This window comes from Platalea leucorodia (genome assembly GCF_965183815.1).
Source record: "Platalea leucorodia genome assembly, chromosome: 17".
In the NCBI taxonomy this organism is placed as follows: domain Eukaryota; kingdom Metazoa; phylum Chordata; class Aves; order Pelecaniformes; family Threskiornithidae; genus Platalea; species Platalea leucorodia.
The window spans coordinates 5852965-6097102 of NC_138839.1; the positions used below are offsets into that span (position 1 = coordinate 5852965).

General features: G+C 43.9%; 8 protein-coding genes across 20 annotated transcripts; 3 read left to right on the forward strand and 5 right to left on the reverse strand.

Annotated features, from left to right (window-relative positions):
- Positions 1-3921: 3921 nt before the first annotated feature.
- On the forward strand, positions 3922-10086 carry TARDBP (TAR DNA binding protein). Of its 4 annotated transcripts, XR_014230032.1 has the most exons (7): positions 3922-4103; positions 4548-4800; positions 5556-5719; positions 6784-6924; positions 7609-7779; positions 8161-8748; positions 9239-10086. XR_014230032.1 is itself a non-coding variant. In XM_082328788.1 (6 exons), the coding sequence occupies exons 2-6, from the start codon at positions 4563-4565 to the stop codon at positions 8689-8691; spliced, it is 1245 nt and encodes a 414-aa protein (XP_082184914.1). In that variant the 5' UTR covers positions 3922-4103; positions 4548-4562; the 3' UTR covers positions 8692-10086. The 4 variants fall into 4 exon arrangements, 3 of the variants coding, with proteins under 3 accessions (XP_082184914.1, XP_082184916.1, XP_082184915.1); XM_082328788.1 differs by having other exon boundaries at positions 8161-10086; XM_082328790.1 differs by having other exon boundaries at positions 4551-4800; positions 8161-10086.
- Positions 10087-12366: 2280 nt separating this feature from the next.
- On the reverse strand, positions 12367-27178 carry MASP2 (MBL associated serine protease 2; the record flags this gene model as incomplete). The annotated part of the gene is given in 15 exon segments (XM_082328787.1): positions 12367-12787; positions 12791-12820; positions 12822-13030; positions 14339-14413; positions 14852-14885; positions 14891-14978; positions 14980-14986; positions 15724-15798; positions 16742-16864; positions 17402-17528; positions 17532-17549; positions 18111-18307; positions 25069-25200; positions 25451-25628; positions 27020-27178. Coding segments are annotated over 15 exon segments (1602 nt in total). The 3' UTR covers positions 12367-12637.
- A 17276-nt stretch (positions 27179-44454) lies between these two features.
- Positions 44455-48098, reverse strand: CORT (cortistatin; the record flags this gene model as incomplete). The annotated part of the gene is made up of 2 exons (XM_082328730.1): positions 47890-48098; positions 44455-44670 (listed from the first exon to the last, which is right to left on the reverse strand). The coding sequence occupies exons 1-2, from the start codon at positions 47989-47991 to the stop codon at positions 44455-44457; spliced, it is 318 nt and encodes a 105-aa protein (XP_082184856.1). The 5' UTR covers positions 47992-48098.
- SRM (spermidine synthase) lies at positions 47868-62025 on the reverse strand. 3 transcript variants are annotated; one of them, XR_014230021.1, is made up of 11 exons: positions 61860-62025; positions 61585-61705; positions 61171-61263; positions 59796-59949; positions 58859-58942; positions 58376-58521; positions 57322-57444; positions 56480-56737; positions 50997-55410; positions 49309-49456; positions 47868-47985 (listed from the first exon to the last, which is right to left on the reverse strand). XR_014230021.1 is itself a non-coding variant. In XM_082328729.1 (8 exons), the coding sequence occupies exons 1-8, from the start codon at positions 62003-62005 to the stop codon at positions 56720-56722; spliced, it is 885 nt and encodes a 294-aa protein (XP_082184855.1). In that variant the 5' UTR covers positions 62006-62025; the 3' UTR covers positions 55513-56719. The 3 variants fall into 3 exon arrangements, 1 of the variants encoding a protein (XP_082184855.1); XR_014230022.1 differs by lacking the exon at positions 47868-47985 and adding an exon at positions 48142-48237; XM_082328729.1 differs by lacking the exons at positions 47868-47985; positions 49309-49456; positions 50997-55410 and having other exon boundaries at positions 55513-56737.
- A 313-nt stretch (positions 62026-62338) lies between these two features.
- On the reverse strand, positions 62339-79553 carry EXOSC10 (exosome component 10; the record flags this gene model as incomplete). 2 transcript variants are annotated; one of them, XM_082329294.1, is made up of 28 exons in its annotated part: positions 62339-62626; positions 63412-63541; positions 63817-64046; positions 64232-64343; positions 64938-65011; positions 66233-66294; positions 66785-66953; positions 67506-67579; positions 67815-67902; positions 68380-68454; positions 69088-69183; positions 69501-69622; positions 69785-69863; positions 70400-70450; positions 71110-71221; positions 72010-72060; positions 72375-72523; positions 73173-73329; positions 74048-74238; positions 74577-74720; positions 75148-75258; positions 75402-75477; positions 75771-75882; positions 76664-76829; positions 77252-77356; positions 77840-77963; positions 78426-78562; positions 79392-79553. In XM_082329294.1, 25 exons carry the CDS (start codon positions 79551-79553, stop codon positions 64313-64315), a joined length of 2718 nt encoding a protein of 905 aa, XP_082185420.1. In that variant the 3' UTR covers positions 62339-62626; positions 63412-63541; positions 63817-64046; positions 64232-64312. The 2 variants fall into 2 exon arrangements, with proteins under 2 accessions (XP_082185420.1, XP_082185419.1); XM_082329293.1 differs by having other exon boundaries at positions 63817-64343.
- A 551-nt stretch (positions 79554-80104) lies between these two features.
- MTOR (mechanistic target of rapamycin kinase) lies at positions 80105-146810 on the reverse strand. 5 transcript variants are annotated; one of them, XR_014230045.1, is made up of 60 exons: positions 146755-146810; positions 145299-145462; positions 144828-144936; positions 143268-143500; positions 142697-142897; positions 141844-141978; positions 141104-141379; positions 140670-140778; positions 139565-139751; positions 139246-139374; positions 138162-138406; positions 137768-137983; positions 136826-137031; positions 136152-136274; positions 135714-135803; positions 135527-135619; positions 134871-135005; positions 134397-134526; positions 133959-134209; positions 133049-133090; positions 131858-131944; positions 131090-131257; positions 130712-130824; positions 130136-130298; positions 129783-129875; positions 128918-129064; positions 127968-128110; positions 126649-126811; positions 126326-126471; positions 110073-110148; positions 107966-108105; positions 105265-105365; positions 104282-104397; positions 102839-102916; positions 102339-102446; positions 100186-100311; positions 99396-99527; positions 96497-96612; positions 95077-95194; positions 94089-94295; positions 93348-93448; positions 92987-93083; positions 92246-92344; positions 91526-91648; positions 90724-90906; positions 89943-90077; positions 89484-89658; positions 89115-89250; positions 88262-88409; positions 87417-87539; positions 86868-86950; positions 85273-85345; positions 84843-84917; positions 84199-84334; positions 83730-83795; positions 82942-83022; positions 82558-82638; positions 81800-81905; positions 81125-81263; positions 80105-80146 (listed from the first exon to the last, which is right to left on the reverse strand). XR_014230045.1 is itself a non-coding variant. In XM_082329003.1 (59 exons), the coding sequence occupies exons 2-59, from the start codon at positions 145416-145418 to the stop codon at positions 81248-81250; spliced, it is 7605 nt and encodes a 2534-aa protein (XP_082185129.1). In that variant the 5' UTR covers positions 145419-145462; positions 146755-146810; the 3' UTR covers positions 80292-81247. The 5 variants fall into 5 exon arrangements, 3 of the variants coding, with proteins under 3 accessions (XP_082185129.1, XP_082185128.1, XP_082185130.1); XM_082329003.1 differs by lacking the exon at positions 80105-80146 and having other exon boundaries at positions 80292-81263; positions 82558-82635; XM_082329002.1 differs by lacking the exon at positions 80105-80146 and having other exon boundaries at positions 80292-81263.
- ANGPTL7 (angiopoietin like 7) lies at positions 119094-124116 on the forward strand (the record flags this gene model as incomplete). The annotated part of the gene is made up of 5 exons (XM_082329006.1): positions 119094-119528; positions 121200-121300; positions 121643-121837; positions 122709-122907; positions 123947-124116. Exons 1-5 carry the CDS (start codon positions 119150-119152, stop codon positions 124114-124116), a joined length of 1044 nt encoding a protein of 347 aa, XP_082185132.1. The 5' UTR covers positions 119094-119149.
- A 319-nt stretch (positions 146811-147129) lies between the features above and the next one.
- Positions 147130-152954, forward strand: UBIAD1 (UbiA prenyltransferase domain containing 1). 3 transcript variants are annotated; one of them, XR_014230049.1, is made up of 4 exons: positions 147130-147352; positions 147640-148197; positions 149118-151306; positions 152822-152954. XR_014230049.1 is itself a non-coding variant. In XM_082329050.1 (3 exons), exons 2-3 carry the CDS (start codon positions 147675-147677, stop codon positions 149603-149605), a joined length of 1011 nt encoding a protein of 336 aa, XP_082185176.1. In that variant the 5' UTR covers positions 147130-147352; positions 147640-147674; the 3' UTR covers positions 149606-152954. The 3 variants fall into 3 exon arrangements, 2 of the variants coding, with proteins under 2 accessions (XP_082185176.1, XP_082185177.1); XM_082329050.1 differs by having other exon boundaries at positions 149118-152954; XM_082329051.1 differs by lacking the exon at positions 152822-152954 and having other exon boundaries at positions 147130-147358; positions 149118-149612.
- The last annotated feature ends 91184 nt before the right edge of the window (positions 152955-244138 follow it).

Consider the following 244138-nt stretch of genomic DNA (forward strand, 5'->3'; position numbering starts at 1 on the left):
TCCTAGGGATACAGTGATAATGTGCTTTCCCCCCCACTTGCTAAATGTATTCAGAATGAGAACCAACACAGAGAATCTAATGCTTCTATTTGCTCAGACTTTTCTGCAGAGAACACTTGTTTCATGTCCAGAGAGGAGAAACTGTGATTATCCTCCTTACACTCAGAATAAAGCAGGAGAAACTTGATGTTGAAAAAAAAAAAACCAAGACTTCTACTGAGTAAGGGTGAGAGACAGGATTTGTTAATTATTGGCAAAACCAGGCCAGATTCTGACTACGCTGGCATGCCATCATTCATTAAATCCTCCTGCTTTTTACTGCTCTAACTATGATTACAAATAGGCCCAAGCACTCTGTGTTTTTCAGTATCCACAGTTGTGTGGGTTTTTTTTATCATGAAGTTATATTTAGATGCCCATTGATGTTGTTTTTCATCTCGAGTGCTTTTGGGAGGGCGAACAGCTGATCATTACACTGAGTTTGCTTGTACCCATGAGCACACTTAACCTAGAGCAGCAAATAGTTATTGTATTGCATTTTGTTTTGTGCCTGTGGGCACACTTAAGTCAATATACATGATGGCTAGTACCACAGTATTGCATTTGTCTACACCCATGGGCACTCCGAATTGCCAGTGTGAGGGAATTGGTGAATTAACTAGTGTATGCCCACTGGTGTAGTTACTTCAAGAGCAATACTACTGTTAATTGCTTAACTTAAATCTAATCATAATGTAAAGTAACAGAAGGAAAGCACTGCGAGAATCTCAGTTCTTACAGAAAACAGATAGTAACACTGGTTTAATTCTAAGCTTGTTTGTTGCGAAAACTGAGGAACAAGCTCTTGGGGCAGAAGCCTCTGTTGTGAATAATTGCCCTTCTTTCCCTGTCTGTTTTACAGTCAGCAAGCTGCATCGAGCTCATTGCTCTCTCCAAGCTTTTACCTGCATGAAATCTAGTTCAGGGTTGATGCTTACTCTGCTCATTAGTGAAATTACCACCAGATGCTTTGTTAGATAGAGGTCACTCTGGCTGAATGCCATGACAACCTCTTCAAATAGTGTGATTGCTAAACTATAGCTTTGACTCAAAATGGTGCAGTAGGTAATGTTGACATGCTGCAATTACTGCTCAGTCCTGACGGCATGTTCAAACAACGCTGACTACCTCAGTGCTGACTTGGCAACACCAGAACTGGATTTGGGATGTGTATTGTGGATGACTAGAAAACGTAGGAATTTCAGGAGAACGCCTACATGGAGCATTAGCTTATCTCGTTAGCCTGTGTCTAGTCAGGTCCTCTCAGAACTCTGTTGAAAAATGGTAATTAAATGATAAGCCTGAGTCTAAAGTTCCATGGGCATAGATGGGCTAGGTTTCAGTGGTGCTGGGAGCAACTGGAGAAATCTTAAGCAGGAGTCTTACGTACTCAGCAGAATACACGAATGCAAGGGACTGGATTAGCCTTTCCTAGCAGCAGGGCCATCTTTCCTTACTAATAAGACTTATTTTTACTTCTTTTTAGGAGACTGGCGCAAGGAAGGCCAAGCTAGATGGGCAGTGGGAACACGGCCCACATGTGGCCTGGATGAGTGTCACAAAGGAACAGATGAGGAGAAAGGAGGGTGAAGAAGGTAGCAGAACTATTTTCCTTATAACAGCACGGTCCAGCCCACTGGTTAAGTCACAGTGCTGAGCTGGTTAGAGCAAGCGCTGCAGCGCGCTTCTCTCTGACGATGGCAGGCAGGACTTTACAGCTCTGCTAAAGACAACCCTGTGTGGCCTCCTGTTTGTATACATCTTGTGATGAAAACGGATTGTGTTACAGATGTCTCTGCTGCAACTTGCAACTAATGTGACTGTGATTGATGGACCGGATAAGCTTATTATTAAAGTATCAGAATAAAATAACTTGGAGATATGGAATGGCAATTATCCAGATACAAAATGATTGATTAAAACTGTAGAACAGTTACTAATTTATAGCTTTACAGCATTATCGCTGCAAAGTTAAAAAAAAGTGTTTATCTAGAGGGCTATGCTACTGAAAGCAGATGATTAACCTTATAAAAGGAACCAGACCAGGTGGAAAATACCATGTTCCTGGCACTGTTGTTTTTTCTTCTCTGTGTGGTTCCTTTTGCACACAGACTTGCGTAAGGTACGTGAACAGAGGAGGCTTGGCACAGTGGCCTAGCTAGCAGTCCTTCCTGGGACTGCAGCTTAGGAAAACGTATGCAGACTTGCTCTTCTGCACATTGTTTTTCTTTTTTTTTTTTTTCTTTTTAAGAGTCAGAAAAGTGGCAGCAAGAACACGAGTGTCCCTAAGCCATGATGGCTTTGGATGGAGTTCAGAAGTGTATAATGATATTTAACCATTACTCTTCCCATTAAGTAAAGGGAGATTGGGTCTAGAGAGGATTAAGCCATGTTATAGCAAACACTTACTAGGTATTAAAGGACAGGGCAAGAACTGTTAGCTTTTTTTAACTTCAAGCGATCCTACAAAATTGTTTTATACAAGGTCAGAGCAGGGCAGTGAATGGGGAGAGAGGCAACCCCCCCAACATCTGGAAGAATTAATGAAGACATCAGTTCCGAGTGATGAACCAGTTGTTGGGGAAGGGGGAGGATGCCAGACTAAGACACTAAATGTCATGTACAGAACTGAGCTGCCATGAAACTGTCTGCATTAGTCAGCCTGGTTAATCTAGTTCTTCCCAAGATCCTCGGGGAATGCCTGCAGGAGATCTGCAGATGGAGGCATGTGGGATCAACCCTTCCTACCAAGTGCAGAACGATGCTATTCAAGTGGCAACGAGCCTCAGCTGGTGTTGTTCACTCACACCTTTTGGTGAGAGGGTTTGCCTCCTCTGCTAACGTTACAGATAACCTTAAACGCGGGCGCTTCCAGGCTGATGCTGAGGTACTGCAGCGATTGCCGTGCTCGGCATCTCCAACGTTATCATCGTGTTCTGTGAAAACCGGATCCTAAAGTGCGTACGGCATCTCCTCCTGCCCAACGGGAAGAGCCCTCGGTACCCGAGATCGCTCACGGCAGGCTGCTCTCCAGTGACGGAGACCCCTCATCTTCCCCGAATAAGCTGCTCCGTTGGTTAGGACTTGTTAGGAAGGGTGTGGGCGTGTGTTTGTTTGTTTTTAACCTTGAGTCTTTTTTTGGCTGCAAATTAAGTAAGTTCTTGTCTTTCTGGTAGCGGGGATGGGAGAGAAAAGAGATCGCCGCGCTTTGCTACGACTGTTCCGGCGGACTGGGAAGCCTCCGTTTCCCGCAGGCTCCCGTCTCCGTAGGTTCCCGGGGAGCCGCCCCGGGAGGCGCCGGGCTCGGCAGGCGGGGCCGCCAGCGCGGCCGGCGTTCGCACAAAGCCCTGCGTCCCCTCTCCCGCCGGAGCAGGACCGGGCCGGCCTCCGCGAGCCACCCCCGGTACGGCCGTGGGCTCCCTCACAAACCACCGCGTTTACCTTGAGCGACGGCCGCTACCGGGAAAGCGGGCCCTCGCACCGCCGTTCCCGAGGCCCGGCTGGCGCTGGCTGCACCGCGGGTCGGGGGCTCCGCCGTCGCCGCCGTCACGCCGCGGGAGGAGCCGCCCCCGCGGGGCGGCGTCACGGCGGCCTCGGCCCGGGCGCGGGTGGGACCCCCCCGTCCCCACGCCTGTGCGTGAGCCCCGCCCCGCGGCCGCCCCGCCCCTTCCCGGCAGCTCCCGCGCTCGCCGCGCGCTTCGCGCAGGCGCGGGCGGGGCCGCACCACCGGCCCCGCCGCTGGGGGGGGGGGGGGGAGCGACGCAGGGAGCGGCCCCCTCGCCGGCCGCTGCCGCCGCCCCCGTCCCGGGAACACCGCCCGCGGCCCCGGCTGGGCGCGGACGACGCGTCGCCGGAGCGCGGTCGGGGCCCACCGGGCTCCCCGCGGCGGGAGTCGCGGCGCTGCCACCCCTCCCCGCCGCCGGGAATGGTTCGCCCTGCGGCCCGGCCCGGCCTCTGAGGGGGGCCGCGGCCGCCATTTTGTGCGGCGCCAGCGGAGGGCAGCGGGCCGGTGCGCGGCGGAGGCGGTGAGGGTCTCCCGGGGACGCCGCTCCCTTCCCTGGCCGGTGAGCGGGGCGCGGCGGGCGCGCTCGGGGCCCACTCGGGGCCCACTCGGGCCGGGGCTGCCGGCGGCGGCGGGCTGCGCCGCGCCCGGAGGTCGCAGGCTTGGGCGGGCCCGGGCAGGCGGTGGGGCCGCGGGGGGCTGTTCCCCCCAGCCTGTCACCGGCCCCGGCCCCGCTGGGGGAGGCTGCGGCGGCCCTGGGAAATTCCTCCGCGTCTCGGGGAGCCGTCGCTGTCGGTCCCTCCGCAGGCTCCGGGACGGGCGAGGCGTTCGTCCGTGCGTCTGTCGGTACGGCGGGGCCCGAGGCGTTCACGTCAATGAGTAACGCGTTTCGGTGTACCCTGTCCCGTAACAAACACGGATGGGCTTAAGGCTGGAAAGGTGAGAACCAGATCAAGGGGAACAAGGTGATGGCTTACGCCCGCTTCCCCCCTCTCCTGTACTTTAGTAGCTTCCAGCAAAGATGTCGGAGTATATCCGGGTGACGGAGGACGAGAACGATGAGCCCATCGAGATCCCCTCGGAGGACGACGGCACCGTGCTGCTGTCCACCGTGACCGCCCAGTTCCCCGGGGCCTGCGGGCTGCGCTACAGGAACCCGGTGTCGCAGTGCATGAGGGGGGTCCGGCTGGTGGAGGGCATCCTGCACGCGCCGGAGGCCGGGTGGGGAAACCTGGTCTATGTTGTGAATTATCCCAAAGGTTTGTCTTCGTTCCTTCGGCTTTTTCGTACAAGCTCGCTTTTTCAGTCCAGAGGTCCGCGTGAGTCACCGCCAGTTTAATGTGGCTACAGTATTACTGTTGAACCCTCTGATTTACAGAAGTTCAGCGATTTTATTCATGCGTGTGTCCTGCAGATTAGTTTTGACCCCACCGAGTTTTCAGATGAGCAGTGAAATTTTTAACTCTCTACCCATACAAGCACTCTAATGACAAAGTCTTGCGTTACCCCTGGAGGGTTTGCAACCTTGTGTAGATCTTTGAAGACTGCCGTGTAACGGGATCTCTGTGTACTCACAGATGCTTCTTCTCAAGCCATGGTTTGGTACCATTTAAAACAAATGCTCAGGAAAAGAGGAGCCTGACCACCTTGCCCCACCACCCCAAAAAAAAAGGGGGGGGGGGGGGAAGTAAATTGCTAATGCAATATCTTTGTCTTCTCCACATCCTATAGGACTGTGAATGTTACTGGATAATACTTTAGTAAACTAACACAAAGCTAACTCAAGCAAATTGCATTTTGGACGAGGACTTTAAGTGTAAACTGTTCTTTCTTCTCTCCTTATAAACAGTTGGATCTGGATTATAATAATAAGCTCCCAGCAGCTGGCATGTGTTCTTTTGTCGTCTGTACTTTTTCTCATTTTAGTCTGTGATTTTTATACCGTGCGGTTGATAATCAGTGGAAGCAGTTTCCAGAGTTGAGGATGATGTCTTATGTACTTCTTTATATTCAGATAATAAGAGAAAAATGGATGAAACAGATGCATCATCAGCCGTGAAAGTGAAACGAGCAGTACAGAAGACTTCGGATTTAATAGTCTTGGGTCTTCCCTGGAAAACCACTGAACAAGACTTAAAGGAGTATTTCAGTACATTTGGAGAAGTTCTGATGGTGCAGGTAAAATCCTTTTGCAGCCCAAATAAGGGGGGACATTAGGTAGAAATTGGTCTTCTGACGAAGCCAGTAGAAACAAAGCTGTATGAACTCGGAGAAGATCTGAAGCTGTCTGTCTCTGTTCCTAGGTTGCGTTCTGTCCCACGAGCGTTGTAGCTGCAGGCTTGTGTAGGTACAGATGGTCAGGGATGTTTGGGAGTGGTAATTCATGCAGATCAGCTTAATGGGTACAGTGTTTTTAAGAGCTTTTTAATTTATATTACTATTATTAATTGTTGCAGCTGAATGTGTGTGTGCGTGTGTGTGTGTGCGTGTGTTAAGGAGTTGGAGATTGCTGTGATGGGAGTGTTCCAAGACTGATACAAATCTCAAACAGAACTTCACTAAATTCATTCAGTAACAGCATGCTTCATACTGGCGGTTGCGTCTGTGTTACGACTGCCTACACCAGGCCGTTACTCTGCAACGCACGTATCCTGCGTCGGCTGAGTGCCGCCTGGTTAGCGTGGGTGCCTGGGACCTCGACGGCCTTGGCTGCCGAGATGGCCTGGCTATGGCGCGAGGGCTCCGCGGTGGCAGAAGACAAACCTGCTTCCGTTTTCTTCTGTCTTTGCGCGTGATGTTTTTATCCTCCCAGAAGGGGGAATCTCACCTGATCCCGAACACTCGGCTGGTTCTCTGTTACTTGCATGGCCCCTGTGCGCAGCTACGCGGGTTTGCCCCTTTGGTGGTCACATGGCTTATACAGCTGGTCTGGCTATGCCATCACGATATGACAAAATATTTATAGCCCATTTTTGGTAATGCTTGGGCTCAAGGCAAGCTAATCATTTGTAGGTGTCACAGGCCCCTGCTTTGACTATATAATGTTACAGTAATTTTTGTAAGAAAAGGTAGGCATATACAGTGAGATCATCAAAACTTTTCGTATGCTTTTTCTGGTGATCTTAGTATCAAGGTTGATAGAGGAGATGACTGGTAAATAGCACGTCATTAAGTCACAAATACAGGCGTGCACTGTTTCTGTGATCTTTTTAAAAGTCTGCTTTTTTTTTTTTTGGTCTTAGGTTAAGAAGGATATTAAAACTGGCCACTCAAAAGGTTTTGGTTTTGTTCGGTTTACGGATTATGAAACCCAGGTGAAAGTAATGTCTCAGCGGCACATGATAGATGGAAGATGGTGTGACTGTAAACTTCCCAATTCTAAGGTACTTTCATATTTATTACTAGTTTTCTTTTTACCAAACACTCAAAGTGCACGTTTTTAGCAACTGTGTTAGGTGAGCAGATGAATAATGCACTCTTGGATCTGGCTTTTCAGTCTGTGAACGGAGAGGACAGGTGAGAGCAAGGAAGGAAAACGGGGAGGCGGTGGGTGAGCAGGGAATGAAAGAAGCGTTAGGAAAATAGCTGGTTATGTGGGGGAATTAAGTACAAATGGAAATCTGAAAAGAATGTGTTTTAATGTCCAGCAGTACCTGCTTAACTTGTCTGCTGCGTGAATAAATGGAGAATAAAGCAGGCGGAATAACTAAGCTAGGGACGATCAGAATGAGTCTTTGCATACAAAACTGAACCTGAAGCTTCTATTTCCTGTGTGTATATATGCAGTTATTACCAAAAAAGCGTCCTTCTGCAGTGGCCTTGTTCCTGTTCTGGTGTATTGCTCCCGTCTTCATTTTCTTGTGACTCTTCTCCATCTGTACCAAGGTGTAGGCATCTTCTCTGACCAGAGCTTTTGAAGTCTTTCACTTACAATCTCAAACTTTCTTGATCGTCAGTCCTCAGAACAGGCTAGATTAAAAGGGGCCTTTATTGTCATGTAACTCGGTTCTCAAGGATAGTTGTGATTTTTTTTTTCTTTGTTTTTTTTTCTCTTCAATTCTCTCCAGCAAAGTCCTGACGAACCTTTGCGTAGCAGAAAAGTGTTTGTTGGGCGCTGCACTGAGGACATGACGGCAGATGAACTCCGACAGTTCTTTGCCCAGTACGGAGAAGTAGTAGATGTCTTCATTCCTAAACCCTTCCGAGCATTTGCATTTGTTACGTTTGCAGATGACCAGGTAGGTCTTAAAATATATTTTAACTTCATATTTAGACAGCCTGCGTTTCAGTAGCTTGAAAAAGCATTATTTCTGGAACTACGCATGGAACACTTACTTGTCCACTGTCTTGAGAATTCCAGTGGTATTAGCTTGAGTTGATGTACTGAGTTGCCTAAGGTTGCGCTTTTCAGATGCTGTTGTACAGACGGGTTTTATACTGCAGTTAGTGTAGTAGTGAATGCGAAGATAAAACACTTCAAATTGGATTAAGTATATGCATATGCTTCCTTTGCAGGTTAAATATCTGCTCAGAATCATGCGGGCTTTTTTGTCTTGTGCTGCTAACGCTTAAAAAAAAAAAGTCTAGCATACATTTAATCAATCCCTTATTTCTTATAGGTTGCCCAGTCTCTTTGTGGAGAGGACTTGATCATTAAAGGAATCAGCGTACATATATCCAATGCTGAACCTAAGCACAATAGCAATAGACAGTTAGAGAGAGGCGGAAGATTTGGTGGTAATCCGGGAGGCTTTGGGAATCAAGGGGGTTTTGGCAACAGCAGAGGTGGGGGGGGAGGACTGGGTAACAACCAGGGCAGTAACATGGGTGGAGGGATGAACTTCGGAGCCTTTAGCATCAACCCTGCCATGATGGCAGCAGCGCAGGCAGCCCTGCAGAGCAGCTGGGGGATGATGGGCATGCTGGCTAGTCAGCAGAACCAGTCGGGGCCGTCGGGAAACAACCAGCCTCAAGGCAACATGCAGCGGGAGCAGAACCAGGGCTTTAGTTCAGGCAATAACTCCTACGGCGGTTCCAACTCGGGGGCAGCGATAGGCTGGGGTTCGGCCTCGAACGCGGGCTCCAGCAGCGGGTTTAACGGAGGCTTTGGTTCAAGCATGGATTCCAAATCGTCAGGCTGGGGAATGTAGACGCGGTGGGCTCTGATACTGACTCTATGGTGGGAAATCAAATTTTTCTAACTCATGGTAAGTATACTGTAAATTACATATATACTAAAATTTTCCAGATCACTTTGTTCAGTGTGCAGTATATTCAGCAGTATTTTTGACATTTTTCTTTTTTTAAAAAAAGAAAAAAAAAAAAAGAAAAAGAAAAGAAAGGTAAAAGGAATTTTGTAAGTTTTGTTACATATCTTGTTGGAATACTGAATGTTTGGAAGCGGACTGCTGTTTGCCCGATAGGTAAACTAACACTACAATCGATAGGAAAGGTTTCTCCTGTAATACTTTCTCCCTTGTTTCCTGGCTACCTGAATTCTTTGCATGTTCAAAATGGAAACCATTGGTCAGAAACAGCATTCTCTCCCTCTTGTTTTTAATTTGATCCCACCATAAGACTCTCCAAGTGCCCCAGTTGGAGAACACGGTGTCGTTTTTGTTTCGTGTTTGTTTTTTTTGAACACTGTCTCCCCTCCATACTAAAGTACGATATGAAGGCTTCATTTAATCTCCGCAGTTCATCTCATTTCAAATGTGTATGGAAGAAGCACTTCATTGAAAGCAGTGCTGTAAATATTCTGCCTTAGGAATACTTCTGTCTACATGCTTTCTCATCCAAGAATACTTCATCACACTGCACATGCTGCGTCTTAGACGGTGGGTGTTCCATTTTTATCCGCTACTCTTTATTTCATGGAGTCGTATCAACGCTATGAACGCAAGGCTGTGAGATGGAACCAGAAGGCTGTTTGAACTTTTGAAACCTTGTGTGGGATTGATGGTGGTGCCGAGGCATGAGAGGGCTGGTATGTGCGAGATAAAGGAGAGAGCGCGTGCAGAGACCTGGTGGTGCATTATGGGATTTTATTTTACTTGGCGAGATGTCTCTCAATCCTGTGGCTTTGGTGAGAGAGTGTGCGGAGAGCAATGATAGCAAATAAAGTACGAGTGTTTATTGCATTCAAAGGACATCCACATGTGGAAGACTTTAAGTGGGTTTTATACCTAGTTAATCAATTAGTTGAATGTGTTATGTGAAATGAATATTTGTATTTTTTTTCCCTTATGTCAACTGCTGTGAATGCTGTATGGTGTGTGGTTTTTTTTTTTCTGTTAATGATCTGTAAGTGTGGTAATGTGAATTGAAGATGATGGGGTTTGTGATGAGAACATTGAGCTTGTGGTGTGCTTTGCAGTAGCTCTTGTAGCAGAGATCACTAGCGAGCTCAGTGTGCCTCTCCAGGGTGGAAGTTCCACTGTCTGTAAGATATCCATAAGAATGCTGTTTGCTGCAGTTTCGTGTTTGGATGCTTTTTATAAGATTTGTCACTGTAGGAAATTCTTAAATAAAACTGATTTAAGTAATATGTGTCTTTGTTTTGCAGCCCTGAATGCAAAGAATTCATAGCAGTTAATTAATTTTACCCTTTTGAGATGAACTTCTGTAAAGCTTTTTTGCAGTAATTCGGTTTGTTTCAGATAAGCATGCTCTAAAAGTTGACAAGTCAAACGGAGCCACCGCTCATCCTGTATCGATACCTGACACCCAACTTTAATCCACTGTATTTTTGCACTGTTCAGGGATACGTATATATCTAAAATCCAGTTCCCACATGTTTGGGTGTCCGCACCTAGAATGGTAAGCAGTTCCCTCCACATTGCATCTGTACCAAGGAACGTTACTTACTTGTTCTTTCCGGAGTTGGGAGTTCCTCATCACAAGTGGGTTGGGGGAGACAAACGCTGTCGAGCTGTGTTTGCATCTCCTCTGGGGATGTTTGTTTTTAACTTGTTTTAGCCGGTCCACTCGTGGGAAGTAGGGTTCTGCACCACTTCCAGCCCAGAAGCCTAGGCACAGGAAAGACTTCCCAGCTGAATAAAGCATGAGTAAACGTACAGAGACTTTGACAGAAGTCTTCACCTGAAAAACTAAGTTTATTACAGGTGAGAAGTGGCAACTAAGAGGCAGCTTCTTAACAAAGAGCCGGATGTTTCAGCAGAAACCGGTGGAAGGTTATTTCCACTGGCGGTAGAGGAGTTGAGGAATTGTTTAATCTGCTTGCGCTTGAAACCCACTGAAGGTTGATCCGTATTTTTTAGACACCATACTGCTATGCTGTAGCTGTGAACGTTCTGAATACGGATATTTACACAGTTTTTAACCTATTTAACTTCTCAAGTTCTATCTTCATTACTGCATAGCATATTGAGGCTTGTGAATAGAAGACCATCTAAACAGTGGACAAAACTGCACTGCTGTTAGCTTTCCACTTGCAGTATTAAAAACCCAGCTGGGACTCAGTGTACACTGAAAGGGTTTAAGGAGGGGTTCCAAACACTCAGGCTGAAAAGTAATCCCACACTTTTGTTGTTCGCGTCCCACTGCAAAAAGTTGCTTAGATTTTTTTTTTTTTTCCCCCTGCACCTAAGTCAGAATAATCTCCAAACTCTGTACCATCTGTGAATTTTGCATTTTAGCACTTGCACTATTACCAGCTACTTCTGCTGAGTAACACTTAAAAATGGTATTCTTGGACCTCCAAAGACTAACTGTGACCCCCCTGCGAGAAACTTCATGGTAAGTTTTTGTAATTAGCATGGCTTTAATTTTGTTTAAATTGTCCAGGTTTAGGTTTTAAGAGGCTGGTTGGCAGCATTGAGTAGTCTTTGCTAATAATTTTAGCCTTCCTTCACCCTCAAACAAAATCCCTGAAAATTTTACAATTACTTTCAAGTATTTTCTAACTGCTTTGCATACTCTAGTGTTTCTAAGTGAGTAAATAAACTACTATTGAAAACAGACTGAAGTGTTTGGAGTCTTGTGTTTTTTTAAAGAGATTTCAGTTACATTATTCCAGAAAGTAAAATACTAACGATAGAATGTGAGGTGCAAGAAAGAAGTTTATGTAATTGTAAGGCGATATATATTGTAGTCAAAATAGTTTTTCATAACATTGCTTCTAATTCATTCTGAGAATCTGCTGTCAGCTGAACACGTACTGAAATTATAAATCTGAATGTGAAAGCTTGTTCTTTATAAAACTACATTCAGAAAAACAGTTTTTGCAGCTGATGGCAGGAACTTACTTTAAGGCGAGGGCCGTGCAGCTGTCCCTACGCTGCGTACAGCAGGTACCTACAGAGGTACTCGGAAGGGTGCAGCTTTGTAGGTAAACGCCCCCCAATGCAGCCCGCGGCTGGTGCTGCTGGGATTCTTCAACGCCCGGGATACGCGAGGGAGGGGTGTAAGGTACCTCGCTGCTCTGCACGCTTTCGCTGCACGCCTGTTCGTTCAAAAGCTGCAGTCTTGCAAGAATCCACAGCGCTACTGAAAAGAAAACAAAACAGACTTTATTAAGTACAGAGTACTGCCGCCTTTAGGCAGACAGCAATTTTGTAAAACTAAAGCTCTTTTAACAGGTGCTGGGCCAGAAAACAGAAATTAATACTGTGTTTGGATACTTTTTTTTTTTTTAACAGAACTGTTGTTATTTTAAGAACTGTTAAGCCTAATAAACATTATGGATTTAGTGTTTTCTGAGTATTTAAATACTGTAGCTATTAATGGAATTAAGTAATAGCTGGTAGGAATTACAAATAAAAGTCTTTTAAGAATTATTTAAAATAACGCTTTCAATCCAAGGGCTGTAACCGCTGACTCCTGTACCACCCCCAGAGCCCAGCCTAAACGCCACCATAAACCGCTCGCTGGCCTGAGCATCCAGGAGCACGGGGCTCCTCCGCCGCCCCCCCGGCTCCAGCACACAGCCTCTCCGCTGGGCCCAGAAGGGGTTTTTCCATGAAATGGTTGGTTTGCGTACAGGTCCGTACGCGCCTCTGGCTGACGACTACCACCTCCGCGTGCGGCAGCAGAACAGAAGAGCTCCTCGCCCCAGTTCTACCCCAGCATTTGCGCTCATTTGAAATCCGTCTCTTTCCCTGGTAAACAAATAGGTGTGATGCTGGCGCTAACTGAGGCTTTATGCTCCAGTCTAGCCAAGGCAATAGCGTTGTCAAAGGTGACAAGATCATTTTTATAACCTTCATGAAGAAAATTTTTTTCTGCCTAGGCTGCTTCATAGCAAAATGAGCGTTTGTTCCAAAATCCCCACTTCAGTCCTCAAAGCTGAGGGGTTTCTTTGATCAGCTACACCAGCAGCAGCTGTTGGAACCTGGTTGTCACACAAAAGCGAACCTCCTCCTCCTCCTCGCTCTGTAATTACCATCGCTTGCCAGGGAAATTCTCCAGGCTTGGCTCTCCTTCCTCCACAGATACGCTCCACAGTGCCGCTGCTCCGCGTTCCACAAACTGCACAACAATGAATGCAGCAATAAATGTTAAACATCTTAAGATTTGGATGCCGAGTTATTATGCTTGTATGGATTAAATTAAGCTAAGGATTATAAATGTAATTCCTAGATTGTTTTGGAATGGTGAAATTGCTTGCAAATGAATATTTGATTTAGAGTACAATTTTCATTAGTCAGTATTACATACATCCTTTGGAAAAGTTCTGTAATCAAGAGAGACTGTTTTGCTTAGGAATTTGGGCATAGAGAAGTAAGTGTATTTGTTCTGAATGTAAATTAAGGTAATTGGAATATATGGATATTCTAATCTAAAAGATAAGAGGAACAATTATGCTTTTACATTGTAAAATGTTTTTCTCAAAACTCAGTCTTGAATCCTGAGTAATTTTACAGAGTAACTAATTTAGCAGTTCAAGCATTTAAAAATAAAAAAAAAGAAAAGAAATACCCAAGCCCCTACTCCGCACTAAGGGCATTGAGTGGCTTCTTCCCCTCACAAGTACTTCTGGAGCGTGGTTCAATTTTCCTGTCAGAAACAATGGCAAGCAATTTAGTGATGTATGAAGCTGCGTTCTCCAAAAGAGAGCTGGAATAAACACAAGGTTCAGCTTTTTACTCTCTTCAAGGGGAACTGAACTGAGTTTCTGGGATTAATCTGCAATGCCAGCAGCAATAGGCAGCCCTCAGGCAAGACCAAGGCATGTTAAAATAGTCAACAGTTTAACAGATAAATATAAGGTCAGTATTAACAACTCCAGGGAGTGCCAGTCACACTGTGTGGTTATCATAACGTTTCTAGTTTTGTTACTGTTCCCCCCTATTAAACAGCAATTGTAGCACTTGCTGTTTTGAATATCAGATATGAATAACACAAAGATGGTAATCTGATTTTCCCAACGAACGCTGTACAGTCAGGTGGTTCTGCCTCATCAACTTAAAGGTACTAAAAGAAAATCCAAGCAAGCCATGCTATTACACCTGCTACTTAACTCTCCATAAACAACGGAACAGCTTAGCTGGTCACTCGTGCACAGCCCAGCGCCCGCAGGGCACTGCAGGCTGCTCTTCAGGAACGCGCAGCGCGGGATGGAGCGCGGCCCCTCCGTCGCAGGAAACGCTCTGCGCTTGCAGCTCAGGTGCGCCTAAGTGCGTTACATCAAAGCAAGCCGTGTCCTTCCGTATCGACCTACGCACGGTCTGTAACAAAGCGTGACCACGGACCAGCAACAGTCGGTACTCGCCGAGAGCTTCTGAATGATTCTGTGGCAACTGCCAATTCCCGCTATTTCGCACATTCGTGCAGTACCTGGTTCACAGACAGGAGGGGTTGTTTCTCCTTTGGAGTTTTTCCAGTATCCATCATCGCTGCATATACATTTCCCTGCATCTCACAGAGACAACAAAAGTAAGAACAAGTGAATAGAACAGCTGGGCGATGTCTAAAAGCAACACAGAAGCGACACTCCACAGGCACTGTTAGACGTCGTCTTTTAGGTCTCCTTTGAGTTCAGTGCAGACTCTTGAGAAGGTGACTCCGCACCACTTACCTCGCTCTGGCTATTCGCAGGATCTAATACTATTAAACACCACTAACTGGGGAATGATAAGAAAGTGTTAAGCTCCCAGCTGTTACTGAACTAAGCCTACCTGGGGGACCTTTCAGTATGCTTAGGCACACGTCCTTAAAAATGCAAATAACGCTTCCCGCTGTTCACAGCCTTTGGGCGGTGTTTCAGAAAGGTTCTGCTGACCTTTACGGGCATGTCTATGGAAGCCAGGGGCATCAGAACCAAGAACCACTCTTAAGTTTCGGACCTGCCGTTATTATTAGCCTTCACAGTGCGGAAGGGGGCTTAGAATGGTACTGAATTTCAGCACTGTAGGTGGTCTTCTCAGGCCCCGTAACGTATAGAACGGCACCGCTGTCCATGTCCGCAGGCTGACCAGTCAACAACTAAAGCAGTTCAAAAATATATTAAAAAAAAAAACAACAACCAAAACAACAACGAAACGCTAGCACGCTGAAAAAGTCAACCTAATCAAGCAGGATTCAACTGTGATCCTCAGGGAATGGTACAAGGCCTCTTTACTCGAGAGAACAGAAACAGAAACACTGGCGAAGGTCCTGTGCTCGCAGGTGGGCGGGCAGACATTAATAGCACCACAGCCAGCACTGGGAGCTGGAAAGGTTTTAGCAGATTCTGTGGTTTCCTCAGAAAATTTGCACACTCATCCATTAGACTGAGCGGTGACCGTGCAAGACTCGCGCTGCACACCACGCGTGCAGGAAACCGATAGGCATATTAATGAATACAGACTAATTAAAGATACAACGTACCAGCACTCTAGGAGTACAGGTACTGTATTTTTCTCCTATGATGATTTTGCTAGTTACACAAAACCGTTGGGAGATTGTACTCTATTTCAAAGGACACTACCACACTTTTGCTTTTAAACTTTTTTTTTAAATAACCTTCAGTTCTTTTTAGAGATTTTAAAGAATGGCAGAAATTGAAACATCTTCCAACTTACAAACAGAAAATGCACTTTGACAAGAAATGGAATAGTTACCAAGCAGAAGAAAATATTTCTCATACTGCAACTTCTATCACTGTCTTTACAAAACAAATGGTTTAAATATAAATATTTACACACAGATTTTCAAATTCGCGACTACCAGCACTGACTTACTGATGCACTTTGCCATTGGTTTGTTCCAAGAAGCATCCTTTTGACATTCCGCTACAAAAGACTTCACAACATTTTAGAAGTGTCTTTACTAAATGTACTGCTTTGCTGCACTACTTTCAGAGCGGGAAAAGGGAAATAATTCTTACACCATCATCACATACCTCTAAACGTGGGTGCTAATAAAGGCCAGAGCGGACGGCTGTGGCTGGGAGGGAGGGGCACCCCCTCCGGAATCTGGAGGCTCACGGGCATTCGTTGGGCAGCAGCTCCATACTTACGCCTGCCTCGTCCCCAGCAACGAAGGCGCACGCTGCTGGTCAGCGCATTTCAAGGACAGCACAGAATGCAGCCTTCGTTTATCTATTTCCCCACACCCCCAGCCTTCCTACTATTTGCAGTTCAACACTAACCCTCACACCAGTTCAGTTTTTCTGGCTTTCTACATAACAGTAAACGGTAAATGTGTGTAACTATCAAATCAGACAGACTATAAAATAGCTGTTGAGGTAAGCCTGTGCCTTCCTAAAACACAATCGCCTAACTGCGATTTTAAAATTTTGCTGTAAGCATACACGGACTAAAGAATCTTCTGAAACCGCCTGCTGGGAAGCAGGATGTTATTAAGAACTAAGTGTGAAATGTGGCATTCGGCAGGAATGACCAAGTATTCCAGTTTTAACTTCCCTGGAGAGATGTAGTAACAAATGAAAGAATATTAAAAATTCTCACTACACTGATCTTGTGAAAACTTTCGTAAAATCATTCTTTTCTTCCAACATAATTACAAGCAAATCTCTAAGCAACAGTATCCAAAGAGCATCAGCGTGGGCACACATGCGCACAGGCATACACAGAAACGGAATTCTTTGGGGAGGATATCACAGAAGGGACAACTGCTAACAAACGCAGTGTACTGAATACACCTCGGAATGTGAGCAACAGGAATTGTTAACGAGAAAAGGCACCTACACGTTTAATCCCTGAGAAATTAAGTCCAATAGGGCTGACAGCGCCACACCTACTTCAAGTAGCACGCGTCCGATGTCACAGGAGCGAGCGCAGTGGTCACCCAGCACCTCCTGCGCTTGCACTGGAGCGATGTGACCATGGGGTGGTGCTTCAGGACTGGGACACGGCAAACCTGCAGGGGATCAGAAAACCGAACATTCCCCTTAAGAGCAAACGCGTTACTTACTGCTAAAGGCTCTTAGGGGAAAAACCCACCCTGCCCCTGCCCTTTCTCTACACTGTTTCACTCACACGGACACAGATCTACAATTACTGCGAATAAAAGGAAAAACTGTGACTGACTTACCGTGATGCTCTCACAGCAAAGGTGTGCAGCGACCTGCATGGAGCCAGGCTACGCTGACAGGACTGTTACCTAGACACGCGCCTCCCAACTCTTGACAAGTTGGGAAAATTGTTCCCTAAAATAAAATCATATGCCTGGACCCGAGTTGAACTGTAAGATCAGCTGGAATTCTGGAGCTCTCTTAAAACTTTACTTCAGAAGTAAATGACTTAGTACCTACATTGTTTAACAGGTACGCTACTGAAAACTAAGCATGAAACCACTGTTTCACAGCACCACTATTTGGTCGCTATTCAGGCCTTTCCAGGACAAAGTTCTGGGAATAGTTTGGACTTGAGAACTAAACAGAGATCTTCTACCCACCTGTTGCCGTGTATTTCATCTTCCACCCAGTGTGTGCTCCTGAGGTATCAGTTATGAAAGCAATATTCACAACACTAGCCTGTGTCTCAATTTTTGCAGGCAAAGTCTTTCCACAGAACGGGCCAAATTACTTTTTGGGTGTTCTAACCTGAAAAGAATGAGAGAAGGCAAACCAACTGTCTTAACTCCTTCCCCCATGAGGCTTATGGAAGAACAAACTGATTTTAATACAGTAACTCCCTGAACTTGAATGGTCCTTTCTTGCAAAGTTTAAAAAACCGGGCAGGTGGTTAGAGCGATGGCTTGTCACTCTGGTAACTCACAGAGCGCCTTTTCTCCAAGCATCCTAAGTGCTATGGAATTCCTGGGAAGTGATCACTGGGTCCATTTTATAGATAAGCAAACTGAATGCAAGAGATGTAACTGACTCCCCTGGCATCACTGACCTGTGATCAGGGCAGAGGTGGTGATGAGCCATCACACACATGTGTGCTTCCTTTTGGTTTTGGTGAATTTCCCGAAAGAGAAACATGTTGAAAGAAAAAAAACCAGCAAAACTGAAGGGACGAGAAGATGAAATGAATGAGGAGAGATACAGGGAGACAAAACTGTAAATTAACATGGCGAGAGACAGGGTGAAGAAGATGCAGTAAAAGAACTGGGCCTGTCTCACAAAAGCTGTGGTGAAATGCAGTAAACCTCACCTTACCTTAAGGACATCAGAGGGGCAGGACGCTCTTGGGTGTGTCTCCACATTAGAGGTGTCTGTGAATTCCAGTGTGATCAGAAAGCCGTCTTCTACCTGGATATGGTAGCTGCAGGAGCTGAGTGGGGAATAAGGTGTTGGAGAGTCAGGGCTCGTGATTTCTCCCATTCTTTCAGTAAAAGCCTGACTCTGACACTGGGCTACGGGAAGAAAACAAAACAAAACAAAACAAAAACCCACAAAATGATGATCATAGTCAGTTCAGCTGTACTGGGTAAAGGTAGTGGATCTTGTTCTACACTAGCCTATCCCTTCGAGAAAGTTTCAGAGGCACTTATCCAACCGCCTACGAAATGAAGCTAGTCTCACACATTTCACCAGCAGGCATTTGTCACTGTTGAGAAAATTGCCCTCTCTCTCTCTGTTGTGGCAGGACCAGGGCACGAGCATTATCCAGCCCTCCTACCTCAGAAGCGGTGCAGGGAAGGCACCACTTACTCACAGGGCTGGAGGTCAGAAATAAGTGTGATAGCTGGAAGCTTGTCAGAAACATTCCGAGGTGTTAAATTTGCAGCCTGTCTGCTGCACTGGACTGTGTAGAGTGGTAGGACAGCTATCAGCTCCTCAATTCCAGAAGCCTTTGAATGCAGCTCTTTCTTTTTAATGCCTTTGTTGCCAGACATTTAGAATGTAATTGTATTCTCTGAGCAAAACCAGCTGTGCCTGCTGCCGACACAATTGGAGCCACAAATGCTCCCTGCTGAAGAGAAGCAAGAAGGAACAGCCACAAGTGCCCCGAGGATCTCTGCTTGTTGACAGCATCTGATCGCTGTGAAGTGGTGCTTTGATCAGCTGGGAACAAAGGCTTTATGATGTGCTGCAAAAGCTGCATGAGCAATCCTTTAATTGATGAGGAATGCTGGACTGGCTGATAACACCGGCATATTTTTATATCACTGTGACACTGAATTAATTGTAAGAGGGAAATTGTTTGACTTTGAATTGCATCCTCAAACACATCATGTTAACCTCCACCAACAAAAATGCCATTATCCAGTCATTAATTACAGATTAGCATCTAAAACAGACTATGCAGTTTAAGGTTGCCATTTTAATGGAAGGGGACGAAGTTGTGGATGAGAAAATGAACATTATTGTCCCTTAACTAACCACAGACTTCATTAGAATCTTATTCTAAGCTCCTTTTACTTCAGAGAGTGACATCTGCTTCCATACCTACACCACAGCCCTACTTGCTGCTACAGGAAGTATTCGGATACAAGCATTTACTTGGAAAGGAAAGCAGGAACGGGCAAAAGGATAATCCGTTTGGTTTACATTTGTGTGGCTCTTAGCACACCTACAATACCACAACACCAGTAACAATGCACATGGGTACCAAGTGTTTCTTTTAGCACAAGCTGTAAATTCAGAACAATCTTTCTCTGTCCATCTTCCCAGAAAGTTATGAGCAGCTGCTTTTATTTGACATAAACCTATCCATCACCACAGTGACTGAGCATCTGTGTGTGCTCTGCTCGGAATTCATTGTCCTAGGTTTTCCAACACAGCTGACAAATACACAGAGTAAAACAGTTAATAAATACCCAGAAATGTCTATTCTGTTAAAACTGAGCACTCTCCTAATTTTTAAATCCTGTTTGAAATGCCTCTCTTGGTCCAAAAAGCAGAGGAAGCCTGACTAATTCACCTGGAGGTTCTGGCTGCCTCTGAATCTAGCCTAACAGCACACTGCTTTGCACCAGCAGAAATCCGTTGAGCTACAATGGGAATTAAATCTTTTCCTTTCATGCTATACTTGTAGAGGATTATCAGCAAGTGGGTTTTTTCCTTAATTGTTATTACCTCATTCTTCCCAGCTAAATGCACGTTTCTGTAATTCCACTGATTGTGCCTCAAACTACAAAAGCATTTAATGGCTATGCAAGAATAAAGCATGTTTTCCAGCACGCTCTCCTGAGCTGCTGCAGGTGCTGCTGACAATACTGCCAGCGACACAGAGTGCAGCCTTTAAGGTCCCACTATAACGCTTCCTTCTACCTGCTGCAAGCCCAGGTTAAGAAACACCCCAAACCCCAAAACCTACTTGATATGCAGCTTTAGCAGTATACTGCTCACAGCCATGTAAGTGCAAAAAAATCTGCTTCTCTTAAAGCCTGAAATTTCCTCATGCTGCTAATATCTGTCCCAGCTCTACAGCTCCTACAGGAGTAGTCTGGAGGCAATTATAGGGAGAGATAGGAATGAAAATATTAAATCCTTGGGTGTGAAAAAAGACTCAGTGTGAAGTCTTACCCTAAGCACTCGAGCCACAATATAATGAGTACTATCTTTACACCCCTAACTCCCTACTGAAATCATTAGGAAGTTAGAATCTGAAATCTGCTGCTAGTTCTGCATCAGAATCCTTTCCTATTACCTACAAAACCCTTTTTACCCAGGCATGGTATCTACTGTGTAAAGAAGGGATACTCAGATTGGCAAGGTTAAATTCTTTCTTACAAGAACCTCAGAGCTAGAAGGCAGCAACACCTTGGCTTCTATTTACTGTAATGATCATGTCATCTTCCTTCCTTAACGGATGTTTAAAGGAATGTTACCAGGCTAACGGTCAGCATGAAAACATGGAGAGAAATGGTGGAGAAAAGACCACTGTGTGGTAACACACACACACACATATATATGCATGTAGAGACAGAAAAACACTGCATATAACCAAGCACTATAGTTTCTGAAGGCTGTTTACTTTCTCTAGTAATAAAAGGGCAAAGGGACACATGATGAAATTAAAGGCCAAAAAACACAAATCTGATACAAAACCAGGATTAAGAAATAGCACAAAATTAACCTGTGCAATGTGCTGTCATATGAAATTTAAGGCATACTTTTATATGCTAGTTCCATAAGTTCAGCTTAAGCTAAGTAGCATATAGACAACACAGGATCTATTGCACAGGATTACACTGCTGTACGAGAGTATACTTTAAAAACCACTTACTGAACTGTATCTTCCACTGAAGCACAAGATGCTGGCCAGTATCAAAGGCAGGCGATGGGACTCGAGGGATCCTTAGCCCGGATCCACTCTAGCAATGCACATTCCAGAATTGCTCTGAGCCGCCCAGGCGCTAGTTGAGAGGCTCTACAGGGCAGTGATTGCTCTGTGTTCACGTAGCAAAAAATAGCACCACGCCTCTGCACAGAGCTGTGATCCCCATACGCTGTTACAGTACAAGTAAGAACAGTGCCCCATCAATACCCCAGTAACTCAGAAAACTAGCCTTCATCTTGTTTTGAAGGACTAAAGGAGGAGAAAGATAGAGACTAATAGTTCTTCATGTTTCATTACATCTGTCTCCTTTAAACTCAGTTTCCTAATTCTGATGTGAGCTTTTCATAATACAGTTTGGAAAAATGTGAGTCATAACCAATACATTCTCTTGACTTGTGCTCACTTGAGTAGCCAAAACTAGCTACCCAAGAGAAGATACTCTGCTACTGCAAGGGAATTTGCAGCTTGAAGATGCAAAGACTTAGACTGGACCTTACTCTTCCTCTAGTATCTTCTGGATGTGGCCGCTGGGAGTTCCCTTTGTCAGGGCAGTATTTTTTTCCTTAAGTCTGCAAGCAAGAAAGGCATAAACTAGCCAGCACAAAAAGGATCAAATTATTTTTTAACGTCTACCAGCAGAAATGCTGTCCCTTGACTTCTCAGTCTAAGCTTTAGAGCTGTCCAGAGAGTGCTCAATTACATTTAGGCCATATTTTTATTAGCATCACAGTGAGCTGTTAGCCAGAGGCTTGAACTCTGAAAAATGACCCCCTCAAAACTTGCTAGTCCATTGTCACTGGCTCATTAGGTCTCCAGTGAAAGACGGGTCATAAATTGCATCACCGAGCCATGACAAAATTTCAAGCTGCTTTTATCACAATTCACTGTGACCATGAAACAGCTTCTGAACAAGATTAAATACAGCAGAAGTAAGCCTTGGTATATGCTTTTACAGCCACTCTACCCTCAAATCAGTTCTCTCCAGCATCTACCTTCTACAACACTTTATGCATCTTCCCAGTACGTCAAGACAGTGATGTTACCTCTCATTTTGCAGATGGATGTTCAAAGCTGGTATCAAGTAACTTGCCCAAGATAACACAGAAGCCTGCAAATGCAGCAACCTGAAATGAGTCAAGTGTCTCACCTACAAGACTCTGTCCCTCCCATGCTCACTAGGAAAAGGGTTCCTCCCCCATTTACTCCAGGCACTAAAGAGCAGAGATTGGGTTGGAGAAACTGAGCCTCATAAATTACAATTAAAAGCAACTCCTGCTAAATTGCAGAAATAAGAAAATTCTGGTCGACTAACGCGCCTTAATCGCTTGAGCTTTTTAAACAAAGTGTTGTTTTATCTTCACCAGTTTGCCTACAGCTGCTCAGCTCTGACTTGTTAACCTCTTGTAACAACCATCATGTTTCCTCCACAGAGCTGGGGAGCTCTAGTCAGTGACAAGTATGGAGCACAGCATTTCTGCAACATGTTTCAAGAATACGGTCCCTGCCCAAAGAGGGTACAGTCTAAAAGGACAACAAATGGATATTAATGTGGAGTGGTGAGAGGCACTGTGAGGGACTGAGACAGTATCAATCAACGCCACAAGCAACTGCGCTGAAGAACAGCATTCCTTGTGTTGCATCTATTGCGGGGAGGGCACTGTTGCCTTCCCTTGTATGAAGGCAAGACACGTAAGCTGCCCTGGTGGCATTCATATTACTTTACCAGACTCCTGGAACTCTGAGGCTTTGCTCACCAGAACACGTTTCAGCCATAAGGCTAGGTTCCCAATGGGAGATATGGCCAGAGTCACAAAAATTGGATCAAAAAAAATATTCAGATCTTTCCAAAGAGTGAATGGGCTCTGAATGTAGACAAGAACCTATCTAAAAGGAACATTAGGGAACAAATGTGTGGTTCTGGTCTTGTTGCAGTTTAAGAACTATGGAAGGTCAAGCAACAAGAGCTGGATAAGAAACTCAAGAGTCTTCAGGTAGCTGTGATGCTCGGGCCTTTCACAATGGCTTCTCTCTTATCAGCTCCTGCCTTATCTACCTTCTTCTTTCCACAGTGACACATGGGAAATGCAAGAAAATGAACGCCCCAGAGGCTGCCATCAGCTCTCAACAAGGAACAGCCTCTTTATTGTCTGCAGGAGGCAGGTCTGAAAGGGAAGGAACCAAGACATACAAGTCACGGAACAAGAGAAGCCTGCAGCCCTTGGGCGGACTGCAACAGGCAGGTCAGGAGGGAGGGCAAACCAGCTCTTCCCAGCACATCTGTCTCCATCTCTGCCTAAGCGAGGAGAAGCTTAATTATCTCACGCTGGAAAATAAAGGAGAAAAAAAGAGCCTGTCAATATCAGCCTGCTCAGACAGCAGCCCGAAAGTCAAAGGGGCAGCTTTGCCCTTATCCCATGAAGGTGATCCGCAGAGACCTTTGCTTTGCAGCCCAGCCCAGTGGCTGGAGCGGCTTCAGCACTTGCATCTAAAGGCCTCTGAAATGGGAACAGGTTCCAGCACGTCAGCTGCACCACAGTAATTCCCAACGCGCACATCTCCACCCATCAGGGTAGCCCAGCCCTTCAATATTGCTGATAAGCTCCCGCTGTTAGTGTTACGTTCAAGGAGGGGGGGCATAAGTGCGCACACATGAATGGTCAATGGGAAGCTGTTAGTCTGCTAGTTCACAGCTATTCATTTTGCACCTTCACATTAAGATCAGGCACACGCTTTACAGTGTAAGTAAATCCATATACTTGTGCTAAAAGCCATCACTTTAGGAAGGGGAGGTTGAATGAATAGGTCTGTTCCAATACACTGGAGATATGAGGAGTTTGAATCTTGAATCAGACCCAGGCAGCCATGGCTGGAGAGGGTTTGTAACAGGCTGGAGTTGGGAAGCTAAATGCCAAGGTGGCCTTAAGCACTGGAAGTTAGATCCAATTCTGCATTTCAGCACCGGGGAGCTCAAAGAAACTATCTTCCCATCTATGACAATATTTAGTGAGCAGTATGTGCACTGGTTCTTTCCAGACAGGACTCAGCTCCAGGTGGGCAAAGCTGCACCCACAAAGGATGACTGTGACACCACGTGTAGGCACATGTTTCACTGCCAAGTGAATCCTGAGGTGCCGATCACTGCGCTGATTCAGACAGATGCTTTGCTGCCTGACGACACATAAGCTTTCCCTAGTTGTCAACTGAGAAGCAGAGCCAGGCAGACATCAGCTAGGCAAACCTCATGCTGTATGCCCTTCTGAACAAGAGATCTGTGCCTGGCCTTGCCTCCCATTTCATGAGTGGATCATTGTATCTGGTGTCAGTGATGCTGGACTGTGTTACTTCTTGGCCTCTGTCCTTCCAGGGAGAGTAAGCAAACTATTTCTCCATTAGACTTTGCAACTCGATTGTTAGCTTTTCCAACACATCTACTAACTCGGGTCCAGAATACTCAGTATCTCAGCACTCAGGGAGCAAGATATACTCAGTTTTGCAAGGCTGGCTGCACTGGCAGCCATGAAGACTGAAGTGTCTGCAGTGGGCAGTGTAAGACAAGCTTCTTGCTTCTCCATTCAATCTGTCTAAAGCTGAACACAGGTGGATGCTGCCTAAGGACTAATCAAAACCAACTGCCAGTGCACCATTTTACTGCGACACACTATTGCTGTCCCTAACGGCAGCAATTAGCCCACAGCCACTCTGCAAACCAGGGCCTCTGCTCACAGCCCTGCCTAACCCCCCCCGTACGTTCTCCCAGTTGCACCAGGCGCATAGGGAATGCTGAAAACAACAACAAAAATACATCTTTCACCTCGACGCTAGTTTTGGGACTGGATTTAAGTGGATGTTGTAGGTAGGGAAGTATCTCCTGATCTAGCAAGAGCTCACCTATGCACGTCCTCTTGTTTTCATGCAGTGTGTAGCCAATCCGACAGCTGCAGTAGTAGCCCCCCACGTAGTTGTGACAGTGATGATTGCAGAGAGGTTCACCATCAAAAAGCTGTTTGCATTCATTGATATCTAATGGGCGAAGCACAGAATTAGGCAACCAACACCCTTCAACACCACTTTGTCTTGGTCTGAGCCACTCTGTGTTTTGTGAGGTTGGCTCGTTTGCCTTTGGTTGCTGTGCCCTTTTGCATCTGCCTCCGTACAATGAGACCGCCTTCTCCCACCTCACACCAGCAGCCACAGTCCATGAAAGCACAGGGAAGCACCAACCCCACCATAGCAGTGTCTCCTTCATCTACAAGAGGGGCTGGTCTCTTACCTTCAGCAGCATAAAAGGCCTCAAAGCCTGTGAATGGTTTCTCATTGGAGTAGTCAGACCGAAACGCTACCATGAGGTTGTTGTCAATGGAGATGTATGTCTTGTTGCCCGGAGCCTCCTCAGTGTCCGTACTATCCTTTCCACACAGCGTAGCCAAGGTCCTCCCAGCTGAGCTCAGCTGCAAAATGGGCAGACATATCTACCAGATGAGCACAGACCTTTGCTCTTCCCAGCCTGCTGCCATGGCTTGGAAAGCATGTGTTTAACGGTGTGAGAAAGGAGGCTTGGATGCTCTCAAAAGGTGCTTCTGGAGGTCAGTCCAGATCCAGGGACAGATAAGAGAAGATTTCCCCTATTCTCTGTGACTTAAGCCCATAATTTTGTCTCTTTTTTTCCTTTCAGAGGCCACATAAAGCTGTGATGCCAGCCTGGACTATCAGCACCATGCTTTGTTTATAATGCTCATTAACTTGGCACTCTCAATGACAATCAGATCTTGGTAAAGCCAGAGACAACTGGGGTAAAAAGGTTTCACACACTGACAAATTCAAATGTATAGTAAAAGGTCTCTTTAGACTAGTGACTCACTTGCTCTATGATTCACTTATTACAGTTCCAGCTCTCCATTTATCTTGTGTTTTTAATACAAGAGAAATGTTCTGATACATGGGGTTCATGTCGTACAGGGTAGTGATAGAACTGTGTACTACAGACCTACCAGAAACGAGTACTCTGTCCTGCCCAAAGGAAATCACATGAAGAACAACACGGACTTGGAGAACGGGACCAATGTGCGATATAAAACCATGGAAATGAGATCTTCCTAAATGGGAACAAGGCTGCCCAGTTTGGTTTCATCAGATTCAAACGTACTGCTGAGGCATTGGTTTTGCATACTCCCTGTGTATCCAGCTCCCTCTTTAATGTATATCAGGCCCATCCAAACAACAAAACGAGGGCACAGGTAGCACGGCCTCAAATTGGCAACAGGGCTGCCTAGACTAGGGCACATGGTAGCACATGGAGTAAAACCTTTCAGGGACACCACTGATCACCCAAACGCTTCCCAAAGACAGTATCTTTGTTTCTTTTCCTGAGGTTGTTCTCACATTAGCTAGCAAACACACCATAGCAAGTGTTGCAAATGCACGTTTAGACAAGCTGACAGTATCTTGTTTAGACTATCGCTTACACTTTTACAGTCTCCCATTATACTCTGTGTAAAGCACTACTTGTTAATTTAAAACACACTGTAACTTCAGCAAAGTGAAGCTCAAATGTTGTTTTGGGCAAAATTTCAAACCTTTTGCTTCATGAGAGGGGAACATCATAATTTTCTGAGCACAAACAACTGAAGTTTCAGATGTTCCAACATGACAACCAGTTCTACTTCCTGGTCCCGTGGGCCTCAATAAACACATCATTCAGAAATCAGCTGAGCCTGAACTTTACGAGCAGACTAGAAGCAAGTGCCTACAACAGTTACGTTGGTCCTGCATGTGTCCGGGATCACATATACACCGTTTTTAACAACTTAGCCTGCTACATGTCACCCTGCCCTACACATACCTTCACGTAATCATATTCACACAGGTAGGACAGCTCCAGGTTGAAATGCGTGAAGTAGATGCGGACAGAATATCCCTTGGGGACAGTAATATTCCAGATTCTCTCCTTGTGATTTGGGTAGACATTTGGGAAGTTGGGGGACGTGATCCTCCCATACATTTTCTGCAGCACAATGCTGCTGCTTACTCCACTGTAAAGCATAGCTAGCAAGACAAACAGCCTGTGTCAAAGGAACAGAGATTAAAGGAAAAAGAGTGAGCATCAACTCAGATCGTACCCCAAAAGCCACACATCCAAGTTGCCAGTCTCACTACCAAATCACAGATATCTCAGCGCTAGCTAAAATCTTCATGCTCAACACGCTTCTCACTTGACAATGGAAGAAATCAGGAGGTATCGGCGGAGTCATGCTGTAGTAACAGCTAAACAAGATGAGAATCGCATTTGTGCCTTCTAAGGCCTGCAAGTGGCCAGAGGAGCTGGGGAGGTCCCTGTGACTGCACTCACCTCATCTTGCTGCTCTCCTGTCTGAGCCTGCTCTGCTCTGAGCCCTGGGGAAGGAACCTCTTCTGATGTATTTGCATTTGGGGGCGGATGTATTTATTGTGTGTGCTCTGCTGTGTTTGTCTGGATGTTGAACTCTGATGTTTATCTCCCTTCCACCCCCTTCAGCCTGCTGAGTTCTGGGAACAGCAATTACTAAAAACCAGGCTTGTGTTCAGCACATGAGGCCTGAGTCAATGACAGGGAGAGGCACACAGAGATGGAGTGGATGGATTAGGAATGCTGCAGGCTCTTGGAGGGAGCCGTAGTATCGCAGCTCTGTGGGAAGGCAGGCAGTGGGAGGAGGTACAGAGTGGCTCCAGACAGTGTCTGCATGGGGGAGCGAGGGGAGCTGGGCAATGCTCTTTCCCTCTAACCAACTGATCTACAATTACTATTAATGCAAACAGCACGTTACTGGAAGTACAGCTTCTTCCGTTCTCAGAGCAGGAAGGTGTTGAAAACAAAATAATTGGGCACGTTACAGGATTTCAGAATAGTGAGTCTGGTTAGATGGTTCTGTGTAACGGGACAGGAATACTCAGGTGACACCAACACTACAGCCCACACAGGCACAAGTTTAAGAGATGCCCAAGTCTTCCAGTTCTCAGCTGCGCATTTTAATCCAGTGCAAGCTTGTGTTGACTGAAACCTGCTCCATGCCTTGTTTATACGCATAGATTGCTTTTTATCCCATCCACCCTGGAACACCAATAAGGTAAAAAGGCATACTTAATAAATTATGTCTTTTGAACCTGGCTTGCTACAGCAACAAGACAACTCCTCTGTGCTCACATCTGCCTGTGTAACCTAGCTTACTAACTTTAAAAGCCCAACGGTCAATTTCTACCAAATTTGGCAGAAGAGCAGCAGTTCCAAGGATATCAGTGCAATGGAAATAGGCGAATGGATAAAAAAATGAATTCCTATTGCTGGGGATTCTCTGAGGAAAAAACTAAAATATTAACTCAAATTTCTTTTAAACGTTTGTGAATCCACTGTAAGACCCCAAGGAATTCAACTGTGAGAGCCAACACTATAGGACATAAAGCTTTATTAATTCCACTGTTTGCAGACTGCTTCTTTGCAAGTCCACATTTAGGTTTCCCACAAAACTCCTATTCCAGCACATACGGAGAAAGGCCTAAATTTATAAAGGCTGAAAAGCCAGATATGTTAACGCAGAACCTAGGTCCCACCTCTTCCCTGACAAAAACGGACAGAGAGGAGGAAAACTGATTTGCAGCAGGGAACAGACTACTGCACTGCACATGCAGGAAATTTATACTGGGATATCCTGTAATTAAATGGACAGCTTTTCATACCCATTTTTGAACAGCCAAAAAATCATTACCTCAGGCAGTGAAGTTGGTGCTGGCAGGAAAGCAAGAGTTATTGCATGAACAAAACTAAAGCCAACAAACCATTTAGCAGATTGCAAACAGAAAACACCATTTAATAAAAGTGAAGGAGAAACAAGTAGCAGTAATAATTAATTGTGTAGCAGCAGTACCCACAAGCATGGTTAACGGACAAGAACACAGAGGGGACTAGCTTTTCCCAAGGCCCACTAGCTGCTAAAATGATCCTATCAACACATGCAAGATACGGACTTTACACTGGCTAGAAACGAGGGAAGAGAAAGAAAATCTTGCAAAAAATCCATCTGTGCCTAACTGAGCTGGTGCCTGATTCCCACAGGCATAAATACTTCCAGAAGCGCCCCACGTTAGGCTTCCTGCTCAGTTCAGGAGCAGAGGCATGGAGAGCCAATTCTGATCTTAGGTCTGAAAAGTTTCTCACAGCCCCAGCATTTGATGAGGCCCCTGAAGCTGATGGTTGCTGCCTAGCACTGAAATAGAAAGCTGACTTAATAAATTGTAATCCTGGGGGCTGAGAAACTGAATGCTTGGTGCACATATTGGCATTCCTCTGGCATGGTCTGTGGAGAGACAGGACTGCTGTGATGTTAGTCCTTAGCACCTGACGTGAACCATGCCAAAAATGTTGTCCCTGGTTTTTTGCCCAGAAACCTTCCATCTCCAAAAGGCTGCTGGGCATCAGCTAGCCAGGTGCAGCAGTATCTCGAGAGCACTGTGGCAGCTAACCTCAGGCCCCACAGATGCTCCTCTTGCCCACAAATTCCCTTTTGTCTGCGCAGGACTAAGCCAGCCTGAAGACTGAGTGGACTTCATCCATGTCACTGCAGTTTCCAGCTGTCTGTAACTTGCTGAGTTACTGGTCCGCTTTAGGAAGCCTGGGTGTTATCTGAAGTGACAGATGCCTCTTGAGAAGCCTGCCCAGCTGTCTCCTTGTGCCCCTGTCTCCTTCCATGCTTGAGGACTGAGGCAGCACAAAAGCAAGCCGTCATTTTCAAGAGAACCACCAACATGTGTGAAAGCCAAAGTTCACAGAAAGGACTTTCCCTTGGAAAAAAACATGTTCTGTGGACTGGAGGTATATGGAATGACACAGAGATACTGGAGAGACCTCATATGAGCCCATACTCTCCCTCAGACCCTGTACAGTCTCTCAAAATATGCTTTTACTACTCGACACTGAGGTCTGTCAAGGAAAGGTTTCAAATCCCTCCTGTGGCAACAGTAAGTGCAGACAGCTAAGCCAGACACATGAATAAATCAGCAAGAACAGAGCTGCTCAGCCAACACAGTGTCCCTCAGGCTGGTACCACTAAGATCCAGAGACCTGATCTCCACTTTCCCTGCAAAACCAGACCGCAGCAGGAACCAATGGAAAAGTTGAGAAGGCTGGAAGGCAGTTGTACAGCTAGGGCCTTCATCAAGTTGTGTAAGATCCAGGCTAAGTCCCGGCTTAGCTCTTCAGTTCAGATTTCCCTGTGACCCTCAAGTTTTGAAACTGGAAAAACGTTACCTGAGGTAAATTCTGCCAAAACTATGTTTCTACAGAAAGTGCTTCAGCTGTGACAAACTCTGAGATCCTGTAAAAATGAAGTCAATACAGCCCCACATCCACTTAATCAAAAAAGTCCCGGACAGCTCTGTTCTCAAATGGACCATGCAAAACCACACATTGCCTCAGAAAATCATCTTGTGCCGGGGGAGAATACCATCTCTGGGCTAGCTCCTGCGTTCCGACAGCAATTCCATGAAAAGCACTGCAATGACTGATCACAGTCAGGACAAGATGTTTCAGGTAAACAGGACCGTGACCATCTGAATGTGCCTCCAGATCTGAAACACAGGTACAGTGCCAAAGCAAGAGGCTGGTTAATGAATGGAGGAAAAGCATGCACAGGCCTTCCTGGCTTCTAAGATTAGACAGTGCAGTCATCTAACATAGCAGTGGCTATCCTTGCGTCACAAACCAGGAGAGCAAATGAGCGTAATAGCTGCTTGCTGTGATCCCTGAAGACATTGCTCCCCACTGCCCCTTATTTCTCAAATGCCAGCTGCCTCTGCAGAGCCCTAAGAGATTGCTTGGATGCTTGCTGTTCCGTGGCTAAATCCAATCCTCCTGCATTGAGGGGTTCAGAGGACTTGGGGGAGGATGCAGCAAAGGAAAAGGCGTTCTGTTTCCTCATTACAAATCAAATAGCGTGACTGACATCAAAAGACAAGCACACAGAAGGAGCAAGCAGAGCATAGAGTGGGGCAGAGGGAAAAGCCTGGCTGCTGTGAAACAGGAAAAAAATAATCTTGCCAGGGCAAAAATAGCAGAGAAAACTCATGCAATGGGGCAAGATACTTTCTCTCTTCAGTTAGGGCATGCTTTCTTCCTTCCCACGCTCTCTACTGCTACCTGACTGTTTTATATTCTGTTTGCAATGATGGACTCCAGCTGCTACAGAGTGCTAAGGCACATGTTCCAGCAGCAAAAAAAACTCACTGGACTTGTCCTCTGCACTGCACTGACTTCCAAAGGACAGCCAATGCAATTCTACAGTGTCATCCTCATCTGAAAGCACTTGGATCTGAGCTCAAATTGTCTAGGAAGATCAAGAAAAGCTCTGGGGTAAAGATACTGGTTGACAGCTTTGCTCCTCTGGCACGAACAGAGCTCTCAAAAGCAAGGGTAATCATCACCTGTGTGGGGCTGGTCTCAAGCTGTGAAACATGACCTCTCCAGGAGCACCACAAAGCCCTGAGTGCAAAGCACGTGTCTCTGAACATGTGTGTCTGTGTGTGTGCACACGCACACACGTTAGACACCACGCACACACAATTTACACATTATGTATCTGTACACAATCAAAATGATAACATGCAAATACTTGTGTAAGTTCTGTTCAACTACATCGCTGCAGAATCCAACAGCACGTAATTTTCACATATACCAGCCCACTTCAACCACTGCATGGATGTATGCGTATGTATTTATGCACGTGACTGTACAAATTCTAGGGCAAACCCCTGCACTGCACGCACTAATCCCCTTGGGGAGAGACTATGTCAGCACATAAGAGATGCTGGTCACATCACTCTGCCTTCTCCTGGAAAAAACTCCCACTCTGCCATGGGGAAGACAGCGTAAGAATTGCGTAGGTCAGAATCTCTTTTCCCCTTGCCTGTCTCCCCAGACCCATTAGCTTGGCTCTCAAAAATTGAACAAGCTCACAAAGCTACCGTCTCGCTCCCGCCCACATCCTTGGTAGCTGCAGCATGTCTGCTGGCCTGGCTCCAAGTCTGTGACTTCACTGGAGCAGCTGTTTGCGCTGGGAAGAAAATTTGGTTACAATTCAGATACAGCTAGAGCCAAAGCTACGAAATACAGTGCCGTCTTCTCTCCAAGCAAAGACGCTATGCACATTACAGGCACAGCCAACGCACTTTCCTTGGGTAAGCCTGCCTCCAAACAGCTAAGAGGAACAAAGGGGATGGGTGAATAACACACGTCTAACACGTATCTCTTGTCCAACATGAAGTCCCAAAGCAGGGAAGGCAGACTGGGGGTGACAACAAAGAAAAGCAAGAAAAATATGACAACTCTCTGTACTAGAGGACACAAAGACCAACCAAGGATGAGCCCATCAGGAACTCCCTATTGTGAATAGAGTGAGGCTAATCAAAAGCCTCCCCTGAACCTACCACAGCCTCCTTCAGCAAGCAGCTTGGCCTTGCGAAGTCATTAGGAGATTTTTCAGCTCCAAGAACAGCACTCAGGAATGACAATCTCATTTAGAGAGAGTGGTTTGGGGTGACACACCTGCCATGATGACTGGAAGGCCTGGAAAGTCACTTGCCAGCTTAGAAAAGGCTATTAGCATGTGCCATTCCCTCCAGCTCATCCACTTGGGCAGTAGCCTCTCTCCAAAATCATTCTTTGACAAGGGAGAACTGAAAAGCAACCTCGTCAGAAGAACAATATCCATCTCCTGCTAGAGTTTCCATATAATCCACTGTTATATCCTTTCTTAAACAAAGCTTAAACCCTTTCCTATCTGCAGGACCAGACCCTGCAGTGTACAGTGACCACCACTAAGTTTGGGATGAAGCTCTTGTTTTTCAAAGAAGGGGAACTTCATCTTCCTTAACAAAACCACAGCAGACAAGCTGCGCTCAGCTGAGAGCACAAGGTCTGCCTTTGGAAGTCAGAGCCTGGCTGCTTGTCTCTATTTCCATCTCCCTTTCATTTCTTCCTTCTTCTTTCGTGACTGTTCTTCCTCTACATGCAATAATTAACACTGTGAAGAACTCCATTCACCTCTCAAATGTGTAACTTGCTGAGATCAGAGGAGACAGTAAATTCCTGAGGCTCCCTCCCCCCTCAAGAAGAGGGAGAAGCTAAGAAATGTGCTGAAGAATAGGTTTCAACAGCATTAGGACTGGCAAATTCATTAAACCCACTTGCAACAGGCTCCTTGTCCATATATACATCCAAATGCGTTTTCTACGCATCTTTGTTGAACTCAAAAACATTTTTCACCATTTTTCTTCCTCTGCAATTTTTTCTAACAAAGAGGCTATCACCCCACTAATCTGGATAAACAGTAAAGCCAGCCCAAAGCACTCCCAAAATAAGAGCTGCTGCTCAGACATTAAAGAGTTAGTATGATACACTGAAATGGACAGATCTTCCCTCTGGCTAAATCACTCAATGAATACACACAACCTCGTTCCTCCCTTGGAGAAAATAGATGGAAGGCCGTGTCAGAGCCAACAGTCGCATCAATCAGAACCCGTATATTAAAATGCCTGTAGCACTCCAGGAAAAAAAAACCAAATAAACCTACCAAGCAACCAGTTGTGCTAAACTTTTGCTTACCACCTCAATGGAATAATATGCCTTTCCCAACTATTTCAAATCGACCCCCCGTCAAAGAACTCTTGGATCCCTGATTGTTCTCCTCTCTTTGGAGGAGAAATTAGGGATAAGCGAGGTACCTTCTAGACGCATTTTACAAAGACTGGCCTTATCTATCTTATTTTTAAGGCAGGAGTATCAAATCTGTTTCTGCCCAAAAGAACTGGAAGTGTTCAAACCAAACAGCATCTTTCAGTCTAGACCTAACCTCACTTTTGCCAGAATTCCACCCTAAAGCTCTTATTTCTTGCCCCAGGTTAAAAATATAACCCAAGCCCGCCAAAATGTAGGGCAAGAGTTCTGTGTTGCATGGACACTTTACTCCTCAGCTTCTTTGCTTGTTTTTGCTTCTCTCACAGAAATCTTCACAAAGCGATAACCAGCAAAACATCTTTTGCTCCTGTGTGCTTTAGTTTTGGCTGATGTCAAACACTTGGATTCGAGGTGACATTGCTGTTGTTTCATATAGAAATTTAACTTTGTCTTTTAAGTGAGTGGGACACTTACCTGGGCTTCCCGCTCCTCACTTTTCAACACAGTTAGTGAAATCCACAACACTGAGTCATGCCTAAAGCTTGAACAACAGAGGGAATCTGGAAAAAGAAAATAACAGCATTTAAATACAGTTTTCAACAAAACACAATTAAACAGAAGCCCTACAAAGGAGGAGTGAGCTCATGCCAACACAGCACTGTATTCTGTCTCAGAAAAATCTGCATTTCAGAGATAGGCAGAGCTAGAACTTGGCTGTACAAAAACAAATGCTCAGGTGTTGATACTCAAATACTCCTTGGATTAAGAGGTTACCAGACTGCTGAGCATAAGTGATTACATATGTGACTTTTTCACACCTGCTGGACGTACTGCCACCTGGTTTTACCTACTAACAGCAGGCCCACCACTTGTTGAGCCTCAAAGCTGTATGCAAAAAAAGCCCACTAGAAATTGTTGACATACCCTGGAGGCATTGGGCCTGCTGGCAAGCGAAGGGAGACTTGGTGGATGCTACAGGCCTCTGATTTAAAATTAGGCACAGAGGCTATGAAAGAATATCCTAAATTGCCCCAGCCATAATATCTGCCAGTGACATCCGCTTGCCACCCCACAGCTGCAAGAGCTTACTTTGCTCCAGCAATGCTCAGCTCTACCAGAAAGGCAACCAAAATCATTTGGCTATATGCAGAGTTACCATGGTACAAGGATATTGGATCTAACCCGGATTCCAACCTGAATGCCAATGCACTCACAGCACAGAGTACTTAACGGTTTTAGTCAAGCTCTGAGCCTCCTTAGCTAACAATTAAAACTAAAAGAAGAAACTCTGGGGCGTCAGAATGAAAATACTTTGGGTACACCTCTGTGTGGCAGGCAAAAGGGAAACAGTCGTGCTATAGCATGTGTTTATCTGAAGTGGTGAGAGCAATACAGAGCCACCAAACAGCCAGCAAATTAAAAGATCATTGCATATAATTTAAATGTTTGGCTGGGATCCCCTGAGGCCCAGTGGGAAGAATCTCTGAGGAAAGGAAGGTATTTTGTTTGATATATGCTAGCAAGGAGGAAACTGAGCCAGAGTGCTAGCACGGCTGGAAGAATTATTCTTGCTGAAGTCAGATTACTCTAACTTGTCTGTTAGCCTCTGCTTAGCAGCACTGTAATGACCCAAAATTGCAGCTGACAGATTGGTGCTGAGAGTTTGTCTCATTGAGGCTACCGCATGTGGATGGGCCATTATTCTTTCAATTTTGGTCTCTGATGCCTGTTAACATACATTAGGCTTTTCCATATGGTGCTTTTTAGCCTGGTGTCCAGGGCAGCTGCCTGGGCCTCTGAACCCACCCACATGCTCAGGCCCTGTCTAATGAAAATGGATGACGACCCCAGCTTAGTAATGGGACACAGATGGACCAAATGGTTTTTCGCTTTGAAACATATTTTCATTTAAGAAAGTCTCCAAAGACTGTGAGGTTTTTATTCTTGTATCACTGTAATATTCCCCCCTAATACACTGCAATGTTCAGACAGGTGAGGAATTCAAAGTTGCAAACTTTCAATTTAACTGAAGCTGGAAGTAGACTTCCAGACCAATGCCCTATTCTAGTACTGCTATTCTGCTGATGGCCTTGACAGCCACTTGCATGTTCTCTCACCCTCCTCCTCTCCTATCTCACCTCTACTACTCATACTGAAAGATCTTCAGCATGAGAAGCAGCATTTTTTTGGGCAGACCTTCTGTTAAAAGAAGGCCTGACAGGCTGTCAAACCAGCCTCAACTGAGGGACTGTACTGCCTCCTGCAATACAGACAGTAATGATTAATTAAACAACTGTTTTACTATTATGAAAGCCTTGTGCAGACATAGCAAAAGGAGCCTCCAGAGCCACATGTGAGAATACGACTGAGGGGACTACGCAATGGGCATGGCAATCAAGGGTCATCTCCCAGCAGGACTCCTCATTCTTCAAGTTATTCTTCTTCTTAATAATATTTGTATTTCAAGAACAAACAGACACAAGCAGAGTCCAAATGCCAGAGAAGAGTCAAACACTTCCACATCATTTCTGGGAAAACAAAGCTCATCTTTTAGATGACACCAGTGTAGTACCACACACTCGCCAACAAATGTGCAGAGTTAAGGTATGCAGTAGGCAAACATCTGCTGCAAGATGGGAGCCATCTGTATCTTGGGCCAACTGTCCCATGCCATAAGTTGCCACTGCAAGCCTACAGCCCCGGAGTGTTTTGCAAACAGCATTTCACACACCTCTTATGCTAACTCGCTCTTGGTGGCCAGCCTGGGGCATCCCATACTCAATTCCACACTGACTAGACAGGACTCGGTTGCAGCCTGCATTGCCACAGTGATCTGGGAAGCCACACAGAACGATCTCCCCTTTGCTGACTGCTTTGGTGACCCACTTGTTCTGCGGTACACCCTCTAAGAGATGGAGATCCCTTGCGTTCCGTGTCTGTACTCTGCACTGGGAAGTTCCCAAGGGCTCATGAGGCTGTCTCCAACTTTCCCAAGTGCTCCTTGTTATTTATGGTTTCTGCCCTCGTGCTAAGTCTTTTCAAATAATTTGGAAATAATCCCCTTAATGCTAGGGCAGTTTGCCCATGACAGCTCATTTACCAGTCTATCTTCCCAGAGAGGTGAAGCCTAGTTAAATGTTTCTGAGGGACAGGGCAAGTGTCTGTACGTGCATGTGTGAAAATGGGATGGGACTCAGGAAAACAATTCTCCTTGAATCTCTCAGCCTTCATTACAATTCTTCTTTTAAGTGCCAGCTCTGATTTATGGCCTGTCATTCAGAGGCTACGGGGGCCTGCAGCCAGAACTGACCAGCTGTCAGAGCAGGGCTTAGAGAAACAGCAAACATATTAACCTGTCTCTCCGCCTGCCTAGATCCTGCAACTGATACAGGAGCTGACAAAGATGGGCTCTTCTTGGCACATTACTTCCACCCAGAGCACTGCTTGGGGCTGTGACTGTTCAAAGGCGGAGACACCCAGAACCACGTCAAGATTCCCCAGGTGCAGTAATTTGGACACAGCCGTATCTTATGCCCCAAGAGAGAGACTTCTTGGATCGTGGTCCCCACCCTCCTGCTTGCGTCCTGCAGGATCTCTGATACACTGCGTGGTACTTCGGTTTGTCTCCTGTTAAATAGGAATGATCGTTCTTGTTTGATTCACAAGAATGCTGGCAAAGGTGGATCATCTCACAAAGACTCCTTCAGGAAAACCGCTAGTTAAATAAAAATGGAAGCAACTACTTATCTGAAAAGAATATGCAAATACAGCCGTGCACAGCCACTTTCTCCTTGCAGCAATAACACTCAGTAATTTCCTATTTTATACCAAGCCACAGTAATAACATAAGAAGGTTGACAAAATGCAAGCCTGCCTGTGACTAAATGGTTAAAGGGAGGAGGACATTCCCTTACCTCACTCTACTGGGTTTATGTACCCTCTCACACAGCTTCTGAGTCACACACTAGACAGCTTTGCAATATGGAGACATTCCCATTTTTATTCTGGAATGGAGCAAAAGGTCACCAGTGGCATTTCTTCTCAGTTATTCTGCTTCCAGCCCACTCCATCCCATGGCATGACAAGCTGCCTTCCAGCACTGAACAGGGTTCAGTTATCCTTTTCGGAAGAGCAATCATAAGGCACTTTCCAGCCCGCTGGCTCCCAGCAGTGGGTAAATTCATCAGTTCACAGACGAAGATGAGCACTGCTTGCAAGCCAATATTTTAGAGCACAAAGACTGCTGTTTGCTCCCCATGGTTCTGGGCTCCTAAAGTGTAAATCCATGGGTTTTTAGGCAGCTGCAGCTCCCTGTCTGTACACCTGCACCTAAGCTTCTGGCAGGGCACCTCTCCCCGCAGGACTGATTTACCTCTGACTAGATTAGCAGCACAAGGCCAAGGACAGAGGCAGAGCTCTCGGAGCAAAAAAGGCTTACGTGGAGACACGTCCTGACCTCTGGGTTTCACTCTGAGCAGGGGACTCCCTGCAGAGAGTCTTGTCCCAGCTGGAAGAGTTAAAAGTTCTGTATAAATTATTATCACAGAAATACTCTCCCTTCCCTTTCTCTATTAATTAAGCTGCTGCTTGTGCCAGGTTCAGCAGACCAATACACCCAGTGCTATCTAGACAATCTGCTCTTGTTTAAATACATAAATAAATTCACAGCGAAATCAACCAGATTTGAAGACTCTTCCTTCTATGCAACAGTGACCAAAGCTACAATGTGTCTAAAATGATGGGCTCTAAAATCATCATCTAAGGCACCAAAAGTCTCCTGGACAAGTTCTGGAATGTACAAGCCAGGAGTGGGCAGCTTTCCACAGCAATAAATCCTTGGCTTCTTCCTCTCTGTCAAGAAGAGACTAAAATACACCAGCCAAGCACGGCCCAGTGAAATTGAAGACATTTTTAACAGCAGGCTTACCTAACCAACGAACAATCTTACAGTAGGAAGTTGGCCTGGCTTCAAGCCAAATTCAACAAGGTCCCAGCTATAAAGATTGCTTATAATTTTTTTTTTTTTTTAACACTAAATATTAATTGGTTTAAAACAAGAGTCCTCCAGGTCCCCAAGGTACTGCTAGAACAGAACTCCCTCATTCCCAGCTGAATGCCCTGAGCCCAGGGAAACAGTATGCTCTCTCCTCTGGCGCAGCTACTAATTCCCTTGTGCGCTGCGGTCCTGCTAGACAACAACCTTTATCCAGCCCAGCCTCCCACTTAAGACTAAGACATCCTCCGGGGAGGTGGAAGACATGGATTTGAATTGTTCAGATCTCCTTCACCTCCCAAATGCTTCCTCTGAGACTTTATATGAGCCCTACATAATTTTAACAAGTGGGAAGCAGACATGCTGGAAGGTTTTAATCTACATTCAAACAGCTCTCTCCAAAGCTCCTATCTTAAGGGACTGAAATGTTGGCTTTTTTTCATCTGGTACCTCCCTCCCAAGGCTGCAAAGCGAGATACAAATCTAAGAGTGAGAGCGCAGTCAGTTCCAAAGGTGCTGGAGTCAGCAAAGAGGAACACACAGATCAGACATGCCTGCTACACGAAGGCTCACAGGCTCAGCGCAGGTAGTTAAACTGATCTCCCTTTGCATGGGGTACAGCTGCTCCCCAGTAGTCTGGGTTTCAGGCTGATAGCTTCTAGAGTCTCTGGTTGTATTCCCAAGCTTCTGCAAAGGGCTTATTCACACAAGCTGATTAACAGCACTGTGCTGGTCTCCATTAGCTCCCGTCTCACTTATGTGACACAGGCCCTTTGACTCCCAAATATTTCCTGCTTTAAAGGCTCAGTGATTACTATGAAATAAAAAGCACCTTTAACCGCAACCGATATTCTGCACTAACACTGTCAGAATCTTCATTCTGAAAGTTCCCCCTATGCTGACAAGTCCCAGTTTGCTGTGTGTCTCTGGATAACTTATTTTTACCTACCCACACTTCATCATCTACTATCTTAGTGGTAACTCTGACTGTAACTCCTTATGAACCTCCGAAGAAAAGCTACATCTCTTAAGTCCTTGTTGGAACAGTAGAGAGCACGTTCTGATTTCCCATCTCTCAGGCATTTACAGCCTTCACACTACAGTTTCACCAAAAAGCACAAAACATTAACACTGCCTGTCCTTCTGACCTGGTCTACAAAAACTACAGTGCTCCAGCAACTCCCTCTCGCTCCCCGGCATCTCCCTCTCAAATCTCTGCAAGTTCTATCAGGGTTCAGCAAAGACAGGAAAAATCCACTGTGTAAGACATCCTCCCAACTCACCAAAAGGTCATGTGTACTCAGGATTTCCTATGTTGCACACGTCGTACATGAAGCTACTGTACATTCTAGAATGGCCAAGGTAATAGCTTATTTCACTGAGCGGTCTTCATGGAATATAACATGCATTACAGCCTGCTGCTGCTGAGGGGTTGTGAATACAGAAGCTCAGAGAAGTAACTGAAGTTAAATCTTCAAAGCCCACTTCACAAGTAAGAGAGGCTTTCAGAGCTCAGAGAACAAAGTCACTGAACAAACTATTTACAGTGAGTAACAAATAGACAGTGAAAAAATGCTTTATTTGACCTGTGTTATTCTCCCACTCAACAAAACCTGGTGCGGCAGGAAAGTCAGCAGAGCCACAGGCAGAGGTACGTGTGGCATCATGGTTAGAACAAGACACAGAGCAATGTCTCTTGGATCAGTATCTCCCACCACCAAGCCCAAGGCAGAGACAAGGGAAATCTCCCAGCCCATGCTGCCAAGAAAGATAAATAAAAGCAGTGCTTCTGTGTCACAGGGATGTTGTCAAGTTTGTTGCTATCTAAACCACCAACTCATCAGACGAAGGTTGTCAAAAACAAGCATCCCATCAGAACGCATTCTGTGAGCCACTACATTAATCTATGACCAGGAGCAACAGCAGAATTCACTCAACCCTAGCAGAGAAAAGATTCCCCTTTAGTGCAAACCCAGTTACTCTTTTCCCAGTTTGCATCTGACTGCTTATATGCCATCAACCTCAAAATAATTTTTTTTTTAAATAAATGGACTCACTGCTTTTCAAACACGGTTAGTGTTTCTGAGCAGAGCCAAATATGGTAACAGTGTAGGACAAAAGACACCGTGCGCAACCTTATGCTTTATTGTCCCTGCAATACTAGGTTTAACCATAATTTTCTGTAGCTGTAATCAATGCTGAAGGTGCCTCCCAGGCCACGCATTGTTTGGGAATGAGAGACATAGGATCGCCAGACCAGGCAGTACTGTTGTGTTCCCACTAAATTTAACTCCATTTGCCAGCTACCTGCAGACAGACAGCATCTTTGTGAAGTCTGGTCAGATTGCGACTCTCTCCTTTGTCTGCGGCTGATTCCCTGCTAGCTTACCTGACAGTATATATTACAACAAGATCTTTACTACTAAAAGCACATACAAGTAAGTCAACGTGGAGGATACTAAATTTCAAATTAATACCTCCCTAGCTCCTCCATCGTATCTGTCCACATACGCACATGCTTTGATCTCAGAGTAAATGAGATTTACTCTGTTTTCATCAAGGAATAAGCTACCTTGGACTACTTCACGTTTATTATGGGATAGGAAATGCACACCCGGAGCTACCCCTGGGTACTGAATACACTGTATGTTCACAGCTGAGCTTGTCCCCATGATAATTTCTTCACTTGTCTGCAGCTTGACGCATAAGCATGAACTACCTTGAGGTTAAAAAAATAATAATTAAAAAAAAATACAGTGAATACCATTGGACCATGCATTGAATTAGGTGAGGTCAGCACTGTGTGTTAAAAGTTTGCCTTCTGGCATGTTTTTTACTTTTTTATGTGTCTTTTTCACTTTTTTAAAAATCTGGAGATAGCTCATAGGTATTATCCACTTGCTCATACACACACACAATTATTCTGAGCTGTGACAAGATTTTAAAATGCATTGCATCTAAAAAAGAAATAACATACTCTCCCTCCCTTCTACTTGACATATACCATTATAAGACTCACAACTCTTTTGTGAAAATTTAAATAAAAAATGCCCATATATGACATGTTATTTATAACCCTTCGTTAAGCCCCTCCTGCTGAGTCCGATTTATCATGCCACACTCCCTAATATTAAATGCCGTCATTAGGCAGGATCTCACATTGCTTCAGCCTCAGCACACTGACTTACTGAGGAAACTGCAAAATTAAATCCAACTCAAACGCTGATTTCAGCACTGATGAAAGAAGGTGCCTCAACTGCACTGGCCCCAATCCACAGCACGTGCACTGGCGGTGCAGACTTCCTGCTTCCTGCTCAGCCAGCATGCCTCAGCCTACACTAGCAGGAACCATCTGTAGGGATGAAAGAAGTGTTCAACTTCCAAATTACTTCCAACCTTGAGAGTAGCCGGACTACTCTCTCCTCCAGGAACCACTAAATGATACAGCATACGCAGTTTGCTGAACAGGCAGTCTCTGTTAGGGGCAATCTCTGTATCCATGTGCTGTGGGGCTTCTCATTTTCACTACACATTGTCTTGAACATTACTATCACAAACAAGATTTAATGGTAGATAATAACACTTCTAAGATACTAGCATCCTGGTTGGTCTCATACTGCTACAGAGGTCTTAGTAATAATAACAGCTACAATTAGCTCACATACAGCACTTGTCACCCATGTATCTTAAGAAAAATTATAAAAGGAGACAAGAGCTATCACCCCATTCTAAAGACAGGGAAACTGAGGTATTGAAAGGGAAGTAATGACAAAATGCAAATACCAGCAGCAAAACGAGGCATAGAACCAGGTCCCCTGCATCCTAGCTGGGTGCTCCAGGGAACACAGCTGGAAAGCTCCATATCCCATTACCCATATACTGAGTCGCTGAGTTGCCCCAGCAAGGATCTTATTTTTCATTATGGAGTGAAAAATAGAAGAAGCCACAGGGCTCCAACTCCTCCTGCAAGCCAGAGACACACAGCCAGAAATTTATATGGCAAACGACGCAGTGAAAATGCAGCCTGACAGAGAGCAAAGTGGCAGCAGCAAGCCAGCCCATCTAGGTGCCGGAGTGGCTGTATCGCTCATTATTCAGGGAGAGCGGGGGAGTTGGAAGCGTTACTTCAACTGTAAGAAAACAGGCTGGCTGCTGATTAATCCAAAATGCTGCTCTTGAGCTGAGAGACCTCATGGTCACTGGCCTCCAAAAACAAAATGTAAAGGTTCAAAAGCAAGCCACTACAAATAACTACCTTCTAGTTCTCACCAGTGGCCAGTCAGGCCTTGGAGATAGGCTCAGTAACATACAGCTGAAGTCTGTTATTTTGTGTGGTCATTCCCAGCAACGTAATATAGCTCCGAAACTCAACTTGTTAATGCTAAGAATTAAAGCAAATAGAGCAACTGAATGACATACTTTTTTTTTTTTTTTTTTTTTTGCCAGCATGCGAGATCAAGGCCTCAGCAGTCTCCGTTAAAGAGAAATACCTGCGCTGAACTCAAACATGTCTGCCTTTCTTACCTCTACGCTGTCAGTTCTAAAACTAAGGTTCAAAAAGCTCCTCAGCAAGCCCAAAGAAATAAAACAACAGGCCGTACTACTCTCCAGACAGCAAAGGGCACCCAAGAAGATGAGCAAGAGAAATCAGGTGTGTTTCATTTTTGTTTTTTTAAGCAAGATGACAAAACACCAAGAAACCAGGAGAGAACCAGAGCAGAGTCAGAGCTGTGGGCCGGGATCCCAGCTGGTTTATTTCAATCAGTTTCAGCTGCATTTCAGCTGCAGGCGCAGCCCCAGAGCACCCGGGGAACTGCTCTGGGGATACCTGCCCTGAACCAAAAGTGGGCCAGGGCCCGGCTCTGGGCACATCTCCCCCTCCCACACCCCCAGCAACCCCCAGACAAGGCCCCTGCACCCCCAGCTGCCGAACACTGCCTGGGTGCTTCACTCAGCCACCCCCAAGTCACAGCCAGGGTGGAAAGGACCACAGGGGGCTGCTCTCCCACATGCCCGGGACCAAACCATCCTCTCCAGATCGCAGCACGGCACCTTATCCTGACCGGGGGCTAGCACAGAGGGGCCTCCCCACGGGGCACAGCGCCTGAGGCCTCACCCTGCCCGCCCTGGCACAGAGGGAACGCGGACACCTACCTGGACCCTCCGAGGCCGAGGGGACAGCGGCGCCCCTGCTCCCACCGCGGGGCTCCTCCGGGCGGGGCAGAGCGCCTCAGCGGCCGCCGCAGCCTCGCCGCACACGCTCAGCCCCTCGCCGCCGCGAAGCCCCTTTCCAAAATGGCCGCCGCCCTCCATGGCCGCCCCACAAGATGGCCGCCGCCCCCAACGGCTCCCGACGGCCCCTGCGCGGCCGCGCCCGCCCGCCTTCCCCGCTGCGGCCGCGCACCACCCCAGCCCGGCCTGGCCCGACCCGGTGGGCGCAGAGAGGCAGAGACGAGTCCCCGAGGCGCCATGCTTTATTCTCAGGGGTGGAGAAGAAAAGGAAGGGAGCTCGGGGGACGGGGCGGCCGAGGGGAGGGGGGGATGTTTGCGGGCAGGCGGCCCGGCAGGGCCAGGCCGGGCGGCACTAGCAGGAGGTGAAGGTTTTCCAGAAGAAGTTCTTGCAGGGGGCCTTGCGGTCCCGCTGTGATAGCTGGGCAAACCGCCCCAGCACCGCCCGCTCCTCCTCCAGCTTGCCCTCCTCTTCCACGTCCGGGGAGGCCGCCTCGCGCCCTGCGTCCACGCTGTCCAGCAGGCCCGCCAGCATCTTCAGGATGGCATCTTTCCGGACTGTGCTCTGTTCCTGCGGGCAGAGAGCAGGGGAAAGTGACGGACGGAGTCTGTCCCCCACGGCCGTCGAGGCAGGGGGTTGTTGCAGTGTGCAAACATCCCCCGTGGGGTCCCTTCTCATTTCCCTGCCTCCCCTGGTGCCCTGGCCTCAGAGCCGATGCTTTTCCCATCGGCAGAGCTCTGCTGGAGCTGGGGAATCTGCGGCTGCAGAGGTCACTCTTCCCTTCTGTCCCCTGTCCAGCTCAGCCGGCTGGAGGGGGCGAGGCACACGTGCCATGTTATAACTGGAAAAGAGCTGCTAACAAATAGGCATGAATTGTCTGTAAAGTCCCTTGCTGCCTGCACTAATTAAATTTCATTGAATGCCAAACGGCCTTCTCTCCTAGTAAGTCCATGCTCCCTTCACTGCTCTGACTGCCCAGCATCCGCTGTGGGAAGGTCAGGGAAGAGGCACAGAGTCCTGAGCAATATTAAATTAAGCGCACCAGGGGCTGCAACCCACTGTAAAATGCTGAGAATGAAATATAACAAAGGAGAGGGCTGGGCTGGTGGGGAGAGAGAGACCCTAAGTATCTGGAGCAAAATATTTAATCAGTGGAGACAGGCAGCTTGTATTTCAAGAACAACCACCCATATTTCAATAGGCTGACCTTGAGGGAAGGCAGAATGAAAGAGGAGTTGCGGAGCTCCATCCCTCTGCCACAGCAGTATACAAAAGAGCACAGCCTGTGGTTTGGGGCTTGAGGCATTTCCATCAGTAATAAGCTGTGAGTTATCTTGTTTCTCTTAACTTTACATCCAGCAAATCTGAGGAATTACCTCTTGCCTGAGTATTCCTGGTCTCTGTGACTCATTAGCGGAGACAGCTGGTACGGGACAAGCTGGGATAGATGGTTTGACAGGAACAGATCCTGTTTCCCATGCAGATGGGAATCTTGGAAACACATTTCCATGTCACTTCTCACAAATGCCTTGTTTACTGCTGGGACTGCTGTATCTATCTTCTGGCTCTTGTCAGCACCAGAATTTGCTAAGGACCACTTGGTGAGCAACTCAAAAGATGGATAAATACAGGCAGCAGCAATTATTTTGAATTTACATTACAGAAGGTTTATGGATATTTTTTAATCACTTTCTTAGCTCTAGTAACTAACCCTGCTTCCACACAAGAGAAACTGACGCACAGAAAAATTACATGCTATGTTTGGAGCAGAAGAAAAGATAAAAGCCAGCTTGTGCCAGTCCTGATTCCTACTCCTGTGCTGCAAGTACAGAAATGTCTTGAGCCTTTGGGAGATGGACTGGGACTGGGGAACCCAGCGAAATGTCTCTCCTGGGTCATGTCTTCCTCGTAAGCTTGTTTCCTAGCTGCAAGTGCTATGTTTTGAAATAACCTGCTCCAAGCAGAGCCAGCAGCTTCAGACTCAGGGGTGGGGAAGGCAAAGCTCAGCCTGCTGTTAAGGGATATTCCTTACGCATGATCGGCTGTGGCTCTTAGTGAAACTAGGCAGCTCTTCCCCTGCACTAATCCATTGCTAACATCCTTTCTGCTTATAGCTGTTCCCGAGCTGCAAGAGACCAAGACTCTTTCACAGCAGCTAGAGATCTTAGCACGGGTGGGTTGTGGCACTCCTTTGGGTAGCTGCTCAATTCCCTGTACTACATCCACCAGTGCATCAGAATGCGCAGATCTTTCTTTTGCGCTGTTACACATTTTATGGCGGTTTATATGTAAAATCCTGATATTCTTCATACTTAAAACATTTGTCTGAGTTACAGCAGTGGTGACTGTAGGGATTGGTTCATCAGTATCTAACAATTTTTCAGTTTGTAGAATGCTCTAAAGAGAATCATTATATCTATTATATCATTATTTTGTAAGCAACAGCGTGTAGAAGACTAAGAGTCATTATGCTTGAATCCATTTTTCCCAAAGCCTTATTTACCAGTTTATTCCCTACAACTTGTTTCTTTTTTCCCCTACAGCTAGGATTTGCACCACAAAGAGTTTACTTTTTAAGTACTGGATTTGTTATTGTAAGAATGTACAGCTGAAAGTTTACAGTTATCCCCAGAAGGGTTAATCCCAGCCAGCTGCAGAAGCCCTGATCTCTAACAGAATGCTAGCCCTAGCACCTCACACTATATGTTTCTTTCTTGCAGCCAGTTTTGTTGTTAATGGGATGTGAGCCCACTCCTGAAGCAGTAAGACACTGATGGATGAGCTGGAGCCAACGCTAAGACAGGAAAAACGATGTGGATACGCACAAAGGAGAAGTTAGTGCCTTTGAAACCAACACTGGAATCCTTCACTTCTCTGGGTAGCTCCTCTGCAGGATTGAAATAACAGCAGCCTTATGGATACAGCTGTGAACCGGACTGGCAGAGTGCGGGGTGATTAACCACAGCTCAGAGGAACCTCAGGGATGGCAAGGAACATGCAGGTGAGGAAACTGCGGGGCGAGGGCAAGCGGAACAGAGCGCTTGCTTGTGATTATGTTATGCTATTGCTTCCTACCCCTTTGGCCTCTTAGGGAAATAGTCCAGCAAAACAAAGTTATTATAGTGCTATAGCCATTATAATATTAGAGTTTTGCCAGTTGGTAGGATAATTATATTGCTATAATAAGTTCTGCCACTGCATAGAGCTGTGCTGGTTCAGAGTGTAATTATTCTAGCAGAACTATGTCAGTATAACTCCCCTTGTGAATACTACTCTGGAAAAAGCAATTTTATTCTGATATAATTACTTCATTTATTATTCCTCTGTTACTTTCCTACTGAACCCATCTTTTAAACATTTGTCCTTCCCATGAGTCCTATTTAAAATATCATCTCCCTTGATCATTTTACCAATTACGTATCTTTTCTCTCCCTCCCTAGTACTCTGCTTTATTCTCTCATGCTGCACTCTTTCAGCAATATTATTTTCTCCTTTTCCCTTTCCTCTCTGCTCTGTTCTTTTTGCCAGTCTTTGCTTAGCTCAGACTTCACTTTTGCAGCTCTCTGGCATCTGCCCTGCTAACTTTCCTAAATAAACTGGCTAGTAAGCTGTAGTAATAGCCCATGCTTCAGCAGTGCATGAAGCTGTAGTGCCTCAGAATATAGAGAGGTGGAAGAGTTGTTTGCATCAGGTAAAGCCTAATTGCCCTTATTACCCCTCTCCTGGCTCCAGCCTGCTTCTGCATGCTCCCACCTCACCCAGCTCCTGCACAGGGTGCGTTATACTCACCCTAGTGTTCTGTATTGCGAGTCTCTCTTCTCCGGGCAGTGCAGTGGCTCTCACGCTCCACACCAGCAGCAGAACGGACACCAGGCTGGCCACCAGCTGCATGATGTACAGGCTGTGACTACTGCGCTGAATTAGGAAGACTGGGAGAGGGAGCTGTTTCTGGGCTCTCTTCTGCCTCAGACAATGGCTGCAGCCCCTTTTATAGCCCTCCCCCTAGCCCAGTGGGTGACGCAAACAATTAAGTCTATATCAAAGGCAAATTAGACTTTGGAGAGGTTGTTAACACTTGGCTGCTTGAGTGGGATACTTCAGTGCCTCTGGGCTTTCCATGTGCCAGACCTGCAGAGACTGAAGAAGCAAAGGCTTGGGACTCTCCAGTACCATGCTGTTTCTTCACCCCGAGAAATTGTAGGCACTGTCTGTGCCTCTCCTAGTTAGCTGAATTCTGCTTGGGAACATAATGTTGGATAGAATAGGCCAACAGCTTGCACAAACCTCTGGCCAACGCTAGATGATTCAGAGGGAAGAGGTAAAACTTCTGGCTACCACTACTTAGATATGGGCTTGGACCCTCAGCCTGTGTGTCCAAACAGCTGCAGACTCTAGGGGTATTTGGATCTGGATCTCTGCATCCAGTGATGCATCTCACTGTGGAACGCCAATATGCCTGGCTTTCCCTTCACGGTAACATGGGGACACAGGCTGCAGCTATGCAATAATATCATCTGTCTTGTAAACGTCCGTAAGACTACCTGGAAGCCAGTTGGAGGTTACTGGGTTTTGTTCCTAGTATTGTTTCAGTACATCTTGAACCTATCCCAGAAGTGGCTGTGCACAGTGTCAACACAGTGAATCCTGACTTGCAGGTGCTGGGTTTAAATGTATTAAAGGGAAAACGAAGTACTGAAAGGCTGGCCAGAGCTGGAGCTGCTCTGCTCAGTGAGGCTTCAGGAAAAGGCTCATGGCATGCTGGCAATGACTGCAGGCTGCTTGGAGTAAGTTCCTACCATTTCTGAGCTCTGGTTAGCAGTTGTTAATAGCTTAATAAAGCTTCTCCCTTTGCCCAAAATGCTGTCCTACCAGTGAGATTCGTTTGTGGGCCAGCAGAAGGTGCTATTAAGCACTGCTATCTGCTTTGCATTGCCCCCATCATGCGGGGATGGCATCCACTGTCACATGCCTGTGAGGTGCAGAGACAGAGCTAAGATCCCATCTCATCACTAGCCCTTTCTCCGGAAGCACTTGCCTCAGGGCAAGTCCTCTTCTGACCCTAACAACAAACTACAGTCAAAAGGTAAATTGTTATCCTAATTTAGCACATTAAAAAAAACCCACAGGGAGGTAACTTGGCCAAGGGGATGCCGTGGCAGAACTAAGAACAGAAGGCAGAAAAACCTGTTCCCCACTTCTACCACTTACCAGCATTACAGTTCCTGGAAACAGCGTGATGAAGCTTTGCCTGCAAATAATCCAGCTCCTAATGCCAGTTACACCACCCTGGATGCTCTTGAGGGAAAAGATGCCATCACTTCCATGCATATTGGAAAAGAAATGCTGGATTCCCGCACTGAAAGATACAAACAAAAAACCTTTTCTGAGTCATATGGACTTGTGAGGAAAGGACAATCTAGCAATTTCTAGAAATCAATTTTCCTCAGAAAACTTTGTAACCTCATTGTTTCTCACCCCTCCACCTCCCCCTTGTGAGAGCTGGCTTCCATGCACCAGTTTCAGATGAAACATTATCTGTTTCCTTTTAAACTGATCTTGCTAGTTTATCAGAATTGCTGTGTTAGCCCTTCATAATGGATTCTGTCAAACACTTCCCAGCCAGTCTGGGGCTCGAGACAGAGAGCAGTGAAGTACCAGGCTCCAGCAAGCAGACAAATTGCAGGGACTTGCCAAATGACCCACAGCCGATTTGCTCCAGGAGAGGTAAAAGTGGGAGAATAGCAAATGGAGAAAGCACACTTGGTTGCTCAAGAGGAACGAAGGGCAGGTACCTGTGAGGGTGAGATGTGCCTGGGCTGACAGGCAGGCAGAAGGTGAATCCCGTACTGTTGGTTATGAGGCAGGGCTAAACCTTGTGGGCCTACTAGCCCAAAAGCTAGACAGACAGCAGAAGTGTGCTGGGGGCCATCTGGTCTAACCAAACTGCTTGCTCTAATAAATATGGTTTTGTTTGCAGCTTTGCCTTCTGAATGGGCTGTTTTCTATAAAGCTTCATTGAGAGAATGGGGTCACAAGTATGACAATGCTCTTCTGCCAAAAAAGGGATGATGTGCTGAGCCAGAGGTCAGCTTCTGGGGAGGCCCACAAGGGTGTAAACAGTGACCAGGCTGCCGTGAATCTGTCCTGGGATTAAACAGCAGTAATAAAATAATTGTTACCTCTTGAGGGGGTTGGCTTTGGAGAAGGTTTCTGCCACCACCAAACCTGTGGACCTGCTGACGAGCACAGCGCAGCCAAAACCTGTACTTCTAGCCTGGGCAAGGCTGGGTGTCTCTTCCCAGCTGGGAGGGAGGGGAGTAGGGACACATCAAAGCACGTACGCTCTAGTGCCCACAGTAGGACTGGATCTCTAAATCCAAACAAGTTCCCTCCAGGCTCTGCTACAGCATCCCTCAATATCAGACACCTCTTTTCCAGATTCCTCCATCTTCCCTGGTGCCCTTCCCTTTTCTCACATTCCTCCTGCTGCTTACCCTACATTGGTCTGTACTCCTCAAGCTCTGGTCCTCTGGCCCCTTTGCAGAGACCCTGCTGGTTCTGCTACCACCACTGCTGACCACCTCCCCATCATAGGCTCTAGCACCATCTCCTTCTCCAAAGGAAGCAGAATAACTCTGTGGCGATAAAATTTGCTCTTTTTAGTAACTGGAAAGAGTTCAACATATAGCACCGGAATCGTACCTTACTCCTAGTGTTCCCTGTCGCATTGGCTGTCTGACCTTTAAGAAGGCCCCAGTCATTTTTTTTGCCAACCCTTAAATGCTTATCACTCTGTACAGGAAAGGTTAAAGGTCTTCCCTTGGAGAAATAAACATTTCTGACAATTCTTTCCTTGATTTCCTCTTATCGCTTTCTCTCTCCGTTATCTGACTTACCCCTTGAGAAGTCTTCTTCCTTGATGCTGTCTTCTGTCTGGAGTTGCACATGGTCTGAGTGGGTTTCTACCACTTTACAGTGAGGGTAGATCTGTCTGAAATCAGCATAGCCGTGAACACATCCATGGGAACCTGGTAAGGGTGGGGATGCTCCAGAAGGAAGTTCAGCATACAGTAACTTGAAAAGGCCTGGCTATCCAAGGATTTTGGCTCACAGTTAGCATGGCTTCAGCAGAGATGCAGAGTGGGTTCAGAAGTACAGCAGAATATGCTTACACAATCACATAAGACAACCTCCATCTTTTTGTGATTAAGGATGCACAAGCAACATGCCATAGGAGAGGTTTTATCTTTCAAGAAAGAGGTCCCTGACCTCTCCTCAGTGTGTCTGTACAGCAGCGAAGACTGGGCATTGCTGGAATACAAAAGCTAAGACTATGTCTGGCACCAAATGCCACATTAAGGAACGAGATAATTTCTCAGTTGCTTTCCTCTATGACCTGGATATTTGCCATCTTCTGCCCATTTGTTGCCTGGTCTGGGTTCAGATCACCATGTAGCAGAATTGCATCAGGCTTCCAGAACAAAGTCTGGGTCCCAAAGGTGAAGCACTCAGCTGCAGCTGAAGCAAGGGTCCAAATGCTTCTGCTTTCCTGTCATTGGAACCTTTTCTCTCTGCCCTCAAGAGTCCCTAGTTGCAAAGGGCAATGCAATAAATAAAGCAATAGTCAGCTGACAGTTGTGAGCCTTCCTGGAAGGGGAAACTAATTTGTTCATGGGCCTGAAATCACAGCTCATTTATCAGGCCAGGCTTGCAGTATTCCCTCGCACTGCGCTCCCCAGGGGCCCCCGAGAAGCATGCAGGTGGCCGTTCCAGCCATGGCTTTTCATCGGCACTAATCTAACAAACCGAAGGAATAGACTGCGTGAGCGTGGGCTGGAGCCTACTGCTCCCACTCATCTCTGATAAGAGCTGCAGAGCAGGTGCAGGGAGGAGGAGGGGAGTACCGCAGGGATGCTGCTGTCAGAGCACGCACGACTACAAGCCTGTTACAGCTCTCTAGGGGGGTGGAGCGGGGGGAGTTGTGCTACCTTCTCTGTCTGTCGACCCCAAAGGGACTGCAGGAGGATGAAGGGAGGGTGAGTGTAATGCTTCAGTGGTATGCTCAAAACCTTCTGTTATTTTAAAATGCATGCAAAGTTAAACATTTCAGTTATTCCACCAAAAATCTTCCTCAAAAATAACTGCATGCTATGAAACACTTCTATTTCACTATGTTCCACTGAAAATGTTTTGCCTGGCTCCAAGTAGGAGGCATTTCAGGCTGTGAAGCAGGCTGAGGACACCTGGGGTTACTGCCCACTAACATAGGAACTGAGCTCTGTTACACCAGACTCGTCCCGTTGATGGCAAGATTGGCGGGACAAGACTTGGATGGAAATGTTTCTTTACCATTTGGATTTCCTGAGGGATCACATACGTGCTGCGCCTTGTGGGAAATCAGTCAGAAAGACCTCACCAGGGACATTAACACACGGGACTGCCAGCACCGCAGCTTGGCTGGGAGAGCTTTAAACAGGAATTCATGCGCTCCATGTACTGTGGGGTTCTGGTTACTCCTCTCCTACGGCTGCAGGGGGATGAAACACATGCAGGGTCATCACATACATCATCTTGCCCTTAACCCAGAATTAGCTTTGTTAAGCAAACTCCTTCTCAGAAATGCCTGGCTGTGGGCTGCTGCAGCAGCCGTTCAGTACCAAGGAGAGGGCAGGCCCCTGCTCCAGCCAGCCCTCAGTCCTCACCACCGGCACTTCAGACCCCATTAGCTACGAAACTGGCATCCCTGAAAGGCCTGCCACCGAGATCCCTAACATTCATAAGAATCTCCCCCGCCTTTATCTGCTTCACACATCACTGTGCTATAATTGAGAGTCCCTGGCTCTAATTCCCCACCTTTTGCATATTTTAAAAGCACTTAAACTCCATCCCATACGTGACCAGGAAAGAGCATCACCTAGACTTCTCATTATTTAACTTGGTTAAATTTCTCATCTTACTTTTTAACAACATTTTGTCTGACTCTTTTACTAGACCTGAGCTCCTGTTTCATGCTTTTGTCCACACACTTCCCTCTTCTTCCCCCACCATTTTATCAGAAGAACTTCCCTCTCCCTGAACTTGGTGGCACTTGTTATTACTTTTCTGACTGTTTGCTTACTGAGGCTGCTGTTCTCTGATGAAAGATGAAGTGCCATTCTGACTTCAGCAGTCCTTTGCTCCAGCCAAGCTCCATCAATAATTCAGCCAGGCCTTGATAACATTAGCTCTGGATGAATACGACACTCATGCCAATTAACTGGCTGAAAAGGCTCAAGAGATACAGGCAAAAGATTTCTCTTAATTTTTTTTAAGCTCTTTTCTGAACTTCTAAAAATTGAGTTATTTCAATGAGTAAAGCACAGAGCAGGGAGTCTGACACAGTTCAAAAGGCGCCAAGAAGCTTAAGCAATTTATGTGCTAAAGCCCATCAAGCTCTGTTCCCTCGCTTGTCTCCACCTGCTCGGACTGATACTACATTGTACATTACTTGGGACAAAGCCTATCCCTGTTCATATGCTCCTAGCTTAATAAGATGCTGGAACATGACTGCAGCATGTCTAGACAAACATCTTTATGGATCTTTGCTTATAAACAGCCTCGCTTGACTAGCCTTGGGGAAAAGCCAGCTACATCTCCAAAAAAGTTACTCAAGTATTTTAGTTGCCCACCTGGAGACGCTGCAAAGATTGCTTTTGAGCATTCAGTGCTCAATTCTATATGGGGCCCCATTAGTTTTCTCCTGTTGGGCACTACCCAAATCGCCAGTCTCTTTTCAATCCCCAGCGTCCTTGGCCACAGCAGCCTGCAGTGTAACAGCTCAGACCTCATACACTTGTGGAAGGGATAATCAATCTGTAGACTCAGTTGCCCGAGAGATGACTGCCATGCCAAATACCATTCTAGCAGCTTAAACAGCATGTAGACCTTGTGGCAGCTCTCAGCACAGGGGTGACCAACAGTCACAAAGCACTCAGGTGGAACTAGCTATAGATGCACAAACTCTTGCTCCCTCGCTTGCTGCACTGTTAATGAGTGCTTGATTCAGGCACTGATCTCTGTCTGTTGCAAGGCACTGAAGTATTTGAACCTGCCAGTAAAGAACAGTGATTTGGAGTTACTCAGAAACTATATATAGGACCCTACGGGGACAGAGTATGTGTGACTTAGATGGCAAACAGCCTTGTCTTCCTGCTCTCATCACTGGCCGCTCACTGAACTTACAAATTTGGAGCGAGCTCAGAGAAACAGAAGGAATAACTAGCTGCGTGGGGGCTAGTAACAGGTTTGAGGAAGCTCTTTCCCTCCTGGGCATTGTTGTACTCACCAAGGGTGGGTGGAAGGCTTGAACTTGTTACTAGTTGGCAGCTGCTCTAAGGCCTTCCTGGACTACAGTCCTGGTCTTGATTCCCATTCCAGGGCAGCAAAAGTGCCAGAGGGCTGAATGGGGTTGAGGGTGCTCAGCAATTTAAACAGGAGCAGCTAGAACCAGCCTCCATTACTGGCCTGCTCTTTATAGTAAAAGTACAAGAGTTGAGCAATGAAAATGCCTCAATAGCCCTAACTAATCAGTAGCTGTGGGAGAAAGGAGACAGCTACTCAGACAGTTAAAGAAACAACATGGGTTTAATCTTCTCAACACAAGAATACAAAGGAGATCTAGACTCAGCTCTGCAGCTTAGCAATGCTTTGCAAACCCTTATGACCACAAAGAAACTGTACTGATACTGGTAGTAGAAGGGGGCATGGGGAAAGAAGTGGTAAGTCTCATCAGAAAGGGGAGAAAGTAGGAGGGTTGGTACTGACACCACAGAAGTCCCTTGCTGTAGGCACACAGGGGCTGCACCACCTATGCTCTTTGTAGGGTCACAATTATGGTAAAGCCCAACCCCAGCCTTTGCAACAGTCTGCTCCTTCTAGTTTTCTCTTATCAAGCCAAAAAGCCTTCCTCAGAAGGAGCTTTTTTGTCTTCTCCTGATGCCACCTAGCGACTGTTCCCAGCCTGTTCAGCTTGAGTTCAGGCCCTCAGAGCCACTAAGCCACTGCAATTTTTGCAGAGGAAAGGATGGTACAACGGAGTGGGGCCAGTGATTGACAGGAATTACGTGATGCTAGCAGGGAGATGGACAGCTAGAAAACAGCTTAGAAAGCTGTACTAGAGGCAGCATTTGGACAAGAGAATAGCTTGGATAGAGGGTACTTCTGTAGCATAGAGGATGACAGAAGCTGGAGCTCTTACGCAGTCAGGTTACAATACAAAACATGCAATGGGATCACTCTTCAGAGCTTATTTTTGATGGTAACTTGTCATCCCTAGAGACAAGGGAGAGAGGAAGTCAGACCAACTACAGAGCGCCCCTGGATGTTTTCTGACAAGCACAGCAAACTTTCAGGATCTCTGTTTCCACCCCCACTTTCCCCAAAGAAGCACACCGACCCACACTGATGTCACCTTAACCAGAGCCGAGTGTTTAATTCATTGCAAAGGAGTGACAACCGCACAGTGGTTGTGCTGGGAAGATACCCACTGCACAGCGGTGGTACGGAGTCTTTAAAACAAAAGTAAAGAAGTGGAGGCAGATCCATCTCACAACAGAGTACAACAAAAAACAACTTATGCATCTGGGGATTCTGGGGGCAGCATTAGAAGTAATGATGCCTCCTAAGGACTAGCAAATACCCAGGCCTGAGGCATCCCAGCATGACTGAGATGAGAGATTTGTCAGCACCACTGACTCCCCAACATCAGTACTTAACAGCAGGCAATGGATCTAAGGTTTGTTTTTTATATATATATATTTATATTTATATATATAAAGCGCCTATCACCATATTGATAAACATTCTTTGGAACCACTCTGATGGCAGAGGTAAGAACAGGAGTCAGCCTGTTAGTACCTCAGCACTTCTGTTTCCAACCAATTTAAAAAAAAAAAAAAAAAAAAAAAAGCCACAAGACTTTGCTGCCAGCCTGCCTGGCTGGTGTTTAATACTGCTACTCCATCAGGGTTGGAGGGAGACCTATTGTGAATGGCAACAGTTTGCACTGTGACTTCTCCAACTGTGCTGCAGAACAGTGCAGGTGTCACAGAAGGGCAGTGGGACATGAAGGCTCAGACCCGTTACCAGTCAAAACGTCTCAGCAGCAGGGAGCTCCTATTAGGAGAGAGCAAGCTAACTCTGCGCACAAAGCTCTCGCTCTCTGTGCTTAAGGCTGAGTCAGTGACTCTTCTGGATTCTTCCCAGGTTTCAGAAGATCACCAGACAGAAATACATGTCAGTTATAAATATATCATGTCAGTTGCAGGGGGTGGAGGTGGGCACAGGGAGGGGAGAATTTAGAATGGGTGCAGGGAGGAGAGAAAGGAAAAAGACATCTTACGTTTCCAGCACTGGAAAGAACAGTTTTGACCTCACGCAATAAGTCACTGGACCTTTTCAATAGTCTTATCTGGCTTATGCCCCATCATCTTTTAACACATCATCAAAAGGAATGTTGGCTGGCAAAGGGTTAAACAATCCCACACAGTGGAGAGCAAATCTGCAGTCTGCTGGGAAGGTCCCCACCACATCACTGACGATCTCAGGGTCCAACTTGAAGGAAGGAAGCAGCTTCTCAGGCTCACACATCGCTCAGGGCCTGGAGACAGCCAAAGACAAAAAAGTGTCAGGATGGACCTGCTGCAGCTCTACCAGTCCTCAACAGAAACGTGGCTCTGAAATGCAACCATGGCATTTGCCTTCGTCCCTAGGATGCTCTGAGGAGGTTTTTTCTGGAACCTGCAACTGCAACCCAGTTAGGAGATGACGGAATGATGCAGGAATACAGACTATCCTTCAAGAAGGCAGACTACGCTAGAGCATCCTTTCTTTACCCTCTGGTTTGCGCTGGAAACCACCGCCACATTTTATCTAAGACTTTGGGAGCACAGAATGGGAAACACCAAACTCTGCAGGCTCTTGGACTTAGTTTTGGTAGGTGAAGTAGGAGTGATCTGCCATGAAGGCATGGGACAGCAACACAAAGAACAGTTCCAAACCGAACTCTACTCTTCCCAGACTGACTCATACTCTGCTATGTCATACAAAATGCCGTCCTGCTCCGACTTGCTCACAGAAGCCTTTAGGGCTGCAGGAAATCCTCAGTCCTGTATACTCCCACTCCTGCCGAAGGAAAGTCGTACCTTATCCTTGATGGAGGAATAGCAGCGCAGCCTCGCTTACCTTCCGTGCAAACTCTGGTAGAATGAAAGCTGCCCGATGAATGTCAGAGTTGTAGTATTTCAGACTCCTCTCCTCTACTTGTTGCTGTGAGAGCTGCTGCACGGGCTCCCGGAAATTTGTGTTCTGCAATAAAGAAGCCAGGTAGCTCTGTGGCGTTTGGGTAACAAGCAAAAGGCTGTGTGACAGGCATCCTGATTCATGGCAGAGAACCAAGAGGACTCACAGGAAAACAGATGACTTTCTGTTCCAGTATGAAGTCAAAGGTTCTGCACAGCTCCAGCCCCACGGGCTAGAGTTTACGCTCCGTACTTCGTGTGACTAGCCCTTATTCACAGATGTCAGCGTATGAGGTCAGACTGCATGTGAGCCATGTGCCAGATGAAGCTGTCAGACTGTGCCTGAGCATCTAAGAAGCAACGCTTTTGCTCTCAAGAGGAGAATCCACATCTGTGTTAAGCCAGGCACAGTGCATGCTGCCAGTGCCCCAGATAAATAAAATACAGCAGCAGAAGTGCCACTGGCTCCCTGAACCAATGCGACAGTTGCATTACAGGCTTGCTGTAATGCAGCAGATTGGGAAGAGAGCAGACCTCAGTGGTCTGACACAGAGTTACCAGCCCACATCCTAACACTGACTCTTACGTGCAGGCCTCTGTACGAGCAGATTACCAGTCACAAGCTGATTCTTATCAAGCAGGTGCCTGCTTTATAACAGCCAGCATCAATAAGCCAAAGCCTTAACAGGCTCTGGAAACTGGTAGTGGCTTCCTCCTCCCTCCCAAGTTTGATGTACTAGAGAGAAAACCTGGTCCTTTTCTAAGGCAATTGGTTACATTACTGGTCAGTTCTGCACTTCATTCAGCACTGAGCAAGCTGCATTGCAGCTCTGGGGCCCTGGGCTGGCAGAGCCAGGGCCCAGCGTGAGTCTAGAGGCCCCACAGCTGGGAGAGAGCGCTCAGTGCAACAGCTCAAGCTCTGTAAGGGAGAGCCTGAGGCAGGCGCTGCAGGTCCTTTCACGGAGTGGAAAAGGGCACTTCAGGTGCCTGAAACTCACCGGGTTCTTGCTGCAGAGCATGAAGCCAATCTGCCCGCTGGGATACGTGGGGATGGTGCAATAGGCATATTCCACAACAGGGAACAGAGACTTGCAGAACTGACGCATCTCCTTAATGAGATCCAGGTGCAGCCACTGGCACTCACCTACAGGGAGAAAGGAAGACAGGATGCAAGGTGAGAGCTGCCCTCTTCCCTGCAAAGGCCTGTGCCAGGTTAACAGTCGTTCCAAGTCCAAACCTGCTCTACTCTGCACAGCTCATGCGGTTTCAAAGGCAAGATAAGACCCTTCCACCAGTTTTGCTAAGCGCAGTCCAGCAGTTAACGAGTTGATGTACACAGATCAAAAACACTCCTGTACCTGGGAGCTGAAATGGATTTCACTCCCTGCGTCATGTCTCCCCAAGAAGAGAGTCCCCTTTGTGCCTCACACTTTCCATGCAACAATCTGGCATCCGCCTCTGCCCAGAGACAGCATCCTCACCTTGGCAGCAGAGAATCCCATCTTCTCGCAGCGCTGTCTTCATCAGCTGGTAGTAGGATTCTTTGAATAAGCTTTCTGCAGGACCTAGGAGAAAAGCGAGTAAAGAGAGATGTCTAGAGAGACTTAGAGGGTAGGCTTCTAAGAGTTTTCTGAACACCCAGACTGCACAGGGACTGCTCTGGAGAAGAGCCGTTTCAAATGGCTTCTCAGTGATCACAAGTGTTGGAGAGAATCTGGAAGCAAAAAGTTTTGACCTTGGGTGAACCCCAGCCTGTACCTAGTGCAGCAGAACCATCAGGATTTTAGTTTTGCTCAATAGCAAGCCCAGGACCTTTATCAAAGAAAGTCCTAGCAGCTGCCGCTTGCTTCAGTGAGCATTTTTTAAACTCAACTCCTGCTCCAGACTGCCTTTTAGAGACACCTCTCTCTGTGTTGACTATAGCAAGAGTGAAAGTGACTCAGGCACTCGCCATTAGGTCCCTAAAATGAGGCACCATAACTATATTTGGTCCCTCTCTACCTCAGCTTTCCCCTTCAGAAACAGAGCAACCTCACTACAGCCATCTTTAGGCTAGGCAGCTACACCAACAGCATGTGAGCCACTGCTTCATTAGCGGACACATGTGCAAAGCTGTCTTTGCCAGCATGGTGCTGTATCCCCCATGGGATTACTGGACTCAAGGATCAACTCTCTACCAGAAGCAATAGCTGCTGGAGTTGAATTTTGAGGACAAAAACGTGACAGCTGGCTTGAAGCCTTGCTAATACAATTTTCTGGTCTTCATCCTTCCCTTTCTCTACCAAAAGAACCAAGTGAGTGACAGTCTTTTCACTTGAAAGGAGCCTGGGCAGGCTGGCATTACTTCCAGGAGGTAGGCAGAAGAGAAAAGGAGAGGGAGTGTGGAAAGCAGTACCCTTTTATGGCCAGAATTCTTACCCATGGGGTCAGACGAGTCTGTGATAATCACATCAAAGGCTTCTTGATTTTGTTTCATGAACTCAAAACCATCTCCCACATGCAAGGTCAGCTTAGCGCTGGAATACCCCACTGCCATCCCTGGGAGGTATTTCTTAGATACCTGGATCACATCCTGCAACACAGAGAGCACAAGTGGGTCAGTGGGCACTACAAGGAGCTACTTCTCAGGCTACTGTGCAGCTGCAGCTGAAAGAACAGCACAATGAGTCATTTCCTTCCATGCCTTCAGCACAAATCCAACTCGCTAGCTAGCTAGCTACTCCAGAGCTGTCAGCATCTTCAGCCAACAAGCTACACTCAGCCCTTTCCTATGGCCTCAAGGTTCAGTGACACTGTTGGTCTGTCCTTGCCAAACTCAACAAGAAGGACTTGGAGCTTCAAAAGCTCCCTGAGGAGCTAAGAGGATACGATTACAGATCTGACTGCTCTCTGCTCCTTTTCCCTGCGGACATCACTTGCAGAGGTGATCTGAACTAAAGACTTCTTTTTTTCTTCCTAAATAAAACCATGCCAGCAGGTTTGTGGATGCAAGATGAGAAATATTCCCACCTCTACTCTATAGTCATTATAGCAATCCCCTTATAAGATAGTTTTCTCTCTAAACCAGCTACAATGGTTAGACAGCCGCTGCCCCAGGCCCAGCAACTCTACTGAACGCTACCAGCTTCTCACAGCTGGCAGAAACAAAAAAATATGCTGGTGTCGGGCAGTGCTTGTTCAAAACCAGGCGCATATGCCTACTTAGCTTGGCAGATAGCGTACAGAGTCTCGTGTGGCAGCATTTCCCATTCCTCATACAGCCTCGCTTTGAGGAGACAGCAAAACTTTCTAAGAAAGTAAAATATCAGAACAAACCGACCGAGAGGAGGAGGACCAACCCATCTATCACAGAAACAAATACCCCCCGCTTATTTCCTGCTTTAAGTCGCAGGAGGCTGCTTAACAAAGCGACCATCCTCCTCTGGCAGGGGCAGCACTCTGTTCTGCATCAGGGGAGAGGAAAAAGCAGCACCTTCACAAAGCCAGAGCTCTCCTTCTCCAGATCCCACGCTTGGCCCACGCTGGCCTGGAAGGGCCTCTGCCATACGTGTGTGAAAGAAATCACATGCAAGAGGCAGCCAGCTGCCACGTAGATGACTCGTAAGGCAAAGAGGTGGCGCTGTCAGTGTCACGCCAGCAGAAGCGGCAGCAAATGCACTCGCTGCTGACAAGGGACAGCAGGTGAAGCAGCAGCTCCTGTGGATGCTGTGAAGTAGGGCTGCTTTTTGCTGGGCAGCCTGCCCGTCTGGCCGAAGCCCCGGGGCACCTCCACGCAGCTGGGAGCCCAACGCACCTCATCGATTTCGCACTGCACCACAGACTCCACGGTCGGGTGTTTCACCACCTCTCGCAGCACTCCCCCGTCACCGCCACCGATGATCAGCACCTGGGAGAGGAGAGGGCAGAAAACCGGCCGTCAGCGGGGTCAGCTCACGGGGGAACTTTCACAGCGTGGCCTAAAGAGAACGGCTCGAAACCCAGCAGCCCTCCGGGCTCCTCCTGCCCTGGCGCTTGGAGATGCGCTCCGGGGGCCTACGAGGGCTGCTTCTGTCAAGCGCCCAGCGTGGGTGCGCCAGAAACGACAGCCCGCGCCGGCCTCTGGCCGCGGCAGCCCTGAAGGAAGGACGGGGGCCGGTCTGCGGGCCCCGGGGCCGGCTCGCAGGCCCCGGCTGGGGAGACCCCGCGGAGGGGGCCGGGGACGACTCACCTTGCGGGGGTCGGGGTGGCTGCAGAGGGGCAGGTTGGCGATCATTTCCTGGTAGGAGAACTCGTCCCGCTCCGTGCACTGGATCACCCCGTCCAGGACCAGGACGTTGCCGTAGGTGGTGCTGGGCAGAGCGGGGAAGCGGGGTTGGAGCCGGCCCGGGCCCGGGGCCGCGCTCCCCCGCCACCAGGCCTCGCCGCATGGCGCTGGGCGCCGCAACCCCCCCCCCCCCCCCGCCTCCGCCGCCGCCCCGGGGCGCCCTCCCGGCCGCGCCGCACCTGCGGAAGACGAGTATCTCCTGGTAGCGGGAGCGCTGGTGGTGCAGGAGCTCCTCCACCTGCAGCGACATGGCCTGCCCCGGCCACAGCCGGCACGTTTCGCGGAACCAGCCCTCACGGATCAGCGCCGCCGCCCCGCGCTCCATCCCGGCCCGGCCGCCGCCGCCGCCTGACCCCGCCGGCGCGGGAGCCGAGCAGAGGGGCCCACGCGCCGCCCCGCCCCCCGGCCGCCAGCGCGCGCCGCCGCCGCGCCCCTATTGGCGGGCCGGGCGTCGCCGCGCCCCCATTGGACAGGGCGGCGGTGACGGCGGTGGCAGCAGGCTAGGGCGGCCGGAGCCCCCGGGCCACGTGGGGCGGGGCCGCCGGGCCCCCGCGCCCCCGGCCAGGGCAGAGCCGCGGCGGCGGGCACAAGAGCAGGCGCGGCAGCCCGAGCGCTCGGCAGAGCTCCGCCGCCTGCGGAGAGGCGGGCGACCAACCGTTTTCGGGGGAAAAAAGTCTCAATTTGGACGTTTTAAGGGCTGGATGTTATGAAAGCAGACGTTCGCAAGCGTTACGGCACGTGCTGCGGAGAGCAGACTTTGGGAGAAATTCACCACGGTCACACCAAGAGCGGTTCTACCACCAGGTTGTGCAAAGATCCTGAACAACTGCTGCATGACAGGAAAACAGCCTTGGATTACGGGATTCCAGCGCTGCAACTTCATACGATTCATAGGCGTAACCAGGTGAATAAAGCCAGTCACTTCCACTAAAGACATTTCTAAAACCTGTGGCAGTAAGCCGCAACTCTCAAAGGGAAAACGGAAAAAGGCTAAAATTAAGATCATCCTTGAAATGTCACCTTGCATGGAATTTTAAGTAGCGGACTTAAAGAAACTACAGAAACTCCAATAATCTCTGCAGCCAATGGGGCTTTTGGCAAGAGTTAGTCGTTCTTCAAGTTACAGAAATATCAGAAGTGGTAAAGCTGACAAGAAGGGCAATTGGCAGCCCCTGCAAATGCACTGAGAGACAATTGCTATTTAACTGCCTCTTTTCAAAAACATTCTCCAACATTCAGCCATGCAAGCAGATTTTATGAGCAGAAAGGGACTCTGTTCTACCATTACAATGCTGCTCGGTTGGCACTGTTCATACTAAGATACCCAAGGAGGAAAAACCCTCCTCTGTTCCTTCCACTCCCCACTCCACCAAAATGCGTGAAAAGACTGAAAACAAACAAACAAAATCCCAAACCTCCTCACAGTCTTTGTAAAATAAAGCCCTCGGGTTAGGAACGGAGAGGGAAGTTTTTACCACTACGCGCTCAGTCCTTGCACCGAGCCCAACAGTCAGAGAAATAAATTCTCTTGTTGCCAAAACAGGTGAGCACGAAATGGAAAATCCTTAGTCAGAAAAGGAAATCACAGAGTAAAGACAAGGCCTTTGGGAAATGGAGCAAGACCCAGTAATCCCGGAACCAGCTCTGCCACCGATTTAATGTGGCTTCAAGCAAGGTCCCATCAGCCCTACCCTTCGGCACTCCCGACTGTTGAACTGTAATGTTGCTTACCTCTTTCACAGCACCGTTACCAGCCTTCAGTTGTCAGTATTTAGAGTAAGCTCTGCTATCCATCCAGCAAATTATGGGCTGATACTCTGTCTACAAAGACTTCAGGATAACTCACTGTGGGTATTTAAAACTATGAAATGTTAGTATAGCTGTACCGAGATTCAGTTGCAGCACAGAACCTCACTGGCTTTCCCCAACCCAATATTGCACTCTCTGTTTTTACCTTCCACCTAATGCTGTTCCTTTCACTCTCTAACTTTATGGTGAAAAACTTTCACTCTCTAACTTCGTGGTGAAACCACTGGTCTCTGATCCAAAAAGTACCCTAACCCTTTCTTCCCCTTAAAATCTTTGCTTAAAAATACACAAACACTGCCAGGTAAACACACTCATTTTTCATATTACCTTGTCTTGTAAGAGATGCGCTGTGCAGTTCAATTTGTAAGCAAGGTCTAACATAAAAGACAGTCTGGCCTTATTTCCTCCTCTGGACTGCTGGGGTTTGAGTCACATCTACTGAATCTCTCTATTATTTTTGTGCTGGCTTTAGAGATACCAAGAGGTTCCTCTCATATTCCACTGACATGCTGGTTCTGGACTTCAAGCAACTCCAAGAGGTGACCAGTTTAGCCTAACTATAGTTTGAGGACACAGGATAAACTTTCAAAATTAGAAACAAAGCAACATGGTGAGTATAATTAGAAAAAGAACCAATGTGAATATAATAAAAGTGAAATCAATTAAGATGTTTTTCCCTTTGGAAAAAAAAAAAAATTTTAATGGGTTTAAAAACATTTATGTACAAAAACTGCTCAATGACCGGTATTTGCCTTCCCATGGTGACAATACTTCTGACGATTATTCTGTTCAGCAGCAACTCCCACAGGTCCTGTAACAAGGACTATCTCTTTGGCCACTGGTGCCTGGAACCCCTGCAAAAGACAGTTACAGGAACACTTCAGCTCTTGCTCTAAATCCATTCTAGGTTGAAAACCTATGATAGGTTACAATGATACTATTGAGAAAGGGTCATGATGCAGACAGAACCTTCCTCCCTCCAATGCTGCTCTTACCTAGTGTTGCTCTTTTATGACTAAATAATACAGAAGGATCAAGTCTTGTAAGCCACAAGTATCTATTCAGAACAAGAATGTTCATATTTGGCAGGACTGTTCTTCATCTTCCTCCCAAGCTAGGCAAATGTTCTCCCCACCTCTACCTATCTTTGTGGCCAAAGAAAGCGACTCCCACATCTATTAACACAAACTTTTACCTCAGCATTTCAAACCTTCCACCCAGAATTGTCTTTGATTGCATTAATCCTGACTAAGCTTTCTCTTTTTTTCTTTTTTTTTTTCCTTATAAACTGACGTCAAGCTGAGTAGGTGTTACGCAACCTCTTCTCATTAAACTTGTGCTTAAGCTCTCACATTCAACAGAGGACAATAGCTATGCTTTGCCCATAGCTCCAGGGCACAGGCATGAAAACACTCCACCGCTGCGATGAGAGCAGGCTGACAACGCACCTATCGGCTTTCCCCGCCAGGTAGGACATGCTTCGGTTTCCAGATTGTTGAAGTTTGTTAGCTCCAGCAAATTTCTGCACAAAAAAAAAAAAAAAGAAAACACCACCACCACAGTGAGATATCTGCCAAATACAGTATATTCCATGAGATTCATGTGCTGTCAGGTCCCTCCAACTTCAAGAAACACTGCTCATTTACACTGTGAGCTTTATGGTTTAGGACTTCTTTACATGCATATGTGCTGAATGCAACCGAGTAGGTGCTGTGCTACTGGTCTAACCTTGACACGTGAGGCACAGCACCCCACTAACAACAAATCTTACCCATCTAGACAGAAAGATCTGCACAGGTTGTCTTAAATTCACAAATCGGTTTCTTTTTTTCTCCTGAAACAAGTTTCAACTGACACAGAAAAGGGATTGCACAGGAAAGCGTTTCCTACGCCATCAGGCATAAACTTGTTCAGCTTCTAAAATACAATTTTTAATGAATCTGTAAGATGCTCCCTGGTACCATTTGCCCTCCAGTTAAATATGCAGGAAGGGAACATGCCCAGGAAAGAGGCTGAAATGCAAGAAATGAGCTTCAGAACTTAAAATTAATGCTCAGGCACCCAATGAGTTCACGCATGGGCACCCTATTACTTCATGCCTGAATGCCCACTGACATCACACATCAGCACCCAAACCCTCCCCGCGTAAGCACTATGCAGGGTTTTAGGTAACCCAGGTCTGCAGGGGAGACCTGGGCTGAGGCACAATGAGGACACAGGAACTGCCCTGTGCTGGTCACAGGTTTCCCTAAGTATGTGTTTGTTTATGTCTTCTTTCTTCTCTTCAGTATCTCAATTAGCAATAAATTAAGTAAAAATTCTCTGAGCTGAGACAATTTTCCTAATGACAGTACCTAGTGGAGACTGCGGGCAACACGCAAACCTGCCATGGCCTGGAATAACTGGACTGACTTTGAGATTTTTGAGAGTGCCTTGAATTTGGTATCGGGAATTTGTGGTGTTGTGCTGTGATCTAAGTGTATGGGGGTGTAGGTGTGAACAATGTATGAAGAGGTGGGAAAAAACAAGAGAGTTGGAGGAGCCCCAAAAAAGCTCTTCCTGAATGGGAAGAGGCTATAAAACAAAGTATGAGCTTGTGATTGGAAGCTGCACCTCGGTACCAAGTGCTGTTAGGGAACATTCTGCAGATCCAGAAAAAGTCATCTGCCTTCCCCAGCGAGTCCCCAGCTGGGTACATGCCATCATCAACATTTCTGCTCCTTCTTTCATGACGTGCCCGTACCTTGCCTGCGTAAGCTTGCTTGGCAGGATCAAATTGTGGCGACTGCTTCGATTTGCTGCTTCCTAAAGGAGACAGGAGAGAAGCTGTCACTAAAATTTGCTGTTGAATGAAAGAACACTCATTCCACGGTGTTCCTCTGACGATAAGGAGGTTTCACTGCAGTCTCCCACATGCTAAAACCCACAACAGTCTCTTTAAGAGTAGGAGATGCTTTTCAATAGATACTTGTTACAAAGGAGTCAAATCTCCTTTGCCTCCTAGTTCCTGGGGTCCAATTAAACAGATGACTCTGAACTACAGAGAAAAGCAGCAAAATATGAATCCACAATCCCCGTGGCTGACGGCTTCAGGATTTTGTTTCCAAATCAGAAAAGGGATGCTAAACTGTACATTCCCCATGTTAATTTCTTTTAGTATGTCCCCACTGTAAGGTAAGTGCATTGTAACAGTTTGTACTGCCTTGGCACCTACATTCACACACAGCCTTCTCAGGGCTCAGCTGGCAACATTTTCCACAGCCTGCAGCACTCTAGCAAGAGATCCAGATCTTACCCGCAAACACTTTGAAGTTGGACTTGCTGTAATCAAAGGGAGTAAACTGCTTCGGTGCTTCCAGCTCCTCTGGTTGCTGGGAGGCTTTTGGCCGTTTTTTCTCTTGTTTTGGCAACTCTGTTCCCGTTTCACTCATGACTCTCTCCCTCTTCTTATTAGCTTGCTCCTGCTGTGGAAGCAACCCACAGAACAGAAACAAGGACAAGTTCAGGAGAGGAGAATGAAACATCTCTGTGTAGGCATGAACGCCAGCATGCAGATGAACTGCCCAATGGACCTAGGCCCCAGTGACAGCTATTGCCTTTGGCAATAATAGTGTGGGGAGAACGCCCTGTGCTCTTCTTTGGGCCTAAACTGCTTTTATTTTTCCCCTTACAGCAGGGACTTTTCAGATGAAAAGCCAAGTTGTCATTCCACAGGACACTAGAGGCTGAGATCTGCTGTGGCTCCACAGGCAGATTTGAGGAAACCCAGGCAAGCGAGGAGCAGAGAGGTGCAGCTGTGGAAAACATTCCCTACTCAAGATAACGGAGGGATGCGAGGATTTGCACAGCACAGTTGCTAGGGGCCTAATGCTACACACAGGGCAGAACCACAGAAAGATGTATCAAAAGACTGTCATTCAGGTATTTCGGAGTTATAGGGCTCAGGGTTTCATTCTGAACTATGTCATAAAGGTCAAAAGGGGCAAAGGCTGGAAGTAGGGAATTCAATGACATACCATAGCTTGCTGACGAACAGACACAATATTTTCTGTTGCCTCTTTATACACCTTCTGTGCCTGGTCACGGGCAGCTATGGAAACAAACGAGCATTACTGTAAAAAGCAGGAGTAAGTTACTCAGGAGCTTAGAAAAAGCAAGCAAACCAGGTTGTAGCAAGTCTCAAACTAAACAGTACAATCTCTGTCAAACAATCTCATCCATCAGGAAATCCATCATGTAAGGTTTTCTTGTAACTGGGAAACAACCCATGTGTATTGGGAAAAGCACGCTAGCCGATGCATTGAGGAAGGTAAGAATGGCTGTACCTGACTGCTGGGCTGCCTTCTTTTTGGTTTCATCTTTGGACTCCTTCTGTACTTGTGTCTGACTCATCAACTTCCATCGATTGCTGATCTGCAATGAAAAAAATTACCTGGGATCACCTTCTTTGAAGTTTTATGGCTTTAAAAGGGAGTTTATAAACTTGCTACTACATGCTGGTCTTCATTAAGAGTACAAAAGATCAAATTGGATTGTAAAAGAGATTAAGATCTGCTGCAGCAGGTAAAGTAAAACCATGTGCTTTAAAAGTTCTGAGCTACAAACAAGCCATGAGAACAAAGGCAGATACAGACTTCAGTAATAGTTTGTAGCTTTGACAGACAGGGAATATACAGTGGAATGTCTCCAATCCCTGGTTCTTCGAAGGATACGAATGCTACAGAAACAATGAACTACAGATTCAGAAACGTGTCAAGTCTCTCAAAACTTAGATTCTTTTTCTAAGGAGAAAAAAAAAAAATCCTATATTGCTGAGGTTCCCAAAGGAAAATAATCTACTTATTCGTTTCTTTAGTACTACTTGGCAGGAAATTTCAGCACGAGTCTTACTTCATAAATTTTTGACGACGGGTCAAACTTTGCCGATTGTGAGACATAGGCAGGATTCTGTTCTGAAGGTAGGTACTGTAGAGAGGAAAAAACCATTTTGCTTTAAACACAGCACATGACATTTAGCTCATTGCTAAAATGCTACTTAAAATGTTCCAAATCAAAAGTTCATATTTAAGAAACATTCTACAGATAGATCACCTTTTGGAAAAAGAAAAGTTACCACAGCTATGGCCAAGAGAAATGTTAAAGAAAAACCAAACAAAAAAACCCCCAAAAATCAACCCCCAACCACACACCAGAAAGTTATTTTCATATTATTTCCTAGTAATTTGCCGCTCCAAATCTATAACAAAGTATTCTATTGTTCTTCTGATTTATTAGAAGAGTAAAATCAGCTCACTAACTCTAGCCATAGACATGAAAATGTGATGCAAATTAAAAAAACCTCAAACTTGCTTTAAAAAAACCAGCGAGTGATCTGTTTACTATGTAGAAAGACGTATATCTAAGAGGCATTTCAATGTGTTTTGAAAACAAGTCCACACGTGTGTGCTTTGCAAGAAGGACAATCTCTCGATTTCAGTACGAGAGCAGCAGCTGATGCTGCATCAAGCTCTTTCAGATATGCCTGGAAAAACAGCTCAGAGCATCCTCTGCACTAGGTAGTTTATGAGTCCCACTACAAATATGTATTGGAGCTTTTACCATTCTAAATGGATTTTCAAAGGACTCCATTATACGCTGAGCTTTCTGCTGTGCAGTGGTCAAAGCCTTCTCATTTCCTTCATCTTCATCACATTCCTAAAAAAAAAAAAAAAAAAAAAGGAAGAAATATTAACATTAATACTCTTTGGTTTTGGCTACTGCTGTTTCATGCATATTATTTCTCACTCTATCTGAAACTCCGCTGATGGCAGCAGCCCTCCAAAGAGATGTCATTAACTCGCTGGCCTCCTAACCTTGTCTTGGTTATGCCATATGCTTGACAGCAAGCCAGTATCATTTCCATGCATGTCCCACCTTACTCTTTCTTGCAACACTTTCACACAGATTTATCAGATTATTAAGTACGTTTTCTAATACTTAAATACTGACACTATCACAAACACGTTGCTTACGCTGAATATGCTGACAGTGGCAGTAGCAACAAGACATGTTGACTCTGGCTGAACATCCTGAATATTCATTGTCCTCTCACTGTCTGAAAAGAGACAACCGCGTTCCAAAATAGGTGCAGGCTCTACGTGAAAAGGAGACAAAATTTTGATTAGATACTTGTATATTTTACCGCTCTTTTGTGTAATGAGGTTTCAGTGAAAGTGTCTTCAGGGCTGCTTATTTCCCCATGTCAAAGCCACATCATGTCATTATTAGCACAGTTTTTAGGTTAAGTGCAAATTACCCAAGGCAGGGTTGTTCTGAAAATCATCCATAGGAATCCGGGAACTGTCATGTGGTCCAAAGAAGGTATTCTCCAGCCTCTGCAGAGATTCAAATTACAAACACCATTAATACACTACTCTATGAATCTATAGATGTTTTCACGCATTGCAGAGACACATCAATGAAAATTCAAATAAAAGGGTGAAATTCAGACACTAAATATTCTTCATATAGCTCACCTGCCAGAGCACATTGCATCTGGCATCAAAAGGAGATCTGTGCAAACACCCACTGGCTAATTCATACACACGAGGAGAGAAAACGAGTCAGCCTTAGAAACTCATCTGAAACTTCTCTTCTTACAGATCAGTCAATATAGACTAACGCACATGAAACTGTCCAGCAACTAGAGCGTTTGCTGATGAAGCCTTAAGTGCTGCTATTATGGTGGTTTGTAAAATACCAATTTACAGCTGGTAATGTGATGAGTCTAGCACAGAAAAGTTACATTAAGCTAAAGTGGAGTGACCTGTAAAATGGATGAGAACAATTTATTAGAAGCTAGAATTTTGCTACATTTGTTTCCGAGTTTAAGGCTTAAGACATTAGGTAACAAGTATTATGCAAACAGTACCTCAGGGCTGGACAGAGGTGCTCTCTTCTTGACTGCCAAAGCGATCTCTGACTAGAGTGGGAGAGAAAGATAAGTCACCTAAATGCACCTGCCCTATTTCTTCTAGGTTGGCCTCCTTATCAATATTTTCAACACATTTATTACAAGCTAGCAGGTTAATAAAATTACATTCTTTCCTCTTCTCCTGCTGACTACATTTAAACACCCCACACAGAAAGGACAGGGTCATGCTCACAAATGGTTTTGTTTCACTAGAAGAGGCCTGTATTAATATTAACATTCTGATAACATATTTTAACTAATGAACCTCTTACACCTAGGCTTTTTTTTTCGCTTCACCATAGTTGTAAAAGATTTATGAATCCATTTACATGGCCAACAAATTCCACAAGGTCCAGTTCTTCCTCACACAGGCAAACATGATGTGCAATGTAAGACAGACAACTGCACCCTGTTCAGGTAGTGTCTGTTCTTTTACTGCTCTAGTTCTCCAGGAAACTACGCTGTGTGCAAGCTGGTACACAGCAGACAATAGACAGGCAAGAAGAAGTTGCAATATATCTTTCAGCTCTACTACAGAACACTATATTCACAGTGTTCAAAAAGCAAACTTCAGCACATACACATCATCATAGGTCACCGTTTAGCTTCAGTCCCTGACTTATGGAAAGCAAGTGATGAGTCTCTTGCGTGGTACGAACTACTCCTACCTTGACAAGAGGCATCTCCCGGGCCTGCTGAATGAGAAGATGCAATTCATTAATCTGCTGGCGAACTAGTGGTGGGACTGGATTACAGCAAGCAATGATGCCCTGGGGTTCTCTAAAGAGAGATGAGAAAAATTCAGTGTGCTGTATTTATGGCTGATATGTTAGCCATTTGCATTCAAAGGATGTACAACCAGACATAACCACGGTCCTGACTGTGACAGAAAAAGACAAGTCAGATTAATCTGTCAGAGTTTATTCTCTGTGATGAAAAATTCTTCCATAGCAGGTTTGTGCAGATAAGGAGAAACCATTAACTCAGCTCTCCTCCCACTTATCTTTTCTGTTGTCTGTCTCTCTGTCCCCATCTTCATTTTGTTCCTTCTTCAGCATTCATCTATGGAAGTTGAGCCCAGCAGTGGACTTGCATTTAAAGATGCATTTTTTTTATTCTCAAGTATGGATGTTAGATGATGAGTGCCAAGTGTTTGAGGAAAATGTTGTATTAATTGCGTGTTTTAAGGAATCTGCCCCTTAGCTCCCCCTTCCGCCCCCAATCCCTTTAGAAACGGAAAAAAAACCCAAATAAATGTTATGGAGGAACTCATCCCTCTCTTGCTCTGTAACACTGCAGGAATCTCAGGGGAGATGTGTGACATATAGCAATGCAAAGGAATGTGTTTTATTAGTGGAATAAAATCAGAGAGATATATCCCAGAAGAATCTTGGGAGACTTCTGAAGGAGTATTGCTATTTATTTCTCTTCCAAACTGAAGAACTATAGAGAAAAGCAGTATTGACAGCTGGAAGGAAGGGACCAACTGCAGAAGCAGTTACACACTAGGAAACGACTTGCTGGTTATTAAAATGAAATGAGACTCCTCAAGGGTGAACAAAACTTACTTGGGCAGCTCCTCTGCTATCTTCAATAGCATATGATTTGGTAGCACATATCTACAACACAAAGAGGTGGTGTGAATGTAACAGAATACTAAAAATTCTTAAAAATACCTTCAAAGTGCACAAGTCTTCCCCAATTAAGGTCTGAAAAGATGAAATCAGTTAAAAAGAAATTAAGTAGGGCTGATCTAGATACCTGTAAGAATTTACTGCTAACATAACAGGACTTCTGTGTAAAAAGCAGCCTGAGGTAGTACACTAATTTCTACAGGTAACAAAGTGGTTCCACCTCAGGGGGGAGGAGAGGGGCACAATCCAAGAGACTCACTGAAGTATTAAGCCAGTGTCCGTAACAAAAGACTTCCTACCCTGTACTTTCATCCTCTTGACGTGCCATCTTGTCTCTCCATGCAAACAGCAACCTAAATGCTGCTAGCTGCTGTGTGTTGAGATGTTTTTTCTGCCTCCTGTAGAGCTCAAGGTAGGATTCATCTGAAAAGAGGGGCTTGATGTATTTCTGGACAGGAAAAAAAGAAACACTCATGATCAGTATCAGATTTGTGCTTTCTAGTTTGCCTTGCTTCACTGAGACAGACAGAATCTCACACAGACATAAGGGGACTGAATAAACTCAGGTACAATGTGTCTTGGAGCTTTTGCCCTAAACTATCGGTAGGAGCCTATCCCTGAAAAACATACATCTCATCCATTTTTAGGGGAAAACCATCCTTGCCAACTCCAGGAGCAGCTTTAAACATATACTGTCTTCACGCTTTACTACATTAAACAAGGTCTACTTTCACAGTGTCTTCCACAGGCACAATATAATTATCTCATAATGCAACTCCAGCTAGACTTTGAACTTCTAGGAACGTCTGGCAGAACTGGAAATGTAACCTCTCTCTTGGGAAAGACACACCTGAAAGCATCAGGAGGCCAAGGAGTGCCAGCATTCAAAAAACAGGAATAGGGCATCTGAATCTAAAGATTTTAGATAGTGAAACAAGTGACTGCACACAACTGAGTCAGAGTTTACACAGCTGTTTTCAGACACACAAAGAGGAAAAAAACCTGCATCTATGCAACAGACGTAGGACAGGTAAAGGACTTTCTGTCCTACTCAGCCCATACTCTGATCCGGGTAATCCAACCAGGTGAAGCTTTACCTTCAGGCAGATGTCCTTGCTGCGTTGCCACACAACCTGCAGCTGAGTGGGCTGCTCGTTCCCTCTCTCCCACAGCGCCTCCCTTACTTTATCATAGATGTAGAGCAAGTAATGAGTGTCATCACGGGCATACTGAATCATTTCTTCTGGCAAAGGGCTAGAAAAAGAGCCAAAATTATACTAATACATTTCAGTTGCCCTGCCAAACCCTCACTTTCCTCTTGCAAGGCATATTAGGGCAAACTGCACTTAAAACATGCCAAAAACTAATACGGAAATTCTTCTGTTTCCTTACTGAAGGAGTTGTTGGGCAACAGCAGTAACATGCTGTGCACTGTCCAATTCAGATGGCATCTTGTTCACATGCTGGAGAGCAGGACTGCCATGTAGCTAAGTCAGATGGCAGAACTGCTTGCTATGGTATTTGTCGTAACTATTCTCTCTCTGCAGAGCCTACATTAAGTAGACCTGGGACCTCTGTGGTGTGCAGGGTCCATCTGCATAGCCAAGCTCATTGCTCCAACCTAGTGCAGGTGACTGAATGTTTTTGTGGGGGCTCTAGAGGAGCAAATACTGACTTTCTCCATAATACTGCAGTGGTTAAGCACTGTTCCTAAGAAGCAAGCTTCCAGGAGCTTTTCATTACTTAATCTTTCCTGATCTTCCCAAAAGAACACATTTTCTAAAGAAACACGGGAAAATATAACACTCATAAAAGAACTTAAAGCACAGCCAGGTAAACACTGTGCTCGTTCACTTTGAGACTAACCTACAACTGTGGGGCTTGCAACTAGAAACATGCTCCTGCTCTAATAATACAAACAAGGATAAGTGCTACCTTGCAGCTCCAGCCCATTTAAGGGGTCAGTTTTTACCGTATCCTCCAGTCAGCCAGCTGGTACTGCTTGTCAGCATCTACATTGCAATACAGCTTTAGCAAGTGGTCCAAAGAATGCCTGCCAAGATTGAGGAGACGAGCAGCTTGGTGAGTATCAAACATGTTCACCAAGTACAGACCAAAGTCTTTTTGCAGCCATTCCACATCTGAATCAGCACCATGAAGGACCTTGAAAAGCAAAACAAATTGAGAATGATATGAAGAACATTTCTACTCCAGGCTGGCAGTGCTGTGGTTTCACATTCATGTGTCTAGGACCAGATTTCTTTTCTCTCTGTCCTTCGCTGTGAAGTGCAGAACTACTAAATAAGTGCACTTGGCAAGTAACTCCCCACTTACATCAAGGAAACAGGCACGTGAACAAATTACAATGGAAACAGAGCCAAGTGACCAAGACAGAGCACACAGTGTGCTTTTAACTATAATAAAGCTTAAACTAAGGGGAGGGAGGGAACCCAACAAAAAAAAGGAATTCTGGTGGTAAATTGGTGAATTTGGCAGCTGACCTTCACAATTGCAGGGTCTGTGAAGGTCTCGTTGAGAATGTTCATGTCGCTGCGCAATTCCAGTGTATCAATAATGAAGTCTTCTGTTCGGGTGGAAATCTGCATCAGGCATGTCAAGCCCAGGAAGCTCCTGTAGGAATGGTGCTGAAAAACATGGAAGAGAGATGTAAGCTAGGATCCGTTACAGAAGTAATACTATAAAACAAAGAGCACCCCAAGTGAAGGAATAAAAAGTAACAGAGGACTTCTTAAAGAAAAAAACAATTGGATGAGCAAGCTTTCTCTTTGCAGTCACTAACGTGACATAAAGAAACATGGGATGAATTGAAAGACCAAATTCAGTATCGAGTGTGCAGCCAGTACCACCATTGGAAAACTTACAGTATTGACACAGATTAATTCAACCTTCTAGATAATAGCTGACAGGTTGGGGTCATGGTCTGTCTTTTCACGTCAGAAAGTACAAAAAGCAGGAGAAAGAAGACTACAAAACAGACTAGAAGAATATAATGGTCTCCTAGGTACTAACAGTACACACGGAACTTTTAAACAGAAAAGGCAATCTGATTACCTCTAAGTCCAGGGCAAATTCTTTACAGTTCATAAGCTTTTCATTTAGTTCTACGAGCTCATCCAGTGTGGTGATAAAATGACAGGGTGTTTCCTTGATGGGCCTGTACATCTGGCAGAGCAAATTATTAGGCATGGTATGTTCTCTGTCAATTCCCGCCCCTGACCTCCACCCTCAATCCTGATATTCGTCAGGTACGGCTGGCTGTAAACTTACCGCATCTGCAGTAAGTTTAATTTAATGTGGGCACCAACCTGGGGTTCTGGTTTCTTGAGAACTCCATCTGGTGGAGAAAAATGCTCCAGTTCATACTGGTAAGGGTGAGCAAACCTGTGGAAATTAGGAAGACAGGCACAGACTAAATTTCAGTCATCTTTATAAAGCCAGAGTACAAGAGACTTTGAGAGCTATGGCAGTTTCCCTATTGAGTAGAAATTTTGTCTCTTATTAAGCATAGGTTTAAAATAACTGCAGATGTCTAAAGCAAATCACACGCAACGTAGTGTGCAGACGCAAACACATGCAGAGCTGTCACACATGAATAGCATCAGCACGACGGGACCATACAAGTGCATGTTCACCAATGGTACTCCAAGCACCTGGCTGTCAGTTTAATTTCTTACATGTCTTGCTCAGTTTGCTGCGTCCTCTGCTGGTGTATGAAGTCTGCCAAAGCAGCTGGTACATCCAAGTCTTCAGGGCGCTCCTTTCGTTCCCGTCCACTTTTTGTGAGGGCTGAACAACCAATATGGAACAACTGGACCGGGTCCCACACATAACATGTTCTCAGCCTACTACTCTCTCCCCTCCACCCACCACAAGATCCTATTAAAATCATAAAGTATCAAAAATCTTAACAATTTAGACCTGCAGCTTTTGCCATCAGCAAGATTTCTGTCTGCACCTCTAATGACAACTCAGTTACTAGGTTTAACCAGGCTGTTGTTAAGCAAGATGCAAGGTGGTTCTGCTCAAGAGCTTGGAAGGAGATTGAAAAATCTTCAGAAAAACCTTTCAATCATTCCCAGTTACTAAAAGTACAACCGCATCAGTGCAGACTACGGATGAATCATCATCAGCAGAATGACACGTTGCCGAGACAGGATGTTACACTGGTGGCTTTGATAAAGCACCCAAAGCAAAGGTAGGTCTAACCAAACACCTAGTGCTCCTAATTAGAAAGAAGTATATCTGTAAAGCCAACTAGACTAGTCAAGACCACTTCTGGTGCCAGAGTGACTCTCATCACGCACATTCAATGGTGGTAAAGAGAAGCAGCAGAATATCTGTTTGGAACAAATTATTTACTGTATACCAACATGAAGATACTGTATGCTGACCTACCCTTACATTGCCCATATGTAAACAACAGCGTCACAGAGCTTACTGCATCTAAATGGTCAACATCTCTCGCTGTTACTTGTTTTTACAGTCAATGATTTCTCCTCTAGACTTGTCTGTGAGGGCAGATTTCTGTCAAATACTCGCAATACCCAACAAAAAATAACCCCCTTACCTTCAGGCAAAGGTTTCAAAGCATTTGGCTTGATAAAAAGTTTAGGTACAAAGGGAGTGTTGGAATTGTCAATCTTTTCCCGAAACTTTAGCTGTGGTCGAGAGATATTCTTGGCATGAAGCAGTCGGAAGGTTTCAGATTGAGTTCTTTTGTGGGACTCTCCTGCCTATTTAGAAAAAGGTAAACCACAGGTAAAACTCACATGACTTAACAGATGTTTAGTTTCTTTTACTCAGCCTGACCCCATACTCAGAGGAATAAAGTTATACCCCAAACTCTAAAGCGAGTCACTCTTTTGCAGTGAGTTCAGCACCTAATAATGAACATTCTTTAAATCAGGATCCTGAATTCATATGCATAAGCAAAAGAAAGGCTATTGTGTACATGAAACTGAAACAGCAATAGAAAGCACACAGAATTCAGAATCAAGTTTGAATAAATAGGAAAAGGAAAAAAAGAGGGAGGAAGTTAGGACATGTAAAAAAAGCGATGGAACGTTTAATTACTCAACTCCACTAGAAAATCAGTAGTGCCAATGCTGGGGAAAAAAGCTAAGATAACTCAGCAAACTGAGCGCAGAGGCCTCACCTTGCGGTTCCAGCTGGAAATGATCATCTGTGGGGGCTGTAACCCAGCAGGAAGAACTGGTTGCTGGTTTTTGTTCACTCCTGCTGCTTCATCCAATAAAATACCCTAAATTCGAGAAAAGCAAGGTGAAAACCAAACACCTGTTAAATTACCATGCTCAGCCACTCTATTCAGACTGAATAAAGAAAGTCACACAGGTAGATACCTCCACAGCCATTTCCCCCAAATTCTGTGCAACATGAGACAGACTAATGCGGGAGGATTATGTTGAACGTCAGGGGTAGGAAAAGTTTCCTCAGCAAAGCAGCTCTATGAATTTACAGACCTGTTCCCAGTTGTATTCATTCTCCTCACAAGTCACGTATTACCTTCCTTCCCTTTGGGCCATAACCCATCTACCTTAGCTGCTGTGACCACTGGCCTAGCACATGGAAATGTTTTTAAAATAAAAAGGAAAACTAGCAGATTGAGGAAACACTAAACGTAACTGCAAAAGCACTACACTGAAATTCTTGCACTAAAAAAAGAAAAACACCTTGCAGCAACTGAACAGTTTATAAGAACAACATCCAGAAATAATTTACTTACCACTCTTTCAAGAATGATGTCATTGGAGTCAACCAGCATATCAAATTTATCTTCCAGCTCTGTCACTTTGCTGCGATCTTTCATGTGGCTACGGCAGCCATGGTATTGCATCACCTTGCTCATGCTTTCAAAAGAACAGTACAGCTATTAGCAATTTGAAAGCAGGCATGCTGAACACTAAACCGTCCAATTCTGCTCGGCTTTCTACATCTTCCAAGTTTGAAAATAAATATATGCAGTACCTATAGATAACATTATATGAGCAGTGACTAGAAGGAATATCTATACAGTTTAAGTGTTAGAATTAATTTCTTACAGACCATGTGACTTTTTAAATAGATAATGCCTAAAGCGTTTTATATCAGCCTCTGCTCCCTGCACAGCTCTTTATTCAAATCATTACAAAGGCCCTCTTTCAACTTGTTACTTAAACTGTCAAGTGCTAGAAAAACTAGCTAAAATCAGGTATGTGAAATAAACCATCTTTTTAGCTACAGCAAGTTTGGAGTCTCCAAAGAAAGGTGCTACCTTCTGTTTTGGATTGGAAGCTATTAGCAACGGCCCAGAGACGCAAATGCATCCTTACCAGTGAAGGAGACGGTCACCCTGTGTTTCACAGTACGCCCGGAAGCCAGGGAAGCTTCGGTAGAAGTCATACTCATCGCCAGGCTGAGGAAGCCCATTAGATGCCTTTGTGGCAGCCACCACTGTGCCAAGAGCATACTGTGCAAGAACGTCACGTTATGAGCATTTTTTCAGCATTTTGTTCCTCCATTTACCCAGGATACTATGTGACAGAAATGCATTTCGCCTAGCCTGTTTGAACTGCGTGGTTCTAATATGCAATACTATGGGACTTTCTAACACGAGTAAGTTTACAGTCATTTAGTTCATGTTGTCTATTCGGAGACCTTTAAAATAATGAAAGTCTAGTAACAAGAACAAGACTTAAAATTCAGTCTAGTATTTAAGGTCTGAAAGAAAGCTTGTTACATCAGCAAAAATACACATAACTGCTTTATTATTTTAACAAAAAAAACCCCAACCCTGCAATGCTTCCTGCTTGAGCACCGCAGGCGTTCCCTCTCTTGGAAGCAGCAACATGCAGGGGTGAAACACAACGTGGCTGATGCCGAGATCGGCAACCCAAGGGGCAACGCCCATCGCCACACGCCCAGCAACGGCCCCAGGGGGGTCCCCGTTCCTCTGCATTTCACGGACTCGCGTCAGGGAGGCGGCAAACCCCCACCCCGGGACGGCGCGCGTACCGCACTCTGCTCAGGACAAGAGGCCCGAGCCCAGGGCGGTAACAAGGCCCCAACGCCCCGCTCCGGCCCCCGTGGGAGCGGCCCGCACCCTCCCTGCCGCGCAGGGCGGGGAGCGCCCACGGGGGGCTCCTCACGGGTGGCACCTACTTAAGTGGGGGTCCTCAGCGGCCCCCACAGGACAGAACTACAGCTCCCGGCATGCCCCGAGCCGCGCACGGCACGCCGGGAGCGGTAGTGCACGGCGCCCGCCCCGCTCCCCCCTCCCGGGCACCGCCGCCGCGCACCTTGACGAAGGCGTCGGCGTCGTCGAAGCCAGGCAGCACCGCCGCGGCCGGGCTGCTCCTCTCCGCCTCCGCGGGTCGCCCCGCCGCTCCGCGGCCCCCCTCCTGCCCCGCGGGGCTCTCCGCCGCCGCGCTGCCGCTCCCCCCACCGACGGCGGCCGCCATGTTACCCCCGCAGCCACGCGACGCTCAGACGATCTCGCGAGAACGCGGTCGGCGAGGCGGCCTGAGGGGGGCGCATGCGCACGGGGAGACGGCGCCAGGGCTGCCCTCTGGCGCCCCCAGGCGGCGTGGCGGAACAGGCCCCTTGGTGGGTGGGTGGGAAGGAAGGGGGGCCCCGAGGTTGGGGGTGCCGATGGCCACCCCGCAGGGCTACAGGCACTCGTCCCCCACAGGCACCCACCAGACAGAGCAGCCCCCATGACAGCCTCACCAGCGCCTGGAAAGGGGCCAGGGGCACTACGGCCCAAAGCCCCCGACTGCCACCTCCCCATTTCCCATTTTCAGGGCGAGCACCGAAGCCCACGGAGCCGCGTCCGGGACAGCGATGCGCCCCACGCTGTCCCTCGAGCTGCGGCTGCAACCCTGAGACCAAGAAAGCTGACGCTCTTACCGCACAGATGACATCGCATCAGCTGGCAACTAAAATTTGGGGGGCGTATGGTCAAGTTTCTTTTATGCAAGTGACAGACACCATTCAGTCTTGGTAATTTTGCCTCCAGCTGCTATCAAAAAGGAAATATAGCCAACCACCTGAACTGATGCAGAAAAAGACAAGTCAAATCCATGGCAACAGGAAACATTAAAGAAAAAAAAAATTCTTAATCTGCGTCCCTGTCTCTTCCTAAGTAGTATTTAGGAATAAACAAGAACCCAGTCAAAATGTTTACATTTTGGTGTAATTTATTGGCACAAAAATATTCAAATACAACATGGCATCTAAACATGGCTACTCTGTTGTATTTTGTGCATTGTTTTTAATACGTTTAATTCATAAATCATAACTTTACCTTCACCCTCATGTTTAATAACCATTATTTTCTGTTTCAAGTTATGACCAGTTCTCCCCACGTCTGCCTCCTATGCCAAGTACTAACTTTCCCTAGTTATTCCCCAATACTGCTTTTTAATCCAGACACTGCGGGAAGCTCCCAAGTGGTATTTCATTTGTACCCTGCATCCAGTTTGCCACCGATCAATCCGCATAGAGGCACCTGACTTTGCTCAGCTCAAGGTCTCCAATTCTTGGATCTGCTCCGGTATCCTGATCTAGTCTGAAACACGACTCCTGCACTAGTGTAATGAGCGGACATACAGTTTCCAATTTTGGGGCAAGAATCGAGTTTGAAAACAAGGTAACAGGATGAAACAATGGTAAAATTCTGCTTCTCTTTCTTTCCAGTTATCCATCTCACCCCCAAACCTAAATGAAGCCTCCTGCACAAGCGCATTGAGCTCACTGCAGCCACACCAACAGGACTGACCAGGGCAATAATTAATCTGCAAATGACTTAGTTACATTGCAAAGTAAGTCAAAACCCGTATATAGTTATTTTCAATGGATCACCAGTTCCCCAAAGACCAAGTGGAACCGTAGACATCTGTGGTACAATCAGTCTTCACTGTCCTGGAAACCCAAATCAAGTGTTGTGTTTCAGACAGCTTGTGTTTTTTCCAACAGCAGCTATACATTGGCTTAAACCAACTTTTAATATACAATAACTCTTTTCATTTACATTTCAAAATATTTGACAAAGGCTGTATTTCAGTCCCAACGTTCAGTTTGTGTTTGTAGAAGAGCAAGTTTGGAGTGCAAAAGCCTCCAGAATAAAAGGCTGTGGATACTTTGGAATCTTCTGTTACCAGAAAGGACACCTAAAGAAAACAAAGATATTGTAGTAATGCCGACGTGCATATAGTTTCACAAAGGCAACACTGAGAAGGACTGAGATTCCATACTAACTAGGCACCATTTTAGTATAGGAAAAGTTGACAGGTGATCCCCATGCTTCTTCCCAGCTAACTAACATTTAAAAATGCAAAAAAGATTTATTTCCTTAAAGCATAGTCCAAAGTTAGCTAACTCTCAAAATGACATTTTAGAACATGTGGTTCTTCACTGTAACTGATATCAGCGACCATCACATGCCTTATTTCAAACACTTAAAATGTTGAGGCTGATTGTGGTTTAAATGTTCTAAAATCCCAGTCGCTACTTACAACACCAACTTTCTTACAGAGGACTGTTTATGGGATGGCTGTCATTGGCTTGCAAAATTTACCAGAGCAGATGCAACATGTGGTAAGGCTCCTACATCTAACTAACTACACAAGCGACATTTTCCTTAGCTGTTCTCTGCTCAGATTATTTGGAGAAGAATTTTGCGAGGTTAGCTGAATGACAAACTCACCATCCAATGTAGCACTGGCACAGATTCTCATGAGAAGTAGCTTGCTTAATGAGCAATTCTACTTGTGTGGGTACATCAAGAGTTTCATCATGAGAGAAGTCTCGACCTTTGAAATTAAAGGATGAAAACCAACATAAATGGAAGTCACAAATCATATAACATAACTTGCTTATGGGTGGCAAGTTAAGGACTGATAGGACTTTTAACTACCCTTCCCTTACAGTATCCAAAATGCAAAATTTTCCAAACACGGAGAACCTCTAAAGGCATACAGAGCCTAGAACTCTGTTTTCCCCGTTATTGTGGTTTCTTCCTTTTACCTTTGCCAAATAATGGATAAACCAACAATAGATAACTTCCCAGTAGCTGGAATCCTGGTCCTAATCCCTTCAAGTAGATTATTTGGCAGGTGGTGGGTAGTTCCTTATCAACTTTAAGAGCATAAAATTTCGCCAATAAATGCTGCCAACTATAAAGCCAGGACAGGAGAAATTCAACTTCCACTAACAAGCTAAGACATGCAAAATATGAAGTCTGTTTAGTTACAATCGCCTCTGTACTTTTCAAATCAGGCTCCTTTGTATCTAAATGCAGGCATTGGTACTTAGGTGTTAGTCAAAACCAGGAAAATAGCCTCATCCACTTAATCAGAATATGTTAAATTCAAGGATTAACACAAAATACAAACACTAAAAGTAGAACTGATCTATCTCACCAGATTTTATGTTTATCTTACATAAACATAAAAACATGCTCACCAGTGAGCTTATCTCGAACCCTGTTGATGATTTGAATTGCCTTCTTGTTTAGAGCTTCTGGCTTCACTAGACCATCTCCTACTAAAAGACAGGAGCAGGAAAGAGAATTAGGAATTCATCTGAACAATAAAACCATTTGTACTGCTGTTACATCTGCCCTTCCCAAACACCACAAATACCATTTTGAGAGCAAAGAAACCCAGATACCGGTACATTTTCTGTCACTTCTTTTTGGACCCGAGAACACAGATAATTATATTCCTCATTTGTGCTGACAAGGAAATGTATCTGTCCCATCTCACGTAATTGCATCTGGATCACGATGAAATTTTCTGACCTAAGAACAAATTTCTGCATCAGTATAGAAACAACAATGAAACTTACTGAAGGAATGGATGGATTCAGGCACTGTGGTCCCAGTTTTCTTATGGGCTGTCTCACCCAATTCCACACTGTCCAACATTTCTGTTGAAAAAAACCATGAAAACATAAAAGCATAAACGTGAAGCTGAGAGGCAGAAAAAATAATATTCTTCTGGAAACATTAACAAAACTGTTAATCAGCTCATTTGAAAAGCATATTTGATTGTGACCAAGTGTACTGCACATCTCTATCACTAATGGGACCATATCACAGGAGCAAACATTATCTTTTCCCTGCTAACACACCGAAAGGCCTGATCCAACTTGTAGGAACAGTTTGTATAAAAGTGTAATTGAAGGATATTTTGAAATGACGTACAATTAACCTAAAATTACAATCAAATAAGTATGTTCATTTCTAGAACTCTCCGTATGAAACACTGTCCCTATTCCGCAGTCCAATAGCAAACAACTGCTAAGATTCAACGCAAAGCTCTCAACATTCAGTCAGATGACTACTTGCCCGGTTTTGTACGCTAATATTTGGTAGCTAAGTAAATAACTATCAATTATACCTTGGATTACATCAGTTTGCATGTGCTCCAGAAGGGCGTTCATGTAACTGTAAAGGAGCATCTGCTTTTTGAGCCAAAATACTGAACTCACCACTTCCAATCCTAAAGCTAATGATAATAAGCTGTTTATCTGTCTACTTTTGAGAAGACAACTGAAAATATTTACCCAGTCTTGTGCACCGCTAAAAAAACCCACTCCAAACATTCATGATATACACCATCTTTTCTACTCACCTACTGACTGACTAGCTGAGTAGGAGTCTGTTCTTGTTCTTGAGCGCTTATTGCCCTTTGTATTTGCTGCAAGAAAATAATGGGTTGAAAAGTATGAACTGGAGTTTCAGTGTTTCATAGCAAATTTGTCCACAAACAATACAGATTCGATTGCCTTTCTCCTTCTCCAAATTTTATGTCACCTGAAAATAGCTTCCAATCTCCCAATGACAACTAATACAAAACGAACCCAAATAATTTTGCTTCTAGCTTAGTTCGGTGTCTGTGTTTCAGGGCAAAACGGTTTTAACCACTGTGGTAATTTCACATTATAATCCCTAAAACTGTGTGCGCACAGAAATAGCACTTGCAAAACAACAATTTCATCAGATTGTCTTCAAACAAACACTGGATGTCAGGCTTCTGGATTTCTTGCATGAAGTCAGACTGATTACTCTCTTGAAGTCACTGTTTTATCAGAATCACTTACTGTCCATCAGCCGCCAATTCAACAATGGATCATACACAAAGGCTTCAAGCACAGCCATGACGCTGTCCTTATGTTCACGCAGGACTTCCATCACTGTGTGACAGGTGATTCTGTAATTGCCATCGAGGCCTGTCACCTTCAGAAGAGAAAGAAGCAAATCAACCATGTTGCTTTGTTCACTATGCAACTCCAACTCTACCATTCAGGGAGCAGGAAGCAGCTTGTGCTTTGAACTGGAATTCACTTCCACTATGCTTTGTTCATTAAGAGAACACGATAGATGTTCATTACAAACTAAGACGCTCCCTTCTGCCATTAAGATGAACTTTGTGAAGTACCATGCCATTGGCTGTGTCTGGTTGATGCGAACAGCTATTTGAAATGAGGAGCCTAAGGCAGGCCTAAGAAATTAGAGGAATTTCAGGTTTTTTTTGCATCAATGAAAAAATTGCTTTCCACTGCAATGTATTGTAAATAACACAGGAGATATTTTAACTTACAGAAAATGCAGCTGAGATATTAACACCTCTGATTCTTACAGGAGTAGAGAGGTTTAGCCACAACAGAAAATACCGGAAAAACTGAGAAACTGGTGCCGTTTTCCCTAGGAACAATGCCCTTCATATTAAAGAGGGGTTGCTTACCTCCATAGCGTTTGTCAGCATCCTTGTTAACCTAAATGGAATCTTCTCAGGGAACTTCTCTCTTGTCATTGCAACCTAAACACACAATGATGGAGAATTAGTAAATTAATACTTAACTTATTATTTAGGAGTTAATAAGTATTGGGTTTTTCTTGCTACAACCTTGAAGGTTGTATTCCAAATAGGAAATAAGTGATGTTAGCACTTCTTTGTTCCAGTGGTGAGCTAATCCCCAAAACATGCCTCTGAGATAAAGTATCTATTATTTTCATCTTGCTTGTAGGTAAAGTGAAGCCCAAAAAAGAGAGCCAAAGGGCTTGCCCAGGATCATGCTCCAAGGTCAGTTTGTCCTGGCCTATAGATTCATTTCTGTTCTGCCAGAAAATGTGAAATATCACAGAAAATTTAATGTCCAAATACAAAGATTTACCTCAAAACAGTCCCCAAAGTCGATATGCAGGATCTTTCCACTCAGTCTGTCTAACATCAGATTGGAGGGGTGTCTTTGATGAAGGAGCAAGAGAAAAAACAGTGACAGACCATTATAAAAACACAAAGTAAATCACAGCAGCTCTGGTCTGAAATGATATTTATCTTCATGAACACGAACAGCCAGTGACAGCTTGCTTGTCTGAGATCTTCAATCTCAGGATGAACAGAATAGCTTCCTGACAGTGCATCTATTACATTATTTTTGTAATTACCTCTCAGGAGTTAGAGATCTTCTCACCTTCAGAGATAAACAACCTATTGGACCAGAGCCATCAGTACATTTCTTGGATATGAACATTTATTTTTCAGTTAGGGTAAATTCTTCTACTTGTTTTATGCTTTTTCCTTTTTTTCAGTAGAGAAAAATGTAATGAATTATGCTATAGGTGAAGTAATGCAAATTGGATTACCACCAGAAGAGCATCAGTCCAGACTAGGAAAACCATGATGCTGCTATTCATGCTGACTTATTCCAATTTTGTTGTAATTCAGTTTTCAAAGGATTATAATTTCATTATAAAGACCTTTAAGTCAGGAATAAAAGCTTTTGTTGTGAAAACATTTGAGGGTTTAGCTGTTTTTGCATTACAGACCTTAAATCTAAAATATATTGTCTTCAAAAGTATTTTGGAAGTTATGATGTCCCCTTTTGACAGTAAGCCATATACTAAATCAAACATTTGTTCATTTTATCTTTTTTTTTTTTTTTTTCATTATTTGCTCAATCCATTTGGATTGTACATACTTCCCTCCAGAACATATCTGCATTGCAGATCAGAAAAAGCACCATGTTAAGTAATAGTTAAACCAACATGAACTTTCATTTATTTTAAGTCTAGAGCAGTCTTTGGGGAGTATTTCTGGGGACTTCATGTGTCTCTGACAACTGCTGTGAACATACATAGCACTAGAGGTTCCTGCTTCACAGAATAAATATCCACCAGGCAAAAAAGTATGCGAAATAAGTAGTGTTACTGAACTCACTTGGAGGGAGAATCAGAAGACCTCTGCCACTAAATACTTTCTGCATTTCTTTTTGCTACCTCATGGAACAAAAACTGATGCTTGATCATGGTGCTTCTTTCCTCCCTAAAAAGCTGGATGTACGCGTACAGTCCTAACAGACTTTGCAAAAAAAAAAATGCCATCTCATATGCATGAAGCACATGCAAGCACACAGATTGCTGGCAAAAGTCAACAATATTTCTGTTTAATAGAATGGATGGAGAAAGATTTCCCATTCTGTAAGTGAAAGGAGAAAATTAGAACTTGTGGTCCTCGATGTAATTCTGTGTGTATTCCTCTCAATATGGAAAAAACTCTTATTTGCACTCAAGGTACACAAGCCCTTCATCTCATGCCTGCAGTGCTGAAAATAGTGGCAGCACAATTAGGTCCTGAAAGATGGTACCGTTACAACTCAGCAATAACCACAATGAAAGATGTTATCATAAGAACAGATCCAAGGAATGAATTGATAGGCCTACACAGTCTGCGCTTTTATTTAAGAGAAACTTTTACAATTTCACTTACCTGTCCCCAAGGCCCAAAATGTACCCAACCATTGACATTACAGCTAATGAACGAGTGTAGTTTGTTCTTCTGTCAAACCACACCTACAAGGAGAGACAAAAATAGAAAAAGCCAGGCAGGCATGTTGCATGTTTCAGCTTATATTTTAATTTATACATTAACTACTTGCATTTTGCACAAAGCGAAACTGTGATATGCTTACATTCAATACACTCCGTAGCCTGAGGGAGTTCAAACATCCTGTGGCCTTGAATTAGATGTCTAAGCCATTAAGAGAATATATTCTGAGGCTCCTGCTTTTCTCTTCCCAGGCACAGTATATGGAGCTTCAGTCTCCAGTCTTGTACTTTGGACTGCACACTGGCAGCCACTGTGATCTGAACCTTATAAGGCCCCTTGTGAGGGGATACACATGTGTGGATACATGTTCTGCAGGGATTCATCTGGAGCTTATGATGAACAAACACCATCTCTCACTCATTCTGCAGAGAAGGTAATTCCACATTATGCTGATTGCCAAACACAAGCCATTACATGTGCTGAACTCACCTCCGAGCTTGGACTTTTCAACCACAGCAGTTTGGCAAGGTCATCACCAGCTGTGTTATTGACAGCATGTTCAAATACTTCTACTTTCTGCATCAGAGTCAGGTGGTCATAATCTGGAGCCATCTATAATTGAGAAGTGACACTCAGCAACTTAAAAAAAAAAAAAAGCACACCCTAGTAATCCCTAGTTGTACTATGAGAACACAGTAATCACAAATAATTTCATATCAAGTTTATATTGAAATTATTTGTAGACTGACCAGTATGTTCCCAAACACAGCGAGATGACTACCTAACAGTGAAGAATTCATTTTAAATGGGATAGCAAATGATTTAGCATCCACAAAGTAGTCCATAGCCATATTTAATTAAAATACTGTGAAGGTAAATATGTTTCAAAAAAACATTATCCAAGTAAGTCTTCAGGGTTGGCACATGCTTTCCTTTTTGGCAGGCAATTCCAACTCTTCTAGTATTGTTCAGTTTCTCCAGTCTATCTAATTTTGGCCCTGTTGCTTAGACACAATGTTTGTAAATGCCAGCAGCATGGCACTGTGTATAAGGCACATCATAGTCACGCAAAATTCCAAGCACATTTTAGTCACCAGATGGTAACAACTTGTGGTCACTGCTAAAACAGGAAAGGAGAAACAAATAAACGTATGGCCAATTTTACCTCTTTGTAGCATTTTATAACTCTCGTCTGACATTTTTGCATTTATTACTGGTACCAGTAACAATCAGAAAACGGGCAAAGGAAGAACAAGCTGCACACCATTATTCTTCATTAAGACACTGGAGTCCTAAAAGAATGTACCAAAAACTCTGCCAGCTTTGCCCTTTACCCTCAGCATGATGCGATGTTCAATGTTGAGCAGGATCTTTTTCTTCTCTCTGTAGTCTCGGATGAGTGCATGCAGTGTGTCACAGTGGGGAACCCAACCAATCAAGCCTGAATTTGTAGACAGTGGAATAACAGCATATCTCTGGATGCTACAGGAAAAAATAGAGAATCAGAGCTCAAATTGTTGTGTGTTGTGAATTATTACATTTTGAGATGCTTAAAAGAACTACTACTAAATCTCATTCTGATCCAAATTTTCTCTTCAGTAGTTGCCCTGCTTTTCTTCTTTTCAAAAAGACCTGAAACATCCATTTGCATAGATTGCTGCCAGATAACCCACAGACATTCTCAAAGCTTACGTGGGTTTCCCTGACACTGCTTTCAGAAGGTAGATGTTATGTCACCCACGATGATCTATTATTTGCACATGACATTTGATATGTTCATGCTTGAAAGACACTGTACAGAATTGCAGTCAGTGACTACTCACCAAGCTATTTAGCGAGCTATTTAGTGACTATAATAAAAAAAAAATCCTTCACAAAAAAACCTGTTCTCAGGCTCCTAAGGCAGTGCTCAAGCTATCTTGAAATAGGGGTTGCCTCAAAGACTGTAACTGTTTATGAGACTGGACTTCAGTTACGCAAAACAAATGGTCACCTCAGGATACGTTTACTCCAAGTTTGAATTCTTGAATCTTTCTTTCTTTCTCTCTCTGTTTTAAATTAACTTAGTTCCAAGATTCGCCATTTCCTCACAAACCAGCTGGTTGTGCCAAGGGTTACTTGGGAACGGCACTTATGTAGGGTGTCACTTGTGCACAAGCACATTCAGTGATTCGCCACAACACATACCTGAGGTTTTTACGAAGAGAAGTCGGGTCATTTGCTAGCAGAGTGTTGACCAACCCAAAAAGCTGCATCACTCTTTCATCTTGGCGAAGGTCTTCGTGACCTTTCAGAAGGAACACAAACTCATGCCCATTGCTTCCTGCGGAAGAATTAATACACAAAAAGTTTACTCTTGCCGAACAAACAGACAAGAGTAAATACACGTGCACCCAAGAACTGGAAAGTGTGGCAGTCAGACTGACCAGACTACTAAGAAATACCTCACTTGAAAGGAAATGTTAGAGATGTTTTACCTGGTAAATATGCAGTTTGACCTAAAAGCAACAACTGTTTAAATACTAGAATAGCTAAGTGAAAACTGCTCTGTCTTACCCATTAGTGTTAACTTCCTGGGCCGCTGCTTGGAGGTGATGACCTGCAGCGAGGGTGCAATGGACTGAATGCGTATGATGGGCTGGTTGGGATCGTACGTTCCTGGCACTGCCAATTCCAGGTCCCGGCACATTAAGAGTTTTGGTGACACGTACTGTAGTTCCAATGAAGTGAGCTACCAAAACCAAAAGAAATACAACCCACCAGAATTTCAGTTAAATCTCACTGAAACATTTGAAGAGTTCATGCTGTTGAGGGACCTAAAACAGTTCAGTCAGTTGTCAATACTTCAGATGCTTGCAGGAAGTGCTGCATAAGCAGCAAACTTGCAGCAAATCATATGCAGCTATTTCCAGAATACTGAATTTGAATGTTCTGAATAACCAGAAAACATGAAACAAAGATTGGTATCAACTTGCACTGTAAGACCCACAACAGAACTGTACCCTCTCCCCCGACCTGAGGCAGCTGCTTTGAGATACGCCGGAACACATGGTAATAGAGATCCCAAGCCTGAGTTAGGTCTTTGACATTTCCTGATTTCATGTACTTCCTGCACCATTCCTGAGCTTCCATTAGATCTCTGCCATAGGCCTGGGGAGGAAGTGAAAAAAAACAAAAGAAAAACATTTCTACAGACTATAGTGGAACAGGTGGAAAACACTTAATACCTACATCACAGTCTATTTTCAAATTGCATCACAAATTCTTGACCTCCCATTTTTATAGCATATCAGAATTAAAGATCCAGAAATTCCTGGATCCAAGACATGCACCGAGTTTATTCGATAATGTTGCTCACAAATAGACTTCATGATAGGAGGTAACAGAATGAATAGAATCACCCTTTAACAGCAGGCTCATGAGCTCAAATTAATTCCTTTTGCTGGCTTGAGAGAGGTCATCTGTACTAGTGGTTACCATGAAGCAAAGCAGACTGGAGTTAGAAGAATTAACTGCAGAGCAGTTGTATGTTTTCCAGACCCTATCAGGCACCCAGCTGATATAAGACTCCAGGGCAATTTGTACTACCATGGCCCCTGTAGTACTGTAGTCACCAAAAGCAATACAGATCTGAAGATAAGCGTCAATAATGAAGTCTGCAACTAACATAATGAGTCCCAAGAGATTTACTCTGTGTTAGATTGCAAAGGTCCTTATCACACATGTGGGGCAGGCGGCTGTCCTGCCTGTTTTTGAGGGCATGCAGAAGGTTATGCTCCTGGCCATTTGCTGATACCTGATTGAAGGATGTCTCTTTTAAAGTCTGAGGCCCACGCTCCATCATTGCATGAAGTGGTTCCAGCACCTCAAACATTCCCTTCACATTCCTTTCTCCAAAGTATAGACGAGATGCTTCTTCCAATCCTTCATGCCACATCTCATGCCATAGGATGGCTACACGGATTAGCTCTTCACTCACCTGTTTCAGGACAGGAAAAAAAGATTAAACACTTAAAGAAAAGCACTATGACTGTATATTGACTTACAAATGCAAAACGACTTTCTTCTCTAATGATTATGAAATATTTGGTGCTGGCAGCTAGAGGGAGCCACAGGAACACCCACAATTCTATTACACTTTTTTTCTGCAAGAAGCTGATCAGACTTTTCTCACCTCATTTATTGCCTTTGAAATTTTCTATGTATTTATGTAGCGTGGCCTGAAAGCATTACTTTTTATTCATAAAAATCTTTAGCAAATGAATTAAATTACTCTTTCCATGCTATGCTTGGTAAGTTTTGTTTCCATTTTTCATTAAGCAAAAATATCTATTTATGGAACAATGATTCTTCCTTTATTTCTTCTCTAAATCTATTCATAAGGAGACACAAGAACTCAGTGTTTGAATGTTATGGTCCTTTTTAAATTAAAGCATTCTCTTGAAATTATACTAATACTGTAACTTCTTCCAAATGCAAAAAACCCAAATGAACTGTACTTGAACAAAATTAGCAATGAATAGTCATTCTGTGTTATTACACCTGTGGTACATCCATTCCTGAAACACAATACACTTTATGGGACACTGAGTACTCACCATCATTGCCTGCTGCACCAGAGTGTTACTGTGCTCACACATGTTTTTCAAGATCTTATTTGCAGCGTTGTGGCGAGCAGTGGTTGTAGATTTAGAGGCCACAGTCAAAGGATAGATCAAAGCCTACAACGGACATCAACCAATAATATTTTAGAACCACACAGAAGAGCTACATAAATTGAAAGATTAGCAAAGCATTAATAAATAGCAGCGTTAAGGCTAGACAAGAGAAAGCAAGCTTCCTTCTGGAAAGAGGCGATAGAAATTTGCTATTCGAAGTTTTCCAATCTGAAAAGCTTACAAGACTTCAATTCACTGAGTAGCAGAATGACTTGGAGAGCCTGTATCAAACTGGAATAACAGAAGACTGTTTTTAGCATTTTGTGATTTTCACACTGTAGGAAGAAATTCAGATAAAATGTCTGTGAGGTAGCCCTCTTAGTAGTCACTTAATGAGATTTAAGAAGGTGATTTGCACTACCCAGTATTCTATTAGACAGAGAGAACTTCCCCTGCTGCGTGGCTCATCCACCTCTTCTTTCTGTTTTTATGTGAACAGTGCTGAGGCAAAAGAAGCAGCAGCAGGAATAGCCCCCACCCTCACTATCCTCACTTGCTGGGACTTCCAGTGCAGGCATCTAGACTAGGTGAAATGGAACACAGGAAAAGCCTTAATTGGCTATCAGTCTACAGAAATTCCTCCTCTAAGCCAAAGCTTACCTGAGGATGGTACCGTCCAATATCTGTGAGGAGCTGATGAATGAGACGTCCTACTAATGGTCGAGGGGTGTCAATTCTTGCAATGAGCTGAGGGATAACCTAGTAACATAAAGTAACATAAACATAAGTAACATAAACATCCCTGTCATCTCATGTGTTTAGTTCACAAGCTGTTCTGCCCTCTGCTAGAGACCTCACAGTCTCTAAAGGAGGCCACCACTCGTTTTTGAGATGGTCAGAGGGTAATGCAAAGTTCCAAACAGTGTTAGAAACACAGAACAGCTCAGTGAGATCACAAGTGTTCTGTGCAAAACTGTTAGAGGATTCTCTTATGGAAAGAGTAAGACGTGTCTTGAAGCGTAATGCTCAGATAAGAAATAAAACCTTTTTTTATTTATTTACAAGAGTTATTCTACAAAGCAATCCTGAAATAGACTGTCTGAACTACATCAGAGCAGCACAGTGGTGTTTTATACTTGATCACCACTTAATGCATGTCATCTTCAATTTTAAAAGTTTTCATTCTTCTCATTGATATGTACTAATCTGCATATAAATACAGAAACGCATGCAAGAATGTTTCTCATGTCTCTGTTCAAGATGCTTGTTAAATCAGCGCACACTGCTCTCACCATTCACCTACAGAGGACTGTTTAGCAAAGGATCATCATGGATATCACATAACAAATCCTCAAGCTCCCCCCAGAACTGAGATTTGTCTTAGCCCCTTGCGTGCCTTACCTGCAGCCAAGTATCTATTTGGATTGCCTTGACTCCTTCTACCAAAGCCTCATTCACATCAGGCCAGTGACCATAGTCAAACCACAGAGTAAGGACTCTTAAAAAGAGAAATACATTCATTAGGAATGAAACAAAAAAACCCCAAACCATTCCAGTTAAATACCTTCAGACCCATTTACAAGTGACTCTTCCCAGAACCTAGAGATAGTAGAATAAGGGCTAATCCACCTAACAAATTAGCTTGGACTGAAGCATTCTCTTAGTTTAACCATAACAAAAAGATCAGAAACAAGTTCCACCAAATCTTAAACCACGTGCCCTTATCAGCTGGACTTCATTTACTGTTTGCTTTATTATGTACCTCAGAGTGTCTTGCAGGTTGTTTCCTCGAGACAGAGATATGGATCGGAAGAAACCCTGGACAGCAGGGACTGTGTACATCAAGAGGGTTTTGGATAAATCCTTTTGGAATGAAAATCGCTGCATTAGTTCTACACAAGCACGTTAATCCACACGAATCCTAAACTCAGCAAGTGGAAAGAGGGAGAAATATGTGGAAACATAGATCTAATCCACATTATAGTTGACTTCTGCTCATAGTCCTCACGGGACATGTTGCTCCTGGAATTTATGTTCTGCTTGACTACACATAGGCCTTTCAGCCTGACAGAGAACATATTCTGAAGTGTTTTTACAGTTTCAGTTCATTTGCAAAACTATGGACAGCAAAGCAGCCTGAAAAATACAACCCTACTATAACTGGTAAGTAAAAGAGATGCCTCAGTCTTTCATGAAGGGCTTCAGAAGCAAAACTTGTTAATGCACATCATATCACCTATGATAGCCATCCATGCCTTTGCTTTAGTTCACAGCTAACTTACGATCATTTGGATTAATTTAGTCCTCTTCCCTTAAGACTGAGTTAACATGAACTTCCTCACTTTTGCTGTAAGCTATGAGCATATGTATATATACACACACACGCACATACAGACAGCTTCCACAAGCGAGGTACGCACAGTAGCTTGTTCCCCACGAGAACATTTTTCTGCATCTAAGCAGTAAGTACCAATCTCTCAAAATAAACAGGGAAGATGGGTACCTCGGTGACTTTTTTCTGCACTGGAGATGGGATCGGACTGTTCTCTGTGCTCTCTGCATCACTCTCACTATTACTGCCCTCGGTGTTAGCGCTGGTGATGCTGGCTCCACTGGCATGACGTAGTTTCTTCTTTTCATCTCTGGCCTGATTTTGGTGCTTGTAGTGAAGCACTGCTTCAAAGTTCATCACTGCCCAGGCATGCCAGGCCTGCCAACAAGAGAGAACAAAAGTCAGAAGGAAGATGAATCCTTTCTGCAACCTGTACTTTCTAATTATTAGAGATAATAATCCAACCTTTCTGAGTCCATGGACAACAGTAGTAAGTAATACCCTGCAGACAACACAATGCTTTGCTTTCTCTAATCACTTGTAGTTTTAACTGTCTTATTATCTTAAATAATACCATGGTGAGTTCTTGGCCAGGAGGTCCCTGTTGGATATTAAGGCAAAGGAGTTCTGTAGCAAAAATTAAAATCACATTCCATTCACATACACCTTAATTTTTCGAAGCTTAAAATGAAGATTAATATGTTAGGACTAGGGGAGGTGTAACAGGAAGAAATGCAGGACATGGCTGCCCCGGAGAAGATCTGGCACCACATATTGATTGAAATTTCACAACCCTGAAATCAAATGCTCTTTGGAGAATTAGCAACAAGTAGTTCAAGTATCCCAAGTAAAAATAAGTTAAATTTTTTCCGTTTAGATTATCCTTTCTCATTCACTGTTAACTGATGGGAGAGAAAGTCCCAAAAGCAAGAATAGAAACTGAATTGTGGCCCAGTTTTAGCAGCCAGATAAAATTCTAAACAAGAATCTCATGGTTGCCTTGGGCTGCTTTCTCTGTTTTTTTTAAATCCTGCTCGCAGCAACAAGGCAGATAGTTATAGGAGATCTTCCTATGAGCACCTTCCTTTCCTGTACTATGGGATGTGATCAGATTTACTGATCTCTCTGCAATGGTGCCTGGAACCTTTTCCTTACTGACCTTGTACCAGTTGCGATCATGCTCTGTTGCAGCACTGTAGTATTGCAAGACTTTGGGGATGGTACTCTCGTTGATGCCTTGCAGGTTTAGCTGCCACTCACCCAGTTTCAGGAAACACCTGGTTAAGCAAAGGGATTATTGACTCAACCTAGAATGAAAACGAAGCCTGCTGGATTAAGAGCCAGACTTCTTATCTGAAGTCTGAAAGACATTTCATGTGGTAAACCCACTCAGTAAGTCTCTGCTGCAGACTGGGAGTGTACGTGTTAACACGTAAGGCTCAAAACACGTACATCCTGATTGTAAGTGTGGAGCTAACTAGTTAACGGTTTAACTTTCGGGGGAAAGGTGAGGGTCAAACTTTGTTGCTCATTTATATCAGTTGTAAATGTAAGAAGTAGCATCAAAGGACTTCATCAGTACTGATAAAATGCACACAGCATATGTGCTGGCTAGTTGTACTTATCAACATACCAACTAGCCTTCTGGAGAGAAAGCTGTGACGGACAAACAGTGGAAACAGAGCAACTGCTCTTCCCCCAAGCCAGAACCCCATTAAGTCATCCCCTCCCCGAGGAAAGAAAAACAACATATTTTTACTGCAGCAGGGTGGGGCTGTGAAGGTTTGTGCAAAGCTTAACACTTTGCTCCCTCAGCAGGCTTTAAATACCACAGTTACACAGCTGTCCTTTCTGTATTTTGAGTTTTCCGGAAAGCATTGTGCAAGAAAAATATCATGCGCGACTCATTACTAATTTGCTTTCCATGATAGTCACTCTGAAAAATAGGAGACGATGCTGTTATCAAGTTCCTATTCTCATAAAAGCAAATTAAGTGCATGCCTCCGTTTAAAAAAAGAAAAAAACCCTCAGTAGTAAGCACTATGCAATTTTTTCTTTAAATTGAAAGCAACAGATCTGGCACCTCCAGATCCATAGAGGAAAGTGGAGATTATAAGATGTGTTTTTAATGCAACAATATTTTAAGAGACCATCACATGCTGGGCACCTATTGCCCAAAGCACTGCTGTTGTATTAAGGGCACACGCTGCCAAGCACAGATGTGCCAGGCATGTGGGAAGTGTTTCTTTCCTACTGACTGGACCTCCTGAAAACAGAAGAAATAGCCATGCTGAGAGCTCTGCCAGTGAGCCACAGTGCTGGAAAAATACAACCAGCCGCCAGCAACAAATATAAGCTTGTTTATGCTGATGTGTCACAATAACATTTAATGAAAATTACGTGATAGATAAGAATGTAATACCAACTGGGCCTCTAACAGCGAAATGAGAAATCCCCTGTTTCTTTTAATCAAAGCATGGGCCTTGTCTGAAATGTGTCATCTGCACGGACCCTGCAACCTCAGGAAAGGCATCAGTTTCACTCTATAGCTAAAGGGTGTTCAAGGACCAGGTGCTGACCGTGCCATGAGCTTGTGGAGTTCCTGCTTGTGCTGCTGGTCCTCAGTTGCAATAGCATGCTGTGCCTGCTGCTGCATTGTCTGCACGAAGTGCTGCATGTGCTGGAACGCATCAATCTGTAATTGGATGATGGTTGCAGTAAGGACCACAGGGGTTAAATACAAACTTCACAAGAGAAGACGACAATGTGGAAATAAAATTTTCACTGAAAGCAAAAAATACAGTTTTGTTTTCTTTCAAAGCTTTTTAGCCATTTACATCCCTCTAAAATCAGTTTATACTCTAAATATGCAGCACCAAATAAATGAAGAGGTTAGAGATTCTTGATGTCTCAGAAATCTGGCCACTGAATTGCTACACTGAGGAACAAATAACTGCATCCTTCCAATGCTAGGCACACCTTCACGTCATACCTAACAGTCAAAAGCATGACTGACCGTAACATAAGCTAACATTGTGCACTGATACACAAAAACTCAACTCTGGCAAAGCAACGAGTTCACCTGTACAAGAAGAAAACTTCAGCAGCAGAGAATGTCATGTTACTGCTCATGCAGAGTGAGATTCTAGTAATGATATAGAGGTGTCTCATTTGCAATTGAGCATGCACATCAAAGACAGTCCAGCAATTCAAACAATCAAACAAATGTTTATAGCTTACAAACTGTATCTGACCAGGTCACTATCATAATAGACAGGATCACAAATCCAGACAAGCCTGTCTACAATATGCTACGGCCTGAAAAAAAACCCAATTTGAGAAAATAATGCCTGAAGGAAAACTTGCAGCTTCTTGATCTTCCCTCCTAACCCCTCAGCTTTGGCTCGGCTTACAGTACATACCATGGGACGTAAACCTTGAGTTGTTTCAACAAATTAAAGTCTAGATGTCTCCTAAGGTTATTTAAGAAGTACAAATGTACATTGCTCCTTTGCCAGCAGATTACATAAGGCAGTAGTGCTAAAGCAACTTGCACAACCAAATTTTGAGGGAAGACTCTTTTTGAAATTCCTTGGAAAGACTTATGGGGTAAGAAAACCTGAAATTACAGATTTAAGAAAAAAAGCATGCATGCTTCACTGGAAACAATTAGAGTAAAGCTCTTGCAATCTGCAAGGTCATTTCAGGTCAGAAACTGTGGAATATGCTATTAAGAGTCCAGTTTACATCTGTTCCATCTACAGGAATGAGCTACTTTAGAGTGAAACAAGAGCCACCTGAGCTGAAATGCCTCATCTATCCCATTCAAATGTCAGCGTGCACAAGTCAATTGTCAGGAAAAAGGTTTTTAGCCCAGGGTGAAATAAAAGAAAGTATCACACTATTAACATTAATGGGGGGCATTCCACAGTTTGTAACCTAGATACTTAGGTAGAAGGGGATGGGGGGAAATAACGATCTTATAAATAGTTATGCTGTTATGCCAGACATTTGTCAAAAATACGCAAAAAGATATTGCTGAACAGTTATGTACCCCCCTCATATCCAGACACACCCAACAATCTTCTCTTCAGTTTCCATTGATATTGAAAACTGATCACCATAAACTGACAAGCAAAGCACTTACGAATGAAAGCAGTAAGCTTTCTTTAAGAACTGAATTCCTAAGTTTGTATGCAGCCTTGTTATGGTACATGTCTGTAGAATGCAGCTGCTAGCAAAGGTCCTCGTTAGAAGAGATGCAATAGGGTTTACTTATCCATATTTTTATCTGTTGTTTAAGAAAAGATTGTTGTGCAGCTCTGCAAGTGCTATGTGGCTGGTTTCCATCCAGATGCCAGCTTTTTTCCTGCTGCTTTTCTAATCTTTTTTTCCTGTCTTCATGGGCTCCACATATTCTTGCATCAGCTGATTTTAGAGACATTCTCTTCCCCCATCCCCTTAATCTTTGTGCCTTCTTTCATCCTGCTTTCTACAACTGCACCAGTTTCTTGCATCTTGTCTGTTTATTTCTTTATCAGAGGTCAAACACAGAAAAGTCCACTTTCACTCAAAGAGGCAGGCAGAAAAGACCCATATACTTCTTGGGTCATTTACCGAAGAAAGTAAGAGACCATTCCACTATTTTACAAAGCCAATAGAACAGGGCCTCAGCAGCAGTTCCTTCTGGTTTTTAAATTCAAATAAAGAATAGCTAGGTCATGGCAATGTTCCCATAGCAATGGCTCTGCTCCAGTGCTGGCAATCCCAAAGACAGGAAAAATAAAAAAGATGTGGCAGAATATGAGAATAAATGGAGGCTTTAATGTATATTAAAAAAAAGATAAAGTTATCCAGTCTGGAGCTTATTGGATTTGATTATGTAAATTCTCCCTGTGTTGCAATGTCAAAAACATTCACCCTAGGCTCTTTGGAGCCAAATTTTTCCCATGACAAAACCCTATGTACTTTTCAGCTGTCTTTCAGTTAGAAATTTTCAATAATGTCCTTAATAAAAGTCAGTTCTGCTCAGCAACTAAGTACAAACAGTTCAGGATATTTTTCTAAAACCCTGACCATAGGTATAGTGCAGAGACCTGGCAATCAGAACAGTGGATGAAAAATGAAGCACCAAGCCTACACAGTAAAATGCTGGTGAGGACAGCAGAGCTACTATTGATCATTAATCTTGGCTACATCCCTTGGGTACCTGATATTGGTTTAGCAAAAATAATCTTTCCACGTAGGAAATAAAATTAGGGCCAGGCCTCCTCTGTCACTACAGGGTGTTAAAGGAAAATTTCAAAAGCTTATCTCCTGAATAACAATAAGGAAAGGGATTAGTTACTCTTTTTTAGGTGGGCAAAAATAAAACCTTCAGTCTTGACTTTGTTCTGTGGGGATTATGAAGAGCTAACGTGCATGCCGCTGCACAAAACCTGAGCAATGAAATGTAGAGAGTACGATGGGTTTTTTTACCTTGCGGGCACTCTTCCACATGTGTTTCATGTATGCATAAGTCACTTGGGGATGTACTGTTGGCAGTGGGTGATCCAGCTGTCGAGATGGATCTACTCCCAAAAGCAGGACAAGCGTCTTATGGGCCAAAGCCTGGAGAAAGTTGCAAAGAGAAAAAGCAAGTTAAAACAAGGTCATTTCTACCTCCATGTCATATTGACTGCAGAGTTGCCCACCACTAAAAAAATACTTCCGACCCTCAACATAAAACACAGACATAGCAGCCTTATTACCACTCCCTGGACTCTTGAGAATACCACATGATAAACCATATGTCTTCACTGGGATCAGAGTGTTAGATTCTCATTTCAGAAGCCAGTAGAGAGTGTAAAGTCTCTATTTCAATTATTTTTGGTAATAAATCTTGTGGTGAATGTTGAAATAGGATTGTAATGTTCAACAATAACAATATGACACTCCAGATTTGACAAAGAGTGCTTTAGCAGAGAGAGCCATTATTAATAATTACCAGTGCTGCGTAAGAACTTTCAGGTAGGGCATGCAACAAAAAATTGGCCCTGAGGCTCTCAGGTATAATACTAGTCCCACAAAAATAACCTTGGCCACAAGCATGAGCTCTACGCTGGTTACAGTTTTAGCGTTTCAGCAATTTCTGACCAGTCTCCTCCTCAGAGGAGAGCCCATCCCACTTGGGCAATTAAAGTATTTGGAAACACTCAAGGTTGAAGCAGCATGACAAAGCCAGTCATCTAAAAAACTGCTGTAGAGGGTAGAGCTTGACAATGCTTACCAGTCTCCCACTCTTGCCACACAAGCTGGCATACTTGAGCCAAGTTCTCATGTCCTCATGAGGATTCACAACAAGAGATCGGACCATCAATATTCTTTGCCAGTCTTCCACAATTCGTTGGCAGCCCTGAGAGAAAAAGGAAGAGAGAACTTGTTAGCATTTTTTTCTCCAATCTACTCCACAGAGGCTTAATTCAGAATCTGAAGGGACTTTTCCCAAGATGGAGAGACTTCAGTACCCATAATTCACAGCAGGCTGACATTACGAACTAGCTGGCTATGCCTTTAATACTGCAATGTGTGAAGAAGGTTAAGTTCTTGACTCATTCTCTGCAGCCAGCTCGGTGTTTGCAGTCTAACGATACCCTCTAATGGAAAAAGGTGAAAAGCTTCTAAAGCAGAAATGCATCCAAAAATCAGGAAAGCTCTTTGTGCAATTCCAAAACAAGTCAAGAGTTTTATAACCCTTCTCATCGTAGTTTCGAAGCCTATCTTTGGTTTAAACAGTGACAATTCTCAATATGGAGATGGTACAAAACCAAATGGTTGCAAAGATATTTTTGTTATTGCCCTTTTTCTTCTCCTTGCATGTGTTGCTTTTAGAGGCTGGCGAGACTGAACTGATATTCTGCCAGAAGCTGCAGTTCCAACTGCTATGCTGCTTGTGCAAGCATTGTCTGGTTCTTGTCTGTCTGAAGGGAGAGGCACAACAACATTGTCAGTCAGAGCAGGATGAGTCTGTATTTCAAACATTCAAGGATGCTACAGAGAGTTAGAATTGTGGAAGGGACAGTAACAACCAAACACATGATGCTTACTGTAATGGCCAAGTACGTCAGGGTAACAGTGATGCTCCGAAGTTCGTATTGATCCAGAGATGACTTAGACTTAGTTTTGAGGTAAACAAAAGAATTTCCAATGGCAGCAAGGACCTTAGCACCAAGCATCTATTTCTTTCCCTTTTTCCCCAAAATTGAGGGATAGGAAGTTAGGCAAAGCTTGTTCCCTAACACCCAAATAAACCTCATCCAATAGGCATTTTAAAATTATTAAAAAGCAGCTATAAAATGTGCAAGAACTGTATGTACTGCTTTCAGGACTATAAACAGCTGTATTCAGACATTACACTTCCTGTCACTCTCAGTTTCTCCAGCCCAGTGGAATGCTCCTGAGCTTTTCCAGACAGGAATGCAGATGGGAGACTAAAAGCTTTGTCACAGTTTCCCAAACAGCTAAAAAATATACAGCAGCAATGGCCTTTCATATGGAGGCAGATATAGAAGTCACATTGAAGAACTTTGCACAGGGAGAAATTCTTCCTCCAGGCAGTGTATCAAAATCTGGTATAAGAGCATTTTACCCTAATTATGCTTTTTCCCCCCCCCACTTCCCTTGCAGAAATCACCTATTCAAACAGTATTCCTACATCTGATGATGCTCGCTTTCACTGTAGGGATGCCTCTTGTAAGGAAATAGTCTCAAAGTATTTGGCTGATTTAAATCTTCAAAGGTGCTTTGGATTTTTGCTGTTTAGAGTAAGAAAGGCGCAAACTTCTCTTTAAATACAGGACAAGCAGCATTGGTAAAGGTCTCTTAAGAGGACAAGGCTAATCACAAAATCACAGAATCATTTAGGTTGGAAAAGACCTTCCATGTGCCTAAGTGCCACCCATCAACTGGAAATGTTCTTGTAAGAGGTCAAAAAGGAACAGGACAATCTTTTACAAGTGTGTGAATTCTCTGTCCAGTTTTCCAGCATTGTGAGAGAATTCACTTCTCCTTAAAATGCAGCCAGCCAGGTAAAAAGTTCAAACTAGCCTTATCCAAACCAGTATTTCCAGGTGTGATCCAACACTGAGATAAGCAGCCTTGGAGATGTTACTAGCATCTCCATTCTATACACATCTATTTCAAGGCTTAAGTCACCCTACTAAAGTGTCGCATCAGTAGACACCTCAGGAACATTAACCAAAAAAAGCGCAAACAACCAGGACAAGCACAAAGGAGACAGACAGCATGCAGCCATGTAAGCACGTATGCTATTGGGATAGAAAGAGAAATGGAAAGATTTGCTGAGCCATCACACTGACTTGAAAGGAAGCTGTTCATGCCAGCACATCAGCATCTCCAGACTCGATCTTTACATAGATGTACCTGCAGTCTTTCCCACCAGATCTGGCGGATGATCTCACGGCGTTCTGGTACAAGTTTATACTGGATAACCTCTTCCAGCTCTGACAGCATCTGGCAGGATACCATAGCCTGAAGGAAACAATCACATTCCATCCCAATCACTACAGAACAAATCTATAATTAAGGAACAGTATTTTGGCATCACAATCTTAAGTACATATGCTGCCCAACAGGTAAGGACTGACTGCTACATACTGGTATCTAGACGATCTGCTGATTCAAACCTTCTAAATGTCAACTCATTTCTTTTGGGGGGGTGTGTGTGGAGCTCACTTCACTGTTTAATTTTTCCCAAAGCTGTTCCTACAAAGTTATATTTCTTACCTGACAAAAGCCATTTAGCTTGTGGGCCTACACAGGTCTTATATTTGATACAAGTGCTACTCAGAAGTTTTATACAATTTCTAGAGACAGTCTGAAGCAGCAATGAGGAGAATGAAGGCTGAGAGTTAGACACTTACCCCATAGGCTCGACTGTAGCTCTCTCCTGCCATGGCAGTCAGCTCAGCATCTAGCAGATCTCTGGCTTTGTCAATGCACTGAAATAGAACAAGATATTGGGGCAAAGGTGGTATGTTTTATCTAGATTCAACTGTTGGAACTGCTATTCATCTGTTCCATCTCATGAACAAAGCTGGCATTGTTCCCATTCTCCAACAAGAACCAGGAAAAGATGCTATCAATAGAAAGAATTGACAGGAAAACAGTGTCCAGGGGCAGGTATAGGGGAAGTCAAGGGGGCTTCATTTATCACCTGCACAGTCAGAAGTTTGTCTTTCTACCAAATCAAAGTTTGCAGTATTTCTAATCCTACTGTCATTGTAGAGATCATAATTAATAACATTTATAGAAAAAAGAGAGAAGTTCACATTTTAGTGCAAGAGAATCAGTTACAAAAAAGCCTGAAGAAATGCCTCTTGATAATATACAATGATAGAAAATTGCTTTCACTGTCTTATGTAATCCAACAGGTTTTTATGAATTTTACAGGACAGCAAATTCCATTTTTCTTCTTCCAACTAAGACATGCTCTTCAAGCATGAAATAAATCATGCTCTGGTTCCAGTCATTATATAATCTCTCATCTATAGTTTTTCCTGTTCAAAATGTCAAAGGTTAATCACAAACTCTACCCCTTTGAACGCCTGGCTAATTTTACTGTGCACATCACCCAAAAATCTATGTACTGGTTTTGACAGAGCAGACCAAATTACTCCTTTATCTAAGTCGGCAAGCCAGCAGAGAATTCTGAGAAATGGTACTTAAGCTTCCTTGGAAAGTAAACAGCATGCTTCACATCTATAGAGGGGAAAAAGTCGCTCTGCAAATCTCCTCTGTGACAAACAAGCATACCAATATGGCTCTGTTTAATAGACTCATTCCTTGACCTGATTTCTCATCTCAATCTAAGATTTAAGATTTACCACTGCTACCAGAAAAATTAGAGGAAAAGTTCCGGTACATGATATATATGAATGCTTCACTGAAAAAGCTGCAACAGAAAGAGGCGTACAGAACATCCATGAAGAATCTTATGTGTGTCTTATGCCATGAATGCCTTTTATCAAGCAGTGCCTTGTAGAATGGAACCTCTGCTAAGATAATCCTTGTGCACTGTCTGTCTAGAAAACAGACATAAAAAGTAAAGAAGCATAAGAATGACTAAGGCATTCTTACACTCTACAGCACTAGACCACTACTATCTGTACATATATTCATTGCTGTGTTCCTGGAAATATAGGATAAGCTCAGTCACCAAGGTCTAATACATCAATGGAAAAAAGGTTATTGGGCAATTCATAGGTTATAGCCAAGTGCTTTAAAACAGCACGTCTTTCCATGCAGCAATATAGCCTAGTTCATCATAAACTAGGTTTTGGGAAGCCAACAAGGAAGATAATTACCTGCTGAGCCAGTGAGAAAAGGTCCTGATGAAGAGCCAGTACAGCCCTGTAGAAAGCACCATCATGGGTGTCCCTCGGGATCATGCAGGTATATTCTTCCATGCTGTCCCACTGACCTGCAGAGACACAGATATCCTGAGTAATAAAACAGCCTTCTCTGCAAGATAAGAACAGAACTATGCTACAGTCCTTAGACATCAGCGACTAGGCCTTGATGCTGTGTAGTACTTCTACATGTAATTCAGCTCTCCAACAGCTTGTCTTTGACAGGGACAGTCTGTGTAGTATACAGAAACTATATATACATACACAGAAGAGTTACAGACAAGCAAAAACATAGACATTTTTCTTTTAGGCAAATTATTATGGAATTATCATGGAAAAGGTTCTTGCATTCCTTGTGATGAAAGTCGAAATGCTAACATTTCCAGAACATTTGAGTGAATTAGTGTCCTACAATGCAAAAGATTAATTTTTCTCAGCAAAGGCTGGCAGACACCAAGTGATTTATAAGTTTCTCTAGTAAATATCGAGCTATCAGGATAACTGATATTTGGACCATTTATAGATGTATTCTACTTAAGGTTGTCTACTCAGCAGACACAACCTATCAAAATGCTCAGTGGATTTGTTCTAGTTTGTAAATAAGAGTCTGCCACAAATCTGAGAAATTCCGCTAATCTCATTTTAAATCTGAGCTATGTTCAATGTAAAACTAAGTAAAAGGGACCAGTTAAGCAACTGATTATCTGCTCAGACCAATAAGGCAGTCTCTTTGATACCTGAGACCACACTGGGAGACCTTATGTAAATGCAGGTTTTCCAAATGGCTTCAGTATTGAATGACACTTACTTCATATCCCAATGTAAATAATTTTGTTCTTTGATTTTCCTGTTTCTTATATTTTGTAGTTCTGAAGTAAGTTAAAACTACCTGTGCTTCCACACTGTGGGTTGTCATATACTACCACAGGATACATTACCTAGACCCCAGGCAGCAGCAGCAGCCATCCTAGCCATCTTAGCTTGAGTTTCATCATTGACCTGTGTCCACTTTTCACAGCATTGCTGGTGGAGCTGCCCCCTAAGAAGAATCCACAATTTCTGATCAGCGAAAAGCCTCTTAAGAATTCTGCCTTATTAAACAACCACTTTCCACAGATAAGATGACAACCAGCCCCATTGTTCTTTTTATATAGAGTGGAGAATAGGATTCTTCTCGTCTAACTCAGACATGCTAGTCTGATGACAAATACCCTATTATCAGAAAATAATTTAAAGGCACGCTATGCTTTGAAAACACAAATCCAGGCAAAAGTTTGCATTTGTTCCTCAGCAGTTAGTAATGCCTACTTTACAAACTGAACTGTCAACTCCAGTCTACAAATACAGGGGGGAAAACAAACAAACAAAAAACCCCCACATTCCTGAGGAAAAAAAAGAAACCACCACCAAACAAGGGATGCTTAAAATTTTTTTTGCCAGCATCAGTGCAAGGAACATATGATCCGAATAGTTTGTGCATGGCTCCTGCTATCAAACACTTTGGATAAACACATCATCAAGTTTGAAGACAGAGGCTAGAGAATCAATGCTGCTGTAACCTAGTATGAAGACTTGTCATGGCAAGATCTCAGAGGGGATCTGAATCTTTCATCTCCAGTGGAGAGGAAGTATCAGGATTTTTTTATATTATTTTTTTTAAGTCAACTGTGAATGCCCCATTAATCAAACCAATTACTGTGGGTGTTGCAGTTCCAGAATTTCCCAGGCTGGATACTCTGTAGCAGTGGAATAGCTGCCAACTGTGAGGGAAGCCAACTTGCCTTCCCTCCTGTCATCCTCTACCCTCCCAAAAAGGAAGATGAGTTAGTTGAACAGAACCGATGGGCTGCCACAGGCAAGACAGTCATTCTGACAGCTTAATGGCCCAGGAGGAAAAAAACAAAACCAAACCCAAACCAAATGAAAAATCTAACCAAACCTAGCAACAGCAGTAAATCAGGACCTCACAGATGCTAATAAAGGAGTATGGCTCTTGCAGACATAACTACATCAGGAGACAAATAGCTAAGAACATTTTGGCTGTACTTTCAAAACATCACTGCACAGAGTACTGAAATAATGATGCTGCATAGTATCAGTTCTAGATTAACTGTCATATTCTGCCAAGCAGACACCAGCAACACAAATAGTCAAGTTGAACACTACTGAAGAATATCAGCAGCCAAACCATGGAATCCCCAGTCTCAGGATGATGTTTCCTACAGTCAGTTGCAAGGTAGCAGACAGCGCTTTTCAAAGTCGATTCTGGAGTGTAAAAAACATCTGCATAGAGACAGAGTGCAGTTCCACAACAGCAAGCACACAGATCTTCGTGAGGCTGTGATTGCTCTCATCACTACAGACTATCAATAGATGCACAATATCTAGCTCCAACAGAAGGTAAGCATCCTTTTGTAATTTGTAATTTTGTAATTTGTCAACTGATATGTGAAGAAGCAGGAGGTTCAGAGAGGACACTTTACACAAATACATGTCCTGCAGGAGGGAAAAATTCCGTAAATCCCTGGTGGGAACTGCCTGCTCCTAGAAAAGACGATTGAGAAACGCTCAGTAAGACGATCTACTTTTTCCTATTGAAAAAGCTACGCCCAATATGCCTCACCCTCATATAGAAACAAAAAGGGCAGAAAAATGCTGTCAGAATTTGGTTTCTCAAACAGGTCTGTTTCTCTAACAGTAAAATGACTTTAGTGAAGAGGAATCTCCTTACTGTGTGCCATCCCATGGGTTCACGTCAGGACCCATCAGGGGAGAGCTCTAGTGACATGAAAAGTTCAGTAGAAAGGCAGAACCTGGACCAAATCACATATGCCCCTGGGTAGAATTGCATGCTACAGTGCACAGGATGCCTTCTCCAATTACCTTCTTTGAATTGAAGTGAACAGGGAGAAAACCAGAAGCCCCTAGTTACCTAGCAAGCTGTAAGTCACTGCCCCCTCACCCTGTCACAAAAACTGTCTCTAGTCAGTTACATGTTGACAACACACATTTAACACAGAGTTTGAAATACCAAATGTCCACAAAGACAATGATAAATGAATGCTAAAAAAGAGTAATAATGAATAAAAATCAGCCGTCTACAAGATGGGCAAAAAGGTTTTAAAGGGGGAGTAATTTATTCGGCATAATCTTACACCACGTGACTATTGGGAAGCAGACAATTTCACTAAGTTGTGCAGAAGACCATGCATTCTGGATAGGCATACAGGAATCTCTCACGTTTTAATCAGAGCTTAAAAAGGAGGGCCACAACGAGCTCCTTTTATGATTGTTTTTGACAAGGGCTGCCCAATTGATGTTTTCCAAGAGGTCCTCTCTATTTACAGTTTCTTTCTCTGTTACAAATGGGGTTGATCTGATCATAAGACTGCAGATTCTCATTCAGAGAGACCTTAACTTATCAGATGGCCCATCCCAAAAGGCTTTGAGATGTTATTACAGAATCTGACTTCAATGAATTAAGTGAGAAGTTGCTGGAAATACTCAAACTATTAAGTAAGCAGGAGTAAATAGGAATTCCGGCAAAAAAATTTCACCTGGATGACAGCATCCAGAGAAGAGTTAGGCACCATTTTTAAAGGCAGCATTTTCCTCAGTCTTCAGACATTCCCCTCTTACCATTCACCAAGTGCTTCCAAGCAACGCATCCGTCCTAGCATCAGCTCAGGATCATCTTTGTTTGTGTCCATCTTCTTGTCATAGGCCACCAGAGCATCTTCCCATTCATGAAGCTTTTCATACCAGGTAGCTTGAATTTCCTGAAGCGGGGGGGAACAGAATGAATAGCGGGATTAATATTCACCGTTCTATATTAACTACTGCAGTTTTTCCTCAAAAATTCTGTGTCTATGGTGGTCACTTAGCCCTTTTTTCATTCCAAATATCCTCATGGACTTCTGTGATACAGAGAAAAGCCTTGAGCTAGTGCAAAAACAGGAATCCTGAGTATTGCTTAACCTGCACAGAAATGGATTCAGGTTTACCAGAGGGATCAATCCAACATCCTCCTCCTATTCAGTGCCACTGAAATACTAGCTCAGTAGCTGGTGCTTTTCTTTTTGGAGAGGGGGAGTGAGTGGAATAGGAAAAAGGCTAAATCTATAAAATATTCTACTTACCATTGTTGCACATGTTTGCATTTAAACAAGAACAACAGTCCTGTGTTCAGGAATGGAGTGACTAACTGGAAAAAAACCCAAACCCCAAAATTACACTGTGTGTCTCGCTACTGCTAGGCCATTTTTTAATATAGCAGGTAGTATGATGTTGGGGTCTAATCATAGCCCTCACAGGGAAAGGCTGTGGTTTGTAACAAAGACTTTAAAAGTAAGCCAAGCAGTGATCCTTATCAGCTGCACAAACTTTTCTTCAGTCTTTGTTTCTAGATTTTGTTTCTAATTTTCAAGAAATAAAATGCCTTAATATTTTTTCCATACATATCTCTGCCAATGTTTTTCTGCTCAGTCCTTGGCAGCTCCTGTCTTGACACAGGCTGCAGAACAGATTCTTTTCCCAGCCCTGTGGGCAGGGTCAGTATAAACCATGCTCTGCATGCCAGGTGTTTCACTTAGGACATTTATATACCAGTCCTTTAACTTCTCAGCTCAGTCATAATATTTCACGTAAGTTTCTCAAAGTACAGCTCACAGCTCCTCTCGATTTCTTTTCACTGCCTATTCTGGCAAACTCTGTGTTTTGAACTACATTTACTGCTAGAACTACATTACTGCTAAAGAGTGAGGTCAGAATTAGGTAACATAGAGCTTTGCTCAATCCACCCAAGGAATCACAAGAAGCTGCAAAGATGTTCTGAAGTCTGTACTTCTCCCGGAAAAGATTTCTTTTCCAGTCTAGGTCAAAACCACACATAATTCTACACCACAGGAATTCCACCATTTTATGCTTATACCTGTTCCCACTTTCTAGTGGTTCCTAATGAAAGAGGCCAGTCTACTGTGCTTCCAGGACTACCTTCATTTTCCCAATCACCCTAAGGCACTGCAAGAATTATCACTGCAAAATCATCTTTTTAACAAAGTAGAATTGGCAGGAGAGCACAGTCCCTGAACACGGATTAAATGCTTAGAAAAAAGAAGAAAGAAAAAAGGTAAGTTGTGCAGAGAAAGACACAGAACAAATACAGAATTGGGTTATTTTCTTTCTGTGAACAGTCAAAATTTTAAGGGACTGGCTAATCTGCTATTCTAAATAATATCTGTGAACTCTCTGACAGGTTCACATGCCTCGTGGATGAGAGAGGCTGAGGCACAACTTCCATTAAATCCTAACCTGGAAGGCGTTGATGCAGTTTCTCAAAACCCCTCAAGCATTTAAAGCTTAGAACAGAAACTTATTCCCTCCCTTTGCAGCTTCTTCTAAATAAAATTACTTATTTTGTCAAGTTGCTAGTTCCCCACAGCTGCATTTAGTGCCAACGATAGCTGCTAAATTCTCCTCTAAATCAGGTTCTTGCACCAGTTCTTGCAGCCTTCCCCAGCTATCTTACCTGGATGCAGTGTTTGCTAGTATACAGCTACGTACACAGTGTACGTCCCCATAGGCAGCAAGGCACCTTCAGCATGAGCGAGGCAGTATTATAAGCGGGGATAGAATCTCAATGTGATTGACTGAAAAAACAGACCACCACCACCCACCCACCCAAGAAAACTCTACAAAAACGATGAAAACATAAGACACAAAGAAGGGAGTTATCAGCAGGACTCACCAGCTCCCCAAAGTGCTTCATGGCATATTCCAGTACCCCAGCAGCTGCTTCTGGCTGTTGCAGTTTATTGTTAATGCTGAAAAGGTAGGAAGAGAAAGACCATTTAACACAGTTGGCAATTATTAGGGGCTGATATGAGCTTATGCTTGATAATACCAAGCTCTGTCATTTAGAAATACCAATGGAACATCCTCCTTTTTCTTTAAAACTTTCAAGTGAATGATTAGACAACATAAGACACAAAATGACTACATATTTGCAAAACAATAGGTGCACGCATATTCTCTGCATGTATTCTCAAGACTTGTTACACAAAACAGTGATTGTATATGATTATAGCAGCCTGCATAGGGAGAAGACTAGTTGCCAATAGTTTGAAAGGCTAATTTCTCAAACAGCTGCACTTATTAAGAGCTTTACAGTACCGATTTTTTTCCCCTTACTCTTAAACAGACCACCAACTCCTTTAAAAAATCAGAGTAGATATTTTAATGCTCCAGGAAGCAATCTACATCATCAGAACAGTTGACAAATGTCACCAGGAACACACCTGCTGACTTCACAAAATGCTTGCAACCCTACTTTCAGTTTCACGTTTCATATAACGCCTCTGCACTGGTACTAACCAGTACTGGTGCTCTTCTTTTGCTGGTTTTCAAGAACGTGTCAGAAACTCCTGCCATCACAACCAGTCCTCATTCTGTAGCAGTGAGGCACCTTGCTTTGCAAGGGCAGCTGAATTTTGTGAGGCACAAGCAAACAGGCTACTCACGAGCATGGTTCTCCAGTTCAGCAACATGATGCACAGCTATTCTCTTAAATGATTTCCATTTCACATTGGTTTTCTGATCTTACTACCAGAAATGGCTCTGTCTGCACATTTGTGCTTGATGATCAGCGCTTTTGCTAAACCCAATTTAATAAGGAAATAAACTTTTTATGAAGCTCCTGCTATTTTATAAAGCTTATTTATGAACAGTCTCTGGCTCATTGCTCTCCTCTTTCCCTACTGGCACTGGAGAACAAGAGGTTCAAGTTGTCCAAAGCAATGTCACAACACCTGAGCATGCTACAACACACCCTACAGTCAATATTAATACTAGTTAACATTTGGAATGGAAACAGCATAACCTAGCAAAACATGTCAACTGAGAGCAATGAAAAGAGACTTTCAATGGTCTTTGAATATGCTGCTGTAGATACAGGCAGCTTTCAGAAATGTCCCTTCTTGCCTGCTATCATCAGAATGATTGCGTATTTTTCCCCCCTATGAGAGGTCTGTTGATCAGTAAGAGACAAGGAAATCTATAGTATTAAAGGGAGTACTCTGAACAGTCAAAAGAGGGAAAATTTTCAAATAAGTGCTATATTTCTTCTGTCTGGAAGTTTCCTTTCTGACAACTAAAGAACCAAGCTCCTAGACACATTCTGGATATCTGGGAAGGTCTAGTAAAATACTCATAGGAGTACAGGACCTCAGAATGGCTTGAGCTCAAGTCAGGTTTAGTCAGGCTAAGAATGCACCATAATCACAGTTCAAAAAGACAGGCACTCAAAAATGGGAAGCACTTGAAATACATTCATGCTTTTTTTTTTAGCAAGATAGTCAAAGAACATACTACCTCTACGCTTCCCAAGGGAAAGCTAGGCAGCAGCGTCTCATAAAAGTGATAAATGGCTGTCACATTTCATATCCCGATGATTTAAAGAGCCATTGGCAGACATATCACTTCCAGCATGTCAGACAGTTAATTACTTCCAACTTATCTTTCTTGTCAAGGCTTCCTGACAAAATTGGCCATTATCTTTTATTCTTCAACAATTAGCACTGCTCTTTTGCTGATGCTCCCTGGTGCACTCAATTACTCTTTTTTTGTTTCGTACTTTCTCGGCTGTCCAAAGTAGAATTAAATGTTTCAAATCTGTCTATGGTGAGGTTTAAGCAAAGGGAGGGGAAAGAAGGGAAAGGGGAAGGAGAAAGACTTTGATTTAAAAGAATACACAGCAGTACATATAATACTGTGTTGTCATTATTAATCATAAATTACTCTCTTGTAACAAATGATCTAGCCTACACAACGAGTAAAGATAGGTAATTTTGTGGACTAGGATAAGCCACTGACTGGGAAATCTGTCACTTATTTCACGTTTTGATGTACCACATTAAAATAGTATATACACAAAATGGGAGGGGAGGGCGGGGCAACAACATCCACTGCTTTGGCAGAAATGTTATTTATAGGTTATGTATATAGACATGACCTAAACACAGAGAAGTACAACTGTCAGGAAGGGTACAAAAATCCCTCTAAAGCAAGACTCATGCATCTAAGTGGGCTTTATTAATATGACTGAACATTCACTGACTTATTTCTTCAGAGTAATAAAACCTTAGTAATCACTGCATTGTTTTGCTATTCAGTTTTACAGGCTAAGGAAATCACAGTTGTGTGTGGATTAAGTTCTGATCTTGTGTTTTGGAGGGTTTTTTTGTCTGTTTTGAAAGACCTTGGATTTCTGCTTTTTCTCATCCACTGGATTCAGTGTGCTCTGAGTGTTGGAAGTATATTGACAGTTCCCAAAAATCACTACTGCCACAGCTGACTAGAATGTGTTTTCAACAGACCCACAACTCTCTGCATACAAATTGTGAGAGGGGGCCTGCAGATAGGACTTCTCTTGGAAAAGCAATTCCACACAGAGCCCTGTTAACACACTCAAAATATCTGTTTAGAAATCATGGCACTCTGTGCTTCCCTAACCCTTTCACCTTCCTACCATTAAGGCATTGCCCCTCTCCCCACAGATCCAATGAGGTCTGCGCTCAGGCAGAATTTTCTTGAATTCTGTAACACTCTTAAAGCACTACAGGGCTGTTTGCTAGTTATTGTGCTGGAGACCGGACAGAATGAACAACACTACAGAAAAGCATCCAGGCACACAGAAGAGGCTCCGAAGGGCTAATATTCCGGCCAGGCAGAGTTGCCAGGGGGTTTTAGTCACAGTGTTGCTGCTGGAAATCAGGGCAGTTTACTGGATTAGAATCAGGGGGATAGATTTCTCCTTGTATCTGGAAAAAAGATAACTACAAAATCTTTCTGGATTAAAGGCAACAGAAACAACGCTGCTGGCTAACTCAGCAGACAGTAACTTAAGCTTTGTTTACTGGGTGGTGTCCTTGCAGTTGTTCCTAAATCAGGACAATATGAAGTTTAATATTAAGGTGAAGATCAATTGTTCTCCACATCCACTGAGGGTAGAGCATATTCATCTGTTAACTTTTGTTTAGAAGCTAGAAAAAAGCCACCCCTACCACCTACCTTACCTGAAGGGTCGGCAGCAGGCCATAAAAGACAACTACCATATCTCCTTACTTGGAAGTTTTTAGGTATAGGTTTGGTAGGTCATAGGATACACGTCATCTTTCATGAAAGGCCTCAGCATTCAGTTATGCTGCCTGGTACGGACTGGCAGTCTCCCAGTATGAATGCTCAAGTAAAATATTTCAAAATTCTATATTTTAAATGCCACATCTACATACATAAAATCTTCTGAAACTATTTCAGGACAGAGCTGTCCTTATGTTTGCAGGTAGACTATTAAAATGAGAGTCCACAGAAATAAAAAGATTGCCTAAGTCATATCAACAAGATTTTGATATAGTTTGAACTAATGTACTAATTCCACTGTTTAATAATCACCATTTGATTGCACATTTTATGCAATAAGCAAAGTGATTAGAAGAAACAACAAAACAACATTAAGATCCTTACACTTTCCTTCAAAATGAGGATTAATTAGTTGCAAAACTGATTTTCATCAATAAAGTTCTGTATGAGTTTGGCTCACCTGGACTCACTGCATAATTACATAATGCAGCACAGTAGAATTAAAATCGATGTCAACCACAATAACAAAAGCATTAATTCCTATAATCCAAGTGCACAATCTTCAGCAGCTCTAAGAGGCAGCTGGATAAGGAAACGAGACTGGCACAGAAAGCTTTATGAGAAGACAATTAAATCCAAGATTACAGATAATTTTTCCCGCCTGTTTATTAATCAATGTCTGTACTGTAGCCAGGATAATATCCAATCCTCCTGTCCAACCCTAACCTATTTGTAGCACTTGATCATGATGACTGGGATATTAAAATGTGACAAGCCTTCTGATGAAAAAAATTTTGTAGGGATGGAATGACATAGTAATTGGAAAAAGCGACTAGTAGTGAAAGGTTACATAAACCTACTGTTTAGTTATTAATATATCAAATAAAAATGTAAGTCTTAGATATGCAAAGGACTAAAATTTAGCACACTGAGCTAGAATCACAAAAAAGAACACTATTTAAGAGAAAAATACTCCTATTGCTTGTATATTATAAAGGCTATTTAAACAGTAACCAGACATGAACTGGGAATGAAAAACAACTTTACTGTCTTCAGCAGGAAAAGCACTCAAATGATGGACTTTTCTCCTCCACAAACCCCAGGCATAAATGTCTAATGCTTACTAGAAATATTCTCTTTTATACAGTCCTGGGAGCTTTACAGTCTTCCATTAGCTTTGAGGGTCTCTAACAATATTCTCTGTCACTCAAAATATATTAGATTTTCAAGAACTCAGAAGTAAGAGACTGGACTCTTCCCGATCTTCCCATAAAAACAAAAAAACTTTCTTTTAACAGAGCCTTTTCAGGAGGTCCCAAGCCAATCTGTGAGGGAACACACACATTTCCTATTGCATCTCAAAACTTGGTAGAAAAAACTCATTTTTGCAATAAAGCAGCTTGTGTGCAAAGTCTAGACAAGAAGCCAAACTCTTGGGAGTTTTTTTGGTTGGTATTTTTTTTTTTTTTTAGTGTCCCCAAGTTTGTTTAAAAAGCTCCTCTATTTGACAGATTTTACCAACCTAAGTAAAGCTTGTTTTTCCTTCTGAAGTGCTGAGAGCTTGCTTCTGGGATTAGAAGTAGAAGGCACTGCTACTTTGTGGATACTTTGGGGAACAGAAAATCCTCTGGCAAAAGGAATTGGCTTTGTTGGCCCGTTTCCCCAATTCTACAGTTTATTTGTGTTCAGGCATCCCTGAGTCAATAAACCTCAGAAAGCAACCAATTGCCCCCCAAACAACTCCAAAAACCAATGCATTTCCATCATGCCACAAAAATTATTCCTATTCTGGAAACAAATACACTTGAGAAACCAATACCAGCAAAGAGCAGTTTTCAATAAACAGTTGTGCCGATTGACTGCTTACAGACCAGAGTAGCAGCCCCTTCAGCTTTTCACAGAAAGGGTGCACCACATTGCTCACAGGCATTAAAATCGGCCAAATTCCCAATCTTTATATAAATGCTTACAAATGAAATAAAAACATTCATGAGTTTTGAAAGGAAAAGCAGCGAAAACGGTTACAATAAAATTCTTAGCCATCCCTGCTGCTCAGGCTGCAAATCCAGCACCTATTCTTTATTAACCAGATTCAGTGAATGAAGAGAAGAAAAAAAAATTGCAAAGGAAGATATTTAGCAGAAAAAGGTGAAACACGGAGCCAGAGTCTTTGTGTATTGGTTATGCAAAGAAAAGATACATTAAATAAAAAAAGAAATCACAAGTGATTGTAGGAAGCATCAGTGTTTTGTTTCTCAACAAGCCCTCTCACTTCTTCCACCTGTTCCTATATAGCTTCAGATACTTACAATAATTATTCGCAGTAGACAACAAACTTATTTGACTTTGCTAGGGATTTAGTCATTAGTGTAAAGCTATAGCAGAGTGAATGTTAGAACATTTATGAACATCTCCAAAGCCAGAGGTGAACAGTTTCACGCTTCCTGGGAGGGGAAAGCCCTATTTCACAGAGCTTCGACAAAGCGCGGACTCCTGCGATCTGCCAGCAGAGAGCTGAGAGCCTTTACCATCTCAGCAAGCACCAGGAATGCTAGATCCTAAGCATTTGCCGGATGCATATTAAGGGTTTTGCAATGACTGGCTACCAAATAAATAGCCACAGGGCACTGAGCTTTTCTTCTTGTCTCAGCTTCACATATACCTGCCAGAACAGCTTCCCAGAGAAGGCAGTCATTTAAACCCACCTCTGATTTAATCTGGCCCTCCAGGGACAAGAGATATCTGGTTCTACTCAGGTAATACTAATATATTTGAATTTGGTAACATCAACCAACATTATAAGCATAGGGGACATACTAACTGCAACCACGTTTAGACTCAAATTCTCCCAACCACTTCAAACCTACATAATAAATGAACTCAAAAAGGATTTGCCTCATGTTCTTCACTTTAGGACCTCACCTTTTTAGATACCATGTAGCAGAACATTTCCACATACAAAATATAATGGAGGAAAACTAGGGAGATGGATTTTAGACCAAATGACTTTTGATTTCTCAATCAGCATTGAGGAAAAGGAAAAAAAATAGGACTAGGACCCACCCAGTAATCACAGAACTAATTTCTCCCTAGCTATGCCCAAAACTATGCCTCTTTCCAAAATATAACAGGATCCTGAATTGAAGTTGTAAGTACATCAGTACATAACAGTGGAACAGTTTTCTACAGACTGTCAACTTCTACAGCTGATCTAATCTGGCAATGACTAGCATCAGTAGCTATTGCCGCTTAAGTGACTACACTCACTTCTCCATGCAACAGGGAAAGATTCATCTCTCAAATACTCATAAAGAAGTCAAATTCCATTACGGCTAAGGTCTCTGCCAAGAGAGATCTGTCTGCCCAAATCTCTCTTAATGCTTCCTCAAAAGTAATGACAGATGGGAAGATTTGTGCTGTTTTCCATTCCTGCATAATATGTCTGTTGTCATCCCCTTACACAGAACTAAGTGAGAGACCAAAAAAGTATTATCTCTGTTTTAAAACAGGTAAATCAAAGTACGCAAAAGAAAGATGGCTTGCATTAGGATACACAAATCAGAGGCTGAACCCAAACTAAACCCCTGGCTGTCTCATTTCCGATTAAATACTCCAGTTTAGAGAGGGGATTCAGAGGCCTTTCTGGACTGTTTCATAACATCTGTGTGCAACAGAGTTTGGCTGCATCCTGGATCCTTCCAAAATTTGTATCAAGAAGGAATGCATGGACCTACAAGTGGCTCCCCTCTTCCACATCTGCCCCTCATGATGTGAGGGTATGTGAAATTCAGACTGTACAAGACAGATAGAAGAGTTACAGTGAGTGAGAGCAGCGGCAGAATGGATCAAAGTCCTATGTAACACGGTGGGGTGTTAGCAGGGTGGCTTTTTGGGGCAGAGAATCCAGAGTCTGGCCTGTCCTATTCTTTGTTCCAACTTCAACAAAAACACGTTTCTCATCACAGGAAGTCTAAGAAGAATTTATCCCTGGGAATGACAGAAGCTCCAGCTGGAAGAGGGCTCAGACAGGATTAGAGGCCGAACAAAAAGGTCAGGCTTTCATCCATGTGCAGTGGCACTTTCTGGTCTGAAGTATGAAAAGCAATTTTGCTATGGAAGGTTTCTGGAATGTCCATGACGAAAACGTGACTGAAGACTACGGTCTGCTGTGGAGGTATCCTCAGTACTTTAATCAAATTGTACTTGCATATCTCTGGCAATATCTCAGGTCACCAATACCACACAGTAGCCTCACCAGCTGATATTACAGTCTACAGTGGTTTCTGCCTGAAGTACAGCACACAGCCAGTCACCCACAACAAAACTCAAGACATGCTGCCAGTTTGGAGACAGACGTCTATTAGTTATCACAATCAGAAACGTTGCAGGAAGATGCAAGAACCCACATGTCGGGCAATTACAGAGCAGCTGGCCCGTGGAGAAACAACTTACCCGTAAGGATCTAGAACAAAAGTTGCAAACCTTTTGCAAAAGGCTGCACCATTGCTGAGACAGTTCTACTTTGGGATCAAACAGCTATCATCAACTTTTGAACTGTTAAAAGATATAAAAGAGGAGACTGGAAGGCACTATCTCAGCCAGCTGATACTTGACCTATACTCTGAAAGTATAAAGATTTAAGATGTACTCTTAAACCTACACTTTATGTAACTGTGGACATTTTAATCACCCATAGGTTTTCCTCTCTTAAAATCCAGTTAATAAACTGGGCTCCATAATGTTGGAGTTAGACCGATCACATCACCTGTGAAAAACCCATCTCTTGTCAATTTTAATTAGACTGTCTTTCAGCATTACTTAAGGTACTTTCACTTGTCCTCTATGAGTAGACAGAGGCATGGGTTTTGACTTACATGTTTTGCAGACTTCTTTCCATCCCCTCCTCAGATATCCCATCTCTAAAAAGAGATGAATTCTGAATTCTACAAAACGAACAGTGCAGAGACACCAGAGTCCAGAGAGAGGAGGATTAGATGCTGAACTGATGAATTTGCTAAAATATTATGTAAATTAAGAAACACTGCAAGCATAGGGTTACCCCCTACACCTTCTGGGGAATGTATTAGCAGGACTTGTTGCAGCTAGGGCTGCCTACCTGCTAGGGAGTTACCTTCCTTAAACTTTTATAAATTCATCCTGTTTGGACAGCCTTTTCGCATTCTGGACCTCTAATGCTCTTATGTTACTCAAGTGCCAGAACTAGTCACCAAGAGGGCTACAATCCAATAGGCAATAATCGCTGGCAACTCTCCTCATTTCCTAGCCCTGTCCCACACCCCTTCAAGACAGAACTGAGTGAAGTCTCTCCTGCTCTCCCCAACCTTTCCTGGCTGAAATCTGTTCCAGTTTCACCCTGTAAACACCTGATACGAACAGATGAACTGGGAGGGGCCAGAAAGCTCTTCATAGCTGCAGGGGGTGGAGGTAAACAGAGAAATATTATATAAGATGCTTTGAGACAGACTTCCACATTGCATAGACTCTGACAGGAGGGGTCGGGGGGGGGGGGGGAAGCTACTTCTTCAGGCTCCACCTTCAAAGACTCACTTCATTGGAAGAAAGCTAGGTACCAGCCTGCTGTAGCACTTGCAGAAAGTTTCGTACCTACCCCAGCTGCATTCAGACTACCCGCAGTCAGCTGGAAGTTTTCTGTTGCCGTAAGCAAAAATGCCAGCAAGATCCACTGCTCAGCTGGCATGGCTCTGCATTGTCACTGTGTCTGTGGCAATCTATCCAGCACTGCTGCAGAAGCCTCCTAAAAGGAGAACGATCAATGGGAACGCACAGTCCAAGATGACAGGCTGCTGCGATGAGATTAAGGAGCTCAAGTTGCAAGTAGCCAACCTGAGCAGAATGCTGCAGGAGCTGAGCAAGAAGCAGGAAGGTGACTGGGTGAATGTGGTCATGCAGGTGATGGAACTGGAAGGGAGCACCAAGCAGATGGAGTCCCGCCTTATTGATGCTGAGAGCAAATACTCTGAAATGAACAACCAGATAGATATCATGCAACTCCAGGCAGCTCAGACGGTCACACAAACTTCAGCTGGTAAGAAGGGAGTCACCAAGCTCCCAGATACACCTCTTAATGTACAAAATGAACTAGTTCTTAATGCTAGCATGTCCCATTAAGGTGATTAGCAAGTATGCATACTGAATACTTCTGCTTAAAAGTACTTCTGTAGGCAGAAAACTAGTCCAAAGATCCGGCTGTACTCTAATATCTGTATGTCTGTTATCAGGGAGTGGAAAAACTGAACAGGTACTGTATTTGTACAGTGAGGAACTCAGTTTAATGTTTCATTTTCTGAGCACTATAGTACCAATCCAAAAAGAAAGGGAGCTGGTTTCGTCAGGGAATCGCTCTGGCAGTAACATCCTCTGAGTTCACAGTGCTGACAGGGGACTAGAAGTTGGTAAAACAATTACAAATGCTCTCCAAGCATTACTGGAGATTTGTAATTGTATCTTTATGACTATCTCTGAACCAGAGTAAAAGAGTGATCCATTATTTGAATGCTAATTCTCAAGATGTAAACTGTGATATAAGCCTAGCCAGAACACAGTTAAATTGTTCAAAATTCTCCCTTCCCTGAGGGAAAATTTCACTGCACACAGTGATTGCACAGGCCTGTACTAAACGTGGAATGCAGGTGCATTTTGTAGGTCAGCTACCAGTAAAGCCACTTCTAGAAGAAAGTGTCTTTTTTGTTGACTTTTCTCTTAACATAAAATTCACTGCAACAAGCTTAAAACTTCCTTAAGAGACTGCTGTTGTCTGGGATGACTGGGTTTGCAAAAAGACTTTGTTTGTTTGTTTTGAAATGCAAGGGAAAACACTTCTAAATCCATTTACCAAATTCTTCTTGCAAAAAGTTCTGCTTGGCTAGTTTTGACACACCACTGTTTACAGTGGGTCTTAAACAAAAGTCTTACCATAACAAATCTCTTTGGAGCTGTAGTAAAGGTTTGGAAAAAACACAGTAACACACAGAAGAAACTGGCCCAGAAGGTATTTAAAACAAACACGTCTCACCTCACCAGGTAAGAAACATTTAGTCTGTACTAAATTGAAAACTGTCAGAATGGATAAAGCCTTGCTTCATCTAGTTTAGCTTCCTCAGAAGAATAGCTGTGTGTTTTACCATCTTCAAGTCAGCTCCTGCACAGGGAGGAAAGGAGGCTTGCAGAGACTGACAGACTGACTGCAGCTAAAAGCCACCACCTCTGTCACAGGCTTTAGTACAAGAAGTGCTGAGCAAATATGCCTCATCCGCAAACTTAGCTAACCTGTTCAAGCACACAATCAAAACTGGTACCTGGCAGCAAGCCTAGCCATTCTATTAGATAAGCCTTTATTATTTGGGAGGGGGACAGCAAATATATACCTTTTTACCTTCCAGCACAGGCACAAACACAGTAGCAATGTGAAGAGAAAGCAGAGATGTCTCTTTGGATAGGTTAAAAAAACCAAACCAAACCAACCAAACAAAAAAACCCACACTAAAAAGAAAACATCACAAAGTCCTAGTGCTACAACCTCTTTTTCCAATGCATGGATTGATCAAAACTAAACCATTTCATGAAAACATTAGACTTGTGGGAAGTCTTCTTCACTTAATTACTTCTTGTATTACAAACTAAGCTTTATAGAGACCTCACTTACAGGGGAGTTCTCCTTGCTGTTCTGATTCTTACTTTCTGGTTCTGATTCAAGTAGATGCTGTCTATGATTGCTCATCACTTTACCAGAGGAACTACCGAATCTCTGGTGTTTACAAGCTACCTCCTGATGAATTTTTGGGGAGTCCAGATCTGGAGGTAAGGATGCCAAGTACACAATGTACATTACATGTCTTTTCAAATATAATCAAGAAATACTTATCTAACACAGAGATGAATAGAGCACATACTGAATTATGATACCCTGCACTTTGAATCAATATCTTTATGTAGGCAAACTTCAAGGAAGGAAAGAGTGTACATTTAAGAGGGAAAACAGAAAAAGGGTTCATTTGATAGATTTTTTTTCCATGACTTTTAAACAAAACAGGAATTTCTTCAAGTTGTGAAATCTGGAACAATGTCTTGTCTTGTGTTAAAAGAATTGAACCTTCCTAAGTCTGCTGACAAGTAAACACCGCCTTTTTCTTCCTGTTCTAGGTGTTCTGTGACATGGAGACAGATGGAGGTGGCTGGACTATCATCCAAAGGCGTAAAGTTGGTTTAACATCTTTCAATAGGGACTGGAAACAATACAAGGAAGGATTTGGCAATATTCGGGGAGATTTTTGGCTGGGAAATGAAAATATCTACCGACTCTCAAGACGCCCCACCGTTCTGCGAGTGGAGCTGGAGGTAATTAATAAGCTCTTAATTTCAGCAGCAAAAGGTTTTTTGTACGAAGTGATTCTCTAGTAGCAGATACCATCTACTATCTCTACAGAAGGGCCAAAGAATTTGCATGCTTTAATTACAGGAGAAGGAGGTAGAATAGACCTAGTGATACATTCAAGGACAAGACAGAACTACGTTCTCCACAGTGCAAAGTCAGTAGGACAACCTTCTGCTCGCATACAGATTGTGCCTTAGGGAACATGTGGGGCTCTAGAGAATCCTGCAGAACCCACTGCAGACAGAGATCAAACTCCTGACCACCACAGATTTAAAGATTCACAGAGATGTCTCAAAGTTTTGAAGACTCTTAGTCGTCTCCTTTTGCAGCACTTCCTTCCAGCCTGTGTACAAGAGTTTGCACTGTATTACCACAAAACAATTTCTACAGTCTACTAAAGGCTTGGGTGTTACTTAGACTAGTTTATAGCTGGTATAATAGCTTTGAGGGATAGGATATATATATATATAATGGAAAAAGTGAGCTGAAAGGCTTTATTTCTAAAAGTCACTCTTTCAGAGAGAGAAAAAAAAAAAAAACTTCAGGCAGTACACTATGAGACAAGGATGCTGAATGCATCACCAGGTTGCTGCGCACCAGGTTTCCATACATGTTGTTTAATACCACTGCAGATAAGACTTGGAAATATGATGCTTTGCTCTGGAAAGTTTCTTTGCCTTAACAGATAAGTTTCTGCAGTCTGAGACAGAAAAAACTCGTGAAAAATTAAGGACTGAGAAAAGATACGTAACATACACTGTATATAACCACAGGTGGTGGAGTCCTTCATAACTATTCTAATAGGACCTATTTCATCTTCATTGTTCTATGCAGGACTGGGAAGGTAACATACGCTATGCACAATATAAGCAATTCACCCTGAGCAATGAAATAAATAGCTACCGTCTTTTTGTGGGGAACTACACCGGCAACACAGGGCGTGATTCTCTAAGGTACCACAACAACACAGCCTTCAGCACGAAGGACAAGGACAATGACAAGTGCGTGGATGACTGTGCCCAGTTCCGTAAAGGTAAAACACACATAAACACCTTCCTGTCCTGAGAGAGCTGCCTGGGTAATTGGTAGAGAGCCCAAGACTCCCTCTTTCCAAGTAACTAGTAAATAGCATCTGGATGGCAAATCAAGGGAGAGGTGACCCGTTCTGGAATACACACTTACCGGTTATGTGGGAAATCTGGCAGTTAAAGCTGATTTACACAGAGCCAGACTGTATGTTATAGACATCAGTACTCTTCAAATGATTTAGTGTATGCTCTCACCTACATACTGTTATCCAGCCCATTATGCATAGTCTGGCAGATTGGCAGATATCTCAGATGTTGATGCAATTCAGTGATGCAGGAACTTATTCCTGTATATCTATAAGGTTTTTATTTTTTCTTACATTTTTATGAGGTCTCAAGTTCTAGTATTAGGGACTTGTAATTATTCTCCTATATTATTACCCTACACACACCTCAAGGTTCAACCTGAATTCTGATCTTTATTCCTACTCTATTAAGAGCCTCTAATGAGGTTACCCTCTTCATTCAATTTATTATCTTTAATCTTTGTCTGTCACAAAGATAATTGTCTTCACTGCATCTTGCACTTTATTTCTAATTTCCCCATTGTGCCTTCACGTGACATGCAAATAAAATTGTTGATATCAGTCTCACTAAAATAGCGCAGCTTACTTGCAGAGGCCAGAAACCTTTTAAATGCCTTAGGATGCCCAAGCTAAGAACCCAAATTCATTTCCTATGCTAACTCTCAGAGTCAGCAACAGAAACATGTCAAGGCAATAGTCTAACAGGAATAAGCAACTAAATGAAAAGCTACTGGGCTAATTTGATGATGTAACTGTAAAACCTTTATGTATTTAGCATCTATATAAAGTTTTGAATTTACCTGCAATCCCAACTATTAGGGCCATAGACTCCAGGGATTAAGTGATGCATTGTGGTCACTCTCCTCAGGAAAGAGCAATAATTCTTATTTTTAATACAAAACATATCTGGTTTAAGTAAATGGCTCACCAGGAATCTATTGATTTGTTTTCTGAAAAGGTGGATATTGGTACAACTGCTGCACAGATTCCAATCTGAACGGGGTTTACTACCGCAAAGGAGAACACACCAAGAACATGGATGGCATCACCTGGTACGGGTGGCACGGATCAACCTATTCATTGAAGAGAGTTGAGATGAAGATTCGGCCAGAGGATTTCAAACCATAGAGGGAACCAATATTTGATTGTACAGCTACATGATGCCACTGCACAGAAGAAGGTGGGCAACGGAGAGCTCAAAAATCAGCCAAATAATTGTTCATTTCATCTAATATCTGCAACAGCTACATACTGGCTATGTATACACACAGACACTAAGGAACACTAAGCACCAGCCACAGCCACTAGTGTTATCAGGGCTCAAACTTATTTCTTCCTCTTAAGGCTCTTTCCAAAGGGAAAAATACTGTATTAGAACAGAATGCACTTACAGCACCTTCAGAAAACCTACTGGTGTGTTTTCACTAGCATTGTGACTAGTGGGTTGCCTTAGTATTAACCAGCTAGGCAGGGACTGAAAAAAGAAGGCCTCCTCGTTGCCTTTCCTTCAGTGCCTAGAGTAAGCATTGCTGACTAACTCCTTCCAACAGGGACTCAAATCACAAAAATGACACACTCATTTCAAACCAAAGGAATCAGTCAGAAGTGTCCCTGATGCACCTTTCTTTAGCATATAGTAAGTGGCTTATGTTCCTAAAGAGAAAAAAATGAAGCTCAAAAATTCTGGATTAATTACTATTGCCCAGGTTCTCTCCTGAAGTTTTACTGCCATCTCCTGCTGCTGCCTCAAATAAGTCCCCATAGAGGGCTGCACCCAGCAGACAGTAAGCCTGGAGAAAGTATTTGTCCCATATGCTCCGTGATGCTTATTCCTATCCACAAATCACCTAAAGGCTGATAAACTAGAAAGCAACTTTCTGGGCTGCCATCAAATGATGTTCAGGTTAGAACATAAGTGTGCTATATGTCAGTAAGACTAAGAGAGAACAGCAGGTTAGCAAAAAAATTCAGACCCAGCCACCGAGCCAAAAAGCTCCACTCCAACACTTAAAACCACTGTATCCATGAGGAAAACACTAATATACACCAGAGAATCCGTAAGTGCCAGAAGTTATTCAAACGTAAGGGAATGTTTGCTACCGTACTGTGCTGAGGAATATTAAAATCTGTTCTGAAAAATACCCCAATTACAAGTTACCTAGAGATGTGCCAAAAATCAGTATGTTTCGCCCTTACATAACGCAGTGTTAAAAATAACAGTTAAAAAAGGAAGAGACTCCTCCTGCAGTCATACCGTTGTTTGAATATGTTGGAAAAGATAGTTAATATATCTATTTTTATTCACCTTAAAGAAATTTGAATCTAAAGTGTTCAGTCTTGTGTGAAAGGTGTCTCGGGAATTGCCTTATATATGTTTGACTATTCATACTGTAAATTTCAACTGTGTGGAACTATAGTTGGAACTATTTTAACTGTGGTTTTTAAAGGTTTCTAAACTTTTTAATTTCTAATAAATTGTCTTTCATTTTTAATCCTGCTTTACTTCAAGTCTTTGCTCCTTAACTTGCTTTTTGATACACAAAGAAACAGCTGCACAAGTGACAGAGGCCAGGAAAGGAAATACACTGAATTCTATGTTTTCCTCAGAAAAACAAGAGAGGACAAAGCATGAAAGAATAAAAGAGGAGAAAAAAAAAAAAAAAAAAAACCACACAAAACAGGAAAGAGCAACTCCAAGGAAGCAGGAGGGCTGAAAAATTCACTGCATACAGACAAAGCTAAGTTTTTGCTCAACCAAAATCAATTTGTCCATCTCAAATGGTAGAGTTAACTGTGATATGAAACAGAAATTCACATTTTAAAACACACAGTTTAGTACCAAATCCTGTGCAGGTATTTCAGGCTAACATCTTTCTTGCTGACAAAGCTCAGGAAACAATACACTCTTGTGACAATATTTTCTCTTTGATATACGAAGAATGAGACTTATCTAAGCTAGATGAACAGAATTTGATGAGAAATTTTCATTAAGAACTTCAGCTTTTCCAGCTTATTTATATGTAGGTGTAGAAATCTCTCTCATCTAACTTACAGCAAGGCCACGATATCCCATATTGAACTTGAAGGGTGAGAGGTGGAAATCAGAAGACTCCACTTTTTCCTGCATAACTTCCCATGGCTTCTATCATAATTTTAACCACATAATAGAAGGGCAGAACTCAGCAGCTAGGAGTGTACATCTGCAAGACAGTTAGAAAGCCTACAACAAAGTCTTGTGGTAGAAATTGAAATCCTAAGAATTGTCTAGATTTGTCCTAATGGTATCCTAAATTGGGTACTGATGCGAGAGCAGAAATCCCATCAGTTGTGGTCCTACCTGATGAGAGACTCTAGAATGGCCGGGGTGGGACCCTTTTGAAATTCCAGCTCCTTGTAGTGAAGGGCCTTGGCATATGCTCGACATTTTGCAGCTCTTTCCCCCAGGAGGACAATGCCGTTATCATCTCTCAAAGGCAGTGGACCCTGGGTAGAAGCACATACATCAAAAGCAGGATGAGTATAAATAAATTAAAAAAAAAAAAAAAAGAAAAAAAAAAAAAAAAAGAGGAAAGCATGCATGAACCCTTCACACCCTTTCCATAGACTAGACTTCAGCCAGCTAGCCAGCATTAGGAAAGAGTCGCCTAACAGCATCTCTACCTTGTCACTGTGTTCCATGAATTCTGCCAAGTTCAGCAGTGTCTGAGTGACTTCTGCAATGTCCTGAGAGGTCAGGGCCAATTCAATGCTTCGGATCAGCTCATCCTGCTGGTCTTCATTCAGTTCAGACCAGCATGAAACAAAAGCAGCATTGAAGAGATCTCTGAGGAGGAAAGCAAAAGAGAGTGAGAGGTAGGGATTCATTATTCATGAGAAAAAGTCTATTTGACAGTGGACTTGCCTTCATATTCAGAAAAAGGGAGCTACAAAATGCATTTATATGTCTACCTGCAATAAATAGCGATTAACTTTTACGAAGCTAACTTCTGTACTAAATACCTAGTGAAACCTGCATTTTAAAAATATATAATAGGATAAGATAGTACAATATTTCTACTCTTGTAGTATCATACGCTAGCAAGTATTTTAGGCTAGACCAAACTCTTCACAGCAGCAAGAATGCTCTTCTCTTCTGCTATGAAGAACCAGGCCTAGCCTGTCTTAGATCACAAGTGAACGTAGCAAAAAAGATAATTGTACATTTCTCTGGACACACATGCCACACCACTTGTGTTTTCTGTGCTCGCTAGAGGACTGGAGTTTGCATTAGTGGCAAAGCTTGAGAAGGAAGAAAGGTGATGAAAAACAGATACAGTGACAGCCCTTGTCACTGCTAGCACTGTGGAGAAATACTGTGGGATGGGTTTGAGATGCATGGACTATACGGGGAGGATGCTAGCATTACCTCTGCCTACCTAGGAATTGCTGACTTTTCATCATGCTGTTTGCTCTTCTATTTCAAAAATTATAAAACTCACACTAAGACAAAATTAAACCAGGAATGAACACTTTTCTAACAGCAGTAGTCAGATTCATATGCACTGAGATGTGCAGGTGCATATCATCAAGAAGAGATAAACAGGTAACTGCTTACAGAAACTCAAAGTTTCTCCAGACATACTGGTTGCAAAAGAAATAAAGCACCGCGGCTTATTCCACTCAGAGGCATTTTTATTCTCCCACAGTAGATCCTCAAAACTATTTCATACACTGCAGTTTTTCCAGCTTCACTTTTATGTGCCTTATGTTATTTCTAGACTAATATGCAGAATTCCACTGAAAGATTTTGTGTGTATCACAGAGCAGCCAACTGGGAAGGGTGGAAATGAAATCAAGTTGCCAGCTATGTGATTTGTCCCAAAGCAGGAACTCTCTCTATTTATGGAAACTAAGAGCTTTTAAGTAACTTTCTTTTTCCTTATAATATCTGGCTTGCATCTGCAATTTCAAGTGATCTGAAAAAAACAGAGTTACTCTACCGAGCCATGGGATTATATGCCTGAGCCAGGGCCCAGCATGAGCGCAAGGATGGTGAGGAGGAATCTTTCAGTAGCTCCAAACTCAGTCTTCTTAACCATTCCAGCCAGTCATCTTTGGAAACTCTTCTTGCTGCTCCCCAGGCCTGCAGTACAAAGCAAGACAATTCAACTACCAAATGAAGCACTATCCAAAAGCAGAGGAAATCCATCAGCAGGCAGCATTACTTCTTTACAGCTCCAAATCACATTGCTGAGATTCCCTTTTCAATTCCCTGAAATCCATTACTTTACCAGATAATTTGCAGTACTTCAGTCTAATTTCTAAGAAATCTTCCCTAAATGTATTCCTGTCGTGACATGCCAAGTATTTAACATGAATAATTCTTTCCCTACAAAAATACATCAAGAGCCGAAGCCATTGTTGGAACATCAGCTTAAAAAATACTTAATACATTTAGAATTACATTTTTAAGTCCAGCATTTTCAAACCAATCCATCCCACCACTGAACTGAGTGCTACATGCATTAACTGTTCAAATTAGCTAGTGATAAGCTATTAAGTTCTATACTGGCTCCAAGAGAATATAGCACTAAGATATAAGAGAAGTGGCTGATAAAAAAAAAAAAGGCAGAGGCTCTGAAACAGATGTCTCTAGAAGCTACAGATGACTCCTTGTGATCTAGGAAGTTTTGTTCATACTGCACATAACAAGACAGTGTCAAGATTACTTCATGGCCATTAATAGCCTGATAATTCAGCTGCTCCTATCTTTAGAGTTGCTTAGCACCTTCTAATTTTAAATAGAGTCTCAGACACAACTTTGACCTCAGTTTTGTACAGAACTGGCACGAGAAAAGAGATGTAAATGCACTGGACAAACTCCTTAGATGTGACACAATAGCTCCTTCCTTCAGTAGCAAACTCATGCTGTGCAGCGCCCCAGTCTTACCTTCTGCAGGTTGATGGTACTAACATGCAATTTCTTCATGGGACCTGTTTCCACAGGACCACTGGCCAAAGTTTCTCCCTGGCTGCTTCTCAACATTCGGTGCTGATAAATCAGGGGATCCTCTTCTTCATCAGCAAGAGTATAGCCCTACAATAAATGGCTTACAATGAAGATCACAGCCACATATACAAAAGCAATTTTTTACAAGCCAAATGGATGATAAAGTCAGAGCACTATCCAGTCTCACAGCAAAATTTGTAAAGCAAACAACCACGTTTATTATAACAATTACACCTTATAAACCAGAGAACTCGAATGATATGCCTTTTCTATTTAAAGTAACTGTTAAGAAATCTTAGCTGCTAGTATTAAAAGCCAAAATAATACACCTTAAAACAAACACTCTTTCCTATTTGACTCACTAGTAAGCAAAGAACAGCAGCGTGCTGCTTGTTCCACACTAATCAAATTGCAAAGCAGTTACGGAGTTTTTGAAATGTAGGACATACTACAGAAAATACTGACACAACAAGGTCTCCTGAAGTCCTGAAACTGTGGAAAAATAGGGTAAATCCACATTTAAGAAATACTGAGAAAAAAGTAATGACACTGGCTACAAGTCTAAAGTTCCTACCTAGAACTTGCAGTGATTTTTCTATAGGAAATAATTGATACCAGTTGACAGTAAGTTTTCCCAGTGCAATCTCAAGGTCTCCTTGAAAAGCTGTACTTAACACACAAATACAGCAACAACCATTCTTCATTTTATGACTAACTCAAAGTGAAGTTTCCATCTACATCTGTTTCAACATGAAAACATCCCCAAAGTGCCCTTATGCAAACAACTATATACTTGCCAACTCACCTTTACAATTCTGCAGATAAGAACATCATAGCGTTGATGGTTAATCCTGTGTCGCACCAGAACTTTGTTCACCATCGGGATAAAAATCTGGTACTGTACAGAGGAATGCATTAAAAGCTAGTTACTCAGTCTCACCAAGAGCAGTAAAATTTCATCTTCATTTCACTGATCTTATAAGAAACCAATTCTGAAAGTTTTATTTCAGTAACTCCTGATTCCAGAAACAACTAAGAGAAGATAATCTGTTTTCTCTAAAATCCAGAATCAGCGCATTACAAATATTCAACTTTAAAACCTTGATCTTTGGGACAGTCCCTCCTTCTATGAGCTTTCAAGCCTAAGAAGAATACTACCTTCTTTCCAAGCTGGAACACCAGAGAGGAGAGGGTGTCCATTGCAGTTGTTCGTAGCTCAGGGCTCTGATCTAGTGTTCGCACGATAGGATGAATAATCCGTGAAGCATAATCAGTGAAATCCAGGGACTCTGTCAAGCGGTCCACTGTTTCTAGAGCAGCTCTAAAGTCAGAGCAGAAAGAAGGGAGGACTTATCTCTCGTTGTATAAGACAGGAGAAACGAGATGTAAAAATACATAAGCAATTCATGCTCAGTCCTCCTAGGCATCAATAGTAACAGGAAAAACAGGTCACCAGAACTCTGTTAATGCAGCTAGTACTTGCAGGACAGCTTGCAAGTTGCAGTGACTAAAATACTGGCAGGTGAGAACCAGAAAGTAATAGTCTATACCCAAGAAAAAGCTAGTAACAGTGCTGTGACATCCAATCAAAAATAACCTTCCATGATGATTTAACACAGAGAAAACCTGTGGAAGGAACTAAGTGATATTTCATTCTACACATGGCTAGGGCAGCCATTGCAGAACTTGGATATCAGAGGCAAAAAAAGAGACTGCAAAGCCACCAACACTTACTTGCGAGCCACCACTGGGACATCTGGGGCATCAAATAGCTTTACAATGGGAGGTAGTAACAAATGAAGGTAGTCATCCAGGTTAGCTCCAAAGAGCTGGATCGCATTCAATAGCTGGAGGGAAAAATGACCCAATGTGACTCAAAGTCATGAAAGAGATGCATTTTAGGTAAGTCGGTATCCAGTGAAAAGTTGCTTCAACCCTGCACTTTAAACAAAGTACTGTCTGCATCATTTCACACCAAGCCACTGCTGAACTGCACCTATCCCGTTTGCTTGCAACACACAAGCAAGAAGCCCTGCTGGAGCATGGTGCATTGGGCACACACCCGCCTTGGCAACACCCAAATCAACCCAGCTGCTGCAGCTTCCCACTCACCTTGACAGAGACAATGCGACTCTGACTATTGTCATGCATGAAGACCCGTAACATGTGAGGAATGAGCTGAGGCAGATAAAGTTTGAATTCGCCTCCTAGAGCTACCACAATTTGCTCGATAAGTAGGATAATTGTGCTCTGTATGGAGTTGTTCATGACCCAGAAGTCCTACAGAAGAAGAAGGAAAAAAAAAAAAGGGAAAAAATTAAACAGTTCATCAACTGAGCTGTACCAATTACAAGAAAAGCAAATGGTAGGAGACATTCTCTAGATAAATTCAAGATTGCAGGGAAGGACTATACTTCCCTTATAGACTAACATAAACTGGCAGTTTTGGTCTGTTTTTAAAACACTCTGTGCCTTTAGTATATTTATAGCTGTTAAAAACAACCTCTAGGCAACTGATTTTTCCTAATCCTTCTAAGTGTTTGCAAACAGTAAGTGAAAATGAAGTGAAATGCTACCTATTTATGAACTCCAAACACTTCTTGCTAAAACTATGTTTCCAAAAGTAATAAGTGCACAAAATCTAAGTGCTCAAAGGAACTCAGGCATTAGCAGAACCTAGGAGCTGCTTTTATTGCAGTTACCAGTAATAATGTATATTATCGTTTCAAATACATGTTATTTCAAAATACAATTATTATTTCAAAAGGATGGAATTCCACACTTCATAGGAATTTATGAAGTAATTGATACATTTGATAATGACAGAAACAACATCCACCTTTTCTGACAGCAAAATACGGGCTTAAAGATTGTACTCACTCTCATCAGGGTGACAATTTCATCCATATAGGGCCGAATGTGACTTCTCACAAAGGACACCAACATCCCTAGCTGCTGGAACAGGAACTGGAAGGAAGAAACGTGTAGCGATCCATGTAGCTTATTCAAACACCAAAGCAACGCTGGGTAAATGTTTCACAGGCCAATTGCAAGCTCATTTACCAAACAAATAGCATGCATAGCTCCTATATGCTCAAAATCTGGGGCTAAATTCTTGGCAGCTTCAGCTCAGTGGTTTTCTTTTTGGTTTTTTTGTTTGTTATTTTGTTTTGGTTTTTTTGTGGGTTGTTTTTTTTGGGGGGGGGGGGGGGGTGACGGGGGGGTAGTTTTGGGGGTTTTGGTTGTTTCCCCACCCCCAACTTGCATCAAAAATTTTATGAGCTCAAAGCCTTAGACAGCCAAGCATACAAATAAAGGTTTATAATGTATCAGCAAATTTACTAAGTCTCAGAACAGACTTGCAAGCACAAACACCTCAACTACCGAGCTTTGTAATTTAGGTTTGAAGGATGCTTCCAAAAATTTAGCCCCTAATCTTTTCCCCCTGCCTGTAAACCAAACCAGCACACATTTTAAGATACTCTTTCTGTACTCTTTCCCATCCCCACCAAGATATATTGGTGAAAAGTTACTGGGGAAGAGAGTTTGGTCCTTGCCAGAAATATCTTTTTTTTTCCAAAGATGGTTGATTGTACCATAGAAAAATTTTGACGGAGACAATTTTATTCAGATATACTATGACAGTTTTGCAATTCCTTTTGCCCCAATACAGTCTTATGCACTCACTCATGACAATGAATTTACTTTTGAGACTTGTATGAAATAATGTGGGTTAAATCACTTTGTCCACAAAATAAATGTATATAGTCTTTTTTTCTTCTAGGAAAATAGGAAAATGTAAGTTATCATATATTAAATTTCATTTCTTCATGCAGTATTTGAAGGCTATAGTGACAAAATACAAAGTGGAGCTCAGAAAAAGAGATAACAGATTTTTATGAAAACTAAGTAAGAAATAACATCAGCTACTTTAGTGAACGCAGTACACCTACATTTACCAAAAATGAAACCTGAGCTCCTCTACTGTGCCTTTTTTTGGTGTTGTGAGAGGATGCTTACATATAGGACAAGGACCTGCCTCCTTTAGGCTTTAGTGTCACGCATACCCACCTCAGCTCTTCTCCCCAGTACACTTTCACCATCTTCTTTTACCTGAAAATTTTTAAACAGAGTGTGCACAACTGCATAGCTTTCAAGCAAGTTAGATCAGTCAGGTCTAGGAGTTCGGCCAACCCAGGCGTGTGAGATGTTTTCCTTCCAATCTGAGTAGTGGTTCAGTCTGGGAGAAAACAGCGGTTCTATAGCAGGGTTGGGATTCTGCTAAGGGAGCACCCATCCCACCTATAAAACACAGTACCAATAACTAGTACAAACTGCCCTTCCCACCCCAGAGATTATTTTCAGCTGCCTGAGGAAAAGGCTTGGCAAACGGCAGCCATCTCTGGTTAGGTGAACCTTAAGCCCATTATTATCTTCGCACAATTCTCATTTCCTTCTAAAACTGTAACTTAAGTGGGAAGGAAGAGAAAGCACTGCTGTGGAATCACCACCCACACTGCCCTGAATGTTAGCAGACTGTAGCAAATTGAATTTTCCTTCTCACAGATGAGCCAAGTACATGGTTGCATCAGAAATTTAAAGAATCTACCTCTGTTATTTAATAATACTGTTTGCCACAGTACATTAATGCAGAGATCACTGAAAGCTCTGGAAGCTGCACAGGCTGTTTTCCTAAACAAGACCAGCTTGATAAAAAAACAGAATCAAATATTGGCCTTCTAAGGATTATGCTCAGAAGCAGCTGTTTCAATAAGAAGCAGAAAAATTGTTTCCACTGGATATTCTACCAAATGCTCACAGGAGAGAAAAAGCAAAGCTGAACCTCACTTCTGCAGCATGCTTGGCAGCAACACATAGCACAGCAATGCCCAAAGCCAGTCGCATTCTCTTTTAAAAAATGGATTCTTATGTTAGGGCAGTGGAACAGGGAGGCAGAAGGAGTGGTCCCTAGTACACTCACCTCTCGGATGGCACCATCACAAACCCGTATTACATTAAGGAACGTTGGCATGACCTGGGGCAGGAACTGCACACACTTCAGCCCAAGAGATTTGAAAATAAAGGTGATGGCTTGAACTACCATAGTGTGGTGTTGGGACAAGGATTGGTCTCGGAAAATTCTCATCAGTGCCACCATAGAGACAGCTGGATAGAACTCATCCAGAGGGAGGTTTCCCATGTTCACCAACATCTCACTGGTACTGTAGTCCGCTAAGAGAAAGAAGGTAGTGTCACAAACCACATGTTAAATGGTCTTGAAGCACCCGAGTATTAGGTGAAAACATGTACACTAATAATTTGTTAAGAAGAGGAGACAAACTGCTAACAACAAAAACAACAACAAAATCAAGACCTGTTTGTAGATTATAAAGCTGTTGAAAGAAATTCAGATGCTTACAAGAATCCTGGCTGGATTTGGACTCTGAGAGGCTGACAGCTGAAGCATCTCGTGACTGATCAATCATCCCAATGTTCACTTTGTGTTTGTAGGGGTCCAAAGCACCCAGCAACCCTAACACACGAATAGCCTGATAAGACAGAAGGAAAAAGAAAATTCATGAGAACATCAGCAAGGCAAAAGTCAACACGTGAACCCGCATGTTTGGAGAGGTTCTGAGGATTAAAGAGATCTAGAACTAAAGTGACTGTCTGGAAAAAACATCAATGCTTTCCATTCAATGGCTGGTGGCCATTTCACTGACTCAACAAGTTCACCCTCTTAATTCCGCTTATTGTACTTCTATCAGCCACAACAATGATCTTTCACCTCCCTCCCCGCCCCTCCCCAAATCTATGCAGACACATTTATTTGACAACTCTCTCTCCCTGAAAAACTTTTAGAAATAGTTGTGTGATAGCTTCATGTTCATACCTCTCTACGGGTGCCCTGGTTCTGCTCAGTCTTCAGGAAGTTCAGAAGCACCTCCAGCAAAGTTGGGTACTTCCTGTATGGTTCCACCACATAACCAGTGCTGGCCACAAGCTGTCCCAGTGTCCAAAGAGCCACCTGGAAAGATCAAGCCCAGAGAAGATTAGTTTTGACCAGGGAATTTATTATATCTCCTGATCAATCAGTCATTCAACTTCTGTAAAGTTTCTTTAAACATTTTAGGATCACACTACAAACCATAGTCCCTCGTTTGAAAGTCTCTATAAAGAGTGGTTTTTAATAAGCCACAGTAAAGTGATAATCAACAATTTGTTAAGACTCCTGACTGCCATAATTGCCCTCTCTGACAGATACAATTCAAATAGGCATTCAATTCAGTGAGTCCAAGCCTTCCAATAAAAATTGCTTCCTTTTTTTTTTTTTTTTCTTCTTCTTTTCCTTTCACAATTCTGTACTATGTCACAACAGACAGGCACTGCAATCCCTGACCTGTGTGCCCCGAGTGTGACCGTACACTCCACAAGAAAGACTTCAGTGATGTAAAGGTTCATTTTAGCAGCTATGATGGGACACATGGATATTTCATTACAGCTTTGGTCACAGCAGATGGCAGTTTAGTGCAGTTGTCAAACACTTACTTGTCTTTTAGCCAGCAGGGAGGAGTCCTGCAGCATGTCCATAATTATAATAAAGAGCTCATCCACCCACTTCCTCATCTCCAGCCCACTGACCTATTAAAAGACAAAAATCAAAGTCCTTCATCTAACATTGCCAAAAGCTTAACAACTGACAAGCAGGCCAAAGAGGTACCTGCAGTATCCTTACCTGTGCAAGCTCCCCTATGGTAGCTAGGACATTGTTAATCACCCCTGGATTTGGATCTGGATCAGGATCTTTCAGTTTCACAATCAGTGCCTGGTATGTGACAGAGGAACAAATTAGAATGGAGGAACAAATTAGAATAACACCACTTAAAATGATCTTTCCTTTTGTTTACACCTGAAATTTATTCCATAGGGGCTTATCTTGCATCACGGTGCGCAACTCAACAGTAAATGAAACTTTTGTTTCACAAACTTTATGCAAATCCAGAATCAAGTTAGGCTACGCTGTCATATACATGCGTTACTGTGGGTAACATCCACACCAATCTGATTTTTTCCTGCTATGATGAAGCAAAAGAACTGCAGCTCCTGATGGTCATGTATCTGCTTGCTGTGTCATCTCACTCCAAAGTCACCAGGAAATGTACTGAGACTCTACCTTAAGAATAGGCTCCATATACGGACGAATGAGGCGTGGAGCATTAGAAACCAGGTGACCCAACATCCTGGCACTTTGCTCTTTAATCCTGCCAACACCACTGTGTTCCAGCTCTGTTAGAATCTGCAGAAAAGACAATGGAAGCATGAGAACAGGGAAAATAAATGTAGGCAAAAATTCTTTGGATTTCCTCCTCTCCTGTCCAATTGACAACAAAAAGAAAAAACAATCTCAGCACTTGTAAAGAGCGTTCTACATTTACACTCCATCCAGTCATTCATGTCTAAATGAAGCTAAAATCAATTAGCATAAAACAGAATAGATGGCTCCAAAACCATCTACATTTATGAAGTGGTGCCATCCCTTCACCTAAAAGAAGCACAGAACATTCTTCCTCAATACAGATGGAAAGCACTCCAGCATGATGAATGTGGGGTGAAATAATGACTGCTATCCTTTCCTTTCTAATACATCCTTAGAGCTTCAGTCCAAACATCTATCACTAAAAAGACTTCCTGAAACCGACTAAGCTGGGTAATAAATTTTTTCCAAAAGGGACACTATTCCCCCACTCTCCCACACATTCACTACAGCTAGATAGACCAGTTCTTTAACACCATCTTAGTCTCAATACCAACTACTCTATTTTCACTGCAGGCATCCTTCTTCGTTACCTGGATTAACATCTTGCGCAGGAAAGGCATGACAAAAGCAGGGTTCATGCTGCTCAGGCGTCCCACAGTACAGATGGCCAGCTCTCGGATTTCAAATACTTGATCATTCAGGGCCACAAAAAGAGCTTGTAAATTTTCCGCCTGGGCAAGGTGAGCATCAAATCGCTCATCCAGAGAAGCCAATACACAGAAACGTATATCAGGGTCTGCAAGAACACATTTGTTTCTCTTTAAATGCAGTAAACTCCTGTTCTTATTATTGCCCTTATGCATGAACTGGCTTCAAAAATTCTGTACAACCTCAGAGAAATGCTGAGAGCTTCCCCAGCATGAGACAGTATACATCAGTGCTTGATGCATGAGAAACAAGGTGGGTCAGCCCAACAGATTCAGTGCTGCTCAGTACTGCCCCAATACCCAGATCAGTACAATGCCAACCTCTTGCACCTACAAGTGGCACATTTGGAGGCAGCGTGCAGAAAATGAATTCATCTCTGGTTAGCATATTGCAACTGAAAGAATAAAAAAAAAAAAAAAACAAAAAACCAAAAAAAAAAAAAACCAAAACAAACAAGCAAACAAAAAAACCAAAACAAAACAAAAAACAAGTAGGAAGATTCAACGGAAGGGACCAATGCCTTCCCAAACTACAAAGTTGCAGACCACCACACAGAAAACCAGCAAAAGAGGTCTCAGGGCTGTACGTAGTTCAGAGGATTACCAAGGGCACAGTTTGAGCATTTTGCACTAGCGTTCTATTAAAACGACCAAAATCAAGATCTGCGAAGAGAAATTGGGAGGCCTTTTTAATTTGTAAAGAATGACAGCTTAAGTTAGTGGCAAATATGTTCAAATTCTACCACAACCTTAATATCGTGACCTGCTCACGTGCTAAATTTAACATGTGGTAGGAGAACCCTTTTCTCTGAACCCCACACTAACCTGGGTCGGTTATTCCAACCACAAGCAGTTTGCTGAGGACGTCAGCCACAACCTGCACTGCCGTCTGACTGACCACATGGGCATGACCACTGATCAAGTGGATGGAAGGCGTGAGTAAACGAGAACAAGTGCGGGCTGCTTCCATCCGGATCTCCTTGTGTTCACTGTTCAGAAAGTGGTCTGCACAGTGCCGAACAAACTGAGTCAAAGAGTGGCCTAGAAAGAAGAAGATGGTGAGTTTAACACAGGTTCACACCTCAATTACTCGTCTTACGAGGGAACAGGAATTTAAAGAAAGTGCTCTCAGAGTTTTCCTGCTACTTGTACTCTACTCCAATGCACTAATGTCTATATCCCATACCCCTTGGCCCCCTGCTTCCTTCTTTCATCTTACCTTCAAACTCAAAGCTACCCAGTGTACGAAGGGCAAGGGTGATGCTACCCACATCACTGGCCTCTGGGATGTTGGTGAGGCTAGGGGAGGCAAGCTGATGGGCAAGGCCCTTTGGCATGCCTGGATGTCGCAGAGGCTTGTGCATTAGAACAAGGGAGAGCATTTTCAGCAGCCCATCCTGGATATCCTTCTTTAGCTGGGGGATCTGACGACTCAAGTCGTACAGCACAGCTGTTAGAGCAGGGCTGAGGGCAAGAAGCAGGCAGATAGTCATTAGAACAGAAACAATACGAGGTGCGTATTTCACCTTTTCGTTTATGCCTTTGCCCATCAGAAGATAATTGTGGGCATTCACACATCACAGCAACACCCGCCAGCAGAGCACAAGGGTCCTTGTGTGAGCTCAGGCACATGAGATGACCTTCTTGTATGAACCTGGTGAGCAAACTGCTGGGACTGCAGCACACATTGCTACATTAGGCAATGTTGCTAGAATGCTGTTACAAATCTAAGTGATTCCTTATACTTGTGCTTTTTAGACACAAAGGCAACTAAATTCACTTCCAGACAGTAACGTTAATCTAATCTAAACAGCTTTGTGCTACCTGGATACTTTCTCCATACCCTCCTATACTAACAGCTTCACGAGCTAGGAAATTTCCAATAGGAACTGTCAGCTCCAAAGGTGGAAAACTGGGAGCAAATAATTCAGCGCTTCAATTCTCCTTCCCTGCCAATTTCATACAGCAGAAATCTGCTGGCCTTCAGAGGCTTTCTAAATTTTTGCAGGCTGTTGTCAAATGTGTTTGAATAGTGGAAAGTAAAGGAGATTGCTTTTGAATTCACTAGTTGTTCTACAAAAAGATTTCTTTACACAGAGACCAATGCTCTTAAGTAACTCAACAGACACATTAATACTTAAAACATATTATTCTTCTGAAAGAGCTATACGGGTCTTCTGAAAGATCATTTAAAAGCAATAATCTTCCTTCTCAATCTGAAGACTTTCAAGGTCTCATTCTGTATGGCCAACAATGCCATCCAGTGGCTAACAGAAAAATGTACTCCTGTGCCTTGTACTTACCTCAGGCCAACAGCCAGCATGGGTTCCAAAAGCTCTTTGATGTCCTGCTGGATACTGGGTCCCATGGCTCGTGCCAGCATACTAATGCAGGTGAAGACTGTGGCATCAACCTGCACAGACTTCTGCCTCCTGGAAAGGAGCCACATAAAAGTTAATTAAGAGGAGATGCTATTTTTCAAACATCTTTCCTCATCCCACTTCTGTGTTATCAGTCTTACAAAAATACCTCCGATTTTAATACAATAATTTGATCCCACATCACAAAAATTACACAAAGAACAGGTGCTTCAGTTTCTTCCTCTAACCTTCACATACTTACTTGTGGGCAAAGTCCTTTGGTGGAAGAGCTGCTTTTATGATTTCAAGGACTTTTGGCAGGTAAGCTTGAAACTCAGACCTCACAGCCACAGAAAGCAAACCCAAGGCTTGGAAGGCTGCTGTTCTCTCCTTCTCCTTCTTCACACAGCTGAGAACATGATTCATGGTGTCTGGAAGATACTGATCAGCTGCCCCCAAAAGAGAACAATACAGATATGGGAACTCGTTTAGGTTTATACAGTTGCAACACATTTGCAACTAAACCTTTACAAGTATAAAATCAGGGAATAGCCATAGCCATATAAAATTTGCTGACATGAGCAGTTGCAACCACATGTATATATATAATATATAATAATATATAATATATATAATAAAATTTTCAAAGCCCAGAAGGCTTTCTTTTTTTTTTTTTTTTTTAAAAGAAAATTCACCAAAATAAAAGAGCTATGAGAAAAAAAACATTGCAACAAGTTCTATACACAAATAAGATCCAAGCATCTTGTTTTCTTGTTTTTATAGTGATTGATTAGAAAGTTGGAATAATAACACAAAGTTTGTTCCAACCCACTTAGAGCAGCTTGGTAACTTGCCTCCAACCCTGACGCTCGCCTAAGCTTGCTTGATAAATCAACTGAACTGCTTTAAGAACTGCTTTAAAGCCAGCAGGTAGTTCCCATTTTTACTTGATATTTCCTGGCACATGCACCAGAAAAAAAAGGAAGACAACTCTGCTGATAATATTTGGGATACGCTGAGTGGGAGCAAGAGAGCAGAGTTCAACCCTGACATACTGAGGAAAAAAAAAAAACAAACCAAAAAACAAACACAAAAAGGAGGTTCTATTTCTTATGGTATTGATCACAGAATTCAGACAATAGTTTTCAATCCATTTTCTTCATCAGAGCAACACTTCGGCATCACATATCAAGTCACACTTATTCAGAAAAAAGAGACTGTCCTCCCACAGAGGAATTTGCCATCTTACAAGCACCATGTTTGTACTGCTGCATTGCCTGCACAAGCTCATCTGGACCAAAGAGAGCTGGATAACTTCCAGCCCAATTTCAGCAACACTTCTAACATCCAACCATCTGTCTTGTCACCTGTGAATGCTGAAGGACGGAAAGCTGCCAGCCGTGGTAGCAGATTGAGAACCGTCATCTGGATCAAAGAATTTTTGCTGGTTCTGCACTTGAGAACCCACTGGCACACCTGAAAGGAGACAGATCGAGCTTTGAAGGATGGCCATTGGCAGTAATGCATGAATGTTTATTACCTGGGTGCTTTAAGGCATTCTACTGACATGTGGCTTCAGAGTCCATCAGAGAGATGGATAATTAAGACTGCTTCCAAAGAAAGTAAATTACTTGCTCTAGGAGAGACAGTGACAAAGCCAGGATACATATAATTAACAAGTTTTGATGCCTCAATTCAATACTAGGCAGTATTGCCTGCTAAGTAAGGACATGGAGGACAATTGCTCTACGAGAACCAGTGTTGGGAATGTTGGTGGACAAGCTGAAGAATGAATACTTACTTGATCAAACTTCTCTTCCATTAGATCCCTGCAGCATCGACTTTCTACCAATGTAGACTTTGCTGGGACAGGTGAGGTTGCGAAACCCATGATTCCTTGGTGGGCACTGTACCCCAGAAGACCAGCCAAAGCATTTGACTGAGAGGGCTGAAGAGACTGGAAGCTAGTGAAGGGAGTGATGTGGCGAGGTTTGGTACTGAAGCCCATCAGGTCTTTGCAGTACTTGTCGTGCACAAGCTGCTGCTGAGTGATCTCTTCCATCTCCTCTCTAAGGCGCTGGACAAAGTAGAAAAGCATGTTTTTTTAAAAAGAAAAAAGTAGCTGAATAAGAGATTCCCAACACAGTGCTACCCAAATCTCCTGAGCAGCATCCTGTATAATTGATACTCAAATGGCTGTAAAACATCAACTAAGCAAAATCCAGCAAAAATATCTGGGTATCTAACATGAAACAAAGAATCCTCATTCCATATAAAATTCTTTTTCATTGTAATTAATCCAGTTAATAGCACTTTCCATCAGAGCTTAATACCTACTCAGCCCAAACTTGTCGCTGTTATTTCTCTGACACACTTCAATTTGTAATAATCAATGCTCTGACTCCATGTTCAGATGACTTTTCAGCCCAACAACCCCATTTCAAACACAATGGGGTATTTCCACAGATTGCTGAGTTGCTACACATTGTCAATCAATCTGGCAACCAAAAGCCATAATCCCCATCTTGTTCGTTTGCTCACCTCTCCCTCCATACTGCTGATTCTCACTAGCTCATTGAGGATCAGTAAGGCACCATGGATTCGGTCATCACGGTTCATTCCTTTCTCTTTGGCCAAAGTCTCATCAAAGCCCTTCTCAGCCTCTTCATATGTATGCTTGGGGGAAAAGAAAAAAAAGTATCAGTGATCATGCAGAAACAAAGTAGTACTGCCAGTCAAGAGTTACTGATGTCCTGTAATTTTCCAAGAGTAGCCACTAACCTCAACTGAGTAATAACAGAGTATAACACCACAAAATTCAGATTCACCCAGAACTTGTGGACTCTGCTGCAGAGCATTTTTAACAGCACTAATCAAACAGCCAGTCAACCATGCCATGGTATAAACTTAGTCAAATATGTGATGCAGATACTGATGATGAGGAATCCAAGTTCACAACATTTGACATTATGAAGCTTGAATTCATGTGACAATGGCAGCAAAGCTAAGGTTCAAACAAAAGAATCCTTACCTTTTTCCACTCATGTTTTATCTACACTAATAAAACCATCTGCTAGTAAGAGTTGACAATAGATAGATGATTGCATGGCTGTAAAACTAGGTCGGGCCCAACAGCTGAAAATAGAGATAGAGCAATGGATTCTTGATGGAATTAAGTCTCTTGCTTACTTTTACAGTGGGCTAAAGGTACTATTAATTTTGTAAGCCATTGTATTTTTCAACCCTTTCAAGGGGAGGCAGTTTTCTACTGACAATCAGACATTCTGACAAAGGTGACACAGGTTCTTATCTTAGACAGCTCTTCTAAAAACTGGCACTTGATCATTTGCATTGCATTATGAGGAGCTGCTTCAAAACAAAGTTATTTTCTTACTCTGTACCACTGGGGCTTCTGCATCTCTTTTGGCTCCCGTTGAGTGGTGAGGATAAGGCAGGCTCTTAAGGCAGAAACAGCTCCCTCTCGGATGGCCTGTTTGGGATCCCACACAGCCACAAATATATTGTCAAAGAACGGCTGCACTTGTTGGAAGAAGAAGGTAGGCACGCTGATTGCCAGCTCACGCAGGACAAGAACCTAGAGGTAGGGAGAGAAACAGTAACAATCTGTGAGGATGAGCACCCATAGACAAACCTCAATGTCTAGACCGTAGTATCATTTATTTAGACTGTTAATGTCTGTGAGCCTGAGCTGTTTCCAGCTCTATACTTTTACAGTTCCCAGGACAATTGTGTCTCAATCTTCTTTAGTCACTGGGCTAAGGTAGAAGCAATGAAGCAGCACTATATCTGCCATGAGAGCATCAGAAATTCTCAAACATGGACTGGCAGTCATTCTGATCCTGATCAGAGCTTTTCCACAGCTTTCTGTGCACATGTTCTACCCCTGCTAACTAATCCTAACCATCTTGTTCCAAGACAGGTGAAGATAAAAAAAGATCACTTACAGCTGCATGTCTTCGACCTTCATTCCTGTCAGCTCCCAGCCATTCCAGAGCTCGTTTCACCTCAAACTCCACATACTCAGCTGTGAAGGTGTCACCAGCCATCGCAAGCCGCCCAATAGCCTTGGAGGCCATCTCCATTACAACAGGGTCATTGGATGGCAAGAGGTTCCTCAGGTAGTTGGCAAACCTGCCGATACGGGTGGCATTACCTCCTTCAACACCGATAAGGCTTGCTGTAGAGAAAGGGAGCAATGCTGTAGGTTCTCCCTAAGAGTCAGTGGGGCAGACAGTAGGCAATCCCTGGATGAGAGTTAGTATTCCCTATCCGTTCCTTAAAGATTCCCACTAACTCCTCCTAAACTGAAAATCCACAGGAAAAAAAAAAATAATCAAGCAATAGGAAAGGGCCACCATTCTTTTGAACCTGAACTTGTTAAACAGGCAGGAAAATGCATCCAGTAGCTTCACAGATTTTCCCCATTTTTAGTTTAAAAAGAGAAAAAAAAAAAAATCCACCCTGGGATCACAGACCCATTCCCAATAGAAAGGCATCCATCCACATGCAACTACTATGGCTGGTCCGCCTCAGTACAGAAGTCAAAGACTGAATGGACCAAGGAAATTGCTCTCCCCCTCAGCCCTAGAGATGGTCTCTCCTGGCCAGGGTGGAGGCACATTGGCAGGCAGCAGTGTGGCAGAAGCTTTCACTGCCGGTGCCTGGGTTGTACCTGCTCTGTAGATAAAGAGGCCATCAGTGTCCAGGGTTGTCAAGCCGGCACCTTTCAACAGCACTAAATTCACAGAAACAATTTTAAAGTGATACTGTCAGCTTAAAATCAGATGTTGTCAACAAAGATTTCCCTAGCTAAGGGACTTCCGCTGTCTTCAAACAGGTTGGAATTGGATGATTATGTGTGTGAGCCTAAATCATAAGCACCTCCTGTTTGGTTATTAAAGAAGTAACTGCTACAATACAGGCTACTTGTGTGGAAGGCAAAGTATTTATGCAAGCTGATTTCCCTAAAAGTCAAGATGCAGGCAGCTCTGCCATGTCACAGCAAAAGCACAACCAGAGCAACTGATGGAGCAGCTGATCAGAATCAAAGCAGAAGCTTTGTGAGCCCCTCCCAGGGATGGAAGCAGCTGTTATTGAGCCAGGTAAATTTAAATAACAAGAATCATTCTCCTCAGACAGAAGAGAGTTGAGGAAGTCAGCCCACTCTGATACATATAAATGTATCAGATACATATAAATGTTCTCAGCTGAGCCAGAGAACAAAATTTTCACATGCTCAGCACTCACATTTGATGCTCAACTCCCGGAAGAGCTCAGGGCCCATTAAGCACCAGGTTTTCAGCCACTCTCAGCGAGCACTCAGCAGCTCCCATGCTGACACTTACAGACAGATTTTCAGAGCCCAGCAGCTAGCACACACCCAGCGTACTGAGCAGTCAGACACAAGGCCCCAGTAAGAAAAGCTCATTCCTTTTGAAAATCTGTCCCTAAAGATAGACACATGAAGAAAAAACTCACCATAGGAATTAAGCACTTTCACTCACCTATAGCCAGAATGCCACCCTTCCTTTCATTTGCATCAGAGCTAGAGACCAGCTCAAATATGTGATGGTTCAGCTGATCATAAAACCTTGTAGATTCCTCTTGACTCATCTGTAAAAGCAAAAAGTTCAAATCAGCTTTCATCATTCTTTCCCTGCCCCCAAAGCCTCCATAAAGACAATGCTTCTTACATCACTTAAACAGAAAGAAATTCAATCAACCATACATTACAAACACAAAACAGTATCTCTTCTTTATGCCCTAGACGTGTCAAGCTTATTTATTCAAGTGCTTGACCACCCATCTGTGTCACCAACTCACTCACCTCTCCTCCATGCTGGGGCAAAGGTAAGCTCCCTGATATGCCCCACCTCCTCTCTAAGACCAGCTTCCATATTCCAAAAATCTCCATCCCCAAAGTACCCACACTTATATGATAAACAAGGATAAATGATCTCATTTGCAGCACTCACTTCACGGAGCTCCATGGTGACATAATGCTGCAAGTCCTTGGCAGCTTTTGCCCTCGTCTCTTCACTGCGACTCTTCAAGCCATTGGCAAATTGCTGGAGAATGGACACAGTGCCCGACATGATGGTGGTATGTTGGGGCTCGGGGGCATCAAGTCCTGTAAGTTCTTCAGAAAGACACTTTTTTTTTACTTCTTTCAGCTATTGAAACCTCTGAGCTTCTTTCTTAATGCTGCCCCTGCTGCCTGTTTCCAAAACACACATCCCATTGCATGCAAGGATGCTGTGTGCCAGTAGAGCATAAAATTACAAGTAACGACCATATTCCTTAGGCCTTACAACCCTGTGATAAAACTGTATCACCACATAATATCTTGACTGCCAGCCTATTTGCTCTCTAGTTCCTCAAATACCAAAATACGCTCCAGTAGGTCAGGTGCTCGACCCCACAGTGATCTAATTCTAAATCGAGGGTCATGCAATAGCTGAAAAATAGCAAGGTCAGATTAGGGTTTACAGTTACCCTATAAGCAGGCACAATCACTCCCATGATTAGATCATTATCATGTCCGACTCCTCCTTGAACACTTTCATCCAAGTTTCTCCACAGAAATTCTAGCGCTATGCCACCACAAGAAAGGCTCAGCACTCCGGGCCTAGTAAGTGTTACATTCTCCAGTGGATATTTAGAGATGGGAAGTCTACTTATAGCAACACCAATCATTGCAACAAGATGTTTACTATCATAACACGTAACCAAACTTTCTCATGAGTCTTTTTTTATGTGGAAAATATTTTAGAGGTTTGAACCCCCCGATTTCCAGATTACATAAGCCCGAACCGAGCACTTGACAGAAGGGCCCACAGCCGCACAAGGCACCAAAACTTCAGCTCCTGCTTCCCCAAATATCCCCCACGCGGTCACAAAGATCCGCCGAGATTGCAGCGTGAGGGGGCTCCAGGGCTTCCCCGCGGCTGGCAGCCAGGAGAAGCTCCCCCGGACGAAGCGAACAGCCGGCGGCTGCGGCCCCATCGCGGCCGGCCGGGGTGCCCCCGCGCCCGGGCTCCCTCACAGCCGCACTGGCAGGGGGACGCGACAGCCGGCGGGCGGGAGCCGGCAGGCCCGAGCCCCCGCGGGATCCCGCCGCCGCCGTTCCACAGGCCGGGAGCGAGGGAGGGGTGAGGGAGGGCGAGGCAGGGCAGGGAGGGCGCGGGGCCTCTGGCGGGAGCGCGGCGGGGGGGCGCGGGCAGGCTGCGCCGGGCGGGGAGCCGCGGCGCGGGGCCGAGGCGCCCGCGGGAGCGCCGGTGCCGCTGACAGGGCGCAGGGCGCCAGCCCGGCGGGCGCTGAGGCGGGAGTGTGCGGGGAGGGAGGGAGGGCGGGCCGTGACGGCGGGGCCGCGGCGGGAGGTGAGGGGAAGGGGAGGGCGATGCCGAGGGGAGGCTCCGGAGCCGCACTCACCGCCTCCGCCCCGACCGCCGCCGCCGGCTCCCCCGCTCCGGGCCCCGCGCCCTCCCCTCCCCCGCGCCTGCCGGACCGGCGAGCCGCTGCCGGCCAATAGCCTCTCAGAAGGCCTTTGATAGGCACCGCCTCTGACCAGTAGAAAAAGAGAAAAAGGGAAGGAGCGCTCTCAGCTCCGCCTCTTCTCCCAAGGAACCGCAAGGAGAGACTGTCTCCTCCTGACCAATCATAAAGCCAGTCGGGAGCGAGTGGCAGTAGGATTGACCAATAGAAAGGCAGAATGTGCTCGATTGGTGAAAAGTCCACCCTAGGCCCGCCTTCCAGGCGCTGGCTGGCTTCCGCCCTGCCGTAAAGCCAGTGCGCTGTGTACGCATGCGTGGAGGGAGTAGCGCGGTGTGGTGCCGCGCCCGGTGTGCGTCGCTGAAACGTGTCCGGCTGTCCGTGACAGGACCAAGGGCAGCCGGGGCGGCGCCCGGCTGTAGGCGCTCCGTTCTCGCCATGGCGTGTATAGCAATGGCGGGGCGTGCTTCAGAGTGACCCCCGTCACAGCCGCGCGTGACGACGCGGACCGTTTCATGTTCACGCCGTGCTGCGGGAGGTACTGGTGGGTCGCTCGGGCGCTGCTCTGGGACGCGACCCCTCGGCGGAACCCGCTGCGCCGGGTGGGGGCGGTGAGGAGGGGCGGGAGCGGCCGTTGGGCGCAGGCGCGCGCCAGGCGGGCGGTCGGGGCGCGCGCGGGGCGCGGGCGGTTGGGGCGGGCGCCCGTCGAGCGGGTAAGGGTGGCGCGCGCCTCCCCCTCAGGCGCGGCCATGGCGGCGGCGTCCCCTCTTCCCCGCTGGGCCCCGCGGCGGCGGGCGGGCTAACGTGCGGCCCTTCCCCTTCTAGGCGCTGCTGCGGTGAGACGGGGCGGCGGGGAGAGCATGGGGCCGGGAGAGCTGGTGCAGAAGATCAGCATTAACGCTGAGAGCCCCCGGGGGAGCGAGAGGAACGACTCCGGCGTCGCGCCGGCGGGCGCTGAGAGGGTCCCCCCCGGCACCTGGAGGCAGAAGTGTGCGGCCTACGTGCTGGCGCTCAGACCTTGGAGCTTCAGTGCCTCTCTCACCCCCGTGGCCCTCGGCAGCGCTCTGGCGTATCGGGCCGAGGGAGCGCTGGACCCGGGGCTGTTGGTGGGAAGCGCCGTGACCGTCCTGGCTGTGCACGGAGCCGGCAACTTGGTGAATACCTACTACGACTTCTCCAAAGGCATCGATCACAAGAAGAGCGATGACAGGACTTTGGTGGACCAGATTTTGGAGCCTCAGGACGTAGTCCGGTTTGGAGTCTTCCTTTATACAGTGGGCTGTATCTGTGCTGCTGGGCTCTACGCAGTCTCAACACTGAAGCTGGAGCACCTGGCCCTGATTTACTTTGGAGGACTTTCCAGCTCCTTCCTTTATACTGGGGGTAAGTGCTGTATCCCGTTTGCTGTGAATCTGAATGTAAACATGACAGAACTAGCTGACTTGTCAAGGGCTTCTACAAGATGCAAGTGGTCTGTCTAGTTAACCGCCATAAAAATATTTGGTGGTATTTCCTGGAGTACTGGTACATAAACTTGTATTCTTTGCCACTGATTGTTGTGGGAAGGTGTGAGAAGAGGCACGCTGAGTTCTTCAGTTGGAAAGTGGTGTTGAGATGTTATTTATGTATATGGTTTTAGATACTATTGCTGAAATCTTTCGTGATGTATCTCGTATCCCTCAGCAGTATAGCTCACTGCATATGAGCTTTTCCATTGGTGGAATCTGTTATCTTGTTTTTGAATGTTTTGTTGTTATTCTCTAGATGGAGTTTCATTGTGCATATAGAACAGTTTGGGTTTGTTCTTAATAAGAGGATACTTTTATTGTCTTCTTATGTTGGGTACATACAAACATAATTATTAGGAAAAGAAAAACAAACTCAGTTTTAAACCATCAAACTTTCAAACAGTTGTGTTTCCTTGAAAGAACCTTGTCAGTTTTGCATTTTGTTCTGAGCATTTTATGTATTTCTTTAGGATCAGGTTCTAGTATGCATGATCACACTAAAGAGTACCTTATTTCTATACATTTCTGCAGAAATAGGTACTTCTTGATGCGAAGGTGGGTATTAGAACCTGGCCCTTAGTTTCTGTTACATTGTTTGACTGGAGAAATTCAGAAGCTGCATTTCCTTTATTATCTTTGGAAAAAAGAGAAAATATGCTTCTCAGCCATAGCTACATGTGCGTTGGTCGTTGTACAATATTTCTGTGGGAAGGGCTGATCTGTTATATTATCCATTCTCTTCTGTCATGTCAGTTGTTTGACGATGCTTCATTTTATTCTTGTGTCTTGCCACAGGAATTGGATTTAAATATGTTGCACTTGGAGACGTGGTGATCCTGATCACCTTTGGGCCCCTGGCTGTCATGTTTGCCCATGCTGTGCAGGTTGGGTATCTGTCTGTCTCACCACTGCTCTACGCTATCCCACTAGCTCTCAGTACTGAGGCCATCCTGCACAGCAACAACACACGAGACATGGAGTCTGACCAGCAGGCGGGTATTGTCACCTTGGCTATCCTCATCGGCCCTGCGTTCTCCTATATTCTCTACACCGTGCTGCTCTTCTTGCCCTACCTGATTTTCTGTGTGCTGGCCACACGCTATACCATCAGCATGGCGTTGCCACTACTCACCATCCCGATGGCATTTTCACTGGAGAGGCAGTTTCGGAGTCAGAGCTTCAACAAAATTCCTCAGCGGACAGCCAAGCTCAATCTTCTCTTGGGGCTTTTCTATGTTTTTGGTATTACGCTGGCACCAGCTGGTGCTCTGCCCAAACTGTAACAGGAGCTGTAGAGTCAGGCCCCAGAGTTCAGTATTAATGCCAATTAACAGTGGATGATGTGGGTAGATGACCCATTACGGACAGTGGGAAGAATGGAGCGACCATCTTGAGCTGTTGATTGTATGTGAATTTTATCATTTCTGGTCTTGGTTAGCTTGTACAACAGACTTTAAGAATTTGTCAGTTCTTCGGAAGGGGTGAACTGTGCAGCTTTGCTTCAGGGGAGCAAGGTGATGTAAGGACAAGGAAATGTTTAAAGAACCTCATCCTTCTGCCACTGAGTTCTTTCACTGTCAACTCAATGAAAGTAAGATTGAGCCTCAAATACAAACTCTCCGTTTCCTTCACAAGCACAGTGATTGCTCTTATGACTCCTTTTCTTACCATGGTTAAGGAGTCCAGTGGCTCCTGTGTGGTAAACAGAAAACACTGCCAAATGTTTAGCATCACAGTGATGTAGGTGCTATTACTTTACTCCCTTGTGAGCATAGTTCATCTTCATCTGTTGTATGTTTTAATTTTTGTTGGTTTTTTTTTTCCTAGCCAAATTTTGAGCTTTTATTTCCAAGCACCCTGAAATGCACTAGATAATAATTCATTAACTGTTGCTTCTGCTTGGTCCTTATAGTCTAGAAATTTCGAAGTTATGTATTTCTGTGGGATGTTAGTGCTAAATTGGAGCACAAATAGCCCACTGCGCAAATTTTAAGCCAAAACCAGTAAATTTATATTCCGCTATGAAAGCTGAAGCTGTAAATGCAAATCATGCAACTGAAAAGCCCTCAATGCATAGAAAAACAAGTGGTTTCAATTTTTGCATTTGCTTAAAATTTATTCTCTGAAATGACAGCCTTGGAGTTAAGGGGGAGCCAATAGAGTGCCAGATTTCTCTGGCTGGATATGGATTAATGGATACATGAGTGGAAGAACAAATTCTTAGTTTAAAAAAAATATTTTCTCAATTGTCATTCTCTGTTTATTTAGAGGCCCAGAGTGTTATAGTCAAATGTCTTATTATAAGAAGCCCAGTTAAGCAAAGGAGAAAGATACAGGGTTAGAAAAAAGAAATTGGGATTATTGCATTGGCTCTGCATAAAAATTAGGACTGGAAACAGGAAGAAACCATTTTTGTTAACAAGATTTTTCCTAATAGAGTCCAGAGTTTGTGTGACTGAATCACATTTAAATGTTAAGTTAGCTCTGAAGTGAAGTAAGTGCCTCACCTCTTTTTTTCTTTTTTTTTTTTTTTTTCCCCCTGCCTACACCTTACGATGTTGTTTTGTTTTCTCCTGCAGACCTTGCCACTTGGTATTCATGTGGCCGTTTGGAGAACTGATTGTTTCAGCAATTATGTAGCAGTGTGAAAAACATGCCAAACACAACTGAGAAAAAGTGTGACTTCCAGTGCAAAGATGAATTTGATCCGTACCATGTTACTCAGTGGCAATTGAGTTATCTTCTGTGTTGAAGAAAAAGTATCCATTTCCTGTACACAGGGTTTTGGTGAAAAGTTTGTTTACAGGAGTTGTGGAAGGCTTCAGAGGAATTGATACAGGTGTTGAACTAGAGCTGCTGGTGCTTGGAGCACAACCTTGCTTTTGAACCAAGTGGGAGTGTGCTAACCACTATATGAAGGGCTTTTAAACACGAGCAATAAACTAGCAATAAACTAGCATGGTGTTATCCTGCATCTGTCATAGGTAAGTTCTGCCCTTGTGGTGTTGATCTGAAAGTGCTGAGTGTTACATTAGTGGAGTGTACTGACAGCAGTAAAGCTGAGTTGATGGCACAAGATTACATGGTATAGATAGTTAAGTGGCTGGTTTTATGGCTTCATGTTATCCAGTGTTACCCAGCTGTTGGTCTCCTGCTTTACAGCTGAGCTGTAGTCAATGAAAATGATTCTTTGCAGGCATATCTTATGAGCAACAGTTTCATCTTTTATTAAAACTGGGGAAATGATCTCTCTAATCTGACTAGGCACAAGACTAGAGGAGATAGACTTCAGCAACTGTGTGCTGCTTTCTACGGCAAAATACTTGTTTAGAGTAGAAACATGAGAAAATGCAAAAGTTCAGCTCAGCTGGATGGAGGGAGATATCTAGAAGGTTTTGGAAACTGTTTTCCATACAGAAATACACAACACAGTGTCTACTGTTACTTCTTTGTGGACCTACGAATAAAAAAGAGCCTGGCTCCAAGACCCACTTCACTTCTCTGCAAAGCAAAAACTTTTCTAGGGATATGGACTGAGCTGGTGAATCTGTTAACCTTGCAACTGGGGATATCTGGGTTTATTAGGTTAATCCCAGTATGGCTTTGTTGTTACCCTTTGTAGCAGCTGCGTGCTTTATTTTATCACAGCTTGTTCTTGTATAGCTATCAGTTTAAAACAATGGATAGTTATCTTTTTCTACTCCTTTTACATAAACTAGAGTACTCAAGCTAAATTCCTTCAAGTAACTAATACTTGGCTCATGTCTTTGATAACTGTAATTGTAACAGTGGAAACATCTAGGATATGGTCATTGGTGGAGTAGTGTACGTAACTAATTGTATCTAGGTTACCCTTTACTAGAAGGGAAAAGCCCCCTGTGTAGGATGTCTTCTTACTGCTGGAAAGGACCAGTGCTTTTTGTTACAGAGACGAACGAAGAGCTCACTAGTACATGTATATGTTTGTGGAACACTTTTCAAGGTGGGGGGGTTCAAAGCGTTTTAATAGTAAGAATGAGATGAAAATTTGGTAATTCCTTACTAGCAGGTGCTGGTTGCCTCCAGTTCCCTGTCTGTGAAAAACAATATCATTCCAGGTTCTTAAGGGTATTAATAGTAAATAACACATTCTTCACCATGGCTTTGAGGAGATCATTTAACTTCTCTGTGTCTCAGAAAAGAGCTAATTTTTGCCTACCTCACAGGGATGCTGAGCTGACATCATTGTCATAGAGAGGTTTGAAAGTAAAAAGTGCTCTATCTCTGTGTGCTTTCCAAAGGCATGTTAGTACTAGAAAACATTTTAGGTATGAACTAACCTAACAGGTGACTTAACCAATGTAAGTAGACCAAAATAATCTCCACATAGACATTGAGTGGTAAGAGAGGTTCCTTTATTGGTTGGTTTTGTGATGAGGATGCTGGGTCTCTTTCCCTACCCTTCTCTTCCCCGTCTGATGCCACTTTCCCGGAATATAAACTTTTAAAACTTCTTTCAGGTCTCTCTTGATGAGCTGTGTTGCAATGTGATGAATCTACGCCGGTAGATGAATAGATCTGTAGCCTATCTGTTAATGTGTCCTAAAGCACCTCCTGGCCTTTCTTCTTATCCAATAAAGTGTCTGAATGTTATTCTGTTAATTATGCTGTGTTTGATTATTTTATATCACTCCAGTTGTATTTTTGCACCTTTATTAGAGCATCTTCCTGGAAGGAGGAGGGTCTTTGTCTGCCATGTTTATAGTATAAGTGCATGAAAGATCATATTTTTTTGTGTAAGAGTCCTTTTATGAATCACATAGTCCTGTCCTTCCATGTCATCGGGTAAAAAGTTCAGTGGCAGTGGTCATCTCATACTAATGGCAGACTTCAGAGTAGTTTCGATATTTTCATCAGTGAGCAGAATTTTCTTTGATGCCATTTTCTGTGCCATGTACTGTTCAGCATTTGTAAGGAGGTTTCAGCTGAACTTTTAATCTTTTTAATAAAGATGAACTATTTCATCCTCACCTGTGTGGTCTGCCATTCTTGCAGTGCCATGGTCTCTGCTCCTGACCTATAATGATTTTATCTGCTCTGTAGGGCTGTGATAGCATAACACCTCCCCTGTGTGTGCCATAAATGAGCCTAAAGCATGGTTTGAAATTTTCCTGTCTTGGCCACTGGTGCAGTCTACTATACAAATGTATGTACAGTTAGCTTAAGGAGACTAGGAAGTCTTATTTTTCTTACATGCTTTGTGGCGCTCTTTTTCATACGTGGTTAAAGTGATTTGAAGGGTCTCGAGAAAGCTCTTGGCTGTGCAGCCTTTCTTGTCTGTGATGCCCATAGCTGAAAACAGATACAAAGAAGACGATGTGTGAGGGATTTGTGAAACATTATTTCAGTTTTTGCTTCTAGTTTAAAATCCATGTGAGTAGGAGAATGGAGAAAGTTCCTGCAGTAAAGTTTAGTGACTATAAACCATTCTGGAGCTAATGCTTTTACCTGCAACACTATCTCACTATCGTTGTCTGCTTTGAAGTGATTTCCTGTTTGGGTTTGCAGGACATCCTATCATTCGCAGACAGCTAGGCCTGGGAAATATTTTTCAGCCTTTCTGAGGTGTAGAGTGGGCCCCCAGGTCATAGCATTTGGAGATCGTTTTAGAGGATAAAATGCAGAATAGCATGGCATCCAGATACACATGGGCTGTACTCAAGAATCCTCACAAAGAAATTTGATAAAGCTCTTTTTCTGAATCTGCAGAAACCGGTCTTCTTTTAGCAAGACAGCATGTTGGGTGTTTTGTTGCTACTGTAATTGTTGTGCACTTGCTCTTAAAACACACCCTAATGCTTTGTCCTGGTAGCAAGCAGAGTCTGTTAGCAGTCAGCTTAAACTCGTTTTAAAGAAACTGAACCTCTAATAGAAAATGTTGAGAGATTTGAAATTCATGCAACATTGAATGCCTTTTTGTCCAGTGCCTGTCTAGCTGGAGGCTGTAATTCTGATTGTCCACAGATGGCAGCATTGCTCTTCCATCACTGCTGCAGCACACTGTGGTACCTATGCCCTAGGCTGAGAGATCCTCTGCCAGGCAGGCAAGGGCCACTGCAGAGCACTAGGATTGTCCTGATACCCTTGACCTTGTTCCACAGTCTAAAAAAACCTGATTTCCCATGAGATAAGTGGTGGACCAGATTCTGGCGTTGCTGCCCTTCTGCTGTTCTAAGAGGTTGATCCAGAATCCTAGGTCCAGTTTTTATTGAGTGGCAAAACGTTTTATGCAGCAGGCTGTATTGTTATTGGAGAGGGAAGGAGAGGTGTCCCTCCTGCATTTATGGTTTTAGGGGTTGTGCAGGCTCAGGCCACTGCATTGGTCAGCGCTTCCTTCTTATTTGGGAGGATTTTTTTACAGCCATGACAGCTAGGAGGGTTTTTTGGTGGGGCTCTTTTTTGGTTGTTTTTTTGTTGGTGGTGGTGGTGGGGTTTTTTTCCCCTCTCCTCTACAGCCAGTGGATCAAAAATCTTCAGGACAGTAGAGAAAGGAGACTTTCCAAACATGTACTTAAAACAACCTCATTTTTTGTCTCTACAGGAATTCACGTTAGCTGTGTTTGCAAGAGTTTTTTAGTGTTTGTCTGGTTGTACCTCATTGGGTCTGCTCTGGTGTAAGAAAACTTGGGAGGTAAATGGCTGCAGATGATTATGTCTTGATAGATGCTTCTGGCCCAGGCAGGTAATGGCAGAAACAGGCATTTGAAGAAAGCCAGTCAGCTCTATCTTATGTTTTTAAAGCCTTTACTGATGGCTTAATAAACTTATTCTGGTCAGATGCTGAGGGATGAGCTTTCAAAAGAGCGTGGGCAAGCTGTGCATCATGGGTAGTACACTCGTGGGGAAAAAATGCAGTGTCTGCACACTCCAAGATGTACTTCTGTTCAGTCAATTTCTTTTAACACTCACATCTTGAATCACTGTTGGAAAATCTTAATACTTTTATAGTGTTTTTAGGAGCTTGGACTATATTCTCCCCATTTCTTGGGTGAGTAGACTGAGTCTCTGCTGCTTAATCAAGGTCGTGGTCCTTGGAGGAGAGTACATAAGAGTTCCCAGTCCTTTCCAGTCTGGTACGTTAATAACTAGGCCTTTCCCCTCACATATTGGTTTGTCTTTTAGGCCATCACTGGTGGATTATATTTTATTTAAATCACCTTTCATTGCTTTATACTTGGAGTTTTGCACCTGGTGAATTACATATTTAAGGAATTAAATGCTGCTCTGGCTTTTTAAAACTATTTTTTGTTTTAAGCTGGAGCTAAATATCTGGCCAAGTTCCTAATAAAGATTAAAATCTATAGCTCCCAGAACTGCAAAAAAAATCGTAAGTTTTATTAAAACCCAGCATGGCTGGCTTATTGCAGCTGCAATGTCTAAAGGACGTCTAAAGGAAACAGGCCCAGCACTGGAGAGAATAATGCCCATGCTTTACTGTCTGAAATGAGGTTTTTACTCTTCTGTGTAACTCAGAGTAAGATCCAAAATGAACATGTTAATCAAGTTTTCTTTTGCACATTCTTCTGATGGTAACTCTTAATACTATCAGTGCTTATCTTTTCTGTATAGTTGCCTTTCTATATAGTTAGGTCACAGGAAAGCCCATATTCTAATCCAAATGTTTCTCATTTGTCTGAATGAGAAATACCTGAAGGACATAGTCCAGCATTCCTTTGGGGTCAGCTGAGAGAGTGTGACTTGCTTCAACATTCAAGTCTCACTGATCTACAGGCACAGTGGGTTACCCACCAAGGTATCTCTTCCTTTGGAAGGAAACCTGTACCTGGGCATCTGTCCCAGACTTCAGGCGTGCCCTGTCTTGGGAGAGAAGTTCACACACTGGAGTTCACAACCTCTGCACATGAAGACCCAAATGTTTTTTTAAAAACAGAACAAATCCAAACAAAACTATAACCCATGACTGTCCTCTGCTGACTTCTCATCAGGCTGCCAAGGCCAGAGTGGTTTGAAGAATTAAAAATCTATGGCACTATTGTGCTGCTTTCTTATGAAAACAATGAGGAGGAGAATCTGCTCATTAATCAGGTGGATCTGTCAATAATAAATCAAGATGAACGTGCTGGCTGAGAGATGTGTCACATAGGCAGTTTGTCAGGGAGCAAGGAGAATCTCGCTAAAAACCAGGATCTGGCATGCTGCTCTAAGAGCTTGAAAGCGTTGAGAGCTCAGCAATGGGAGAAGAGGTTAGAGTCTACCTCCTGCAGTCTAACTCTTGGTTGGCACCTTTCAGATATGTATCCTAGCCTAGACTAATGCCAGGCAGTTCTGCTGTTCTGGCAGTGATTTTAGGTGCTAATTGAGGTGGGAGATCCTGGCATCTGCTATTTGTTCTAGTGCTAGTCAGCGTCCAGTTTGTTAACTGGGAAATGCTGAAGAGCCCAGCAATTTTAAGAAAGGCTAGAGTCGTCTTTCTTCCTCCTCTTTTAGGGTAGAATGGAAAGTTCTTTTAGGCAGTCGTGCGATTTGTGTGGGGAAACAGTGCCTTGTCACTGATTTAGCACAAAGAATAAAGACAACACATAATTTTAGGTGTCCCAGTAAGCAAAAAATGAAGGCCTGCTCCCTGAATCAGCTGATTTACTACCGGTAAAGGAGTACACCGAATGCCTGTTCCATATAAGAGTCAAATTCAGTCAATTTGCATCTCACGCAGTGTCTGCAAATAAGGCTGTGAAACATCATCACACTGTGGGAAATACGCGGTTTCTCAGACTTTGACCTAATGGAAAGAGGGTCTAATAAACCATCTTCCCAGTCTTGTTAGCCATTGTCCCGAGGGCTGATGAAATTACTTCAGATAGATTATAGATTACTTTCTGTTTGGCATAAGGCCACTGTATGCCACAGTTGAATCATAGTTTAACCTGTGGGGGTTAGCTCTACTACTGTATAAACCTTATCTCTGGTCAATATAAGTAAAGGAGAGGTTGGGAATAACATGCTAGAGATTCATGTACGCTTTTTTGTGTGTTCTAGAGCTCAATAAAGCCTTAAGAGTATACTTGGTGCTGTGCCGTTCCATTCTTCATCTGGTCTTTCTTCTTCCCTAAATTAGTTCTTAAGTAAAAGTTAATTAGCCACCCAGAAACACAAAGCTTCCTCCCCAGTGATGTGCTGTAGGCTTTATATAAAGTTCCTTTCTGCATTAAACTCCTGCAGCATCCCTGCTTCTTCAAACCTTCGCAGTTGAGGTTTCCAGGAAAAGGTGGAACAATGTTTGCACATGGATGGGGAGAGGCAGATTAAGGGGAAAAATAAAGAAGGGAGTTGGAGAGGACAGTTATGTATTAATGAACTTCAGAAGCTGAAATCCTGTCTTTGTGCCAAAAGATTTTTCTTTTTTTTCCCACTACCTCACAAGGCAGGAATCACATGCTGTTCTGTGAGCAATAGCTGGTCAGCGTGGCACACAGAGCTTCCCTGCCTCTGTCCTCCTTTCAGTGGTGATAGCCTGAATTCTAAAATCCATATCCCAAATTACCTAGTTTTCAAGGTCATTGGATCCTAGGATTTTAACTTGTTCAAATGCAAGAGAAAGGATGAGCCAGGGAAGCTGAACCTAAACTATTCCAGGTTTTTAGTGGTTCTGTCAGTATCGCTGCATAAGAAGTGGATACACAGAAATTCAGGTGTTCTCGAGAAAAAAAAATCTCTTCTGTGTAGGGAATTTTAGCATTTTTATGTAGCGCTGCTTCTTCCACAGATGCTCAGCATTTTCACAAAGATGATAGTGTGACTCTCATGACTGAAGAGCCTGGGATTTGGAGAAGGGAGGTGACTCGCCCCAGTGTGTGAACTTTGCATGTGCCTTCTGAGATTACAAGTCCTATGTATTTGTCTACTGGCCTACTCCTTGTCCTCTGCAGCACTATATCCTGGGAAACCATTAAACAGGAAATTGGTCTGGTCCCAGTGTATGTGTGTGTATAGGAGTCTCCAATGTTCATGGCCAGAAACAGCCAAGTTCTAAATTCCTCTGTCCCTTTCTGCAGCCTCTGATCAGTAGATACACGTGTGAGATACACCTATTGACAGAAGAGTACGGGGCTGAAGGCAGCAGCACCAAGGTGTTTCTGCATTCTATGAGGCAGGAAGGGTTGAATGCATGTACGTACATGAAAGTGATGCACATTCCTATTGAGAGTTAACTCATCTCCAGATGGTGAAGAAACACATCTAAGTAATTTAGGGGCCCTGAATGTCTCCTGAGGATTGAGATATAAAAAGAAGAATATCAATCTCTCTAGCAAGCTAACCCACAGGAGAAAAAAAAAAGATTGTTTTCTAGAGATCTGTGTGCTTTTTTGTGTGGGAGAGAAGGTGGTTCATTCTGACTTGTGTAAAGAGCATCTTATGGAGGAAGAGTTAAAGGGAAGAAATGTTTTCAACATTTACTTCAGCAAGGGTTTGTGCTTTCTAAGGCAAACTGAATTTGCTGTAGATTCTTTCTCTTATGCTCAAAACCTGACCGTCCTAGTCACCACTCTCCTGCTAACAGTTTTGGGGGAAAAATTGAAATTCTGTGAGGCCCCCTCTGTGTATAGGGAAGGGACAGGGAATAGTTGGAGTCTTAGGGAGGTGGTGCAGTAGAAATGTCTGTCCTGCAATGGGAATAATAGAAATAGACTATTCAATTTTCATCTGCCAAACAAGAGCTTTAACAGTAAAATTGACCCAAATTGTCAGGCTATGGTGGTGCATATAGAAATGTTGCATTTGGAACTTGTGTAGCTTTGAACGGTTTGGCTGAAATAGTAGCATAAAACACCTTGGGGATGGGACTGACACTGATGGAAAGGGCCACCGTCAAATGGTGCCAGTCCAGGTGTGAATGTCATAAACTGGCTCCTGTGACAGGAGGGCTGTTCACAATACTAGCACAGGCATTTGTAAAATGTCAGTGGCCAAACACAGCCTGTGCCCCATTTTTTGTCCTTGATGTGAAACAGCTGCCCAGAGAGACTATGGTGTTCTAGCAGGCACTGCTTCCCCTTTACGGGGGTGACAGCCCACTTGGACAGGAAAGGACATTTGAGTGCTGGGAGCTTTGACCTCTGCATGTGATTCTTGTCTGTAAAAGATGCAGACAGCTGCATTATTCTGTGTCCTTGTGGTAGTAAATCAGTCTGGGGTCCTTGATCAGTTCAGGGATCAGCTAGAGGAGGAGTCATTTACAATAACAAAGCTGCTGTAGGTGGGCACAGAAGTAAAGGCATGAAGATGAAGGCAGTGCCTGGTGGAAGTCTAATGGTCTTATAATGCATTTCCAGAGCCCATTCCTGGCTGCAGTTTTACAGGTGGCAGCTGAATCAGAGATGGCAATGAAATAGTTTCATTATCAAGTCCTTACACTTCAATTTGCTATAAATTGTTCCAGTCACTGCCAAGTGAGTGACAGTAAAGAGAATCCCTTGGCTTGTTGCCTAGCCCGTGAATATAATTTCAGTCAGTGCTCACTGTAGACATCCTGGATGGGCAGAATAGCATGTATATGTAGTTGCAAGGCAGGATCGAAGTGAGCTGCAAGAGCTGCATATGGGGAACCAAGACTGGAAATAGAATAGGGCTGAGGGGATCTGGCAGAGCTGTCTAGCACTTGCTGGGATGTGTCAGGAGTCCTTCTAATCAAGAGGGAGCTGGCTAGCAGCAATCCACTGTGCTCAGCCCCTGTCCCTGATGCCCTGCTAGCTCACCGCATCACCTGATGTTAGTCCCTGTGCTTTGTCCTGGAGCAGGGCTCTGCGGCTGATGCTGCAGTTTATCTTACTGCCTCACCAGTTGGGATTCTGTCCTTGCTAGAGTTCAAGGTTGGGCTATAAAAATCTGTTCCAGTTTGAAGTCTGCCATAAAACTAGTTACACGCGAATGGATGTGTTTACCAGGCTGCAGGGGAAAATGAGCTCAACCATTGATAAAGGAGAAAGTCTTGGTTTCTGGCAGATTTTTTTGTTTGTTTTATTTTCAGTATAACCTTAAAAAGACTACGTATTTTTCTCATGCAGGCTGTTAGCACACTTATTAGAAATTCTTTTTACCTAATGTAGCGCACACCTTTGTGGTCTGCGGTGAATTGGAAAAACCTCAGCAAAATGTCATCCATGAAAGCACTGGTGTGTGAGAGGATTCAGACAAGATCCCTGGCTGCTCAAAAGGTGTAGTTAACAACTTGCAAAATCATCTGTGTACAGTAAGCCTTACCCACATTAAGAAAGCAGTGGGTTTGATTTATCTCCAGGAACCACTAGGGCTGAATTTTCTTTTTGCAATGCTCCTTGTGCTGCTGCAACCACTTTAGTTACCTGCAAGGTAACATCATTTTGTATGATTGTCCATGATCTTTATTCCTCTTTTGGCAGCAGTCTTTGTCTGGTGTCTCATTCAGAAATGAGCAGTTCCTTGAGGATGCTTTCTTTTCCAGAGACACATTCCTTCTCCTTACTCATTGGTGGAGTCCTTGCATGAAACATTCAGTGGTTGTTGGTAGCAGTAATACGACCAACGAGGCACCAGATATAACCTGGACTATGAACTTCATTAGCTTCTGTGAAGTGTTCCTAACACACCATTGCTGATTTTGGCTCCTAATTTTTTTGGTTTAGGACTAGATTTAAGCCCATTGATGTTTTCGGTTTATTTCCTGCTGAGATGGGGATAGTGTGTTTTACTTGCTCTCTGTGTTCTGTTCTGCATTTGTGAAGATGTTTTACAAGAGCTAGCTTGGTTCCACTGTATTTACAAGCTCCTCTGTGCTGCAGCCAAACACTTCACAGTCCTTGAGAGATTATTTTGTGATTTAATATGGGTTCTTTATAAAGAATAGAACACCTCCCCATCCCCCATGCTTTTCTGCCAATGCTATTGCCTTTCAGTGCCATAACCTTGAAAAAAGTTGACAACACAGCAGCAATACTACCTAGACAGCTTATCTTCTGAGCACTTCATGGTGGGCTGCCAGATCTGGGCTGGAGAGGTATTTATCCGGCTCTGTTTAGACAGAGTTTAGCATACAAGCTAGCCAGCCAGCACCCTTTAGAGAATGGACTCTGTCATCCTTTGTGTTTGTGGATGTTGTGAGCTGTTGTTTTACAGCAGCTGGGAGAAAGGCATATCCCACTCTCTTCCAGTGAGAAACACAAGACAGAAGCTGATCTATCAGAGCCTGACTTCCCTGTATCTGCACCATCTTTGTTTTTTCCCTGCTGTGATGATTTGCAAATTGTTACCTGTCTCTTGCAGGCAATGCCGGAGCCTGCACTGGATCATGTGATAAAAAACTAATTGGGTACCTTCTGTCCCAGCAGAGTAAACGGAGATCATAACTTTTCAGGGATTAGGATTCCAATTATCTGCAGAAACAGCCACCAGATTGAAATATCCCTTCTAACCTCTTATTGCTTAGTATTCCAAACCTGTACCATCTCCCTGCACTGGAAATTTCAATAGTCACCTAATAACAAAGATTAGAATTACTCCTAAATAGCTTCCATAAAGATTATTATTATCTAGTGATAATTCCATCTCTGAGCCTGTCTTGAGTACTTTCTGGATTCAGATGAGCCAAAGAGAGCGGACGGCTTTAAAAGACTACACTTATTTACAGGCCCTCTAGGGTGAGGCAGAGAGCTTGCGGGACTAACTGTGCACTTCAAATGCCTAGGAGGAGACTTTCCTCTTTCCTCCCCGCTATTTCATGTTTGATTGATTTATGGAACTCACCACTGCATGACAGGACTGAGAACTATCTACAAGAACAAAACTGAAGACAGGGTTGCAGATGCAGATAAAAGGCAGCTGCTTCATTATGTTGATATTAGCGAGCATCTGAATAAGCACTTGCCTCGCAAGGTTTAAAATGATTATTGGGTCAAGAAGAGGTTTGCCTCCACAGTGTAGCACAACAAAAGCATTCAGCACTCATCATTACCAGCCTGTAATAGCCAGAGTGAACATCTCTTTCTGCAATGGATGAGAGAGATGATTTTAGTCTATGAATCCCCTTCTGACTGCATATGCCCTCAGTAAGGGGGATTCAGATTCAGTAAGGGGGATTTATTGTCTACAGCAATCTACTTGTTTCTGTTTACAGAAAAAGTGTGTAACTCTCTGGGTTTCCTGTTTCTTGGATGAGCTGCAGATGGATGAATGGGTAGATTTACGCAGTATATAATCCAGTGGAGCGGTATGATATGGAACAAGGAAGAGAATACTTGAGAGACTGAGGGTACAGGTAAGGGAATGAGAGTATAAGATGTGATCCAAAAGAGTCTCTGTTTTATACAGAGGCCCAGTGAGGATTGTGTGGACTGAAAGCACATCTGTTTCATAACAGAGAGCTTGCATTTGCCAGACTGCTATTTAAGTATCTACCTTACCCGTAGACTTCTGCAGAAAATTCTGTATGAGCCAGACTTCCACTCCTGGTCCAAGAGATGGTAATGAAGGAGATCAGGAAAGCTCAAGAGTGTGAAATTCCAGGGCGCCATGGGAATGTTTCCTTCTACTTGTTTGGTCTGACAGCAGGACAGACATGGTGGGAACCACAGAAACAGAAGAATTGTGAGATGCTGACATTATTTCCTTCAGCACCACTGCTTGTGATTCCTCCCCATTTGCAGCCTTACAGAACCTGTTCTAGAGCTGAAAAGAGTTTTATGCTGTATTTACTGCTTTTTCATTTTGGCCTTACACATTTTTTCCCAGGTTTTCACTTTCTTGTCTTAACCTGCTGAGTCAGATAATGCATGTCTTTCCCCTTGTTGAGGGACTGAAGGGCAGCACTCCCACTGCAGTCAGCAGAGACAATTGGCAAAGTCAGAAGCATTTCAGGGGGAGTAATGGGGAGAATTTGGGTTGAATTGTGGAGGTCTCTTGCAAGCACTATACAGCTATTAATTGCAAATGGAGCACCTCCAGGAAACAAGCACCCTATGAATTGTTGTTTTCTTTAAGTTTTTAGAGAGCAACACAGAGGTGTGCATTTATTTTGTCTGCAAGATGGAAAATATTAGCGTAACAGGCAACGAACGTACAACAGGCTGTTCCTTAACCTGCCCACTGCTTGTTCTCTGTAGGATAGTAGTACATAGTGGGAAGTTTCCCACCAAAGGAGTTAGGAACTTACATAGCTTGTTCTTGTCTGGGTTTTGAGCACAGAGATCACTATGGCCATTGTTTTTTATTAGTTTAATGTATGTTGAAGTCTACAAATAAATGCTGGGACCCAGGTGGAACAGATGAGATGTGACTAAGTTCTTGGATGATTGATAATGAGCAGGGACTGGAAAATCAATTGTGTTAATTCCTGGCTTGTCACTGGGACGGAGAATTAATGAGAAAATCCGTCTAACTTAATGGTATTTACACATTATACAGACTGTGATAAAATTGTCTTCAGGCACTGCTTGGCATTACAATCATGGGATTATTGTAGATCCAGAGGCAGGAACAGAAATCCACAAGCACAAAAACTCCCTTCACAAACAGCAAACAAGTGATGACATGGACCAGCTAGGAGGGCTGAAGAGAAAACAGACAGGCATCATTTTTTGTTTCTTGTACTGTATACTTAAGAATTTATTGTAGAGGCTGTGACATTGGTGTGTGATGATTCATATTGTGTGTGGTGCTGTGCTTGTGATAAACACTATGCCCCGTAGGAATCCTTCCCTCCAGGGGTCTTAAAGCACTTTCTAGAGAGCAGGGAGGCTGCTCATCTTGCAGTGCAGTGGATTCTAGGTAGCTGTTTAAAACATTTGAAAGACTTGAGCCTCCATGTTCCTCTGAGTTAGGGAGTGGTCTGCAATTATACTCACTGAGCATGAAGAGTTTGTGCCAGACCAGCAGTAGTATTATGGCACTGAGGGTGAACCAGTGGTGCTAGCTTCCCTGCACTGAACTGCCAAAGAAGTTGGTAGGAAAGCAGCAGATGCCTGTCAGACTCCTGCAGAAATTTGTGAAGCTGTCAGTAACTCCTCTGCAGGACAGAACGCACATGTACCTGCTTGAATGAGTGGGGAACGCTGGTCTTGATCATGACTGACAGAAAAGCGAATCCATCTCCCCAGCTGCCTCCTGTCCACCAGGAGTTTATCCAGCTGAGACAGCATCAGTATAATTGATGGTATATTACTGAATAAGTCATCCATAAATCTTGTGTACTCAGAACACGTGCATCCCTCTTGCTTTTCTTGTCAACCTCCCTCTCTTTGCTGTTGTGCTTCATATGCCCTCCCATCCTCCAATCTACATTTAAGTATGTCGAGTGCTTAAAATCCCAGCAGCTCCCAAGGCTGTTACAAGGGGAATAAAGGGACATGCTTTATAGAGAGTGACACTAAATTTCATTGGTGTTTTCTCTAAAGATTTGGTGCAGGTTCTTTTCTTTCCCTCTCAATGTGTCAAAGTCTTAGTTGTGTTGGAAAGTTTTAGAAGAGAATGATAAAAAGTTCCCCCTTCTGGGCGGCAGACAACTACAGGGATGAAAGTCAGAGGAATAAGCCAGACCTCAAATGCCCCCAGAGCTGAACTCCGCTGGTTCTTGAGCTGTCTAGATAGCCTCTGTATAGCTGCCTCTATAGCCTAGAGGTCCCAGTTTGCAAATCTAAATTTTTTCAGGAGAATTCCTACAGGGCAAGTCCTGGTTATCTCCTCTAGGTTGTGTTATCCTCAGGTTTTCTACAAGGGTCCTTAAACTTTCAGTGCCTTTCTTTGTATTAGCCAGATCCTATTGCTAGCAAGAGATGTAAGGAGCATCTTTCTGCTACAGTCTGCTTCTGCTTAGCAAGAAAGGGACACAGATTTTTTCAATTTCCAGACTGCTCTAGCAAAGATTCCCAGGTTCTCTATTTGCAGGCTTTGAAATTATAGCTGGGTTGGATGCACTATGAGACTTGTCTGATAGTGGTTGTTTCACAGATTGCATGTAGAAGTATCCAATATGCTGGTGGGCAATGAGCAGAGTCAGGCTTTTCAGAGCTTTGCTGTGCATAATCTGCTATGAAAGAAGAAAATAACACCCAGAATGAAACAATGTGGGACATACCTTTTTGAGATACAAAGGGGTGATCTTTGTCAAAGTTCAGATTTGACTAAATTTTTTCACAGGTGCTCAGTAAAATCCTAGACTCAGGCAGAGACAACCTATTCTATGGCTATCTTTACATCATGGAAAGGAATTACCACGGTGCCATGAAGAAAAGCAGCTGAGAGCTCCCAAATTTGATCTCTGTCTCATGCATAGGTGTATTTCTCTCTCTGTGTGTTGCCTAACTGGGAGGAATTGATAACACTGTAAAAACAGGATTTCTAGGGTGTGACTGTGTTACATTTGGCAAGAGATGTAAAACTCAGTTCTTCCAGCTCTTAAAACATCCAGGAGAATCTCTCTTAAATGCCAGTATAAATGCACTCATAATAGTTGACTAGTTCTAATTCTCTCCAGTGGAGGATAACAGCTTGCCAGCAGCCTCTCAGCTTGACTATGCACCTCCACTTAGCCAGCGGGGAAATTTAGGAGCAGTGTGCTGAAGCAGCCTGCTCAAGGCCACACAGTGGGTTGGTGCTGTCGCAGATATAAGACCAGGAAGTGAAACTATTTGCTAGTCCTTTACTTTTTTTGTTTGTTATTCATTTCATGGAGGAGGGAAGATGGGCTTAGAGGTAAGGAGAGCAATAAAGGATCGTTCTTTGCCAAAACGCACTGAGAAATCTCTAAGCCCGAAGGAGTTTGCCACTACACTGTTCCTATTCCTCGGAACTCCTCGCAAAGGAAGCAGCTGTCCAGAGTTGCTTTGGACATGTGTCCAAGGTGATTTGGACTTAAGGAATGCATGTTGTTTCCCCTTCTGAATGTAACTGAATTCAACCCTGACAAAGCCAAATGAGGTGGCCACTGTGGCTGCCAACTGTAATTAAGAACAGAATGCTCTCTGAGTGAAAAGAAAGTGAAATCCCAAGCGTTCTTAATTCTCATGATTTCTGACAAGTTTGTGGAAAGCTGGCTCCTTAATCCCCAGGCTATGTTCTGCTTGGAGTCCCCCTGCTTTCATGAACTCCTGCTATGCCTGTGTCACATGAACATCAGATAGGAAGATCAATGAGAAGATTGTGCTGTGCCTACATGCTCTGACATACAGGTGTGGTGTCTCACAGTGCATAAGTACACGTTTGGATGGCCCCAAACTGGATCACTCAGGTGCAGAAAAGACAGGAATTATGAGGCTGTCGGGTCAATCCGTAATGATGCATGGTCTGCTTGGCTGATGCTCTGAATGTTGCTACCAGCAGTAAAAACTACTCTGATATATTGTGAGAGAGGATTCTCAGCACTGAGAGCCTCGAATGGTAAAACTCAGTGCAAGTCTATGCCCACTGCAGTGATCTGTCCTGGAAAGAGGGGCAAAGTGTTACTGAGGGAGAAAAAGGCTTGCTTCATACTGAGTTTTATGTTTAGGAGGTAAATTATAAATGCAGCTAGTGGTTAAGGCATTAGTCTGCAGCTTGCAGGCTCATATTAAATCCTATGCTCAGTAACAGGTTTTGTGTCTGATAGCAGATCAGATGCTTCCCTTTCCTGGTCTCAGTTCCTCATCTGTAAAATAGGAATAATCGTTCTCATCTTGCTAGAACATTGTTGTGACACATCTGTTAAGACTCTGAGGTACATAGATACTGTTGTGATGAAAGCTTCGTCAGTAATTAAGATGGAAGTTTAGATGTTTTTCTAGGTGATCTCCCCAGGCCTGGTTCTGGGGAAGGGCTTGCTGACAAGAGGCTGAATCAGGACTTCCTTTCTTTTGTTCTGCTCTTGTCTACAGGGGAATTTTACCTCCTTCTGTTGTGGGCTTAATCACTGGAAACTCTGTAGTGCATGATAAGACTGTGAAGAAAAAAAAAGATTAAAAAGCAAAAGGATTAAAATCTAAAGGGCTCATCCACTGTGTGCTGTGGAGAATCTTCTCAAACTGAAGCCTCTCGGATAAACTGCATATATCTCTGTATTAGTTCTGACAAGGAGAATGTCTCTGTGTCTCTATTATCAAGGCTGTGTTCCTGGACTTTGGACAGCACTTAGGCATCAGTTTCTTCAGACCATGGCCTGGAGGGGACCTTGAAGATATGGCATGGAGAGCTGGAAGCTTAAACTGGAAAATCTAGGTCCTGGGTAATAGAGTGTATTTTATGAGGTTAACTTTGTTTTCTTTCCTGGGGAAACCATGACAAGAGTTTCTCTGATTTGTTGTTTGGTTTCTTTTGAAAATATCTTAAACACTGTGGACCGATCACAAGCATGTCTTGCAGTTGAATGCGGGCAGCTACATTCTTCTTATGCCAGCTCACCTTTGGGAAGTGAGTAGGACTTAGACCAAGCACTACATCTCAGCTCTGAGAGTCTGCAGAAGAGGGGAACCTGTGGTCTGACAAGGATGGAGTTTGTAGCTTATCCACAATCATTGAGAGATTTCCTTGAAATTAATGGTATGAATTGCTTAGGAATTGAGAATGAGTGGTGGCAGGGGGAAAGGAGGGCATGGAAATAGGTCCAGGAAGAGAACTGTCTCTTGGGGAATAGTCAACAAAATAACAATCTCAGCATTCTTTTTGCTGCACGAGACTTATACTTGGATGGGTCCTCAGTGGCCTTTGAAGACTTTTATTTGGCAGAGCTGAATGCTGGCAGTGTATCAGTATGTCCTTTGGGGCGATAATAGTCCTGAATTTACTTTCAGGAAAAGCTACCTCTGCTTAATTCTTTAAGGTCTGGAGTGCTTGTAGAGATTCATTATCTGGTTTCAGAGGTTCCTCTCATCTAACTCCATTCCTGTCTTAACAAGGGATTAATGTGTCGTCTGCCTGGCTTCTAAGTTATGATGGGAGAGTGGAAAATGATGGATTTGACGGAGTAGCAAAACTTGATGTTCATCTTAGGGAAGCAGATATTAAAATACTTCAACAAAAAAGAATCGCTGTATGTTTCAAAAGCCTGAAATGGCTGAGGGGCTGATGAGATGTAACAATAGGAACAAGGGGAAAGCTTATTAGCAATATCCCAGGAACTCAGAGTAGCTGAATAACTCATAAGTATTTCATGAATTTTACAAAAATGAGGGATGAAATCCTAAACACTGTAGGTAGATATATAGAGAGATTTCTTTTTTATTTCTTTTGCCTGAGAATATCAGGGTAAATTACTATCTTTCGATATTAAGGAACTATCTGGTTTGGGTTTAGATTAGTTTTCTGCAGTCTAAGAATCTATTGAACACTTTGTCTCAGAGTACTGTGATCTCCTTCAATAGAGGGAATGGGGGGGAGAGCATTTTAAATACGAAACAACAGATTTGACTATGAACTTGTTACTCCAAAGAAGGAATGGGATAAAGCAGGTAAATGAGATTGCACTCCAATTTATTGTGGAACCTCTGTGATTTTAGCTTGCAGTAAATAATCTGATTTGTGCCCCTTACTCCCTGCTGGTGGCCCAGTAAAATGTCTCCAGGAAACCAAATTTGCCAGTCTCCCAAAGAGGGAGAGACCTGAGGAGAGCAGCTGGAGGATGCGTAATGTGCATTTCTCTTTGTATCTGCATTCTTATATTACAGTTGTCATTGTAAAGTTGTCTGAGCCAGATCTCACTGAAGTCTATGCTCAGAACTGAGTCCTTCTGATGGACTGGGACCTGGCCAACAGCCTTAGGCAGCCACACTGTGCCCAGGAACGCTGAGACATGGCACAGCCTATTTTATGTTGCATGACCTATACTTTGTGGTGCTAACAGCGGCTTAGACAGGAGTTAAAGCCCACTCTCCCCCAAAAATCCACGCAGAAGGTTCAAAAAGAGAGGAGATGCAACTAAGCAGTACAGGATAACTCAATGGAAACTGCAGGCTGAGAGTTTAGTGGAGAAGGGCCATTGAGGAAAGAAGGCAATTTGGAGATTTGCAGGCTTACAAGAAAGTTCTGTCTTACTCCAAGTAGCTATATTTCATCCTGTGCTGGGAATCTAATCCTCCTTGATCTTCAGAGCTTTGCCTGTGATTCCAAAAGTGTGTCAGTCTCAATGCCAGCTTGTTAGTGGGGGATGGGGAAGAGGCAAGAGGTCAAAAATCAGAATGAAATATGATATGGCAGCAAATGCTTTTGGAGCAGGCAATGAGAGAGAAATATGCTAGGGACTTCCTTGGCCTTGTGTCCAGAGATGCTGTGCCTGGAGCTGGGAAGATCTGAGGTTCCATATAAAGGATCCTCATTTGCTTCCCTAGCCTTCGTACCATTTTTGTGTCTGTTCCCTCCATAAATAGTACCTTGAGACCCATCCATGTTTACTTCCTCTAAAATACAGTGAAGTTTAGTGGTTGATATCGGTATTTGAAAGCCTAAGTAGTAAGATCTTATGCCCATTTCTTCTGTAGAGGCAACGTTTTCCTCTCTGCTTGGAGCCTCAGGTTCTCCAGTTGTTCTACAGAGTGCTATGAGCAGGCTGCACTGTGAGAGCTCTGGAGGCTAAGAAAGCACTTAGCATCCTTCTACTGTGAAACTTTCAGCATGTCTGGTTAGAAGAATGAAGATACTTTGCAGTATACATGATAGAACCTCTGGGAAGAGAGAACTCACAGCTGAAGAAACGTGCCTTTGAGTGAGAAAATTGTGGCTTTCTCTGCTTCTGTGCAGGCACGCAGCTAGATGCTGCATTAACTCTGCAGAGAAATGGGAGGGCACCCACAACAGTTCGAGAGCTCCCACCAAATCCTAGTCTTGCTGGAATTGTCCTCTCACCCATGATGCTGCGCTTTGCACGTCCACGTTAAATGCAGTTACGAAGGCAGCCAGATATGCAGACAAAAAAAAAAAAAGCTTTATTCTTCTCTAACATCTTTTTATTGGCCTCTGTTGCTCAATTTTAACAAGTGCTGATGGAAAGCCTTGCGCGAGCAGCATAGGAAGCCCAAGTGCTCTGCTGCTACAGAGCATGGTTAGAAGTAACACTGTTCCCTTCAGGCTGCGCAGTGTGGTTCAACCAAATACGCAAGCACCGATCTGCAACACCAGGACTCCAGCCCATTGAGTGTGTGACTACTGAAAAGGCACTGCTGAAAAAGGATTAGCTGCTGACAGCTGTAGGAGGAAACTGGGGTGGGAGATCTGACTCATTGCAGAGAACTGCCAGGGCCTGTCTGTGATGAATGTGAAGACAGCCCTCTTTGAAGCTGCTGGGCTATGTTTCACCCTGTTTTCCTCTAGCTTTCTACCCAGCTCCCCAGCAGACTGCACTGCCTATGCCGCACAGCAACTCTTGATACACTGTAGTTACTGATGTCTCCAGAGAAATTCCAACAGGCAGAAAGGCTTTTTATCCCAGTGCTGTTCAATCCCAGATCCCTTATGTCCAGCACAAAATACCTTGCATGCAGTGTCAAGATTGGCTGGAGATAAGGCTTCAGTTATATCACTAGATGGAGCTCACAACATAAGAAATACTTGACTTAGAAGAGCCAAATGCTGTGTTATTGACTAATCTGGCTGTTTTAGAAGAAGCTGATGTGGGAGGGGTGGAAAACTAACGTGGGGGAAAGATGCAATGTGAAGAGAATGGAGTGGAGCATGTGTTAAAGCAACGGAGGTATTAGAGAATGGGGGGTGAGGAAGCATGAAGTTGAGAGCTGTTGCTTTGGGGTGAAGATTTAAGCTGCAATTCAGTGAGACACATTGTTCTTTGAGGATTTGCTCTATCCCATATTTGTGGATAGTTTGGGCACCTGTCCTAAGAGCATGTTGCGGAAGTATGACTGGTAAGGACAAGTACTACAGGATGATGGCATGTTATCAAGCACAGGTGTATATGGACACATTGTCTCTACAGGCACATGCACATCACAGAATAAAAGGACAAATAGTCATCTGTTTGCATCAGTTTGTTTCAGCCTTTCTCACACTCAAGGCAAGTTGTCTCACTGACATCACTGAGAGGAACATACTTTCTGTATGAGGGAGGTGTCCAGATTGATTCCTTTGTGTTCACCTTCTATAACATTCATCCCATCCAATCATACTGGCAGGAAGGAAGAAAATTTTAAATTCCATTTCTGTCAGCATCAACATCAGAATCAATCAAGGAACTCATCGTTTGTCGAGTCATGGAGCAAAAATAATTCCAAATGACAATTGTAACTAAGCAACCTAACCTGACCAGTGAGCGGTATAGAAAATGAAATTAGTGAAACATTTTGGTAACTGATTTCAAGTAACAAATCTGTTAGGTAAAAAAAATCTCCCTCTCTCCAGAGACATTTTGCAAAAGAAGGAAGAAAAACTTGTTGAGAAAGTTATTTGTTGTGATTTACCTGGCTAGTAAGCTCTTCGGGGCAGGGATCATCAGAGGTCTTTTTTTCTGTGGTTATATTGCACCTAGCACATGGGTATGCATATAACTAAATTCAAACAAATAGAAGTGGACTACAACCAGATTAAGGTACTTCATAATTAGGTTGTAAAGGCTCAGCACATGTCTAGTGTCTGAGTGTTACATGTTAGGGGTTGGTATAAGGCACTCGATCATGGTAAATGTTTATCAAAATCTGCCAGTCATTTATTAATGGATAGATCTTTACTGTTTGGTAACCACATTATTAATGCAGTTCCAATATGCGCAGTGAGGAAATATTGATGAGAACAGTACCAGGGCAATTGTGCCAAAGCTCAGCATCCTGATGGACTCTGCATGCAACCCAGCCCATCAGTGGGGATACGTGACTGGAGTTGTCTTCACACTTAAATGGTATTGGCTTTTCTAGGTATAAATCAAGAGGGAAACCTCATGGCCCAAAATAATTTCTGCCATGCTTGAACTGGCTCAAGCAGAATCATACTAAAGATGAATTTGTTCTCTTCTGCTATGTCACAGCATCCCCGAGGCTTTAAAGCCAGCATGGGAGAGATGGTATCTCTTGCTGCCCTCATATCTCTTTGAGGCTGGAGTCCTTCTTAAGCCTTGGGCATTAACGTACTCCTCCGCAGCTGGCCGGTAACAGTAGCAGCATGTAGTGGCTGTAGTATCATTCTTTAGTTTCTTAATAGCACAGTATAATGACTAACTGTGTTACCATATCACTGACACAGAGCATTACTAATTATGATGATTAATGGGTTTAATTTACTTAGAAAGAATAATGTGCAATAATTCCATTGTCAAAGCTGAAAATCTGGAGTTCCAGCTTCAGATCCTGTCAGCACTGTTGTTACAAACCCTTTTGTGTTGGAGAAAAGTCATTGAGAGATGTTATTTCCCACATGTTTTAGAATACAAGCTGCCTTGGGAATTTTCCTATCCACTGATAAGGCTGCTTTGCCACCAAAAAGGCTATTAGGAGAAATTCTGCCTTACTTTTTCTTTCCTGTGCTTAAAATTTTCTTTAATGATGCTTTTATAAACAACAAGAAATATTTATTGCCTGTTGTGTGGAGGTAAAGGAGTCTGCTGTTTTTTTGTAGTGGTAGATGAGAGATAGCTCTTGGTGGTAAAGAATATGAATGGTATTATTTCATTTGAGGCTGCTGGCTGGACAGGCCCTGTAGTGCTGTGTTTTCTAGCTCCCCTGCTAACTGGTACTGCCTGTTGCAGGTCTGCCTGTCTCCTAAGCTCGAAGGAGCAGTATTGGAAGGGATTGCTTACATCAGGGCAGTTTCATGCTACTCCTGTTGATGTGCAGTTTGAAAAAATCATTACGATTTTTGGTAGTGTCAAAGCCTCCAAAGATGATTGGGGCCCCAGTTGAGCTGATTCAAAGGTGGTATAGTCCCTGCACACCCCATATCTCTCCAGGACAGCCTGGCTGCTTTTCTGATTTCTTCCCACTACCCAGGTTTGTCTGGCTGTGACTTCCATGCACCAGACAGTTAAGTTTTTTACATCAGCAAGATCACTTCTGCGCTCTGTAAGCAAGGCAGAAGAGGTCAGACACAATGCACCATTGTCTGTGATTCAGGAATCTTTATGGCTTTAATTGTTGATTTAGTTTTCTTCCTGTGAGCAAGAAACATTCCCCAGAAGTAAAATAATAAGAAAATCCACATTTCCTCTCCCAGCTGTCATTGTGAGATCTAGCAACTCGGTGCTCACAGCAGCTATAAATAAACTGTGCTTAAGCCCTGGTGACTATTATGATTCTGGTGAGTCACCCAATTGACACAGCTCTGATCTGTGTATCTCTGCCTCTTCCCGTTACTTATCCAGTATCACATTTTGTTGTGATCTATGCTCATGTCAGTACTTTGCATCAGGGTCTGTGTCTGGCAAAGAAATAGCTCATATGCCCATAGCACTCTCTGTTAAGCCTTAATGCTGCAGAAGCATTAACAAATTAATTGCCCTGTGATTGAGGGGAAACTGAGGCAGGGAAAGGTCACCCAAGGCCCCCCAGCTGATTATTAACAGACAGGAATAGCAGGATGTAGCTATGCTCCCTTAGCCATTGAATGCTGCTTTCTAACTTAAATCTTGTCTAATCTGTGCTGCACATGGCATAGGCGTTCGACCTTTCTTCCAAAATCTCCTCTTAAGCTGCTGGCCGAAGCAGTTGCCCTTTAATATTGATGCACATGAAGGTCACAGTTGCTTGCTCATGATCCTTGATAGGAAGATGATATTTTTCAGGTACAATAGGGGAAGGAAATCTGAATGATTTACAATATTTAGCAAGGAGTTGTCAGAAATCTGTGATTTTTCCAGCCAAACCCAGGTCTCACTGAAGCCTGTACTTAGATTTTTCTGGCTTCAGCGAGAGTTGTATGAAGCTATTATGCTGCCAGCCACTGGTGTGGTGAGGCGCTTAATGCATTTAAATAGGGTATGTTGCTCCCTGCTTCCTGCCTCTGTCAGTGGACCAGTATCAGAGGCTTATTGAGGTGGAGGCTGCATATCAGTAATGAGCAAAAAGATGTCTGATGTACTCTGCAAGGCACCTGAAGAGTCAGTGCTTTTGGAGAAAAGCCCTTGTAGAAAGAAAGAATATTGCTCCAGTTATGACTGTCCTAAGAATCGTGACCTGGGCAGCCTGCCTTGTCCTTGCCGAGCCATTCAGAGCCAGGGCGTTGTGCTGCTGGGGCACCCCAGGAAGAGTGCTCCTTCTCTGCAGCCTTTGCTGTGTGCCCTCTTCTGTACCAGCCTGCGTTGCATGCTGCTGGGTTTACACACCCAATGAACTGTCAGCTTGCCAGAAAGCTTGTTTAATTCTTCAGCTGCCTCTTTGGCTGCTAGCTCTAACCATAAAAAAGGAATCTGAAACCACCCACAGGCCATTGCGACAGGGAACTCTCTAGCAGTCTGTCTCTCACCTTATGCACTTTTCCTCTATTTTCTACCCTTGCTTTGAGTGGGCTCTTTGCTACTAGTGTGTGCAGTAGAGGAGAGACGGTGTAAGATCCTCACTGAACTTTGTGCTTAGCCCACAGTTTTAGACTGTTTATTCCATCACTGCACCTTCTCTCTCTCACAACTCCAAGTCAGATAAATCTGAGAGAGCCAGCAAAGCCTGCCACTGGCTACTGTTGTCTGCTTTCTCTCCAAAAGTTTATCATCTGTCATAGTGCTCAGATGTGGCCTCCGGTCTACTCTTGAGCTGGCAGAGCGTGGGATTAGACATTAGGAGAGCAGGTTTCTGTGCACTTCAGGAAGTGGCTGGTGAGACAGAGGGCAACTCCCATGTCTCCTCATTTGCAAAACAGAACAAGCCTTCTTTCCTCCCCATTTTTTCTCTGTTTTTAGATAGTCCCTGAGGTGTTGATATAGAACAAACACGCAGTGCAGAGGGGCCCTAATTTCATTTGAGATCTTTAAGAATGCTGTAACATCCAAGGGGATATTTTGTGGCAGAAAAGAGGATAATGTTGAACTATGTGTGATTCCTTACTGGCTCAGCTCTTATTCAACTCTCCATTAAATCTGTCTCCCCTCAAATGAAGCAGAATCTTCAGTATCCATTCCCTCTTGCTCCACTGAAACAGTTAATAGATAATGTTCTTGCTTTTTGTCCTGCCAGGAGTTTTTTAATTACCTGTATGGTTTTATTACATAATGGCAGTGTTTGCTCCGTTAGGCTATTGGCATCTTTGCAGGAAGCAAACAAACCTACTGACATCCATCAAGTTGAGTAATTACGGAGAGTTTGTTTACTTTTTTCAGTTTTCCTGATCAATACTGGCACTAGCTCTGCAGCTTGGGCTCTGAGCCTGGCTGCTCCCTTAGCAGCTAGCCTTATCCTGCTCCCTTAGCAGTCGGCCAGCTGGGAGATGATGAGGGCGTGATAGTCCTGAAAGACCAGGAAAGGGACAGACAAATGCTATAGTATCATCCCCAAGAGCACAGGCACAGGCAATGCTCAGGTTGTGCCCTGATCTCGTCCTGTAGCATTTTACAGCTAGTGGAACCTAGACTTTTGTACCATAGGTGTTTTTTACAGGGAGTTGGGAAGTGCCTTTGGCTGGTTGTGTTTAGGCAGGCTGGGTATCTATTCTGTGTAGCCTCCTGGGTTAAAAATCTGTTCCATGTGCATCCCCCATTGTCGGAGGCTGGGTCCACTGGCCCAGCTCCTGCCTTTCAGGCCTATGTTTAGAAGAAAAAATTAAAAAATGAGAGCCCAAGTGTATTCTCTTTCATATCCTCACCCTTATGTGCTCAGTTACACTTATCCAAGTAAGGTGTGAAAAGCCACCTAGCAGAAGGGAATCATTTTGCATTGTAGCTAGCAATAAGATAAGGTGCAAAGTGGGAACAGCGTAACCCAAGGCACAAATACAATGTCACTCTCTCTGTCTTTCAATCATTGCAGTGTATTGCTGGGACATTGTGCCAGCCAGCCATCTTTAGCAGTGAAATACTTGAGTGACAGACCAAACACACCCTTAGTAGTGGAAGAAATAGACACCATCATGGTAGAAGTGGCATCTCGTGCATAAGCCCTCCTTTCACAGCTTGTTTATACAAATGCTCCAGAGTGGGTCACTGCTAGCTTGTGGAGACCAGGAAAGGCAGAAGACCCTATTCAGCAGAGAGGGAAGAAGTTAAGGGACAGCGGGAAGTTCTAACACCTCTTCTGGTGAGGGCAGAAGGGGAAAGAAAGGACCAGACACTGAACTAAGTGGTTTCCATCCTGAACAGAAACAACTTTTGTGTGCAGAGACAGAACCTCTTCCGTCTGTGTTAGAATTTGCCTGGCAGGGCTTGGTAACGTGTAAGGATTGTGTGGCCTGACCCTCATCAAGTGGAATGCATTAGGCACTGGGGGAAGAGTGCAATGTCATCACTATCTGAGAAGTGAGATGTGGTATAGCCTAGGGCAACGATTTCCTGAAGTGAAGGGAAGGTGCAGTGAGCTCTGAGAAGAGGTGGGGAGACTGAGCAAGGATGGCAAAGGAGCAGGATAAGTCATATAAATGGCAGCGCTTTAACCCTCCTCTCCAAGGCATGATGAGTCTGAATGCCCTGTGTCTGTGGAGATAACTATGAATGGGGCAGCCATAGGAGAGTAGAGGAAAAGCCACATATTCCCCCACTCGGTGCCTGTCACCTTTCCTCCCCCCAATGAGAGCCTTTGGGAAGTGGAACAGGGCCTTATGTGCTGACACGCTGTTGATCTGGAAACTGCTGTGTCTTGGAAAGTCAGAGCAAAGGTTCATAATTGAATCCAGCAGGCACAGGAACCCAGCCTGGGGGCTGATTGGTATTCAGCTCTGGTGCAAAGTGCTTAAGAAAAAACTTATTAATTTCCCCTTCCACAAAGAGCAGGAGTGCGACAGTAATCACAGTATCAAGTCATAATAATAAAAAAAACTCAATTGAAAATAGCTGTTAAGACTCTGGAGGGTTCAGCAGGGGAAGATTGTATTAAGATAAAGTAGATTATAACACTGGTGGACATTAAAGGTTGTCATTGTATGGTAAATCACATCAGGAAGTCACAAAAGCTGCTCTTTACAGTCAGGGATAGAATACTCTGATATAGCACCTGATTTATTCTCTGCCCCCCTTATGCCATCCTTGGCAAACATGTAGGTAGAAAGATGAGAGGAGGAAGGGAGAGACTTGCCAGCTAGACTGGATTTCTGAGCTGTGGAAGATCGGTGGGACTGGGGTGGGGCCAGACACATTCATCCCTTCGCCTTCTGCAGGGTGCTGAGGCTCTGCATACTTACTGCAATGCAGAGGCATGGATTGAAGCTTTCCCCCAAGCCCTTCTCTCCTGTGGAGTAGCAGCGGTGATCTGAGTAGGATACACATGGTTCTAGTGCTGTATGGCCCACAAAGAGCATCCCGTGCTCCCCTTGATGATGGAGGCTGCTAGCTGGGCTCCCCAATATTCAGACTGTCTCATTGCCACCACAGAGGCAGCAGCCCACCAGCAGCCCCCAGTGCCCAATATGTGCATATCCAGCCTGGAGCATACCCCTCAACCCAATCCCTAGCATCCCAAAAGTCTCCCAAGCACACGTACCTACCTTTCAGCTGTCCAAACCCTTTTGAAACCTGCCCCCTCCCTTCTTTGCCCAAACTAAATTGCCAAAATCTCTTTACTCCTTGCCGAACAGTCACAATCCAGAAACAATGCAAGAACACATTTAAACCCGCCAGGCATTTACTGATGGGACTTTACACATTACATAGCTTTAGCAAAGCCCTTTCACTGTTGGAAGTGTGTATGTTGGTAAGCGGGCGAGACAAGGGCTACCAGCTCCCTCCTCCCTGGCCAATGCTGTGTGTGCATCTTCCCAGGAGTCTGACCCAATTCTGTCTCAGATATGGATTAAACTAATGCCTAAAATCACCCCCCTTCCTATTTTGCAGATGAGTGCTTTCAAACTCCTGCCTATCATAGTTCTGTGCCCTTGACAGATAGGCAGTTGAAAGTCACTTTGTATTCTGCCCCAGATCTAAGGGTAATGTTTTACCAGATAGCCATGCCAGCAAGGGGTGTGAAAAAGGCTGAATGGACAGGGCTCTGCAAAGGTCCTATGATTTTCTTCTGTACAGATACTACTGACAGGCAAAAGAGTCTTTTGCTAGTGCAGCTTTTTTCCAAAAATACCATTTTTTCCAACTTGTTTTTTCAGATCAAGCAAATATTGTTTTCACAGTTCTCCCTCCAAACATTGGTGTGGAAAGCTGTATGGAAGCAGTATCTTTCCACCTTTTCCTAGGGAAATGTTATAGTGCCATTTGAGCCATTGAGAAGAGTGTGGGCACAGAGGTCTTGCTAAATTTGCACAAACATCTCTTGCACAAATGTGCTTCTACAGCTAAAATGTATGCTTTTTTCCTGTCTTTGACACCCTGATCTCTCTAGTTCTGGGTAAAGAGGCCGTATGCTGGTTTCATTAGTGCTTCTGAGTTTTATGATCCTGAGAAGTCAAGGAGAAGGCATATTAAGTATAATAGGCTTTTGCTGAGATGAATGTTAGCTTGCATAGATTAACTTAGTAAGTTGTTTCACCACCTAATATGCACATTTAGGAACAATTTTAGAGTGTGAAAACATTTGAAAGGAATGCTAATTTCAAGCTGAGAGAAGTATGTTTGTGTAGAGAATAAGAAAGCCAGGACTGGTCAGGCAAGAATCAAACTGAGTTAATTCTGATTCTTCTGTTTCAGCTGCCTTGCTATGTTTGTTAATGTATTTCAGATCTTTTGCCCATCATGCTGCTTTATGAGCTCTCATGAGGTGAAGGGAGAAGAGAAATAAGTCGCCACATTCCTAAAGGATGTCAAGGGGAAAACATGTGAATAATAAAATGAAAGCTGTGGCAACAGCCAAAGAGCTGGGATGAGAATGGAATAGCAGGCTGCATATTGCAAACAAGCACTATGGTTAAACTGCATGATTTCAGCTAACTTGCTAATGCATGGTTTTCCAAAGAGCAGCCTGGATTCACTCAGGTGCTGAGCTCTGTTGAACATATGACGGGTATTGTGGGCACTGAGTCTGTTTGCATGTTCTGCCAAAATCATATTCTCCCTCCTGTTAGAAGCAGAAGAATGTTGGGGGAAACCTGACTCGTAGTTTGCCCCTGATACTTCTTTTCCCAAATATTTAAGCAGGTGCATTTTGCTGGTACAGAGGTTTTTTTGAAGTAATTTGAAGCTGCATGCAACAAGCACTCAGAGGAGTCAACATGAACACTGACACACTTCTGTGCTCTTCAGTTGAAACTGTTCTATCTGACTTGCCTGGCCAACAGCAAAGGAATAGCTGCTCAAGCCAGTGAATTTTTATCAAAATTTTATGTCCAGTGCAGATTAACCCAGTGAACAGCTCTGAATAATGACTACACTTCTGGAAATTCTGTTTTGTATCGTGGTAGAATCGCAGCTTGTGTATATTTATCCTTATACAACTCTGTAAAATGTGACAGTGCCAAGAAGTTGCATCCGGTTTATACAAAGGAAGCTAAAGAGGTGACTTGATCATAGTCTTTAAGTACAAGGAAAAGATTTCTGATAATAGAGGGCTCATTAATCTAGCAGTGGCCCCAGTGAGATCCAGTGCCTGGAAGCTGAATAGCTGGAAGTATGTCTAGTCTGACTCACTTAGGCTAAAAATAAAACTTAAACAATGCAATAATTAGGTATTGGAACAGCTTGCTTAGGATTGTGGTGAATTGTCTGTTAGTAGAAGTCTTTGAATCAGGCTGGGTGTCTTTCCAAAAACTGTATGATATCTTAGGTGGCTAGCCTTGTTGCAGAAATGAGGTGGTCTGTTTTCTAGCTTGTGCTTGGTAAGAGACTGTGTTACGCAGGTTAATGATCAAAATGTTTCCTTTTGGCTATAACAGCTAGGAGCCTTGCTCTTGCTTCCACATCACATCTACCTTCTTATAGCATTATAAAAGGTGTATAGAGAGGCTGTGGATAAAATCCCACAGCTCATTAAAATCAGTCATGGGTTGGTCACCAACTTCAAAGGGATCAGGGTTTTACTCCTTCTTGTTTTATTGCTGGCTTTGGTTCCTCCAGCCTTTGTCTATGGCACGATGATCCCACCAGGAGCGCCGTGCCTTGTAGGTCCTGATACTTGTTGTTCTCTTCTGCTGGCTGGTGCAGGGACCGGTCTTTTCCCATGTGAAAACCACTTCTAAACTTGCAGCTAGTGAGACTCTTTCAACACAACTGCAGGGTGTCCCTACCTGGACTCTGGCTGTCCATTATGGCTCTGTTTCTCACTGAATGTTAGTATTTGAAGCAATAGAGAAGCCTAGGGTCAAGATCCTGGGGCAAGGAGAGAGAAGTTGTAATCTGGAATAGCCCAGCCAGAAGTAGTTGTTGTGGAGTTTCCCTGACAAAACTGAGCTCTGTCTGCTTTCTTGACATTGGGAAGCCAAAGAAACCGTCTCCTCTAAGTCATCTCTACCTGCTTCATGTAAACTATTTTCCAAGCACTTTTCTGAGCATTCTGTCTTGCTCCCTCAGGGGGATTCCTACATGATTTTCCCAGGGAGTTTCCCTCTGAGTCTTGTGCCAGACATGCATTCTTCACATGCTGTGAAGTACAACATACCCAGCCTGAAACTGCACATACAAATATACTCATGAGGCTGTATGTTTGAGGCTTTAGTTCCATCATCTCCTGTTGTCAGAAGCCTAATGAGCTGTGTTATTAAATGGCTCTACATTGTTACCTTGTGCTGATGACAAACATGGCCAGTGGGCAAAGAGGAGCTAAGCTTCCCAATTGTATTGATTTCTCCAGTGCTCACAAATTCTGGATTGCATTGCTGACAGGGAGTTGGTTTAGCACTTTAGTGACTGCCCAGAGCCTCATCCCACCTAGGGAAGGCAAATGTGACCCACAGAAGTTGCGACCAATTAGGCAAAGGAGGGAGCTCAGCGCAACATCTGTCTCAGGAGAGAATGTACCTTGTGTATTTTGAATCCAGCCTAAGAGCTCCCTACGGTGGGGAGTTTCTCTGAAGATGCTTCCCTTGCTCTTGTTTCGCCAGGATTTGAAGCTGGGTTATCGCTATGATTTCTACTGTGACAGTACATGGAATCCCAAAGGGCAGGTTCCTGCTCTATTAGATACTGACAGACGTCGCTTCCCCAGAGAGTTTGTGGTTGAGGTAGGTAAGATAGACAGTGGACAAGAGGAGAAACAGAGGCATACGCTGACTTGCTTGTCCACTTTATCTCACCTTGGTTGGCCGGAGGGTGGTTATTCCAGCTCAGTTGTTACACATTATATTGTTAAGCCCCAATTCATTACTTGCTCACATGTCTGAATGCCAGGGCTTGCTGTGAAGGAGTGACTGGGAACCTGAGGCTGGTGATGTGGTCATAGTAACACTCAAGCATGTACCTGTTTATTGCAGCCCTCCTGAGAAATAGCCGTTGTCCCATGAAAGGGACATGTCAGATCCTGTTCAGAGGGCAGAATGTATGAGTCAGCATTTGGAAAGAGAAAAACAAACTAGAAGAAAGTTTGTGTCATTACTGAGTAGCAAGTTGTTGATAACTCCCATTCCTGCTGGCTCAGAGGGAAGGAGGTAGTGTCCAAGTATTTCTTTCTCCTAAGGGCAGTTTTGATTTAGGAGAAAGGAACAGGACATAACTGTGGTATGAGACACAGGTCATGCAATTATGATGATAGAAAACTAACCACAGGCACATCCTGAGTGACAGAAAGAGGCTAAGCTGTGTCTGGAGTGTGGCAGAGTGGTGCCTAACTTTCCATCTGCCTCCCTTGCCTCATAGTAGGATGTGCTGTAGAGAGCTGGAACACCAGCAAGGGGTGACAGGGCTGTGAAGGAAATAAATGTACCTGTACAGAGTGCTGCCCCCAGGAATGGCTTGCTATTAATAACAGTAATAACATATGCCAGGATGTGGAAGAAGCATCTTTTGTAAAGTGCTGATCACTGCCACTATCTGGGGTAGAAACAAATTGAAAAAAACGGTTTCATTATTTTATAATGCACAATAATGCCACTTTTGTATTTTTTATTATTTCCTTGTGTTTAAATTTTGTATGTAGGAGAGCTGGGTTTTTTTAGTAGGCCATGCTGCAGATTGGCAGGTAAATTGGGGTGCTATAGGAGGAGGGTGCTCAGCAGCCCTAGACAGCCATAACTAGAGTAGCCAGAACAGAAAGGTCCCAGAAGGTAGCTGCTCTGGCGTCTTATCCACTGAGACATGTCACGGTCAGCTTGTCCTCCGTCTGCCCCAGATCCACAGCAAATGGAACAATTTGGAATGCAGCCCAAATCCCACTGGAGCAATTGGGATGCAGATGGCGAGGAAAGCTGAAGGTGATTTCCTCCTCCCCTTCTGCCATACTAAATAGTGAAGGTGCAAAGAGAAAAACCTTCCCTATACAAAGGGAGAAGGACCAGGGGTAGAGACATTCACAGGATTCAGACAGTTCTTGGACCAAAGTCCACGCCGAAAGTGAGCCGCCTTCAAGATTAAGGGATGTCCATTCATGGGATTAAAACAAGTGTGGACGCAGTGCAGAGAATGTAAGCCTGTGCAGCACTCGGGCAAGGAGAAAGAGATCACCCTGAGTAGAGATCAAAGGTTGTTCTGAAGGAGTTAACCTGGGCAATATCTAAATACTACAGCTTCAACAGCTTTTCTTTTATTAAGGAAAACATTTTTGTTGTTCTCATAAACTGTACTCAGCAAAGCCTCCTTATACTGAATCATTTATTTTTCCACGGGGAAAGATGGCTGTGAGTGTAGGCTCATTGTGGAGAGAGTTGCAATGTGCTTGTTTGCATTGATTGAACAAGAGCATTTCCTGCTGTTCCCTGATGCAGTGAGTTTCTCTAAAGGTGAGTAATCTCCAGTCCCTGAGGATGTTCCCTTTGGGCAGACAGTGCAGGATTCAGGCTGGCTTCCAAGGCCCCAGCCCCAGTGCACACTGGGCCAGAACTTGGGGAGGCTGGTCAGAGCGGCAAGGATGCTCGTACAACTCTGCTAGTGCCATAGCTTAAAAGAAATGTCAGTGCCTGGGTTTAGAGAGGTCACACTACAATAGGGTTCAATGCCAAAGTCATTGGTACTCGAGTTCCTGTGAATGGAGGGCTTCTGATCAGCCTGGGTATATAGAGCAGCCCTCAGACAGAGAGAAAGCAGGGAGAGCAGCTGCCACATCAGCACAGCTAGCTGGTGAATTGCTTAATAATCCTAAGCATGTCGCAGTGCCCTTTGCTGTGGCACTTTGGCTCTACCACATGTGAATAGTGCCCCTAATAGCATATTACGTGTATGAGATGTCAAAGAAAATGCCTAGCAACTTCTTAAGGTTTCAGCTCTCTGCTCTTTTCTCAGGCAGCAACTGAAATGGCTCTGCTTTTTGCTGCTGTGCTGGGCACCCACGCAGAACTGAAAGGGTCCCCTTACCTGTGTTATCCATGTGGTCATATGAAAGTGGCAGCAAGAGACAAACGAGGGAGTTTTTCCTTTTTGCTGGGGCTGAGACACAAGGCTCTGCATGTGCTTTTCTCTTTTCTCATTTTTTTACTGTGGTTTTTTTTTTTTTTTTTATGAGGTGCACAATGAAAGGAGGAAAAGCAAATTTAATTATAAAGCCCTGTCTTCCTCCTTCTCTGTCTTTCCGGACTGGGAAGTACAATCATCTCCCCTTTGATGCAAGAATGAATTCAGTAGCATACATTCTTAAATTATTATTTATTTAAAATGAAAGGAAATTACTTTCACTTCAGTGCCAGTTTCTAGCCCAGTGAGAACAGCAAAGGGAGAAAATAAAGGAGCAGCACTTTAGGAGGCAACACCACATACAGGTATATCTGTATATGCATAGCTGCTAAAGGAGTTGGGACAACTGCACCAAAGGGTTGCATGCTTCCCTGGACATGTATTCCCTCTTGCTAGCACACAGCTGTTACAAAAGCAGAGAAAGCAGTGTCTTGTTTAACCCTCTGGAGCCCTCTTTACATGTTGAGTTGTACCATTATGACACCTAGACCCTTTAAAATAATCCACTATACTGAATTGTAAGACTCCAATTTGCAGATGAGGAAAGAGAAGCAAAGACAAGTGAAGAAATATGCTCAAGGCCAGGCTGTGGATCAGTGAAAGAGCCAGGAACAGAATTCAGTAGCCACAGCCCACCATAACTGCACGTGCCTCACATCTTTAAAACAAGCTCAGAACAGCGGATGTGTTCTCTGGGACAGGGGCAATCTTCTTGGTATATCTTTGTATATCTTGGTATATCTTGGTATATCTTTGTACCTTGTGTAGCACTGGCTCACTGGCTGATGCTCCTACTGCTACCACAGTATGAATAGCAGTATTTCACCAAACCAGAACCATTCTTGTTTGTCAGAACGTCATATTTCAGAGCAAGCATGGGTCTGAGGGAAGGGTAAATGTCAATGCTGCTTTTCTCTTGACCCTTCACTTCACTTGTCTGTTTATGAGCCAGACATCCCTCTGTCCTTGCTGTGCACTGTTAAGAGGGAGGACAAGGCCATCCAGGCTTCAGTGCCTCTGTCTCATTCTATTTCTCTGGGCTGTGAGCAGCCTGGGACTTTGTGTAAGGCCTTAATGAGGCCCAAGCAAAGGTTGTCTTAAAAAATAAAAAATTCCTTTATGATCTGTGCTGCAGATGGAGCAACAAATGGATAATAAAAGGGCTGGAGACTGGAGGCAAATCCTCCCCTTAGATTAAGGGAAATTAAGTCCTTTGGGGGATGTGTAATGTATGAGCCTTCATTATTCTTCTTGGAGGAAGCAGTGTATGATCTCTTGGTCAGAGAGATAAAAGGATCATAAACTCAAATGGCTCCACATAGTCCGTGTGACTCAGACGGCACCAGAGAATCTGCTGGGGGTAAGCTAGATACAACTCAGCCTGCCTTGTGCTGTAATAGCAGTTCCCGTGACACTGGAAATCATATCGTCCCCATACTTTCATGTCTTCTCAGGGCAGGTAGATACATACTGTCTGCATGGATGTCTTAGCTGGGGAGAGGGTCTTCTGGAGGCAAGTAAAAGACCCCAGAAGAGACACGTATCAGAAATAAACCCGGGTCAGGAAGTCTCTAACCCCTCCTTCACAGTCCCAGGTACTCGCTCTTCTCCAGTCCAAGTATTCCTACTCTCAGCCTCCTCTGCAGTCTTTCTGGCTGCTCCAGCTCATGCCCACCTCTTCTTTCCTCTCACGGAGGCTCTCCCTGACCCGCACCCCCATCTCTCTGGCAGCTACTCGTGCTGGAGTTTTACCCACCTTGTGATGCCTAAATACATACATTGCCCCTTCTCCCGGCTTCTGAATCCTGTTGTTCATTTGATTTTTTTTCTTTTTTGGCCAAATTTTCAGCTGATTTATACTGTTCTGAGAGGTCCCAACACATGCTCCATCTTTCCTGAGCTTTGGGAGCACATGCTTAGCCCGTAATCAGCATGACTCAAAACAACATTGGTGTTTGTCCCTGGAGCAAAAAGAAATAATGTGCTTTGTTCTGCTGCTCCCTATTCAAAGGTAAATTGCTTTTCTTTCCTCCAAGACCAGATGCTCACTTCTTTTCTCTACCTCTCTCCCTGGTGTCATGGATTTAGGAGAAATCACGTTCTCTGCGTTTTTTATGGGGTTTGGGGATGGAGAGAAGTTGTGTTACTGGAGAACTTGACATATCTCTTATTATTGAGTTGTAGATCAAAGAAAGACAACGTACGCTCTGGTACTGATCATAGCACTACACAGGGGAGTGTGTGTCTCTGCATCTTTGAGTTTACCTTCTATATTCCTGCAGTACTTGTAGATTCCACGCACACTTATATCTGTGTGCATGCCCTTTTCCTTTGTGTGTGCTAAGCTGTTGTACATGTATTTTTCTGGACTTGAGTGTATATGTGGGCCTTGTGGAAGTATCTTCTGTGTTCTTGTGACTTGGTGCATGCCTATGTCCTTGTCGGTCTGGGGTACGTGTATCTGCGTGCCTGCACTTTTCACAGGAGCAGGCTGGCTCCTGCTGAGGAGTCAGCATTAGGTTAGAGTACAAACTCTAGTGTCACATAGTGAAATGCTGCAACTTGCTTTATAGTTCTTCAAGTACAGGGCATCAGATTTCTCCTCTGTAGTGGAGCTGGAGTTGATTCCTTCTGCCAGTGGCAGCTCCCTAACAATAAAATGCCCTTGCCATCACAACCATCCAGTCATCATACCTGGAAGTGATTAATACCTACCACAAAGCTCTGTAGCTAGCAAATGGGAAAGCCATTTCTGATTGCTGCTGGTATGGCTGACACCAGAAAGCCCTGCTCAGCTGTGTGAGGCATTGTAATTTGTGGCTTTAAAGCAGGACCACCTGAATCGCTACAAATACAAAAAATATTTTTCATGTCTGTCATTTTGTTTTACTTCTGTGGCTCTGAAGTTCTGAGAAACCCTGGGTGGATTTTCCACTCTTGGCTCACTTTCTCTGTCTCCATCTTTTTCCTTTGTTTCTCTTTCTGCCTCTGCAAAGATGTCACCATGATGAAGCTCTTGATGGATTCCTGGGTGACTCCCACCCAGTGGTGATGGATTGCTGCTCTCTTTGCTGCACGCTCCAGCTGTCTCTGCAGTTCAGTCTGCTGGATTGACAGGGCCCATAAATCACTCTTGGAAGGCAAGGTGCTCTGAGAGCTCTGGCCCCGTTTGTGATGTGCTGATGTGACATAGCCTCACATATACCACTTGCATGTGGACAGTGGCAGATTGGGGTGGCTGTGGATCTTAGATCTGACTGCCAGGCTCCCATATGCCCCTCTTTGGGTTTGAGGAGGCTGGGATAGAAGGGCTGGGAACACGCTGTCTCTCCTACTGCTGTTTCCTTTCTGTGCATACACAATGCTTCACAGAACTGAAAAAGGAAGGAGCTGTGATCTGAGGAAATTGTAGAGGAGAACTGGGACAGTGGATGATAAGGAGGCAGGAGTGATGCACCATACAGGCAGCCACAGAGCCTCCTCACAGAAGATGTGGGTAAAAAGTAGGGGAAGGGAAGAGTTTTGATAGTGCTGCTGTCTTTTAGTTAGTCCTCCCTTGCCTTTTTTTTTGTGTGGAATAGAAGGAGCTGAAGGGCACAGTGAAGAAAGAGCCTTGGGAGAAAAAAAGGGGAATCTCAGCAAGGCAAGCAGATGAAGCTGCATATTAGACTATGCTAGGATGCAAGAGACGCTTGATCATTGCATGAGTCCAAGAATTTGCCAAAGTTGTCCTTGGGAGCCTCTGCAGCAGTAGTACTTCATCCTCCCAATGCACATGCCCTCTGTGCACCATGGGTATAGCACAGACACCATCAATCATTCCTGCAAAGCATCCGAACATCTTCCTTGCAAATTCTGCAATTATTTAATGGAAATTCACCGATTTCTTTACCCCTGGGTCTCATCAGGGTAATGACAGCCTCACAAATCTCTTTAACCACCATACCAGCTGTAGCTTCGTGAACCTCTAGCGTAGTCCCCAACAATTGGGGGCCACCATTTTCCACAGGGTGGCAGCAACATGCTTCCATTTTCCACGCTGAGTGATCCCACTTGGGTGCCTCTCTGTCAAGGTTCTGGCTAGGATTAAACCTGAAAAGAGAAATGTTTCTAGGAGGGAGAGAGGGAATTTGCATGTACTCCATGCAGACAGCATACATTCCCAGATGAAGCATCCTGACAATGTTAAGAGACAGCAGGCAGAGCTGTGTGCAGGGTGTTCCTGCTTTTCTCCAATGCAGCATGAACCTGCCTTCCAGATTAACCCTACTGTTTTGTTCCCACACACACAGAAAGCCCTCAGGGTGGGAGAGAGAGAGATTTTGTTTCTCAGAGGTTGAAACTGTGAAATGACAGATGAAATTTTTATTATGATGATTTTTATTTTTGTGTCTGGGGTTGAAATGATGGTGAAAATTCTCAACAAAAATACCTCATGAATATTCAATTACAGTGCCAGCAACACTTTGCAGTCATGGATTATTTATATACGAAATAACCAAAGCTTCATAAATAATAAAATAGCAGCAATCTCCGCTGTGTTTTATGTTCCCCATAGCCAGCACGGGGGCGGGGAGGATGTGTCTTTGTAGCACATTTACATGCTGTATCAGCCCCTTGCAGGCTGGGAGCAGTGGGGAGGACAGAGGGAGCAGAACAAAGTGTGCAGGTGAAGGCACTGGAGGTGTGGATATGCACAGCACAATATGTGCACAAGGAAATGTTTCATTTGCTCCAGTGCTTGTGGGTGCATCTGGCTGCAGAGGACTTCTGGTGTAGCATGAGGCATATGTGTTTTTGAGGGCAGAGGTGGGAGTACATGCAGAGGGACTGCAGCACGGGGAGAAAACTTGTAGCCAGGACGTGTTGCGTGTAGGCAAGAAGATCAAGCACTTGGCTGCCTTTGGCTTGGTGTAGCTTGACAGCAGCTGTCTATATGCCCATAAACATATGGGATATCCACATAATGGGCTGCAGTAATAGCAGGGAAGGAAAGGAAACCCTCACTTCAAAGACTTGGCCCTAATTGATCCATGCTTGGTGGTTTCAGATCATCCAAAAAGCCCCATGTTGGCAGAGCTAATGTTCCCCTCTTGGGAAAGGCTCAGGTTTGCCTAAGTGGGCATGGGTAAGGGACAGGGCAGCGGGCTTTCCCTCTAGCCAGAGCAGCACCCACTTGCAGTCCCCTTTCCTTTAAGTGAACGTGCTTTAATTGCCAGGACAAATCTCTCTCACTCCCGTTTCCCAGCTGAACAACTGGCATGTGCTATGCAGCTTGTTATACAAGAAAGAAGCATGATTCCGGGGAATGTCTAACAGAGTTCCTCTCCTCCAGCCTAACCCCACTATTCAGTCAATAATAAAGCAGAATAAGACTTAGTAGCTGCTTTCCTTAGCACCAGACTGCAGTGTGAGCACCTGATCTTTGCAGACTCCACTGATTTCAGGAGAAAGGCTCTTCTGCCCACATGCCTTTGCTGGATATTCAGCAATGAGTAATCCTGTGGGGATGAACAGAGAGAATGGGGCCCTCCGTTGCCCATGGTCTTCCCTCCTTTCCTGAAGGCTTATGCTGTTGTCCCTCTCCCTACTGCTCCCACTGGGAAGCACTAAATGCCAAATCAGTAAAAGCGTTGTTGGTTGCTCTGAGGGATGATTCATCACTCCAGTTTGGTGGCAGCATATTTATCCCCCCACCAGCCCACCCGGCCAGAGAAAAGAGATAAATTGCTGTCATCTCTTTTTATGGAACATATAATCAGGTGGTAACATGGAGAGTCGCCTCAGCTCAAAGTCATTCAGCATGAATTATTCATTCGCTTAAAATGTCTTAAAATCGTCTCCCTGATACAGTATCTCTTCCTGGCATTGCTGCAGTTGGGCATTACTTGAAGAGTCCTGGTCTGATGCATAGCATGAAGTATGGACAGTTCCCCACCAGGATCCCAGGACCTTCTGCAGCTCTCCGATGGCTGACATAGCACTTCTGCACTGAAGATGAATCTCCCTGCTCAATGTTCAGGAACAGGCTCAAATGTTTCTCAGCATCCTCCTGAGGGCTTGTCACAGGGGCTTTGAGTGCACCTAGGCCTTTCTGGGCTGGATCTTTGCACATGGGAGAATTTTAACTCCTCTCTAGGGTCCTCGTTGAAGGCTTCTCGCTTTTATCCCCCTAGGAAGATCTGTCCCATTAAATTGTTCCCTCCACAAAAAACCTCCTCACAGTGAGCTCAAGAAGGCCATGGTTCTCAGAGAAAAAATGCTGAGCTGACCTCTTCTGAAAGAGCTTCAGAAGCAGTCACCTAACCACGACTGTACCTCTGTCCTGCAGGAGCAGAGAATCCAGCTTTTAGAGATTGCATTTTTGCTGCTTCCTAGTCTGTATATGAGGACAAGTGATAGTTTATGATACCTTAAATTCTAATGTCCTTGCTTTGGATTCTTCAGTTGGAACTGACTGAAGCTCTAACTATTTTTTTTTCCTAAACCATCCTATATAGTAAAAAGCTTCTTAAAGAAGGAAAGTTTATATAATAGTCCTGGAAGAACATCTAGCAGCTTGGAAGCATGTCTGAGGCTGCTGAGTTACTGGAGCGGAATTAGACATCTCCCATGGAACAGGCTTTCTACTGAGGTTTACTTGTCTTGCCAAAAATTTCACCCAATACTTTCTCAGTATTTTTAGCTTTTTGCTGAAAAGTGTGAGGTTTTTACCCACTGGAAAGTGGGCTTTAATTAAAACTTTCCTGAAAAATGCTGGTAATTGACAAATATGGACTTTTCATGATTCTGTAGTATGCTCCATCTGGTTTTTTGGAATAATAATGAGCTTTTCATTTTTACCAAAACAGAACTTTTCAGGTTAAAACATGTTTTTGTTTGTCTGTATATTGAAAAATATTGATCATGATTCTGTGAAAAGTTTTGAAAGAACTGAAAATCAGCTCTTCCATTTCCCATTTCAGCTAACAAGGAAGAAGAAAAATGCTCTTGATACAGAGAAAATTCCTCTGTATCCACTTTCTCCATGTAAACAATTTGATGCTTATATTTTTCCAGAGGATTAATATTGGGAAGCAGAAGTTGCTGAGAAGGAGAAAGATTCTGTACCCATATCACTGGAGAAGGATGTGGAAAAGAACCTCCCGATATTCCAGTGGCTTTCAGGTAGGAGATACAACACAGAGCACATGTATTTCTTGAATTGCATGGTGGTTTGTTTTGTGCTGTGCTACAGGGAAAATGTCAGCTGATTCCTTACTGCATCCTAATCTGACTGTGCAAAAACATTACAAAGCCCTTATAACCCCCAGAGCTACCCTTGCCTGCCTGCCCTTCAGATCTGTCTCCTCGAGGCTCCTCTTACCATGTTCCTTAACGCACACACACAAAAACCATGACAGAACAGACTGTCAGAATTCAGAACGATGAATGTATGTCCATGCAATAACAATCCTGGCAGGATGTCTGAAGGGTCCTTGGCATAGTCAGCTGAAATGTTTAGTTCTGAGCAGTAAACTATTTAAACTTGGATCCATCAGGAAAACTTGGAAAGGTCTCACATCTTTCTTGATGCACTCTTTGGTCATTGTCAGATAGCCATAATTGCTTGATGTATTTTATGTCACCTGTCAGAACAGTTGCAAGTGGTGTTTCTTAACACAGAAAGAGTATATATTTTAATAATGAGTACTTTCTGTTGCATGATCTCAATGTGCATGAGGTAAATAAACCCACTACTGCAAGGGAATGATATGTTTTATCCCTGGCCATTTCCTCTCTATTGCTCTTTTGGGGAGGGGGTCTTTTTTATTTGTTTTCCACTCATTTATCCTCACTTTAAATCCAATAATGGAAAAAAATTAAATTACTTTCTGCTAAGAACAAGGCCATGTGTCTGAGCTCCACTCTGTCCTGGAGAACTAGGGCAGTTCCCCTTTGCCATACAGGTAATTCAATTTACAAGGAGTTTGTAAGATAATGGTGAATGAAGCATGAGCTTGTTATGTCCATGGAGAAATTAGTTCTCAAAAGAACACTGCTGAAAGAAGTAGGGAAGGAAAAATGAGCAAAACGAAATGAGAAAGGTTATAAACACATTAAGCTGGGCTTCCCTACTTCAGTGTTTGGAGCTGTCTCTGCTATAAATTGTATTGATTAAGAAACTTATTGGAGCTACCTGCTGCTATCAATTACTTTCCACTTATTGCTTTCTTTACCTGCGGGGCAGTCGATAGTCTGACAGAACTGAAGCCCCAAGTTTTCTTAACCTAGAGCTCATGAGAGCTGGAAAACAGAAGAAACTATTTTCCACTACTGCTGTTTCCTACTGGAAACAACCCACATGGCTCATATGGGTGGGCTTTTTGTGGTGTCTGGAAATGGGATGGGAGAAGTCCATGAGCCTATGGAATATGAGAAATCCTACAAAATGCTATGGACTTATGTGACAGGCAGTTCTCAGCATGTAGTCCCATGGTGGAGCTGCCGGTCCTGTCCCATGCAGTGTGTCTGAAGCTGAATACGGCCTCGAGAGCCTCACAACGCAGAGCAGACAAAGGCGTTGTCAGGTAATGAAATACTGATGTGAACGGAAAGGATGGGATGGAAGATTCTTAGGACAGCATAATCCTCTGTTTTTTCCACCTAATGCTGCAGTGACTCTAGTAAGTTAAGGGAAATCTTATCTAACCCTATTCATTTTATGGTAAAAAGGAGGAGGAAGCAATAGATCCACAAGACCATGAATGTCAGCAGCCCTTCTGCTGTTCTGGAGTCTCTTTGTAACTCCCTTTTATACCCTGCAGTGATTCTTCTGTAGCCTGCAATTCTTGACCCTTCAGGCTCTCTGATGGTGAAGGAAATGATTGGCTGTTTTTGCTGATTCTTTATATATGTCTCTATATATAAAGAATATAAAAAATAAAGCAAAGTCTAGCTCCTCTTTTCCGAATTCAGACCTCCAGAATCAGAGCAACCCACAGGATTTTCTTGGCAACAATCCAATAAAAGAAATGGAAGTGAACATCCAAGTTGTTGAAAAGGCTTTGAAAACCTCAGCCTAAGTCCTTAAAAGTCCATTTACTTTCTCACTGCTGTGACTTCAGGTCAGCTTGGGCTCTTGACTTCACTAACTGCTTTAAAACTACCTTGAATTTCTCATCTCTTCTATCCTATGGGATTTTTCTTTCCTTGCCTTTTTTCTCTGACCCTTCATAAATCCTTTTTTTTCCCCTTCTTGCACAAAACCAGCCAGACAGAGATGCAGGGCAGGGGCAATGCGAGGGTGTGCCTGGTTCAGAAATATGCCCCTGGCATGCCCTGCAGCCAGATCACCTCAGGCTGTTGTCAGTTCTTGCATGCTAAGCAAAATTGGGCTGGATGACAGATGCTGAAAGAAGCCTGGAGTTTGTAGGAGACAGTGTTAGGAACCTGTTGGCTTTGTCTGCACGAGGCCCTTAAGTGTGACACGGATTGGTTTGGTCCTAATGGTGCCATGTGGTATGCGGAATCAGCTGAGGAACCAGTGATTTTGCTCAAATGTTGCCCATTTCCATGGTATTTACTGTGAACTTAGCATTATTTCATCTTCTTTTTTCAACCCTGGAGATCCTAGAGGAACAAGATGCCACATGGTATTTTGTTGTATTCAGAAGTCAATTCCTGTTTTTCATGGTTGCGGTGAAAAGCTTCAACATTTGACCCAGGTGCGACCTAAAGACTCAGAAGCTGGAAAGCAAAAGAGAGCCCTTATTTATAAAAATATCCTATTTGATAAGCCAATATGATGAGTTATAAAGTGTCTGACTTAGATCTGAATTCAAGGGACTTAAAGAAGTTGTAAAAAATGCTGGCCTGCCAGCAGCCCTCTTGCCCATATGTATCTAGTGATTGTGGGTGCCCAGACACTGATAGCATGAAGAGGCAGGGAGATCTGAGTACTTTCTAGAAACAAATCCCTCGAAGGCATTTGTCAGTAGGATCCTGAATTGTTAGTCATGTTTGAATAATCGGGCTTTATGCTGACTGTATGAGTGCTAGTGCCAGTGGGATTTTGGAGGATGCCGTGTGGGCTAATACAAACTGAGCTGGAAAATGTAACATTATCCTTTGTGCCTAGACTGAAGCGGTGCCCTAGCAGGCCCTTGGAGGCAGCTAGTGCATCTGGAGTACACTGTTAGCAGGGCTGTGCAACTGTATTCTTGACCTGGAAAACCAGAGATCTCAGGGCATTTTTACTTTTAGGGCACTGTTTTTAATTTCTTGTGTTGTGACCATGGTTCAATACGGTGCAAAGGCACTGGCAGCCCATCTGAAGTCTTCCCCTATACTTCTAGCCAGATATGCAGGTCTTTACTTGTTTCCTGGTGTTTTGTACCAAGGGTTCTTGTGCTGTTTTCTACTCAAGAGATGGCTGCATTTTATTTACATGGACAAAAAGAGACTTTTTAATGTAAAAAGACAAACATGACTATATATTGCAAAGAGATATTACTTAGCATGCGAAAAAAAGGCAGTCTTATTCTGGGTGGCAGGAATTTGTTTTCACTTGTTAGAGTGCGGTATGAACTCGTTAATTTGATAGTGTATATATAAGTGCTGTCTTTCTATTTAAAATTGTGACAAATTCACCCCCAGACATCTCACAGTTACTGCTCAGCTTCATATCTTTGCATCTTGAAAAGCCATTGTGACAAACTCAGATCTGCCTGGTCCAAAATTAATCACTCTTCATACGTGCGCTAAAGGAATTTGCTGAGGTCCTTTATGAGCAAGACACAGGTAAGGACTGCAACACAGATCAGCATCTCTGAACCTGCCCGTCACAGGGCGATGAAATGCTCATGTGGAAGAATACACTGGCACATGCACGTCTTTTGCCAGTTCATTTGCTTAGGGTGTATATCTCTCAACTGCCACATTAAAATTGTAATGCCTGTAACAGGTCCTGAAATTACAGTCATGAGCCATATTCCTTTGACCTTCTCCGAATTCTGTTTGGATTCACTCCTTCTGCCAATTTAGCCAGGCAGCCAGAAAGTAAATAAATGCTCCCCACCTGGCAGGTGCAGAAAGGTTAGATTTGCATAAAGTGGCCAGCGTAAATTTCTCCTGTTTGTTGTCACCTCTTCTCTCCAACTGGGAATTCCAAGGCAGAGATAAATGTCAGCTGGAAATAGCACTTCAGTGTCAGCCGTTTAACTCTTCTTGCTATTTCCCTGTAGCCACTTCGTGCTGCTCTTCACCACATGGACCAGCCAATCACCTCTTGTGTGAGCCTCATTACTGGGATCTTCTGTTATTGTTTTACTTACAGTCTTGAGTTTCCTTTTACATTTTCCATTTGTAAATTAAATTCTTCTCAACTGGTAAGTCACTGTGCTGAAATGGTTGTGAGAAACAGCCTGCTAGCAGTTTCATTCCCTGAATGGTTCAATGTGTCTCTACCCTCTGTTCCTGAGCCTAGATGGATTAAGAATCACATAGATTCTCTTCTATGTGTTCATCATATAGCAAGCAGATCATATGAGGCACTGTAAGTTCCCAGGCTGAGAATTCGGTTCTGCAAAGCTCTAAGCTGTTCCTGAGGTCGCTGACTGCTGCTTGCTTGCCGATGTTACTGAGAGTCCAAAAGAGTCAGTTGGAGTTCTGCATCTTGGGCACTAAAATCTCAGCAGTGCTCTTCTGTAAGTGCTTGTCTCTTGCTCAGGAAGCATTGGCTAATGGGAATGCCACTGCTGAAAAGAAGGAGAATGAGAGCCTCATGAGTGGGTCCAGTTTTTCAGGTCTTTGAATTGCATGCTCATTCAAGGGCCTGCTGCTGGTGCACCCTGTTACATGTTACGCTATAATGGTTGAAAAGACTTCACTCAATGAGAGCAGGGACGCCCCACTCTTGCTTCCCCACTTACTCTGCTTTTAACTCTCTCTGGTTATTAGTGCCACTTAGGACCCAGAGGACTCTTTAATTACGCTTTTCTCCAGTACCACCTCTCTCTGATTTTTTTCAGATTTCCCTTGCTTATTCTGACTGTTCTTGGTGATCTGCTCCATCTCTGGTTATTTTTTTTTCTTCATCCTCTCATTTCTTTTTCTCTTTCACATACACACACACACAAACAAATGCCCTTTCAACTGTTAGTCTACAGTAAAGCTCGCAGCTCTTTGTCATAGCTCAACTCAGATCAACCCTTGTCCTTGTGTTTTGAACGGTAACCTCCATTGCTTCAGTTTGTACCAAACAAAGAGACATGTAAGTGTTCTTTGATTTACCCTGAATCAGACATAGCTGCTCTTCTCACTGGTTTCAATGAGATTTAACCTAGCCCGTAACAACGAGGTCCATATTGCCAACTCCCTTCTGCCTTGCCCATGTGCCAGAGTGATCCTGTCTTCCAAGCAGCCACCTGCCCCCTGTTTTTTCCAGCTGCCTCTTTGTCTGTTCTCAGTAGAGTCCCCAGTTCCTTAAGAGCTGTTTCCTGGCTGGTTTGAATCAGACTTATCCGTACCCTTGGAATAAATTGTACGATTGTTTTGGCATTTCTCCAAGAACAGTTTGGCCCCTTCATGTTGGACTGTGGTGGAGGACGGCTTTCTGCTCTGCCTCCCCTTCTGTAATGTGTTCAAAATGCACTGTTTTCAGACAGTTTCTTCAGTGCTGCTATTGCTTCCCCCAGTAAGAGGGAGGAGGTGAAAGAAATACATCAGTAATTTGGTTCTAAATCACTTTCCCAACAAAGCCAGTGCTGAAGGTCACTTGTAATGAAGCTGTCATATGGGTAAGGCCTCACAATCAGGGAGAAAAAGAGGAAAAGGAAAATGAGGCTGGAGATGAGTTTGTGGTAATCTTGAAGCAATTTCATGGAGATGCAGGTGTTTGCATTGGAGCCCAGGATGCTAACAGGAAGGTCACGAGAGATAAACTGCTTGTGTGGAGTTTCTCTGTTGTGGTAGGAAAGACTGCATGGTCCTTTAGGGGTGCTTAGCCCTAACTGTATGAAAACCTATGAGTAGTCCCATGCTCCAAGCTCTTTGGGGGAAGAAAATTATGAGATTAAACCATTGTGACTTGCCTGCATGCCTACAAAGTGACTAGGCATAAATTCACATCCTCTGAGAATTGCAGGAGGGTTTGCATGGAGGTCTGAAGCCCTAGTTTGGAGACCCCAAATCCCTTCCCATAGCAGAGTGGTACTGTGGAGGAAAGAAGCTCTGATTTGCAGGAAAAGGAGCAAATAGGATTTCTTAATAAAAAACATTTATAAATTGTTGAAAATCCTTTTTTTTTACATTTAAAATTTATGCTTTCAAATAAGAAATGAATTTACCAAAAAAAGTAAACATGTCTTTTAAAGGTTGACATAAAATGAGATGGTTTAAAATTATTGCAAAGAAACCTATTGATTGACCCAACTTGAATGTTTTTAGGCAGGGAGTTTAGGGTCAGGAGGAGTTTTGTGGTATTTGATTTCCCATCTGGTTTCAGGATGGAAATTATTGTTTGTTAAGACTGACATTCTCTGGCTTCCATCTCAGGCTAGCACTGGGGCTGGGTGTGGGCTGCCTAGGGCTTTGGTGTCCAGTATGAATCCGCTCCCTCTGCTGCCGTTGAGCTCAGACTGAAAGTCTTTTTTGGTGCAAAAATTGTACCTGTGTAGCCAAAGCTTGGGAGCTCAATTCGCCCACCCAACAGCAGGCCCAGGACACTTAGAAAAATGCTGTGTGCACGGGGCTGTGAATTCACTTGCATGTGAATCCTGAGCACTCCCCTTAGTGCTGTTTGTCCCTCAGCTCCGTGCCTCCTTTCTCATCTGCCCAAGTCTCATCCTGGCTCCCAGTGAAACAAATTGTTCATTGATGCAGCTTTTGATTAAATTTCTGGCCTCTTTTCCAGAATTATTTCCCCTGGGATTACCCGGAAAAGCACTGCAGCAGAGAGGGGTGGGAGTGAGGGAAGAAAGAACAAGCAAGGTTTCCCCCCTGATATACAGCCTTGAGAGCTACAGAGATGTTCAAGAGGGTGGGATGGGATGATCTGTCTTTATGGTGACCCTCTAGGGTGCATTGTAATAACTGTTCAGTGGAATCCATGGGAGGGGGTGTGAAATTTAGTGTGAAAATATTTCCTCTTGGTGTCCCGGGATCTAACTCCCTCCCTCCCTCCTTTTCACCCGCCACCACAGATTTCTTGTGATCTCTGGAGAACCCAGATCCCCAGCCCAAAGAGAGCGTTATTTTAACTTGGCACTTAGCCCCCACGACTCAGGGTGATATTTATACTGGCAATGGTGGGAAGAGGAGAAGAAATAGTGCACTTGCTGGGTTTTACAGTGCCTGTCATGTTTATTGTCATTGAAGTTCATGGGAAAAAGACTTCAGAAAAGACAAGCAGGAAGTAAATCTCTTTCTTCTCTGGGGAGGCTGTTTGGATTGTGAGAGATTTCCATGGCTAAGTTTAGAAGGAACTTTTTAAACTGCTAGGCAAGGGAATTTTATAGCATAAACCGTGGATTTCAGGGGGTATCCTCAACAAATAGTGGTGTGTCTCTTGAGTGCAGTGCCCTTTGGGGAGGGCTTTGGGCCGCTGATGATGAAAAGGCATCAGTCATCCTTTACAGCAGCATTTGACAGTTGCTTAACTGTGGTGTAAGAAACTGCATGAGAAACGAGGCATGTTGAACTAGGCTTTTCAGTGTCTTTCAGAGCTTCTGGAATGAAGCCTGAAAGGAAGAGTCTTGAGGGTGTTTTGTCATGGGGTTTTGTTGGGGGAGGATCTCAAATGTCTGTGCTTTGGACATCACAAAGCCGGCATCCTTGGAGAGCTTATTATCACAACTCCTTGAACAACTGGCCGCTCCCAGAGGGCCGCATGTACAATAATGTAATGAAGAACTGTTGCCTTCAGTCTCAGGATAGAGCTCTTCTACATCACACCCCCATCCTCTTTGTACAGCTCTGGACACGTGGCCTTTGTTTGGCTAATGAAGCTGTCTGGAGCTTTGAAAGCCCAAGCATGCTCCTAGTGCTCATTACCTGGCTCCTACAGCAGGACCCTCCACCAGCAGCAGCCTCACTTAAATACCTGTTATTTCAAAAGAACCGAAAGGATCAATGCAATTGGGAAAGTAAGCTTGGAGATGCAAACTCATTTAATGGGGAAAACAGTGCAGGTAATTAGGCTTGACAAAACTTTTTTGTAAGTGACTGCACCTTTGAAGGGAATGTAATCTCCTTTCATGAGCATCATGTTTGTACCCTGATGAGCACCACATGTGCATATATAGACACAGTGGCATCCACATTTGTCTTTGAGCACATGACAATGTATATGCAGTGTACACAGCTGATACGCAATATCATGAACTTGTGCATGTAAAGAAATATTCTTGGTCATAATACTGCGTAATATTGCCCATATGTGTATAAGTGGTGATGCGCACACATGACAGAAGCTTGGAAAAGATAAATAGTTAATAACTCCCATGCTCTGCTTGCATTTTCTGCAGTTACAAAATATGCTGTAGCCAAAATGTTGGTTTGTTTCCTGGAATTTTCCATCAGCACCTCTCTGTCCTAATGTTTGGTTTTATTTTACGTATTTGCGTGTCACACCTATGGCAATGCCTTTGTCAACATCCAAAAAAAAGCCTATCAATATAGTGGACAAATAAATAAGCCTCCAAGATCTAACTCATGCACGTTCAGATAAGCAGATCTCCCAAAAGCATACTTTTGAGTGGCGTCACCTGGTGTTGCCCTGTGGCATAGCAGTGAAAACAGATCTCTTCCAGTATTTAAAAAAAAATCTGAAATCTTCCTGCAGAGTTTTTGTACTAGAAAATGGTGTCCTTGGTTGCAGGCTCATCTGTTAGACAATGCACCTTGACGTCATACATCCTCAGCCAAGCCGTGGTCCATCGTTTCCTGCTAGAACACATAACTGGGCTGGGGAGCAAAGAGCAATTATGGGATACAAACCCAACTCTCCACGGGACTCTCTACAATAGCTTTTTCACAGTGGGAGCTGGCCACGTTCCCCTGAGCTGCACAGATGCTTGAAAAGGGGGCTTGAATTTCCATGGCAACAGGCTGCATTCTGCTGACTCTGTTAGTCTGTCACTCTCCGGATATGTCTGTCACCCCTGGTGCTCTGAGTTTCAAGGCCAACAATGTGTGATGGACAAAGATTGAAGTGGGGTTGTGCTGGGGTCAGACATCCTGGTCAAGGGAATGTACAGCAAACACACTGGGGGAGAGGCACTGTGAAGTTAAGATGATACAGGCGAATCCTCCGGTCTGGCTCAGACATTGGTTACAATAGGATCTTGCTAGTTGGGCCGCTGTCTGGTTACTAGGAAGCTCAAAGGCATCATGTCACAATGTGATTGTGCCCTTGTCTAGCTCCTTTCATCTGAAGAGCTTGGTTTTTTATATATGTCGGATGACTCAGTCTCACAGTGTCTCTGTGAGGCAGTCACAGTGGGGAAACTGAGGCATCCCTAGGAAGTAGCTAGATACAGAAAATGCTAGTGCCAGAGCTAGGAGCAGGATCAAGAAGTTCTTGTTTCCTCTGTTCCCCCGCCTCATTGTGAGGAGCTATCACCTCTCATGGCATTTGTAAAGTAGGAGGATATTCCTGGTTATTTCTTGAATCACTTCTAAGAAGAAAAAACATTTATCATGCACATACTCAAAATAGTAGGTAAAAATGTTATAGTGGAATAGAGGACAGTAGCTATGGACAAATCTGAGGAAAGGGAATTGTGTGCTAAGAGATAAGGTTGGGATGGGCTGAGGAGTTTTCTATTTCTGGGTGGGATGGAAGCAGAGGAGGAGGGCAAGGTGCATTAACAGCAGTGTGAGGCTGAGTGCAAACTCATAAAGGAGGCTGCTGCGATATCTTTGAGACCTTTGCCAAGCTGCCTGGAAATGTCTTCTTTTGACAAGTATGTGAGGATTCTGGTTTTCTGTTGTCACAAGCAGCCACTCCAGCACAGAGGCACTACATGTGGCAAGGTGGGCTGAGAGGAGGAGCTGGGGGAGAGGGATGGTCTGGTGTCCTATTCCGTCATGTGGCAACATACTGGTGTGGCAGCACTGCAAAATGGAGGGGGCTGGCAGGAAGAGCACTATCCTCAACTAGCTACACTAAGGGGAAAAAAAATGTGTCTTGGCCCCCTCGGGGGCACCACTCATACTGTGAAAGAGATATCCAGTGAAGACATCACTTCTGTGTGCAAATGGGAGAGGAGTGGGATGGAGAGAGCTGCATCCCCTTTGAGAATTGGGTTATCCTTAGGGAACTGGCGTGCGGGGGAGGCTGAGCATCTGTAGGCTGGCAGGCAGCATTTGCTTCTGCTGAGCAAGTGTGTTTATCTCTAGAGCTCTCAGCAATGTTTATGGCTGAGGAAGGGTGTAAATCTCATTGGATTCAAGTCCTTTGTGGATAATTATTCCCTCCTTCTTCCGCCCCCACTCCCCATGCCCTCCTGCCCTGGATATGAGACACTTTTCACAGACTATAAATGGATGCAATGCTATGCTTAATGTGGAGAGACACCTTATAATCAGGTGAGGCACAGGGTGGGAGGTGAGGCACAGGGTGGGAGGCAGCTTACCAATTCCTGCTCCTTCCCACATGTAGTCAGTCCCTGAGCCTCCTACCATGCTCATCAGTGGGAAGCTCATTTCTTCCATTTCCCCTTAAAATGACTTGTAGCCTATAAAGCCTGGAGCAGGGCAGCTGCGTGCTCAGAATCCTAAGGTGCTGTCCCTAACAGGAGAAGGTGGCGGGGTGCGGGGAGGGAGGCTGTGCCACTCTAATTCCACATCAGGGCTCTGGTTTGGCTCTTGTGGCTTATGAGGCTATCAAAGCCTCTCACTTAATTACAGGCATAGCAATCAATCTTTCTTCCTGTTCATTATGCTTCCAGCCAGGGTTAGCAGTATTTTTATTCTTGAGGCCTCAGGAGAATTTTCAGCTCATAAGGAATCACAGCCAACCATAGTGACTGGTGTGGGTTGTATCTGTAGGACTGCATTCCTGCCCCATGGCTGGAGGAAAAGGGTGGGGCAGTAAAGCTTGGGACATCTGGCACTGCAAGATTTGGTCCTGTTTTGCACAATGAAGTTCCACTGAATGGGCCCTGTGCCTAGAGAAGCATACAAGGCTTTGCATTAACTGGACATGACCAGCTGAGTTGCTAGAGCCCTTGCACGGCAGCAGTTAGTTGTTCCAAGGCATTATGACTGGGCTGAGTGTAACATATCAAGTCATTACGGCATTATCTCTTCATTACACGCAAAGTGCTGTTGGAGCTCAGGGAGGAGCACAGGGACAAAGATGGAGAGGAGGGAAGCGGCTCATTAGCTGCCCAGAAGAATCAAGCTGAACATCTCTTTTTCTCAGGCAGAGGCTCTGTCATCACCCGCAAAGGACAAGTCTATTAGAAATTAGGGTTTGGCTCCAGGACAGCTGTGTGTATCAGTATGTATATGTGCTAATACACAAGTAGAGCGTGTCACCTACATACACCTCTACCCCTGAACAACTAACACACGTACAATGCACATCTTGGATACTCCCATAATGCAAGAACAAGCATCTTCCCTTCCATCACTGTCCACTTAAATTTAGAAACACATGTACCAAAACATGCTCTTGCATCTACAAACACGTTCATCTGCTTTATAGGGACTGCTTACAACCATGTCCAACACAGTTACATTTAACAATCATCTCACACGTGCTTACCCTCCTACCAGAGAGCATGCACAGCAACTGCACCGAGCCTGCTCCCTGTGCACAGGGAGTTGTGTCTCCCCTGTAGTCGTTCCTCTGTGCTCATACTCTGCACTCCAGTGCGTTCTGTCCCTTCGGCTGTGAAATCTGCTTCTGTGCAGATGCATTCACCAGCACAAGTGTGTTCTTGCTTTTCCTTCCAGTTTTCCTTTTTGCTGGTTTCAATGAGTTCTGCTGGCATACAGTGGGGCTCCCGCAGGTGTCCCCACAATCGTGCCCTGTCAGAACCAGCCAGAGCTCTTGCAGCAAACACAAGGACGGGCAGAGTAAGCTGGCACCACAGCTAGGTGAGCTTTCTGGTGTAAGGCTCTCTTTCATGGGGGCCAGGAAGCATTGCAACTTGCATGTCATTCTGGATAAACCATGGGAAACAAACTCCTGGTGGTCTCTTAGCTCACCCACTGGCTCTTGGACTTTGTCTGCAGTGACTTTGCAGCACTCCTTGTTCCTGCTGCTCTCCCTCTTCGGACATGGATCAGGAGGCCATTAACTTGTTTACTCCATGCTGGCCCCAGCCTCACAGACTTCTTTCTGGACAATATATCAACAAAAAGCATTTGGCAAGATTTATGGGACTGTTGCTGCCAACTGTGGACTGTGGAAAGTAAAAAATGTCCTTTCTGAGGCAATAAAATATAAAACGGGACCCAATTTCTCTCTAGGGTAGGAATCATTATGTTTGACAATGCTGTAAAACACATGGTGCTACAGCATGGGGGTGAGAGCCAGAGTAAACGCTGCCTTCGGAAACCTCATTCATTGCAAAGCTGGGATGTGTGATTCATTGCAAAAGAAGACAGGAGGGGTCTTGGGTGGAGACAGTCTCCCTTCAGCCTTTCTCTTCTCTGAAAGGACCAGAAATCCCTTTACAAGCTTTGCACAGATTTTCTGAAACTGATTTTAAACTCATTGAGTTAAATTGGAGTGAGTACTCTGGGTATATACAGCAAGACTGGTTTGCTCCTTTATTAAATCAGTTTAGCTTAATTGGCTCACAGAATGATTAAACTGATGGAGTTATATGAAGGAGTTTGCACTAGTTAAACTGTACCAATTAGAAATCAGGCCTGATAGACCTGAATCCTTCTTTTTGTGCCAGAGACTCTGGGCTTTGTACAAAAACTCTGTAGCTGTTATTGTGCTGGTCTGTATATACTGCACTTCTCTGGCAATGTTACTGTAGTGAAATGCTAGCTACAACAGTTTGATTTAAGTTACACTATGATAGGGAAGACCTGTATTTCTAAAATCTATCTGAGGCAAGGGAAAGAGAAGGTGTTATGTCAGGCAGGAATAGAAAATGAAGGAGAGATGAGAGAGATGTAGCTGTAGGACTTTGTTGTTCCCCTGGGTGTGGATGGGAAAGAGATGTTCGCGCTAGAAATACAGTGCAAACTGCATTGTCTCATCCCCTATGCACTGTGCTCTGCAGAGCATGTGTGCTCAGCAAAGTTATGTCAGCCTGGTGGGAGAAGCATCTTCTCTGGGTCCTTTTAACTTCATGTCAACATTTCCAATTCTTAATAAAATCAGATTGCCTCAGGACTGAAAACTCTTGATGTTCAGTTCTAGGAGGGCAATAATGAAAAGAGAGCCCTTTGAGAGGAAGAAAAAGTATACTGGGCAAGTCTGAGATTTCTGTCCTTTTCTCTAGGCTGACGTCTCCTGGAGATACACCCCGTTCTTGCTTTGTAAGCACTAACCACTCGCTCTGCGGTAGTAGTGGTGTCCCAACAGTCCTGCGCTTGGCTGAGCTTGATGCTGGATGCCTGGTAGATCAGGCAGTTTATGTTATAAAGGAGGCTGGAGAAAACATAAGGTGGACCTATCCTTCATTGTATGTATCTCAGGAAATTCAGTGTAAATGCAAAAGGCAGGGAGATCACCTTAAGCCAAGACAGCAGGGGCTTTTGGCTTACCAACAGCATACCTTGTATGAGCAGAAGACAGAGTACTCCAATAAGTGTTACTTTGACTGCATTTGTAGATGCAGACGTTTACCTGAGTTGGGGCACTGTAATCACTGACAGCTCCCAAGAGCACAGTAATAAAATTTTGAACAAATGCTATTCTGGATTAATGGCTTTAGTTACCACTACCAGCAGGCCAAGATTCCTTTGATCTTCAGCAGTGCACATTATTGTTAGCTTTTTCTTTCTCCAGTGGGTTCCTTCTTTGATGAGTAAGTTTCATTTCTGAAATATTCTTAGATTCTGCTTATCTGGTTTCAAATGCTTTGTATCCAACTAGGGCATAATTTACACCAGAACTGAACATGCCATATAGCCTGTAGCGTGTGTCCCATTATATCCTAATAAATCTCTGGAATATGGACTATATGGGCTAAATTTTCACATGGTCACAAGCTAAGGCTGGACTATTTGGAAGAGGTAAGGACTCCTCTGATCTCTCAAATGCTGAACTATTCGGGGATTCTGATCCATGTGGTGATGAACTGTATCTCCCTGGTACTGCCTCCCCTTGCTTCTCCCCAGCTCCTTCCACAATCTGTGTTTTGTACATCACAGCCACTTTGGTAAACATGCAAAAAGACCAGTCCCCACTGGCTCTAAAACACTGGAACATTTTCACACAGCAACTGCTGCAGAATAGGTAAGTGTATTATATAAGGTACTCTTAATGTCAGGCAAAAGTGGTGGTGTGATTACGATGTGTGAATGAAAAGGAAAGAACCCTTAAAAGCAAAGGAAAAAGAGGTGAAAAAACACATTGAGGGCAGCAATTTCTTGTTTGTACAAAAACTGGTTTTAGTGAAGAACCCCTCTTTTATTTCCCCTGGCTCTCCTTATCGTCTCCCAAAACCGTATCTCCCTCTTCTATAAGGAACCTGCTCTGGGGTTTATTCTTTACTCTGCAAGCTTGTCATGTCTGTGTTTAATAAAGTTTAATTATCTTCTGAGATTCAATGAATAATTATAAATCTCTTCAAGATGCAACCACAAGCACTTCATGGTTCATTAATGGTGGAAAATCAATTGTAATTCACGTAATCCCTCTCTCCTGACCAGCCATACACTTGTCCCCCTGTGCACCTTGTTGTTCCTCCCTCATTTCTACACTGGAGAATACATTAATCTATTTTCCTATGAAACAACTTAGAGTTTAGCTAGGGTAGGGGCAAAGGATTGGAGAATGCAGCAAGTGGGAAATGGGAGCCTAGACAGCGAGGTTAGATAAGTCTACATGCAAACTCTGCCTCATGCTGTGGGTGCTTTGGAAGTGTCATGAGCTCCAGATTGCCAGTTTCCTCGGTTTGGAGACACTCACCTCCAGGAGTGCAGTGGCCTCTGTTTGGGAATTGTCTTTGGCAGTATACATCTTTTCTTCCTCTTGATCCAGTCTTCAATTTGAACTCAAGTTACAATTTTCCCTGTTGAAAATCTCCTGAGATCTATGAGCCTTCGCCCTATTTGAAAAGTAAGGACTGAAAGTTTATTTTTGGTGGGACTGAAAAAGCTGGAGGTGTCAGCCCTGGCACAGGAAGCCATTCAGTGCTATCTTTAACTTCCCAAACAGCAGGCAGCATGTGAATCCAGCTGCACAGTGATCCTGGAGTGACCTTTCTAATTGAAACTCTTTAACCTTTCTGCACAATTATAGCTACAAAATTTTACTGAATGCAGAAAAGATGGTTGTTTTTAATTTTTTTATAAAGGTTAAAAGTTTGAAAAATAAAAGAGAGAGTGAGACAGAGAAAGAGGGCTAGAAATTAATGCAGTTGAGTTGCAGCTTCCAGCAGCCCCAGGAGAGCTCTGCAATGAAGATGACATTTCCATACAATTGACATTTCCCGGCTGGAGCAGTCCTCTGATTTGCAGCTGCTTGCATGCGAAGACCGTCGTGAAGAGGATCATTTAGTTTCTCATATTCATCAAATGGGTTTTAATTTTCCCCCATCTCCACATACCCCACATCCCCTTTCCAGAACTGGCACAAGCTGCAAACTCTGCCTTTCCTTCACCTTTTGTAGGGGTGACCTTTGCCAGACCTCCTGCTTTTTCAGCTCTCTGTGGAGTCTTGCAGAAATGAGAACTTGCTTTTTAGTGGAAAGATGGATGGGATGGGAACAATGGCTCTCATGACTTCAGCTTCCAGTTTGGGAAGTGAGTTTCTGTGTATTTTTCCATTTATTTGTATGCTTGCATATTTGTGTGTACATCTCTTCTTGACAAAAGTTGCTGTACGGCGCTACAAGGACTCCTCGCAGAGCGTAGCTTTGTGGCTTTCAGGGTCTGCAGGCTCATACATAGGCTTCCAGCATGTTACACACAAGGCCTTCATGGGTGATACTTCCTCCTGGGCACAGTTTACGGTGGAACAGAGCAGCTTTTCTTCCAGATTGTAGAAATTTTTCCAAAGTGCGTGTATCAAACTGGAGATGTATGCTCCATGATGCTACAATGCTTTGAATCTGCTTAATTCAATTTAGATGAGTAGGATATGCATCTTCAGCTGATTTATTCCTCTTTAATAAATATGTTGCTGCAGTAATCAATTGGCACGTAATTAACAAACAATAACTATCTTATTAAATAGAAATGAAATGCAAATGCAATTCGGATTCATTTAGATCCCCAGTGATGAGTTCCTTTGCTCCCCCTTCAGCCATTGCTCCTCTTGAACAAGAGCTGCTGCCGTGGCTGTCACTCGATACAATAATTGGCGTGCTGCCTTCTAGGGCAGTGTTGAACCAATGTTTCATGCATGCCTTGTGCTTGCACAGCAAGTCACTGTGGGCAAAGCTGGATCAATTCAGTCAGCAGCTGTAGGCCACAAGGCACAGTGCTTTTATTAACCCTCTAATCCTGATGCTTTCCTGTAGGGGCACTTCAGACAGCACAGAGATCAAGGCCAGCCCTTTCTTTTCACTCCTTGCCACCAGCTCTGTAGCTTCTGTCTTTGCCCCAAACCATGGCTATTCTCAGCCTCTGCCTCAGTCCCTCTAATCAGTACCTCTCAGTGCCGAGCTGCAGCTGCAGCACTTCCCTAGACTGAAGCCACAGCTGCTGTATGTGCTCTAGCTGCTTGCCCTGTCGCTCCGCTGTCCCTTATCGCAGCTGCTCCCCTGCCTGCCTCTCCAAACTGGGCTTTCTGAACATCGCTGCTCGCTGAGCACAAGGGCGGATTAATGCAGTTCCTGGCTGGGAGCTGTTGTGTTGCTGGGAGCCCTGATGGGTGGATGAGAGTAAACTAGAAATCCCAGCAACTGGGTGAAAGAGGCTTTGCTAGCAATCAGATAATGTTATTGTCCTGATCAAATCGGAATTCAGGTGTTTACCAGCTGTGTACCATGGGACAGGATGGCACAAATTAGAGACAACATCTGAGTCACAGTTGTCCTAAATTGCCGTGTAACATTGGTATGCAGTGCTCATAACACGCAGTTTCAGCTGAGAAATGGTTGTGTTCAGTGGTGAATGAGCTGATCTTTACCTGGTGTCATCCAGGGCGTTGGAGCAACACTCAAGGCACTTGAGCTTGTTTCTGGCTTGGCCAGTAATCTGCTGTAATACCTTAAGCAAGTCGTTTAATCTCTCTGTGCTTTCATTTTCCTGTTTATAAAATGGCTATAATGAGACACACTTTCTGCATAAAAAGCTTCAATATCTTTTGCTGAAAAGAGCTGTGCAAGACTAAATGTTTTCTTTAATATCCTCTAGTTTGATGTTTTGCTAAAATAAAAGACACTACAGATGAGATGATTAGATACAAGTTTGATAAGCGTTGACAGATTGTTATTAGCAAGAAAGCCACTGGAAAGCATTTCTTGCAGATTTTGACCATCACGGGCAAATTCTTTCCTATAAAAGTACCCCCCAAATCTTACTTGAGCACAGGTTACCTTTTGACCCTGCTTACACTGAGAGAATTGATGACTGACAAAAAACTTAATTATTTAGGAGAGAAGCTGAAGGTAGGAATGGTATGCTGGTAGGTAATTGTGCTTCAGTTACACAGAGTAACAGAGAGACTTTGATGAGTGGTATTCCTGTTGTCTTAAATGTGTCTGCAAAAGAAGGCTACTCCTGTAAAACTAAATTGCCTCTGATCTTTCAGAACAGAGATACACATTCATAGCATCTTTTAGAGAAGAAGTGCCAAGCAAAATAGAAACTTCTGCCTTAAATTTCCAGACTAGGATCCTCCAGGTCATATTCACACAGCTTTTAATTAATTGATGGTTGAATTCCTGCATCTTGCAGGTGCAAGGTAAGGTAGTCCAAGAGGACATCCCAGATATTTCTCAATTTCTCATGCTGATTTAGGCCTGATTCTCAGCCCAGAGGAGCGGAATAGGAGTTTATCATTGGCTTCAATGGAGCAGGGGCAAGCCCTTTACAGAAGGAGGCTTTGATTACTGTGCAGTGATGGAAAGGGTCATTTACAAAGCCAGAATGTTTCGATGGTGATGTCTCAGAAAGAAATCCCTGTATGCTTCCTATGCAGACTACGCAGAGCCCAGCATTCAGGATCCACCAGATCCATTGTGCATAGGCTATGGTGGATATAAACCGGCAATGGGCCACTGATCTTTAACATGTGCAGACTTACAGCTGCTGGGGATCTGGTCTAGGGTGATAAACTGAAAAAATATATACTTTTGTCCTTTATGAGACGCTCAGTATTTGTAGGAAATCTAGCAACTGCCCAGATTGAACTGTGGCTTTTGGAGGGTCTATACAAAACTGAAGGAGTGATTTCATACTCTGTGATGGTGGTCCAGGCTCATTACTGAGCGGAGTGTCATCTGCTGCATGCCAAGTATCTTGTTTACATATTTCTTTTAGAAATTTTAATCTCAACACTTTAATGCACTTGCAAGTCATATGGGAGATGAAACTAGGAGGAAGCCACAGGGGACTCTGATGGGAAAAGAACTGGCTTATGCATTTTGAAACAGAATATTATGGCCAATGTAAAATGCAAGAGACCAAACGCAGGGTCTGCCCAAAAGCATTAGAACAATCCAGGGCTGCAGAAAGGTTATAAACCCCATATTTGTTTTCCCCAGTCCTGCAGCTGTCTGCCATGCCACTGAGTGGGAAACTGCTGAGGACTTCTGAAATGTATGCTGGTTGCCCTATGAAGGTCTATGTCCTTGCTTCTGGCCATAAGAGAAGTGGGTGTATTTTTCTATGTATGTAAATAGAAAGAGAGAGGGAGAGATCACCTTCCTTCCGTGTAATTTTGATGGTGACACTCTGGAATATATCCCACCAAGGGCAGCAGCCCCTGGACCCATTTCTTTATTGCTTTTTACTTGCTTTCACCATTTTTAGCAGATAAGTGCAACACAGTCTCACTCACAGTGGTGACCGTTCACAACTGCTTTGCACTAATACAAACTGGGATACAAGAACAAGGTGAAGAACAGACAAGGCCAGTACCTGGTAGGAGTTTGCCCTCCATCCTGGAAGCTCCCTGTCCTGCAGGCTCTTGCCCTGCTCTTCTTCAGGGAGCAGGGATGAGGGGTGACTTGTGTTAAGTGAGGGAGCTGCTGTTTGGGAATCGTCTCTATTACAGAGCCATTAGATAGATATTCCTGAAATAGCAGCAGATCAATTGATTCATAAGTAATTAATGCATTCCCCTCCCCTTGGGCAACTCAGAATCTATAGCTCAGGAATTAGATAACACAGCTCAGCTCCGTTCAGCTGAGAAAACACTGGCATTTGCGTTCCTCACAGCCCTGCACATCCTGCTGTGAGCACCATCTCTTCTACTGCAGAGACCGTCCCTTCTTGTGTTGGGAGCCCTGGCAATTATCTTCTGTGCGAGATGGAGCATCTCCTTCTGTAGTTGCTGGAGAATTCTGATTTTAGGTGTTTAAATGGATGAATCACCTGCATGCCCCACACAACGCTGCAGCTGTCTCACCTTTTCCCGCTTTTGTCTGGTGATTGTATTGTCGCCTGCAGCAGTGTGCAGAGTGAAAGAGCAAGAGATGCTTCTGATCAACACCAGTGTCACTGAAATCAGAATCAGATCCTTTGCAGTGTTACAGCAAGAGCTTTGCAGAACTTTAAAAAGGGAACAAAGCCTGGCGCATCCATCTCTGGAGGCTCTGGTGCACAGTATCAGAGATGGGCTTGAGGTCTGCATAGGCTTCTGCATCTCTCTTAGTGGAGCACCAGGACTCTGCAGCTGTGTACCTGGGAACAGCGTTTCCTAGGCTATATCACTTCTGACTTCAGAGTAAGAAAAAATAAGGCTTTCTTTCGATTTCTGATCATAAACAACCTGTTCATGGCAGTGGTCCTTGTATGAGAGCTGACAAGCAGCAAAACCCAGCAAACCTGCAATGTGGCCAGCTGGGTGGCGTGGTTCTTGGGAATTCCAATGGTGTTCTCTCTGCTGTCAGGAACAGTTAGATTAAATGGAAACAAAGACCTTCAAAAACTTAGGCTGAGTTACTACAGCTTTCTAATCTGCTAATATCCTGCAGATGCTCTGATTCAAACTGTCTGGGCATGCAGTAGCGATTGAGCAGTGGACATGCATTGGACAGAAAGGACCAAGCTCCTAATATTTCTAAGGCTTACGGGAATATTATTATTTTTATTTATTATTTGCAGTCACCACAAACACTAATTAGCAGCCTCCCAGGGGAATCTGCTAGCTGTGCATACTGCTGGGCTTGAAAACTACTGCATTTGTTTTGTGTTTTAAGTTGATGTCTTAATTAAACTGCCCCCTAATTATCTTAACTAGCTTTTAAATAATAACTTTCCACTGAAGCAGTCACATCAACTGCTAATTGGCTCCCTTCTATTTACATAGATCTGGCTGGCCCAGACAAACGTGGCAATGGAAGGGCAGGTAGGTTTGGGAAGGGGCTACCCTCCCTTTCATACACTGTACTTCTGCTGTGTTTGCCTTCACGATAATGAATCCGATTCCAGGGTGAAATGGAGATGGCTGTGCTGGCAAGTGCTTCACCATTTATTCATTTGCTGTGTGTGATGAGGGTATTATATGCTCATGTTTCCACAAGTTACTCCATCTTCAGGCGATCTGGTCACTGACCCAGTGGCAGATTATTCTATTTCTGTGTTCACCCAGTTTGGACTAATTCACAGTGCATAATTAATGGACCTTGACCCTGACTGGGAGCAGGGTCAGTTCTTGGCACAGACAGTGGCATTAATAATGTATGCAGTGGCTGCTGCAAATTGTAGAGGTTACCACACAAGTTCAACAGTTCATGGGCTTGCTGTGTCTTGTACTCAGTAGGACTGGAAGGAGGAGCAGTATATCCAGAATTCCAGGCATCCCTCAGCATGCTGATGTTCTGCCTTCCACGGAGCCTGACGTGTGGACATGACATCTGATGCAGTGTTACAGCAAAACGTGTCTTTGGTTCATGGTGTCTGCTGCGGTTTGGGGGTGTCTGTGTGTTATTGGATTACTGCATGTAGGCTTAGCACACAAGTGTGTGTCTTTATGTACGTTGCAGGCTAGACCTGTGTGCATGTCTGCAAAAGGCTGCAGACTGTGGATAAGCAGCCATACTGGTGAGCAAGTACATGACTGCACACTTGTTAGCACATGGGGATCAGATTTGATGCAGAGCTCTGTAGTCGTGTGTTGTTTAAATGTTCTCTGCTGGATTGCATTCCCAAGGTTCTGATCTATGTATTATATCTCATGCAGTTTGTCAGCCTGCTTTTTCCTTCTTGTTTTCCTGCGTTTGTTTAAAACCTCTACCACAAAACCAACAAAACATGGTGTGAAGAAAAGTGTCCCAGGGGTAGCAGGTGAATGTACGTAATCCTTCATTACTTGTGTCACCAATGCAAAACCATCCTACATGCCATCAGCTCCCATTTGGAGATGTGTGCTAATTAGACTTTTATTACAATGTGTATTTGAAAACAATTAGAATTACAGTGCCAGCATGTGGCTAATTCAACCTCACGATGTTGATTCAGTTAACTCAGCAACTGGTGACTTAGTTTGATTGCCAGAGCGTGCATGTGTGTGAATAGCCTTTGATCACGTGCCACTGCAGCCACCTGCCATCAGAGAGGGACACACATACTCTTCAGTGCTCCTTAGCATCCTACAGGCTTCTGTCTAGATTTTGGGGGTATAAATTTCCCAGGGCCCTTGAACATTTATGTTGGGCCAGGAGAAGAAAGTATGCATGGTGGGTGACATGCCAGAATTGGGTGGGCTGGATACAGTCTGTCCTTTACCTTACCATCAGTCAACATTTTCTTCTGGAAACAGGGGAGCTGCTATGTCAGTATTTGCACCCGTGTGCTCCAGTGCCAGGCTGTTGTAATGCAGAGATCATTCAGCTAGGGGTGGAGCAGCACAGATCTCTGTCATGTTTCTTTTGAGTCAAAACTCCAGAAGTGCTTTTAGAAAGGACAGCACTAGAATTATTGACGTGCACTTGTTTCTGTGGTTTTCTGTAGCTTTATGGAATGAGACAGGACTGAGACCACCAATTTGTCTGACCTGAGACCATCAGCAAACCTTGGGGCAGTGATCACTGCTGGCCAACTAGAACCATTGCCTGAAAGAGAGAGACTTTCCCTTCATTGCTATTCCCCTGATTCGTCTGATTCGTCTCCAAAGATCTCTGTTGCCAGAGGATGCTGAGCAGAACATATTCTTGGAGAGAAGTGATTCTTGCCCCTTCAGAAATTTGCATTCAGTAATCCTCATTTACTCTTATTAATTTCCATGTCACAAGGCAAAATAAAGGCCTTCATCTTCTACCTTTCCAAACAGCAGAATTTTGCCTGCCTTATAGGAGAAGCCTCCTTTTGCCATCACCACCATCTGTTTTCAAATAGACTGTCAGGAAATCAGGTTTGGTTTTAGTTGAACAGAGAAGTCTTGCTGTTTGTCTGTAATTCCTTTTCTCTTTGTAAAGGCAGCACTGTTTCACGTCATAATTGTGACAGGTTTAACCTCTGCTGCTGTACTTTCATACTTTGCACCCTGTATGTGGTTTTTCTAACCTGTGGGTGTTAAATCTAGAGCTCTGGAAAGGGGGGAACAGGAAGAAAAAGGCCATGTGTTTTGCAGGGAACAGCTAGTACATGCATGGTCTCCCCAGCCGCCTCCTCTGAATGCATTGACTGGTGCCTTCTTTGGCAGCCTTTGTCTAGCTTCCAGTCCCCGCCTGGATTAATGCAGTGGTAAGGCAGGTTTTAAGCACCTTGCATGCACATCAGTGGCTGTAATTGTCAGTTAAAATTTGCTACTGGAATAAAATAAAGACCCTTGAAGGTATAAAAAACTAAAGCTGGAGATAAGGAGCTGTTTTATATTGACTTTCATTCCAGAGACTGGAAGAAGAACATAGGTTTTTGTCATCTGAGCAAAGCCTTTATGCACCAAAAAGGACAGAAAAGCAGAGAGAGATACAGAGATTGATGGATGAACAGGAGGAGAGTGGGGAGGATGCATAGAAAATAGAGTGGTGAAAGGGATGGTTTCCTGTGATTTCAATTCTATATTAACAGACATTAAGTTGCTTCTTCTAAGGGCACCTTCACAATTCCAGAGCAGTGCAGATGTGAGCACAATGGCCCTTCAGCATTTTGCTGGCACCTAAGGGGAGCTTGTGGGCCTTGTTTAACAACACACGCAGATGTCTGATGAGAGAACTACCGATTTTTGCATGCAGGCCAGAAAATGAATAGGAAAAGCTTTGTTCCTCTTTTGTGCATCTTCAACAGAGCACGGTGAGGCATGTCTTTTTCGATGGGGTCTTTTTATCAAGGATATGAGGAAACCTGAAGCTTTGATCTGCCCAGTACTCACCCTGGTGAGCTGTCCTTACTCATCTCAATACACAGAATATAGCCCAGAGTTAGCAGAGTTGAGAACTAGGGTAAATTCTTTTACTTTGAGTCAGTAAATCAAGACTCAAGTGGAAGTTTTCCACTGAAATTACTGAACATTTTGGCACCAGATTCAATAGAATCAGGGTTTCGCCTTAGCAGTCTCTCTGAAAGGCGCACTTTAAGCTAACCACAGGCTCTTGGACTCTGTGCAGCAATGTCTGGCTGAAATACTACAGGCTGTCCTACACAGGCTAGATTACTGCAGGACTTTTAGAGCTGATGGCATCTCAAAATAGTCCAGAAAACCGTACCTTCTTCCTTTTTATCAAAATGCGACCTCATTATCTTCAAGTATTTGTGCCAGTGGATTTGAAAGTGCAGTGTGAGTTACATTGCACCATCAGTTGGGCCCTATGATTTATCTCCCTCCCAAACTCACGGTACCTGTCTATTTTAACTCTTGCTATAGCCGGACGCCAGAGCATGCTGAGAGAACACGCTCATTCTTTTTGACCAATCCCTCACATTTTCCTTCCTTTCTCAGGGAGGCCAAGAGAACTGAATTATATTGTTCAGCTTCCTTACCTTTATTTAAGACAAGCTGTGCTCATTTTCTCTGTTAATCAGTTTGAGCTATTAACACCACAATACAGAAACAATGGGACTTTGTGCCTGGACAGGAGTCAGATTAATGAGTACACTGCAGCTATAACACAAATGAACTTTGCCGTGAACACAAATCTTCAGAGAGCTCATGTGAGTGCCAGGTGTTATCTAGTGCTCTGCTATCCTGGAATGATGGAGGTACAGAAGGCTCGCTGGATTTTGCTGTAATGGAGAAGCGGGTCTTTGGGGATAGTTTGATCCCTTTACAGCTTTAATGTTAGCAGAACTTACTCATTTTGGCCTGTCTGTTACATTCATTGTAAAACTCAGCTTTATTGTTAAAACGTTGTAACTGAAAGAAACTGGAGAAAGGAAAAGATTGGATTTTCTCAGTGACATAATTTTCTTTTAAAACAAACAAACCACTTTCCAGCTGACAGGATTTATGTGGGTACTTAATCTGGAGCCAATCATAATCTCTGAGAATGCAGCTTCCTAGTAGCTGGCTTCCTGTAATACCTGAAGTTTATAGAATTGGTGCAGCCAATCTGGGACCCTCAGAGAACCGTATCAACCCAGTTCCTTCTGCTGAGAGAAGCAGCTTGCTTCTTTTTATGATGTTCTCCCACCCTTTCAGCTTCCCTTGATTACTGTTTTCTTGAAATTAGCTCCTTAAAATTCTTATAGCCAATCTCCTAGACCTCCCAGCTGACACATCTATCTTACGCTGCTGTTCTCCTCCTTCGTAAGAATTCACACAGAGCACGTGAAGTACTTCACATTTTGTTTGCTAATAAAGACCATGGAGGGATGTTAAACTAATAGAAACGACCCTACAAGAAGATGGCTTGAAAAAGATTATACTGCTGCATCCTTTCTTTGATTCATAAGCTCACCTCCCAGTCTGGCAATGGTTTTAAACTTGATGTTCCTAAGAAAAACAAGAAATAGAGGTGGAAATAGAAGGCACTGTGGTTTAATGGTGAATGCACCAGCTGCCAACATTGCCACCAGCTCAGCTCTGTGGCTTCAAACCATGTAATGTCTTTATGTGATTTTATTTCCCTGTATGTGAAAAAAAACAATGTCATATTGCCTTTTCCTTCCCTCTCTTGTGGTAATCCCCCCTCCAAGGTATTTCTGGTATTTTATTCAGTGCACTTTAGTAAATCTGTAGCATGCAGACCTGCTTTAAAACTTGAACTACTGTGGAGATGATTGGGTAATGTCTTGCAGTTTGTTTATCCCTTATTTAGGACTCCAGGGTGAAGCATCTGGAAACCATTCCCTCTGCCATGCTCTTGTCTCTTAATTTGGTTTATTAATTAAGTATTTCTTTCTTTACTTCATTATTTCAGATTTCTAGTTGCCTCTCACATCTAGAGGAACTGAGAGAAATATTTAATTCATTGCCCCCTGCATATGCTGTTTCTTGGGGAATTCCTTCTGAAAGTGCTGGGCTTCTTTGGTGCTTTGTTGAGCTGCCATTTCTGAGTTTCATATTTACTCAATTAGCCAAAGGTGATTATTTATTCAACCGGAAGAAAAAAATCATAAGCAGCTGGGAAGCTTTATTTGTACTTGTGTTTTTCTTCTCAAATCTGCAGTTTGTTAAAACCCGCTGTATGAGTATTCAACAATCATTTTTTTTCCCTCATGCATGCCTATTTATGAGCGGAAAAATAGACACTGATTGCATGGTGTAGCTGATTAGTTAAACAAATGCTCTGCAAGCCTCAGCCATACTGGAGCTTTCTGTATTGACCCCATATACTATTTCTCTGCACATAACAAATACCAGAGTGGTCTATATTCACACTTGGCATAAATTGGCATAGCAAGTGCTGCTGATTTACGCCACCTAAAGATGTATTTACCCTGCTAGTAATGATGGATTTCATCAAAACTCCTGATGCCACTAGCAGAGCAGATTGTAATGAGAACAGGATAGGCTGGGATCGATAGCATTTTGATTTCCTTAGGTCTGCAGTCCTGTAGCAAGCACATTTTTTCATTATTATTCTTTCAGAACCATGGCCGGCAGCCAGAGTGGTTCCATGCACTGCACTGAGCTCTCTGAGGTATTAAGTTGTGTCTCTCGGTTACTGACAATGGCATGCGAGTCTCTGGTGGGACTGTGTAAATTCACTGCAGGCCTGAAAAATGGAGAAATGACTCCCCAAATACATTTCCCTAATCCAGAAATGCAGCAGAGTCAGAAGCAACAAAAGAAAACAGATTCTGCCTTGTTCTAACAAAGTTTCACCTTCCCTGTATCTCTGGGGATCTACTATTCTCATTATCACTCAAGTGATGGTAGCAGGCACAAAGAGACTGAATGAATGCACAGGAGCTACTCATTTATTCTTACAGACGAGACAAACATGGAGAGAGCGGGCAGGGGGGAGTTGGCAGGGAAGATGCAATACTGCCATCCCCAACTGCTGCAGCTTGAAGACACATTGTTAGAAGATGTTCCCAAGACACAATTAGGGAGGTAATTAGATAATCCTGTGAAAAAACATCCTGGTAGCCAAGTGTATCGTAGGCAAGGAGCTGAAGAGGTAGTATATTTCTGTAGGGGGTAGCCATGAAAACTGTCTGTTCCCCTTTCTACCATTGCAACAATTTGCTAAAGCCTGTTCTCCGCTTCTGTAAAAGTCCAAACAGAACTAAACTAATGAGAAGTGTGTTGATGAAAGTGCTGTTCATCCAAAGGACTTTGGGCAGGATAAAGGGTTTGTCTAATCTGAAGTCTTGGATTGACATTAAATCACAGTGAACCTAGCATTTGCATCTTTCATTTAGCTTTTCTAGATAACAAGAGCAGATGGGATGCAATGGGAATGCAGTCACAGAAAGAAGCAATGGGACGGATGTAAGCATAGGTGAGCCACACACCCCCAGGACAGCTGGAAAGCCTGCGCGGTCCATACTGACATTTATGCTTCTGTTGCTACTATGTGCTTGTTTGAAGCTGGCTCGGGTACTCACACTGCAGGCAGACTCCAGTTGCATTGCAGGTGAAGGTAACAGGATAAATCAGTTGCTAGTACTCATTTTTACAGGATAAGGGAATGCGGAATTCTGCAATGATCACATTCAACTGGAATAATGTCAAGGCATAGGCAGGACTGTTTAAATTTTCTGGGTTGCTTTTTCGCTAGGGGACTTGAACACTCTGAATTGTGTAGCAATTATGGATGTAATAACTTGACAATGTTAAATATCATTAATGACTGATCTAAGGGAACTTGGAAATGACCATGTAGTTACACAGTGTTTGCAGCATAAATACCAATTAACGATGTAGCTGTAGCTGTTTGTACTCAGTAGATTATATCAGGGAATCTTACAGCGTGGGAAGGAGTGTCAAATGATCTAACACAGGAGAAAAGGGTGATAATATGAAACTGATAATTAAGGAAAATTTTGGTCTTCCCTGTGATACATCTGCTAAAGCAATAGGGATGCTCAGGAGTCATATGCAGAAACCTGAATAGCAGTATGTATGTGTCTGTATCTGTGTGCATCCATCTGTCCCTACCAAATTAGGCAAGGTAAAGGAATTACTATGGCAGTTAGCTCAAGAAATTTTGCTTTAGCTTGAGCTGCAGAGGCTGTATTCTTGGAGTAAAAGGCTTGGGACTCTGGATTTTGCTCTGATTTATACAGTAATTGTCTGCAGTATGCAGCACGTACGTTTGTTTTAACAGGAAGCTGGAACATGCTCCAGTGCAAAGATACTTCTGGACTCCCGCACTAAAGGCCAGTGAGTGTCCATCACAGTCACAAGTCACAGTGCTCTGCGAGTACCAGAATAATACACCAGCTCATCAACTTCAGCAAAGAGTTTATATCTCTGTCTGACACACTAGTCAGGAAGATGTTTGTCACTCTCGTGAAAAGGGGAGAAAGCAGCCAGTTAGCCAGGGTTTGCTTCACAGGGAAGCTTGGAAAGAAGAGTTTGTATTTCATTGTAGACAGAAATTGCTGATGCTGTTTCTTTCCCCTTGCCTTGGCTTAAATGAGACCTGGAGAGAGGGACAGAGAGAACAAGGAAAAAGAATTGATAAAATGCCATACTCATCTTTGGTCAATAAACTTATTTCTAATTAAGAACTACAGCAGCAGCAGGTACACAGTGTATTTTCGGCTGTAGGGTACTCATCTTAACGGTAAGAACCCAAATTTTAATAATATTTGCATCAGCATGAATGTGAAGTAATCCCAGTGAAATAATAGTGTTTATCCTGGATTTATACCAGTATCAAAGAAAGCAAAATCTGTCTGATTTATGTCAAGGGCCTTCTTTACTCTAATGACTAAAACAGCCCCGCATTGCAGCTTCCCTTTCTGCAGGCTTAAGGATGCCCTTCTTTTCCTTAGTACAGGGTTTGGGGATTTCATTTCTTGGCCCAGTGGTAAACACTCTGTCCTTCCCTTCAGAGATGGTGGCCACTTTCTTGATTGGAATTCTTGGTTTTATGTTCCGCTCTAGTATATGTAGGAGTATCTCCATCACAAGTGTTGGAAGCAACATCTTTTATGCCTGGCCTGGTATCCCCATGTCCTGCTGGGGGCAGTAGTAATCAGGCGTTTGTACTTGAAAGAAAGAAGTTGTAAAAGGAATAAACACGTAGAAGTGTGGAGAGAGGGTTGCAACTTGTATGGAAGAGGCAGGAAGAAGAGACAAGAGATGCAGTGGAAAATTGAAGTGACGGGGTGGGCTTTAGGTGATGCAGATGGGCATCTGGAGTTCTTCCAAGTCACATCGGAAGAGGACCTGTCCCAGAACTCCCACCCCAATGACTGTTGCATTAAAAATCTGTCTAGCAAATCAATCTCAAGTGAATACTGGCAGCAAAAGGCATGTTGTAGGGTGAAGTCAAAAGACCTAGATGGATAGATGTGAATATCAAATGCACGTAAGAACTGGCAAAAGGCTTTAAATGTGGTGACTAGGACATGAGCATGGGAGAACAGTACAAGGGAGAGCAGCACAGGAGGCACTGTACTCTCTAAATGTGTCAGTCGCAGAGAGGTGACAGCTGTCAAGGCACATGACAGCCTGATGGATTGTCACCTGCACTAGCAGACAAATGAGCTCTGCTTATTATAGAAGATTTTGTTTTAATGATGTGCTGCTTTTTTTCCTGTTTTCCAGAATCAGAGAGAGTTCATCTAAATTCTGATCTCTGTTAGATGCTGTTAGTGGTTTCCACTGAAATTGAAAAGCCTTTTATGTCTCATCAGAAGCATGATTTGGCTCTAGCTCCATTGGTCTCACTGGAGTTGGTCTTCTCTGAGTGGAGTTGGAAGGATTCTATAGGCACAAATGCATGCCACACCAGGGGATGTTCACATAGCCTGGGGACAGCACTCTTATGTGGCCTCAAGTTAGTGTAACCCAGCAGTTTGGAGAGTCCATTAATTTTTCTTCTCTTTTCTCCTTTCTCCTCCATGGAGTTGAGGAGGGGTTGAACTGCAATGCTAACCACTAATTCAGAAGACATTATCTACACCTCTGCTTTATTAAACCATTCAGTTCTGCACAAGGATTAAAAAAATCTCCCTGCCAAAACATGCCTGTTCCACTCAGTGTGTTGGCTGACAGGCAAGAGCAAGCAGCCTTGGAAATGCGTTGTTCATCATCAAATAGGCCAGGCAGTGAGACACCTCCTAGCCCCAGCAATTCTGGAGCAGATTATCAGGACATCAGTGTTTTGTTGATGCCGTTGTGTCTTTTTCCCCTGCCAGAGAAGTGATAGCAAGGGGGGCCCTGGTGATTGTTTAGGAGACCAGATTGCCTGAACAGGAGGTGCAGTGTCACATCCCAAAGCAGCTGAAAGTACAGTCCCTCCATCAACGGCAGGGAGGAATTTGCAGCTGGGGTACCAGCTGAAATAGTTAATGGAAGAAAATATTCACCTAACCCTTAATTATTTAGAACCAGAGTTAATTTTGCAGTTCCTCTGGCAGGTTTCTCTGGTCATTAGGGCACTGGCAATGAGTCTTTCCCAGCAATCCAGCTATCGATCAATCTCTCTGAAGGCTAATGTGTCACTGAGAGGTTGGAGATAGCTGTGTCTCAGGGCAGCATCTGAGCAAGGCAGAATTTATTCGTGCTCTTAAAGTTTACTTTTTCTTCTCTCCTCCCCCTCCTCTCAGAGAGATGATAAAAATAAAGACACATAAACTCAAAAAGAAAGAATAATGGCTTCATCCTGCTGAGGGACTGTATTTTGAGATTTTGCCTAGCTTTCATCGTAAGTGCTGCTGACTTGAAGAAATTCTTTTGATCATCTAAACCCTGGCTGGATTAAATCGCCAAATCCCATTAGATTCCTTGGGATTTACAACAGATGCTGAATGAAAGATTTATCTGTGGCCCACCAGGCCTGCATGGCCATTCAGACCTCTGCTGTCCCCAGAGGCGTAGGGCAGCATTGGAGGAATCATCTTCAATGCCTCATCTTTTGTGCAAGGGTCTGAGAAGCTGTAGGGGTCACCTGATCCTACCTGGGGCACAAGGATAATTTCTAATGGAAGGAGGTCCTGAACAGGGATACTCCAGCTTCCCTGGGAAAGGGAAGATCTTTTTGTGCGAATCCAGCCCTGGAGGGACAGAGTAGCAACGTGTAGGAAAAAAGAATTAATTCTGGGCAACACTCTGCAACATTTGTTTGCATTAGCTCTCCACTTTCTTGCGTTCTCCTCCTGTCCACACTTTTAACATCACACGAAGGTTTGGGAGTAGTGGGAATAGCTTATAAGTTATTAATGCTTGTAACCAGTGGCCAGACTAACTGAGCCATTACAAAGTCAGCTCCATTTCATGCCTTCTTTCCACTTTCTCTGGCCTGACTTTTCTGCTCTATTTGTCTGAAACGAACAAAGATGAAGTGAAATGACTTGCAGCCTCTCCCTGTTACATGCTCAAGACCTAGAGGGAGAGTAGAGTGTTACTGTGTCTGGCTCACAATTTGTGGCTGTACTGCAACGCAGCCTTTCCCTAGCAAGTGCTAGCATGCACAGAATCCTTCTCTCCCATTCAAAACCTAATTTGAATGCACCACCCCCTTCCTTTCTGCTCTTACTATCCCTATGCTCTGTAAGCTTTTCTTCCACAGGCTGAAATCTGCCAGATGTTGAATGTTCCCTGAGAATTCCAGCAGTGCACATGACTACACAGGGAGTCCAGATGTGATAAGTGAACTAATACTTATGTGCTTCCTCACTCAAACCCAGAGCGACCTCGGGGACTCAGCAGGATCCTTGCCCTGACTCCAGGGAATATGCAAAGAGGCTACAAGGAGAAAATGACAGTGGCATTCAATTTGATGAGGCTTTTTCCTCTGGGACCCAACTGTAGCTTGCATCACAATTGTAAGGTAGACACACAACATCCATGACCCCCATTGAGATGAGATATTATAGCATTGCTGCTGTTGAGGCTTCTGCCTTGCCATGCTGTGTGAAGAAGTTGGGAGTTCTGCCGGGAGTCAGCCAGCAGTGGGAAGCCACCACGCACTGGGGTTGCATGAAGAACACCCACCAAGCGTGTCTCCTTGTGCTCTTTGCTGGTTGAGGAAATTGTTCTGGCTCTAAGTTTTAATCCTTTCCGTACAGAAGCTTCCAACTGATACAGCTCATTCTTCCTGCTTAGCTAAATGTGTTTTCAAATACTAGCCTGAAACTTGGTGGATGGTAATTACACTTTGACATTAATATTTAAACCACAAACACAGTTAGCACTCTAATACTGTCCCCAAAGGCTACTGCTCATTTAAGTTTCATCCTTATGAGACTTAATTATTGTCAGGGATGAATCCTAAAAGGCAAGAAATATTACAGCTGGAAGACTAAACATTCCCTTGATTATTAGAGCTACAGAATTTGGGCACAGAGTATGGAAAGGACCTTGGCTGTGGTGGTAACATTTATACTGCTACTAAAATCTGGTGAGTTTTTAAATCCTAAAGCCTGATTTTTAAATGGCTGCTGAGATTTCTTTGTACTTACATTTATACAGAGATCTCAGCATTTGGTTAGTTTAGCCAAAGAATAACTTTGCAAAACTTAGATGTCATTAGGTCTGTTGTACAGATGGAGAAACAGCAGTGTTTTGAGGGCCTGACCCAAGGCAGCATCAGGACTCTCTAGTCTTAGCCTTCACTTCTCTGGAATAAGTAGCTGAGGTGGTGATAGTAGCAAGTGTCTGACATTTCAAGCCTGCCACTTAACTATTCTTCAAGCTATTCTCCAGCGTAACCTCTTTATAGACCTTTTATAAGAAAGAACCCTGGAATCACGCATTTTCAAATCGGTTTGTGCAGCTGCAGTTAAGTTCCCAGGATATGAAGAGCTAGCTGGCCATTTTAGATGCTTTTTGGCATTCTGAAACATATTTTATTGTTTGCAATACAATAGAGCAATCTGTTACAGAAACACCAGTAAAAAAGTTAGGGTTTCTGCTGGTGTAACTCCAGAAGCATCAAGAGACTGGGCTCTGAAGGGAGTTTGGCTAAACACCACTGACTTGATTCTCAGTCAAAAATGAGTCTATTCAATTACTCTCTGGATGTCTCATGTCTCTGAGATAACAGCTGCACGCTGGGTGAGAGGAGAGCAGTGAGCTGGAGCAGGGAGAAAGAATTCCTCGTGTGTCCCTACGTTGGCAGGCATCCCCAACAGATACCACCCAGCAATAGGATGCCAACTGCTGTTGAGGAGATAGGCTGCTATTGATAAAAGCTCATGCTCCCAGGTTCATCATCCGGAATGTATGAACTCAACCAAGTTCTGCCCTGAAAACCAGATAGTCTCAGAGGATTTTCTTGATCAACAGTCAGGATTTGTTGTCCTTAGCAGGCTTCAGGTGAAGGCTTGAATCAGAGGCAAATCAGGTGCAGTTAGAGGCTGTTTTCTGTCATGGTGCAATAAAGGAGTCGGTGTGGTTAGACTAGTTTATGGCTGGAGTGTATCAGGATCAGGGTATGTGTACAGAGCTGACTCTCCTTCAATTCTCCTCCAGCTGCACTTCGCTGAGGATCTCCCGATTTTTGTTTTGAGTGCAAACAGAAATAGCCACACAGGTAATTAGCTGAAATCACCAATTCCACCTGGCTTAGCAACTGCAGTTGTAAAATGGCTTGTTTCCAGACTTCTGAAGGGAAATCATGAATTCCCAGAAGTCTGATCAGAACTGAAGCCAGGTTTAAATCTGCCACCTTCTGTTTGGAATTGGGCCTTGGACAATGTTGCACTGGACCCAAGCTTACTCCAAAATTTTGCAAGTCTTGGCAAACCTCTGGCTCAGCCTGGGATGAATTTCAAACCTGAGGCTGTACCCCAAAGTATGTGAGCTTTCCTATTTTGAGACGTCATTATTTACATTTTGCATGGTTCTGATAAAAATCATAGCCAGGAAGCTGAATTTTGTTTTTCCTCCTGCCTCCCTTCCTCTTTCTCTCACCTTCTATGCTGTGCTGGCTACTTAGTAGTGATATTGTGTGTGGTGGGAAACCCAGACCTCATGGAAGGAGAGAAATCCTTTGACATGGATCTTTAGATTAATTACTAGTTTCTTCAACAGTCTCAAAGCCTTTAATGAAGGGCAGTGCCGACTCCACCACCTGTGTCCAAGGAAAGGCAAGTCTGCTGCCATCTGCTCCCTCAACCTAAAACTAATGAGTGCGTTAACTTCCAGAGAGAGATTTGTAAACTTCCACTGCCTGATGATGCTATGAGCTGTTGATGTTTAAAAAGTAGCCTCCAAAGATTGCTTAGCCAACTGTGCTCCATTTTATTTAGAGAAACCCATCAGAAGGCTCCCATTATTCACAAAAAGGTGTGTGATTTTTCTGGGGGTGATAGCTGTGTTATAGTAGATTAAATCCATCATTTATGTTGCTCAGGAAGCTCACTCCTACCGCTCTGGCAGATGATTTAAAAAATAACAAATACAGGCGCAGCGGATGTGAAGCCTGTGTCCCCCTGCACAAACGTGTGATGTGTGTAGGATGCTGGAGCACCAGAGTGGCTCTTTGTATATTGATGTAAATGATGACCCAAGGAGCAGTGAAACCAGGAGAGTGTAAAGGACTCATATAAGGAAGCGAATATCAGGAGCAGGAACAGAAGTCACAGGTCCTATTCTGCTTCCACTCTAACCAGCATGAAAGGCTTTTTTCCATGCTGCCAGAGCACTGCATTAATTTTCTCCATATCCTTCTAGTCAAATTAGATTTGTCCTCCCTTTGAGTGTCTAATTAGTCTCTATTTAACATGCAAGTGCAATGTTTTAAATGAGAAGCCTTGATTTGTGGAAAGAGGCATTGACGTTCAATCTATATTTAAATTCATGGGCAAACAGCCTGTGGACTGAGATACAAGCTGACAGAGCCGTTGAAGTCCCCACGGAGGCTGACACTGAGAGCCTGAATCACTGGTGTGTTTACCCCCATAAATTGATGGCATAAATGCAGATTAATACAGGGGTGACTCAGATACTTTGACTTTAACCCATATTGTTTGGCTGGTGTGGAGGTGGGGTGCACACTAATGTGCCTGCTTTAATGTCCTAGCTTGTTTTGCCTTGTATCTCAGTTGAATGCTGATCCGAACCGTTTCGTGTACATTTTTCTCATTTTTAAACACCAAGCCTCAAAATTTTCCAAGTAGCTCTTTGGGGCTTTAGCCATGTGACTCCCATTAAAGGCAACAGCAGTCACATACTACATTCTCATGTGTAAATTTATCCCGAAGCATCCTGGGATGCAGCTATCGGGAACCATTCTGCTTTTTGGCAGTTGCCAATCAGGGAAGGGTGGTGAATTTCCCTGTTGTGTTGTCTGGTGAAATGTTATGCTGTGTGAAGTTGTTGAGCACCTGCTTCTTCGCAAAGGGAGAAGGTTGAAACTGCTCCCTGATGCCCTGCAGACGCTGCTAAAAAGATAAGGAGGGAGTTGGGGTCAGATGGGTAATTGCTAAAATGAGCAATGTGCTAAGTGCTCACACGTTTTAGCATTGCATCTTTGTGCACAGTGAGTTTAATGAAATTAAAAAATGAGAGAAACCAAGTTTTTGTTGTTGCCGTTGTGGGAGCTGACATTCTCCTAGAGGGTGTGATGTTAAGCACTAATGCAAAGAACTGCACAGCAGAGGCCGTTTGCTCTACACAATCGTTATTATGTGTAATACACAACCTTCAGAGCATGGTCTACTGGCCCCTTATTTGTTAGCCAGCTGCGTGTAAACAGATGTCTGGGTAGCATTTTGGTAATATTTGAGATGCTGGTGACCCAGTGGTGGCTGGTAAAGGAGTTTGGACAGTGACACAGCCTATAAAAATGAAAATGATACAGCACAGTTTTAAATCTCATTTTGTAAGAGACATGGCACCATTTCTGAGGTGCAGAGGTTAGTTTTTTCCCTCAGATGAACGCGCCTAGTGCTTTAAAGAAAATATTGAGCATTTTCCAAGACCCACTTCTTCTATATGCGGGTGAGAGGTGCCCTGGGAATACTGATGATCAGACCAACTCAATGAAGGGCCCAATTCTGTCACAGCACCTGACTCTATTTAAGCAGTTGGATTTGTTGTGACATAAAATCCTATTGATGACTCTGAGAGAGACTTGCCAAGAGATAATAAAGAATAAAAGTGGAAGAGTGTTCACCTGCAATTACCTTAGCTGCTTTTAGTAACAAAAGAATGAATAATTCCGCATGCAAGTGAAGCTACGCAGAGATTAATTTGGCCTACAGCTTTATTTTTTTGTGAGTTCTCTGTACATTTTTCATTTCAAAGTCTATTTTTCTGCTCACTATTTGCAAAGAGAGATTGACCATGACACAGAATGAGCACATGGTGGTTTTAGGAGTAGCCTGACATGGCCTGTTTATCCTTTGATTGCAAAAGCACACCAGATAGAACTATCTATCTAGTCCTCCTTCTGTAATTCCCTCCTTTTCTTGCTTTTTTTCCTCTTCTTGAAAACTATAATAGTAAAATTGCACGAGAGCTGAGATCTTCTTGGCCAAACTGTAGCACAGGAGTAACCTTTCTGCACCAAAGCACGAAAAAGAAAACCTCAGAGGAAAGGATATAGGGAGTTAAGATGGAAGTGCTGATACAACCTTAACTCTAGTGTCATCCACAGCAATGCTTTAATTTATTCAATCAATTTCAGGGCCCTTAGGCTGGGAAAGGATAATGCTAGGATATTAAATCTGTCCCTCTCTCCAATCTGTCACCGGTGTGTCAGAACACATTGATTCTTCTAGTCCTGCTTTTATTAACTGTCTCCTCCATGTGGCCTCTCAGTCTATCACACACTAACCTGCAATTGCTTGCTGAGTGCAAGACCCCTGGAAAACCTCTGGATTCTCTGCTGACCCCATTTTTTAGCACTGTCAGTGCAGATGTGATGACCTGCTATTAATGGACATCATTCATCCCCACATACCTGGGAATTGCCATGGAAGACTAGACTGGAAGTCTTCTACTCTCTCACAGACTAGTGATAGGTGCATCAAAAAAGATGTACTGTACCTAACTAACTGTCTGGTAAATCCCATGGCATGAGGAAGGGCGGTCTGAGGGATGTTCCTCCCAGATCCCAGTTGATGATGGTGTGTGGCCTGCAGGGTGGGAGCTGATTACCCTTGTATTTTATCTGCAGCTTAGTTAGTTTAATTGCACATGCCATTCGTGGGGATGGCATTTCCAGCTTGCAGCTGTATTGGGCCCTGGGGCCATCTCTGTCAGGCAAGAGGCTGCCTAGGGCAGTGAAAGGTTTAATAGTTGCTTACTGTGCAAATAGCTCAGAGCTGAAGGGCAGGCATTTCCCAGTTTGACTAAAGTGTCAAAGCACCTAAGGCTGACCTGACTGTCCCTAAATTAACTCTGTGCTTAGGAGTATTATAAAAAGGGCTAAACTCATCCCTCCTATAGCTTGCTTAGTATGGATTCAAGTCCTTTTTAAAGGCTAAGTCTACTTGTAAGCATCCTGTGGATTAGTTTCCAAATGTACTAGTGGTTGGTGTCACTAGTTTTTTGGGTGTCCACCTTAGTGGCCAAAGCTGGCATACATTTATCCCTCTGCACGGCTTTGCCTCTGTGATTACTGACCCCCAATAGCACAATGAAGTACATAGTCATGAACATTAAAGCTGGAAGCAAGAGTTTGATCACCCACTCTGGTCTTCTGCCTAGCACAAGCTAAAGACTCTTAACCCAGGCTGCCTGTCTCCTCAGTTTGAATTGACTCTTACTAATTTTGGTTTTTGAAACTGCCAGAGCTGGAAAATCTACAAGGCTTCTTTCGTACAAGTTGAAATTAATCAGATTAATCAGAGAAGTAAATGCCCAGGGAGCTCAGCAGAGTAAGGGAGCCACATGTGCAGCACACCCCATGTCACATCCTGAGTGAGAGCCTGAGGAAGTCCTACCTAACAACCGTTGTCACGATGGCTTCATCCAGCCCTGTGACTCCTGCAAAATTTGGAGAGAGGTTGTTTAAGGTTTCCCTAATCACCTTCCCAGCTGCAGCATCCAAATCCACTTGCAGCTTTGAAAATGTCAGCCTTTTGGCTATTTCCTGATTACATTATCCACAGCCCCAGAGTGCTTTAGAGGTGGTCCCAGTATTTTAAACACTGCAAAGCTGGCCACCAGCAGTGGGCTGCTTTGAAAAGCTATGAATTTTTACCATTACTGAAAACTCCCTGTCGAAAAGAGATGTACTTTTCCCCTCTGTAGTCTGAGTAATTGAGACACCTCTCTTTCTTGATTTATTTGGCCATAAAATCCCAGGTGTTTTTGGCACTGTTTCTTTCCCCTGTAGTGTGAGCAAATATTTAGCAGCAAATCCTCACCTTAATTTCATTAATTATCTGCTAGGGCTGGAAGCCTCTGAAATAATATCTGATTTTAATAGAGATCTCGCAGGCAAAATAAGCTTCCAGTGCCTCCACTTCTTTCAAAGGTCTTTTTCTCCTTTTACTTTGAATCTGGGTTTAATTCCCTCTCTTTCACTTTCCAAGGTCTTTCAGGTTTCTTTGTTCTCATCTGAGATGGAGAAGAATAGGTGATTGTGTTTCATTACCATGTGCAATACAGTCTGATCCAGGGTAAGTTTCTTACTCCTACAAATAAACAATGAAATAAAGTCCCTAATTCATCCAAGTGATTTTTCCTTTTAGTGCCTGCATGCATAGTTATTCACTGTGTCTGTCTGTGAGGATGAGGTTGGAAAGAAAGAAGCCATCTTGCTTTACTGTACACATCCTAGCATGAATAATATACAGAGTGAGGAAAGGAAGTGGAGAAGAAACAGCTGACTAAAGTCTTCCTGAAATGATCCTATTCAAGATGCAGACTCTTATTAGCTGAAGTTATGGCCAGGGACCCTAAAGCAGCTGAGAAATCAAGATTTTTTTTTTTTCTACAGAAGTCCCTGCTGCCTGGGGTTCTTATGAATTTGAATCTCGCTTTGATAATCTGTGATAGTCCTGATGTGTTCTGCTGCCCCTTACTTCCCTCCTGCTGCTGCAGCAGCCCTGGGACTGAGAGGAAATTAGCAAAATAAAGAGACTCCCAATTGTTTAATTAAAAATTAAATATTCATGGTGATGGAGGATGGTGCTGAGTGTCTGGATCCCCACTAGCTTACTGATAGAAACACCTGTGTAATCCCTTTGAACGCAGAGTTGCCTAGGAAAAATACCAGAAGAGCCAAATAGGTGAAAGCCAGCTTAGGGCAGCCTCCGCTGGCTGCCAGTGCCTTGAGGGAAACCATCACAGGCTATGGATTTCTCTCATTATTTTGTAATTGGTAGGGGAGGACTTCTGGTGGCTGAAAAGGCCATTTCTCTTCTGATAGAATTTGACCATCACCTTTCCCTTCTTCTCAGCCCTCCCCTCTGCAATCATTCGGTCAGGGCCTGCAATGATGGGCTTTGGGAATAGTCTTGGTCTGTGAAAACAATAATGTCCATGTCCCAGGATCTGACCAGGCCTAAAGTTGGCCAACTCACTTTCCAAGGATTTTACCCTGTGCTTTGGGGGACCCAAAGACCTCCACATTTCTTGCAGAGTAAGGAACACCATCTAATCCATAGTTTTATACTGGCATCACTGCCTCTTCATTTAGAGATTGCATTCTCTGGGTATGCTGCTTGCAGCCTCTTGTAGCCAAGAAGCAAGACTTTAGTCTGATTGTCCTTTTGGTTGCAGGCAGGCTATCCTGAACAGTAATCACATCGGCCTCAAAAAGCTAAGCAGGCTAGCTTATCAGCTGGAAGCTCTCCATGGTTTCTCAAGGAAATAATGTATTTATTTTAATAGATCAAAGGCTGATCCATAGCTCCACGCATGGAGGCGAGTCAGTAGTGCTCCTCCATCCAAGCCAGCTTGAAATTAAAGCCCAGCATGACATTTGGTTATGGAAAACGCACATGTGCAGGATAGACACCCTCTCTATCATGACCAGCTGCTGAAAAATTGTGGTATTGTTTTTCGTCAGTTGCAGAGATTTGTCCAACTGCAGTATATGTAATTACATCCTGCCGGTCCATGCTTTCCTGTTCTTTCCATTGCATTCCTGGCTCTTACAGTGGGAGGCCTGGCACAGCTCTTCTCAGTGGCAAGACCTTGTCTCGCTTCAGCGGAGCAGGGACAGACTCACACAGTCCAGACATCATTGCATGTCACATCATTATGCGCAGTTTAAGTAGCAGTTGTGTTCCTCCCCAGACATGACCGTACTGCAGGGAGCGGAGCATTTCTGTTAGCATGCACAGAGCAACGCTCGCTGGAGTCCGGGGAAACCTCCAGTCACTACAGCGGTGCCTTTCAGGCAGCCTGGTACTGCCTTGCTCCAGCAGCCTCACTGACAGCCCCTGTGTGACTCCATCACTCTGGACAGATTCAAGACCTGTAGCATCTTAAAGTGGCAACAATGCTCATTTTTCAAAACTTGACTTGCAGTTTTTTTAGAAAGCAGGAACGGGTTACTGTTATTCTGTTTGTGCCTCGCCACTTGTCCATCCTTGTCCCTTTCGAGAAACATCCAGCCCCTCAGCCTTTAGCCCAGAGGAAAACCCTCTCCTGCTGTACCCAACGAACAGGCACAGAGGTGAGCTGGGGTTTCAGCTGTTTTACCCCCCAGGGTGAGGAATAGTGCTCTGTATGTACAGGCATCTTTTAGGTAGGAATAGGAGGCTGTTCAGGGCACTGCTGGGTTTCCAGATAGGGAAGCTGGGGGCTACCACAGCAAATCAATCTCTTGCACATAAAATATCACTATAAACAGGGAACACATTTCTCATCTAGTCATTCTTTCTTCTGGGACAAACAGGCAGATCAAAAGTTCCAGGAAAATGAAATACATCTTGCAGAGGATAGATCGATGTGCTCGTTTATGGGGAAGAGCAGAGTGCGGACTGTGTGCAGGTGTAAAGGGGTGACAGCTGCTATCAAGTGCTTTCCAAATCCTATTAAAAATGTTGCAGTGAAGAGTTTGTGGGGAAGGCTCTGTGAGAAGAGAGATGAGGGAGCCAGACAAAGGGAGGAATGTAGGTTTCATTGAGCAAGTTTTCTTATTATCACTCCTGAGAGCAGTGTGTGATATATATGAAGATGTGGTAGACTGGTATGTTAGTGAATTTAAGTGGGAAAAATCACTTTTGTAGGAAATGCTTTAAGACAGGATTTCAGTCACTGTGAGCATGGAGAGCACAGTCGTTTGCAGAGTGCTTGTAACTAGTTAAATACACAGAGGAAGGAAAGTTGATCAGTCAGGACAGCAATCCCAGAACTGGGAGAACTCACTTTAAGAGTGCCGTGGGAAAATCATTTAGAAGATCCCTCAGAATAATTAAGCGCTCTCTCTCATCTTCACTCCTAAATATATTTGTTGGTTTGTCTCTTCTTTTATCTGAATCTCATTTTCCTATACATGTAATAGGGGATATTAGCAGATAGCTTTTGGAGACTAAATATATCAGCCATTAACACAGTACGCAAGGATCCTGGCTGGAAGGATGCTTGGTGGGTGGACAAATAGCTAGGTAGGTAGTGGTAGATCGACAGGTAGACAGAGAGAGACAAGCAGACAGGCAAACAAATTGCTATGTGCTGTATGGTTTGCTTCTATAGCTTATCTAAGACTCATTGTTGCAAGTCACTTTCTGAATTTCTGCTCTCGTCAGGAAATGAGCGTGTGGTTTGGGGCCCAGTCGTCGGCACACTGACATTTAAAGGCTTGAGTGAAACCAGGTATTTGCCTGTTTGTGCTTGGTTGGAAATTCCTTCCAAACTTGGTGACTCTACCAAGTTAAATGGAGAATTGCAGCAATTGTTGCAATCAACTGATAGCAACATAGATTTCTGAAGAAGCATGTTGTATGGGGGAATAGCACACCTCAGGTGGAAAAATAAGGGCTAACATCTGTTTCTAGGCCTTGAAGCAAGATCAAAGTATATGGGCTGGAAGAGAAGGGTAGAGTTCCCATAAATAACTTTGCAGGCACTGACTAGCATACATCCACAGTCTAGAACATGCAGTTGCAGCCCCAAATTGAATTGCCTAGTTAGGTCATCTCTGCGTCTCCTAATCAGGTGTGACACTAAACACTTATTCAATGAAACTCTTTTCTCCAGCACTAATTATTAAGCATGAAAAGTTGATATTGAGTGAGGCCATTGAGCCAAGACGATTCAATAACTAGCAGGGAGGAGAGATTATTTCAATAAAATAAGTTCGCTTGAGCCAGATGAGTTCCCAGGATGCACTGGGACAATATGACACATGAAATTGTCCTCTGGCTTGTGTTGACACCTCTAACTGTGCTATTAAAAAGCCATCAACGAAGTGGAGTGAGGAATTGCAAGAAAGGACACAATGAGGGGGAAATTCAGGGCATTTTAGACAAAATGTAGGTAAGTGGTGAATATAAAATGCAGCAAGGCACAGCTGGGAGACTCTGAATTCCTCTGTGATCCTCAGTGACACAGATCAAAGAAAATTGCTTTATTTCTACAGGATTAACAGGCAGCTTTTATGTGACCTGCCCCTGCACAGTGGGACAAGCTTGTCCACCCAGTGAATTTCTAGCTAAAAGACCTCTGCATCCCACCCCCAATTTAAGAAGGAAACGCTTTGTGTTTGTGCTGGGAAAAACCTCCAAGTGAATCAGTCCTCCCTTTAGATGTGGAGGCTGTTCCCCAAAGCTGTAGCTGGAAGACCAGTGCCAATATCTACCATATGAGACCTACACACCAGTCCTGCTAGGTCTGTAGAGAGACACTTGGAGGTGTTCGTGCACTAAAAGACATGTTCATAAAAACAGAAAGGACGTTTTGAAACCAAACTTCGTTCTGCTACCTTCTCCTCCTCCTTTTCTCTCCTCTTTTAGTTTGCTCCCTTCCCTTTCAGTTTCTTCACCTCTTTCTTGTTCCATATGCTTTGCCTTGTCCTGTTTTTCCCCCTCTTCATTACTAACCTGACCCTGAGAGGTCCAGTTTGTAACCACGACTGCTCAGAGCCAATGCCTCTGTGTCCTTACTTTTTTCTCCATACTTCATGGGACCTATGCCTTGCGTTCTCTGTCCTGGGATGCTGCTAACAGCCTCTTTAGGGAAGGAAATGCCATCCTATAACAAGTCGGGTGGTATATGACATCCAATTATCCAAACAGAATATAATGTAATTTCACCCATGGGCAGCGCTGAAAGGAATGAATTTCCTCTGAGTGTGATGTATGAAGCCGCCTCTGCTATCTCTGTTTGCTGAGCCTCTCGCTTCATTCCTAGCTCCCTGGCAAATCTCTAAAGCTCAGAAGACGCTGGAGCACAGCACGTTTCACAGCTGAGGAACCAAGATAAACCAGAGACATAGCAGTTTGTTGTTTAAATCCCAGAGCAAACAGAGGCAAATTAATGGGTCTATCTATATCCCTCCCTTTCACTCTTCTGTTTGTCTTTTCCTTTCTTGTTTTCTCTTCTCTTTCCCTTTTCCTTTGTTCTCTTCCTTCTTTGTTTCTTGTTATGATAAACATGATTCATGCCCCAGTGGCATTCAGCCTTAGAGGTTTGCTTTATATCAGGGGAATGGCTAGGGCAAGACAGGACAGTTCAGGGCATTTAGCAACTTGTATTTAACCTGCTTTTCCCAAGGATGAGGTGCTGGTCAGGAAGGAGAATGGAGCTGTGCTGAGATGGGTTAGTTAAATCCTGATGGGAAGGGCCAGCAAAGGCACCGGGCTTTTTCCAATCTTACATCTCACAGATTTTACTATTAAATAACTTAATACCTACCCTCCAGTGAGGAAGTGTATAGCATTCCTGACTGACTCTGGTTTAAGGCAAAAGTTCAAAGGTAGGAGGAGAAACACATCTAGCAAAATGTTTAAAGCACCTAAGAAGTTTGGGTGTCTGACTGTGAATAGGAAGGGGTCACTCAGCTCTTTGGATGCTTACTGGGGTCTTGCTGCATGAGTTTCTGCATCATTAGGTGCCAGCAGCCCACAGTAACTCTGGCCTTGTGTTTTAGCTCTGGCCAGTAGATGCAGGAGCCAACTGTGCTGCCTCTGAGTACTTGCACCACGTGTCTGCCTGCACAAAGCACCACATTGCAGCTCCTGAGTTAGAAACAGAGCAAACCATATTTCCAAATGTACAGTGCCTCAGGCAGCTTTGGGAGGGCTGAACAGAGACCTGGATGTTATTAACATCCTACCCTGAGCACTTAAAACTCCCCTCTTAGCAGAGAATTGTCCAGATGTGAGCAGCAGATTATGCCATGATTAATGCATCACAGGTGTGAGAAAAGAGAAGGAGGAAAGGAGAGAGGAGTTGCTGTTAAGGAATATGTTGGGTGTCTGTCCGATCCCTGGGCCCAGCTCTGCTCCCCGACCAGCTGGATGCCGCCCCAGGGACTGCTGTGTGATTCCTCAGGCCAAAATTGGGCCCAGCTATGACACAGCTTCTGCGCTTCCTGATGAAATGCCTTGTTGCAGAATGGAATTAATGGGATTAAGGGTTGATTTTAGTCTTTTTTATGCCCTGTGCTCTAGGATAAGCTTTAGGACTTCTTTGTGGGCTGTCACTACTTTTGTGAGCTGAAAGTGGTGTCATTCATGCCACTGTGAAGTTAGAGCCACTCAGATCCAAGCAGAGGAGTTACTTTGAATGTCTACTAGCCTAGCTGAGATTAGCTGTGAGATTATCAGAATGTAACGGAGTGATGGTCTGTCTAATCCAGGCCTGTGCCACTGGAAAATGATACATACTTCAGAGGGAAACATAAAACGTGTACACTGCACAGCATTCATCATAGAAAGGCGTGCAAGTGGAACAGTGAGGGCTGTTTGCAGGACACTCTCAGTGTGAAATTGCTTTGGCTAATGCATCATGCCTGTGTCTCCTCTCAGGCATTCCCTTGATTGGCACTGGCTTTGTGCATGCTGGCTGATAAAGAGGCCAGGATACCTCTGCCCTGCAGCAGGTTAGTGGTAGATTGTTCCCTTCTGAAGGTTTGGAAGGGGGTGAGAGTCTCGTCTTTGCAGCACTGGTGGGAGACTTAGGAGAGGCTGTGCAGGAGTGATAGCAGCACCCAGCACTGCCCTGCACAGTCAGGAAACGTGAAAGCAAAAGTTGTGTTAATTCTTCTGGGCTGGACTGTGATGCAGCCTTTAATTGTAGGATCACACATAATCTCCTGCATCGTGCAACACATCAAACGGCATGCTCTGCAAACTCCAGCTGTATTCTTCTAAGATGCTGCCTTCGTGTTTATTTAAAAGAGCTGACTGTGAGGCTTGTTTAAAAGTACATCCAATGGAAAATGACAGCAAATGGTGCTGAGAGCAATTGTGCAGATCCCAAAGGCCTGAACGTAAGGGAAACCCCTTTCCTATGGGAACAGCACAGGGAGAATTGAGGAGAGCCAGTCCTGCCAGACCTTTTTATGTTTCTCTTCTCCTATCCTCCTCTGCCTTTCTCCTTGCTGTTTAATGTAAATACCAACCGGTTGCTCGAGGCATCTTTGGCCCTCTGAAGTGGTGGTGCCTATTTGATCTGCTATTTGAAAGGAGTTGTAGCGGTTTGGCATGTGTACATCTTTTCTGCTTCCTTGCTGTGTCTTTGTCAGGGGTATAATTTAGGACTAATTAGTTCTCAGCTCTCAGGCCTCACAAAGGAGCATCAGCACCTGGTGGACTCTATTTGCTAAAGCCTTTATGAAACAGGAACACGTTGCTCTTTCATCTTATTGTACAAATAATTAGAATATCTTAGCTGAAGTCCCCTGGGATGCGGTTCATGCTTAAAACACTTCCCTTCAGTGACTGGCTACTTTGGCATCCAGAGTACGGAAGAGCTGGAGGGCTGAGACCTCTTGCCTGTAGATGCTGCCAGCCTTTCGTCTGTATAGCTGTGGGCTCCAATCCTTTCTAAGAAGCTGTATTTCAGAATTGTGCCTCTCCTAGAGAGCAGCTGGAAAGTGGGTGACATATAGGCTTGGAAGAGGTGGGATGGATGACAGATTGTGTACGTGAATGCAGTAGATCCTCTAATGACTCTTCTAGCTTTGTGGTCTGGTACATGGTGCATGCCGTGTTCTGGGGGACATGGGGCCCTGTTGCCTTTCTGCCGGACCCGTCAGCTCTGTGTGGTTCTGGGTCACCTCATCAGCTCTGTACAACAGAGAAGCACAGGCACGTATGCTCCGTGGAGCTATGTTTTGGCTCTGGAATGCCTTAGCATCTTTGAGGCCAGTGAAGTTCAACAATAAAGGTAACACCACCTGAGTCAAGTGGTTCTGCATGTTGCAGGGTTGAATCCCATTTGTGTCCATAAAGATCAAGTTCTCTGAGATCTTTTCTTTTTTTGTGTGTGACATCGTGTCACAGACAGACCTGAAATGTTTCACATCTCTGGGATTTCAACCTTTCGCAGTCCTTCCACTGTCAGTAATGTGATCCCCTCACGCATATTCAGTTGCTGCCTTGGATGATAATTTCCCTGCTTTTAATGTATGTGCACATTGGGGCTGCGTTACAGTTGCTGTGGGAACCATAACTTTGAGTTTTATGATTCAAAAAGAAGAAAAGGAGTATATTTGTATACTTTATTTGGCTTATGAATCAACATGTTAATATTGATGCAATGGAAGAAGAAAGAGAAACAAACTTCTAAACAGAAAGCATAACATCAAATACTGATCTGTTTATTTTCCCTTCTGCAAAGTTCCCCTAACAGGCAGAAGCCCCACAATAAAAAGGGGAAAATTATGAACTAGGAAGCAGACAAAGGGGAAGAAAGCAAGCAGCAGATAGCTGAGAGGTTAAATTAAGTTGTTGAGAGAGAAAATGTTTGCATTTACCAGTCATAGATCGCAACATGCTAGGAACCTTTGTATAAAACCAGCCAATAACTTGAGACACTGAGATCGGCAGAGTCCAGAACTTATTATGGGCAATTTGAATCACACTGCTGTTGTCATTCAGGGGAGCGTGTAGGGAAACAAAACAGATGCTGAAAAGCACATGGGGGAGACCTAAAAATCTGTATATGGTGTCTCTCCCTCTGCCCTGGGGGAGCTCACAGGTTTGTGAATGTAAAGCAGAAAGGTTTGTTGCTCAGACTCAGAGGAACTGGAAAATGTTTGTAGGAGGCTCGAGCAGAAGACTGCATTACATTCTCTTTTTCCCTCTCTCAGAATGAGGAATCTGGTTTTGATCTCATACTGGTGTTAAGTCAGAAGGAGCTTTCTTCAAGTTAATGGTGTTAGATGGCATAAATCAGGAGTAATGGGGGAGAACCAGGCTGTGTAGTGTACTTCACAGGTGTTTCACTTCCCAGCAGTGGCCAATACTGTGTCCTAGTCACAAGTTAATATGATGTAGGATGCTAAAGTACATTGTGTGTATACCAGTAGCTTTCTAACATGGGTACTTCTGATGAAGACACAAAGTTATCTTTTTTCAATTTCTCTCTAATTTAAAAACATACAAACCCTTTCCGTCTTGCAGCCCACAGCTACTCTTTCACTGGTCACACTGCCTACCGTGATTTAATTTGTTATTGATTTTTACTGAGGCGGTGTCCGTAACGGAAGTGAAGCAGCCCAAATCACAAGTCACTTTTGAAAATTGTGACCAGCTTTTTACCAGCCTGAGAAGAGAATGATTAAAAAAGACTGGAAAGGCAAAATCAATTGGGCCCCTTCAGAAAGTTGTTTGGGTGCACAAAAAACAAAAAGCAAACATTATTATTAAAATCATATTCTTTGAAAAGCTTCAGCTGGTCTCCTATGTGACATAAATAGCTTCGTTTCCTAAACGGAGAGCAGGGATTTATTTCCACAGCAGTGATGGCTGAGGAGGAGTCACTCTAGTGTGTCTGATAAATAACGTGTGTTTCTAACATTATTTTGCACTCCAAAGCTCACAAAAGTCATAATGGCCTTCAGGACAATAAATCTAGAGAGCGGGTTATGGATTCAACATTTTAGCTCCTGGACAGCTGCTGTGAGAGAGATATTAAATGGGCACTCTGGTGGATCAATGGAATCTCAAGAGACACGTGTCCCTGCTCGGTTAGGCTCTGACCCCGCTGTGGTGAAGGCACGCAGAAGAGTCCCGTGGAGCTCACTTGCAGCCCCGTGCACTCACCCCAGGACCAGCTCCAACTCCTGTTGGGGTCAAGCATAGTTTCAGTGATGTATTCACAGGGTTGCTATTTTCCTAGGAGCACAGCACGTGGATATTTATAGATGTAACCTCAGAGCAACCTCGGGAAGCAGTGAAGCGTTAGCATTCCCATGGGAATCAGACATGTGCAGGCATTAAGTGACTTACCTGGTGCAGCCCAATGTCTCACTCAGCACTTACTGTCAAGGTCCTCAGTGGGTATAAACTGGTCTAAATCCATCAGATCCACTGGCAATACACTGACCACACTGATCTACACCATGAGCCCTAGTATTTTGGAAATTGTGGTCTCAGATGGGGTTGAGGTGGTTGCTGACTGTGAGATGATGTATTGTGGTATGTCGACAGAGCAGGTGGCTGCAGGGAGAGGGGTCCAGCAAGATCTCTCCATCTCCTCTTGTAAGGCATGAGCGAAGTTTGCCAGGCCACTTCTGTTCTTGCCTGTCAAATGTGCTAGTTCCGCATTTCCATTACATCAATTATGGCCACAGCAAATATTTGATTTCAGTGAGACGTGAAAGGAAAGGAAACTACTTCTCCTTCCTGGCTCTAGGTGGGCTGGATGTGAGTCGGAGTAAGGAGATGGGGAGAGAGCTGGGGAAGCAGCTCTCACAGTTTGTGGATGAAGTGCCATGAATATGTATGAGACTGTAATTGGCTCCCACACGTAACCAAGGTGCCTGAAGGCCCAGGCGTCCTGGCTAATTGTTGCAGACAATTAATAACTTAGATTCTGTTAATTCCATATCGTGCTGTGCAACTCATTACAGGAGCAGAGAGTGAGATTCTCTGCAAAAGATGCTTGGAGATAGGGAGTGTTTGGGGATCCAGGCTCAGGGGCAGAGAAGGTCACAACTGGGCTGGCACCATCCTTGGCTCAAACACCAACAAAGAGTCATCATAAACCACAGCCACAGCAGGAGACAGTGACACTCTGTCTGTCCTCAGCCTTTGGCTGAGTTCTGGAGGCACAGTGAGGGAGAGCTCTCACCCTCTTGCTGCTCCCTGGAAACAGGAGCTGGATAATGAGTCCCTGGGTTTAGTAAAGCACAGAGCAGATCAAACCACATCCTTGTCCTGTGGCCCAGCTTACACATAGACCCTTCTTGTGATGATCTGAATCCCGTAAGTCAAAAACCTATTTAGACTCCCCTGTGTCGCACCCATAGGGATCTCCTGCAAACTGGATGACTAGTGGTGGTATGCGACTTCCTGAAGCCCACTTGAGGCTTTCATGATAACCTGCCACTAAAACCAAGTCTCCCCGAGAGGAAACACCAGTAATTGTGAGAAGGGGATGCGGCAGCTACCCAGTTTGCTCTCTGTTGCAGGGCCTGGAATAGATGCGGACAGTGTATGTGGGAGGACTCATGCTGGCATAAGCAATGCCTCCTGCATGCCCTCGGGAAAGCTGGTATCACTCTCAAGCCAGACTGTTTTATAAGTAGTCTGAGCAGTGATGGACCCTGGTTTTCAGAGTCTAATAAAGCTGTCTTTTGCTGGGTTTAATGCACTTGTCACAGAAGCATTCGTCAAAAGCAAACAGCACCTGAGAGAGTGCAGCTCCCCGGTGCTTGAGCGCCCAGGAAATGGATGGTGCTCCAAGCTGAGATTTTGCAGGCAGCATGGAGCACATTACGTCTGGAAGCAACTGATTTTTTTATGATGTTCAAACAAGCTCCTCCATTAGCTACCTTTCCCTTCCCCTTTCTCCAGCATTCATGTACTTCGGCTTGCTGTGGTTTTAACTGCACAACTAGAGTCACTTTCTGTTTCTTATTCCTGTTTTAACTTTCTCCTTTTTCTTTCTGTTAAAATTTTTCCTGGAGTTTCATGCTAGATGTAAGAAAGTTCCTCCTCTGCAACCTTTCTATCCATCTTTCACAAATTCTGTAGCAAAGATTATAGGCACCAGTCCTATGCTGTACTTTTCCTCTTCTGTTGTACCACTTTTAATCCCCTCACCTGTCTTCTTCACGCTTTTTCTCCCCTGCTTTTTCACTTTCCTTCCTGCTCTTTTGGACAGCCTGACCACAGCAGAAGAGGTTCTGGAAGACCACAGTCCTATCCCTGTGGGCTGAAAGGGGCTCAGTGTCCCACAGATTGATGCCTGGGCTTGGATTACGAGGGGGATCCTGGGAGGGATCCTGGATGCCCTGTTTTGGGGCAGGGTCACGTGAGCTACATTGTATGGTTATAGAGATCCAAATAACTATAATTCTAAAATGTAACTGCAGGGAAAAATGGGAAATAATTATAAATGAATGAATGTAACAGACTGCTGATGGGCACTGGTGGAACTTTAATCTCTGGGCCTTATTAAAGTAAACACATCCATGCCACCCACCAGCTCTGGCCATTGTCACTGCTCTGCCATCTGTTGCGGGACGGCTGGATGGACAAAATTTCCATAATTTGCAGAATGTCCTCATGTGAAGTGCAGTAAGAAGGCTGCTGATAGTTTCTGGTCTTCTAGCTCTGAGACGACAAAGCTGGGTTTTCACTATAGGGAGGAGATCCAGACTACTTCACGTGTAACTCTTTCTCTTTTGAGTTTTAGAACTTGCAGAACTTTTCCAGAATTTTAAGAAACTCTCCTCTTTTTTCCTCAGGGACGATGAATTTCTAAAACATCCCATGGACTGCAACTTCAACAAAACAATTCTCTGCCGGCACCTCAGGCAGTCTGGGAAGCAAAATAAACAAGTAAAACCCAAGCCACACACACTGCTTGAGCTTAATGCAAATAAATCACAGAAGTATTAAGTTCAGTTCTAAATCTCTCTCTCCATCTTCCTGTCTTTCATGCTGTCTGTTTCTTGCCTAAGAATATTTTATCAATCCACCAATCTGGCTTTATGTACAGTTTAGCTTTTTCCTATGGCTATGTTTTGTCTGTCTGCTTGCCTGTTTCTACTTCTCACTTTATCTTTATACTAATATCACTGTGTTGGTAAATAGGGACATGCCACCAAAAGCAACTGCAAAAGGTATTTCTCCATCCCCACCTCCCAAAGGACACTTTTCTCCATTTTGAGAGACCAGGGCCTCTTTTGCAGTGATGGTTCTAGTTCTCAGCTACAGCCACATGCCCTGCCCTCCGCTGGAGATCACCACTTCCACACTGGAGGCAACACAGCTGGATCTGCCCCCACACTGCCGTGGCTGCGGTTCACAGCCTTCCGTATGGACACAAACCCACTGACAGGGGTATGAAGGGCTCTAGTGAATGATCTGGAGCCACCACAACAGTCAGAGCTGGCCTGTCAGACCCTGAAGCCACCCTGTTTGGCAAAAGGGAATCCACATCTCCTGTCTGCCTGGGCTGTGGTGCTCAGACACACACGTGGCCCCTTTTCTTGCTCTTTCAGAGAGTACCAGACCAGTCGTTGGCTTCCTCACCCATGGGGTGGAACAGCCTTTCTCCCACATCAGAAGTTCAAGCAGGCTGATGCTTAGATGGAAATGTCTGCACAAAGCAATATACAAAGCTTCACTGAGAATAGGTGGAGGGTTTTGATTGTGCTCCCTGTTTGCTCGGGGTATGAAAACAGCACAAGCTTTTATTCTGTTTCATAATCTAAGGCAGGATGCTTTTCTTGGCTAGGTGGAAGGACCCAGAGATGAAAGAACATTTAGCTGCTTGGTTTCCCAATACATAAATAGCTGTTGCTGAGATAACTCTGTGTGTGCTATTTTAGAGGGGGGACAAAAGATTTATTTGCCAAGCGGATACCATATAGAACTCCCTACTCTTGGGTGTTTGAATAGACAGGTAATGAGTCATACGCTCCATTGCTAGGAACTGGCCAACCTTTCTGAGGTCAAAATGGAACGGAACTGATTTATAGCAGCTATGAATTTGGTCCGTGTTTTCCCTCCACGCTTGATTTTTTTACACAATGGTAACATTAACAGGAAAAATACCTGATGTAAATGTGTGAAATTCGAATAGCATCTTCTCTTGCATTAATCATTAGGCCAGAATGTGCCCTGGGTTTGTTACGAGCACACTGGAACATTTCCCACATATTGTTCACGGCGATTTACACCAGGAGAAGAAGGTTTGATTTTGAGGAATCCTTTTGCTTGCCAGGAATTTCTGAGCTAGAACTTTCCTAGGAATTTTTTGTTTTCTAGGAATTTTTTGAGCTAAAACCTTGCGTGAATATTTTTTTCTTGTGAATCTTTTCTGTTTTGTAGGAATTCTTTGCTTTCTGGTAATTTTCTGACCCATAATCACTTCTGCAAGCTCTCCTTGTTTTCCAGTAGCTGAAAAGATTAGTAACATTTCCTGGTGTTTCCAAAGTGGTAGTGGGTATGCACCCTTGTTTCTGCATGTGAATGGTTTAGTTTGATTTCTTGTCCTCCTCCTTTTTTTTCTTATTCTTATTCTGTTCTGGCTTCCTGGAGCGGACATTTCTCCCATCTCATTCTCAGAAGCACTTTTATACTGCTACTGCCAATATGCAAAACCTTCTGATTGGCCCCACTGCATAGCTGGTGGGGAAGGAGTAAGAAAGGATGTTTGCCTAAGCATATTTTATTTTTATTACTTCAGAAGGGAATATGTGAAACCCCAAATATTTCAGCTTAAACTAATATATTTTGGTACCAGACAGTGCCTCTTAAAGATTTGTGTTTCCAGTGAAGAGCTGAAATTTTCTGCTGGTACAGTAGTGCATTTTTTGGGAAGCTCTTTATTCCTATTTTGGAAACAAATGGCCAGGTTTGAAAAGCTTTGAGCACTCACATATTCTGTTACAGGTAATGGGAGCTTCAGGTATGATGCTTAGGGGTTTAAATATGGATTTGAAAACCTACCTTTTGGCATCTGGATTTTAACATCTTGGCTTTTTATTATTGGAATGCCCTGACTTTTCCCCAGTGTGAGTGCTTCTCCTTGTGGTGTATTTCTCCTTTGTGATCTTGCCTTCATCAGAGAGATAATTTCTGAAATGCATCGGGACACAGAAGGCTCTGAGTGATTTCTGTCTGTGACACACAGCAGCTGAGAGGACCTGAGACTTCTGCTACATGAAGGTCAGGCAGCTGCTAGGGCATTTCTGTCAGTGAAAATGCAGTAGAAGAGCTCAGTTAACAGCTCTCCCTCCATGGTGTCGGGGGGGCTCAGGGGACTGGTAATGGAATATGGCACTCTCTGCCTCTGCTTTACCAGTTAATATTCTCTCTGGTGAGTAATAAGTGAAGGCTAGTGCCAGCTGACTGTGATTTTTGGCCTCTTTGATGTGACCTTGTGGAGTGAACTTAGTTTCTAAATGCCAGATTCAGCAGCCTTCCTTCAGTGCTGTACATG

Coding starts and splice junctions, on each gene's coding strand:
- UBIAD1 (XM_082329050.1), top strand. CDS start 147,675: ATGGGGCCGGGAGAGCTGGTGCAGAAGATCAGCATTAACGCTGAGAGC. Junction 148,198..149,117: donor CTCCTTCCTTTATACTGGGG/GTAAGTGCTGTA, acceptor GTCTTGCCACAG/GAATTGGATTTAAATATGTT.
- TARDBP (XM_082328788.1), top strand. CDS start 4,563: ATGTCGGAGTATATCCGGGTGACGGAGGACGAGAACGATGAGCCCATC. Junction 5,720..6,783: donor GAGAAGTTCTGATGGTGCAG/GTAAAATCCTTT, acceptor TTTTGGTCTTAG/GTTAAGAAGGATATTAAAAC. Junction 6,925..7,608: donor GTAAACTTCCCAATTCTAAG/GTACTTTCATAT, acceptor AATTCTCTCCAG/CAAAGTCCTGACGAACCTTT.
- SRM (XM_082328729.1), bottom strand. CDS start 62,005: ATGGAGCGCGGGGCGGCGGCGCTGATCCGTGAGGGCTGGTTCCGCGAA. Junction 61,264..61,584: donor GCCACCCCGACCCCCGCAAG/GTGAGTCGTCCC, acceptor CTCCTCTCCCAG/GTGCTGATCATCGGTGGCGG. Junction 58,522..58,858: donor TGGGATTCTCTGCTGCCAAG/GTGAGGATGCTG, acceptor TTCTCCCTGTAG/GTGAGTGCCAGTGGCTGCAC.
- MTOR (XM_082329002.1), bottom strand. CDS start 145,418: ATGTCGGGCACTGTGTCCATTCTCCAGCAATTTGCCAATGGCTTGAAG. Junction 133,091..133,958: donor GTGATGGTGCCATCCGAGAG/GTGAGTGTACTA, acceptor AAAAATTTTCAG/GTAAAAGAAGATGGTGAAAG. Junction 90,907..91,525: donor TGGTGCAGCAGGCAATGATG/GTGAGTACTCAG, acceptor GTCCTGAAACAG/GTGAGTGAAGAGCTAATCCG.